This window comes from Balaenoptera ricei, chromosome 9 (assembly GCF_028023285.1).
Source record: "Balaenoptera ricei isolate mBalRic1 chromosome 9, mBalRic1.hap2, whole genome shotgun sequence".
Classification (NCBI taxonomy): Eukaryota; Metazoa; Chordata; class Mammalia; order Artiodactyla; family Balaenopteridae; genus Balaenoptera; species Balaenoptera ricei.
The window spans coordinates 99,482,341-99,770,698 of record NC_082647.1 but is presented as its reverse complement, the minus strand read 5'-3'; the positions used below and the strand labels follow the sequence as shown (position 1 = coordinate 99,770,698).

General features: G+C 39.2%; 5 protein-coding genes and 1 non-coding gene across 10 annotated transcripts in view; 3 read left to right on the top strand and 3 right to left on the bottom strand.

Annotated features, from left to right (window-relative positions):
- Positions 1-64,849: 64,849 nt before the first annotated feature.
- EPDR1 (ependymin related 1) lies at positions 64,850-97,240 on the bottom strand. The gene is made up of 3 exons (XM_059934197.1): positions 96,685-97,240; positions 67,680-67,888; positions 64,850-66,540 (listed from the first exon to the last, which is right to left on the bottom strand). Exons 1-3 carry the CDS (start codon positions 96,981-96,983, stop codon positions 66,347-66,349), a joined length of 702 nt encoding a protein of 233 aa, XP_059790180.1. The 5' UTR covers positions 96,984-97,240; the 3' UTR covers positions 64,850-66,346.
- A 3,627-nt stretch (positions 97,241-100,867) lies between these two features.
- SFRP4 (secreted frizzled related protein 4) lies at positions 100,868-110,337 on the top strand. Of its 3 annotated transcripts, none has more exons than XM_059934193.1 (6): positions 100,868-101,665; positions 102,970-103,050; positions 103,127-103,213; positions 105,156-105,354; positions 107,776-107,839; positions 109,795-110,337. In XM_059934193.1, exons 1-6 carry the CDS (start codon positions 101,221-101,223, stop codon positions 109,978-109,980), a joined length of 1,062 nt encoding a protein of 353 aa, XP_059790176.1. In that variant the 5' UTR covers positions 100,868-101,220; the 3' UTR covers positions 109,981-110,337. The 3 variants fall into 3 exon arrangements, with proteins under 3 accessions (XP_059790176.1, XP_059790179.1, XP_059790178.1); XM_059934195.1 differs by having other exon boundaries at positions 100,869-101,665; positions 103,148-103,213; XM_059934196.1 differs by lacking the exon at positions 103,127-103,213.
- A 2,439-nt stretch (positions 110,338-112,776) lies between these two features.
- PNPLA8 (patatin like phospholipase domain containing 8) lies at positions 112,777-261,480 on the top strand. 3 transcript variants are annotated; one of them, XM_059934191.1, is made up of 10 exons: positions 112,777-113,185; positions 207,137-208,288; positions 208,447-208,596; positions 219,455-219,606; positions 229,300-229,394; positions 232,262-232,433; positions 243,345-243,402; positions 245,512-245,706; positions 254,560-254,755; positions 260,402-261,480. In XM_059934191.1, the coding sequence occupies exons 2-10, from the start codon at positions 207,227-207,229 to the stop codon at positions 260,674-260,676; spliced, it is 2,355 nt and encodes a 784-aa protein (XP_059790174.1). In that variant the 5' UTR covers positions 112,777-113,185; positions 207,137-207,226; the 3' UTR covers positions 260,677-261,480. The 3 variants fall into 3 exon arrangements, with proteins under 3 accessions (XP_059790174.1, XP_059790173.1, XP_059790175.1); XM_059934190.1 differs by lacking the exon at positions 112,777-113,185 and adding an exon at positions 198,795-198,969 and having other exon boundaries at positions 207,274-208,288; XM_059934192.1 differs by lacking the exon at positions 112,777-113,185 and adding an exon at positions 198,886-198,969.
- NME8 (NME/NM23 family member 8) lies at positions 121,001-156,076 on the bottom strand. The gene is made up of 15 exons (XM_059932539.1): positions 156,044-156,076; positions 155,907-155,964; positions 155,602-155,708; positions 152,598-152,669; positions 148,902-149,018; positions 142,720-142,786; positions 141,593-141,666; positions 140,011-140,103; positions 138,640-138,827; positions 134,971-135,143; positions 126,946-127,090; positions 126,157-126,264; positions 122,683-122,834; positions 121,991-122,135; positions 121,001-121,238 (listed from the first exon to the last, which is right to left on the bottom strand). Exons 1-15 carry the CDS (start codon positions 156,074-156,076, stop codon positions 121,001-121,003), a joined length of 1,770 nt encoding a protein of 589 aa, XP_059788522.1.
- LOC132372262 (small nucleolar RNA SNORA11) lies at positions 233,135-233,263 on the bottom strand. The gene has a single exon (XR_009505133.1). It is a non-coding gene; the product is annotated as a small nucleolar RNA SNORA11 (small nucleolar RNA).
- Positions 261,481-287,124: 25,644 nt separating the features above from the next.
- Positions 287,125-288,358, top strand: part of NRCAM (neuronal cell adhesion molecule) — a 310,432-nt gene continuing 309,198 nt past the window's right edge. Inside the window, exon 1 of the mRNA XM_059934189.1 lies at positions 287,125-287,212. The gene's annotated coding sequence lies outside the window, so the exon portion shown is untranslated. The remainder of the gene's footprint in view (positions 287,213-288,358) is intronic.

Genomic DNA, 288,358 nt, shown 5'->3' with positions numbered 1-288,358 from the left:
CAAACCCACAGAGAGTGTTAGAGCAAGGTAGTGGGAATAGGAAGACATACAAATCCTTAGTTAGATAGTAGGGATTGAACTAAAAGTTTCAAAATCTAGTTCCTCGGCTGTAGACATGAAGAGGAGATTCAGGTCGACTTTCAGTTTCAGCTTTGACATGTAAAGAGAATAGAAGTCACCACTCCCGTTTTCAAAACAAGAAAAAAAAATCCAAATAAACTTAGTCGGTGATTTTTATTAGACTCATTGGAGAACTAAGGTCACAGACTTAGTGCAGCACAAACTACCACCCTGAAATCTGGAGAGACAGGTGAATATAAAGAATCATAAAGACCAATTCACTAGGAACAGAAACTTCTGAAACTGTGCACTGTTTGGAAGACTAAAATTTTAATTTTAATTTTAATAAATTGCTAGAGGCTGAGTGTGGACCATCTTGAGAGTTGAAAAATCTTGAGAGTCCAGTCTTAGTGGCTGCCCTCACACTTTCATGAGTTTTAACTCCAGGATCCCCCCAAATTTCATATGATGAAGATTGTACAAGAAGAAAATTTATATAATTGTATTAATAAATGAAGAAAAAGCACTTGACAAATTCAATATCCATTCATTAAAAAAAAAAGAGTCAGCAAACTAAGAATAGACGGGAACTTTCTTAACTTGGTAATGAGCAACTACCAAAAAACCTACAGCTAATATCATATTTAATGGTGAGAAATTAGATGCTTTCCCCAAAAGGTAAAAATGTCCTCTCTTACCACGTCTATTCATTATTGTACTAGAAGTCCTAGGTAGTTCAATAAGACAAAGAAAGAAATAAAAAATATACATAGTGAAAAAGAAGAAATAAAACAGTCTTTGTTCACAGATGACATGATTTTCTCTGTAGAAAATTTTTTTAAAAGTCCTGTAACTATAGATGATTATAGCAAGTTTGCAGGATACAAGTTAATATGCAAGAGTCAATTGTTTTCTTCTATACCAGGAATGAAGAGTTGGAATTTGAAATTAAAAACACAATACCGTTTATGATAACACCCCCCAAAAATAAAACTTAAATAGAAATCTAAGAAAATATGTACAGAATATCTATGCAGGAAAGTATAAAAGTCTGATGAAAGAAATCAAAGAAGATCTAAATAAATGTAACGATAGTCATGGATTAAAAGCCTCAATATTGTTAAGATGTCGATTCTTCTCAACTCAGTCTATATATTCGTTGTAACCTCGATCAAAATCCAATCAAGCTATTTTGTGGATATCAATGAGCTGATTCTAAAGTCTATATATGGATAAGCAAAAGACTCAGAATAGCCAACACAATATGGAAGAAGAACAAAGTCAGAGGACTGACACTACCCAACTTCAAGACTTACTACAAAGCTTAAGTAGTTAAGTCAGATGAAAAAACAGACATAAATTAGACCCACACAGAGGCAGTCAACTGATCTTTGACAAAAGAGTAAAGGCAATTCAGTGGAGAAAGGATAATCTTTTCAACAATTGAACATCCATAAGCACAAATAAATAGATCTAGACACAGACCTTACACCTTTAACAAAAAATAACTAAAAATGTATTGTAGATCTAAATATAAATCACAATATATAAAACTTTTGGAAGAAAACATAGGGGGAAATCTCAGAGACCTTGGGTTCGATGATGAGTTTTTAAATACAATATAAAAACCACAATCTATGAAAGAAAATGTTGTCTTTACTGAAATTTAAAACTTCTGCTCTGTGAAAGACACTTTTAAGAGAATCAAAAGACAAATCACAGACAGGGAGAAAATATTTGTAAAACACATATCTGATAAAGGACTTGTTTCCAAAATATACAAAGAACTCTTAAAACTCAACAGTAAGAAAACAAACAACCCATTTAAGAAATGGGCAAAGGATCTGATCAAAGAACTCACCAAAGAAGACATACAAATGGCAAATATTTATGAAGAGATATTCAACATCATGGGTGATTAGGGAATTTCAAGTTAAAATGACAATGAAATACCACTACACATGTATTAGAAGCTAAAATTTAAACAGACAATATCAAATACTGACAGTGCTGGTGAGAATGCAGAGCAAAAGGAATTCTCATTCCTTCCTGTTGGGAATGGAAAATGGTACAGTTGCTTTGGAAGGCAGTTTGGCAGTTTCATACAATGCTAAAAATAGTCTTACAATCCAGTTCAGCAGTCACACTCCTAGGTATTTACCTAGGTTACACCCAGTTGAGTTGAAAACTCATGAACCACCATGCTTATGTTAATAGTAGCCTATTCATAATCACCAAAAACTGGAAGAAATCCTTCAATAGGTGAATGGATAAATAAACTGTAGTACATTTGTACAATGGAATATTATTCAGCAATAAAACAAAATGAGCTACCAAGTAACAAAAAAGATAGGGAGACTGTATTATCCAATTATATAACATTCTGGAAAAGGCAAAAGTGTAGAAGTAGTAAAATAAGCAGTAGTTGCCAAGGGTTCTGGGATAGGGTCAGGCACAAGGGATTTTTAAGGCAGTAAAACTTTTCTGTATGATACTGTAATGGTGACACATGACTATGCAGTTGTCAAAGTCCATGGAACTTTATAGCACAAAGAGTGAACATTAATATATGCAATATTTAAAATAATCATTGAGGAGGTTTGGGGATGCCAGGAAGGAATTCAGACTGTGACACGAATATCTAGCTATATTAAAATACATAAAACAACCTTTCTGCAGGGGTTGAGGGGAAAGGGGCTGATCTAAGTAACTTTGGTAATAAGTGGAGTCTGTAAGAGTAAAGGCAAAAGGAACTGCACATTAAGAACTGTGTTCTAGTTGATAAAACTGTTTCCCACTGCATTATGAGTTAATAATTCTGCTGCTATCCATGTATACTGGAATTGAACAATTGAGTAGATGGATAGCAGACAGTGGGAGAAAGCTTTTTCATTATTGGATGAGAGTTTACAGATGAGTAACTGGAAGAGGCGCAAATGAGCCATGTGATAATAAATTAGAACTGGAGATTTCAGAATAAACTCATGTTTAACTTAGTATAAATACAGATATTTATATATAGAAACACTTACATATATGTGTATATAAACAGGTTGGTATACATACATATATTTCTGTGCTCTGTCAGCTGAGAGACCCCCAAAGAAATGATAATCCAGTAGCACAGCACACCTAGTACCCAGATCTTGTTTTCTTATACCATTCTCCAGTAAAAGGAACCAGGGCTCCTTAGAGAAATGAGTGAATCTTGGATTGGGACAGGAAATACACAAGATAAGCCTGAAGCATTTTGTAGAGGCAGAAGTTAAGGAAATGTTCAAATAAAGGGAAAAATACATTAAAACTCACACACATTGATGGAGACTATGTCAAAGGTACACAGGAGCCCACTGAAAGAGCTCCCAATGGCCAAAGCTAGAACAATTTGAGCAAAAGAATTAATAAAATAGGACTGTATTATAATTCAAAGTATAAAACAAATAATTCATTGTATCATGATACAAATATATGATTGAATAAACTAATAAGTTCAGGAGAAAAGACAAATCTCCCAGGTAGAATAATTCCAAATATTATATGAAGGTACTCCACCTTCAAGGAGGTAGAGTATATCTTCCCACTCCTTAGGTCTGGGTTGTACTTAGTGATTTTCTTCCAAATAGAATAGTATGCAAAGAGGGGACGGTAGTAACTTTACAGTGGAGAAACCTGACAAACGGTACCTCAGCCAGGTGATCAAGGTCAACATAAACCAGCCAACAATCATACTGATAATAAGTACCCTTGATAAGATGTGATATAAATGGCACTTTACCTCTGGTGTTTTCCTCCCAATAACCCATTAACTCAGTCTTACCGTGAGAAAAACATCAGAAAGATTCCAATAGTGTGTATCCTGCAAAATACCTGACCACTATTCCTCAAAACTGTCAGAATCATCAGAACAGGAAAAGTCTGAGAAACTACTATAACCAAGAGATGCCTAAGGAGACATGCCAGCTAAATGCAATGTACTATGCTAGATGGGAACCTGGAACAGAAAAAGGCCATTAGGTATACACTAAGGAAATATGAATAAACTGTGGACAATACTTAATAGTAATGTATCAATATTAGTTCATTAATTATAACAAATGTACCATACTAATGCAAGATATTAATAATAGGGAGAATCGGGCACAGAGTATATGGAAACTCTCTGTATTCTCTTTTCAATTTTTCTGTAAGTCTAAAACTTTTCTAAAAATAAAGTCTACTTAAAATGTTGTTGGCGGGATTCACCCAGAACCCAAGTGGACAGCTACTTTCCTGGGGCTTGCCTTCATTCACATCTTAGAGATTCCCTCTGCCTACTTCCAGTGTTGGATACCTGTGTCCTGGATCCTGTGTCCTTCCTCTATCTTAATTTATTCCTTAATCTTGTTGAAGTTTATTGTCCAATAGCTTTCTTATAAAAAGTGCATGGAAAGTAAATGTTTCAAAATGTGTGTATTACAAAATATAATTATTCTACACTTACCCTCGATTGGTCATGTGGCTAGATATTGAATTCTAGGTTGGGGATCATTTGTTACAATCTTGGAAGCATTTGTTCCTTGTCTTCTTACATCCAAGATTGTTGTTAAGGAGTTCAAAATCATCCCAATTCTGGGTCCTTTGAATTTGACCTCTTTAATCTCACTAGAAGATTTAGGGGTCTATTTAATCCGTTCTTGGTTGTTAGTATCAAATTGGAAGAAAAGCCTCCTATAACTGAAACATTGTATGCTAATATTTCTGAAAAACCTAGATACTTTTGAGCTGAAATGTTTTGTCCTTTGTTAACAATTCTAACAGGGTTTTCCAGCATCTGATAGGCCTGAGTCAGAGCTAGGACTGCTGAGGCTACAAAAGTCTATAGTGTAAGGCCACAGGGGTTCTGCCTACCTGAGTGGACAAAGATCTATAATTTAAGGAGGAAGATCTTTGCATTCAGCAATAAATCAAAGGGCATGATTATTTTGTATAGGTGGATCCACAACCCACAGGTTGGGCCCATGCTAGATCTTTTCCATGAAGTCCAACAATCTTTAGAGGAATAATGATGATTACTACCACTATTTATTGGAGTACTGTATAAGAACTTTTAGCTTCAGCATCCAGCCCCTTCAATTCTGAGTTTCATGCCCTGAAATCATGGTAGGTCCTTACCATCCACTAAAATTGAAGAGTAGAGACAGAGCACAACATATGTGGGTATGACATTGGTAGACTTCTTCATAGGGAAAATTAAAGAAGCATGAAGCTTAAAAATAGTTCCAGTTAACTATATCCAAAAGATTTTATTTTGAATATGAGACTATCTCCATGCATTAACATGTTAGTTTTGGTTATGCCATCTTAGCAACTCTATTAACCTCAGTTCTAAACTATAACCACAGTAGCAAGATTTAGGATGCATAAGCTGAACTTCAAAATGCTATATATGACATACTAATCTAAGAAGAAATTTTTTATAGATCAGATTTAGTTACTACTGTCTTGGTTGATGTATTAGATCTTGGAGGTTTCTAAAGCTTCGGTAACAATTTCTATTTAATGGTCATTAGCTCTTTGCTCAAGGTATGATGCATCTAGTCTTTCAGTAATGCAGAATAGAAAATGATCATTTAACAATTGCTGTAGAGTGGCTAGGGCAAGCAGTATGAAATGACTCCAATATATAAGATAATTTCACTGCAAAGATTGTGTTGAATAAACAAATCGCCAAGATAAATTAAGTCAATTTATAATAGATAACTTCAAGTTTTGTGTAGTTTTAAAGTTAAAGTCTAGGGATATATTTGCACCAAATCTAAAATTTTTACACATTTGTCCGTTGCTTAGTTTACTTTGTTCTATAGAGACAGAAATTGTATTTCATTTTGCTATAATCCATTTTAAAAATCAACGTACATATAAATTTAGTAATATGGTATCCATTCTTTGTAAATGTTGTATACTGTTCTGATGAAGCAAGTGAAATTACTCCATCTTATTTTCAGCATTAACATCCTCCAAAAGGTATTTTATTTTAACTTCAAAATGCTTCGCTTGCGTTTGTGTGTGTGTGTGTGTGTGTGTGTGTTTTAATTTATAATTCTTTCATCCTGGATAGATGAGCTAATAGAAAATGAGGTATTGTCCTACTTTGGAAGACTGAGAAAGTATCTGAAGATTCATTTTGAGGACACTAGAATTATTTTAAATTTAATGATAGATTTTAAATTGTTAAATTCAAGTGTGAAATGAGTATTTCTCAAAACAAGCCATTGGAATTTGCACATCTGTAGGAATAAAATAACCATAAGTTAAAATATTTTTTCTTTACTTTTGCTCAGATTTTTTTAATGAAAAAAAATACTGCCTTTATTCACAGGAAGAAAAAACAAACATGCATCGTGCTTTCTTTATGGTAATTCTACAGTATGCATATTTTACTGTAAATTCTGGGTACATTCTATTCTTGAACCAATTTTAAAAAGACTACTTATCATAACTATCCACATTAATTCAATTTGCAGTGAGTTCAGATGTTTCCTAATGTTTTCCAAAATGTTCATTCCAATTATAGACTCCTTGTGTCTTTGGGGTTTTCTGCATCACAATTTGTAGCAAACAGATCATTCAACACGAACAGCAGAATGAGACATCCTCTCCTGGTAATTGAAAAATCTCAGCATTAAGCATCATTACATTACATTTTTATACTGTTATTTTCACTAGTCTCAGACCATGTGTAAAATCAAAACTTAACACTGCATCTATATGATTACCAAATGTGTTATGACTAATGAAACTCCCACAAACCAAGGTCTGACTTGCCAAATGAAAAACATGTTTTGTTTAGTTTTTTGACATTGGAATTAAACATTATTAGTTTGCTAATATTAACTGGTGGCATTCAATATTCTTCATACCCCCTTCAGTCCTCTTCCTGTATGACTAGGGCTAGAAGCCCTGGGAGGGAACTTCCTAGACTCCCTTCGTAGACTCCCTTGCCAACAGGGTTTTGAATTTGTTCAGAGTTCCACCAATGACATACACTCTCACAAGGCAGAAAAAGCAGAAGCCATGTTCTTTTTCCTATGACAGTGGGTGGAGGTGTAGATTTCCCAGCCATGAGTTTTTGCAGCAGATTCTGCTTTCTAATGCCATTCACCTTCCTGGATGCCATGAAGAAGTTCTGAAATCTGCAACAGATTTCTGCAGGTTGCTGACTCTAGATAACAGCAACTCTGTCTCTGTAGCACTAAATCTAAAATGAGTGACTTTTGCTACTTAAGGTGTTCAAAGGTTTGTAAGCACCTGATTCTAACCTAGAGTAGTTTTTTTCTTGTTAAACCCTAGCACAAATGAATATGAAAAAATACCAAGTACTGAGTGACATTTAGTGCCAGAGAAGTAGACCATCTAGAAAGGCAGATTGAGCTAAGGTAGAGAGAAGCTAGCAGAAAGCTAGAGTTTAGAGCTGAGAAAGCTCAGGAAAAGTTAGGATAATGAGCAAGGTCTGTCAACATTGGTCTCAGTAGAGGTAGTTAGTTCTCCATCCATTTATACTGCTTGCAGTATACGGGTAGCTCATGACTGTAGAAAATAAATGCCAACTTTATTCAGTGAATGGGAAAAATGCTTAGTTATCCTCCTACTTCCATTAGTTCCCAGCAGACTTCCACTCAATAGACCAGTCACATCCCCCCATCCATCTGGCAGCATTTGTCTTTTAATAAGCAAGTCACTTAATCTGAAGATAATTCCCACCATCTAACCAGGGTGTTGTGATTATCAAGTGATTTGTGATATGTAAATGTGCCCAGCAGAGAGCAGATCCAAAGCAAGGGTAGATTGCTCAGGAAAGCTAAGCAAATAAGCTAAGTAAGTTAGCCTGAATAATGAATGCTGGCTTCTATTGGGTATTCTACTCCTCTGTGGAACTAGGGAATCCAGATCTGACTCTTGTTACCACTTGCTATGCAGAAGGCAAGACATTTGAATAGTTTTAGCACTCAGAACTAAACTATCAACTTTTTACTTGCAATTAAATTTGACATGCAGTCTTGCTCACTTTATTCTTGGTTTTATGCTGTCATGTTATTTATTTATTTTAAAAATATTGGACTAAGACAAAGTCAGTACATTCCAACCTATCTCTCCAGCTGAATGCACCCACAAAACCTCTACAGAATGCCTGGAGAAGCTATTTGAAGATTCTGAAATTAAAAAGTAACATACAGATTGGAGAAGACCAGAATTTGAAATACTACAGAACCAATAATGAGTTTAACATTTTTTCACTCCAGTATCCTCCAGCCTGGACTCAAGATAGCCTGAAACCCAGAAGTGGATATTGACAGAGAAAGAGAGAGTTACAGAAGTCCTCTAGTTCTGGCTTGACATGTGAAAAGGATCTCTGAGTGCTTAGAGAGAGTGGAGAAAATCCCTTAATTTTTTTCTTTCTTTTTATCTTATTTTTTGGTTTTCTTGCATCCCAACTCCATGGCAGTAGCAGTAGTGACAGCAGCACCAGAGGCCTACAGGTGACTTAAATTCTGAGGGAAGGGAATGTTCCTCTCCAGTCAGAAGATCTGTGGTTTCAAAAGGGTGGGATGAACTCTCGTAGCTTTTTTATTCCTTGTTCTCCTACCTCTTGGCTGAAACCTGCATGTAGCTTTGGAAACTATGCAGCAGAGTAGGGTAGATAAAACCCTGGATTTCTGTCCAGAGGACTGAAAGGGGAGTCACAGGGAACAAAAAGTAACAACAGATTATAGAGAAGGAGGTGCTTGGTTCCGTGACTCCTGTAAATTTGTTTATGAGCTCCTGGGCTCACTCCCAAGTTGCACATACATGGATCTGATCTTAAATAGCATGCTAACAGTTGTTCAGTTAAGAACTAAATGAAAAGATAGACAACTGCCCAGGTCCCAGACTGGCCAGGGAGGGGCACACATTCAAGACTGATCTAAATAGCTTTGCAAAAGCTTTAAAAATGGAACTGACATTGAAACTACCACCCACAGAAGTCTAGTTGGATCTTGTGACATGACTCCAACTGATCAACTGCCTAATGAAACAAAATATCAACATTCTCCATAGAGCTTAACTAAAACTGAGAGTTTTATAATATAATTTTCAAAATGTTCAGGATACACTCCAAAATTATTTAGCATGTGAAGAAACAAGAAAATCTCAGCTCACATGGGAAAAGACAATTAACAAATGCCAGTGCTGAGATGACACAGATGTTGGAACTGACAAATACTTTAACGCAGATATTATGAAAATGCTTCAGAAAGTAAGGACAAATACTGTTTGAATGAATGGAAAGATAAAAAATCTCAGAAAATAAATAGAAGATATAAAAGAAAACCAAATGGAAATTTTAGAACTAAAAATATAATAAAAATTTAAAACTCACTGGGTGAACTCAAGTCAAATGGAAGTGACAGAGGAACAAGACAATGAACTTGAAAATAGAAAAATGGAATTATCCAGGTTGAACAAGGAGAAAAAAAATTGAAAAGAAAAAAATTTGCAGAGCCTCAGGGACCTGAGTGACAAGACTGAAAAGCACACCATTTATGTTACTGAAGAACCAGAAAGAGAGGAGAAAAATTCAGTACAAAGAAAAAGTTTCTGAAGAGAATGTATTTGAGGCAAATTTTCCATATTTGGTGAAATACATAAACATACAAATTCAAGAAGCTAAGCAAACTACAAACAGGATAAATCAAAAAATCCACACCCAGGCACAACATAATCAAATTTCTGTAAATTAAAGGCAAAGAAAATATCTTAAAAATAGCCATAGACAAATAGTTCCTCAATACAAAGAAACAAAAATTTGAATAATTGGATTTCTCATCAGAAACCACAGAGAAATCACAAAAGAAAATGGCACAACAATTTTCAAGAACTGAAAGAAAAAAAAACTCAATCCAGAATTCTATATACAACAAAAATATCTTTCAGGAACAAAGATGAAGTAAGACATCTCTGCTGAGAGAAAACTAAGAAAATTCCTTCCCAGCAGACCTACACTAAAAGAATTACTAAATAAAGTTCTTCAGAGAGAAAGAAAATAATACTGAAAGGAAACTTGGAAGTTCAGGAATGAAGGAAGAGCAACAGAAATGGTGAATATCTGGGTGCTTCTGATAAGCTATTTCCCTCCCTTTGAATTCATTAAACTATGGTTGAGAGCAAAAATTATAATATTGTCTGATGGAGTTTTCAATGTATGTAGATGCAATACATAAGACAACTACAACATAAAGGGAGGAGGTTAAAACCTATATTATAATACTGTTTCTATTTTCCGACTGTGAAAAGTTAAGTATGTATACTATAAATCCTAGATTAGCCAATAAAAAAATCTATGCAGAGACATAGTAAAAAGCACAATAGGTAAAATTTTATACCAAAAGAATATTCAAATAACCCAAAAGAAAGTAGACAAGAGGAAACAATAATTTGAGGGAAGAAAAAAGAGGTAACAAACAGAAAGTAAATAATAAAATGGCAGGCCTGAATCCCAAAATACCATCATTATATTAAATGTAAATGGTCTGGCATATACCCAGAGAAAACCATAATTCAAAAAGACACATGCACTCCAATGTTCATTGCAGCACTCTTTACAATAGCCAGGTCATGGAAGCAACCTAAATGCCCACTGACAGACAAATGGATGAAGAAGATGTGGTACATACATACAATGGAATATTACTCAGCCATAAAAAGGAATGAAATTAGGTCATTTGTAGAGACATGGATGGACCTAGAGACTGTCATACAGAGTGAAGCAAGTCAGAAAGAGAAAAACAAATACGTATATTAACGCATATATGTGGAATCTAGAAAAATGGTACAGATGAACCGGTTTGCAAGGCAGAAATAGAGACACACATGTAGAGAACAAACGTATGGACACCAAGGGGGTAGCAGGGGGTGGGGGTGGTGGTGGGATGAATTGGGAGATTGGGATTGACATCTATACACTAATATGTATAAAATAGATAACTAATAAATAAATAAATAAATGTAAATGGTCTGAACACACAAATTAAAAGACAGAGATTGTCAAAGTGGATAAAAATATATGACTCAACTATACGCTGTCTATAAGATACTCACTTCAAATATAATTATATAGGTAAGTTAAAGGTAAAATATGGAAAAATATATAACATGTAAACAATCCTATCTTTAACAGGAAGATATTGTATCTAGAGAACAATAGCCTTCCAAATGCCTGGGGTTAAGAAGATAGAGATGGCAGGAGCTCCAGATGTTAAGCGGTTAGTGAGGGCCAAGGTCGAAGCTGGGATCCCGTAAAACTATGAACCACCCCCTTATGCTCCCAATATATGGTCATGTGAGGCTGGAAGCTGGCTGATATAGATGGTTTAGCCATGGTCTCCCAATAGGGTAAGCCAATTTGGACTTTTTCCAACCTCATATTTCTAGAAGACTTCCTCTTTGAAAATTAAACATCCTTTTTTTTTAACCTTTTAAAAACTAGTACATATGTCCATGGAAAAAATGCTACCACACCCAGATTCCTTTATCCTAGCCACCCTGGAGCCTATTATGTCTGTTTGTCAAAGGCATTTCATTTTAATATGCTCTCCCTCTGCAGAGGCTGCCTCTTTCCTGAAGTTTGTTGTTGCCATGCTTTCACTTCATTCCCTTTAGTATTTTTCACGCTTATATTTACACGTCTATCTTCCAAGGAGAGAGGCTACCTTGACTTAATGAGAGAGGATGGTATCCTCTTCTGTCCTTCTCCTCTTCCTCCCCAAAGGGTCTTAACCTGGTTCTTGCCTGATTCAAGATGTTAGGAATGATAGGCATTTTAAGTAGTTTAGGATAGAAGATGTAGGTAACAGCTATGTGAACCATCTACTCTCACAGGGTAACTATCCCTGAAAGCATTAGAATTAAAACACAAAACAAGCCTCCTGGGGAGGAGGAGAGATACCTCAGCAAGAATATTTCTAGTTTTGACACTCTTCACAAGATCCAGAAGCCTGGAAACACAGAGTCTAGGTTTACTGAGGATAAAAGAATGGGCAACTACCAAGAAACCATGGTACTTAAGAAATGCTTTTGTGCACAGGGAACTCTGCTCAGTATTATGTAATAACCTAAATGGGAAAAGAATTTAAAAATGAATAGATACATGTATATGTATAACTGAGTCACTTTGCTGCATACCTGAAACTATCACAACATTGTTAATCAACTATACTCCAGTATAAGATAAAAAGTTAAAAAAAATTTCTTCCTTCTGAAAGAAGGGACTTAGCAAGAGAGAGCATCATGTTCTGTGATGTCAAAGCTGAAGACAGAGCAGATCTTAGATCAAGGCCACCTGGACATTTCTGCTTGTTGTCTGTTTCACCCCAGACAGCAGTCCTCACCTGACCTCAGAATTGAAAGCTTTACCCCCTTTAAGTAACAACACAGGTTCATGTGTATTCCTTGTGTTATGCTGTATTTTTTTTAAGTAAAATAAATAAAAGAAAAAAGTGAAAGAAAGAAATGCTTCTGCTAGAGATCTGACCACCTGTTAGGAGTTAAGATTTGACCTTGAAATGAAATTTTGTCAGAGATGTTGGTAGAAATCATAGTGACGAAAAACTAACATCAAAACTAACTAACAACAAGAACAACAAAAAACAGCATTAGCATAGACTATTCAACAACAGTTTTGCTAAAAGCGTTGGTTATTTAGCTGTGGAAAGTTAACTACCTGCTGCTTATAGCTATTTGTGCCAATATTACCCTGATTAGAGCCTCCAGACTCCTGTCATGTCTTAAGCTCCTGGCCTGAATTTTTGCAATTGTAGGGCTGGATATTTGGAAGGCAATGAGGGAGAAGGTCATGAGCTGTACACATGATCTCAAAAGTAGTCTTCTTAAGAACTTATTAATTCCTTGCTCAATATCCCACTGACTTCCCAGTGAACTCGAGAGAAAGACTACATTCTTTAAACTGGATTTCCCCCAAAGCAAACTGGTTTCAATGTCCTTTGAGGAGGTCTTGCTCATTTGGAACTGCGTTCTCTGTTTCTCCTGCTGTTCCCCCCAGTTAAGAGAATCTGATTTTCATTTGCCATTCTCCAAATCTTATCCATTCTGCTTCTTTGAAAAGTTGGTCTCTACACTGGGTCACAATAATTTTTCTTTCTTATTTTTTATAACACTGATATATATCTGCCAAAATAAGAGGCACAGACTGTCTAAGGTTAATTACCTATTGCCTGTGTATATCTTGGGTCTACAAGTGGATTTTAAATCCTTAGACGCCATGGACTCTGGCTTACATTTGTTTTCCTATTACTAAAGCAGAAGAGTTGAACTTTGTCTTGACAAAGTTCAAAAGCAAATTTCAGCTTATTTGTGAATACTTTTCTAGCCCATTAATCATAGTTTTTCTTTGCATATGCACATTTATGCTACTGGCATGCTTATACATTAATCAAAACACATGTTCCATGTGCAGAGTAAAAGCAATGATTTTCTTGTTATAACGTGGAAAGTTGACACTATGGCAGTATCATGGCTAACATCTGTTTTAAATGGGAAATTACAAGTATAGATAACGACCCTTGGTGAATAGATTTTTTATTACTAACAGATGTTAATCCTCTCAGCAATTGGCAATAAAATTTTCTGTATTTCTGTAGGCACTTTAGGTGACAGATAATATGCTGAATACTTTGCTGCCTGACTTGCATCAGATTTGTGTTGCTACTTTGCGGTGTGCACTGATTGCGCTTAGATCCAGTTTTTTGTTTCAGGGAAACATTTGATCTTTTAATAATAGTAGGTGCTTTAAGTAGAATGCTAATTGTAAAATATTAGACATTATAGAAATATGTAAAGAGTAAAAAGCCTCCTTCCCCTCAGTGCTATCCCCAGAGGTAACCACTATGAACAGTTTAGTACAGGGGCTGGTAAACTACAGCCTGTCACCTGCTTTTGTAAATAAATTTTATTGGAACACAGCCATACCCATTCATTTATGTATTGTCTAGGGCTGCTTTTGCACTACAACAGTGAAATTAAGTAGTTATAGCAGAGATTGTGTGGCCAACAAAACCTAAAATATTTACTATCTTACCCTTTACAGAAAAAGTTTACTGACTCCTAATTTAATATGGCATATACACTTCCAGATTTTCTACATATGTACAAGTGTACATATGCTTTTTAAAAATCTTAGTGACATGTTACATGCATACAAAAATATGCACAAATCTAATTGGGCAGCTTGATGAATTTTCACAAAGTGAATATCCCCAAGTACCCAGCACTCAGTTCAAGAAGTAGAACATTACCAGCACCTCAAAAGTCTCTCTCAAGCTCCTTTTCTGTCACTACCATCTCTTAAAGGTAACCTTATCCTGCTCTCTAACCCTGTAGGTAATTTTGTCTGTTTTTTAAGTTACATAAAGTGGACTATACATTATGTGTTCTGTGCCTGGCTTCTTTTGCTCAACATTATGTTTTAAGAATCAGCCATATTGTTGCATATTGCAACAGTGTTCGTTCCCATTACCAAAAGTATTTCACTAGGTAAATATGCCAGCCTTTACTTATTCATCCTACTGTGAGTGGACATTTGTGGCATTTTCAGTTTGGGGCTGTTTTAAATAATGCATAAATGAACATTTTAACATGTCTTTTGGTGAACATATGCAGGCATTTCTCACACATGCTTTTTTGAAACTTGAATGTAGATCATGCTCTGTAACAACTTTCCAAGTAGAGCTGCCTTACTTTACTACAACTGCATAGTATTCAACTGTATGATGTTCTACACCATATTTTCCTGTTGTTGGTCAGTCAGGCATGTGGCAGAGACTGATGGATATTCCCTGAAATCCATTCTCCCTTTCTGCTATGGTAATTGTACCTTCACACTTTTAGCTAGGCACATGGCTGCCCAGAATAAAGTCTGTATTTTCCAGTCTCCCTTGAAGCTAGGTGTTACCATATGACTAAGTTCTGAACAGTAGAATGTATGTAGAGTATCACATAGCAGATTCCAAGATTCTTCCCAAGAGACAGGATGACTACACCCTCTGCCTTTTCACTTCCCTTCCTCCATCCTGCTGCCTATAGGCACATGCTTATATCTTGAAGTTGAGGCCCACACAGTGGAACCACAAGACATATGGAGCCTGGGCCTTGATTGATCAAGTTTTATACCTACCCTAGACTGCCTATCTGGAATTTTATATGAAGAAGAAATTATCCATCTTATTTGAGCTACATTTTTTTCTGCCACTCATAACTGAAATGAATTATGACTAATACAAGTTCGTTTCTAAATTTTGTTATTACACACTATATGGCAGTGAACATCTTTCCATACATCTTTATATATTTTTATGTGTCTACTTTGCAGAAAAAAATTACTACAGGTGGAATTGTTGGGTCAAAAATTAAGAACATTTTAAACTGTAGATACTGCCAAATGTTCTTCTAAATGTTGTACCAATTACACTACCACTTATATTATGAGTGACATTTCCTCCTTAAATACACTGGATGTCAATTTGCCAAACCTCTTATATTAAAAAAATGAATAAAAAAAAAAATCAAAAGACCAAACCCTACTTTTCTTTTTCATGCCTTTGTTAAGGGAAGTTGAGCAAATTTTCATTTAATACTTTTTTAAAAATGAGATGTAATTGACATATAACACTGTATTCATTTTTGATGTAGAATTAATGAATAGGTTATATGTTTATATATGATATAACATAATATTACATATATATTCCAAAATGATTACCACATTAAGTTTAGTTAACATCCATCACCACACACAGTTACAAAATTCTTTCCTTGTGATGAGAACTGAGTTTTGTGTTATCTTTTATCTGTCCCCTTAGCTTATTAATTTTTCATTTTCTGAAAATCATATCAAGTGGCAAATAATTTATGTCCAATTCTAATATTCAATATACCTTAATTTTTCTTGTCATATTGTGTTGGGAATAAAACTAGAACAATATTGGATAATAGTAAAAGAAGTCATACTTTTTCTCTTACCAGTGGGAATTCTTTTAGTAATTCACCATTAAGTATGACGTTTAAAATAGGCTTTTAACCAATTTTAAAAATCAAATTAAGATCAAGTTCTTAAATGTTGAGTCTCATTTTAATACATTACTTTTAAAATATAAACAAACAGTGGTTTGTCTTTAATAGTAACAGGAGAATTTCGTGCACTTAAGGTTGTTAAGTAAGAGAAGAGACCTTTAAAAAACCTGAAGGTGAGAGAAAGCTTTCATTGGCTCTGAGTCTTAGAATGCTTGGTGAGTGACCTAATTTCAGGATGCTTTAGTTTTGAGATCCAGCAGGAAATAATTCTGGATCGTACACCCTCTGTAAAATTTACCATCTCTGTTTTGGGAGAGAGGGCTTAAATTACAGTATTGTTTGACAGCAGTTTTACTATATGAAGGATATTTTTAAAATAAACCTAAGACCTGGCTGAAGCATGTTAACAATACATTATTTCTTAGTTTAGCGTGAGACCATCCAAAACTAAATCATCCACATTATGTCAGACATCTTATTAGCCCAGTTACCCAGAAGACTTAGTCAACTTTGTTTCCTTTCCCCCTACAGCCCACATTCAGAATGCCATCAAGTTCTCTTATTATTTTCTTTACTCCACTACTACCACCTTAATTAAAGCTTTTATGTCTTGATGAGTCTGGCCACAAAGACCAATTAAAATAGTGTAGAAAATAGACATAAGCTCCCATGTCTGGCCTCTGGGACCAAAATCTAATTCAAAAGGCCCATTATAATGCTATCAATTGGTAGAGTGTTTAGACCATCTTGAAAGAGCCTAACCCAAGTCTTGAGACAGAAATTGGAAATGATTATACTGGGATATGCTGTATAACTCAGTAGTCTAGAAAACTCTGCCACAGAAAGAAATGTGACTTGGAAATTGCTTCACAGTCATAAAGAATATATTTGGCCACTCTGAGGGATGTTCCAGGCAATAGTATGAGTCTTACCCTAGCTACATAACCCTTTCAGGTCAGAAGAAAGGTCAAAAAACTGGCCAGATTTCAGAATGAAAATGCTTTTGAGATTTGTGAGAAAGAGAATTCAGATCTAAACTCTGCAAGAACAGACCTTAGACTTTCTGGCCATAATTCATTTGTTATTGATACCATATGATTGCAATGACATTCAATGGTGTAAGGGCAATACTTGCTGCCAAGACAAAAAACCTTGTATGATATGAAGCTTTCTACTTTTGGCCACACATGCAACAAAGACGTAATTTTGGTTATTTTCATTTTTTTGTCCCCCCCAAAGGCCTTGTTGTTCCTCTCTTTAATCTCCAACTATTCTATGCCAAAATGGCCAAGATAGAAACTTTTTAGATTTTTTATAGACTAACTCCTTTAAGATTACAAGATTAGAAGAAACAAATTGGCCTCTAATTGATCCCACAGGTGAAACTTCTTTCTCTTTTCTAAGGAGTACCACCAGAATGCAATCTTAAAGTTCTAATGTGGTTGAGAGACTAGTGGATAGAATGCTTTCTGCTGATTCTATGGCGGATCCCTCCTAAACCAGCTCAACCCATTCCAGGCGTAGTAAATGCGTTCCCCCACTCTCCCGGAAGATGGAAGTGTAAGACTCACTTGCTAAGGAATAAATAAAGTACTTAGAACTGTACAGTTGCAATGATTTATTGAATTCGATTAGTTGAAACAAGCAACTCCTGGCACTTGCACTTATGCCAGCAGTTGGCTTATTCCTTGATGCTAATGTTTTGGCTTTGTTTGGTGAACTGGTGGTCAAAATGATCCTTGATTCTTATTCAAACTGTTTCTTATCCTTCTGAGAGCCACAACCATCTGGCTGTCTCATTTCATTTTTGTCAGAAGGATCATAAATCTTGAAGTGTATCAGTTCAAGCACAAAACTAGGAGATGAAATGGGGAAAAATGAAAGGTGGTCCACAGTTGGACTATCAAGTTGGCTGTATAGAAGTTAGATGGGTCTCTCCCAGAATTAACCATTTAGCTACAAAGGATAAGGCGATTTCTACGCCTTGGCAGTATTTGGTAAGGGTGGGAAATTATCCCATCACATTTTATTACAGTTTGGGGGCTACTTCTAATGAGGTTGCTAATGCAACACTTTAACAAGAAGTAATGTGCTGCCAGTGTCCTTTATATGGATGAGATAAGGAGAACAATTAATGCATAACAGCCTCTTCTCACTAGTGTCCAAGGACATGAAATCTGGGCGGCACCCCAGACCCTTCCCTCTCCCAGCCACATCTAATCAACCAACTTGTCCTTATTGACCGCACAAGTTACCATATGTGTTGTATAAATGTTAGAAAGTATAGACAAGAAAAGATAAATTCACTTATCTCACCGCTCAATTTTAAGTATTTCAAGTATTTCTGTTCCAGTTACTATTGCTGCATAACAAACCACCCCAAACTCAGGGCATACAATTTTATAAAAATAACGACAATTGTAGTCACAGATTTTGTGGGTCAGGAGTTTAGTCTGAACCCAGGGAAGACTGCTTATATCTCTTTTAACAGGTGTGGGGTATTAGCTGGAGAGATTCAAAAACTGAGATGAGGGCAGGAATCATTTTAATGCATCTTCACTCATGTCTGGCAGATGACACCAGTTACTGGCTGGGCTACTGGCCAAATTACTTATTCGTGGCCTCTGCATGTGGGCTAGTTTGGGCATCCTTACAGCATACATAGCAGCTGAGTTCTACGAATAAGTGTCCTAAGAAGGCAAGGCAAAAATGCAAGGTGTTCTTATTATTTAGCCTCAGAAGACCTGTGACATCACTTCTATTATACTCTGTTGTTCAAGATAGTCACAGGAGTTTGCCCAGCTTGATTCTATGGGTCTTCCTTTGGGGGGGTCAGAATAATAAGAAGAGTTCTCTTTATATTCACCTCTTATTCTTTAGAGGATGTTTTATGGTAAATACAAAGAAAAACTCAGTGATATTGTCCTATTTCCTAGAAACCAAAAGACAGACTGTGAAGGAGGCACTGACATCTCACTGTAGCAGTACCAAGGAGAGGGATACCCCTGAGTAAATAATCAAGGTGAGATGACTGTCCCCAGACTCTGATTTGAGAGATAACAGGTAAAGCATCAGGCAGAAGGGTGTGTGTTGCTGTCATCTACAAAGAAACAAGTCTGAGAAGTCTAATCATGTGTTTCCCACTTGGAAGTTCAGCAGTTACTCTCACTGGCCTCGGTGTATTTGGAGAGCAAGTCTTGCGGAAAGCTCAGGGAAACAAAAGGGACAGCTCTTCAAATCTACCCTACTGGGGTATCGCTCAGACATGACACCCCGAAAGTCCAGTTTTAACAACAGAGCTGAGTCTTCCTATAGAACTAACTTCCTGCGGAAATTACGAACAGCAGCCGCAGCCACAACAAGAACAAAGCAGCCTCAACTTCCTAATCCTGCAGCAGGGCTCAGGAAAACCTGTTACCCCCAGAGGACTAATAGAGATGAAATTGCAAAATGTAAGTAGAGGTGCCTAGGTCAACTAGGTAGATGGTTACAATTATGTTACAAGTGTGTTGGGTGAAAACTACACGTGTGATTCTGTGAGGTCCTTGAGTGGTTAAGTGATGAATAAGGCAGTAGTAATCCTAGGGGAAAATTTGGACCAGTGAATGTCAGATGGATTAGAGACACCGAAGATAAAAAGAGAAGCCGGAAAATTATCCTAGTCGCAATCAGGTCATCCTTGCTTTACATGGTTACAATAATATACAGATTGCAGTTATCACAGTTTAGTTAAGTGACACCAGTTCCTTAACAACACAGTTCTCATTTCAGTTACCATAATATATTAGCTGTGAATAATTGCATAAAGTAGAAACTTCACTGCTAGATCTTCAATTCACAGATCACTACCGAAATAACAGTTGCACATCATAATCAGTGACCAGTCATGTCACTTTCTTCAAAGTCTATTGGTGATCGGCCACCACACATCTGTTACTTGTTTCACACACAGACAGCAAAGCCTATAGTTGTGTTGCCTCCTTGTCTTCCAGTGATAAACCTGCATAACATTTGAAAAATGGATGACCAAAGAGGAAATTAGATAAGAGTTGAAGTGCAACAAAGTAACAAAAATTAATAAAGCTGCAAGTGAAATTCAAATTGAATGTAAATGGAGTTACAGAAGAAATAGCTGTCTGTGGGAATGTTGACACTGTCACTGTCTGCGAGACTATAGTGTGCAGCCAGAGAAAGTCGGTGAAGGCAAACTTAGTGACACAAATGAGGAAAATGATTGTGGTGAAAAGGATGAAGATGTCTCAGAAGAAGGCACACTGGCAAAAAAAATCTTCACATTAAAGAAACTATCAGAGGTATTTCATGACATTGAAAGCACAAAGGATAAGTAGTCAGAAGCCAATGCAGTTTTTTAAATAGATCTTTATTGGAGTATAATTGCTTCATAATACTGTGTTAGTTTCTGTTGTACAACAAAGCGAATCAGCCATATGCATATACCTGTCCCCATAACCCCTCCCTCTTCAGCCTCCCTCCCCTCCTCCCTATCCCACCCCTCTAGGTCATCACAAAGCACCCAGCTGATCTCCCTGTGCTATGACAATTCACCAAAGCATAATAAAGATGCTCACTCCACACTGTATGTAATACGATAAGAGGAGGGCAAGCACTGTTCAAACTGCGCTTGATAAGATTTCTACAAAGAAAAAACCTCTTTACTGCTCAATGCTTCAAATGTTTCAAATTATAGTATACGTATTAACTCTGAGTTTTATAATTTTCAGTTTCCCTGTATGCTTATAACCTGCAGTAAAAGAGTTTTTAATGCGTTGATAAATTTTTTTTAAAGGTCCCAGAACAACTGTAATTTTCCCCCTTTGAGTGATGAGATTGCTTTGCATGGTTTCTGTTTGCAGTCATTTTTATGGGTCTCTCACTGCCATGCAAAGCAAAGACTGCCCGTGTATCAGAGCTAGGGTGGCGGCAGTGGGAAAGGAAACAAAATAGTAGATATGAAATGTAGCAAACTGTAAGGGCCATGATGGAGTGGTTGTGAAGAACAATGTTGGAGATTATGGTGGGTGTGTTTAATAGCAATCAAAAATAAGCACCATGTTATTAGAAGAAGAAAATTGGGAAGAAAATCTTTGTGTGGAGACAGACTCTATGAGAGGCTTGGTTTAGAAAAAGAGTTGTGAGCTTGGGAAACAGTATAATTGTTTAGGAAAGATTCAGTTATGTGAAATATCAGATGTGACAGTGCACCAAGATTTGACAATTTGTAATACAATTGGGAGGACAGGCATATGCACTATTGTTGGTACAAGTAAAAGGAATACTTCTCATTCCCATACCATTTTGTACACCAGTTACAATTTATTTAGTGGGACTAATTTATTTTTTAAAGTCTACCTTTAAAAACAAAGTAGAAAAAAAGAAAGAAAGAGAAAGAAAAAATGAAAAAAATAGAAAAAAAAAACAAAGTAGAAGACCTGGCTGGTTTGGGCATGATTTTTTTTTTAAGACAAGTTTTTAAAAAAGAAATCCTTATTGAGAATTTGCCTCTTTGGTGACAAATGTCACCTTTCTGCATCTTACAGAGATGTTATTTCAGAATTAAGGCCAACAAAGGCAAATTAGAAGAGGAGGAATGCATGTCAGGGTATCCTAGGGGTCAGAGAAAGGAAGAACTCATTCTAGGGGAGGAGTTATGAAGAAGAGGAATCAGCCAGCTGAGATAGAAGACTTTGCCCAGCAGGAGGAAACTGGAACTGATAGATTTCTATCCTTCCAGAGCTTCAACCAGGAAGGCTATTGTTCTGTTGGGTGAAGAACAGTCATCATTCACCATAGTTTGTTGACACGATTTATTAAGTTGAATCAAGTACAGAAAAGAAAATTATTTATGATAGGCCAGATTCCATGAGTGGGAATTTCTTGGAGTCAAATATTAGAGAATACGCCCCAGTGTTAAAGACTTTCCAGAGGCCTCTTCCACTCCGCTTTCCGCCCCTCCCTAGGTCACTCGCCAAAGAAATACTTTGCTGGACACTGAAGTGGCCACAGCTGTGGTCATAAGAAAACATCAGGGTATGAAATGAATCATTCTCTCTTTCAGTTAACTTTTTTTTGGAGTATGCAGGCAGGGTAAAGGACAGGTGCTGGTTAAGACAATAAACATCATTAAAGTGTTTGGAAATGCTGCCAGTTTCCATGAACAAAAGCTTGCCAAAGAGCTGTAATTATTTGTTAGGTCAGTGAACTAAGATTTTCCCTGTATCGGTATGAAGCAAAAATGTCATTAATGCTTTAGGGGACTATAATGAGTCTGGAAGAGGTTGACTTGATCCTCCCCTTCCGCAGTCCTCTATCAGATCACCCAGTGATCTTCCTCAATCATCCAGACTCCTGGAGGGCTGAAGCGGGGCCAGCGACTGACTCGCTGACCAGCCATGCAGGGCCGGTGGTTGTCCTCCACCCAAACTGGCAAGGTCTTCTATGACTTACGTAGACTCATTCCCAGATGAAGATCACCACCTCCCTACCCTTCCACCAAAAAAAAAAAAGCCTAAGGTCAGTCCTCTATTCTGGCTGTGAAAAAGGAGAGATTAACTACAGTCTTTTATTCTATCAGTGTTTGACAAAATCTGCAACTTCCTTGCAGGTGTCCCAAAACATCTAGTATTGCAAGTAAGGAGAGAGGTCCTTCAGTCATAACAGAATCCCAGTTTTGCCTGTGAAGAAAGGAGAGAGGACAGGCTAACAGATAATATAGGTGCTTGGACTCATATGTTGTCCCCAAACTTGAAGTTGTCTTCTAATTCTAAAGGGCTAGCTTTGTTGACCCTTTTGTCATAGATGCCCTCTCTAAGGGACCTGACAATAAACTACAATGTTTTAAACTTGTACTGTATCCAGGATGTGTGTGTGTGTGTGTGTGTGTACTATTTAAATCCCACCACCTATAAAGTAGGTATTATTTTCATTGCACAAATATGATAAATGAGACTTTATGATTTTCTCAAAAATACTAATTTAAGCTTGCCTGACTACCAAGAGTTCCAGGCTATAAGAATTCATTTCCCTATCTTTCATAATCTTCTAAAGCAACTCTAATCATTGTCTAGTGATATACTGATCATGCTGTTCTTTGAGCCCTTCCTCATGAGATTCTAAAAATCTGCTTCTAACCATATCCTGAGCTTTTCACCCACAACAACTGCAGTGATCACTTCCCCATTTCAGCCCATCTAATGTAAGTCATACATAATCTTTCATGAAAATAAATGCCTAGCTGCAAATAATTCCCTTCAATTGATTTGTAGATTAACATTAACATCACCCAAAGTTCAGTTTTTTTTTATAATTAGACCCAGTGCTCATACAGTACTCTTCATCTATTTTAATCTTAATTTTCAATAGCAATATATGTAAACTAATGTTAAAAATAACTGTGCTGTCCTTTTAAGAATTTACATTCATGCATGAATACAAAGAATAGATAAATTTATAAAGGAGGTTTCTTATGTAAGAAATTCATTATGAAAGAGTTGAATGATGAAAGAAATTCATCAGTGAGCTTCTCCATTTTATGAAGGAAAGGTGCTGTAATCCAAATACATATTGTTAAGTTAAATATCATTTCTACCACAAGAGAAATATCCATCCCCCCCACCCCGCTTTCTCCTAATGTAAAACTCTGGACTTGCCTTCCACAGCTGCTGCTAGCTCTTAAATCTTCAGCTCACCACACTCAGGGTTCCAAACACACACCCTACCTCATACCCCATGCAGAGTTACCACCTCTGCATCCACACAGCTGAGCTCCATAGGGTGTGATAACAGTCATAGGATCTAATTCCCACATCTTGTCCTGAGAGTTGATTTACGATCCCAACAAAGATTTCAGCAGAAAGATGAGGGTAAATTGCTTAGAGGAACTCGGTTTAAAATGTTGCCCTGAAATTCCCCATTCACCACCCCATCTATCATGGTTCAAACTAAAAGCACACATGAGCTAATATTACAGGGTCTAACAGGGTGAAAATGTTTTGGAATTAGTAACAGTCCCTTCATAACAATGTATTATCTCTGAAATTCCTTTTTGGAACAACGATCTTGATTTGCACTTTTAAAAAATAACAGGCAAAACTGTTAATGAGATAAATAATGAGTGACTTAAGGACACTCTGAAAGCAGACATCAAGGACTTCAAATTCTGAGGAGAGGGATTTACTTTTAACCATTTTAACAAGCAAGAAAACTTTAAAATATGAATGAGTTTATGGTATAAGAGATGGCTGGTTCATCCCTGACAGAGCCTCACCCAGCTTCCCATTAAAACACCCATGAACATGCAGGCAGGGGTGAGAGGGTTTATCACTACCCAACTACCAAGAATGGCGGCCAACCTGGTGCCAGAACTGGGGAAGATTTCTGCTGGTAGACCTTTCAAATTCAACTGAGAAACACAATCAGTGGCTCAAGCCTAGACACAGAGTAAATCTGAAGGCCTGAAAAAAGGTCAAAGATATTTTGTCTTGTTCCTCATTTCTGCAGAAAATTGGACTGCTCTTTATCTAGTCCATGGCATTGCTTTCAGAGGCAACAGGAATGATGTCTCTGTTCTCTTTGATTCCCCACTCACCTGCTGCAAGTCATAAGCACCTGCCTCCTACATTAATGTCCTGCTTTTCACCTTTCCATAACAGTTTTAAAAGGCTAATTATGAAAGCACTATATGCCTGTTAGGGAAAATTTGGAGAATCAGAAAGTTGCAAAAAAGAAATAATTACCAGAGATAGCTGGCATGAATATTTTAGCAGACTTTACCAGCTGTATGTATTTGCATGTAGCTAAGCCATTCAATGTCCCTTGGTGCTGCCTGTCAGTTCTAATCCCATTCACTTACCTGTCCTCTTAGAGGTTTCACACTCTCTTCTCTTTCCTCAAACTTCAACATCCCCTCTCTGCTTCCTACCTCAGCTGAAGACTCTGACTCTTATACAGAAGCAATCAGAACAGATCTTTCTTCAAAAGGTACCAGGCACAGACATTGTCCATGCACTTTGCCTTCCATCTGCTCCTGGGAAGAATCTTCTACTTTGCACTGGATCCCATTCCCCTCTTCTCCTCAAAAACTTTGCTTCTGTAATTATTTCCACCCCTCCTCACCACTCCCCTCCCTTCTTTAATGAGTCATTACTGAAGGGAAAAATATGCCATAATATCTCCATTTTAGAAAAGCCTTGTCTTGACCCCATATCTCTTTCAGCTCCTGCCCAGTTTTAAGCTTTCCCGTGAACAGGAAAAGTGCTTGCGAAAGTCGTCCACGCTCAGTGTTTGTTCTTATCCTCTTATCTTCTCTCTGCAGCCCAGTTCAACCTGGGCAACAGTCACAGCCAAGTTACTAAATTCAATCATCAGAGTTCAGGCCAAAGATAACTTGACCTTGCAACAGCTTTTGAGACTGTTGATCACTCTGTTCATCTCCATACACTTTCTTTACTTAGCTTTTATGACAAGACTAACACACTCACTTGGTTTTCAGTTTACTTCACTGGCTCTTGACTATGCTGAATCCTTATGTTCCCAATCAGGCCTGACATAATTTGGAGTGTGCAGTGCAAAATGAAAATGCAGAGCCCTTATTCAAAAATTATTAGGAATTTCAAGACAGTGAGAACAGAGCATTAAACCAAACACAGGGCCCTTTAAGCACAAGGTCCTGTGTGACCACACAAGTTGTATGCCTATGAAGCTGGCCCTGTTCCCATCCTCAAAATGCTTCAGTGCCGATGGCTCAGTGCTCATCTGTTCATACTTGCTCCTTAAATAATCTCATCCAATCCAATTAGCTTTAGATGCCACATACAGCAACAAGCCCTATTTTATCTTTAGACTTAACCTCTCCATTTAACTCCAAATTCAAGCAGGAAAGGATAGAGAGTAGATCTAGAAGGATACATGAAGAATAATCAGTATACTCTTTGTCCTCTTATTCTGTTCTTTCTTTTTATTGCAGACTGGTGTTTTATTATAGATATGTATATATGCATGGATGTATGCCCCTTCATGGGGAAGATCCCATCTTTTATATTAATTGCCATATCACCAGCTCTTAGAACAGTGACTGGCACATAGTAGACACTCAAAAATATTTTTGTGGAAGAGTGAATGAAGATTCAATACTATATTGACAATTTCTCATCTTGTTTTTTTCACTCCACGCAATAGCTTTTGGTTCTCTTTTTATGTGACTGAACTATTTTTTCTAAAGGAAATGAAGGTTTATTTGGAGAATCTAATATAAATATACAGAAAGTAAAGGTACTACTGAACTAAATTGGTTAAGCAAGATATTTAGAAAGTATTAGTGACTTTATAGTAAATAATTATTCATACGGTTTAATCGGTCAAAAAAAAGATAAAGGTGATAGTGACAACTAGAGCTATTAGAAAAGGCATTTGGTAGGTAGGCTGCAAAGAAGCATCAGAAAATTCAGAGCAATCACATATTCAAAAATACAAAGCAGAAATGATCTGTAGTAAGGGAAGGGAAATTTCAAAGGGAGAAGAATGGCCCTACTGAACCCCGTTAACTGGGAAATAAATATGGGTACAGAGTGGGGAGGTAAAAGACTTGGTGCTTTTCAGAGAACAAAAAGTCAGTCCTCATTATGTGAATACAGTTAAAACACAGTACTTTTAGACACTAAAGGGCTTTTTGGTTCCTTTTCTTTGTCAACTTCAAATTGTTCATTCCTGAAGATAAACCATTGAGCAAATAACTTCTAAAACAAGCTGATAAATGTATAAACTTCTAAGTGAGTAATATTAATTCTTAACATGTTTTATACAAACTCTATTCACATGCAAAGCTATGTGTTTATAATGACTTTTTTAAAAACTTATATACAATTATATTTATTATAGAAAGTTTAGAAAATGGCTATAAAAAAAGAAAATGAATCAAAACAAAAACAACCACTGTAACATTTTAGTATATTATATTTCTAGAAGTTCTAGCCTATGCAATTAGGGAAGAAAAATAAACAAAAGACATCCAAATCAGAAAGGAGGAAGTAAAATTTTCTCTGGTTGTGGATAACATAACCTTATATATAGAAAATCCTAAAGACTTCACCTAAAATGTTAGAAATAATAAACAAATTAAGTTAACATTGCAGGATACAGAAACCAATGTATAAAAATCAGTTGCATTTCTATATACTAACAATGAACTATCTGAAGAAGAAATAATGAAAACAATCTCATTCACAATAGTATCAAAAACAATAAAATATGTAAGAGTACATTTAACCAAGGAGGTGAAAGATCTGTACACTGAAAACTATAAAATTTTGATGAAAAAATTTAAAGAAGACACAAACCAATAGAAAGATATCTCATGTTCATGGCTCAGAAGAATTAATATTGTTAAAATGTCCGTATTACCCAAAGTCATCTGGAGAGTCAATGCAGTCTTTATCAAAATTGCAATGACATTTTTCACGGAAGCAGAAAAAATCCTAAAACTCATAGGAAACCACTAAAGACCCAAATATCCAAAGCAATCTTGATAGAGAAGAACAAAACTGGAGGCATCACACTTCCTGATTTCAAATGATATTACAAAGCTATAGTAATCAAACAAGTATGGTGCCAACATAAAAACAGATACATAGACTAATGGAACACAACAAATAGCCCAGAAATAAACCTATGTGTACACAGCCAATTTATATTTGATGAGGGACCCAAGAATACTCAATGAGAAAAGAATAGTCTCTTTAATAAATGGTATTGGGAAAACCAGATATTCAGATGCAAAAAAAAAAAAAATGAAATCATATCCCTATCTTATATCACTCACAAAAATTAATTCAAAATGGATTAAAAACTTAAATGTAAGACCTGAAACTGTAAAACTCCTAGAAGAAAACATAGGGGAAAGCTCCTTGACATTGGTCTTGGCAATGATTTTCTTGGATATGGCACCAAAAGCGCAAGAAACAGAAGTAAAAATAAACAAGTAGGACAACATCAAACTAAAAAGAAACAGCGAAAGAGACAATCAACAAAATGAAAAGGCAACTTACAGAATGGGAGAAAATATTTGCAAACTGTATATCTGATAAGAGGTTAATATCCAAAATATATAAGGAACTCATACAACTCAATAGCAAAAACAATCTGATTAAAAAATGTTCAAAGAATCTGAACAGTTTTCCAAAAAAGACATACAAATGGTCAACAAATACATGAAAAGATGCTCAACATCACTAATCATCATGGAAATGCAAATCAAAACCACAGTGAGATATCACCTCATACCTGCTAGAATGGCTATTATCAAAAAGACAAGAGATAACAAATGCTGGTGAAGGTGTGGAAAAAAGGAAGCCCTTGTGCATTATTTATTTTTAATAAATTTTTAAAATTTATTTTATTTTTAGCTGCATTGGGTCTTCGTTGCTGCACGCAGGCTTTCTCTAGTTGTGGTGAGTTGGGGCTACTCTTCGTTGCGGTGCACGGGCTTCTCATTGTGGTGGCTTCTCTTGTTGCAGAGTACAGTCTCTAGGTGCACGGGCTTCAGTAGTTGTAGCATGTGGGCTCAGTAATTGTGGCTTGCGGGTTCTAGAGCACAGGCTCAGTAGTTGTGGCACACGGGCTTAGTTGCTCCACACCATGTGGGATCTTCCCAGACCAGGGCTCGAACCCGTGTCCCCTGCATTGGCAGGTGGATTCTTAACCACTGCGCCACCAGGGAAGCCCCAACTTGTGCATTATTGATGGGAATGTAAATTGATTCAGCCACTAAAGAAAGCAATATGGAGACTCCTTAAAAAATAAAAAATAGAGCTACCATATGATCCAGCAATCCCTTTTCTGGCTATATATCCAAAAGAAATGAAGTCAGTGCCTCAAAAAGATAGCTGCATGCCCATGTTCATTGCAGCATTATTCATAATAGTCAAGACATGGAAACAACCTAAGTGTTCATTAACAGATGAATGGAGAAAGAGAATGTGATTCAGCCATCAACAATATAATATATATTATATGTAATATTATTCAGACATATAAAAGAAGGAACCTCTATCTTTTGTGACAACATGGATGAATCTTGAGAGCATTATGCTAAGTGAAACATCAGACAGGGAAAGACAAGTACTGTATGATTTCACTTATATATGGAATATAAAAAATCCAAACTCATAGGAACAGAGAGTAGATTGGTGATTGCCAGGAGCTGGGGGATGGGGAAAATGGGGAGATTTTGGTTAAAGTTACAAACTTCCAGTTATAGATGAATAAGTTCTGGAGCTCTAATGAGCAGCATGGTGACTGTAGTTAATACTGTGTTGTATACTTGAAAGTTGCTAAGAGAGTAGATCTTATATGTTCTCAACACACACACACACACACACACACACACACAAGGTAAACTATGAGAGGTAATGGATGTGTTAACTTTTTGTGGTAATCATTTCACTATATATACGTGTATCAAATCATCACATTGTACACCTTAAACTTACACAATGTTACATGTCAATAATATCTCAAAGCTAGGGGAAGAAAGAAGAAAATGTGAATCAAATGGAATGACAATATGGAATGACAACAGAGGGAAGGAATTTGGGGTGAGGGGGATAAGATGACAAAACTGTACATGGAAGAAAATACAGGGACCTTCAAGACGGTTGACAACAGCCAAATCTCCGGCCACCTCCATCACCCACGGGCAGAACCTCTTAGCACAGAAGTTCAACTGAACAATCTCTTAACTTGGTTAGTACATTTGAACTGTCTCAGGTATGAGCTATGCTAAGCACCCTGGGTGGGTGGAGGTGGGGGAACACAAAATTGGGAGATCAACACTTACACAATTATTTACTTTAAAAAGCCAAAAGTAAGGAGGACAAAGCATTGTAGAAGCCCAAAAGAGGAACAAGCAGTTCTGACTGGGACAATTCAAAAAGCTTTAGGTATAAGAAGTTAAGTGAGGTATGTAAGAAGGTCTGGCCCTCAGAAGAGATTTGCATTTTATAAACTCTGTGTGTGTATGTATGTGTAATAATAAATATATGTATTTTATATATATATATATAAACCTATATTTTTATATGAAAAGTTGTAACAATACTACACTGAACTCCCACATAGTCTATATTATTCATATCAACTGAATTAGAACTGAATCTCAGAGAAAATTCACATCTCCTTTTTAAAGTACCCTAGAACGGAAATGTTTACATAAATAAAGTAGTATTGATCCTAAAAAAAACCAAAAACAACCACTGTGGTCATTTTGGTTTTATAATGTTCCAGATGCTTTTCTATTCATTCATAAAAATAAATAATTATATATAATTACGAAAAATTGCACTCAGTGATGTTTAATAACCTGCCTTGAGTGTTTTTTTTTTTTTTTTGAGCGATGGAACATAGCTTATTTTTTATTCAAGTTCATTTTTATCAACTTTGTATTTTGTGGTAGGCACTTGACTAGACTGGCATACAAAAATAACTGTGTCATTTCACCCCTAGGAAGAAAAGGCTAAAAAGAATGACAGAAAGAGTGACCTGATAACATGAAGTACTATGTGCCATATGTGCCATAATGTAGAAAGTACATTGAAATAATTTGAAAAGCTCAATAATGGCAAATGTTGCCAGGGATATTAGGATACAAAGCTATCACACACTGCCAGTTATAGAATAGATGGGTAGGGACTTCCCCAGTGGTCCAGTGGTAAAGAATCCACCTTCCAATGCAGGGGACGTGGGTTCGATCCCTGGTCGGGGAACTAAGATCCCACATGCAGTGGGACAACTAAGCCTGTGCGCCACAACTACTGAGCCCACTTGCCTCAACTAGAGAGCCCATGTGCCGCAAACTACAGAGCCCACGTGCTCTGGAACCTGCGCGCCACAACTACAGAGCCCATGCACTCTGGAGCCTGTGCGCCACAACTAGAGAGAGAAAACCCTCACGCCACAACTAGAGAGAAGCCTGCACGCCACAACGAAAGATCCCGCGTGCCTCAACGATGATCCCACATGCCACAACTAAGACCTGACGCAGCCAAAAAAAAATTTTTTTTTATTTTTTAAATTAAATAAATAAATTTTAAAAAGAATAGATGAGTATAGGCATTCTGGAGAACATTCCAGCTATTCCTAGTCAAACTAAGTGAATAGTCTTGTTCTGCAAATCTTCTCTGGGTATTCACAACAAAATTTCAAATCTGTACATAAAAGGATGAGTATGCAGGTGTTCATTGCAGGGTCAGGTGGAAGGAGTGTAGAAGCCCGTCAGAGTGCTAGGCAGGTAAAATGTAACAGCTGCATATCATGGAGAACCAGAAGGTCATGCAACACAGCATCCTAGATGTACAATAGCAAAATGGGTGGGTTTGATTACCAGTTTATTATAAAAGGATATAACTCAGGAACAGCCAGATGGAAGAGATGCGTAGGGCAAGGTATGAGGAAAGGGCTCAGAGCTTCCATGCCCTCTCCAGGTGTGTCACTCTCCCCAAATTTCCATGTGTTCACCAACCTGGAAGGTCTAATAACCTGCTTTGTTGATGAAATAATTTTTATGTATAGTTCTCAAGATAATTATGTTACTATGTTTAAAACTATTAGCATAATAACACATATTAATAGATTTTCTGATGTTGAACTGTCTTTATAGTTTAAAAATTAAAGGGGAAAAATTAAAATTCTACTTAGGGCATATTATTATTTTAATTTGAGGCTAGTTTGATTTCCTAATATTCTACATATAACATAACTGGGATTAGTTTGTAGACTTCTTTTTGTGGGATATTTGTGAGATTTTAGTACCAGGACTTTATAGAATTAATTAGGATAGTTTACATGTTCTTTTATGCTCTAGAACAGTGATTTTCAAATGATCTGTGCTTAGAGATCTTTTTTCTTCATTTCCAACTCATCATTTATTGCTACTTTGTTAAAACAAAATAAAAAGAAATTAAGAGAAAAACAAAATTAATAAAACAAAAACAATGAAAATACAAGTTAAATTTCTTCATTATTAGATTTAATAGACATAAAATAACTCTGTCAAATTACTATCAAAGTTTTAAAATACTGACTCTCAATTGCTGTATTTATCATGGACCTACAACAAATAGTTCACGACTGGTGCCTATTCATGGACCATGCTTGAAGAAGAGGTCTAATATTTTTGATGATGCACACCTACCACCAAAAAATGATGTTAGAATATAACCACAGTATATGTATTTTTTTTAAGTTTTAAGAGCTTATTTTTTATTGAAGCATAGTTGATGTACAATGTTATATAAGTAACTGGTGTACAGTTGATTCATAATTTTTAAAGGTCATACTCCATTAATAGTTATCATAAAATACTGGCTGTATTCCCCGTGTGGTACAATATATCTTTGTAGCTTATTTTATTCATAATAGTTTATACCTCTTAATCCCCTACCCCTGTATTGCCCCTTTCCCTTTCCCTCTCCCCACTGGTAACCACTAGTTTGTTCTCTAAATCTGAGTCTGACTCTTTTTTGTTATATTTACTAGTTTGTTGTATTTTTTAGATTCCACATATAAGTGATATCATATAGTATTTGTCTTTGTCTGACTTATTTCACTTCTCATAATACCTTTCAAGTCCATCCATGTTGTTGCAAATGGCAAAACTTCATTCTTTTTATGGCTGAGTAGTATTCCATTGTGTGTGTGTATGTGTGTGTGTGAAATATTATCACATCTTCTTTATCCATTCATCTGTTGATGGACACTTAGGTTGCTTCCATATCTTGGCAGTTGTAAATAGTACTGCTATGAACATTGGGGTGCATGTGTCTTTTAGAATTAGTGTTTTTGTTTTTTCAGATTTATACCCAGGAGTGGAAATGCTGGATCATATGGTAGTTCTATTTTTAGTTTTTTTGAGAAAATTCCATACTTTCCTCCAGTATTTGTATTCCAGTATATGTATTTTATTTATTTATAGATTATATATATAACTAAAATTATTAATAATATTCTGCATGCTTAGCTTTTAAATGCCATTGATCCTGATGATCTCATCCTTTTATTAGTTAACACACAAGGCACAATGTACACTTAGAATAAGTTTGTTGTTGTTGATACTGTGTGTAGGTTCGAAGTTTCCAGTAACATTTTTGATCACATTAGCATTATTTGAGCTGATGTTTTTCATATCTGATTAGATCATCTTTGTGTTTGCCTCATAATGTGATTGATGTAGTCTTTTTTTTTTAAGTATGAATAGGAAAAGTATTATCTTATTAGGAGTGCTCTCTCCAATCTGTTGCTTCTATTCAAGAATATAATCATGCCACTTGTCCATTTTGTAGGGATTCATTTAGTGCCAACTATAAGATGTAACCCAGGAAAATTGCAGTGCAGTGTGTAAGGGCAAACGTGACCATGAGAGGGCCAGGTGGCACCCATACTTTTCTCCCAGGACTTTTCTCTGCTGGGCTATGTGTTCGGCTTGGCCACCTGACATATAAACTCAGAGAGGGGAGCAGATCAATCAGTTTAGAAAAAACTTTAAAGTAAAATGTCTTTCTTTCACTAGGAAAAAAAAAAAAACATAAATGAAAGTTCTATTTTTTTCCTCACTCTATTGGATTTTTCAAGCAAACTTCATATTAAAGACCATGACTTTAAACAGGTTTCTCAAAGAATAGTATAGTCTTCCAAATATCTGTTTGCTTAAAATTCAGATTCCTGAGTCCCATCCCATAACTACTGCATCAAAGTATTAAGAGAAGATAAGGGTGTTTACTAACTCCTCAAGTGATTTTTGTGCCTAGATATTTTGAAAACCAATGCTTAGGGGCATTTTTTAAATTATAGGAATTATATGTGATCCTTCAAAGCATCACACATAAAACTCGGCATCCTCCTTGTGAGCTAGTTTAGTACTTGGACATCTTTTGCAATTTGTTTTCTATGGTTATTAACCTATGCTATTTTCTGTTTCTTCTTGAGCCAACTTTAGGAACTTTTTTTCCCCAGGAGATCATACATTTTAGCTAGATTTAAAAAGTTATTTAAATAAAATTATATTTTGGAAAAAGTCAATTAATATGATTTTTTTCCATACTTGCCTGATCATGTATGTCCCTATATAGGGTTGCAGACCTTAGAGATACCCTTTAGTTTAAGGGGAATGAGAAGAGGGGAGTTTAAGATTGATTTAGCATGAACACAAAGAAAAACAGTCATTTTTTTTGAAGTTAATATAAAATATGATTGTTTTGAAAGCTCTTGTTTTATAAGAACCAAGTTTTTTTGCAATAATAATTTTTGAAAACCAAAAGACAAAGATTTGAAAGATCAACATATAAAACAGCCTACAAATAATAAATTAAGACTGCAGTTTTCCAGGGAATCAATAGGAAGATAGAGAACCTGGCAAGGATGGAGTCAGGGTGACCTTCTGGACAACCTGGAGGGATTGCTCCAAGGAGATTAGAGATCACTTTTAGAAAGAACCTAGTCTCTACCCAAAGAAAGACCAATAAGGCCAATCCAGGGATAGGCGATGGAGCCAAGCCTATGCTGAGAGCTGCCCACCTCCATTCAACAGAGCCCTGCATGTCATCCTGCCCAGGAGCATCGCTAGTGTCTCTCTTGTGGCCTTCTAGTGAAGATCTTCCTCTGAGAGTTGTTTGCGCCTCACCCCCAACCCAAGTACATCCCTGTAGGAGTATTGCATGTATATCCTGAGATTTCACTCAGCCCATTTAAAATCTACTGCATTGCTTTCTTTTTTTTTTTTTTTTTGGCCATACCACGCAGCATGCGGGATCTTAGTTCCCTGACCAGGGATCAAACCCGTGCCCCCTGCAGTGGAAGTGCAGAGTCCTAACCACTGGACAGCCAGGGAAGTCCCTATATTTCTTTTTCATAGGTAGAACTTTTTAAGACTCCTTAAAAGAAGGTGAAGACCTGGATATGTGAAGGGAGTGTGGTGGTACAGAAGGAACCAGCACCTGAACTTGTGTTGTGTTGTGTTAGAAAAAAGGAAACAAAAACAGCTCAAAACTTTGGGCCAGAATGGTGGAGAGACTCCTGTTCCATCAGCATGAATATTAGTAGAATGTTCTTAGGTCAGTCTTCAACTTTTCTTACTTGGAGAATTAAAACCACCACTTAAGTGATCTCTCTGGAACTACTCTCTATACCCTCCAGTCTTTTCTCTATATTGTTTACAATAATCACCTTCCAAAGACTCAAATGTTGTCATGTGGCTACTCTGGAAATTTTCATTACCCTGTTGTTACATACAAGAGAAAGGTCAAACTTTGTAGCATTGACTGCACTGCCCTTCAAAACTCAGCCCCAGCCCAATTTTACAGACTCATTGTATGCCTCTGCCCATGATTAAAACTATATTTCCACCATGCCAAATAGACCTGAGCTTTTTAATACTGTTGAATTTTTACTTACTGGTCCTTTCTCCTAGAATGTTATGAACTCCCTTCTCTGCAAGGTCCTTCTTCCCATCGCACCTTCAGGTGTCTTCTCTGCCTTTCTCCCCAGACCCTGTGTAAAGTTCTTCTGTATACCAAATGTGCTTCATTCAGACTCATTTAAAGCATCTACCAAATTCTTTTACAATGTTGTACTTACATCTCTATCTCTCTACCAGGCTGTGGGCACCTTGAGAGAGTTGACTTGGTCATCTTTCTATCTCTGGCTCCAAGCACAGTGCCTGATGCAGACGAGGCACTCTGTAAACATTTGCTGAATGACTTGTCCACAATGAGTGACACAGCTGACCAATAAAGCTAAAATACCCTTTGTTCACATAACAGTCTACATCCATTTTTTTGTTGTTCTGATCCAGCTATCTTTTGGACTTAAGAGAAGTTCATTTTATTTATTCATTGTACATCATTTCTTTAGATTTGGCCAATGATTCTCCCCTGACAAGATGGTTTTCGTTTATCTTCTTTTTAAAAGTTTGAGTCTATTTTCCAAGGAATACGTTGCCTCTTCCAACTGTATCATCAGCAACATGTATTATCCTGCCATCAGTTTCTTCATCCAAGTTATAAATAACAATTCTGGACAGGACATTTTACATGACATTTATCTTCTCCTCCTTAGGATTACAGTTATCCCTTCTCTTGTTTTGTTAACTGGATTGCAAACTCCTCAAGAGAGGCATCATAGCTCACTCATTTTTATATTCCCTTAGCTTTCTTGAGATTAATAAATACTGTGAGATATCCTAACATCGCTTGATGGCAATAGCGGGAAGCTGGTTCTGTAATCAGACGACCTAGGATCAGATCGCAGCTCTCCATTTGGGGATAAACTGGGACAAGTTTCTCAAACCCTGTCATCTACAAAATGTGGATCATATTAGTACCTGCATCATAGAAGTATCCTGAGAGAATAAGATAGACAATGTATGTAGCATGCTTAATTCTGTACTTAATACATAGTAAATGCTTCGTGTTTGTTAGGGATTATTATTATTATGGGTGTTAATTGAATAAAGTAAAAAGTAGAAATATCAATATCATAAACTCTGCTAATTTGTTCATCAGTGCATTAGTTTGCTAGGGATGCTATAACAAAGCATCACAGTATGGGTGACTTAGAAACAGAAATTTATTTTCTCACAATTCTGGAGGCTAGATGTACAAGATCAAGGATTCGGAAAGGTTGGTTTCATTCTAAGGCCTGCCTCATTGGCTTGTAGATGGTCGTCTTCTCTGTGTCTTCACATGGTCTTCCTTCTTTGTGTGTCTGTGTCCTAATCTCCTATTCTTATAAGAACACCAGTCATATTGGATTAGAGCCCACCTCAATGAACTCATTTAACCTTAATTATCTCTTTGAAGACCCTCTCCCAAAATACATCACATTCTTAGTTACTGGGGGTTAGGACTTCAACACATGAACTTTGAGGGGACATAATTCAGTGCATAACAATCAGCAATAGACATCACATACATTATGAGTAATATCTAAGTAACTTTGGCAGCCGTATAACCAGGAACAGCTACTCTTTTAAGAGGACTGTACATCCCCACGCTCTGCAGTTTTGACTGGCGTTGCCTCCATGGCGGCAGGGAGGCTCCACAGGCATGGGGCTCAGCCATGTGACTTGATTTGGTCAGTGGTCAGTGGTAGGTGAGTGTGTGTGGCATACCCCACTCCCAAGCAGAAGTTTTAAGGGCCATCAGTTGTTTTCCTGTTCTCTTGCTCCTTTCCCACTGCCACAGGAACAGTTAGGGCTGCTCTTTCAGCCTAATGCCCGGAATGAGGGGCTAGTGGAGCAGAACTGCCTAGATGATGAGCAGCTGCTAATATGTAAATGCGAGCGGCCAGTACATGTTTGTTTGTTTAAGTCACTGGGATTTGAGGGATTGTTTATTACTGCACAGAAGCTGTCCAATGTGATAACCAACAATTTAAAAAACAAATGCATTTATGCTTCTTACTTTTCCTTGTAAAAGGCATAGAAATTCAATATACCGTCAGTGAGGTCATTCTAATAAACCCTAATTATAAAACAAGGAGCAGAGTATAAACAATTTTATGAGGGATCAAAGACCCGTTGGACATACTACTTTTCCCATTTATGTGTAAGAACACGTCAGCCTCCTTTGTGGTTAAATTTTCTCTTGAATATACAGGAACTGCACCTCTGTAGCTTTTGTAACCCTGCCTCTCCCTGTGCTACAGAGAAATCCTCTTCTGTTCGTGGAGAATCACAGTGGATATAGAAAATCAGAATTGTCTGCCATCACTTGGCAAACACTAGGACTCCCTAAGCCAGTACAACTTCACTCGAACCAGTATTAATTTCACCAAAACACATGCTAGGCTCACAGTGCAATTCAATAACCATACTTCAATCTCATGCCATTTCCCAGTTCCTGAGTGAAGGTGACTATTGAGCTAGACTTTGAGGAGTGAGCAGGGTTTTTGGTTGCTAGAAAAAGAGAATAAGGACATTTAAGGTAAATGGTGCAGTTTAAACAAAGGCACAAAGTATGTTCTGGGAATACGAATGGTTGAGGGTGGTTGTATTGTACTAAGGGTGGAGAGTGGCTACAAATAGGGCTGAAAAGATAGCTGGCAGACTATCCTTGGCAACGAGTGTTTGTGATTCTAATTCAGAGCACAACTCAAAAACAATGGGCAAAACTTTAAATGTTATGGATAAAAAATATATATGTTTGTACCTGATTTTAAAAATATTTCTCTTTAAAAATACATAATATTGCGTAGCAGTTTAAAATGAAGGCTTTTAAAGCAGACAGCCTGACTTCATACCACAGCTCTACTGTGGCCGTGCCGTATTGAACTTGTGCACATTAATTTACCTATGTAAGCTTCGGGTTCCGCTTCCGTACAACAGAATGTGATAATAATAGTGTGTTCCAACCTGTGTCCATCAACAGATGAATGGATAAAGAAGATGTGGTATATTTACAATGGAATATTACTGAGCCATTAAAAGGAATGAACTATTGCCATCTGCAACAACATGGATGGACCTGGAGGATATTATGCTAAGTGAAATAAGTCAGACTGAGAAAGACAAATACTGTACGTTTTCACTTATATGTGGAATTGAAAACAAAACAAAACAAAAGATCAAATATAACAAAACAGAAACAGACTCACAGATACAGAGAACAGACTAGTGGTTGGCAGAGAAGAAGGGTATGGTCAAAATAGGTGAAGGAGATTAAGAGGTACAAACTACCAGTTATAAAATAAATAAGTCACAGGGATGTACTGTATAGTACAGGGAATATAGTCAATAATACTATAACTTTGTATACTGCATAACCTATAAAAATATTGAATCACTATGTCATACACCTGAAACTAATATAATATTGTAATTCAAATATACTTCAAGAAATTTTTTAAGTTCTTTAATTTAAAAAAAACCACAAAAAATAGTGTTTTCCTTATACAGTGAGGATCATTGAATATAATGATGCATATAAGACTCCTGGCAAACATATCTGAGTCAAAGTAGAAGCTCCAGAAATGGTACTTGCTGCATAAATTGTTGCTATTGCAGGTGTTCTGAAATGAAAATTTAGTCATATGCCTCTATGAGATTTGACAACCTGTATCCCTTAGTTCTCCTCTGGCATCCTAAATATTGCTTCTTATCTGTCCTAAAATGTGCATAAAACAGAGCCAAAGACGATCAGCCACTGCTGTGGCCTGAGCCCAGAGGCCCTCAGCCATGCCTCTCAGTTCATGTCTCAGCTCCAACAGGGCTAAGCTCACACAATTCTGAACCAGCCATAGGCCTCACTTCCACTATGACCACACCAGAAACAACTTCAGAGCAAGGAAGAATGAGAAAGCACCTAGCAACTGCTCTTTTAGAAGGTATTTGAGAAATCTGTCCTCTTAGCCACTATCCAGGCTTCTGAGCAGCTTAAATTGAAAACTGTGATTCCACATGAGAAGGTAACTTTTTCTCTATGAGAATATTATTTTCCTTTTCTTTATTGAATCACTGGCTTCATCACTTTGGGGTATATGAGCTGAAATTTCTGTCTTCCTTGAATTAAACCCTGTGGTTAGGTAGTGGTTCTTTTATACTTATTTTGATTGGTACTTTTGAAGAAAGGAGGGGAAAAGAAGGAAAAGAAAATGATGAAGATAAAACCACCAGTAAGCTTTTTTCTTCTTAAATATTTTCTAGTTTAGTTTTAGCTAAAACAGTGTTTGATCAATGAATATTTAAAACATTACTGTACTGTGAGAACTTTGAGGTGGTGTTGTCATGGAAACAGGAAGTGGCATAATCCAGAATCATTTTTCCTGTCTCCACAAAAAATAAAACATATGGGCACAGGTCTTGAATGAACAGTAACTATTGATATTTGTTTTTTACAGAGTTTCTCATACTTTTTTTTCAAGACTCAACCAGAAAAGCTGCTTCTGTTATTAATCAAGTGGTCTTAATAAAATATGCCAAGCAAGTTTATGATATGGTGTCTCATTCCTGAATATAATAGCTGTTTTTCATTACTGATGGGTTGAGGGTTCCACTTCAATAATCCACTTTTATTGGATGATACTGACCATTCTAGACAGTGTTGTTTTAAGTAAAAGAATTTCTCAAATCAACTTTCTCTCTCTCTCTCTCTCTCTCCTGCCTGTATCTCCTTCTCTCTGTCTCTTCCCCCCTTTTCGTTCTCTCTTTCTCAAGTTCATTTATTTATTCAATCATTCATTCAATATACATTTATTAGCACTTAAAGGAGCTCCCAGTACAGAATAGGGCAGACTTGGAAATAATCACAATTCAGAAAGATAAAGCAGCCCCTAATTAACCCTAAAGGTCAAATATCTCAAAACACTCAAGGGAGAAAAATTTAAGTTGAGATATTTAAGCTCTGATGGGCATAAACCAGGTAGGTGTCTAAAGTAACATGTAAGTCTATTTAAGGCTTATATATATATATATATATATATATATATACACACACACACACACACATACACATATATGTGTATATATATTTAAATTTATTTTATTGAAGTATAGTTGATTTACAATGTTGTGTTAATTTCTACTGTATAGCAAACTGATTCAGTTATTATATACCTATATTCTTTTTCATATTCTTTTCCATTATGGTTTATCACAAGATATTGAATAGAGTTCCCTGTACTATACAGTAGGACCTTGTTGTTTATCCATTCTATATATAATAGTTTGCATCGGCTGATCCTAAACTTCCAGTCCTTCCCTCCCCCACCCTCCCTCCCCTTTGGCAACCACAAGTCTGTTCTTTATGTCTATAAGTCTGTTTCTGCTTCATAGATAAGTTCATTTGTGTTGTGTTTTAGATTCCACATATAAGTGATATCATATGGTGTTTGTCTTTCTCTTTCTGACTTATTTCACTTAGTATGATAATCTCTATTTGCATCCATGTTGCTTGCAAATGGCATTATTTCATTCTTTTTATGCCTGACTAGTGTTCCATTGTATATATGTACCACATCTTCTTTATCCATTCATCTGTCGATGGACACTTAGGTTGTTTCCATGTCTTGGCTATCGTGATAGTGCTGCTATGAAAATTGGGGTGCATATATCTTTTCGAATTATAGTTTTGTCCGGATATATGCCCAGGAGTGGGATTGCTGGATCATATGGCAACTCTATTTTTAGTTTTTTGAGGAACCTCCATACTGTTTTCCATAGTAGCTGCACCAATTTACATTCCCACCAACAGTATAGGTTCCCTTTTCTCCACATCCTCTCCAGCATTTGTTATTTGTAGACTTTTTAATGACTGGTGTGAGGTGGTACCTCATTGTAGTTTTGATTTGCATTTTTCTGATAATTAGCAATGTTGAGCATCTTTTCGTGTGCCTACTGGCCATCTGTATGTCTTCTTTGCAGAAATGTCTATTTAGGTCTTCTGCCCATTTTTCGATTGGGTTGTTTGGTTTTTTGGTATTGAGTTGTATGAGAGCTGTTTGTATATTTTGGAAATTAAGCTCTTGTTGGTCGCATCATTTGCAAATATTTTCTCCCAGTCCATAGGGTATCTTTTCATTTTGTTTATAGTTTCCTTTGCTGTACAAAAGCTTGTAAGCTTCATTAGGTCCCATTTGTTTATTTTTGCTTTTATTTCTATTGCCTTGGGAAACCTGTATATTTTTATTATTTACAATGACCAAAATAAAATGTCCACTGCTTTTCCAACTTACAGACTCCAAGTTCATACTCCCTCTGACTAGATTCCACTGAGTTTCCAGAGGCACAGAATGGCTTGAATGTTTGTTGGTATAGCGAGTGAAAAAAACAGATTATCTTAATAACTGGTTGACTTGGTTTTGCTTGTCAGGCAAAGGGATTCACCTCCCTGCCCGATTTTTAGGGACCTGGTTGACACTGAAGTTTTGACAATCAGGACATGTTCCTGCTCATCACTGAAACCCAGAAGATGTGAGATTCTCATGCAGACAACATCCCAGAGTCTGTATCAGGGGCATGTCCTGGGGCTTCTCATTTGCCCCATTCTGCTCCTTCTAGAGATAGATATAGAGTGATTTAAATATGCTTCCGCTGAGGAGACTGTGAATGCCCAGACTGAAATATCTCTCTTTTTTTTTTATTTTAAAAAAGGGCAAAAACACCTGCAGAGTTAGGTAAAAGAGAGCTGCCATTGTTAGTTTTATGTTTATATCCATGTGGGTGTACAACTCCTCTAGTAACACGAAATGCTCTGTGTTTATGTTGTGTTAAAAAAATTATCATCTTAGTTGCTGCCTCTTATGGAAACAACAGCCTTAACTTAGCAAAATACCTGAACAAACCACTTGGAATAGCTGAGTCACTGAGAGCCTTGGTTAGCAAAGGAAAGGAACTAAAAGAAAGCTCAACTCCTCTCAATTAGTAAAGGACAAGGATGTGGGAACTGAGGAGAGGGCAAAAGAAAGGAGAGAGAATTATTGAAGGAGTTGGCCAAGCATCGTGGGGCAACTTCCAACAGGCTCTTGAAGAGTTTTCATGTTCAGTCTTAGGATGCATCCCCTGCTGTCTGTAAACTCCTTCTGTCTGCTGAAAACTGCAGCAAGGACCTTGAATAATTTTCTTGTTTGTTTGCTTGTGGAAATAATGGAAAAGGGTTGGATCAATGTCTCAATCAGTGCCAAGATGTGGACCGTAAGGAACAGCAGCAAGTTCGGAGCAGGGGATGATTCAGCAGCGTCTGGACACCATGGCTGAAGGTGACTGTGAGAATGTAATCCCTTCTAAGAATTCAGTGCACAGGTATAAGCTGCAAAACTCTGAGCATTGAGGGGGAAAAAATCCAGAAGTAGAGACACATATATTGGGATTACCCAACATAGGAACTCACCGTTGAAGAGTGATTACTGTATATGCTAATGGATTTTGTACAAAACCTTTTGGAGTCCCCAAGGATAGAATGACGAACTGAATTGAACAGAAAGGAATTTGCCCAATGTACTGGGGTTTGGTTGAATGAGCACTTGCCCAATATATTCCATTAAGATGACTAGAGCAGATAATTCTTGCTGGACAAACTTCCGTTCAAATTCCTTATTATAACATTTCTGCCATGGGAGCAGGGGCGAGTACAAACAATTTAAGGAAGCTGTTGTTGGAAGTGCCCAAAGGCCTTCTTAAAATCGATTCTTCCCTGCATAGTCCTCTCGAAGTTCTCTCCTGTTCTAGAAGAGTTCAGCACTGGAGCACATGGAGTATCACCAAATAGACAAGTACGAGAATTTTGCATTCGGTAGAATCATGAAGCATCCAAGGACCTAAAAAAGTCCAGTATGACCAACGACAGGCCCAGCAGGCAAATCCTTAATAAGTACTAAGTTAAAGCCAGTAAAAAACAAACAAACAAACAAAAAAACCCCACAAGTTCAGGTGTCAAAGAGCATGAACTGAGCCGAATCAGGAGGAAAAACCTAGAGCAGCAGTCAAGACGAACTGCCATAAAATGGGAGAGATTTAGGGGCTAGGACACAGATGATTGTCTCAGTTGAACTGCCGGGTCCCTGGCTTGCCAGTACTTGCTATCAGCCATGTGGTTTGGATTTCTGGCTGACTGGGTTCAACTTAAATGCATAGGTTCAGGACAAGACATCTCATGGAAAGAGCTCAGAAAACTCAATGGTAGCTGAGTCTTCATGGGAATGAGAGAAACCGGAATGACTCAAAGTTCTGATTAGTTCACCAAAGCTATGATCTAGGCTTTGTGGTATAGTTGAAAGAACATCAACTACAAAAGAAAAATGATTGATTTCCAGCCCAAAATACCCACCTTGCCAGGCTGCTTGTGAGGATAAAGTATATCTGTGAAAATAAATCATGCGGTGTTTAGTAAATACTGGTTTGAGTCTTTTCCTCCCTCCCTCTTTTCTTCCATTCTCTCTCTCTCCCTTTCTTTGTCTTTCCTATTCCTCCTGATTGTCTTCCACAGTAGGTACCTTAGAAGCATCACTTCTTGAGTGTCAGACCTACCACGACTTCCAGTTAAGTCTGATTTTCAGTACTCACATAGACCTTCCCACAGTGACCTTCAAATGCATTAATCCACTGGCTTCCTCCCACACCATCTCATCTAGGGTGAGGCTCTATGCCCACATGGACGTAAGCAGAGGGTGATCGTAACCCTGAGTCAGGGTCCCTCAGGGAAGATGAACGGAAACCTCAGCAAACTCAAAGCATGTGTTTCATATATCAGGAGAGAGCACAAGGGCAAACTATCTGTCAACTGTTCCCACTGCTGACTGGGGAGGCCTTGCTGAGAGCACCCCAGCAATCCCTGTTCAAGCCTCCCTAAGGGCGATGCATTCTCCTTGGCATTGTGGCAAATCTGCGTTAATGGTCCAGATGATAGGGATTTGGTAACATCCTCTAGAAAGAAGCTACCCATAGAGTTCCAAAGCAGAGTTCAAGCAGACCATATTGATATCCATGTGATCAAAATTAGGCAGTGTTTATTTCGTAAGCAGATGGGGAAAGGCAACTGCAGCCCAGAAAAAAAAAGTTTTGGAGGTATCTGCAGAAGGGTGGTAGCTGAAACGATGCAATAGGATGAGATCACTCAGGAAGAGAGTGGAAAGCAACATTTAAGGAACAGAAAGAAAAAATGACATTGAAAAGACATAGCCAGATTAATAGGAAGGTACCAGAATAAAGTAGTATCTCTAAAGAATTTCAAGAATTCAAGAGGGGTAGGGCTAAGAGTATGGGTTGAAATACGGGTTAAGAGAGAGAAGCCTTTCAGTGGTTCCCCATTTCTCCTAGGATGAGATCCCAAATTCTTCACAATGTCCAAATGTCTTTCACCTTCACCTCACACCATTTTCTCATTCTCCCACCTTCTCTGCTCCAGCCTCGTTGCCTTCCTCTTAGTTCCTTTAAGGTACCATGGTCCCTCCTACTGCAAAGGCTCCTACCAGGGCCTTTGTATGTGCTGTTCCTCTGTGTAGAATACTCTTCCCCTTAGGTGCACTTGAATTTGTCGTTCCAATCTCAGATGAAGCATCATTTCCTCAGGGAAGCCTTCCCTGACCAATTCAGGCCAAGTCAAATTCCTTAATTATGTGCTTTTATAGAATCACATTTCTTTCTATCCTAGCACTAATCTCAATTTATAATTATATGTTCATTTATATTATTTGATGAAAATGTCTCACCCACTAGAATGTAAACTTTATGAGTTGGACTCAAGGATTCTTAATAGAGCCATTAGTATTTTAATCAAACAGCAATGGTTGCCAACCAGAATCAAGTCTGGTGTGGAAAGAGACTTTCTGTACTCTCTGTCCATTAGTTTATGCCTAAACAACCCCATCGAAATCACCTTGGTGTTTCTCCATGATTTGGCACTCAAGACACACCCTGGCACATCTCAAGCCTACAGACTTGCTGATTAGGTTTATATAAGACAAGCCATAAAGCAGGTTTTCCTGCCGTTGGTTTTTAATCTTTGGAAGAGCTATAGACTCCTTTAAGAATCCAATGAAAGCTATGGATATTGTTATGAATGAATTGTGTCCCCTCCAAAGAGATATGTTGGAATCTTAACCCCCAGATCCTGGGAATGTGATCTAATTTGGAAATAGGGTCTATGCAGATGATGAAGTTCAAGGTGAGGTCATTAGGGTGAGCCCTAATCCAATATAACTGATATCCTTATACAAAAGGGAAATCTGGACACAGAGACATTTACAGAGGAAGACAATGTGAAAACACAACGAGAATGCCTTCTAAAGCCAAGGGGTGCCTGAGGCCACCAGAAGCTGGAGAGAGGCTTGGAACAGATTCTCCCTCACAGGCTGCAGAAGGAACCAACCCTGCCGACACCTTGATTTCAGACTTCTAGGCTCCAGATCTGTGAGGCCATAAACTTCTATTGTTTAAGCCACCAAGTTTGTGGTCCTTTGTTGAGGCAGCCTCAGGAAACTAATACAGATACTTTCTCCAGCAATAAAAGCCCTTATGAACATAAACAACTCTTCATGTAATTTCAGGGTGTTCACAGATCACCAAAGCCCAGTTAATAATTCCTGCACAGACGTTATAAAATTCCTGGGCCAAAATCCCGTGGGATAAGGCAAAGAAAGAATAGAAGAAAATTGGCATCAGCTACTGTTGGCTACAAGGTTGGCCCTTCGCTAGACACTTGACATTTATTATTTCTCTGAATCCTCATAATCACTCCATGAAGTAGATGTTAGTATCCCCATTTCAGAAAAGACGAAATCGAGACCCTGAGAGATTTAACTTCGTGCACAAATTCACATATCTAGAGAGTGGTTGTGCTGGGAATATGACCTGAGTTTGTTTTACCCTAAAACCAAAGCTTTTTCCATACTTACCCTGCCTCTGAGCATGAGTGATATGTGAGATCCAAAGCACATGATGTGTGGTTTCCGGGGCTGTGAGGTTACAGAGAGACAGGGGTTATGCATGTGTCAGTGGCTTCGAGGGAAACAGGAGAATAGCTATAAAAAAAAAAAAGTTAAAGGACGTTTCTCTTAACTGCTTTCCTTCATTGTTTGGCATTATAACTTCTTTTGAACTAAGGATTTTGTCATAGAAGGATTTTTGCCTTTGCTTGGCAAGGATAGAGACAACAAAGGATTAATTAGGTCAAACTGATGGTGATAATTATCAACAGGCGTTTTAAAATAGGATTTTTAGGGGTAGAAGAGTAGTGTGGCTGAGACAGCAAAGCAAAGGAAAGTCAATCTCTCATTCATCAAAAAACATTTTTTGATGACCCACTCGACAGCAGGCTCCATGTTCTGTGGACGAAGTCTGGCCACATGGAGCCTTGAATCTAGAGGGGGAAATCAACAGTTATATCAGTCAATACAGTAAAGTAAAATGTGTGTGATAAGCAAAGAAGAGTGAACTATATAGCAAATAGGAGAGGTAACCACTGGGTCTAAGTTTACCTCAAAGTCTGAGTAGTGATTATCCTACCTTAGGGAGTAAGAGGTGGTTGCAGGCAGAGGAAACATGTGCAAAGGTCCTGAGGCAACAGAAAATATAACACATTTGAAGACCTGAGCCCAATTCATCACAACCTGAGTGTGGAATGGGAAGGGGGGAGGAAATAATGACACCAGGGGGCTGTGTGGGAGCTAGGTCATGAAGGGCCTTGTCAGCATCTGTGGATGGAGACTGGGTTTCCCCCAGACAGTAGGAGGAGGTCAATAACCATTGGCAACAGAGGAAGAGGTAGAGGAGAGAGGGCTGCTGGCTGTGGGAATCCAGCCAGTCTCTCTTGAGTCTCTGTTGCCTCATGGTAAGAGATAATATGGGCCATTGTGAAGACTGAATGAGTCATGTCATGTAATACTCTTAGAATAGTGCCCCAGGAAGCATCAGTTCTTATATCATAACAGTAATACGGGCCAGACTGGTGGAGCCCTGTAACTGTCAGATGCAGTGTTCCAAACACCATGCCTTTCCTTCCACATGTCTCCAGAGAACTCCTCAGAGGCAAGTGCTGTAGTGATGTTCTGCCCATAGTGCCCTGGATCGTACACAGGTTTCCAGCAGGTTTGTCCTATTCCATCTTGGTCAGAGAGCAATGTTTTTTCCTCCTACCATCCTCAGACAAGATCTGCAAGTCTCCAGGTCTGTGGAAAGAAGGTTGTCCTTGGCTTCCTTTGAGAAGTCAGATGACTTCCATACACTATAATATACTGTGAACCTATTATTTTGTTATCTAATAAATCAGCAAACGAACGTGCAAAAAACAAACAAACAAACAACATCCCTACCCTACATCAGGGAGGGTGGCAGGCAGAGTCCAGGGCACTGGGCACTCAGCAGCAGACTGCTGGGCAATGGCCCTGGCAGGTCCACCCTCCATCTCAGCTTGGAGCCCACCAAGGCTTATCTCGTTAGGGGATTGCTGTGAGATGGCGGAGACTCACCCCAGAAGTATGCATCTGAACCTTTATGCCATATACTTCTTTGTTTTGCAGCTTTGAAAAAGCCTACAAGCTTTGGTGAGGCCTGTGGGTGGTAATACTTAAAAATATCACCCTGCTTCATCACCATAGAAAAATCCCAGGAAATTCAGTTCACTTGAGGGCTTCCCTCTTGTCTCCTTCATGTGCAATTTTAGAGACTTGGTCAAAATACATGTGGGTGTGAGTGACAGCTCTTCCAAACATGCAGGCTGTGGGACATGAGAGTTAAAATCACGTTCATGCTGTTCTTGTCTCCTGACACGGGGCCTCTGAAGATGAGGACAGAACCCCTAGATACATGGGTACCCGCGAAAGCAGAATCTCTTTGTTCTGAGAATTTCTTCTCATTAAAGACAGACTCTTATATATGTTGCATACCCACTATGCTCAGAGACCTATTGTAGTTTTTGGCTCATACATTACCTTTTACTCTATTAAAGCCATGAAGTAATTATTATGATTCTCATTTTTTGCAGCTATGGAAAATGCAGCCCAGAAAGGTCTATAGATTGGACCACAATTTCACATGGGTATTTTCACTCAAAAGTCAACAGGCTCCCTGTACCCCATTGCAGTTAGAGCCTGACATGTGTGAAGCCCAGCTCTAGCACTGCCTGGCTCTGTGACCTTGGACGAGCTACTTAATCTTGCTGTGCTTCGAATTCCTTAACTATAAGATAGGTAATAAAAATATTCATCTAATAGGACTGCACTAAGTTAAATGAATTAGTACTTGTGAAATACTTAGGACAGTACCTGATGATTAGTAAGTGCTATAAACAAGTTAGTCATTACTATTATTATAACTGGAAAGAGAACAAAGTCCCAACATCATGAGAGCAAAATAGGATATTGCCCAAGGATTCTGGGCTAAAAGTATATATATATAACCAAATAAATATATTTTAAAAAGAACATTCAATATGCAGCCTCAACAGCTCATTCCAAGAAATCTTCCCTTAAAAAAAAAAAAAAGAAACCTCCGAAGCAGATACATGAGAAGTGTTGGTTTTAAAAAATTGTCTTCCAGTAAGAGCTAATTCCTTTATTTGCGTCTCTCACACCCCCTCTCATTTCCCCGCAGCTTCATTAAGGATCTGGATGAACTGAATAATACCATTTTAGTCCCATGATTATCTGCCATTACTATTGGCATCCTGAAGTAGAGTCCATCCAGAGAAATTGAGAGGAGCTTTACAGTCATTAAAATCTTCAGCCTCAAAGTTTACTCAGCTTATCCTAAGCTACAACAGGGATAATGGAAAGATAAGGATTTTTTGACATTCCTTAATGAGCCTAAGCACTAAATCCTAAATTGTAGATGTGGTTATGGGCCCAGAACTTTCTATAGACTCTTCTCAGAGTTTGTTGTCCTATGAATTTCGTTCAATTAGCAAATCTATACTGATCATTTACCTGTGCAAATAACTATGGGGAATTCAAGAAAAGCTGAAGATGGGGATTTGCTCTTGAGGAAAATAAAGTCTAGCTGGGAAACCACAAACTGGTCTCATATTAAAACTAGTATGTGACTGTCAGAGTCTGGCTGGGGTATTAGGATGACACCAAAATATCTCTCATATACTGGCTGAAATGTGATTGAAACCATCCCATCATAATTTCACTTTTTCACTCACATTTTTGCCACCCCTCCCTCCTAAAAAAAATCAAATGACTGCTTGTCCTGCTCACCTTAGGGATGATTTCCTCTAGGCCAGTGGTTCTCCGGCAGCATCAGCATCACCTGGGAGCATGTTAGAAATGCAAATGCTCATGCCCAACCTCCGATCTATTGAAACTGAAACTCTGGGGGTGGGGACCAGCAATCTGTTTTTATCAACTCTTTCCAGTGATTCCAATTCATGCAACAATTTGAGAACTACCACTCTTATCATCCACCCCAGATTGGGCTAAAGTCCTGTGAAGGACACGTGTTTTTGCCTGAATATGTGTGTCTTGGAGAAAAGAGGACCCAACAATTCCATTGCCAGTAAAGGGAAGACTCCAAGATTTTAACAGCCCATCAAGTTGAATTAACACCTTTGATAAAAGATAAACTGATGGTAGAAGAAGATTGCCCCAACTCTCAAAGCTGAATCAAGGGAGTGCCAGTGTTCTCCTTAAAAAACAACGTGGAGCCCTATGCCAAGAACGGTCAAATTGTTCATTAAAACCTGAAAGTTCTATAACCACAGCTGGACTGCAGGAACTTAGTTGGAAATATGTTTAGAGTTGGCAATGCTAAACGCTCATCTCAATAAATTGGGGGTGAGAGTGGAGGGAGGATGGCATAAGAATTTTGTAAGGCTCTCAATTCCATATCACAAAACACTTTCTAGAAATTCACCAAAGTACAGGTTAGCTGCTGTGTATGAGAGTCCTTATTCCATCATCAACCCTAAGACATCACTGGGAATTATAAACTTTTTAATACTTACAAGTCAAAGAAGGTGAAAATGGCGTTATATTGTTTAACTTGCACATCTTCGATTGCTACTGAAGTAGGACATTTTAAACTGTTTATTAGCCATTTGTCTTTCTTCCTTTATAAATGATCTGCTTGTGTCCTTTGCTTATTTCCTAATGAACAATAAATATTAATTGATTAGTAAAATGTCATATTATGTAGGAAGTACATTGTAAAATGTTTTCCTCCAGTTGTCAATTATCTTTTAATCTCCTTTATGATATTATATTATTTATGATACATGTAATATTATAATCTATTATATATTATATAAATCACATATGTAATATTGTATATATTTATATAAATTTTTTATATAGACAACCTTATATAGTCAGCCTGTCTCTCTCTCTCTCTTTTTGCTTAAATTTTTTCAATCTGACATCAGGCTATGTTTTCCTATATTTTATTTTAGTATTCTTTAAAAAATCCTGGAGTGGTATTATACTGTATTAACATCCATCTCTTTAATACACTACAGTTTATTTCAGTGCATGGGTATGGGTAAAACTACAACTAGATTTTGTTTCTTAAAAAAAAAAAGAATGATTTTCCCAATACTTTTTTTGTAAGAAAATCCATCCCTCCCATGGGCTTATGATGCTTCATTTTGAGATGTTAAATTTGTGTATCTCTTTCAAGACTATTGTGTCCAATGATTTATCTGTGAATTTTAAAGTCTGCCCAACTTTTTATCTAACACTTCATTTTATAACTAGCATCTCAGAGGGAGAGTCCACAGCTGTGCTTCGTTTTCTTCTCTAGTCCCAGTTATTTATTTTTCCAAGGTAAAATTTAAAATTACTTTGTCAACTTACAAAGGAAACCATTTGGGGGTTGGAATTAGATTTTTTTAACCCTTATTTTAAGTGGAAAAACTTTTCTCTATAGACTACTTAGTAGGCAATTTCAGGAAGTGATTAAAAATTATTATATACTGCTGTACATTTATGAAGTTTATGTATGTTTTTTAGCATATAGGTTCCGCAAATTCTTGTAAGGGTTATTTCCAGGAGTCTTTGTTTTCCTGATGCTAGTGAGATTATAATTTTTGCCTTCATTTTATTTCTGATTATGTCTAGAATTTTTTAAACTATTGATTTTTAAAATATTTACCTTCAAAATATCTTCTGCTAAACAGATGTTCAACTGCGTAACAAGAGGCCAATCTCTCCAATGGGCAGACACATTCAGTTTACAGGTGTTGTGGGCAGGGGAAGGTGAGCCTCTTTTCAGAAGCTGTGCACTTGCCCTTCACAGTCCCTGCCTGCATCTTTCCTCACACAAGATGAACTCACTGCATACTGGCTCTGGATCTTTTCATAACTACCTGCTTCTTGACGTTGAGCTCTGTAGTTAAAGGGCACCTCCTCAGAGAGGACTTCCTTGACCAACTCCATCTGAAGTGGCTATTTATTCACTCTACTTCATCACCCTCTTTTTTCTCTATGTAGTTCTTGTCACCCTCTGGCTTTTTCAGTGGTTGCCTGCTCGCCCACCAACACCAGAATGGGAGCTCCCTGAGGATAGGACCTGGCCTATCTTGTCCTTCACTGTATCGCAGTGCCTAGAAGAGAGTCTTACACACAGTAGCATCTCAGTAAAGCTTAGTGATTCAATGGGTTCCTGAGAATTTGGACAGGTGATGCTTCTTCAGCCTGAAAACCACAATCCCAGGACCCTTTTCTCTCTTTGGGGGACTTCACATACTGTTAACAATGGCCCACTGGCTGTCTGATTTCACTCTTGGCTGCTGCTAGAAAGAGTATTACCTGGAATTAATTCAGGAAATTGATGCTATTGAGTAGTGGCATGAAAATAGAGGATGAAGGAATGACTTTGGCTGCCCCCAAAATATTCTCCCACTAGGGGAGATACCTGCTGGCTTCCTGACTGATCAGGCCAGGCTTTTGGCAGAAGTAGTAGTAGTGGGTGAGAACATTTTCTACCTTATTCCTGCTTGCCTATTGCTTTTCAAAGCTTAGGAGCGGAATGGTCAAGGCCCTTGCTCAGCTGAGCCCCCTGATAGCTAGTTAGTGATCATTCTTGCAGGTTGGTAAACTGCTGATGGATACTTCTTGTTTCCAGCACTGTTGTGCTTTATATCTTTGTTTGCTTGTTTAAGTGGACACTTGGCCATGAAGTCTGGGGAAAGATAAGAAGGTGCTGCCACAACCCAGAAGTCCACATGCACTGCTGTCAATCAAACAGACGTGATGTTCACGGTTTTACATGTAGCTTATATTCAAAATTGGTTGTAGAGAACTGTGTTTTAATGTATCCATTCAGTCTTTTCCTCATTTAATAAACATGACCTTTTTTTTAACATCTTTATTGGAGTATAATTGCTTTACAATGGTGTGTTAGTTTCTGCTTTATAACAAAGTGAATCAGTTATACATATACATATGCTCCTATATATCTTCCCTCTTGTGTCTCCCTCCCTCCCACCCTCCCTATCCCACCCCTCTAGGTGGTCACAAAGCACCGAGCTGATCTCCCTGTGCTATGCGTCTGCTTCCCACTAGCTATCTATTTTATGTTTGGTAGTGTATATATGTCCATGCCACTCTCTCACTTTGTCACAGCTTACCCTTCCCCCTCCCCATGTCCTCAAGTCCATTCTCTAGTAGGTCTGTGTCTTTCTTCCCGTTGTAATATGCTAATAGCATATACCTAGGAGGTAAAATAGCAATTGAAAATTGTTATCAGTTATCTTCTCAAGTCAAGCGCATTTGAAATGAAACTCAGTGTTCTCATTTATGAGTTGGTAATAATAATAATAATAATAACAACAATAATAATAGTTTCTAGCTCAAAAGTTGTTGTAGAGATTAAATGAGGAAATCAGTATAAAACTCTGAATACAGACCCTGACACAGAGTAAGTACTGGTTTCTATCCTGTAAGATGGAGGTTGATACTATTTTAATTTTCTCTATCCTTAATGTATTCTGTGCAAAATGGCAAGAACCATGAGAGCCACATTTATTAAGAGAAAGTCACTGTTATTTTTAAAATTAAGCTTATATTATCCCTGATGGTACCTGAGTATGGCTAAGGGTGGGTACATTTCTGCCAATGGGTTTGAAGCAATGGAGAACAGACAGAGGTATCCCAGAGGGATGGCCAGCTAACGGATCTATGAGCACATAGAAGGCACTGCCTTCGTGGGTCACCATAACCTAGATAAGATCCTTAGCAGATTTACACAGTCATAAAGGATTGATACTGTTGGTCCATGAAGGGTTGGTCAAACTCTCGGGAAAGAAACCAAAGGTAGGAAGTATCTAACATTTTGAGCGCCTATTACTTGCAAAGTCACTGGCTACATACTTTATAAATGCTGTTTCATTTAATCCTAACAAAACCCTTTAGAAGGAAGAGGAGAAAACTTAGGCTCATAGAGAGTTCCAATAATTTGTCCACGGTAATAAGTGACCTAGTCAGTCACTCAAGTATGTATGATTTCAAGCCCTTGTCCTTTCTGTTTTATCCCATAGTCTCCCTCAGAAACTGACAAATATTAAGCAACTTAACTTTGTTAAGAGACTGGCATATAAACCAGAATGACAATGCATTATTCTACAATGGTGCTTTGAATCTTTTCAGTGAGTGGAATACTTAAATCTGCCATTTAGGACATTTACCTGTGATAACAAATTATTTGAGAAGTAAAATTTCTAATCAGAGGGGAATCCACCTAGTCTGGAGGAATAATTCTTCTAAGCCACAGAGTTTATCGAATTCTGTCTGTCCCGTAGGCCTTGTTGAATATTTCTCTCGGGTTTGGGTGTTTCTATTCATTGCTCTGAACAGCCAAGGTCTAGGGAAGGCAGTGTTGGACAGTGAGGCAAATACTTATCTCCTGTGTCCTTGTTCCTTTCCGCTGGTGCCAGAGGGTCTGCTCTGTGTGCCCTTTTGCTGACCTGAGAGTGATAAGATCTACTTGAGTTGGGATTTGTAGTAGAGTGGGCCAACCTAGTAATTTACCCTGCTTTGGTTTGTGGCTTCTTTGGCCTCTACTACCTCCACTTGATCTTGCCTAGTTCACCAGAGTTCTACAGAAGTGCTTGGGGGCCAAAGTTCCAGCTAAATAATGGTGATGGTTTGCTTGGCTCTGTCTTCTGAGTGTGCTCATCTATGGATCCTAGACAGGAAGAGGGAAGTAAAATCTGGGTGTTCCTGGATCTTGCCCAAAGTAACAACACATAACTTTAATCTCAAAATTGTCCCCAACATTCTCCAGATATCTGCCAGATTCCATAATTTTCTCTCCTGCACACAATTAGATAAACAGCGCCAAATCCTTGGTCTTAGATTCCCTAACTAAATTCCACATAAACCAGCCTCCTTCTGCGAAACCACTTTGTCTTCAAACAAAATGAGAACATTCGCGTGTTCTCTCACATCAGCCCCATTCCAACAGCATCTTGATGAGATAGCATTCCAATGGCAATCTTGCTTTAATAGAACTTCATGAATTCCCCAGTTTTTCAGCCCTGAATATGCAGACCTTCTCTTTCCATGGCTTAAATCTCTAAATAACTCCTTTATCCATTCATTATGTATTTATTGGTCTTATATTTTCAATCACAGAGCTTAACCTTATTTCCAAGTTTGGAAGCAACTAAGTTTAGCCCATGTATATCTAACTTCTTTAAGTAAATTTGCTACTATCACTCTTCTAGAGACATATGGACTTATCTTAATAGAAAAATTATTAAACAGTTTATTTTTGAACTGACTGGTCATACTGAATGATTATATATGGCAAGAGTCTGGGGAAATTTTTATCTGCATTCCAGGAGCACCCACTTCAAATACCATTTAAAAAAATTGTCAATGTTGTATTATCTGAACTATCTGAACATCTGAAGAAAAATTGTTTTCCCCTCCTTCTAACCTTTGACCAAGGAAATACAAAGTTCTCATGACTGACTGGGAAGGTAAGGGGTTTAGGAAGAGTAAAGTAGACTCATGAGTTTTCACAACTGTATGATAACCCATTATCAAACAAGGACTATCTACATAATATAATTTCCATACAAAGCTAAACTAAAAAGTGTCCTCCAAGGTTCAATTGCTACACACTTGAACACATCAGAATACTATACTTTAATTGTTCTGAGTAGACAAAATAAAACTCATTTTAAATTTATTGAACTGAAAAAGCTGAGACAGTATTTCCCAAACCAGTAGGCTTTCTCATTCAGGCTATTTTCCTTTCTCATTAAATGGCAATGTCCACTATAAGGGGCATAGATCCATAGGCATGGAGATAATTCTGAATTTCTGATAGAAGGGGCCAATGGTTAGTGGCTTAGGGAAGAACATTCAGTTTGGAAATACTCTATATTAGGGTGACTTCAAAGGGAGATATTTGAACTGAAAATCCCTAAGGTGCTGGAGAGAGACCTTCAAGATGGCAGAGGAGTACGACATGGAGCTTACCTTCCTCCCCACAGATACATCAAAAATACATCTGCATGTGGAACAACTCCTACAGAACACCTACTGAATGCTGGCAGAAGACCTCAGACTTCCCAAAAGGCAAGAAAATCCCCACGTACCTGGCCGTGTGGCTGACAGGGTCTTGGTGCTCTGGCCTGGTGTCAGGCCTGAGCCTCTGAGGTGGGAGAGCCAAGTTGAGGATATTGGACCACCAGAAACCTCCCGGTCCCACATAATATCAATCGGTGAGAACTCTCCCAGAGATTTCCATTTCAACACTAAGACCCGGCTCCACCCAATGGCCAGCAAGCTCCAGTGCTGGATGCCCCATGTCAAACAACTGGCAAGACAAGAACACAACCACACCTATTAGCAGAGAGGCTGCCTAAAATCATACTAAGACCAAAGACACAGCAAACACATCACCTGATGTGGCCCTGCCCACCAGAAAGACAAGATCCAGCCCCACACAACAGAACACAGGCACCAGTCCCCTCTACCAGGAAACCTACACAAGCCACTGAACCAACCTCACCCACTGGGGGCAGACACCAAAAACAATGGGAACTATGAACCTGCAGCCTGCGAAAAGGAGACCTCAAACACAGTTAGTTAAACAAAATGAGAAGACAGAGGAATACGCAGCAGGTGAAGGAGCAACGTAAAAACAAACCAGATCAAACAAATGAAGAGGAAATAGGCAGTCTACCTGAAAAAGAATTCAGAGTAATGATAGTAAAGATGATCCAAAATCTTGGAAATAGATGCAAAAAATACAAGAAACATTTAAGAAGGATGTAGAAGAACTAAAGAGCAAACAAACAATGATGAACAACACAATAAATTAAATTTAAAATTCTCTAGAAGGAATCAATAGCAGAATAACTGAGGCAGAAGAACGGATAAGTGACCTGGAAGATAAAAGAGTGGAAATAACTACTGCAGAGCAGAATAAAGAAAAAAGAATGAAAAGAATTGAGGACACTCTTAGAGACCCCTGGGACAACATTAAATGCACCAACATTCGAATTATAGGGGTCCCAGAAGAAGAAGAAAAAAAGAAAGGGTCTGAGAAAATTTTGAAGAGATTATAGTTAAAAACTTCGCCAACAAGGGAAAGGAAATAGTCAATCAAGTCCAGGAAGTGCAGAGAGTCCCACACAGGATAAATCCAAGGAGAAACATGAAAAGACACATATTAATCAAACTATCAAAAATTAAATACAAAGAAAAAATATTAAAAGCAGCAAGGGGAAAACAACAAATAAATACAAGGGAATTCCCATAAGGTTAACAGCTGATCTTTCAGCAGAAACGCTGCAAGCCAGAAGAGAGTGGCAAGATATATTTGAAGTGATGAAAGGGAAAAACCTACAACCAAGATTACTCTACCTAGCAAGGATCTCATTCAGATTCGACGGAGAAGTTAAAACATTTACAGACAAGCAAAAGCTAAGAGAATCCAGCACTACCAAACCAGCTTTACAACAAATGCTAAAGGAACTTCTCTAGGCAGGAAACACAAGAGAGGGAAAAGACCTACAAAAACAAACCCAAAACAATTAAGAAAATGGTAATAGGAACATACATATCGATAATTACCTTAAATGTAAATGGATTAAATGGTCCAACCAAAAGACGTAGACTGGCTGAATGGATACAAAAACAAGACCCATATATATGCTGTCTACAAGAGACCCACTTCAGACCTAGGAACACATACAGACTAAAAGTGAGAGGATGGAAAAAGATAATCCATGCAAATGGAAATCAAAAGAAAGCTGGAGTAGCAATTCTCATATCAGACAAAATAAACTTTAGAATAAAGACTATTATAAGAGACAAAGAAGGATACTACATAATGATCAAGGGATCAATCCAAGAAGAAGATATAACAATTGGAAATATTTATGCACCCAGCATAGGAGCACCTCAATGCATAAGGCAAATGCTAACAGCCATAAAAGGGGAAATCAACAGTAACACTGTCATAGTAGGGGAATTTAACCCGCCACTTTCACCAATGGACAGATCAGCCAAAATGAAAATAAATAAGGAAACACAAGCTTTAAATGACACATTAGACAAGATGGACTTAATTGATATTTATAGGACATTCCATCCAAAAACAGCAGGATGCAGTTTCTTCTCAAGTGCCCCTGAGACATTCTCCAGGATAGATCATATCTTGGGTCACAGAAAACTCTTGGTAAATTTAAGAAAACTGAAATTGTATCAAGTATCTTTTCCGACCACAATGCTATGAGACTAGATATCAATTACAGGAAAAAAACTGTAAAAAATACAAGCACATGGAGGCTAAACAATATGCTACTAAATACCCAAGAGCTCACTGAAGAAATCAAAGAGGAAATCAAAAAATACCTAGAAACAAATGACAATGAATACACGACGACCCAAAACCTATGGGATGCAGCAAAAGCAGTTCTAACCTTACACCTAAAGCAATTAGAGAAAGAAGAACAAACCTTACACCTAAAGCAATTAGAGAAAGAAGAACAAAAAAACCCCCAAAGTTAGCAGGAGGAAAGAAATCATAAAGATCAGATCAGAAATAAATGAAAAAGAAATGAAGTAAACAATAGCACAGATCAATAAAACTAACAGCAGGTTCTTTGAGAAGATAAACAAAATTGATAAACCATTAGCCAGACTCATCAGGAAAGAAATGTAGAAGACTCAAATCAATAGAATTAGAAATGAAAAAGGGGAAGTAACAACTGACACTGTAGAAATACAAAGGATAATGAGAGATTACTACAAGCAACTCTATGCCAATAAAATGGACAACGTGGAAGAAATGGAGAAATTCTTAGAAATGCATAACCTTCCGAGACTGAACCAGGAAGAAACAGAATATATAAACAGACCAATTACAAGCACTGAAATTGAGACTGTGATTAAAAATCTTCCAACAAACAAAAGCCCAGGACCATATGGCTTCACAGGCAAATTCTATCAAACATTTAGAGAAGAGCTAACACCTATCCTTCTCAAACTCTTCCAAAATATAGCAGAGGGAGGAACATTCCCAAACTCATTCTACGTGGCCACCATTACCCTGATACCAAAACCAGACAAAGATGTCACAAAAAAAGAAAACTACAGGCCAATATCACTGATGAACATAGATGCAAAAATCCTCAACAAAACACTAACGAACAGAATCCAACAGCGCATTAAAAGGATCATACACCATGATCAAGTGGGGTTTATCCAAGAAATGCAAGGATTCTTCAATATACGCAAATCAATCAATGTGATATACCATATTAACCAATTGAAGGATAAAAACCATATGATCATCTCAATAGATGCAGAAAAAGCTTTTGACAAAATTCAACACCGATCTATGATAAAAAACCCTCCAGAAAGTAGGCATAGAGGGAACTTACCTCAACATAATAAAGGCCATATATGACAAACCCACAGCCAACATCGTCTTCAATGGTGAAAAACTGAAATTATTTCCTCTAAGATCAGGAACAAGGCAAGGTTACCCACACTCACCACTATTATTCAACATCATTTTGGAAGTTTTTGCCACAGCAATCAGAGAAGAAAAAGAAATAAAAGGAATCCAAATCAGAAAAGAAGCAAAACTGTCACTGTTTGCAGATGACGATACTATACACAGAGAATCCTAAAGATGCTACCAGAAAACTACTAGAGCTAATCAATGAATTTGGTAAAGTAGCAGGATACAAAATTAATGCACAGAAATCTCTTGCATTCCTATACACTAATGATGAAAAATCTGAAAGAGAAATTAAGGAAACACTCCCATTTACCATTGCAACAAAAAGAATAAAATACCTAGGAATAAACCTACCTAAGGAGTCAAAAGACCTGTATGCAGAAAACTATAAGACACTGATGAAAGAAATTAAAGATGATACAAACAGATGGACAGATATACTATGTTCTTGGATTGGAAGAATCAACATTGTGAAAATGACTATACTACCCAAAGCAATCTACGGATTCAATGCAATCCCTATCAAACTACCAATGGCATTTTTCACAGAACTAGAACAAGAAATTTCACAATTTGTATGGAAACACAAAAGACCCCAAGTAGCCATAGCAATCTGAGAAAGAAAAACGGAGCTGGAGGAATCAGGCTCCTGGACTTCAGACTATACTACAAAGCTACAGTATTCAAGACAGTATGGTACTGGCACAAAAACAGAAATATACATCAATGGAACAGGATAGAAAGCCCAGAGATAAACCCATGCACATATGGTCACCTTATTTTTGATAAAGGAGGCGAGAATATACAATGGAGAAAAGACTGCCTCTTCAATAAGTGGTGCTGGGAAAACTGGACAGCTACATGTAAAAGAATGAAATTAGAACACTCCCTAACACCATACACAAAAATAAACTCAAAATGGATTAAAGACCTAAATGTAAGGCCAGACACTAGAAAACTCTTAGAGGAAAACATAGGCAGAACACTCTGTGACATACATCACAGCAACATCCTTTTTGACCCACCTCCTAGAGAAATGGAAATGAAAACAAAAATAAACAAATGGGACCTAATGAAACTTAAAAGCTTTTGTACAGCAAAGGAAACCATAAACAAGACGAAAAGACAACCCTCAGAATGGGAGAAAATATTTGCAAATGAAGCAACTGACAAAGGATTAATCTCCAAAATTTACAAGGAGCTCATGCAGCTCAATATCAAAAAAACGAACAACCCAATCCAAAAATGGGCAGAAGACCTATAGACATTTCTCCAAAGAAGATATACAGATTGCCAACAAACACATGAAAGGATGCTCAACAACACTAATCATTAGAGAAATGCAAATCAAAACTACAATGAGGTATCACCTCACACCAGTCAGAATGGCCATCATCAAAAAGTCTACAAACAGTAAATGCTGGAGAGGGTGTGGAGAAAAGGGAACCCTCTTGCACTGTTGGTGGGAATGTAAATTGATACAGCCACTATGGAGAACAGTATGGAGGTTCCTAAAAATAGAACTACCATCCAACCCAGCAATCCCACTACTGGGCATATACCCTGAGAAAACCATAATTCAAAAAGAGTCATGTACCACAATGTTCATTGCAGCTCTATTTACAATAGCCAGGACATGGAAGCAACCTAAATGTCCATCGACAGATGAATGGATAAAGAAGATGTGGCACATATACACAATGGAACATTACTCAGCCATAAAAAGAAACAAAATTGAGTTATTCGTAGTGAGGTGGATGGACCTAGAGTCTATCATACAGAGTGAAGTAAGTCAGAAAGAGAAAAACAAATACCGTATGCTAACACATATATATGGAATCTAAAAATAAAAATGGTTCTGAAGAACCTAGGGGCAGGACAGGAATAAAGACGCAGACGTAGAGAATGGATTTGAGGACACGGGGAGGGGGAATGGTAAGATGGGATGAAGTGAGAGAGTAGCATGGACATATATACACTACCAAATGTAAAATAGATAGCTAGTGGGAAGCAGCCACATAGCACAGGGAGATCAGCTCGGTGCTTTGTGACCACCTAGAGGGGTGGGATAGGGAGGATGGGAGGGAGACACAAGAGGGTGGAGATATGGGGATATACGTGTATGTATAGCTGATTCACTTTGTTATAAAGCATAAACTAACACACCATTGTAAAGCAGTAATACTCCAATAAAGATGTTAAAAAAAATAAAAGAAAATTTAAAAAAGAAAAAAATAGTTTTCAATTTAGCTTTTATACAACTTTGTTTTTCCTGGAAGAGAATTCTGCATTTTATAGTATTGGGTTGTCCAAAAACTTCATTTGGGGTTTGGGCCAATCCAATAGAATTTAATGGAAAACTTGGCTTTGCTAAGATGTTCTTATTCCATAAGATAGGACAGCTCTACCATGACTCTACAACAAAAGTACCACTTCTGCCACGAGGAGTGAAACAAAATCAAGAGACCTTAAATATCTATTTCATATAACCACCCACTCTAGCCCAAGACTATACTGTTAATCAAACAAGTTCGTGTATTTAGTTAACTGGGAATTTTTCAAAAGTTTAGGTTGGTACCTCCTGTTTGGGAAACTAACACCAGTGTTTTCCCAACCTTTCTCCAGGCTGAGAGAACTAATCAACTAGGCTGAGAGGTTACTAAAAAATGTACTTTAGGTTTGAAAAACCATTTCACAAGATAACCTTTAATTTATTGTGTTTTTTGATAGTTTTCTTTATTGATATTATAGAGCTCAAGTGAAATTACAATGATAGCAGACATATTTTAATAAGAAGAGTACTTATTTTGTCATCAAAAAGTACACTGATGAAGGAAAAGAACACTTAGTTATCCAATTTGAACAAATGTACTTTAAAATAAATATACAGTATACCACTGGGAATGTTATAGGTGCAACTGCAGCACAGAACACACACATGTATACTCAGATTACCCGGATACTATGAATGTTGTATCCACTGCAAATTATTCCTAAGTTATAGGATAACCACATCCCACTTCCTGATTGCTGAAGCTACATTACCCTTTCCATCTTAATTAGGAAATAGATATGATAACTATGTGTTAATATTTGCCCTAATGAAAACAATATGAATTTTAAAGTAGGGATACAAAAGTGTCATTCTCCCTGAATAAAATATACAATAAATTATAGCTCAATGTTTTTTCTGCACGTTGCTGAAATAATAATTCTGCTTTAAAACAAATAAAAGTACATTTCAGTTGTTATTATCCTAGCAGAGTTCTTAAAAGATTATTGATGCTAGAATATCCATATATAAAGTTAATTTTATCTTTTTAAAGAGATGGCCACCCACAAGGCCTTTAAATCTCATAAATTACTCACAAGACTTTGGCTGAGGAGGCTTATTCTCTCCTCCAACTGAAGTCAACAAAACAGCAAGGACGCTGTTCCTGCATTTGAGGTGCCTTCAGTAGATGGAGGAAAACACAATCTACATGCTTGGAAAAACTGAAAAACACCACCGTGTGGCACAGGTGAATACACCAGTTTAAAACAGAGGGAAAATTGAGAGGGTGGAGTTAGTAAAGAAAATTCAGCAAGGGGTGAGTATTGAGTTTTCAAATGGTGTGGAATTTAGCTTGGTGGGAAATTTAGTACTTCACAGGAAATTTCCTCAGAGATCTAAACTTTCTGGCCTTTTAAAAATATTTAATTGCTTTCATATTTTGAATACTGTGTCCTAATCTTAGGAAAGATTTGGAGCATTATCTTAATTAGCAAAGCTTCTTGTAAGAAAGTCACCCTGATAATAGCAAAGCTTGTTGTAAGAAAGTCACCCTGATAATTAGAACAATTGGAGCCAGAAAGGCCAGGCCCATTTCACTCCACGTGGGCCAGTGGGAGAGGGAGGGATGGCTCTATCCCAGGGCTGGGCCTTTAGAGTTGAAGGCAGAAGGTAGAGAAGACCCCGGGGCTTGCATGGATCCTGGCAGTTTGCCTTGGGAGGGGTGCAAGGAAGTTGCTCCGATGTAGCATAAAGGATGAGCAACACATGAGGCAGGGGGTCCGCAAAGTGGGACCCAAGCCTGGTCCAGGCCCATGTCAGGAATGGCATCCCTGTCTGCAGATAAGCGAGGCGTCAGATGCTCCTCTTCATTAATACAGACCAGTCCCTGCCCTATTCAAGAGCACTCTTATTTTTTACTGTGATGGCCACTAGCGAGTTTTACACAAGATTGGTGACTGAGAAAACCCCCTATACTCAGAGGTAACCCAAGCTTCACTTCTCAGGCTCTTGTGGCCATTGGGAAAGAGAGAACAGTGCCAAGGACCGAGGCTGGAGAGGGAGTCAGGGCCTGATCAAAAGGGCCTTGGACACCAGGCTATAGAGCCTCAGCTTTACCTGTAGGCAGTGGAGAACCACAGAGGCAGGGCACCATCAGGTGTGTATTGAGGTCCCGGCAGACATAAAATCCTTCCGGAAGGAAGACTTGGCTTAACTGCGAAGGGGTTTAACGACCAAAACGGACAAACTGAAAAATGAAAGGCACCCGCTTCAAGCGTCCTGAATAGAATGAGTTCCCTTCCTTTCTGCTTTGAGTGGGGCTGTGGACCGGGGTGGGCAGATGCGAAGATCCGAGGCTAACTAAGAGGGGTGTGCGGTTTGGAATGGAGCGGGGCTGTCTTTCGGGTGGAGAGAGAGAAAGTGGGGCAAATACTGTCACAAAGGCTTGACCAGGCTGGACCGCCTCGAAGGCAGCTGTGAAAGTTTCCCCAGGTGGCATTGCAGGTGCCGGCCTTGACTGGGCTGCACGCTACCCTGTGACTCTAGGAACCTGCGTGGGCACTGGAGACAACAGGGCTTCAGGACTGGCTTATGAATGAATGAGTGAACAAACGAACGAACAGAGGTTGGCTTCTAGAACAAGGACAAGGACAGAGTGTATAGAGATCTTGCAAAGGCCAGCAATGCTAAGAGCCTGGACCTCGGTGATGGCTGAGGGGACGGACAAGAGGCAGTAGCTTTAAGAGCTATTCTGATGGGACTCGGGACACTGACTGCCTCTGAGGACTGAAGGAGAACATAGAGGCCAAGAGTGACTCTGAGGCTTCTGACCCAGGCAACTGGACTTTAAGAGGAAGAGCAGGCTTTTGAGAAAGGAAAATGAATTTGGTGTAGATCACAGGAAGCACTTTATTCATTAGAGAAGCGTTTTAACTCCCTTATAGCCAAGATAACCCATATTTATTACAAAAACAAATATATCAAAAAACACTTAGAAATGCAATTAAATTTGTTTATTGAAACAATATAGATAAACTGTGAGTAATACAGATTGTTTTCAGCGTAATATAGGCATCACACATTTCTCCTGGTAACAGATGATGGATAGATGGCCAGATAAAACACAATAGTAGAAGGAATCTAGAATGATAAATTTTATTACTAGATATCTCCCTAGAGGTCAGCAAACCCAATCCCATTTAACAGATGAGGAAGTAAGGACCAGAGAGGCTAGCATTCTCCACTCTACATATGTTTAGGGCACTGACCACGTGCCAGGCACTTGGTGCTGGGCATATAAAAGTAAAGAGAACACAGTACCCGTACTCACGGCACTCATAGCCAGGCTAGTGAGTGAGAGCATCCTGGAAGCAGGAAATTTAGACACAGCCTAGTAAGCATTGTCAGAATAGCATGTTCAAGCTGCAAGGTGTACCCAATCCAGGCTTGGGAACAGCCTCCAAAGGCCATGCATGAGCTGACCTGGGAAGGATGAGGAGAAGTCAGATAGACAAAGAGGTTGTGAAACGCTGCCCCAGGGATGCAGAGGTGAGGGGAAGCATAGTATGTCTAGTGAATCGAAGGAGTTCCAGTACAAGGGAATTCTTGTCCTGGATTTCAGAAACAATAGTCCCCTGACTCCCAGTTCACTGCTATTGTTAGGATGCTACCTGTCTCTACAGGTCTCTTGACAAGTATGTGGTGATTCAGCACATATATCAATACTCTTGCATAGAAAAAAAGGAAGCATATATGGCTCATGCTTACCCAGAAATAGACATTAAGATTTTCCAAACCCTCCTGTTTAAAATATATCTTTAGAGGAATCATTATTTTGCATTATAGCCTTTCATTTCCTCCCCAAATATTTACATCCATTGGGTCATGCCATAAAGCTCTTAAGGCCGGAAGGGATTTTAAGGGATCACACTGTCAGCAGCCAGGGGAGCACAGGGTGGGGGAAAAGGAGGTTCTGGAGGCATGGAGCATGGGAGCGTCACTACCCTGGCGCAGGCAATAAGCGGGTCATTGTCTATAGCGAGCTTAAACATTAATACCAAAACTGACCAAAGTCGTTCCGCTCTTTTTATCACCATGTGCCAGCCATCTAGCAATTCCCAGTAAGGTCGATAACAACACATTCGCCCCTGCTGACCCTCCCCTCGCCCCGTGTATGCCACCGCACTTCCCATACACCTGCACACAGAAAGCGCAGCTCCCAGACAGGCTTCGGAAACATCTGAGGTCCCCATGTTAGCCATCTTTTCACATATTACCACATACTCTCCATTCCATTCCTTTTTGTAAACCTAGCCCAAGTAGTCACAGCCACACATAGAAAAAAAAAAAAACAAAAAGACATCGAAGTTTATCTTCCTAGAATTATGATATTTATCTCTAATGAAGAGTCTCATCTCTCAAGTCTCAAATCCGGTTCGAGCTGGGGCGGCTGGCATCTGATGTCTGATGCTGTCCCTTCCGCATTCACAGGCTTATCAAGAGCAGTCCTCGCTCATCCTCTCCGGCTGGGCTGTCTGGCACGTGCTTGGTGGGGTAAACACCGAGGGGTCTTTAATGCCCAGCTGTATGTCGAAAAACCGTGTGGACAATATCACACTGTAATTTTTGGTGAAGGTTTCCTGGACAGGATAACAATCCTTGACTGTATAAATGCCAATCCAGGTTTCATCTATAGGAGGAAGGCAAGTTGAGTTTTTAATGTACAAGACAGGCAAAATGTGTGTATTTTTAATTATGCAAAATATACATAAAATAGACCATTTTAACCATTTTTAAGTACAGTTTGGTGGCACTAAGTACATTCACATTGTTATGAAAGCGTCACCACCATCCATCTCCAGAAATTTCCCATATCCCCCAGTTGAAACTGTCCATTAAACACTAACTCCCCATTCCTCCCTCCCCCCAGTCCCTGGAAACCACTATTCTACTTTCTGTCTCTATGATTTTGACTATTCTAGGTACCTCATATAAGTGAAATTATACAGTATTTGTCCCTTAGTGACTGGCTTCTTTCACTTAGCATAATGTCCTCAAGGTTCATCCACGTTGTACCACGTGTCAGAATTTCCTTCCTTTTTAAGCTTCAGTGATTTTCCACTGTATGTATACACCAGCTTTGTGTACCCATTTGTCTGCTGATGGATACTTGGGTTGTTTGCACCTCTGGCCTTGATGAATAATGCTGCTATGAACATGGATGTACAAGCATCTGTCTGAGTCCTTGCTTTCAGTTCTTTAGGGTATATGCCCTATATTGCTGGGTCATCCGGTAATTCTGTGCTTCACTTTGGAGGGAACCATCATACTGTTTTCCACAGCACAAAGGCCTGTGTTTTTGAAACAGTTTTGGGGGAGGTGTGTTGGCAGCACTGCAGAGAAGAGCTTCACATCTATGTATAAAAGCAGATGTAATAATGGCAGTAGATCTGGTCGCTGCAACTTTAGTTAGTGTTTGGGGGAAAGGAAAAGGAGGCACCCAAATCTAACATGTGACTTAGACAAACACCTTCCATGTCACAGACCTCCAGGGTGTCATGAAACATCAGAGCCAAGGCTAAGCCCATAACAGTCAAAGTGGCAGAAAGTTACAGGGGGCCTTAGAAGGCTGAGGTGTTTGTTCAAATGCCTTGCTTAGGTCCCAGCACTACACAACTAGCAGAGTACATTTGCGGACTGCAAATGGAGTTAAACAATTTGATTAAGCTTCTAAATTTCCTTAACAACTACCTTCCTTAATGGACTTAAACGTTATTTCCCATCCTGCTTCCTGAGATGCAATACTCGAATACTTTTTTGAACCCTTACACGATCTGGCTGACTTTCTGTCCGACCACTCCTGGACGGTGATCTGCTCCTGGGGCCCCCCAATGGAGTACTGGTCCTCAAAGGTGGAGTTCTGAGGAATGTCTAGAGGGTCCCAGGGGTATGTCAGGGTGATCTTGGAGCACTGCTTGGTGGCTTGTTCAATCTGAAACATCACTCCATCCTTATAGAGCAAAATATATTCAAATAATCTGGAAGACAGATTGAAAGAGAACAGTTCAGGACTTTATGTTACAATCACCATGTCTTTTATCAGCATAAAAGCCAAAGGCCTTTGATATGTTATTCTTAAAATAGAAAAAATAGAAAAAAAATAGTTTTGCTGCTAGGCAATCATTTACTTACTTATAAACACTAGGCGTATGAACAACTTGAATATAAAATAATTAAAGTTCAGGGGTCAAAATTGAATATTCACAAGACAGTTACCTATCATACCTATCAATTAACTATTACCTTATCAAGTACCTATTGTATGACAGACCCTGTGCTGGAGATACAAACATGAGGAAGGTGAGGCCCTGGGTTAGCAGCTGGTTTGTGACCTTTTAGCCTCAGAGACACAGGAGGATTTGACTCTTGCCTTACTTGTTGAGTCCTTGTAGCACTGAGTCAAGGGACCACAGGGATATGCTGAATGCAGGATGCCAAGAGCCTGCTGAGATGCACCAGGCTCCTGTGCCCCACTGTCTCAACTGTCATCATAGGAATGGGCTTTGGTGAGGTGCAGCTGTGCTGGGAATGGGCTGAGACAGGCAAGGACAAAAGCTGAGGGGACCCCAAGAGAATGGCTTCGCTGAACTGAATTTGTCTGCGTGTTCTCAGCCTCGTCCCTCGTATCCAGTGCACACCCTACGTGCGGAGCAAGCCAGAAGTATTCCCAGTCTGTGCCCGAGCCCACAGACCGCCCGCCATCACCTTGCACGCTGTGTGGTCACCAGCCCTGTGTCTTTCCTAAAGCTAAGCCATCTTGGTATTGGGTGAAGCTCGGTGAGTTGCCATGCATTCAACTGTCAATCTAAAACTCAGGGCACTGCTGTTGATCGAGTGGAATGAGGTTGCAGCCCTGATTCAAAAGTGAAATTTGCAACACCTGAGGGCAGAAGAGTCCAGAGAAGCAGCTTTTCGTGAGCAAATAATAGCCAACAGACTATCGGTGGTATGTAAGCCTCACTCCACTCCACAGCCCCCTCCGAGGATGCCTGTTCTCCATCCCAAGTCAGGGTTTGAGATTTCTTTTCTTCAGAAAAAATATTATAAATGATAACTGTCCGTATGGTCAAAACAGTACCATTATTAGGATTATATTTCATTTTCTGTGAGCTAGCATAAAAATAGAAACATAACCTCATTTTATGTATTTAGAAATATTGACCCTGCTTATCCTAGAAAATGTTTGAAATGACTTACAAGGGTAAAACCCAAGCACAGACCGTGAGAAGTGGGAGTGAATGGAGGAAGAAAAGGAAGTGTTCACTTTATGTGCTATTGCTCAAAAATGGAGCCAACCTCTTATACTATACATGCAGGGTTCACATCGAAGGACAAGCCCTTTGGAGGAGTCTGGAGTTGGACTGTCACTGCTTCCTCACTCCCGGTTAAGTCCCTGGCGCATCCGAGTCTAAACATGCATGAAGGAATACAGAAACATTAGCATCAACTACAGAGCGTACTCCAGTCATAACATGGGATTCTTTGTCCACACACAAATCCTGCTCCACGATCCTTTCAGTGAGAGCGGCCGCCCACGAAGCACCCACTCTGTATGCCGTCAGGAGTGGTTATCTTCAGCCTCCTCCTCCTTACCATCAGCATTATCTTCTTGTGCTTTCCCAAGTTCACGGTGTTTAGGCTAGAGAGTCATTCCTAGCTTTGGCTGATACTCCAGTTGTGTGCAGTGATTGTCCCCTGAAAGCTTTGCACCCATGTGCAGGAGAGGGGGGTTTCCTTCTTGAAACTCAGCCCCCGAATCCACAGAAGCACACAAGTGGGAGCCTGGTGGCCATGTTTGTGTACATGACCTGGCCACCCTCCTCAGAGGGGGGCATCTGACCCAGGGTGGGACAGTCAGATTCTCTTGCTCGGACATGTGGAATTGCCACTGAAGGTCTGCTAGTCAGTCTCTTCGTGTGGCTGGTCATGTCGTATGTAAACACAGGAGCCATGGAGGCTAATTTCCAATAAGAGTAAAGAATGAAGCACAGAGAAGCAGCTGCAAGCTGGGATTCCAACAGCAGTTCATTTCCTGGATGCATTTCCTCTCTGAGGCCTACTGCCTACAGATCCACCTGCAGAGTTCTGATAATAAGTTTCCTTTGTTCTAATAACTTTCCTTTTTCTGCTTGGAACTTTTTGTGTGACTCATAACCAGGACTCGTTTCTAATACAGTTGAGGACTCCACTGTTCCATCTAGAGCCCTGGAACAGCCGCCAGCACAGCTGTTCTGGGAGAGGCACCGCACGGGCCACTGAAGAACCAAGGGCCGTGGATGCCTGGTCAGTCACCTGCCGGGGAAGGGAAGGGGGCAGCAGGGAAGGAACTCTGCTAACGTCACTGTTTTCCCGAGGCCAGCTCTGTCCATGTACAGAAGTAAAATGAAAATTCTAGACTTGAAACAATTGCTACAAAATGTTAACATTGGTTAATCCTGGGTAGTCTGAACACAGGTGTTTGTCATGATGTTCTCTGTACTTTTCTAAGTTTTCAAAATATTTAATTTGAAAAAAAGAGAGCACAGTATGATATTGAGGTTATGTTGACAGTGCCTTAAGTAAAACAGAAAATATTAATTTAATGGGAAACAAAATAGAACTGTATAAGTCATTTTTTTCAAAGTCCCATGTGGCTATAAATGCTAGTACTACTCCATTGAAAGTTTTGGAAAAGAAGATTTTCATGGCTTGTATGTTTATATGAACGTATTCATAGTCAAGATGTAGGTTCTCCATCACAACTAGGATAAAGGGCCTGGAGCCCGATAGAGCCAGAAGGTCAAAATGCAGAAATCAGCCAGGGTTGAAATGAATCATCTGCCTGGGATGCTGTGCGGGTAATAACCCGTAGATCTGAAGCAGTGACGGACTTCAACAGAAACTGGATCCTGGGAGGTGAGATCAAAGCCTGGCTCTGAAGTGGAGGAAGCTGTGAGGGCAGGAGTCACCCCAGGGTGCAGTCAGGCAAGGTGAGGGGCTGGAATGTGTGAAGGACGAGGCAGGCGGGCCAGCACTGGGTCAACAACAGTCTGCAAACTTCGCCTCCTCGCTGGCCAGACACCAAGCAAAGCATTGTTCCTGGAAGGGCCCTGACGCTGGGTCTCAGGTTCTCCCCGCCTAGCCAAGGGTTCAGCAGGCCAAGCTTTCCATGGCAACCCGAATGCAGAGGAGGTGCCCGGCGGGCCACTTTGCCTCTCACCTCGTGGGACAAAGGATTTTTGTGGCTTCTGACAAAATTCTCAGGCTGCGTGGACAATTTCTGTTGTTTCCTGAAAATCCATTTTCCTAAAAATTGAAACTAATTTAGAGAAATAACAACTCTGTGCATATGTGTCTACTGATTTTTTAATTTTAATTATAATTGTGGTAAAATACACATCACATAAAATCTACCACCTTGACCATTTTTAAGTGTACAGTTCAGGAGTGTTAAGTATGTTCACATTGTTGTGGAACCAACCTCCACAACTCTTTTCACCTTGCAAAACTGAAACTCTGTACCCATTAAACAGCTCCACATTTCTCCCTCCCCCAGCTCCTGGCCACCACCATCCTACTTTCTGTCTTTATGAACTTGACTACTCTAGGTACTTCGCATAAGTGGCATCATACAGTAGTTCTCTTTTTGTGACTGGGCTGTTTCACTTAGCATAATGTCCTCAAGGTTCATCCATAGTGTAGCATGTGTCAGAATTTCCTTTGTAAGGCTAACTAATATTCCATTGAATGTATATATCACATTTTGTTTATTCATTCATTCAAGGATGGACACTTGGGTTGTTTCCACCTTTTGGCTATTTTAAATAGTGCTGCTATGAACATAGGTGTGCAAATATATTAATTTAGTGTACTATACACATTTTACAAAAATAATGATTTATATATTTTCTAACCTGCATTTTAAATTCAACAATTTGTCCTTGGTAGTCTCCCAAGTATTTCCAAAAAGTACATATCAATGGTATCATTTTTCCCTAATTTATTATGAAAATTTTTAAAATGCAGAAGAGTTGAAGGTCTAATACAATGATCACCTTTGTATCTACCATTTAGATTCAACAGTTGTTACATTTTGCCATATTTGCTTTATCTATTTCCTAAATATCTCTTACAAACAAGGCTCTGTACTTCATGTCCCATCACATCAGAAGACAGGTGATGTCCCATTCCACTAGTAATGCTACCAACTTTGATCACCAAGCCACGTGGTTACTCTAGATGTCTCCATCATAAAGGCATTTCCTTTTGCAATTACCAAGTAATCGGTGGGTAATACTTTGTGATGCTGAGAATATCCTGTTACCCCATAACTGTCACCTAATCATTTTAGGTAAAACAATTTCTTGAATCAGTTATTTCACTGGAGGTTGGTATGATGCTACCAATGGTACAGCAAATGGTACCTATCCATCTGTCTATCTAGTATCACGCTGCACTCGGGCTTTTATTTATTCAACATATGGCAAATAATTAAAGTCATTATTCCATTTGATGTTCAAATCGTCCCAAGTTCAGTCAGTGGGAACTCCTTCCACCTGCTATTTGTGACTTATAACATGATTCCATCAGTCTTTGACTGATTCCTGGCTTTCTGTGACACAAGTGTCCCAGGCTCATCTTAGACTTTCCTTGCACCAAATCTAAAATCAGTCATTCCTCTAAAGAAACCTGGAACTTATTGGGAAACAACTTAGAAACCAACATCTGGGCCCTAGATGTGCTCATTGTCATTGGGATATCATTGTTTTAAGGACCTTTCAGTGGTCAGAACTTCTTACATTGAAAAAAATAAAAAACATGAATTCATACTGATATTTCCAATCTAAATTTGACATTATAAGTTCTCCCCTATCATTTTTGTTTTTATGTTTGTATATATTTTCTCTTCAAATAAAAGTCATGCTTCCCAAAAACATTAGCAAATTTACTTATTTGCTTTATCCTACAATAGCTTTGAAATAATACTTTTAAAGGTGTTATCAAAAAATACAACTGCCTGGTGAAGTTTAAGATTTTATTGCACTTCTTTTTGTCCTTAGAATATAACTCAATACTGCATTAAAAATTCACTTGGATTAACCCTGTTCCCTGGGTGGCTATGTTTCCAGATTGATATATCATTAGGTTCATTTGTTTGTTCTCAATTCGGGGACTTCACACTCTTCCCCTTTGATTTAATTTTATTATTTAAATATGTAAAGTTTTTCATGTTTCAGAACTCAGAACAATATAAAAAACCACATTCAGAGAAGTCTCACTCAAAATTTTTAAAAAAAATTTTAGAAACTTGTTTAGGAATTCCCTGGCGGTCCAGCGGTTAGGGATCCGCGCTTCCACTGCAGGGGGCATGGGTTCGATCCCTGGTTGGGGAACTAAGATCCTGCATGCCATGTGGCGCAGCCAAAAAATAAAAAAAAAATTTTAAAAAGAGAAGTCTCACTCCCATCCCAATCCCTGCCCCATCCCTCATTCTCCCAATGGATAGCACCTTTCATTGGCTTCCATGTTACTTTCCTTCATTTCTTTTGACAAAATATAAGCAAACGCATGTGTGCACTCTTATTTCTCTCTCGTCTTTCCAGAAAGGGTAGAATTCTATATACACTTTTCTGCACCTTGCTTTTTCCTGTTTCTATTAATACATAGAGCTTGTCATTATTCTTTTCTATGGCCATATAATAGTTTATTGTGTGTAAGTACCATTGGTTATTTAGTCAGTCTCCTACTAATGAACATTGGCTTGTTTCCATTCTTATTATATTGCCCAAAACAAAACACTGAATAACCTTGTGCTATTTTGGAGGTATATATTTAGGATAAATTACTGATATGAAACTACTAGGGCAAAGGGTATTTTGTTAATATTATCAGATTTCTTTTCAAAGAGTTGTGCAGTTTTGCACTCCTATCAGTAATATATGAGAGCACCTGTTTCCTTTATAGTCTTGCCAACAGATCGTGTTGTCAAACTTGGATTTGTGCCCATCTGATAAGTAAGAAATGTTATCTGTCAGGGTTTTTTTTTAAAGAACTTTTTCATTTTTTGGTAAGCATAATGAACATACAATGGACTGCATAAATCTAAAGTGTAGAGCTTGAGAAATTTTACAAAGTGAAGAATTAGGAAGCCCCCACCCAGATCCAGTTATGGCACAGCAGAAGCCTTCCCCAGCCCCTCCCAGCCACTTTCCTTCCACAAGGGATAGTGTAGTTTTTTTTTGTCTGGTATTTTTTTTACATCTTTCTTGGAGTATAATTGCTTTACAATGGTGTGTTAGTTTCTGCTTTATAACAAAGTGAATCAGCTATACATATACATATATCCCCATATCTCCTACCTCTTCCCTCTCCCTTCCACCCTCCCTATCCCACCCCTCTAGGTGGTCACAAAGCACCGAGCTGATCTCCCTGTGCTATGCGACTGCTTCCCACTAGCTATCTATTTTACATTTGATAGCGTATATAAGTACATGCCACTCTCTCACGTCGTCCCAGCTTACCCTTCCCACTCCCCGTGTCCTCAAGTCCATGCTCTACATCTGCATCTTTATTTCTCTCCTGCCCCTAGGTTCATCAGAACCATTTTTTTTTAGATTCCATATATATGTGTTAGCATATGGTATTTATTTTTTGCATTCTGACTTAACTTCACTCTGTATGACAGACTCTAGGTCCATCCACCTCACTACAAATAACTCAATTTCGTTTCTTTTTATGGCTGAGTAACATTCCATTGTATATATGTGCCACATCTTCTTTATTCATTCATCTGTCGATGGACACTTAGGTTGCTTCCATGTCCTGGCTATTGTAAATAGAGCTGCAATGAATACTGTGGTACATGACTCTTTTTGAATTATGGTTTTCTCAGGGTATATGCCCAGTAGTGGGATTGCTGGGTCAGATGGTAGTTCTATTTTTGGTTTTCTAAGAAACCTCCATACAGTTCTCCATAGTGGCTGTATCAATTTACATTCCCACCAACAGTGCAAGAGGGTTCCCTTTTCTCCACAACCTCTCCAGCATTTATTGTTTGTAGATTTTTTGATGACGGCCATTCTGACTGGTGTGAGGTGATACCTCACTGTAGTTTTTTTTTTTTTTTTTTTAACTCACTGTAGTTTTGATTTGCATTTCTCTAATGATTAGTGTTGTTGAGCATCCTTTCATGTGTTTGTTGGCAATCTGTATATCTTTTTTGGAGATATGTCTATTAAGTTCTTCTGCCCATTTTTGGATTGGGTTGTTCGTTTATTTGATATTGAGCTGCTTGTAAATTTTGTAGATTAATCCTTTGTCAGTTGTTTCATTTGCAAATATTTTCTCCCATTCTGAGGGTTGTATTTTCATCTTGTTTATGGTTTCCTTTGCTATGCAAAAGGTTTTAAGTTTCATTAGGTCCCATTTGTTTATTTTTCTTTTTATTTCCATTTCTCTAGGAGGTGGATCAAAAAAGATCTTGCTGTGATGTATGTCAAAGAGTGTTCTGCCTATGTTTTCCTCTAAGAGTTTTACTGTGTCTGGCCTTATGTTTAGGTCTTTAATCCATTTTGAGTTTACTTTTGTGTATGGTGTTAGGCAGTGTTCTAATTTCTTTCTTTTACATGTAGCTGTCCAGTGTTCCCAGTACCACTTTTGAAGAGGCTGTCTTTTCTCCATTGTATATACTTGACTCCTTTATCAAAAATAAGGTGACCATATGCGTCTGGGTTTATCTCTGGGCTTTCTATCCTGTTCCATTGATGTATATTTCTATTTTTGTGCCAGTACCATACTGTCTTGATTACTGTAGCTTTGTAGTATAGTCTGAAGTCCAGGAGCCTGATTCCTCCAGCTCCGTTTTTCTTTCTCAAGATTGCTTTGGCTATTCGGGGTCTTTTGTGTTTCCATGCAAATTGTGAAATTTTTTGTTCTAGTTCTGTGAAAAATGCCAGTGGTAGTTTGATAGGGATTGCATTGAATCTGTAGATTGCTTTGGGTAGTATAGTTATTTTCATAATGTTGATTCACCAATCCAAGAACATGGTATATCTCTCCATCTGTTTGTATCATCTTTAATTTCTTTCATCAGTGTCTTATAGTTTTCTGCATACAGGTCTTTTGTCTCCTTAGGTAGGTTGATTTCTAGGTATTTTATTCTTTTTGTTGCAATGGGAAATAGGAGTGTTTCCTTAATTTCTCTTTCAGATTTTTCATCATTAGAGTATAGGAATGCAAGAGATTTCTGTGCATTAATTTTATATCCTGCTACTTTGCCAAATTCATTGATTAGCTCTAGTAGTTCTCTGGTAGCATCTTTAGGATTCTCTATGTATAGTATCATGTCATCTGCAAACAGTGACAGTTTTACTTCTTCTTTTCCAATTTGGATTCCTTTTATTTCTTTTTCTTCTCTGATTGCTGTGGCTAAAACTTCCAAAACTATGTTGAATAATAGTGGTGAGAGTGGACAACCTGTCTTGTTCCTGATCTTAGAGGAAATGGTTTCAGTTTTCCACCATTGAGAATGATGTTGCCTGTGGGTTTGTCATATATGGCCTTTATTATGTTGAGGTAAGTTCCCTCTATGCCTACTTTCTGGAGGGTTTTTATCATAAATGGGTGTTGAATTTTGTCGAAAGCTTTTTCTGCATCTTTTGAGATTATCATATGGTTTTTCTCCTTTAATTTGTTAATATGGTTTATCACATTGATTGATTTGTGTATATTGAAGAATCCTTGCACTCTTGGGATAAACCCCACTTGATCATGGTGTATGATCCTTTTAATGTGTTGTTGGATTCTGTTTGCTAGTATTTTGCTGAGGATTTTTGCATCTATGTTCATCAGTGATATTGGCCTGTAGTTTTCTTTCTTTGTGACATCTTTGTCTGGTTTTGGTATCAGGGTGATGGTGGCCTCATAGAATGAGTTTGGGAGTATTCCCCCCTCTGCTATACTTTGGAAGAGTTTGAGAAGGATAGGTGTTAGCTCTACTTTTTCCCTTTCATCACTTTAAATATGTCTTGTCACTCCCTTCTGGCTTGCAGGGCTTCTGCTGAAAGATCAGCTGTTAACCTTATGGGGATTCCCTCGTATGTTATTTGTTGTTTTTCCCTTGCTGCTTTTAATATTTTTTCTTTGTATTTAAGTTTTGATAGTTTGATTAATATGTGTCTTGGCGTATTTCTCCTTGGATTTATCCTGTATGGGACTCTCTGCGCTTCCTGGACTTGATTGACTATTTCCTTTCCCATATTAGGGAAGTTTTCAACTATAATCTCTTCAAATATGTTCTCAGTCCCTTTCTTTTCCTCTTTTTCTTCTGGGATCCCTATAATTCGAATGTTGGTGAGTTTAATGTTGTCCCAGAGGTCTCTAAGACTGTCCTCAATTCTTTTCATTCTTTTTTCTTTATTCTGCTCTGCAGTAGTTATTTCCACTATTCTATCTTCCAGGTCACTTATCCGTTCTTCTGCCTCAGTTATTCTGCTATTGATTCCTTCTAGAGAATTTTAAATTCCATTTATTGTGTTGTTCATCATTGTTTGTTTGCTCTTTAGTTCTTCTAGGTCCTTCTTAAATATTTCTTGTATTTTCTGCATCTATTTCCAAGATTTTGGATCATCTTTACTATCATTACTCTGAATTCTTTTTCAGGTAGACTGCTTATTTCCTCTTCATTTGTTTGGTCTGGTGGGTTTTTACCTTGCTCCTTCATCTGCTGCATATTTCTCTGTCTTCTCATTTTGCTTAACTTACTGTGTCTGGGTTCTCCTTTTCACAGGCTGCAGGTTCGTAGTTCCTGTTGTTTTCGTTGTCTGCCCCCAGTGGCTACGGTTGATGCAGTGGGCTGTGTAGGCTTCCTGGTGGAGGGTACTAGTGCCTGTGTCCTGGTGGACGAGGCTGGATCTTGTCTTTCTGGTGGGCAGGACCGCGTCTGGTGGTGTGTTTTAGGGTGTCTGTGACCTTATTATGATTTTAGGCAGCCTGTCTGCTAATGGGTGGCGTCACGTTCCTGTCTTGCTAGTTGTTTGGCATAAGGTGTCCAGCAGTGTCACTTGCTGGTCTTTGAGTGGAGCTGGGTCTTAGCATTGAGACGGAGCTCTCTGGGAGAGCTTTCGCCATTTGATATTACATGGAGCCATGAGGTCTCAGGTGGGCCAAGTCCTGAACTCGGCTCTCGCACCTCAGAGGCACAGGTCTGACACCCAGCCAGAGCACCAAGACCCTGTGATCCACACGGCCCAAGTCTACAGTTGCTCCCAAAGTCCACTGCCTCACTTTGGGGATGATTCATTGTCTATTCAGGCATTCCACAGACGCAGGGTACATCAAATTGATTGTGGAGATTTAATCTGCTGCTCCTGAGGCTTTTGGGAGGCTGAGGTCTTCTGCCAGCGTTCAGTAGGTGTTCTGTAGGAGTTGTTCCACATGTAGATGTATTTCTGATGTATTTGTGGGGAGGAAGGTGATCTCCACATCTTACTCCTCACCATCTTGAAGGTCTCCTTCAGTGTCTTTTTCACTCCCGCTCTTTTCAGCTTCCTTCAATAGGGTAGTTTTAATTTGCCTTCACTCATTATAGTTGGTTGAACATCTTTCCATATGTTTAAGCACCATATACTTTCTGAATTTTCTATAGCTAGTGATTCAGCCTTTTGTGTCTGATATAAGTTGCAGATAATTTTTCTCTGCCATTTGTCTGTTGACATTATTTACATTTTTTTCTACAATGCAAAAGATTGTACATTTTTGAAGTCAAATTCCTTTTATTGCTGTTGGATTGTGTCATATTTAGAAAACCTTTCCCTACTTTCAGGTTATAAAAAAACTCACTCATGATTTCTATTATCTCTGTATGGTTTTATTTTGTTAACATTTAGATCTTTATCTCATTTGGAATTTATTCTTGTGTATGGTGTAAAGTATGGGTACAATTTTATCTTTTCCCAATTGTTCTAACATCATCGATTTAAAAGTCTATCTTTTTCCCAGTTATTTGAGATGCCACCCTTATCATACACCAACTGCAGATCTATGTCAGTCTGCTTCAGGCCTCTATTCCATTGGGTTGTCTATCTATTCATGCACCTGTGTCACACTGCTTTAATTACAGAGACCTAATAATGTGTTGTTTCATAATCTCATAGAATTTACTAGACCTCCTACTGTGTCCTCGTTTTTCAGGATTTTCCTAGATATTTGGGTTTTTTAATTTTTCCATATGAAATTTAGAATTAACTTATTTAGCTCCAACAAAAACCACCCTTTTGGCATTCGGAGGGGGAAGAATGGATATCTGTATGATGTTGTCATCCTATTCCCCTGCCAAAAAAAAAAAAGTCTTTACATTTTTTTCAAATCTCATTTTGTGTTTTTGTATCTTTCAGGAGTGTTTGAAATTTTTCCTGTACAGATTTTGCAGATTTCCTTTGAGTTTATTCCTAAGTAGTTTGTCTTTTGTTGTTTTTGATGTTGCTGTTTTAAATGAGATCTTCCATTGTTATTTCTAGCAGATTATTGTTTGTATATATTAAAGCTATTGACTTTTCAGGCTAATTTTATATACAGATACCTTACTGAATTCTCTTAGTTTGAATCAGTTTCAATTAGTTTTATTTTTTAGGCCTTTTATGTTTTCCAGGTATACTGCACCCATATCACTGGCAGAGATAGTTTTTATCTCTTCTTTTCTAATTCTCGTGTCTTTAAATATTTTATCTCTACGATTATATTGACCAGTATATCCAACATAATATTAAATAAAATGGAGAAAATGGCCATCTTTGCCTTCTTCCTGAGTTTAGTGGGAAAGGGGCTATGGTTTCAATATTAAGCAGATTAAGAACGCTACAGATTTCATCATATTAAGGAAGGATCAATCAGTTCTTTTGAATGCTTTGTATCAAGAATGTTTATTGAATTTTATCATCACAGATGTTTACAGATTCACTAAAATTGAATCATCCTTACATTCCTGGAATAAACCTCATTTGATCATAATGTATTCTTTTTTTTTAATGTGCTATTGGGTTTGGTCTGCTATTTGGGAATTTTTAATCAATGATTGCATCGATTTTCATAAATGACATTGCTTTACAATAATTTAACAGATGCATAGTTCTCTTGTATATATATACTATAATTTGCTTCAGTAGTTCCCTACTCATGACCGCTTAGATTATTTCCACAGTTCATTAGTATTAACAATGCTAAATACAAATTGGAGATAAGCCCTTTTGCCTTTCTGTTTCTATATCCCTATTTAAAATTTATAGCCTGGGATTGTTGGATCAAGGGAAATTCCCATTTTATATTTTATGAGGTACTACTGTTTCCCAAAAAGGAACAGTGGAATTTTTAACTGGATGTAGAGCTTCATTATTTTCTTCCCATTAGAAAAGGTACCAGAAGTTTACCCTACTATGAGAAAACAGGAGATATCCTTTCTGTCTAATTTTCCTACCTCAGGATATGGTTTACAAACAGCATGAAAAGCGCTGTAAAGAAGCTTTGGTCAAGGAATTAAGGCTCCCCGTCTACCACTGGTGGGCTGTATGATCATAATTTTAATCTCCATGTTTCCCATATATAAAGAGAAACTAAAATTTTGACCTCACAGCATTATTATGAAGATGATTTGAGATAGTGGATGTGAAATTGTTATATAAATGAAAGGATATCTAGAGTTTTGTAGGAAAGTCTGATTACAGTTGTGTTTACTATAATCAATTAATGTTTAACAAGTAAACTGCTCATTTAACTTGTACACATTAAGATGTGATCTGCTATGTAACAAAGAAGGGTTAATTCATTCAGATGAAATGGAGAGATGAAGGAGAGAACATTCCTGAGGGCATAATAGACCCCTTTGTGGAAGACCTAGCAGGCATTCTCACCCATTCTCCCTGACCTGCTTCTCACTATAGAGGCTAAGAAAGTATACTCATATACTTGTTTTCTTAGTCTTCCTTGAAGCTAGGAGTATTACTGGTTCTGGCCTTGGAGACCTAAAGGGAAGTCTACGGGGAGAGGGAATCCTCTGGAAATTTCTTTTCTCACAAAAAAAGAAGAGGAGAGTCTCTGTTCCACTCCACTTCCTTCATTTTCTGTCTCTGAACGTAGTTGGGTGAGAACTTAATGCTTGGAGTGGAGGCAGCCATCTTGAAGCCATGAGGCAACAAGTCAGTGTGCCCTCTTGCAACTACGGGCCAACATTCTAAGAATGGCAGAGTGGATGCATGGAGAAGAACCAACAAGCGGCCCTGGTGAAACTGTTGAGTCAAACCTACAGACACGTATCACCAGAATTCTGAGGTAAACAAAAAACATCCTTATAATTTAAGCCTCTGACAGTGAAATTTTCTGCAGCCGAAAGCACCTTACTTACATGAAATAAGTAAAAACCAATACTTTATAGGTATTACCTATTGGATTCCTTATAACAAGTCTGTGAAAGCCTTCCCTTCCAGAATGAGCAGGGCCCAAGGATTTGGTTAATCCTAGAACGCAAAATACCAGATCCTGGCCTGGGCATAAATGAACCCAAATAGCTACTGCCTTCACAGCCAAGAAGCAACTGTTTTTCTGTCCTGAATTGGGGTAGTCAGGAAAAAAAAAAGTCTAAGGCAGACGTTACAGACTGGCAAATTCAGCTGGCTGACATGTTATTAGCTTTTTTCTTTTTTTAAAAAAACAGATGAGAAAATATAAGGCTCAGAGCATAATTTAGTAGTAAATAATGGTGCCAGATTCAAACCCAAGATGTGATCTCCAACCAGACTCATTCTAATTCACTGATACCACATTCTTTGCCTCCTTTCACAGGGGAAAGGAGTGATTCTTCCCATCCACGTAGAAGTACTTGGCCATCCAAGATATACTAAATTACAGAGAAGGGAGTGGACAAATATTATATTGCGATTACAAAAGTACTTTGGCTTTTATGGAAGAAACTGGACAAATTTTGGATTTGTTTAATATGCAATATAATAGATTAGTAATGCATGCTGGCTTTCTGACTCTCCACAGGAAGAATTGAGCTGCGGCCACTTGACATTCTGGTGTATACCAAGATCGAGTTACACCCTACAGTAATCATGAGACATAAAAGAAAAACACTATTTCAAAATTGTCGTGTTAGACACCAACTCATCGTGCAGGCTGATGCCAACCACATATAACAAAAGGAAAATTAAATTACTTGAGAATGCAGCCCTAGGAAAAGTAAAGTCAAAGAATAATTACGTGTGCAATTTAAGAGGCTGTAAGGTGATGGGCCTCCACTGCTTGGATTCTAGTTCAAAAGAAGAAAAGGGTGCTCAAGAAATTGAAGAGCTTTATGTTCCAAAAATGTATCTGGATGAATATTGGCAAAGTGTAGGCATACAGTCTTTCATCTGATGGAAGATAATAAAAAAAACCTTCTCATGAGGCAATAGTTCAAGCTGGCTTTTTTTTTCACCACCACTAAAAGAAACAGCCTCTTTAGTACTGAGATACCCATGTTGCCATGGTACACAGTGACTTCTAGAACTTCGTATCAGGGGTATTAAGGAGGTTGGGAGGGTAAAAGGATAGTCAGGTTCATACAGTCAGCACTATGCTTTTCAGCAGAAAAATATCAGTTCTCACCATGTTGAACTATAAACACACACAGACCTTTCCAGCTAACAGTTAACAGAACAAAAATATATATATCTTATTTTTCACTTTCACTGGGATTTGGGATGATACTGCATTTAAGAAAAAAAGGAATAATGTGTGGCTACAAGAATAGCTTTCCAATGAAAAACATGATTATCAAAATAGAAAATGCAGTGAAGGCAGCATGGAGCAGACTGGATATGGGGGAAAAAAACCAAAAACCAAAAAACAGAAGCAGTGAATGAAAAGGTATTATTTCAGAACTCAAGTAAAAACACATAAAAAGTGATGAAAAGATAAGAAATGTGGGGGGCAGGTGTAAGAGAACCAGTACATGTTAAGTAGAGAGATATTCTACAAGGAACAAAGAGAGAAGACAGAATATCAAGCCTCCAGAAATTTCCCTAGAGCTGGGCATTAACCAGGAGATGTTAATAAAATTCAAAGATTAATATATTCACACTACTATATATAAAATAGATAAACGAAAAGACCTATTGTATGCCACAGGGAACTATATAGAATATTTTATAATAACCTATAATGGAAAAGAATCTGAAAAGAATATATGTTTATGTATGTGTGTATTTTATATATATATATATATAAAACAGAGTATGTATAACTGAGCCATTTTGCTATACCCGAAATCATTGTAAATCAACTATACTTCCATAAAAAAAAATTTTTTTTTTTAATTTAAAATGTTCAAGGATAATGAAAACAACCTATAAAGACTTGGGCAGAAAAAAAAATTGTTAAAACTAAACCAAAATTACTTTGGTATGAGACTTCTCTTACAGAGGTCTAAATGCCATAAAAAATTTAAGCAAAAATACTATTATTACCCAATGAATTGTATACACCCCCAAATTATCATTATGTAAAAAAAATAAGTGAAATTTCTCCGACATTCAAAATCTCTGAAATTACACCACCACAGCAGTACCCTGTCTGAAGAAAATTAATTGAGTATATTCTCTAGCTGACCAAAACATGAATCAAAGTCAAGGAGTCAGGTGAATGTGAATATAAATATAAAAGAAATTGCAGTGAATAATAAAAGGAGTAAAATAATTTATGTTTTTCTTTTAACAGAGGCCTTGTAGCAAAGCTACTTAGCAGTTTGTACAAACACACACTATAAAAATTCCTCTGTGTTTTAACAAGTGAAGAAGTTGACCTTTTAAAGGCTTGACTCAGCGTGGTGAAGGAAGGAAAGACGAGAAACCATCCAAACACTTTAAATTCTTTTCCACATACCGACTGGGACCTAAATAAATACTCATCCTTTACAAAAGAAACTGTTCTGCCACCTGAAAAGTGAATCCCAAGGAGGACCGAGTCCTCAGGAGGGTGGCTCCTTTGGGGTCCCAGGGGTGAGCCAGACAATACCTGGTGCTGGGCTACAAGAAGAATCACTGTCCAAAATACAGAGTCTGCAACAAAGGGCTCGTATAAGAGAGAGGACTCCCACATCCAGAGGAAACACATAAGCCACACCAGAACACAGCATGTGACGTGGCATCTCAATGGATATTAAATAGGAGGTGGATTCTCTCCCCAGGGTCCTTTGCTCCCAAGAGTGTAGGCTGGTAGAATTTCCACTGGTCCGCTGCCTGTTTCTCCTGAAGTGAGAGCTTCTGTTCCCCAGGCTTTCTCTACTTTACTGCCTCTGCCTCCCCAGTTACACCAGGGCCCCTCTGCCAAGAGTTGCCCTGGGGATTCTGAAGCAGGTGCTGTCTCCGCTTGACTTCAGCCAGCTCAGATAGCTCCATGGTGGCCCAAGCATCTTCCTCAGAGGAACGTCTGCCATTCCCAGCCTGGAATCCTGGGTCATCAGCTTCTTGGTGAGACATTCTGGGCAGTAGGCCTTACAATTCCAGAGGATAGAAGAGGTATCTCAGTAAGGGACTTGGGGGCAATGTTTTAGTAGCTTTGGAGTCGACGCAGATGGTTCTGCTCACCACAATCTTCCCTGAAAGTATTTTCAAGCAACCTCAGAGCCCTTGCATTCATCATGGCTGCTCCTGGATGCCACACCAACTAGTCTGGTGGTTCATGACATCAGATATAGTCCTCATAAGTTATACCTCACCTGTAGCTGACAAGGCTACATCAGACCTAGGAACTGATATGCCCCTTGGCCCTGTGCCACCATCTTTCCATCTGCATCTTCCTTGGCAACTTCTGAGATGCTCCAGAGCAGCAGATTCTCTGGGTTCCATGATCTGAATGTTTTTATCTCCCCCAAAATTCATGTTGAAAACCTAAAGCCCAAGATGACTATTAGGAGTGAGACTTTTGGGAGGTGATTAGGTCATGAGGGTGGAGCCTACATGAATGGGATTAGTGCCCTTATAAAAGAGTCCCCAGAGAGCTAGCTGGCCCCTTCCACCATGTGAAGATACAATGAGAAGTCTGAAACCCAGAAGACGGTCCTCACTCACTGGCAGAACTCACACTCTGGACCTTTCCCAGTAGACCTAACTTTAAGCCACAATAAAAGCAGCCTTCTGTGAAGGGGCAGGGGTCATCCAAGGCACTGCAGCCTTTTTGTCCAGGAGCAGCTGCTTCTTCTGTTTGGGGGCCATCTATCCCAAGAGTTTCTCCTTTCTTTGGAAGGTCTGAGGGCAACGTAGTCACCCTGCTAGGGTCTGATTCTTCAGATGGCCTCTCGGTTCAAGATGCACTGCTTCTGAAGAAAACCACTGGTGCTGGGGAAACTTCCAATGCCCATATTGGGGGAAATTCTCCAAACCTGAGATTGAGGTGCAGGAGAAACACTGAAGACAGTGTTTGATGAGAGAAGAGCTGTGAGTAGCTCATGGATGAAAGGAACCTGGGTGATCCATTGGTCATGGCATGCCCTCCTACCTGTAGTGGAGTGTATGCTCCACTATAACCCTGCTTTAAAACCCTTCAAAATATGGGTAGGCACTGTAACTTAATTCTCAAAAATTATTCTTAACAAAGAAGATATAAGATGTAAAATATAAGGGAATAATAAACCATGAAACCATCACACGAATCCATTAGCTTATTGTTAAAATGTAATTCTGAGGAAAAAGATAGAAAATACAAATATAGAATATTGGGAAGAAAAGGGGATATTGATAGATAAGGTGAAGTTTTTTAAGAGTTAAGAGAATATTATGAATGGACTTGAGGACAAGGGGAGTGGGAAGGGTGAGCTGTTACGAAGTGAGAGAGTGGCACGGACATATATACACTACCAAATGTAAAATAGATAGCTAGTGGGAAGCAGCCACATGGCACAGGGAGATCATCTCGGTGCTTTGTGTCTACCTAGAGGGGTGGGATAGGGAGGGTGGGAGGGAGACGCAAGAGGGAGGGGATATGGGGATATATGTATATGTATAGCTGATTCACTTTGTTATAAAGCAGAAACTAACACACCATTATAAAGCAATTATACTCCAACAAAGACATTAAAAAAAAGAAATATTATGTACAAATGTGTTATGATGATAAATAGAATCTTGATGAAATAAAAGATTTTCTAGGAAAATATAAACAACCAAAACTGACTAAGACTTAGGCAGAAAGGTAAGCAGGTCAATAACCAGAAAAAAAATCCTTACAATAGCCTAGTGACATTTTAGATGTTCAATCTTAAAAAGAGATCAAAGAGTTACTTCTTCAAAAGGAGTTGGGTCCACATGGTTTCATGAATCAGTTTTTTCCAACCTTAAGACTATAGAGTATAGAGAAATATAGAAAGCTTGCCAATTCTTTTACAAAGCTATGAAAACCCTGACGTTAAATATAGAAAACACAAAAATATAAACTGTAGATAAAGCTAAATTATGGCTATAGATTAAAAACAAATATTAAATATTAGCAAATCAAATCAAGCAGACTATTGAAAGAATAATGCATAATAATAAATTGGAATTTATTTCAGGAATGCAAAGATGGTTTAATGTCAGGCAACCTATTAGTACAAGTCACTAGGTTGGGGAAGTTTAAGATTCATTCTGATTAGAATAAATTCTTTATAATATAGGTCAGAAAAATATTTACTGAACATGATAGTGTATCTTTGTTAAACCAGCAGCCAGTAGGAGACTTAAGTGTGACAAATTAGAGGCATTCACTTTAGAGTGAGACTCATGACAAGGGGGTGTGACATCACTGCAGGTATGTCATTTTGCCCTTCAGTTTCTTGTTTATCATATTTGAAATCACTAAAAATAATTAGGCTCCTTATAGGTGTGAGTGTCGGAAACATGAACATTCATATTCTGCCAGTTGAAATATCAGCTGGAACAACCTTCCTGAAGAGCAAAGTTGTCAAAAATTTATAAATGTGCAATCCCTTTTCAATCATTTTCCTATCGAAGAATCTATCCAAAATATTTTTAAAGTGGTACACATATAATTGCACACAAATACAAGGTCATACATGTAGTTGTTTACACTAGTGAAAAATAGAGGGGAAAGAAACATAACTGGGGACTTCCCTGGTGGCACAATGGTTAAGATTCCACGCTCCCAATGCAGGGTGCCCGGGTTCAATCCCTGGTCAGGGAATTAGATCCCACATGTGTGACGCAACTAAGAGTTTTCATGCCACAACTAAGGAGCTGGTGAGCCACAACTAAGGAGCCCACCTGCCACAACTAAGGAGCCTGCCTGCCACAACTAAGACCCGGTGCAACCAAATAAATAAAGAGAAAAAGAAATATAAGTGTCCCCTATAAGGGACTGTTCACAGAAACTCTGTTCCATCCATTAGCCAGAATACCATGCAGTCATTAAAAATGATTCTGTTAAAGATTACCTAGTGGCATGAGAAATATGTACAATGTTTTGTTAAATTTTAAAAATCACATAGCATGTTTCCACTTTAATTTTAGAATTGTATATACAGAAATAGAAATAAAAAATCCAGAAGCACATATATAAGGGTTGTTAATCCTGGACAACAGGACTCTCTTTACTCTATTTTGCTCTTCTCTGTTATCTAGATTTTCCACCATGAACATGTATAATGCTAGAAATCCAAAAGTCATACAAATGGTATTTATTCATTCAACACACATTTACTGAGACTTACTATGTGCCAAGCACTTCTAGGTGCTGGGCTTTTGGTAGTAAACCAGACAGATCAAGTTCTCCTCTCACTCCAGGGAAGAGAGACACAAGACAATGTCACTCAGTGATAGTGTCCTAAGGGAAACAGAACGAGATGTGATGGAGAGTGGCTGGTGGGGAGGGCTTTGTTGGACAGTCACAGAAGGCCCCTCTGAGAAGGTGATGGGCTAAGACCTGAATGAGGAGAAGCTAGGAGTTCAAAGATGATACAAGCAGACTAGTCAGTATGGATGAGCTTGCACAGTATTATTAAATGAAAAACAGCCTATTATAAAACAGTATGGGCTACAGTATGTACATTTTGCATCTAAAAATTTCTTAGGATATTTAGAAGATGTTACCAGTAGTCATTATCACTTTGGCAGTTACGGGTAATTTTTACTTTTTTCTCTTTGCATAGCTGTATTTTAGATATCCGTTTACAATGACTATGTATCATTGTTACTCATTCCCTCATTCAAAAAAATTTAGTAAGGCCTGTTCTATGGTGCTGGAAATACAGCAACAACCAGAGAAAAATCCCGGACTTTTTATGGAGCTTTACTTTGGATATGAGGGAACAGACTTTAAAATTTTTAATTAAATAGTATGTTAATAAAATATTAATAAAAATATTAAATAGTAGGTAAATATCTTGAACATAAAAGGCAGTGAGATGGGATGTATGAAAATGTGGAGAGAAGGGACAGTCTAATTTGGGGGTGGGCCATACAGCTTTTTAGGGAAAAGGCTTTCTAGGCAGAGGAATCAACAACACAAGTGCCAAAGGAGTGAGAATGCTGAGGCCATGGGCTGGAGTGAGTGAGCTGGCAATGAGGTGATGATGGATGGACGATGGAGTGAAGAGGTCAAAGACAAGGTGTGGAGGGGGTCGGGGAGCAGATCCCACAGGGTGGTCAAGTCCTTGCAAAAACATTTACTCTGAGACACAGAAAGGCACAGGAGGGTTTTTGAGCAGACATGAGACATGATACAACAATTTTTAGCAGAATCACTCAGGCTGCTATGTTGAGAACAGACCACAGGGAGCAAGGGCAGAAGTAGGGACCCGTTAGGAGGCTATTGCAAGAATGATGAAGGTTTGGACCAGGATGACAGCAAAGGTGTGGTCAGATTCTGGTCTACAAGTCTGGGTCTGTATCAGAATTAGAGTCAATAGAGTTTGCTTCTGGATTACTTGTGGCAAGTGGGAGAAAAAGAAATCAAGGATGACTCTAAGGGTTGATCCTGAGCAACTGGAGTTGTTATTAGCTGAGGTAAAGAAAACTGCAAGGGGAATAACGTTTGTTTGTTTATTTGTTTGTTTGCAGGGCAGGCATTAATTTTGGACATGCTGAGTTTGAGACAGCTGTTAGAGATCCAAAAGAAGAACTCAACCAAGCAGCCGGATATATGAACACAGAGTTCAGGAGAGAACTCTAGGCTGGACGTGCACATGTGCGAATCCTTCAGGTAAGGATGGCATTTGACTCCATGATCTAGATGAGATCACCAAAAAAGGGGGAGAGACAGAAAAGCAAAGGGATGGGAAGCCTGCGCCCTGGAACATTCCACCATTAATGATCCAAGAGAAGAGGAGAAAGAGCAATGGAGGCTGAAAAGGTAAGAAAATGAGGTGGAAGGAGAGGAACTAGAAAAGCATAGTGTCCTGAAAGCTACATGAAGAAAATACTTCAAGATGGAGGAAATGACCAACAGTAAAATGAGACCAGATAAAAGATGACTTGATTAGTAATGTGGAGTGTACTGCCCTTGACCAGAACCGCTTCAGTAGAGCTGTGATGATCAAAGTTTGATTGGAGGGGGTCCAAGAGAGCATGGGAGGACAAAAGTTGGAGTTAGCATGAGATTTGCTTTAAATAGAAGGGGAGAATGGGGTTTCAGTTAGTAAGATGAAGAGAAGATTTTTTTTTTCTTGAAAGCTGGGTAAAATGAAATAAATTATAAAGGGGGAAAATAGAAGATTTTTACTGGAATTGGGGAAATATAAGCCTATCACATTTATTCCAGGAAAAACAAACCACTAATTGGTGGAATATTTTCAGATCTTTGGGCGCTTTGCCCCTGACCACCATCTTTGAGGTCAGAATCAGGAAGAAACAATTCAAGGTTAATGGAGAGAAATAAAGATGTTTTCAAGGCAGTATGGTGACCACCTCTGGCTTCTTTTTATAAGTTAGTCTCCTATCCCACCAGTCCCTTGACTCTCCTGGGCTTATCTTCCTTGGAACTTCTTTTTCCTCACTGCCCACTTTTTCCACATGCCAGCATCAACTCTCTGAAATCCAGGGTCAGTAGACCCACAGAATGAAGACTCTTAAAGCAAACTTTATGTGCTTCCAATAAAATCTCTTTCTTGAAGAAAAACTCAGTATTGCAAATCAGCTTGGTTTATTTTTCGAGGATCAAAATGCCACAAGCAGTCAGACTTCCTGAGCCAATAAAAGAAAACACTGGCTCCAGTTATCAGAGACCAAGAGGAGGGAGTAAGGGCAAAGGAGTAATTTTTCTGAAATTCTGAAAGTCAGGATTTCTTCAAATGAGAGCCCAATCCATGCAAAACAGGGCTCGGGATCAAATAAATTTGTTGAACATTTCATACTAATTCATCTCCCTGAGGATTTACGATGATGTTACCCAGAGAAATCCAAAAGAAAAACATATAAAAAATGTAACCTGACCTTCCCTTCCCCTTATTAAACAATTTAGTCTAAAGCCATTAGACAAGGCCAAGCAAAGTAGGTGTCTGCATGGCCTGGCCTGGGGTGCAGAGCCCAAGAGGAAGGCATTCCACGTAGGGAGTGGGGTACCATAGCAATGCCTGACTGGTTACCTACTGCAGTTGAATAAAGGCATCTAGTTTTCTCACGCCCTAAAAAGGGAGGTACGAAGCATGAACAGGAGTAAACTAGAATGATCCATGTGGTGGTGGATCAGAATTAGAGATATCGGTATAAATATCTCTATGTATTAGAATTGGAAGCTTAGAAATAAATGTAGATATAAATGTTTGTATATATGTGTTAGTGACTCTGTGTGTGTATGTGCATATGTATGTATGTATTCAAACCTACATCATCTTGCTTTGTCCAGTGAAGGGGCCTGGAAGCAGTGCCACCCAAGAGCCATGAGCACAACCAGACCAGGGACCTAGGCTTCCAAATATTATTCTCCAGTAAAAGTAACCAGAGCTTCTTGAGAAATGGCTTATTCCAAGACTCTGGCAGGGAAAGTACAGATGATCTTGGAATATCTTGCCAGAAAGCAAGGAAGTGCTCAAAGAATAAGGGAGACCTGTCAAAAGAACATAGAAGCCAACTTGAAGAGGTTCCCACTGGCCAAATCTGGGACAATTTGAACATCAAATAAACAATGAGAGCAAATGCAATTCAATGATAATCCTAGCGTCCATGCTGATATAAACAAATGAATAACTTGAAACTTCAATGAAGAATGGGATATGTACATGGTCTTAAAATCTCTCCCTATAAAATACCTATGAATTACAAAGTATAAAAGTGTCACTTCACACTGAAGAAACCATGCAGACATCAGTAATCAAGTTATCAAAGTAAACATCCAGATGTGACAGTCCTACCATTCTTACCGTAAGTGAATAACTTGAATCTAATTATGAGGAAACATCAGACAAACCCAAATCAAGGAACATTCTACCAAATAACTGGCCTATATTCAAGTGCAAGAAAGAATGAGGAACTGTTCCAGACAGAAAGAGACTAAAAAGACACATTTAAATGCAATGCTTGAATATAAACTGGGTCCTTCTGCTATAAGAACATAAAAAGCACAAGTGGAAAAATTTGAATGAGACCTGAGTTTCAGATGGTAGAAATGAATGCATGTTAATTTCCTGATTTGTATGGTTGTGTTGCAGTTATGCAGGTCAATGGCCCTGTTTGTAAGAAATATACACTGAAGTACTGGGGGTCATGGGGATATCAAGTTGGCAACTCACTCTCAAATGATTCAGGGGAAAAAATGGCTATGGACTATAATTGCAACTTTTCTGTAAGCGTGAGATAGTTTCAAGATAAAATTGTATATTTGGAGGGAAAAAAACCTAATCCTGATTCTCAAACACATATGATTGTCGAAGTTGCCTGGTGTGATAACACCCCTTGGAATTAAGCTTCCACAGCAGATCTTTGGAGGGGCCCTTCTGCAAGCAGTCCTATTCAACCCCTTAGTATACAGGGAGGCTCCATGGAGAGGACAGCCTTCTGAGTTTGGAGCCAAAGCATTTAGAGGCAACCTTGCTCTTCTCTACCCATGAACACAAGCTTAGGTGAAAAGAAGGAAGAAAAAGAACTCTGAATTGTCTACACAAAGGGACAAGTTGAGAAAACATTTAGAATTTATGTCAAGTTCATTGCATCTTGGTAGAAACAGGAATCAGCCTAATATAATAAAAGTACAAGTAGTGCTCTCATGGTACCATTTAATCTTATCTGTACCTAGCTTTTAAGGAAGAAGTCCTAAATATTATTTAGTATAAACATTGTAGATATCATTAAAATCAAATTAAAAGATGAAAAACACTGACGTTCTGAGAAGCAAAGGACCTTGTGGAGGTGAAGCCAGGATTAGAAGCCATGTTTGGCATCCCACGACTGTCTAAATGGATGTCCATGCTCTCTCCACTACACTAGGTGGTTTTCTGTAAGAATTGAGAAATTATATTCTGTTCTCCAACAAACAGAATGGTCTGGAAAAATTGAGACAGAGATGAACTAATCAGAATTTGACTAAGAATCCACTTGTCACTCTATTTAAGACATATTTTCTTAATCTTTTACCAAAAAAAAAAAAAAAAATCCCCAAACATGTAGGATGGGTAGTTGAATAGTCTTCTAAGATATATTCCTAATTTACCAATGCATGTCCTCTTAATGCCCCTCTGCTCACTCTGCTTCATTAATTCCAACTCCCAATCTACCATCTTGTAAATGGGAGCAATAAGTTACTGGTAACCTAAAAAAATTCATTCGGTATCCACATTGCTTCTCCCATAAAGTTCACTATGTTACTGAAATACAAAGTAATCTTGCTTTTCCTTCAGTCTTCCAAATGTAATACTTTTGAGTTTATAGGAAAGACAGTTGGAACCAGAAAACAAAATAGTATCAGTTACTAATATTTCCCATTCTCTGCTAAAGCTTGTCTTATCTGAAGCTTGTAAGGTTATTTAATCTTTTCCATCATCTCAGGGAGAAGAAAGCCTGGAAAATCCTAGTCATTCCACAGTAACTATCAGTGGGACTTTCCATAACTAACTGGATGCAAAATAAAAATCTTAAGAAGTTGATCCAATTCTAAAACTACTTCTCAACTTATAAATAAATATGAAGAGACAACCCATCCACATTTTCTTCAAATAACATCTGGTTTCTTGGCCAGACTGCTTAATACCTGAAGAAGTTTCTGAGTTTGTTCCAACAAATCTACATTTAAAGAGCTTAAAAATGCATTTATGCACTAAACATTCTTTTCTACATCTGACTTAGGGCCAGAGATGGGACTGTGAGACAGAACCTTGCCAAGAAATTGGAAAGATGGGGAATAAAATGGCCTTCTAAAAGTTAAACTGTGAAATCAACACTTGATGGATCAGGGCAAAGAAATGAGAAATCACCACATGGACAGAGGGAACTATATTCAGTATCCGGTAATAAACCATAATGGGAAAGAATATGAAAAAGAACATGGATGTATGTATGTATAACGGAATCACTTTGCTGTACACCAGAAACTAACACAACATTGTAAATCAACTATACTTGAGTTAAAGAAAGAAAGAAACAAATCACCACATGGGGACAAAAAAGCTTCTAGGCCAGCAAGATTTGGCTGTGACCCCACTAAAGATATAATACACATATCTGAAGACTATGTTAATTGATCATGGAGTCATAGAAGAAGGATTGCTAAGACAACCTGAGCAGTACCCTCCAAGGCCCCGTGCAGAGGGGAGGGAGTCTGGACCAGCAGCAGTGGGGTAGCATAGAATCAGCGACAAGGCACCACTCTGGTGAAAATGATGCATCACTTTATCTTAGCCTGATTACGCTGGGCTGGCCTGTCTTATGCATGATGGAAAGCTCAACATTGAGCACACGGCCTAACCTAGAGCAGGCAATCATTAGACTCCATGAATTTGCTCCAACTCTTCGCTCACAACTTCCTGATTAGAATTTGGCTCTCCACATAGTTCTGCCTACAGGGAGAGAATGACCTAGTCAGATTTGAGAATTCTGGCCCCCATGCCAGCTGCAGCACTCACTGAAATATACAGTGTAACATTTTGAGCTTGTTTGCTCCTAGTCTGCTCCCAAAGGAAGGGCCCTTGAGTGTGCTGCCAGATCAACTGTCTGAGCCCACAGGGCTGGCAGGGAGTCTCTGGGCCATGGTACATTCACCAGGATGGCGATGATGGCCGTGGCCATGGGGATAGCTGCGGCCGCATGCTGAGCACCTTTTGTACTATGTGTCAGACCACTGCACTATGTGCTTTTCATACTTGAACTCATTTCATCCCCACAACAAAGCAATACATTAGGCATTAGTAGTATTCCCATCTAGTAACTTACCCAAAGACCCACACTAGGAATCTGAATTCAGAGGCAGATTTATCTGACTCTAAAGCCTAATCCCTTACGTTGTGAAAATACTACCTTGGGGCGGGGGAGGGGGGGCGGCCATGAACCCTATCCTTGTCCTGGCCAAACTCCTCTGTGTCAGCGGTGTGCTCTGGGCCATCTCAGTCCACCTTCGACATGACTACTCATCAATACGCCACTACCGTACAAGGCTTCACAACAACGAACACAAAGAGTAGCGCTTGACCCTTTATCACAAGTGCAGAAAGCCAAACCCCATCTCAGCGAACAGCATCCCCATCTAATCATGCCATCAGTACTGTAAGCTTCAGAAGCCAAAAATGACTGTTCCCTCCCCCTCACCACCCTGCAGCATAGCGTCTAGTCATTTGCACCTCCTTCAATAAGCCTCTTCAATATCCTCAATACTTCCCTAATGCGTCCACTTCTCACCATCACCGTTGCCACTCCCCGTCTTTCACCTGGCTCTCTCTACAGACATCTCCTAGGTCATGTTTCGGCTTCTTCTCTTGTTTTTCTTTATTCTCAACCATACAACCAGTTTTCTTTATAAAAATCCAATCACGGCATTCCACTGCTTAAATATCCTTCCCTGGGTCCCCAACCTCCCGCCATACTCCATGCTTCAGTCTAATAGTGATTGGCCTGGAGTTCTTGGAATATTCTCAGCCCTGCCTGTGGCAGGATGTCCTGGAATACACTGGCATCCCCCTGGACCAGTCTTCCCTCCATGCCTCGTTCCCTGTAATGGTCAGCTCGTCCGGGGGTTTTTGGGACTCGCTCCTGTCCCACCTCCTCCAGGAAACCTGGGTTAGGTGCCTGTCTGAGGTGGTCTCGTGCCCAGCTCATCCTTCACCCCACTGTATGGGAGTTCTTACTTACGTGACTCTACCCCCAGACCATGACCTCCCTGAAGCCCAGGACTCACTCTGATTGTACAAAATGCCTGACACGAAAAAATGCACGTTGAAAGAATGAATGAACGGACAAGAGCCTGTTACATCATAGATGTCAGAATCCACTCAGTTTCCTCAAGTCCCAGCTCTTGATCTTGAGAAAGCTGTCTAATCTCCGTCAACCCCAGATTCTCTGTCCGTAAACTGGAGATCATAAAACCTGCATTGTCAAGTTGTTGTGAGATTTAAACTAAATCATATGGTATGTGGAACGTCTTCAGCACCGTGCCTGGTACATAACAAGTACCCAAATGTTGGTTGTTGCTATTATTATTACAAAGACCTTCGACACTTGACAGAAAACATTCATGTTCTTGAAAGAGAACAGATACTCCCAGTCCACCACGATGACTCGGCTGCCCCAGGCCTCCTCAGCATCCATGGTTTACAGTCATCATGCACTATTTGGCATTCTCGAATATACTCCTTTGAAGGGTTCTGGCCCTTCCATACTGTCTTCAAGATGCCTAATACTTGGACAAATGCTTTTAGGTAAAATGATATCAAATTTGCCCCACATCTTACTGCCCACTGGAGCCTTAAACTATGGACATTCACATAGCACCTCCTAATGATGCAAATGCCATACGAAGAGGCCAGCATAACCCTGGGAAGAACACACACAGAGAAACAGCAACGGGGGGCAATTGACAGGTGGTGATCCCAAAATAGAAATCAGGTCTTAAAGAGGTCAGAAGCAAGCTGAGGTCTCAGAAAGAGAGTGTCCTTTGTCACACGAGATTCAGAAAGGTGAATGATCAGACCAGTGGTTAAAAAACATTGTAGCATAACCCCTCTGTGGAATATTGTGCAGCCATTAAAAATAGGTAGGGGCCAACTAATAAAATGGTAAATAAGAACACATAAGAGATCGTGTTGTATAAAAAAGATAGACATAGGATTTTTGATTACAGAATGTAAAACTTGCTTAAAAGAAAATTTAAGGGAGTAGACCGAAATGTTAATGGTTATGACACAGTGATGAGTTTATTTTTTTTAACTGATTCCACACACCTTTTGCGGTGTTGTCACATTCCCTTAAAATGTAAAAAAAAAAAAAAAAAAAAAAATCTGCCTGTCGTTCTCGCAGATGGCTCCTAGAAGAGCTGAGATAGTGCAGAAGACACGCCCTAGACTGAAGGGGGCACCAGAAGCCAGGAGGCTGACTCAGCAGCCTTTGAGCGTGGGCGAACCTGGGCCTGGAGCGCCCGGCCGGTCATTTCTTCACCGGCCACCGCCCCCCGGGGTCTCACTGAGTGCCCGCTAGCAGGCCGCCCGCGGTGGGCCCAGCCGCCACCCAGCCCCCGACTGTGTTGTCCCCAAGCGATCCTCTCGGCGAAGTTTGTTCTGGAGGGGAGGGAAGCGCCGCGAGCGGCTGCAAACCCCGCGACCTCGCCCTCCCCGGGCCCTGCGCCCCGGTGCCCCGCGTACCTCTTGCAGGGGATCAGCGCCTTCCTCTCGTCCAGCACCCTCACGCGTTGGTTGAGCCCGTCGTAGGAGAGCAGGGCGCGGCTGTAGCGCCCGGTGCTCTGCCGGTACAGCACCTGGCGCCCCTCCCACTGCTGCGGCGCCTGGCACGGGCGCTGAGCCCCCGGGGAGCCCCCGGCCGCGGGCCCCGGCGCCGCCGCCCCCAGGCCGCAGAGGCCGCCCAGCGCCCAGACCCAGAGGCCGCCCAGCAGCCAGGCGCCCAGGGCCCACCGGGCCACGCGGAGGAGAGCGCGTCCCGGCATCGCCGTCCGCCGCGCCCGCCGCCCCCCCCCCGAGCCCCAGCCCGAGCCCGAGGGGGCGCTGAGCAGCCCGAGAGAAGCGCGGCGCGGAGCTCTCTCGCCGTGTGCCCGAGTGCGGTCTGGGCCAAGTTGCTGCGGGTCCCGGCGGCGGCCCCTACAGCTCTGGGGATGAGGACGCGCAAGGCCTGGGAGCCGGGCCCTGGGCCCTGTGGAAGCTCCGGTGAATCGTGCGGGAGCTATCTGTGCCTGGGCCGCTGCCCGCTGCAGCTTCTGTTTTCACTTGCTCTCTGCTGCCAACAGGAAATGCAGTGGCAGTGGTGCCACTAGCATCCTGACGGGCATCCGTGTTCTAAAGGGGGGCGGGGGGGAGCGATGAGAAGGGAAATGTTTCTCTGCTAACTTGAGTATTCAACGGGTAACCAACTCTGGGGGACGAACTCGAGGTCAAGGTCGGGAAAGCAGGGCCTCAGCACTTGCTGTGCCGCAGGTACCCTGTCCCTTTATCAAAATTGCCACCTGCTAATTCCAAATTAAAAATGGAAAAAAGGGTTCCTTCCTGAAGAAATGACGCCAGTCGTTTATCATGGCCGTTTGGCAGCCCCCCACTCCCTGTATAGAGCCTGGGGGACTAGAAAATAGGCCCTTGCTCTTGGGCTGAGGACTCAGGGACATGCCTGCAGGCCACATTTGCAGTGAGCCTGCTCCACTCACTCATCACTTGACGATACCACAAGCCTAGAGGTTTGCGTGTCTGGGAGTTTAGGATCATCAGGAAGAGAGTTAATTGGGTTGGTGTAATGTTAGGATCTATAGTATGGAATCAAGAAAAAAGAAAGCAACTGTTTAAAAACAAAAAACAAAGCCTTGCTTTCCAAGTTTATAGAGTCTTTTCGCTAGATCTGCCTTTCAGGGTTGAAGAAGCATGAGGCAGGTGAAAGTGGGAGAGAGCGTTCCTGTATGAGAGACAGATGTGGCGACAAGAGGAAATGAGTGTGATGTTTGGGCTCAAGTATGAAGCAGAGGGTAGTCCGGAGCCAGATCACTCAAGGCCTTGAAAACCATTTTAAGGGTTAGTTATTAATACCGGGGTTGTTGGCGCCATCCATAAATGTAGAGCTAGGGAGCGCATCATCAGGGATATGCCTTAGGAAGCTCCCCCAGGTCAGTGTGGAGAATGGCAGGGCAAGGCAGAGGGCAGAGAGAAGAAGGAAGATACTGTTGCAATCCAGACAAGAGCTAGTGTCCGAGCTACGGCCATGGTTGTAGAAGTGCAGAGGGTGGAAGGGTTGGGAACAAGAGAGAAGGATTTAGACTCAGAGGAAGAGGTTTCTGGTTTGGACCACTGGGAGTTCAGCCCTGAGTGAGAGCAGATAAATTCAGTTTAGGGTTGGCTGATTTTGAGATGACTGTGGGATATACAGGTGGAAATTCCCAGGGGACAGTTGGATAAACACTTCCAGAGACCAGCAGGCCTAGAGGTCTGGATGCGGAAGCCATTGACATCTAGGTGGTCCCTGAAGCCAGAGAGGAGAGTAGAACAGTGGTTTTCCACCCAGGGCAACTTTGTCCCCCAGGGGGCAGTTGGCAATATCTAGAGACCTTGTTGATTATCACAGTGGGGTAGGGGGTAAGCTGCCCCTGGCATCTAGTGAGAGGAGACCAGAGATACTACTAAACTTCCCACAATGTGCAGGACAGCCCCCAGCACCACCACCACTCACCCAGTAAAGAATTATCCAGCCCCACCGTCAACAGTGCCGAGGTTGAGCCAACCTGGAGCAGCAGGGAGTGTAGAGAGTGAGAAGGCGGCTGAGGATGGAGCCCTAGAGAACCCCAGACATTGAAAGGATGGGCAGAGAAACAGGCCCTGGAGGAGACTGAAAAGGAGCTACCAGAGAGAAGCCACTGACCAGGGGATCTTCCCCATTTACGTGAACTTTTGGCAAATCAATGTCAAGTATGAGGTAATGGATTGAGTGCCAAAGCCGGGCAAGAAGATGGAGGCTGGTTGACAGACTCTCCGGATGCATCCCTCAACACTGCCACCCTCTCCTAGAAACGCTAAGGCCAGACTACCAGCAGACCTAACGGGATAAGCAAAGAGCTTTATGGAGAAGGGTTCTTAACTTCTCCTCTCCCTTTCTTAAAGGACATGCCATCTGCGAACATCAGGGAAGCACCTGAAATGTCGCGATTTGGTACTTGCATAGCTAAACTAATGCAGCAGGTTCAAACTGGCTGCAGAAGTTTGAGTCCTCCCCAGGTTTTCCCTCCTCATCTAACTCCAGGAAAAGGACACGGAGTCCAGCTCTTTCTCAAAACTGTATCTTCTTCCCTGGTAGGAACTTGGGCTGAAAATCTTTTTCACTAAGCCAGGCATTTATACCTATTGGAGTTTACTGCTGAAAATGGCTTGAGATCTCATCTGGGCTATCCCCCTCGCTTGATGTTTCACTAGCCTGCGCTGGCATTTTTGAAGCTTGAGATCTGTTCTACAGAAAACTGGAATACCTCTCTAGATTGGCCTGCCTGTATTTGGTCACCCCGGCCTTCCCACAAAATAGAATTGGACTCCTTGGGTGAATCCTGAAATGTATTTATCTCATTTACCCTTTCAACCTACTGTGTTTGATTCATGTTCCTGGGGGAAAAAAAAATAAGATCATGCATTTAAAGCACTACCCCGAGCTCATTGTACATGCTCAGTAAATGTCAGTTGTGCTTTTCCTTTCTTGGGCTATTTTAATCCCCAGTCCTGATCAGGGTCAAAACTAAACTAACTTTGTGGATCTAAGCTTTAGAGACAAAAAAATCTGTCTGCCTCAAGTTCAGATTTCCAATTAAACCATGTTTTTAAAGATTAACATTCAGATAACATGTTTTCATATTCTAATGCCCTAAGAAAATATCATATACCAGAAATCTTACTGCCTGAAGATTGATGTACACTTGGAACAATAAAGCCTCCCTTTTCTGTGGATAGCTGAGCCAGCAGTGGATTCTACCTCTTTCTAATAAAAATAAAAGAGAAAACAAAACATACATCATTGTTCTCCATGGTACACAGCTTCTTTCTTCATTTAAGTAACAGTTTCCAAGCAAATCAAAAATCAAGATGTTAGACTGCTGGGTTGGAAATCACTTGGCATGAAGGAGGGAAAAAAAATCTTTCAAATTGTGGTATCCAAAGTCTTCTTTGTTTTCTGCTTTCATTCACGTTGGAGAGAAGAATAGGGAGTCAGGAGAAGGAAAAGGGGATGTTGGTGGATGGAAGACATTCTCAAACTGGAAGATGCTATTGCACCTTCTGGCAGTTCTGTTTCTGGAGCAGGTACAGATCAGAGGCCATTCTGGAAAAACTTGAGCCCAAAGTAACGTCTACTAGCCACAACAATAACAACAAAAACAAATTCCATACAACTCGTGGCTGGGACGGGGTGGTTTGTTTATATAATGTGTCCTTTCCTTTCCAACTGCACTCTCCCCCCCCACACAATAGTCTCACCGCTCAGCAATTCTCATGCCCCCTACTGGAGAAAGCAGGTATGTTTCAGAGTTAAAGAGCAGCGAAGTTCCCATTTCCCTCCAACTCTACAGTTGGGGAACCCATAAGGCAGAGGGCGCAAAGTTCAGCTTTGACTCGAAAGGCGGTCCCTCCCTTTCTTGAAATCCTCTCTTGCACCTTCTTGGATCCGGTGTCCAAAACGACTGCCAGAGGCTCTTTTTCTTGGTCTGGAGAAAAAGGACTGGCTAGACTAAAAAGGACGGACTTTGGGGGAATGCAGGATTCCAGCCCTGGGCTGCGGCCCGGAGGAGATGATGTCACCACTTCTGCAGGAGAGGGCCGAGGGTGGGGCGGCCGAGGGGGAGCCCGCGCCGCGCCTGCAGCTGCCAAGGGAGCGTTCTCGAGCCCACGTCAGGGGAGGTGGCGGGATAAATAGGTCCCGCAATGGCCGGGGCTGGCTGCGCTCGGAGCTGCCGGGCCGGGGACTGGAGCTACCAGGGCGGGTTCACGCCCCGGAGGCTGAGGGCTGGTGCTGCTGTGCTGCGCGCGCCGGACGGCGGATACTCCCAGGCGGCCCCCGCGGCCCAGCGTTGCTGCCCACGGGAGTTTGGGACGAGCACATCCCCTGTGCCCTAAAGGACTTCCTCCTTCGGGAAGGGAGAGAGAAAGACTAGGGGGACGGGGAGAGAAGGGCCCATTCTGCCTGTCGGGGTGGCGGCGCGGGAGAGCAGTGCCATGCTCCTCTCCATCCTGACCGCGCTCTGCCTGTGGCTGCGCCTGGCGCTGGGCGTGCGCGGCGCGCCGTGCGAGGCGGTGCGCATCCCCATGTGCAGGCACATGCCCTGGAACATCACGCGGATGCCCAACCACCTGCACCACAGCACGCAGGAGAACGCCATCCTGGCCATCGAGCAGTACGAGGAGCTGGTGGACGTGAACTGCAGCGCCGTGCTGCGCTTCTTCCTCTGCGCCATGTACGCGCCCATCTGCACCCTGGAGTTCCTGCACGACCCCATCAAGCCGTGCAAGTCGGTGTGCCAGCGCGCGCGTGACGACTGCGAGCCCCTCATGAAGATGTACAACCACAGCTGGCCCGAGAGCCTGGCCTGCGACGAGCTGCCCGTCTACGACCGGGGCGTGTGCATCTCGCCCGAGGCCATCGTCACTGACCTCCCGGAGGGTGAGGCCCGGGGAAGGACCGAGGGGGGTGAGGAGGCACCCTGGGCTGTCGCTGCCACGTGAGAACCCGACGGCCACACCTACAGCTGCCAGCGGGTGGTCGAGCAGCCCCGCATTCCACTTAGGAGAGCTGGAGGAGGTGGGAAGGGCTGTGACTTGACTTTGGGAAAAGTCTGCTTTCTCTACTGGAGTTTTGGCAGCTAAGGAGCACCATGTCCCGTAAGGAGGGGTGGGCGATTTTGCTTAGATAGGGGACCATTGGGGACATTTTCGTTTATAGTAATAAAATAAAATAGTAGCAGTAGTAAACAAGTATATAGGGTTTAAGGTGGATCTGAGCCAGCTTTAGGTACTTCACGTGTATCATTTAATTATTAAAATATTCCCACCAGGATTCTTCATTTAATGTTAGCTCTTGAAAGCTCTTCTGAAAAAACGGTACTAGTTCTCACTCCCCACCAGGAGTGCAGTTTGTAAATTTAGTTGCCCTGGAAAACTGTGACGTCTGTTTCTTAGTCTTTGACCCAGAGCCAACCTCTGTGGCATCTTAGTCAACTCGAGCTCAACCACCACTTCCTTCTTTTCTCTTTGGTCTTTTTTCCTGCTTTTCTAGGAAGAAGGAGCAGGTTTAAATCCACTTCTTGAAATAAAACCTAAGTATATTTTTGCCTCCTTTTATGCCTGACCCAGGTTGCTGCACATTTAAAGAAACTATGGTGTTGCTTTAGTGTAGTTTCTGAAGTTATATCTCAGAGCATTGCCCAAAACGTGGAGGAGAAGAAGTAAAGTGAAGAGGAAAAATCGAAACTCCTCTCTAATTCAGAGTTTTAGAAAAAACATATTCATTGCTTAAATTATAGAAATGATACAGGGCTATGCTTGTTTGGGGTACCTATGGACTGTTTCTGCAAAATGTGAGGTGGGGATTTGGAAATATTTGGGTTATTCTGATTAGTGTAAACTGTCAACTTGAAAAATCAACATTTTAAAATAGATTTGGGATGGAATGATGTAATTTATCCAGGTTGACTGTATGTATCAGCCAGTTTAAATGGATGTGCCTTCACATCAATTTGTTCTGGATAAGCAGTCCCAGCCAAAAGTCTTCTTTCCTAAGCCCAGAGAGTCTATATGAAAGAAGTAGTTGACAATCACGTACAATTTTTACCATTCAGGATTTGTGTGTGTGTGTGTGTGTGTGTGTGTGCGCGCTGCTGTGTTAGTGTCTGCAGATGATTCCTTATTCCAGCTGGGTGAACAGACCAAATCACTGACCACACCCATGTGGCCCTGTGTGTGTTTCAGATGTTAAGTGGATAGACATCACTCCAGACATGATGGTACAGGAAAGGCCTCTTGACATTGACTGTAAACGCCTAAGCCCTGGTGAGTTCTTTATCCTCAAGCCTCCCTCTCTTTCTTCTCCCCAGAGCGATTTCTGAATCTTTTTTTCAATTTTTAGTCTCTCTTTTGTCTTCTTTAGACCGGTGCAAGTGCAAAAAGGTGAAGCCGACCCTGGCGACGTATCTGAGCAAAAACTACAGTTACGGTAAATCATCTGCTGAAACCATTGGGTTGGGGACTTGGCACATGACAAAGCCAGGTCTGCTAGTCATGAAGTGAAGAAAAGGGATTTTTCTCGTTAATCATGTGGGTTCTAGGTGGCACAATAACAACTGTAAAAACGTCTTGCTTTTCTGGGTAAACCAAGTAAAAACCAAGTAAATTACCCGGGTGAGAAGAGTGGTGTGGATCAGTGTGACTCCTGATCCCACTTCCTGGTGAGAAGTGCTGTCAGCCGGGATAGCACCTCACTTTCCTCAAGATCTCACTGCTGCAGGAAGGATGGGTGAGAATCCATGGATTTGACCTGAGGCCCAGAGACCCAGTAATTAAGATCTGCACGTGTATCTTTTACCTATAAATAGCTACAAATATTAAACACCTTAAAGAAATTGTGGGAATACGTTAATCACAAGATCCTATGGCTGTTAAGTATTGGCATAGCTTAAATGCCCTCTTCTCTTATTTGAAAGACCCAGACAGCACTTTCTTCAGAGAATAAGTCAATCATACTACTTTGAATGTTTTCAGCAAATTTAATTCTGCTATCATCATTTGAAAGTAAATTTAATTAAAAATGTGTTCCTTTAAAATATCTTTTTGGGCTATTTTCTGGGGTTTTTTTTTTTTTTTGCATTTCTTAAATTATTTCTATTGAAATAACAGAAACTGGGGAAAACTGTTCATTTTATTTGCTAACTTAGCTTTCCATATTTCAAACTGAAATTTTATATCATAAGAACCTTTATATTATACAACCCACATAAAAGCAGGAAGATCATGGCACTATAAAAGTCTGAAAAAATAACCTCTTATTTAGGTTGTCGGATTTTAGAATCACACATAGCCGAAGTGCATAATTCAACCAAAAAAAAAAGTACACTATCTTTTCTAGTAGCTTTTTGTTGTTGTTATTTTAAACCTGTTCTATGTAGATATCATCTTAATCTGATCCACGAAGTCCCTCATCTGACACGATCCAGCCTTAGTTACTTAGTTGTCCTGTCTCAGTTTCACTGTCATGCTGTTCTCTGGGGCATCATTGCCTCAGAACCACTTTGATGATGAAACCATTTTCTATTTACATTCCTTAGCTCCTTCATAAACCAGCTTCCTAGGATGGAATCCAAGACAGAGCCACCCTCGGCTGATTACAACTCCACTAGAGGCAGTAATAGCAAGGGACCAAAAGAGTCAGAATTGAAAGCAGGATCAGAGACAGTGATATTACCAGCCATCTGTAATAACAGTTCTACCTCTACCCACCATGGACCCTGCTTGGGCAGTTTGGGAAATTAAAGGATTGAGAACAGTAGTCTTCAGAGACTCCTTCCGGTGCAAAAATGGTATGACTGTAATAACTTCCTCTGCAGCAGAGCGAGTTCAAGCAGCAGATGGCGTGATGGAACCATACAAACTTTCAGGTGGCTTCTGAATCTGAGAATATATGATTCTCACTTAAAATCATTACAAGACCAAGTAGAAGCAAGTATGGTTTCTATAAAATTTTATCCACATTCTATGTAACTAAATTTCCTCATATGTTTCTGGCCCCCCAAAAACCCCTAATCATAGAATTATAGAAATTTAGGGCTGAGAAGGATCCATGGGATTCTCTATTCAAACCCTCTCTGTGGCCCAATGTGGAGCAGTCACTGACCCAAAGACAGATCCCAGACTAAGCCTGCTTGTGAATTTACTTTTCCATCTTGCAGCATGATTCAGAACTTTTAAGACATTGTTGACAATATGCGAGGCCTTACATTTAGCACATGATTGTGTGGGCTTTTTTGCCTGCATTCGGGCAGCTTGGACATGACCATAATTACAGGAGTGATTCTTTCAGAGAGACTCAGGAGTTGGCAGGAATAAACCATCCATATTTTTCTCCGAAGCTTCAATAACACATATCGATTTTTCAATTGCAGTCATTCATGCCAAAATAAAAGCTGTGCAGAGGAGTGGCTGTAATGAAGTAACTACAGTGGTGGATGTGAAAGAGATCTTCAAGTCCTCATCACCCATCCCTCGAACTCAAGTCCCACTCATTACGAATTCTTCCTGCCAGTGTCCTCACATCCTGCCCCACCAAGACGTTCTCATCATGTGTTATGAGTGGCGCTCACGGTAGGCACAGAGGGGCAGAAAAAAATTACACACTGCCTAGGAAAAACATAAAATTCCACTTAATCATGGTTTAAAAAGAAAAAAAAAAAAACGGCGCTAGCTTTTTGAAAAATCAGTTTTAATAGATGCCTTGGTTAGGATATCGTATCTCCTAAATATCGATTAATTCTTCATAGAATTAAGGAAAAATGGAAATATGAGTATTTGAATGGACTCTTTAAAAATCAATTTCAGAATTCATTACCTGATTTCAAAAACTTATAGACAAATATATTACTTGGAGTAAAACCAATTCTTTTCAAATCAATCTTAGTGTGGCAAATACTGAATTTTTTTAAGGTCTCTTTAATAACTTACAAATCAAAGAAAAATGGCCATTTGAGACTATACTTCCACACATTTTCTTTACACTGAATTTACTACATTTGTTGGTTGGAGTGTTACATACACACACATGTACACACCCGTGCACACTCATACACATCTATTACACGCGTATCTCTAGCTGAAGGTGTGTCTCCCCACACATCTTTCCTTAGCATCTTTTTATTTATCCTTATAATATAAAAAGTCCTTACAATATAAAAATCAAACACTTCAGTGCAGGTTCCAGACTGAGTCCCATAACTTGCTGCAATCTATTTCTCCAGCAGAACTACTCATTTTTATATAAAAAGTCTTCCCTTTGATTCTCTGCCATTAATAATGCTCACCTGTTTCTTTTGGATACAGCTCAAGATTCTATTTCTCAAAAAAACAAAAACAAAAAAAAACCTTTTGAAACTGACTTCACTTGAATACTTTCTTGTTCTGGAGTCTATCAGTACTTAGTACCATCTTCAAAATTCCTTGCGTTCTTGATTTTAAAGCTGTTTTGCTGCTTATATCTTGTCTTTCTAAAGACATTGAGTGAATGAATGTTGAATGAATATTTCTGGGCTGGTCTCTTGTATGGCTTTTGCATCCGCTCCAGTACTAGAAGCAGTTCTGGGGGTGTACTGGGTCGCTGCACAGGTGAATGGGTTATACATGAGTTAAATAGTAGCCTTTGTGTCATTTTCCCTTTAATTTATAGACAGTGTAATTCTGATCAAAATCCTAGTTTTTAAAAAAAAATTTTATGGATGATGAGATATTTATGTCTTCACAAATAATGCTAATGATCATTTGGAAGAATAAACTGGTAGGGGCATGTAAAGGAGGTTCTGAATATAAGAGGGATGAGAGGAAATGTGCCTTATGAGACAAGCAAGACTAGTATAAAGCTAGTTCAAACCATGCGGAGCAACAGTAGATGTGTAGATAAATAAAGCAGAGGAAAAAGTCTTGCAACAGATTATAATTCATACAAGAACTTGTATCATGAAGGAAATATGGCAAATCAATAGAAATGAAACTCTTATTTACTAAATGTTGCAGACAGCTTTACTTGGAAAAATAGTATGCATTTTCACTTTGTCCTCTAAAATAAATTTCAAATGGGTTAAAGAGGTAAATACTTTAAAAACCTAATCAAAAAGGATAAAGTTCAGTAAATAAATGTGTGCTATCTGAAAAGCAAAGTGGTTTGTAAACATAAAAGTAATGTAAGAAATTACGAGGGAAAATGTCAATGCACATATTTGATGACACTATTGTGTACATAAAAATCAAAAATAAAAAGAGAAAGACAAAAAGTACTTGCAACAGGTATGACAAAAGAATAGTAATCTTACTCTATAAAAAGTTCATATAAATTAATATTTAAAACATTAAGGCTACAATATAGAAATACGCATACATCTGTAAATCTATACAAAGTTGCAGAAGAAGTACAAATAGTAAATAAGCATTAAAATATTTATCTCCTAATTCTGCAACCCAAATAAAAACAAGATTCCATTTTTACCTAGTCTTAGTGTTGGTGAATTAAATGAAAGTTCAGCCGTTTTGAAAATAATTTAGCACTATGCATTGAAAACCTTAAGAAAAAAATACATACTCTGACCCAGATTTCTACTTTTGGAAATCTACCTTAAGGATATAACTAGCCAGTGCACACTAGCGATATTCAATGCAATGCTAATAATAATAGCTAAGCAAAAGAAGAGGTTCGACAGTAGAGAAATAGTTAAATATATTATGGTTATCCATAGTTATAATTTATATGGTTATGAAAGTTATATTTTTTGAATTATTCAATTATATCAGAAAATGCATACAATGCTAAAAGGAAATATACAGTGTGATCTAAATATACAGTGTGATCTAAAAATACATATAGGTACAAGGAAGAATGAAATGAAATATCAATAAAATATAAACGGGGAATTATGGGGTTAACAGTTAGTGAAGAATTTTGTTTTTTACAATTTTTTGTATTTTTGAACTTCTTACTTTCATAATAAGTATTGCTTATTAAGATAAATTACTTTTTTTCAGGATGATGCTTCTTGAAAATTGTTTAGTTGAAAAATGGAGAGATCAACTTAGTAAAAGATCCATAGTAAGTATAATTAGCAATAATAGGAATATGGATTTGAATGCATGTAAAGAAATTCTATAGAATTTGGGAATTCTTCACATTCTTTCATCTCCAGGCTATCATAGGAGCCAACAATAGCAGCAGTATTTGTCTTTTGAATAGGCAGTTAAGAGAATAATTTTTCTCACTTGGAGTTTCTATCATAAATTTCTCTTTAGCTTCAAAGGTGATTTGGTTGCATTCAATACTGATCTACCGGTTATTTCCAGACTAAATTCGTTTTTTGATTGTTTCAGCAAACAGTCAAGTACTCTAACAGAATTAATATCCAGTGGGATTAATACAGACATACACATGTAGGGGTGTGAATACCTAGTTTTAAAAATCACCCTATCACTCTATAAAGCAGAATCTTTCCCTGTATTTAAAATAATTTTAAGACTTTTGTCAAAATAAATCATGTACACAAAGTAATACTTTTGTGGCCAAACCCATAATTTTAGTAGTAACATCATAGAAATATTGGCAACTCAGAGGAGTTAGAATAATTTTTTGCCCAGAGATGTGAAATCATTGCAGAACTAAATAAATCAGGTCATTGGTGTGGAATTTTTAAAGCATCCCTTCTCCTGAAAATATGTTTAGATATATGCAGGAGAATTTGTGTTTCCACGTTCACAAAAGATACTGCTGCTGCCTGTGTTCTCTTAGTTTGCAGGTATAAAAATTCCTGGGCAAGGGGAGAGTGTATATTAATACTGAGTTTTGGAGAAGGTAGTTTCAACACAGCCTCTCCTACTGAGTGCATTTCTGAATAACAGACCCAAACCCTGCTCTTGCATCTGAGCTAAACATTCATGAGCTGTTCAGGAGCACGCTTGGTCTTACTGGACAGAAAATTCTAGCAAGATTGTTTATCTGGTTCCCAAAACTGCAGTAGATTAGATGATTCAATCTAGAAGGCAAGGCTACCATAAAAACCTGACATTGTTGAGAGGAAAGAAAGCTTTCAAGAATCATAGCTGTTTGGGTCATTCACATTGACAGCAAATACTCCAATTTAAGAATATGAAAATATAGTCATGTAATAACAACATACAGTAATGAATTTATTATTTTAGAACAGACTAGAGTTGTGCCCTAGGAGGGGGGGGGACAGTGTTTTTCATTCATTTCACTGTATTTCCACTGCCTGGCCTATGGTCATGTTCAAATATTTTGCTAATTGAAATGTACTCCAACAAAGTAGGGACTTATGTGTTATAATGAAAAGTAATGTCTATTCAAGTGGACTCACTTTTTCATTTTTTTCTTACACGTTTTCATATTTAAAGAGTAAATCCTTTTCTATCACGGAGACTTGAATATCTAGAATGACTCATTTCTCATTGGCTCTGGGTAGCTAACACTTGAGTGGATTACTGGATGTGGGTGGAACTTCTACCTTCCTTTGGATGTAAGAGAGTTAGGTGAACCCATAAGTGTGATAAGAAACTCTGACTTTCTAGTGAAGCTGGAAAAATTTCTGCTTTTAGCCTTGGTAAAGCATTTTTAGAAGGCTTTGCTGTATAGGAAAGTTGCATTAGAGGGCCTATGGGAAAAATTGCATGAGCTAGGGCCTTGGGCTCTGTAGTCAGACTGGTGGATTTGAATTCCAGCTCTGACATTTGTCGGCTGTGTGACTTTCTGCGAATAACATCACTGTGCTTGTTTCCGGGTCACGACAGTGGTGTCCACCTAGAAGGGCTGTTGTTTCAACGAAACGATTGCTTGTCAGGATGTCACCATATACTCAGCACTTTCCAAAGCATCTGCTACAGGATACATGCTCACCATCGTAGGGTAGCGTAGCTATTATAATCTTGGATGTCTTGATGAATATATTACAGTGAAAATCTGCATTATTTTGGTTATTAGTTTAAGAGCATAAAGGAGTGAGATGTACTTGACAGTCATGTGTACACGTTGCCTCCCAGCAGTGGGAAGAGCGGCTGCAGGAACAGCAGAGGACAATCCAGGACAAGAAGCGTACAGCGGGGCGCACCAGTCGCAGCAACACCCCGAAACCCAAGGGGAAGCCGCCTGCTCCCAAGCCAGCCAGCCCCAAGAAGAACATTAAAGCTAGGAGTGCTCCAAAGAGAACAAACCCCAAACAAGTGTGAGCTAGCTGCTTTCCAAAACGGGGACTTCCTCTCAGGGTGAGGCCAGGCATTACCCAGGCAGCCTGTAGAAGGCCATACACCCCTTGCCTTAACAACTGCAGTCCTTCTCATAGACACATCTTGCAGCATTTTTCTTAATGATATGCTTCAATTTTTCTTTTTAAGTCACTACAAGCCATAGTGGTAGGTATGCGTTTTGGTATGGAAGGTATATGAAAGCTGGTCGAAAGAGCTTATTGAGTTGAGAATAAACCGTGTGCATACTCCGTGGGAGCTCCACGTAGGGAAAGATGCTTTTGTTCTTACGATTTGACCTAATATGTGCATTGTAAAATAAATGCCATATTACAAACAAAACACCCAATTTTTTTCAACGATATGTTTTATTTCAGTTGGTTGTTAGGATGTTAGTGATTTTTTAAAATGTGATTGAAAATGTGATGCTTCTAAGGAGGAAATCAAGAGGAATGAATGTCTAAAAGATCTTATGTGTTTACTGTTTGCAGAAGAATTTTTGTGATGAAAGGGGATTTTTGAACAATCTAGAAAAGTAGAATGTGGAAAATTGTAATGAGTTTGGTTTTTGGTTTTTTGTTTTTACAGAGAAGCCTTTCTGCTCTGTTTTTAGCTAGAAGCTCTAACAACGAAAACAATAGTATTGTTAAATAAATAAAAGGGAAAGGCAGACAGACAAAGTCTGGATCCTTGTTTACTAGTTACCATGCCATGGTGGAGATGCTCTGATTTTATATGCACAATGTTTATCAGTTCCCTTTAAGTAGCACCAGAAACAGTTTGTTTCTCCTCTTATGATTTAGGTACCAGTCAGTCAACCCCAAGCATCTTACACACGTGGGTGTGGTGCTCATCTCACTTCCCAGGACATCCCAGGTATCTTGATGCCCAGTCTCTCTGCTAATTGCCGGTGCTCCCAAGGGTGCCTTGGGTCTGAGGTGGGAGGGTCAGGATCCAAAGCCCCGGGTCCTCAGCCTGCTCTGGCACCCTTGCCACACACCAGCTCTGCACTTGGAAAAAGCAACTGTAATCACTTGTTCATCCAGCGTTCAAGAACGTAGAGGAACAATCTGAAAGGTTAAGAGTAAAATCTCCTTTAGATGTACCATTGTCCCTGCTTCTCAGAGAAGGGGTAAGTTACATGTGGCATTCACACACGATTTTTAAATTTCATCTCTGTAGCCATTAGGACACAGAAGTGAGGTGTGTGGGTAAGCCAGGGGAAAATGGAGAAATAGGGTTAATGAGGATGCTGGCAAGGGCACCCATCTCCTCCTGAAAGTGTAACTTCACCTGCATCGCTACCCCAGGGCAGCAGAGTTGAAGGAATCCAATAGATCCACCCACACAGGGGTATCAATAAAATACTCCGTGTGTGTTTCTGTATAAAAGCCAAACCGCTTTGGCCCTTAAGGAAAGCCAGACAGGTGTTTAGCGTAGCATCTAAGGAAACCTAGGAAAGGCCATGAAAAGGCATTGGTACCCTAGTTTACCTCCTTAGCATAGTAGGAATCTGGGGAGGGGGGGCGCGGGGAGGCGAGTTACAACTCTCAACGGAAATGAAGAAAAAACGCTTCTGTAAAACTTTTTTTTTTTAAGTGCAAAACGACATAAGAGTTTGGAGATGACTTTACAAACTTAAACACTGTTTCCTTTGAATATTTAACTGAAATCATATACTGCATATCACACAAAAACGTAATTAGGCACATTTATTAGTTTGATTAATTGATAAAAGATCAACGAGGCCACTGTTTGGTTATTATAAAAGAGTTGAAAATGAACAGCAGCCCACACTGAGAGTAACATAACAAGTGTGGAAGTGGCTTTTGTGTGAGAGCCACGAATTTATTTTTCTCCCTTAAAATATTTTCTCCACCTAGATACATATGAGAGGTAAATATAAATATATGGAGAGGAAGGCTGTGGTACTATCTCTGAAATAGGTATTATTCGAGAGTTGGGTTACTTTAATCAGAAAAAAATAACAATTTTGCAATATGTTCATCAACAAATTTCGTAATTGTGGACAACTAGAGGCATTTATTTTTAAAAATACTTTTGCTGGCCTTTCAATAATACAGTAACTATGTATTTTCTATAAAGCATTCAATAAATGCATAAAATAAAAATAATGGAATTAAAATCCTACCTAATCCCACTCACCACTCTGCAGAGATAATCACTGTTAGTATTTTGGTATATAATTTTCCAGGTGTTTCCTCTGCATTTATATAAATACTCACTCTGTACATCCATTCTTTTCCCAAGTTCTTGTATCATCTTTACGGTTGTTACTCTGAACCCTTTCTCGGGTAGATTGCCTATCTCCACGTCACTTAGTTGTTCTTCTGGGGTTTTATCTTGTTCCTTTGGAACATATTCCCCTCATTTTGTCTAAATTTCTATTTCTATTTTTATGTATGTGGAAGGTTAGTTATGTTTCTTGACCTTGGAGAAGTGGCCCTCTGTCAGGGACGTCCTACGTATCCCAGCAAGGACACTCCCCTCTTGTCGCCCAAGGTTCAGGGACCAGCTGGTCCCAGGGTAGGTTCTGATGTGCGTTTTCAGACTCGATTCCGCAGGCTGCTGGATCGTGGCTTCTTCGCTTCTCTTGTCTGCCGCCTGCTTGTCTAAGTGGCTGGCGGAGACTTCCTGGTGCGTGGGGCGGTGCCTGCCCGCTGGTGGGTGGGGCGGTGCCTGCCCGCTGGTGGGTGGGGCGGTGCCTGCCCGCTGGTGGGTGGGGCGGTGCCTGCCCACCGGTGGGTGTTGGCCCTCTGGTGGGCAGGGCCATGCCCAGAGGTGGGTGTGGGCTCAGCCTGTCCGCTGATGGGTGGGGCTGCGTTGCCGCCCTGTTGCTCGTTTGGCCTGAGGCGTCCCCGCACGGGAGCCTGCAGGCGGTTGGGCAGGGCCGGCTCTTGGTGCCCACGTGGCAGCCTCCAGGGACGTCCCTGGTGGTCCAGTGATTCAGACTCTGCACTTCCAACGCAGGGGGTGCGGGTCCTGGTCAGGGAACTGAGATCCCACGTGCAGCATGTTTAAAAAAACAAAAACCAAACCCAAAATGGCCGCCTCCAGGAGCGCTCACGCGGAGGACTATTCCCCCAGGACCTGCGCCTCCAGTGTCCTTGCTCCCACAGTGAGCCACAGCCGGCCCCCGCCTCCCCCGGAGACCCTCCAGGACCCGCAGGTAGGTCTGGCCCAGGCTTTGCTTTGCCCTGAGTCCCGGTGCACGTGAAACCTTGTGTGCGCCCTCCGTGCGTGGCGGAGTCTCTTTCCCCCCAGTCCTGCGTGGCTCCTGCGCTCAAGCCCCGCCGGCCTTCAAAGCCAAATGCTCTGGGGGCTCCTCCTCCCGAGGCCAGACCCCCAGGCTGGGGAGCCTGGCGTGGGGCTCAGAGCTCTCACTCCTGTGGGAGAACTTCTGCGATATAATTGTTCTCCAGTTTGTGGGTCGCCCACCTGGGGGTATGGGATTTGATTATAGCGTGAGTGCGCCCCTCCTGCCATCTCGTTGCGTTTCTTCTTTGTGTCTTTGGATGTAGAATATCATTTTTGGTAGGTTCCAGTCTTTGTTATCAATGATCGTTCGGCAGTTAGTTGCGATTCGGGTGGCTCGTGAGAGGGGGCGAGGCCAGGGTCCCTCGATTCCACCACCTTGTCCTCTTGATGAAGCCACTTTCTTCAGAAAACTCCCAATTCCTTCAAATGCCGTCAGTTTGGTTACCAAATACTTTTCCCCTGGCTTCTGCTGGTTGCCAGCAACGCCAGGCGTTCCTTGACTTCAGGCAGGATAACTCCCATCTGTGCCTCAGCAGTCACATGGCGTTCCTCCGGGTATCTGTGTCCACATTTCCCTCTTACTGACAGTCACTTCTCTCGCAGTCCTCATCTCCCTCTATGCGTTTATATAATGATAAAAAAAAAAATTAGGAGCCTGTTATACATACTGTTTCATAACCTTCAGTCGGCCCTTTATATGAAGTAGCTCTCATGTCAATAAAGCCCAGGCCAGCTTCTTTATTATAATGGCCACGAGGTATTCCGTGGTGAGCATTACTCAACAGACCCTCATGTAACTAGGGATTTAGGTTGTTTCTTAACTGAATGTACTGAATAACTGAATAAACAGCTTGATAGCTAATATCTGTGCACATCCTTAAGTAGTTCTGGGGGATAAGTTCATTTAAGTGGCATTGCTGGGCCAAGGAGTATGCCCTGCAAGGAAAGTTCTTGAACCTGTTGTCAGTAACCCTCCAGAACGCTTGGCCCATAGGTGTATCAAAGTGCTGATTTTCCAGCTCCTTACTGAAATTATCTTCTCCTTCTCGTAACTTTTATAGATTTTAGCTGGGAACTAGATGTCTCTCTTCATCTGTGAGCCCTCTGCTGGCAACATTCTCCACACTCCAGGCAGCTGGGGAATGAATGACTAGTTTATTTTGTCAATAACTTGTGAGAATGGACTTTTCGAATGTGGTTCCCAAGGCATGCCAGGGGAGGACAGATTTTTATGACCCAAATAATTTTCCACTGTTATTGATTGCTCAGGACCAGGAAAAAAAATGAGGCACAAAAGAATACAAGCCATAAATGCTTTCTTGTATTTTGTCTAATGAACATGTGTTGCTTTTATAATTAGAAGATACTACAAACATATTATGAAAGAGAGAGAGAGAGAGAGAGATTGAATGTATCAATAGTATGGATTTCAGCCAGGTGGACATGCAGACATGAAAACTATTTTATTGCTTACATGTGTGTTAGTCTGGGTGCTCACAGAAGCAGGCACCAAAATGGAATTAAATGAAATGTGGACCCTATTAGAGGAAACACCTGTGAGAGAGAGAGTGAGGCAGGAGGTAAACAGGGCTGGGAGAGCCGTGAGAGAGAGGGAAGAGGGACGGAAAGCTGGGGAGGAAGCCCTCCAGACTGCCTCAATGTCTAAGGAAGGTTTGGCAAGGCTACTGGGGAGCTTGGACCCAAGCCAGCCATCAGGGAGTCCCTAGTCTCCAGGGACAGCTCTGCCTTCCTAGCCTACAGATCTAACAATATTTACTATTCTACCTAAGAGAGGTCTCTTTCTACTAGGATGTAAGGAAATCTTTTTTGAAAGGAAAGTTTTGAAAGAAACTCTATGGTGTGTAATTTTGCCGTTACAATTTCAGGCAGTACATGCATAAGTCTAATATATCTAGTAGCAATATTTGTATGAGAGTAGTTTTATAACTAGATAATTCTAAAACCTGTAGCTATAATACCTAGATGAGAACCACTTTGTAATGGCAAGTTTGGATCACATTAGTGATATATTTTAGAAGGAAAAAGAACATACTTGATTAGCAATTAAATTTAGATAAGAGGGAAGACTCAGAACCAGAGGGCTGATACCAAATCTCAAAAAGTTTTAATAACATGAATAATAGGATGAGGTCTAAAAAACTGAAGTTAAGCAAAAAATTGTATTATGAATAGAGTTCCATCGTGGTATCAAGGGATATCTAAGATGCTGTTGTTGAATCAAACAGATGGGTTTTTAAAATTTATTAACATTTTTAGTCATCTAATGGCTTCAAGTATTTATTGTCATTGAAATATTTCAGCAGCTGAAAATCACGTGAACCATTGCTTAGTAAACGTTCTTCCTTTCTGAAAAGCATTTTAAAAAACTGGCTTTGGAGGTCATCCAAAGTAGCTTCCAAGGGGTGAGCAAGTTCAGACCGTACAGGCAAGCATCAGTAGCAGCAGATTTTGTTTTTTGGCTGCATCGGGTCTTCGTTGCTGCGCGTGGGCTTTCTCTAGTTGCCGCGAGCGGAGGCCACTCTTCGTTGCGGTGCACAGGCTTCTCATTGCGCTGGCTTCTCGTTGCGGAGCACTGGCCCTGGAGTGCGCAGGCTTCAGTAGTTGCAGCGTGCGGGCTCAGTAGTTGTGGCGCATGGGCTTAGTTGCTCCGCGGCATGTGGGATCTCCCCGGACCAGGGATCGAACCCGTGTCCCCTGCGTTGGCAGTTGGATTCTTAACCACTGCGCCACCAGGGAAGACCCCGATAGCAGCAGATTAACTCCAGTGAAAAGAAATGGCACCAAGAGACTCCAGGAAGAGGGCCATAAAATAGAGCGTAGCATAGTTTAGGAAATCTGTCCATTTTCTGCAGAGCATCTGCTTACAGGGAACAGGATCCAGGGAGGGGATCCTGGAAAGCATTAGGCTCTAATCCAGAATGCTTCAGGTCTCCTGTCTTGGAAGGGGGCTAGAGGGGCTAAGCAGAGCAGTCAGAGAAGCTCTGGCTTCAGGGTCAAGGTGCATGACTGAGCCAGTGCTGAAGGATGGAGACTGTTGTGGACGGTGCAGTTCACGAAGAGCAGACCCACCCCCAGCTCTGTCTGGCTGTTGGGATAGAGGTGCTTCCTTCCCTCACAGGCACACCATTGCCTGCCTTCTGAGCCAGTCCGTGTATTTGGACCCATATCCCCACCGTCATGCGCTTCTCATCGTGGTTACAAATCTCAGCCCAGTGCTTCAAGGCACGCCCACCAGTTCTGCAGTCCTCAGCTGCCTCAGCCACAGTGGCCAAGGGTATGTGTCTTCTGCCTGAAGTCCAGCTAAGGTTCAAGATCACACCACTGAGCTGGAGCCCTGATAACTTTCTAGTCTTTTCTAACCTTTCTTCCTCTGGGGCAAGAAGATATTCCCAGATACCACCAACCCCAGCTCCCCAAATGCCTGCCGCATGCTGCTGCATCCCACTCACTAAATTTAATCCCCTCAAGACCAACACTGACACAGACTAAAGTTTAATTGACTATCTCTTTGGACATTGATTGTTAGTTTTCTGACTACTGAAAGCTAATTCTACAATCTGAAAGTAATAGCTTTTCCCTACGTCTTGCTTTTAAAATCTCCGTACAGCTACGTACACATAGACAACTGAGTGAATCATGCCATCTGCTGGTTATTAAGAGTTTTTGGCTTTAATGCTTTTGAAGTCCTGGACCACTCCTGAGGCAATAACAGTGTGTCACTTAACACAGTCGTATTACGAATGCCCCAATACTACCAGGCGTGTCAAGCATCAGATAAGGGTATTCAATTTGAAGGAGTGAGGAAGGTGAAGGTTTTTACTATATTTATTTCTCTGCACAATCCAAAGAAACCCAATAATTAATTTACCCTAGTTTGAAAAAAAATGTATTCTAAAGGAAAAAATGAGAAATATACTTATGGATAATTCACATGCCATTAGATTTTGTATAATTTACCAATACAGATGGGTATTCACAAGTCTGCTTTTCAAACTGTGCTGGAATACTAGAGTTTGGGAGTGAGTAATATATTATTAATACCAAATGATCAAGAGGTGGTGTCAGCAAGATGGCAGAGTAGGAAGCCCTAGACCATCCTTCCCCCCAAACTCACCAGGTCAGCAGATATTCATGGACAGATTCTCTTGTGAGAAATCCAGAAACGAAGTGAAAAGCCCCTGCACTGTAGGTGACCATGAAACCAGACCCTCCCACCTCAGGCTTAAGGCACCCTTAGGAGTGCCACACAACCAGAAAGAGACCCCCTAACTCCAGGGGAGGGAAGGAGTTGGTTCACGTGTCCGGTGCTCCAGCTTTCCTGAGAGGGATCCCAGAGGATTAACTTCTGTCTTGTCAGCCTTGGAGTTGGATGGACCCACTGCAGCCTAACAACCTGGGGAGAACAGAGATGGCAGCTTAGGATGTCAAACATCAGCGGTCCCTCTTCCACCCAGTGCAGAGAGAGCAGATGAAAAAGCGGAGGTCTGGAGAGAGGCCCCACATCCCACATGGGCAGGAGGGCCACATGGGGTCTGGTTCTAACGACCTCTGCAGCCTCCCCATCAGAGGCACAGTGTGAGGACCTGCTTGTCCAGGCAGTTGCCTAGGCGGGTGGCGGTAGGACCTGGCCACACAGGCCTAGAGGGCATGGATGCCTGCGGCCAGGTACCGGCTTGCAAACTGCACTGCCCACACCGTGCAACTCTCAGCATCCAAGGAGCCCAGATCCCCACCCCTGTGTCTGGACTGTGTAGGCAGAGGCAGGGTCACAGGCATGGGTACCTAGGGGCCATACCGCTCTGCCAAGGTCAGCTCACTCCAAAAGAAAGGAACCTGTTTCCCTGAAGGTTTTAATTTTTATGAAGACCAGTTTATCTTTTTCCTTTGTTGCCTGTGCTTTTGGGGTCATATTTAAGAAACTATTGCCTAATCCAAGGTCTTGCAGATTTTCCCGTTTTTTTCTTTTAAGAGTTTTATTGTTTTAGCTCTTGAAGGTAGGCGTTTAATCCATTCTGAATTATTTTTTTGTATATAGTGTAAGGTCAGTGGTCCAAGTTCATTATTTTAAAGGATAGCTAGTTTTCCCAGTACTGTTTACTGAAGAGACTCTTCTCTTCTCACTGAATGACCTTGGCACCTTTGTCAAACACCAACTGACCATGGATGTAGAAGTTTATTTATAGGTTCTCAGTTCTATTCCATTTGTTTATGTGTCTTTCCTTATGCCACTGCCACACTGTTTTGACCAGTGTCACTTTGTAATAAGTTTTGAAATCAAGAAGTGAGAGTACTCCAACTTTGTTCTTTTTCAAGATTATTTTAGCTATTCTGAGTCCCTTGAAATTTGATATGAATTTTAGTATGGGTTTTTCCATTTCTGCAAAAAATACTGTTGGGATTTTTATAGAGATTGCATTGAATCTCTATATTAATTTGGGTAGCATTGTCATCTTAACAGTATTAAGTTTTCCAGTCCATGAACACAGGATGTCTTTCTACTTATTTGTGTCTTCTTTAGTTTCTTTCATCATTGTTTTATAAGTTTCAGTGTAAAAGTCTTGCACTCGTACACAGATTAAGTTTACTCCTAAGTATTTTACTCTTCTGATGCTGTAGTAAATTGAATTTTTTTTTTAAATTAATTTTTATTGGAGTATAGTTGCTTTACAATGTTGTGTTAGTTTCTGCTGTGCAGCAAAATGAATCAACTATACATATACATATATCCCCTCTTTTTTTGGATTTCCTTCCCATTTAGGTCACCACAGTGCATTAAGTAGAGTTCCGCATGTTGTCATTAGTTTTATATATAGTATAAATATTATATGTAGTATCAATAGTGTATATGTGTCAATCCCAATCTCCCAGTTCCTCCCCCCACCTTCCCCCTTGGTATCCATACATTTGTTCTCTACGTCTGTGTCTGATTTTGAAAATCCTACCCATTTTTCAAGATTTATTTCATCCCTTACCTTCTCCAGCTCCTACCCATCAGACATACACCCATCAATTCAGCACTGAAATATACACTAATTCAAAATCCCCTGTATTATCCATAATGTTCCGCTTATCACAAAAGGGAGGGATATGTCGACGTTAGATCTACACCATATTTCTAATAGATGCAATAAAAAGAATGTAGTTCTACTCACTACCACCCCCCAAGTCATTCATCATTGACATGCTTAATAATGTACTGTCTGATGATAGTTATAATTAGATATTGTTTCTGTGAGTTTTGTCTCCCCATTATATTTGCATTTCCCTGAAGGTAACAGCCTTCATGATTATGTATTAACCAAGAACCCATAGTTTTGTATTAACCAAGAACCCACAGTTCAAGCAGACATACAATACATATTTTCCCAACATCAGTGTTCAAGGGTTGTGCCATCATGCTTTGGTTTATAATTGAGTCAGACTAATGGAATGAGCTGCACTATGCCAGAATTTATTTTATGCATCTAATATTTTGATACAGTCTTCTTATACCTGGAGAAATCATGGCCTAAATGATAATGTGAGGAAACAATGTGCTTGCTCGTCTCTCCCTGAGGAAGCTGGTTGGGTGCGGAGGGGTTGCTCCATTTCACTTCGCTTCCTCATTATGCGCTGGAGGCTGAGTCTCCGTTTGGCTCGTCCAGGTGGGGACTACACTCCACCTGTGAAGAAGCTGTAGAGTCATATTCAGGTCAGCAGCTGGCGCCATATAGGTGTACATTCGTGAGCCTGCTCTTTGAAAATAAAGAAGGAAAGCAGGTTTGATGGGGAAAATCATCTGTCTTACACTCTATCTCCCACATTGCCCAGGATAGGAAAGTTTTTTTTTTTTTTTTTTTTTTTTTTTTTTTTTAATTAATTAATTAATTAATTTATTTATGGCTGCGTTGGGTCTTCGTTTCTGTGCGAGGGCTTTCTCCAGTTGTGGCAAGCGGGGGCCACTCTTCATCGCGGTGCGCGGGCCTCTCACTATCGCGGCCTCTTTTGTTGGGGAGCACAGGCTCCAGACGCGCAGGCTCAGTAGTTGTGGCTCACGGGCCTAGTTGCTTCGCGGCATGTGGGATCTTCCCAGACCAGGGCTCGAACCCATGTCCCCTGCATTGGCAGGCAGATTCTCAACCACTGCGCCACCAGGGAAGCCCAGGAAAGTTTTTAAGTTTTCGATCACCAACTGAGCAGACTCAATCCACATACATATTATGTTGCTACCTCTCCCCAGTAAGCACCTCTTTGTCAAGGAATAGAAATGATTGCCTTTCACTCTGTACTTTCTAATATTCTATTCTATTCCGTTATCATATAGCACCCACAGGTAGTTAATAGGCTCCAGGTTTCCAGATACTTAGAGAATAGAGTTGAGGCTGCTGAATGAGACTTTGGCCATTCAGAGTGAAGAAGTGGAGGGAAATCAAGGAGAGAGGCTGATGAGCCTGAGTCATGGCAGATGGCACAGACAGCTCGAGACCAAGGCTTGCAAACCCACGGGTGTCTCACTTGCCCCACTGTCTCCCAGGTCCCTGGCATCTACAAGGCTTGGCTTTGAGGCTCCCAGGCTGCTGTGGAACCGCAGAGTGTGTCTGGCAGGAAATGAGGTTTAACACAGGAATATGGGAAAAGGTCTGGTCTTTCCACAATGGCCTTATCTTAGGCCCAGCCACTGTAATAAGAAAAGAAGATAGAATAATAATTAAAGAGGTACTGTACTTTAGTTTTTCTCAGGGTTCTCAGCAACAAAGTCTTCAAACACTCTATTAATCGTCTCCACTGCCTCCTGCATATTAGAAGCTCCATGGACAGCATTTTTCAAAATACTTCTTCCAAACTGGGCTCGGATAGAGTCTGGGGACAGAAGTCTTGCTTCCTCTGGGTCTACGGGACCCATCAGTCGTCTCCAGTCGGAAATAGCATTCCACTTGGTCAGGATCATGACCAAAGATGGACCCCTGCAAACAACAATGCTTTCAGAAGACTTGGGCTATTGACAACTGTTGAGACTGCATACACAGCTAAAGACAGAATGCCACAACTTCATCCAGAGAGCTCATCTTTATTCTTTGTCCTCGTCAGTGTGATTTTGTGCTTTCTTTTTCCTCTTTGTTTTTTTTTTTTATTTTTTATTTTTTGACTGCACCATGCATTTTGCAGGATCTTAGTTCCCTTACCAGGGATCGAACCTGTGCCCCCTGCAGTGGAAGCTGGGAGTCCTAACCACTGGACCACCTGAGAATTCCCTTGCAACAGGCTTTTGTGCTAGAAGAGTGTTGTAGTTTAATTGTAGGGATACATGCCAGGCACTATTCCAATTACTTTCAATGTAAATTACTTTCCGTATATGAAGTAGTTAGCCCTCACAGTAGTACCTGTGAGGTAGGTACTATTATCATCCCCATTTTATGGATAAGGAAACTAAGGCAAAGATTAAATATGTTGGCAAAACAGGGGTTTCAAACCAGATAGCCTCTATATCTAATGTGAAAACCTAAAAAAACAGAGAGAGGAAGGAAGGAGAGAGAGGAAAACAGAGAAGGAAAGAAGGAATTAGACAAAAAAATAAAAGAACTCCAAATACTACCAGGGTGTCTTTTCATGAATTGTATTAAATGCAATATTTTAATGAATTTTTGTATTTTTCAAAGTTTCTACAATGAACAGTTACCACTTTTATAATGCAAAGACCTATATATCAGAAACTTACTCCGATAAAACTTCCAATACATCTTTATAAAAGTCTTTTCCTTTTATTTTAAAATAAACTTTGTCCGCTTCCTCTTCAGTTAGGAGCCTCTCCTTCATCTGTGTTATATCAAATCCAGCCTCTTTGATAAGCGTCAGGATATCCTCTAGGGAAAACAGATATTTGGTAGTCTTGGCAGACTGCCTCTACTTTTGCTCCATATTCAAGTAGATTGAAATAACTAAGGAAGGTCACAGTGTTACTTGCATCCAGTGGTTTTAAAAAACCAAAACTATGCTGCACTAAACTGAAAAAGCACCAGATGGATGTTCAGAAGAACTTCAGTATGTTAACGCGGATGTTCAGTCTCTGAGATCCATCTTTCCAGAATCCACCTGGGAGGAAATCTGCTCCTGGGCTAAAAGTGAACACGTGTTTTCATCCCCATGCTGCAAATGCCAAGGAACTTCCTGCTGCACGTGGATTGAAAGGGCCAGCCACTCTGAACCCTTTTCCCTGAACCGGCAGGACACCACTAAGGGAATTAAATGAAGTCAGTCTGGTCAGAATCCCACCAACAGCCTAAACTTGGAGCGCTACCTCATGACAATGAAGGTGCTCATGGCTTTATTCTTTCAACTTTCCTGTAGTTTGCAAAATTTCATAAAATTTGAAGAAAAATGTATACATCAGCTCTATTTTTATATATTTACCTCTTTGCTCTTGTGTTACATGAGGTTTAATCAGTGCTGCAGTGTGTTGAGGAGGAAAGAAATATTGTATGTCCCTTTCAGCAGCTTCTAATGAATCACTTCCATACAACTGGTTGATAGGCAAACTCTCCATTGCAAATTGTGCGCATAAACTTTGAAAAAGAAGTCAAGTCAAAAGCTAATAACATGACATATAATATAACACAACATAACACAATGTAAAACTATTCATATTTGCATTGTGCAAACGGAAGTAACTGCAGAGTGGCTTGGGGCATGCTACTTCCTTCCAGGGAGGAACAGTCGTTAGGAAGAAAGGACATGAACATTTCAATAATCATCATAATGGAGACTGACAGCTGTGAAAGATGGAATGAACACCCTGGAGCAGTGAAAAAACACAGACTATAGAACCCTGGTGGCATCACTTGTTAGCTATGTGATACTGGGCAATTAGTTCCCTTCTCTGTGCTTTAGTTGTCTCAAACATAAATATGATAATAAACCCTGTTTTGGAAGGAGATTTTGAGGATGCAATCAGATGATATATTTGAAATATATGGTACATATTAAGCTGTCAATAAATATTCCTTCCCCTTCTTTCATCACTAAATAACATCAAGCACTAGAGATGGCATTTGACCCTATACCAGAGATGCCAAATTATAAACACTGAATCCAGGAGACACTGCAGTGGAACCCTCCAGGTGAGCAAAGCAGGAATACAAGAGGAGCGTACAGGATGGCTTTGTGGAGGGAGGCAGGAGTGACACTGATGGTAATGGACAATCCATGCTGGGGTAGACAGTTTATTCTGGTTCCGTTTCTGTATGATACGTGCATACATACCTCTGAAATCAGTTGTCGTTCCTCAGTGTTTTTCAGTTGCCCCTTTTTCTTTCTGTCTCTCCATCTCTTTATATTTCAGTAGAGGAGATACTTATTGCTCATTACGTTTTCTGCCCTTTGCACACAGTCCTAAGCAAGCGACCCACAAAATCCAGCCGCAGTGAATAACCTCCCTTCTTGTTAATAGGCTGACATCACTGGAAACTTGGCTTTCTGTCCTCAACTTAAAGACCCTCTTCTTGCCTCTCTGGTTTCAGTGACCATTTCAGATTTCCTTTTTTCGTTATCCAACTTGACCCTCCCACTCAGCCCTTGGCTGTTCTCACACCTCTGGTTTGAAGATATTAGCAGACTAAGACCCGTGGAGCCTGTGATTGCCAGGGATGGGGGATTTGCACAGTGAATGATAAAAACAGCCTAAGCCATCGTCAGCACTGACTCCATTCAATGCAGAGAACTACAAGCAGCCCCTCTGTTAGGCTGTTAGACGCGGTTATTGGGAAAAAGTAAGTGTGTGTGTGTGTGTGTGTGTGTGCGCGTGCGTGTAAGGATGGGAGAGAAGGGTTGCTGTGTTTCTCTTGCATGCAAGTGACCGTATTTCAGATTAAGCAATGGGGAGTGTAGACTCTGATGCCCAAGGGCAGGAAAGGGCAGAGCTCTGCTGAAGGAGTTGTTTCTAAAGCAACCTGGAAAAGGGGGACCAATCAAAAATAATGGTTAAGAGTAATTGTGAACTTGTGGCAACATTAGGGATCGTAAGGGCTTAGGATGGGAACTCTCACTATAATAGTGGGGAGGAGAAGGGCAATTACTGAGTTCCTTCCCCTGGAGAAAATGTCTCTATGCTGGTACGTAGCCTCCACACTTGGAACCACAGTTTCTAGAAGAGTGTGCCTACACGCATAGGCCAGGTACTGATAGGAATTCCTCTCTCTGATGCCATGTATTGCATTCTCTGCTACATTTCATTTAAGAGGTTCTGTGGCACCCTGCTCATTCCACATAAAGAGTGTCCAACACATATTATCCTTTACAGTAATTGTCTGGCACAGGAGCAAAGACGTAAGCGAGTAGGGCCAAAAAGAGGGGTGAAATGTATCCATTCAGGACAAGTCCGATTCATGATCTCCTACCCAAAAGAAAACATTGCAACTTTCATATACGTGATGTTTCATTAGTCCTGTTATTTATTGTGTCAGTGGGTATGTAAGTTTGCTGTGCCTGATAAAGCATCTTTATGCTTGCTCACTTAAAGGAGGGCTTTTCTTCCCCTGACTTCAGTCCTACTCTGAAATCAGCACAAAGAATTCAAGTGAATTACAATTCAGTTTGTTTCCATCAGCTACATGCCAAGAATGGAAATGCATGAGATACTACCTCCCTCCTCTAGCTGAGACCAAGTCCAACAGCTAAGATCAAAAAATATTTTTAAAATGCTGCCTAGGTAACAGGTAACATGCCAGGGTTGAGCTGATTACAAAGTTCTAAGATTCATCAGTACATTAACGTAGTAAATGTTCCTACCAAATTGTAGGCTACATATTGTTAGTCATCATTGTCTTGAAACTTTTTTTTTTTTAACATCTTTATTGGAGTATAATTACTTTACATTGTTGGGTTAGTTTCTGCTGTATAACAAACTGAATCAGCTATACGTATACATATATCCCCATATCCCCTCCCTCCCACTCTCCCTATCCCACCCCTCTAGGTGGTCACAAAGCACCGAGCTGATCTCCCTGCTATGCGATTGCTTCCCACTAGCTATCTATTTTACATTTGGTAGTGTATATATGTCAGTGCCACTCTCTCACTTCGTCCCAGCTTACCCTTCCCACTCCCCGTGTCCTCAAGTCCATTCTCTACGGCTGCGTCTTTATTCCTGTCCTGCCCCTAGGTTCTTCAGAACCTTTTTTTTTTTTAGATTCCATATATATATGCGTTAGCATATGGTATTTGTTTTTCTCTTTCTGGCTTACTTCACTCTGTATGACAGACTCTAGGTCCATCCACCTCACTACAAATAACTCAGTTTCGTTCCTTTTTATGGCTGAGTAATATTCCATTGTATATATGTGCCACATCTTCTTTATCCATTCATCTGTTGATGGACACTTAGGTTGCTTCCATGTCCTGGCTATTGTAAATAGTGCTGCAATGAACATTGGGGTGCATGTGTCTTTTTGAATTATGGTTTTCTCTGGGTATATGCCCAGTAGTGGGATTGCTGGGTCCTATGGTAGTTCTATTTTTAGTTTTTTAAGGAACCTCCATACTGTTCTCCATAGTGGTTGTATCAATTTACACTCCCACCAACAGTGCAAGAGGTTTCCCTTTTTGTCTTGAAACGGTTATGATCAATTAAAGAATCTGAAGCAACTATCACACCCTTCTCAAAATAATTTCTCCTAAATAGTGCATGGGGCAGATATTTCTGCCAAGATATGGCCTTTTGGCTGGGTAGCTACCACTTACCAGTCTCAAACCAAGCAGCCCACAACCTTCTCTTGCAAAGCCTGAGAAGAGAACCTTGGCCTACAGCTCTGGTTCCTATACCCCCATATCCCCCAAAAAATCACAATGGCTCCCATGAAAAAAGTTTGAGACCCATGACGTGAATCATACCTGTCTGGAAGGTATTCTTTGGCTTCTTCCACAGTGCTTGGTCCAATTAACTGTTTCCAGTGTCCTAAACCATTTTCTCTTACTAAAACAAGGGCTAGAGATGGACCGCTGTTAGAAAAGAAAAAACAAAGTTAATGAAAGGATGGCTTGTAGCTAATTATAGGTAGATAATACAAGTGTGTTTGTTAGACGAAAAAAGTAAAATAACCCTTTTTATCAAGAGTACGAAATTAATTTCTGTTGGTGTACTCTCAACAGCATATTCATTAAAGAATGGAAGCAGAGAAAGGAAGGGAAGAGAAGGGGCTTGGTTCTGAGAGAGTGGTCCCTATATTGTCCCCGTGCTCCTGATGATTTATATACCCTTGCTGGCTTTCTGCCCCAGCTGCTGTTTCATTTACTCTTCTAGAAACCTGACAGATTTCTAGCATCCCATTCGTCTCCTAGGACTAGTGATCTTTAGGATTACCAAAGTCCTTGAGAGTCAGTCACAGCTCTCTTACTTGGACTTCATGAGGCTGCACACTCTGGCTTCTGGCATTCAACTCAACTGGACTCCAGGGGCTTCACCCAGAACCTTGCATTGCTCTAATAACATTCCCGGAGGACCAGAGAAGACACACAGTTGAGCAGGGAATCAAAGTGGGAGGGAGATTGGCAAAGAAGTAGACTCAGCACGTCTTCACAGAATTGAGAGATTTGGCAACTTGTACAGAAAGCAGCGTTAAGAGGTTTAAATGATTCAAACATAAATCAGACTGTGCTTTCTCAACCTGCAATCTGTTTTACCTGGTCATATTTTCTATAAGATTTCCAAAATAATCTTTATTTTCATATTCCATGCACAGTGTTTTTGCTTCTTCTTCTGATAACACTATTTGTCTCTGCATCAGTATTTTAAAGCCTTCATCTTGAATAATATTCAAAACATCCTCTAAATAAAAAGTCATATAATAAGTTTTAAAGTGCTAGATTATTGGTTATACACACAATACAGACTGTATTATCATGAGGACATAGAATGTATTTCATTTTCATATGAAATTTAAGTTTATAAAAATAGCTTATTAGATTTTAATTTAAGGTGAATAATATTCTTAACATATCAAATTTATGATGCCATTTCCAATTTTTCAGTGGACCAAAATCTATAGGTTTGGGGATGGAGGATTTAGTAAAAAAAAAAATTGTATAGTTAGATAAGTTTTATTTCACACATAAAGTTAATATAATGACATTCTCAGATGTGCTAGGGCTCAGAAAACAAAATAACTAAGTACATATCTTTTTAAAATCTGCTTAAATATAAGCTCTAGATAACTGAGAGATGAAATATAATTAAGTGATTAAAAAGTGTGAAATTAATGGACCTAAGGACTGTGGGAAGCATGAAAACTAGTTTATATAAGAAAAATTCTATGTACGTCTGCTGTATAAGGTAGGTACCTTATTATAAACAAAATATAAATTGCAAAATACCATCAAAAGACATGTCATGTGGGCTTCCCTGGTGGCACAGTGGTTGAGAATCCGCCTGCCGATGCAGGGGACACAGGTTCGAGCCCTGGTCTGGGAAGATCCCACATGCCGTGGAGCAACTGGGCCCGTGAGCCACAATTACTGAGCCTGCGCGTCTGGAGCCTGTGCTCCGCAACGGGAGAGGCCGTGACAGTGAGAGGCCCGCGCACCGCGATGAAGAGTGGCCCCCACTCGCCGCAACTAGAGAAAGTCCTCGCACAGAAACAAAGACCCAACACAGCCAAAATAAATAAATAAATAAGTAAATAAATTAAAAATTAAAAAAAAAAAAGACATGTCATGTAAAAGTAACTTAACAACCACCATCTGTGTACTAAAACTTCAAAGAACATTAACAAAAGCTAAGATAATAGAAGAAATTGGAAGTGGGGTGGGGCTGAGAATGGGGAGAGGAATAAAACTCTGCTAAACTTGAAACAAATATTTACTCTTGATTTTGCAAAATAATCAAATATGAGTTTAAACATACTTCAAATGTGTAAAAACAACATAAGTATAACTGATTAAAAAGATAGTCATCTCCCAAAATACTGGAAAAAGTAATTTTAAGAGATGCTTAGTCCTTATAGTAAAATACATAAACCAAAGATTACAGCAAGGAAGCATAGAAAACAGAAATAAACACAGTTGTAATTATAAAATTGTATGAATTAAGGTCCTCTACTAATAGAGTCTCAAATTAAGGCCAACCCATTTCCAAATTCAGAACACTGAATACTAAAAATTATGAGTCCAAGCTAAAAGCAGGAAATTCTTAATTACTGAGCAAGAAGGAATTATAATAAATGGAGGAAAATTCAAATCCAGAAGTTAAAAAGGGAACAAGAATAGACACCCAAGGCATCAGAATGAATGCAAATGAATTATTGTAGATAAAAACAAAAGTTAAGAAATTATGAAAGAAATCCTATTGCATTGTTTTTTGAAAAAAATTGTAATGCTTTTTTTTTTTTTAAGAAAGTGAGCTTCTAATAAATCTAATCCAGCAAAAACTAAGAACAGACAAAGCACATTATGAATGAGAAATAGGTGCAATTACCCACCATGATATTAAAACAGTTTTTGGTGGGTGTCCTAGGCTAGTACATTTGAAGGTAAAGAAATGAATTTCAAAGGAAGTATAAATTGCCATTCAATGATCCAAGAAGTTTTAAAAACTGGAAGATAGGTAACTGGAAGAAATTTTAAAACTTGTCTAAAAGCCTACTTGTCCTCCCAAATGAGGGATCAGCTTAGGTCGCTTAATTAATAAATTTTAAGTTATGTACAGTTCATCTGACACTTAAAACTCCCCCAGTGTGCTTAACATAAAGAAAAGTTAGAATAATCCTGACACAATACCTGGGAAAGATTAAAGAACAATATTTTAACTAAAATAAATATTATCAAACCAACTCCAATAGCATGGTATACACATGAGCTATGAAAGGTTATTCACAGAACCCAGGGGAGGATGAACATTTGAAAATCTGTTATAATCGTATCAATAGGTCAGCAGGTCAAAGGAGAAAAAATATTTCATGTTCATCTCAGTAAATAATGAAAAAGCATTGGATTACATTCAAAATCGTTTTGTATCATGTGGCAGATAGAAAGATTTTGGAATATAGAGATTTTTGCCTAAACTCTAAAGCCAACATCATAATTGAAAACACTGGAGGCATTAATATCAGTCAGGGGTAAAACAAAAGCAAGATGTTACCCTAATGGCCTTTAATTATTTAATATTTTTCTGGAAGTACTAAGCAATCCATAAAGATAACAAAAATTTTTTTTTCTTTTTTATCAATATTTTTTATTGAAGTATAGTTGATTTAAACTGTTGTGTTAATTTATGCTATACAGCAAAGTGATTCAGTTATACATATATACATTCATTTTTTAATATTGTTTTCTATTATGGATTATAATGGGATAATGAATATAGTTCTCTGTGCTATACAGTAGGACCTTGTTGTTTATCCATTCTATACATAATAGTTTGCATCTACTAATCCCAGACTCTCAATCCTTCCCTCCCCCTTGGCAACCACCAGTCTGTTCTCAGTGTCCATGATTCTGTTTCTGTTTCATAGATAGGTTCATTTGTGTCATATTTTAGATTCCACATATAAGTGATATCATATGCTATTTGTCTTTCTCTTTCTGACTTACTTAGTATGAGAATCTCTAGTTGCATCCACGTTGCTTGCAAATGGCATTCTTTCTTTCTTTTTATGGCTGAGTAGTATCCCATTTTTTATATGTACCACATCTTCTTTATCCATTCATCTGTCGATGGACATTTAGGTTGTTTTCATGTTTTGGCTATTGTGAATAGTGCTGCTATGAACATAGGGGTGCATGTATCTTTTTGAATTATAGTTTTGTCTGGATATATGCCCAGGAATGGGATTGCTGGATCATATGGTAATTCTATTTTTAGTTTTCTGAGGAACCTCCATACTGTTTTCCACAGTGGCTCCACCAACTTATGTTCCCACCAACAATGTAGGAGGGTTCCCTTTTCTCCACACCCTCTCCAGCATTTGTTATTTGTAGACTTTTTTTTTTAATGCTGTAATATGCTACTTTATTCAAAGTATCATATGGTCATTGTCCTACACAATAATTAATTGATAGATAATTATCCAAGTATTCAAATACATTGATATTTTATCATAAAATAATTATTTTGGTAGACTCTACTACAGTTTTTAAAATGATTTTACATATTAGTCAACTTGATCTTTATAATAATCCTACAAGCAGATAAAGCAGAAGGATAACAAAATTGAACAAAATGAGTAACATTACGTTTGCATATAAGCTGTTTGGAAAATTCAAGATTTTATTTTTAAAAGGTAAATAGTATTAAAAAACATAATTCAGTAAGTAAAAATATACAGAAGCCACTGTATTTCTTATACAGAAAATAAATTTAGGGGGAAAACGATGTCATTCACTATGGGGAAAAAAACTAGGAATAATCCTGACAAGAAATAGCTAGCACTAAAACAGCAACAACAACTATGAACAGCTGACCTTTTATTGAGTGAATACTTTGGAGCAAAGAACATTACATATATTACCATATTTAACTGAAAAATAAGGTAACAAGGGCTATAATAAAACATATTTGAATAAAAGATGTAATAGAGGAATAGAGGTACACTATATTTCTTGAAAATAAATGAGAATATGGTGAAGATGTCAATTTTCTTCAAGTTAAATAATCCACATAGACTTTGTTTTAGAATTTCTTGAAGTGACCCAGAATAATTAAATGTCAGTAATCGTCAACATTTACTGAAAAAGAAGAGTGATGAGTTACCACATAACTACCAAATGGCAAACACAGTAACCTGAAATGATCAGAAACTGAGGTTAAAGTCAAGCAGTGGGCCAGTGGGAGAGTGATATAGAATAACCAACTTCAAATTTTGTTTTCCCCCTTTTTAAATAACACCTTTATGCCATCCTCAAGTATCAGTACGGTTTGCACATCACAGTAGTAATATGTTATTATACTAACAGCTACCACCAAAATTCTTCATAGGAGAAAATTGTATTTGCTTGGGAAAAATTATTTCAACAAATTATTAAGAGTAGAAGGTGAGATCTTTGCAACTTGGTTGAAGGTGGATTTGCTTTGCTTAGAAAAATTGAAAAAATTATATTTGCTTCCCAGGAACAGGAGTCAGGATTTCGGTGGCAATCCAAATCAATATGAAAGGTGACCAATATGAAAGCAGAAAAGTGCTAAATACTACCAAGAGCTGTTGAACAGAGGACAGGCCATTTGAAAGTTTGGCAATTTGGAAGTCGTTGGTGAACTTGACTAGTATAGTTCTGGCCAGAAGCTCAATTGGAGGGGGTTAAGGAGTGGGTGAGGGTCAAGAAGACGATTCGCTGAGCCAGACAACTCCTTGAGAAGTTGCCCATTGCTGAGGAGCAGAGAAACGGGGTATCAGCTGAGGGGGTGTGGGATCCAATGAAGTTTTTTTGGTTTTGTTTTTATTTCACTGTTATGTTTATTATTATGTTGGAGCATGTTTCTGTGCTAATAGGGAAAGCTCAGTAGCAAGGGAGGAAGTGATGTTGCAAGAAAAGAAGGGGCATTTGCAGATGTGAAGTCCTTGGGAAAATGGGTAGAAATGGCGTACCTGGACCAAGAAAAGGGCTGGCCTTTTTTTTTGGCCACGCTGCATGGCTTGCGGGATCTTAGTTCCCTGACCAGGGATCAAACCCCAGCCGCCTGCAGTGGGAGCGCAGAGTCCTAACCACTGGACCGCCAGGGAAGTCCCAAGGGCTGGCCTTTGATGGATCATGTACACAACAGGGTTGCCTCCCCTCCTCTCAGCCAGCAACACTGCTTCTTATTTACAGAGGAACCAGGTAGCAGAAGACACACCCGTCAACTTCCTGCCACCAGCGCATCAACTGGATCTGTGTCTATCCAGCCCTCTTTCCCTCTTGCTATATAGAAGAGAAATCTCTTCTAAGCCCAGTCCTATGCATCTGCTACAGAAATTACTTCCTCCCAACTCTCAGTGACCTTGGCCTCTCCTAATCTTCTCTCTCTTTCTTGTATCTTCAGCTGTTCCTTCTCTACTGGTTGGTTCCTTCCCGTGAGCCTTTATCTAAGATCAGAGTTTTCCAACCTCAAAATAAAATAACAGTTAAAAATCTGTCAAATATTACTTCTTTAATTCTGGCTTGTTCTGGTTTCATTGTATATAATCTCCCACCCCAATTTTGAGACTGACTTTTGCTGCAAGCACTCCACTGAAACTACTCAAGATTCCCCTTTTCCTGGCTAATTCAAACTTGACTTTTTTAGTCTCTGCGTAAACAATGCTTCCTCCAAGAAGTTTCATGTAACCGTCCCTGCTTGGCTAAGCCATACTTATCCTTCCACTCAAATACGGGCTGTGTGTCCCACCTATTTGATACCCAGTGAGGCATCTCTTATCATAGCACTTTCCATACTCAGCTGTTATTACCAATTACTTAGATGTATTTTGCAGCAGATTATTGTACTAGTCGGGATAAAGATTATGCTGTGTAGAAAATTAAACCTAAAACCCTGGTGGCTCAATACATCAGAGATATACTTATCACCAATGTTACATGTTTATAATAAAGCTGCCTATAGCAGCTTTATTTATAATAGCCAAAAACTGGAAGCAACTAAGATGTCCTCTAATAGGTAACTAGACAAACTTTGGTATATTCATACAATGTAATGTTATTCAGCTGTAAAAAGAAATGAGCCACAAAAAAGACACAAAGGAACCTTAAGTGTATATTGTTAAGTGAAAGAAGTTCATCACTGTATGATTCCAAGTGTGTGACATTCTGGAACATGCAAAATTATAGAGACAGAAGAAAGATCAGAGATTGCCAGGGGTTGGGAGGGAGGAATGGAAGGATGAATCGGAGAAGCACGAGGGATTTTTAGGCAGTGATTCTACCATGTATGATACTGTAAAGGGATACATGACATTATGATTTTGTCAAAACCCATAGAATGTACAAAACAAAGAGCAAACCTTAATGTCAACTATGAACTTTAGTTAATAACAATGTATTGTTATTGGTTCATTAGTTATAAAAATGTATGATAATAATATAAGGTACTAATAGAAGAAACTGTTGCAGGGGCAGGCATATGGGAACACTGTACTGTCTTTCTTAATTTTTCTGTAAATCAACAGCTATTCTAAAATATAAAGTCTATTCATTCAAAAAAATATGTACATATTGTTCAAGGTTTAAAAGGCAAACAGAAATTTCCGAAGAAGAGAACTCTAGGCCCAGATAGCTTCACTGGTAAATTCCAGTAAATATTTAAGAAAGATGTAATATCAATTCTACACCATCTCTTCTAGAAAACAGGAGTGACTGCTTTTCATCTCATTTGATGAGGGAGGCCTGCATTACCCATTACCCTAACACCAAAACCAGATAAAGACATTACAAGCAAAGTCCTCAACAAAATACTGAAAATTCAAACCCTGCAGTATGTAAAAAAGGACAATATACAACCACCAAGTGTGATTTATCTGGAGAATGCAAGGCTGGTTCAGTATTCCAAAATCAAAGTAATTGCCATATTATTAAACTCAAGAAAAAATTTTGAGGAAATACAACATCCATTCATGATATTTAAAAAAAAACCAACACGCTCCCAAAACTAGGGATAGGTAGGAATTTCCTTAATTTAATAAAGGGCATATACAGCTAACATTGTACTTAATGGTAAAAGACTGAATGCTTTTACTGTAAGATCAGGAGCAAGGTAACTTGTATACTCTCATCTCTCTTATTCAACATCATACAGGAAGTTCCAGCCAGTCCAATGAGGCAAACAAAAGAAATAAAAGGTGTCCATATTAGAAAGGAAGAGGTAAAACTGTCTCAATTTGTAGATGATATTATTGTCTACATCGATGGTTCTCAATCCTTCAAGGGTGCATTTAACAACATCTGGAGATATTGTTTGGTTTTCACAACTAGGAGGTGAGGAGATGGTACTGACATGTAGTGAGTAGAGGCCAGGGATGTTGCTGAACATTGGAAAATGCACATGACACAGCCCCTCAACAAAGCATTTCCTAGCCCAAAGTGTAAGTAGGTCTGAGGTTCAGAAACCGTGGTCTACATAGAAATTCCCAAGGAAACTACGTCAAAGCTCCTAGAACTAAGTAGTTTAGCGAGTCAGAGAATACAAGGTCAACATACAAATATCAATTGTATTTCCATACACTAGATATATAAAAGAATTAATAGTGTGAATTTATAGTTTGTGTTCTTGCTCTGCCAATATTCACTCTACTCTGTGAATATGGGATGAAGTTAAAAATAACTAGCGCTTTTTAAGTGCCAGGCACTTTATTTATGTTTTCTCACTTTAATCTTCTGAATTTAAGCATGAAGAAATAGACTTGGTAAAGTATCCTTTTTCAAATCACACTATTAATGAGGGTTTTACCCAAGCTTTGAACTAAGGCATTTCAGACACGAATGCTTCTAATCTTTATTATGTAATAATTCTTGCCCTGTTAAAATCTACCCTGACAAATTCCTAGGTTAGAAAACACTTTCTGAATATTTTAATTACAAAAATGTTTTATTATTTTTATTGAGAAATTAGTGTTAACTAAATTTCTTACTTCAAGTGCTTTTTCTTAAATGTTAAATTTCAAACTAGTATCTTTTAATATAATTATACTAGAGCTTATTCAAATCCCATGTACAAAGTAGTTAAACAATTTATACTTTATTCCTTACCTTTCCTTTCATTAAAGAGGGCTGGTCGAAGTAATGCCAGTATCTCTTCTAATTTTATGCCTTTAATTTTTTTAAAATGAGGGATGAAGACATCAATAAACTTAGTATTACTTATATTCTCTTCAACATCACAAAACTGAGATATTTGTTGTCTTTCCAGGTATTCTTGGAAACTGTTGAAATCCAAAATATAATTATAAAGTGAAGTTTAATAATCATGCCAGAAAATTAAAATTGATAATATGTTCACAAGTAAATTAGAGTTTAGTAAAACAAATAAAAATTGAATTTCACATAAAGATATCTATCACATCAAAGAATATGTATTTAGTTCCACCTTTATTGAACCAATCCAAAAATCAATTACATGAAATCATGTATGTTTGATTTCATGAGAGGATTTTACGGAGACCAAAATAAAATATGTTTAAAAATTTTTTTCTTTCCTCTATGTAAAGCTTTCCAGATAGTTTCTATTTTTCCTTTTAATTTTGTCTGTGAATCAGGGCTTATTTAGGAATGCATGCATGTCATGTTTTCAAATAGATAAGACATTTGGATCATTTTATTATTTATTTCCAACTTTATTGGATTATAATCAGCAAATGCATGTGGTGAGATCTCAATTTTTTAAAATTTGTTAAGGTTTTCTTTGTAAACAAAGCAAATTTATTTGTGGGATTTGAGGTTATATATTCATATTTCATATATCATAGGTCATTTATTATACACAATTATGGAATATGTATTTGCCGTCCCTATATATCCTTGCTTTTTTGTCTGCTGTGTATTGAGATCTCTGACCATAAAGTTATTTTTATCCAGTTCTTGTTTTTCTGGTACTTGTATCTTTATATATGTTATCTATGTTGTTTGGGGCATACATTTTTTGACTATCTTCTTCATAAATGTTTTCTTATACATCATGTCCTTCTTTATCAAGTTTAACACTTTTAATGTTCAATTCTAATACTTTATTTTTCCTGGCTAATTTTTTTACCATTCCTTTATTTTTTAAATTTTTCTTTGTCTCTTCTAAGTAGAATATAGATGAGTACAGTTTTTAAAACTTTTTATTTTGAAAAAATATAAATTGGCAGAAAAATTGCAAGATCAGGATAATGAACTTTAGATTCAACAACTGTCAGCATTTTGTCACATTTGTTCTTTCTCTTTCTCTCTCATCCCCCAATGAGAGTGTGTGTGTCTATGGGTGTGTGTGTCTGTGTGTGTGTTTTGGCTTAACCATTTAAGAATAGACTGCAGATATTTTCACCATTCACCCTCCTAAATACCTCAGGAAAGTTTACACTGATATAAGACTATTATCTCATGAACAGTCCATATTCAAATTTCAGCAATTTTACAATACTCTTCTATCGACAGTAATTTTTCCTAATCCTGGATCATACGTTGCATGCAGTTGCCCGAAATGCCTAGTCTTCTTCAACCTCTAACAATGGCTCAGCCTTTCTTGTCTTTTAACATCTTTATTGGAGTATAATTGCTTTACAATGGTGTGTTAGTTTCTGCTGTATAACAAAGTGAGTCAGCTATACATATACATATATCCCCATATCTCCTCCCTCTTGCGTCTTGTCTTTTATGATACTGATACTTTGAAGATTCCAGGCCAGTTGCTTTTACAATAGACTCCTCATTTTGGATGGTTTCAAACTATGGAATGTCCCCATAGTTTCCTATTACATTTTGGGTATGATACTTTGGGAATACCACACCAGTATACATCACAATAGGAGGTACACATTGTCAGTTTTTCCCATTATTGGTGATATTAACATGGTCAGAGTGGTATCCCCCAGTTTTCTCCACTGAAAAGCTACAATTTCCACTTTGTAAATAATAAGAAATCTGAAAGGACACTATTTGAAAATGCATATATTATTCATACAATGGATTTAGCACCCACGGATGATTTTTGTCTGCATCAATTATTATTATATGGTTTTTAATTTAGTTTGTTTTTGATCTTTATCTGGTAATCTCTATATTTGACAGGATAGTTAACCTTCTCGTATTTAGTATAACAGCCATATACCTGACTATATTCCTTCCATCTTACTTTATATCTACTCTTTATTCTACATGAGAGTTTATGTCCTTGATCCTTTAGGTCTGGATCTACTTTAAAAAATGGCAGGTGGAAGTTTCCAGCACCTGTTAGGCCATGTCTGCAGAAAAAGAGCTGTGAAAACTGATTCCCAGGAAAACATGCTCCCCACCACTTGTTGCTGCCTGCTTGGGCCAATGCTCGGGATAAACACAGGCCAGAGGAAAAGAGGATGTCTGTTAAAAGGAAAATACTGCAGACTTTGCAAAATAACATCAGCACATCTCATTCCACCCCAATCCTGCCGAGTGCTTAAATTGTTCATCTTATTATGTGCATATTGAACAACTGGAGACAACTGCTTCTAAAAGTTGGATGCAGCAGACACCTAGCTGAATAACAGCACCAATGGAACACTGACTCCTCTTATGCCAGCTGTGTTAATGGTGGTTCACAGAACACTTTTTTAAAAAAATGGCTCAAAAATTCTGGTATGAAATCTGGTATCTTTTTGAGCCCAACACTTCCCACCCAAACCTGCTCTCTAACCACTAAGTATCATTTTCCCTTAAAACTCAGAGTAACTACTACTGTTTACAAAGCCCTTTGTCAGCAGTTGATTTACCCTATGAGTTCTTCTATCCCACTTAAAACTGGGAATTAATGATATTAGGGTCTGTCTGCTACCTAAAAATTATGACATCACTAAGGACCAGCAGATGGACCTACTCAAGAAAAGCCACTATAGCTTATTAATAAGACAGCAAGGAAAGTTCCAGAGATGCTGAGCCTAAACATGCAATGGAGATGGGCAGAAAGGGGAGACACACATCGCGAAGCCTCAGGACTCAGCTACTCTGAACCTGGTCCTGCTTACCCACCTTTCTTTCAGACATGGCTCTGTTAATTCATGGGGTGAGCACTGGAGTTTCTGCATCTTCAGAGGAATAAAAGGCACAAATGGCAAGTGCATAAAACCCAACAGTTTGTAAATGACTTATGTTCACTTTTGTATATTTACAAACCGTTAACAGAAATACACAACTGTTTAGTTGTTAGCAATTTCTCACCACTCACTCACTGCCTTGAGTAAAAGGGCAGAGTACTTTGCTGTCTCTATAGGACACGGAGAGGCAGAACTGGCGTGTGGAGACAGGAGAGGAGGCTGGTTTGGGAGGGACTAGGCCTGGTCCCATTCTGCCCCATGAGGCCAGACTGGTGCGCCCAGCATTAGAGAGACAAATGGGAAATTCTTCCCTTTCTAAATAACCCTCTTGATATAAACTTTGAGGGCAACTCCAGCTTTGCTGAATATATAAAATTTTAGACTGGAAGGAATAGTTGTGGCTTCGACATAAAGATGTTTGTCCTTTTTTTTGTTTTTTTCTTTTTGGCCATGTGGTACAGCATGTGGGGATCCTAGTTCCCTGATCAGGGATCAAACCCGTGACCCCTGCAGTGGAAGCACGGAATCTTAACCAGATGGACCACCAGGGAGGTCCCTAAAGACGTTTGTCTTCAGATTTGTGATATTTGGACATTATACTCCATTACCTACTAACACATTGTAAACAATTCGTTTCCTGGTCTGGAGCTACCTTTCCCTCTTCTGCTTCATCCCCGAGGACTTGGCTGTCTCCTGGTGGTCATCCCATGGTTCTTTAGATTCCGTCTCAGAATTAGATTCACTTTCATCCCAGGAAGGCTGTTTTTCCTTTCCTTGCGATACAACTAGAATATAGCTTAGGCCACTTGTCATAAAAGAAACAAAATCTTCAAAGTCAGGCTACAAAATAAAATAAAATAAAAATAATATTATTAGGTTCCCAAAATGGATAGAGTACAATGGTGACCCCTACCCAAGTCAAGGACATCTTCCCCTTCATGATCACTGGGCAAGAGAAAGTTACACACAATCCTCCTGTTAACAAACACATCTGTGAAGGACAGAGTTCACAGCTGGCAGGGACTGATCTTAAAGATAGTCTCATAACTACTCTCAAACTGCAGGATGCTTCCAAATCATCTGGAGGGCTTGCTAAAACACAGATTTCCAGTGTGCAGTCCCAGACTCTATGATTCAGTAGGTTTAGGGTGCCCAGGAATTGGATTTTCTCAGAAGTTCCCAGGTGATGCTTATGTAGCTGGTCCAACCCTTTCCCGGGGCCAAGAGAGATTGTCTGAGTGGTGCGGCTAGATTATAAAGTGCTGTTCAGTAGAACTTTCTGTGACGACCAACATGTTCTGTGCTCTCCAGCACATGTAACCACAGGCAGCTGCGGCTAGATTATAAAGTGCTGTTCAGTAGAACTTTCTGTGACGACCAACATGTTCTGTGCTCTCCAGCACATGTAACCACAGGCAGCTGCTGAGCGCTGAAATGCGGCTACTGCCACTGAGACTCCGAATTTTTAAATTTATTTTAATGAATTTAAGTTCAAATGGCCACATGTATCTAATGGCTACCATGTTGAACAGTGCATTTCTAGAAGCTACGTCTCCTGACGCCCCCAAGCCATTGCATTTTCTAACACAAAGCACTGCCCCCAGGCAAAAGAGAATCTAAAAAATAGCTTGACAGAAAGGATTTACCTTTAGGTAAAGGAAGGATTAAAGCTTTCCTGTGAAGTTTACCACAGGCAGCCTTCAACCTGGGATAAGAATCTACAGGAAAGGCCTGGATATTCACTTCCTGAGGGCTGATGCAGGGAGTGTTAGAGGACATGCCATAAAGAGATCTTCGCTCCAACAAAACACAATCAGAGCATCCACTTTTGCCTGGCTGTCTCTATTTCTACTGGAGATTTCTCCATAGTCCGCATCTTTGGATTAACCAGGATATGGACACCAACAGGGACACCTAGAGCTTACTTGGTTGGTCAGACTCATTCGTTTTTCTATAATGAGGATCTTAAACTTATAGGAATCCACTGTATTTCACAACACAATGGCTTTTTTAACTTTCTTACCTGGTCTGCTCTTCGGCTATAGAAGTACCTAACTTGTTCTTCAGTGAGCAGTTTCTTATCTTCTGCTTCTATGACAAATTCTCCATCGATAATCTTCAATTAGAGAGCATGGTCAGGTCCGCATGTGTCGTGGGACCACACAGGTAAAACAAGTCAAGGACATTTGTTTCCTAGGCTTAATAAACCCCCCAGATTTGAGTGCACTTCATGGGTTGTGCCTCAGCACAATCCATCGGACACGAGGTTGGAAGAGGCCCTAAAATATGTAAACAAAGAAGGTCCTTTTCATGCCCCCTAGTATTTAAGTTTTCATGGCTTGAACCAGAGACTCCACAATATTTCTATTATTTAAGTGAATTGTCTAAAGATGAAAAAAGAAAAAAAAATCTAACTGAATTCCAAGAAAGATATCATAGTTTTCTGAATCATTCAAAAAGACATACATTTACAGGCACTTCTTAACCATCTATTTTCAAAATTGTTTTCAGTTTCTTCTTTTAAGGCTTTCCTTTGTTAAGTCTGTAACTCGTAATCTAGTATATCTTATTCCGATGGCAACAAAAATATCCAAATTACAGGGAAGGATAGAATTTAAGATGCAGCCATGCTTTGTCTTAAAATTTTTAAATTTAATGACAAATTCAGTGTGATGACAAATTCAGTGTGCATGTCACTCAAGTATAACAATGTATAAAATGGACCGTCTGCTTTATAGTAGTTTAATTGTTGCTGCTTTGGCTGAAGAAAGAATGCATGATGGGAAGTTCATCAAGAGATACCCAGCCCATCCTGACATGGTTCCCCATGTGACCTCCTCTGTAGCACATGCAACATTCTTACAAATTTCAATACAATTTTGTTGTTTCAACACAACATCTTTGTTCAGGGGTCAGCAAACCACAGCCCACAGTCAAAACCTGGCCCGCCACCCGTTTTTGGAAACAAAGTTGACTGGAACACAGCCATGCCCATTTGTTTATCTACTGTCTAATGCTGCTCTCTCAATATGATGGCAGAGTTAAACTGCTGTGACAGAGATCACATGCCCCACAAACCTGAAAATAGTTACTGTCTGGCTCTTTATAGGGAAAGTCTGCTGACCTTTGGGTTAGAAAGCAATTTTGCTCTAAATATTTTTTATTTGGGCTCTAAAAGCAAAACCTTAAATGCTTCCTCATGTTATCGTGTATCTAAAAAGGACCATACGTTTGTGACAACACACAGGGAATAAAGCAAGCTGATGTGAGCTTAAACAAGTCTGCACTGCTAACAACTAAACACAAAGAAATCTGTTACAATCCAATGCAAGAACTGTAATTTTTATCATTTATATTGGATGCTGGTAGAGCAGAGTTATTTAAATAAGGATGTTGAGTAGGTCTAGCCTTTGTAAGACAAAACATTCAAAGAAGACAAAACATTCAAAACATTCATTCAGATGAACCAGAAGTTCATTATATTCTGTTTTACTCTAAATGATAAACTTGTCTCCAAATTGAAAATTAAGGGATTGTTTTTTTGCAATTAATTTAAAAATTAATTTTACAATTAATTTAAACTATTGTTGGGAAATATCACTTACTTTTTCTTTAATTTCTTGAACTTTTCTAGCAATCACAGCATTGGGTTTGATAATGGCAATGCTGTATAGTTGGTCTAGGAAAAAAGATAGAAGAATTTCATTTTCTTGGCACAAACTAGAGAATGAAGGATTTGGCAATTAGAAATGTAAACTACTAATGTCCAGTGAATTTTTGTCCATCAACAGCTTTGTTATTATGGCATTGCAACTACCAAAGAGTTTCTACTTAGAATCAAAGTACAGTTCCTATATTTGCATGCAGGAGAAACATTCACAAGAGTTTGTAGTCAGTAGGCCAAAAAAGAAAGAGTAGGTGGGCACTAGTTTATTTTATTTTATTTTATTCTATTCTCTTCGACTCTACTTTTTCTCTTCTATTGCCGCATCACACAGCTTGTGGAATCTTAGTTCCCCAACCAGGGATTGAACCTGGGCCCTCAGCAGTGAGAGCACAGAGTCCTACTAACCACTGGACCGCCAGGGAATTCCCGGCATTAGTTATTTTAATACAATTCACGTGCATTAGAATCGCACCCACGATCCATCCAGCTCAGCATCACTAGTGACTACAGTTTCAGTGCAAGCAAACATTACAGAACTATGGCTTTACCATCTATGAATTTATCCACATTTATCTACACATTCTGATGATGAGCTTTTAGTGCAGAATAGCTCACTGAGCAAGCTGTTTGCCTCTGTTCCCTCCAGGGTATGAACACACACTAACACGCCCACTCGGACAATCCAATGAAGGCAGGAAATTGTTCATCTTAAAGTAAACCAGGAGTGTGGGCCATCAAGGAAGAAATTATTTTTACAACTTTTTGGAAGATGATGAAGGATAAAATAAGAGGAAACTGCTGTCCAGATTACTCACAGGGCACAGGAGCCCCTGATCGAGGGTAACCTCTGAAAGGCCCCAGGCACAGAGACCAAAGGCAAGGCAAGGGGAGCAGAAGAGATTGCTTTTTAAGCTGAATCCAGTATCGCACAAATCATCATTGATCCTACCATTCCCTTATCAATTAACACTGGTGTCATTACCAGCTTTTTGCTGCAAGTGATGCTGTAATGAGCATCCAAGTACACAATTTCCCTCGCTATTATTTTAAAGTCAATTTACTTACCAACACTTTCATAGCTTGCTTCCCCAGCATCTTCTGAATCTGAGTCTGCAAACACAATTTCATGATACTATGGAAAAGGAATGCAAATAAAACAGTTATATTTTAATACGATAGTGAAAGAGTTTTTAGAAATTTTGTTTTTAATCAATATTTATAATCCAAGGGATAGAAAGTCAAGTGGAAATGTGCCTGCATTTATCTAACACTACTTTTCCCCAACCTTCCCACTAAAATAAAATTAGGAATAAACAGAGTGGGGAGACAATGAGAAATATCGCATATATGCTATATGGAAAATGCTTAAAAACAAAATGTTTAAAACTTAAGAGCACAAGGAATAAAATAAGAAAGAAGCAGAGATTAACAAGTAAGAAAGCAATAAACACATAATTATTATGTTAAAGATTGAAAGGGCATTTGTAAGCTTCAAGATCCATTCCTGACCATTGCTCTTAGTAAGTTAGGAACAGAAAGATACTTCCTTAACTTATGGGAAAAAAAAGCCTTTCTCAAAACAATAGGCAATTTCCTACTATAGAGTAAAACACTAGGAAGGATGGGGGATTCTTAATTTCTGGAGAAGTCCTGAAAGTGCTTCCACGATTCTATAAACAACCTGAAAGGTTTATATATTTACATATATACATTTCAGGGGCAAGAGATTTGCAGAATTTCAGATTCTCAATGGAATATAGACCCAAAAATGTTTGGAAATAACTACACTGAAAGCATTCACTCCTACTATAGTCAGGAATAAGATAATTATGCCAGCTATAACTTCAAAGTGACCTGCCTTGTATTTGTTGGACCTGCCCTGACAAACAGGACAGCCACTAACCACATAATGCTATATTTGAGCACCTGAAATGAGGTTAGTCCAAATTAAGATGTGCCATAAATGAAAAATACACAGCACATTCCAAAGATTTAGTTTGAAAAAAAAAATCTGGAATACCTTAGTTTTTACATTGAGTACATATTTTTTTAAACATTTTATTGACATATAGTTGATGTACAATGTTGTGTTTAATTTATGCTGTACATCAAAGTGACTCAGTTATATATAACATTATTTTTTCATATTCTTTTCCATTATGGTTTATCATAGGATACTGAGTATAGATCTCTGTGCTATTCAGTGGGACCTTGTTGTGTGTCCATTCTATATATAATACTTTGCATCTGCTAATCCCAAACTCCCAATCCTTCCCTCCCCCATCCCCCGCCTTGGCAACCACAAGTCTGTGTTCTCTATGTCTGTGAGTCTGTTTTTGTTTCATAGATATGTTCATTTGTGTCATATTTTAGGTTATGCATATAAGTGATACCATATGCTATTTGTCTTTCTCTTTCTGACTTATTTCACTTAGTATGAAAATCTCTAGTTGCATCCATGTTGCTGCAAATGGCATTAATTCATTCTTTTTAATGGCTGAGTAGTATTCCATTGTATATATGTACCACATCTTCTTTATTCATTCATCTGTCAATGGACATTTAGGTTGTTTCCATGTCTTGGCTATTGTAAATAGTGCTGCAGTGAACATAGGGGTGCATGTATCTTTTTGAATTATAGTTGTGTCTGGGTATATGCCCAGGAGTGGGATTGCTGGATCATATGGTAGCTCTTTTTAAGGAACGTCCATACTGTTTTCCCCAGTGGCTGCACCAATTTACATTCCCACCAACAGTGTAGGAGGGTTCCCTTTTCTCCACACCCTCTCCAGCATTTATTGTTTGTAGATTTTTTAAATGATCACCATTCTGACCAGTGTGAGGTGGTATCTTATTGTAGTTTTGATTTGCATTTCTCTAGTAATCTAAAAGATGAGCATCTTTTCATGTGCCTGTTAGCCCTCTATATGTCTTATTTGGAGAAATGTCTATTTAGGTCTTCTGCCCATTTTTCGACTGGGTTGTTTGTTTTTTTGTTATTAAACTGTAGGAGCTGTTTGTATATTTTGGAAATTAAGCCCTTGCTGGTCACATCATTTGCAAGTATTTTCTCCCAGTCCATAGGTTGTCTTTTCGTTTTGTTTATGGTTTCCTTTGCTGTGCAAAAGCTTATAAGTTATATTGAGTACATCTTTAAATGGCAATCTTTTTAATATACTAGATGTAAGAAACGATGTTTTAAAAATTAATTCCACCTGTTTCTTTTTTATTGTTTTTAATTGACTAGTAGAATATTATAAATTACGTATGTGGCTCACATCATGCCTTGTATTTTATTACTATTACTGCGCTAGACAAGGCAATTGATAAGAAAACTAAATAATAGAAGTGTCCACAAAATGGAGTAATATAAAGTAAACATAAGATATTAATAAATTTCTTACATACCCATTATTATTCATTAAAACAGGATGTCATTCTGCAAGAACAATGAGAATAACAACAATAAAGCCACCATACAGAGCACACATAGAGAAAGCTGGGTACAGTATAGCAATTAGAAGAATGTGTTTAAAAGCCGTTCTGCCTGACTTCAAATTCTGCTTTTACCTCCTACTAGTTGCCTGTTTCTAAGGAAAGGACATAATGTTTTTAAGCCTGTCTTATCGTTCATAAATACTTCATAAGCTTTCTCCAGGTTCATATTCGAGATGACAACATAGGAGGCTCCTGAACTCACTTCCTCCCTCAGACATACCAAACCTACAGCTACTTGTGGAACAGTTCCCTCTGAACGAAATCCAGAAAATAACTGAGTGACTCCTACATATCAGACAAATGAGAAAAGAACACATACCGAATCGGGTAGGAGAGGCTGAGTGACAGTCTCGGCTTAAACTCCATCCCCGGCACAGCAACATACAATTGAGAGGGAACTCACAACTCCCAGCATCTCCCTGAGGACTGAAGGGCTTTAACCCAACATCTAGTGACCCCAGTTTTAAGACTTCCAACTGAGAGATGGGGCCCCCAAATGCCTGGCTGTAAAAGCCCTGGGGCTTGCATCCAGACTATAGTAAACTGAGCTCCTAACAGGCTTGGCTTATGCTGGACTCCCTGTGGCTGTCCCCCCAGGGCTCAATGCAGGGGACTATTTGGAAATCTGATAAGCTATAGCCTGAGGATCAGGCTTCTAATTTAACACAGGTCTAGGGGCTCACAGCAGTCCTTTCCAGAGACCAGGGAAGCCAGCAGGAGCCATCTTCATGCTCTCCCTCTGCCCCGCTCCAGGTCACTAGTGTCTTTGTGAAGATAGCCTGTGTGCACATCTGGTACCCTGGCTTTTGTGGCTGTTACTCCAACGGCATAGCACTTGATAGCCCGGCTCTGGCAGCCAGCAGGGCTGGTGTCCCTGGATTCAGTAGAACCAGCAATGAATAAACCATCCAGACAGAAAATCAGTAAGGAAACATTGGACATGTTAGACTAGATGGATTAAACAGATATATCCCGAACATTCTATCCAAAAGCAGCAGAATACACATTCTTCTCAAGCACACATGGAACGTTCTCCAGGACAGATCATATGTTAGGCCACAAAACATTTAAGTAGATTGAAATCATATCAAGCATCTTTTCTAACCACAATGGTCTGAAACTAGAAATCAATTAAAAGAAGACAACTGCAAAATTCACAAATACGCGGAGATTAAATAACATGCTACTGAGCAACCAATGGGTCAAATTAGAAATCAAAAGAGCCAAAAAAAGAAACCTAGAGATGAATGAAAATGGAATTACAGCATACCTAAACTTATGGGATGTAACAAAAGTGTTCTAAGAGTGAAGTTCATAGCCTATATTAAGAAAAGAGAAGGATCTCAAATAAACAACCTAACTTTACACTTTAAGACACTAGAAAAAACAAACAAAAAATGAAGCAAAAGTCAGCAGATGAAGGAAATAAAGGTCAGAGCAGGAATAAATAAAATAGAGACTAAGAAGACAATAGAAAAAAAATTAATGAAACTAAGAGCTGGTTTTTGAAAAAATAAACAAAACAGACCTTTAGCTAGACTGTGAGAGAAAAAAAAAAGAGAGAGAAGACTCAAATAAATAAAATTGGAAATGAAAGAGGAGACATTATAACTGATACCACAGAAACACAAAAGATCTTAAGAGACTATTATGACCAGCTATGAAATCACTCTCTCAAAAAGTTATCTGCCCTCCCATGTTCATTGCACCACTATTTACAGTAGCCAAGATATGGAAACAATCTAAGTGTCCATTCATGGATGAATGGATAAATATATGATATATATATACTTGATGAAATACTATTCATCCATAAAAAAGGAGGAAATCTTGCCATTTGTGGCAACGTGGATGGAGCTTGAGGGCATTAATGTTACGTGAAATAAGTCAGAGAAAGATAAATACTGTATAATCTCTCTTATATGTGGAATCTGGAAAAAATGAACTCATAGGCACAGAGAACAGAATGGTAGTTGCCAGAGATGGAGGGTGGTGAGTAGGGGAATTGGGTGAAGGAGGTCAAAAGGTACAACTTCCAGGTAAAAGATAAATAAGTTCTGGGGGTGTAATATACAGCATGGTGACTATAGGTAATAACATGTATATTTTGGAAGTTGCTAAAAGAGTAGATCTTAAAATTTATCATGAAAAAATTTTTCAGAAAGAAGTTAACTATGTGACATGAAATGTTAACTAAGTGTAGTAATCATTTCCCAGTATACACATATATCAAATCATTATGTTGTATACCTTAAACTAATAAAATGTTAGTTGTCAATGATATCAATAAAAGTGGGATGTAAAAGATTAAATGAGGATACCTTTCTGAAAATCTTAGCAAACAGTAAGTCCACAATAATTCCTAGTTACTATAATTTTCAAAAAGAAGTAGGGGGAGTGGGAAGAGGGAGGGAGGAAGGGAGACAGAGAGAAAGGAAGGGCGAAGATTCCCTGAAAAACAAGAAAACCTGAAAATGTAAAGAAAAATGTCCTTGGGTGAGAAAAATCACTATTGTAAATGTAAATTCCCCATATTTGTCATTTGTCAGTTTTCCATCAAAATGTTCATTGTTTTTCCTTAATGCTGTTAAAGTACTTTGTACACACTATGGATATTAGCACGTTGATACACAGCGCAAGCTTTTCTCCAAGTTTGCTGCTTTCCTTTTACATTTTATTCAAACTTTTAAATAATCAAATCTATCAATTTTTTCTTTTTTGATATCTCTGCTTTATACTATACTTACGAGGCCTTTCTCAACCTATGACAAGATATATGTTTTCCAATATTTTCTTCTAATACTTTTATGCTTTGTTTCAACATTCAGCTCTTTAATTCGTCTGAAATTTGTTTATGTATATGAGGAAATAATACAGATTTCTTGTACAAATAGTTAACCCAATATTACTAAGTTTGTTTTGTGAGTTTTTTATCCTTTCCTGATTTAAACTGATGCTTTTTTATAGTAAATACTTAATACAAGCTTGAGCCTATACCTTCTCTTTATTTCTATTTTTCAGTATTTCTCAGCTAGTCTCTAATTTTTGTTTCTTGTTTTTGTTGTTTGTTGTTTTGTGTGCATGTGTGTGTGTTTAAATAACACCAATCACTCCTATTTATCTCCCTATATTTCTGATCACTTTCCGATATGGCTTACTTTCTTATGCTATTATGTTCATATCTCTACATGCTTTATGGTTCCTTTCTTAATTTTAAAATATTTTATTATTAGGTAATACATTTCACACACATAGGATCTTATTCTAAGCATCCTATTAAAGTATAATACTCTATTTTTCATTTGTCAGTCTATCTTGGCCCTCTTTCCATATCAATAAACAGAGCTAGAAGATACTAAATAATATTCCACTGTATGAATTTGTATAATTTATGACATAAATTACAGACATTTATGTCATCTGTTCATTGTTGCTAGGCATTTAGGTTGATTCCAAATTTTTAATAACATAGACAACACTGAAATAAACAGCATTTTCTATATTTGTTTCATTATCTTCTTAAGGAAAATTATTGGAGTGTAATTGCTCCGTCAAAGGATACATGTGTTTTTTAAGGCCTTTGATTCATATTGCCAAAATACTTCCCAAAAAAGGTTGCACCATTTAGACACCTAGATGGCTATAAAACTAGGGAAAATGCTTTAGGAAAACAAAAAAAAAAAGACGTAATGCATCTTTTTTTAAAACTAATTTTTAAAAATAAAATTATCAGTAATCCAAAGTATTACCTGAGGGCGAACCATTTCACCTGCTGCAATTTTCCTCTCCTCATTGATCAAGGTAATAATTTTTTGACTCACAAGTGGTGCATTTGCACCCTTGATTTTTGCAACAATTTTGCCATTCTATAAGGGGAAACAAAAGCAGGAAGGAAACTCATTTTCAGGATAGGTCAAGAATTAACACTTCAACTGGACTAAGTCACCCCACCCTGACCCACCAATCCCTTTTTAGCTACTCTAATTAGTCATTTTAAAATAAGTATTAGTGATATAAAAGTATGTCCATTTGGTAAATCCAGCTCTTTGAGTTCTACCTCTAATTTATCTGTCCTCCTACAACCAAAGACAGGCCATCGCTGCATTAAATTTTAATGGTTCTGTACAGGCCTCCCAACATTACTCCCCCTAATTATTTTTGATACTATTTCCCCTTGTCTGTCTTTCAACACATATTTACTAAACACCAGTTTACTAGCATTGTATCAGGCGTGATGGTATGGAATAATAGTCCTGGTACCTAATGTAATTAAATTACCAAAAAAAAAACCACCCCACGAACACATTTGAGATAACAACCATGAGAGGTACCACCAAGAGAGGTACAAAGAGCTGGGAGCATCTATAAGAATTTGTTCCGATCAAGAACATTAGCAAAGGTACTTTGTCAATATCAGGAATTTAAAATGTGAAGGATAGGTTAAGAAATAAAAAGGAGAAGAAAGGGCATTCTAGGCAAAAGGAACAGAGCCACAAGCGTCCTACGGCTGGAAGGGAATGTGGCAAATAAGAAGGCCAGTGGAGAAAGTGAGGGGATACCTGGTGTGAGACGAAGCCCAACGCTAGGGGGAGCCAGACCGTGCAGAGCCTCATGGGTCATGGGCGGATGCTGCCTTTATCCTAAGTGCAGTGGGAAGCCTTTGGAATGTTTAAACACAGGCAGGGATCACAATTAGAACTGCTAAAGATCTGTGTAAAGATCACCTTACCTACCATATGGAGAAAGGGTTAGAGGTGGAGCGGCAGAAGCTGTATGCAAATCAGAAGCTATTCTAGAGGTAAAGATGAGAGAGCTGGTTGCTCAGTCTACGGCAGTGCCGTTGGAGATGGAAAGAATGGAAAGAAGAAGACGAGTGTGAGAAAGACTTGGGTAGTGAAATTAACAGGACCAAGGTCTGGTGTGGATGAGGTGTGACGTGGATGGTGTGGATGGGGTGTGACCTAAGGAGAAGTCACTACGATGACTTTTCTGTTTCTGACTTGAGAAACTGAGTAAGTTGAGATGTTATTCACCGAATGAGGCCACACTAGAAAATAACGTTTCCAATGGGGGTGGGGAGGGCGAGGAGTCCGCTGTTGGACCAGTTCATTGTGAGATGCCCTTGAGACACCAGAGGAGAGATCAAGGGCCCAGTTGGATACACAGGTCTGGTGCTCAAAGTACAGGATTCAGCTGAAGACATGAACTTGAGTTATTGATCTGTGAGGTGATGATTGAAACTGTGTGTGGAAGAATTTCTCTAAGGAGAGTATATAGCATGATAAAGCCGATATGTAATGGCTGCGTGAAGAAAGGTGAACCTGCAAAGGAGAAAGCGGGAGGGGGAGTAGCATCTAGGAAGCAAAAGGAAAACCAAGTCACAAAAGCCAAAAGAAGAAAATGTTCCGAAAAGGAGAGCATGGTCACCACATTTACTACATTTGAGAGGTACAAAATGATGAGGACCTAAAAGCATTCATTATATTTAGCAACAGGCTGGTCACTGGATACATTAGCGACAGCCAATTTGGTGGAATAATCAGAAAGAAGTTAGATTGAATGGGTTGAAGAATTAATGGGATGAGAAGAACTGGAGTGAAAATAAATACAGAAACTCTTCTGAGCAGTTTAGCTGTGAGGTAAAGCATAGAGGTGAGTGGTAGCTGGAGAGGGGCATGGTATCGAAAAGAGGTATTATTTCTTTTCATTGGAAAGATTTAATCATATTCAAAGGCCAATAAGAAGGCTCCAGTTGAGAAAGGTTTGAATGAAACCTGACACTCTATTTACCATTTCCCACTAAAAGGAACCTCCAAGAGCTTTCTAATATCCATTGAAAAAGCCCTTCCTGCTGAGATGCTGGAATGAATTTGCTGTCAGCTAAGAATGCTGCCCACTGCAGAGGTGGTTTTGTGGTCACAGATTGAGATTCTTTTTTTTTTTTTTAATTTTTAATTTTTACACAATGTTTCAAGGTTACTCTCCATTTGCAGTTTTTATAAAATATTGACTAAATTCCCCATGGAGATTCTTAAGTTAGAACATTGAACATGGAGCAACGGGTGATAACAAAGTCTGAGGCGTGACTGGAGGAGGTGCGTTGGAAATTTCATTGACAGTTAGTAGGTGAAGAATCAAGAGGCCAGGATGTTGAAGTCCCAGAGTGATGGCAGCACGTGGGGTTGAAAGGAGGATTTTGGGCCACGTGCCGAAGTCTTCAGGGTGGGCATGGCTCTACTGCTCAGACCTGACTCACTCAGCAGGTGATGGCCGCCCCAGAGCTGCAGACTCTACCTGGTGGCCACCTGCCCAGCTTCTCCTCCTCAGTGCCAGGCTCCCAACTGCTGCTGCTACTAAAGCCTCCTCGTTGTCCCATTAGCCCGCCAAGCCCATTTCTGCCTCATGCAGTTACCTAAACTCCATCTAGGCCAGGGGTCAGCAAATGATGACCCAATACAGAGATAGTATTTCTGCAAAGCTGAAATACTTACTATCTGGCCCGTTACAAATAAGCTGGCTGACCCCTCACGTAAATCATCAAATCCTTCCTAGCCAATTCCTAGCCAACTGACAGCAAGACCTACAGTGTAATTTTTTAAATTCAATTAACACAGTCATTCACCTTCCAGAAATAGCTGTAAGATTATTGTTTAACAAAAGCAAAACTTACATCTGAGAAGTGTTTTTTTAATAATTATTTATAATATCAAAAAATGCCTTTTCAACAGCAAGAGAACAGTCCAAACCCTCTCTGGGAGGTGTTTCCTTACTATCCCAATTCTTTAGCTGTGTAGCAGCTATGCTCTGTATCACACACGTTAGCACTTACCCAGATATTCTTCTTTTAGAAAACAGCACTTATAAGGTTTTTCTGATTATTAAAGTTGTGTTTATCTTGGAATATTTGGAAAATATTGAAAAGTATAAGAAGAAAATTTAAATTACACATCCTTTCCCCATACATAGAAAACTACTATTAACATTTTGGTGAATACACTACCTGCCTTCTTTCTATGCATTTGTAAATACAGAGATAAAAGCAATATACATTACAAGATAGTGATCATACAAATATTTCCTCGTATTGGTATTCATGAATATTTATAACCAATTCTCTTCCACTGGGTACCCAAGACATTTCCAATTTTTCACTCCTGTAAGTAATAATTCATCATACAAGTCTCTGATATTTCCCTAAGAAAGGTAAATACCATTTTATTTTTCTTTTCCCTGATCAACTAAATATGTGGTAGTCTAATCTTCTCAATCTGTTATGAGCTCCTACAGGTCAAGTTATAAATATTTTAATTGACAAGCATATTTAAGGCAAAAAAAGTCTACAGTTACTATCATCAGAAAACAGTTCCAGTAATTGTACAATGTTACTTGCTCTTTAGCTGTAAATTGGAATCTGATAATAAACTTGAGATGATAAATATACTTACAACACAAAAGAGAAAAACAGGTTCACATTTATCTGTAAATGGCTGCAAAGTCACAATGCTGTCAGCTTCCGCCTGAAAAAGATTATTTCATATAATAACAAAGGACACTACACTCAAGTCATTTGATGTACTGTATTCAAAAAATGCAGAGATACTTTTTTTTATGTTTACTACAGCATTTTCTGAGTATGTTATAGCTGTTTTTAGAATCAAATTACACATTCTGGCAGTTCAGGCCCTGCATCATTTGGCTTCAACCTTACTTCTCACTGTTCATCTTTACCCAACCTGCAGCTAAACTCATCTCCTGTGGTCTGCGTTACACCACCTGCACTTTCCCCCTTGTTACCTGCTCCTGCCCTTCCTTTTCCAACCCAGCTTGAGTGTTCCTCCAAGAACTCTGCCTTGACCCTCCTGCTGCAAATCATCTCCCCTCCACATAGCACTTCACTACCCTTCTCTCCAGGCACCTATAGTTCCTTTCTATATTGTACTACCATTTTATGGACCTAGCTCATCTCTGTTTGGAGAGCTGCATGCACAGAGATACGATATTTTATACTCGCCCTCACATGTCTCCCCCCCCCCACCTTATCAGGCAGAGGGCCATGCATGAAAAGGAGCTTCCTAAATGTTTCTTGAATAAACTGGTTGTCAGATTTCAAAGTCTTTGATTTTAAAGTTTTCTCACAAATTTCAAGTTGTCCTAAATTGATTACCAACAACTATATATTAAGTAATAGTATGTTCCTGCATATTAACATAACATCCCTTGGGCCAGCTGTCAGGATACGTTATGTTGTAGGGTCTTCTACATAAGAGTTGTGTTTTGGAACCTAAGGCGATTGTTTTCAAACAGGGATTTCTAGAGGTTCCTCAACCATGGCCAAGGATGGTGAGGGTGGAACCGAGCCAAGGTCCCTCAGCCCTGTGTCAGCCAGCCAGAGGGGCTGTGTTGTAATCTTTTTTTGGCATATTGAATTCTACATCATTCTCTTTCTTTCTTTCTTTTCTTTCTCTCTCTCTCTTTCTTTTTAAAAAAGTAGGCTCTATTGTTGAAAGGAACTAATCTATAATATTAAAAGACAGTAGCCAAGATTACATTTAAAAGTAGTCTATCCATCATCATTGCAATTTTTATATTATAATAAAGTATTAACAATTAAAGCATTTGGTAATAATATTCCTTAAAAACTATAATATAAAACATTTACTGAATTTTTATATGTATAGGCACAATGTTAGGACAAGTCTTCAAGTCTTTTAAAGGAGCACATAATAGAAAAAATTTTGTACTGACCATTCAGCTTAGGGTGATTTCAATAGGTAATGAACCTCATAGGTTTCAATTTTGGACTTAAGTTTACAAGTTCAGAAAGGATCCCTTTCCCTGATAAACTGCAGGAAAAAAAGTATCCAGCAGAGGGCGCCCCTCCATTGCGCCCAACAGAGGTTTGGAGACTTAAACAAATTTTTTTCACTGTGGATGAGCTGGTCATAGCAGAAAAATAGTATCGATCTATGTGAATGTACTACAGTTGGATGTGCTCAAACAGAAGAGGAACAAAATTTTTTGTTGTTAATTTCAACAGATGGTAGCATTATGAATAGGACATATTTTGCAAAGATTTTATAGCACTTCCCAGTGGTATAGACATAGTGACGAAATGAACTGGTCTGGACATGTTGCTGTCCAGTAGAACTAGAATGTGAGTCACATATATACTTTTTTTTTTTTTTTTTTTTTTTTTTTTTTTATAAATTTATTTATTTATTTTTGGCTGTGTTGGGTCTTCGTTTCTGTGCGAGGGCTTTCTCTAGTTGCGGCAAGCGGGGGCCACTCTTCATCGCGGTGCGCGGGCCTCTCACTCTCGCGGCCTCTCTTGTTGTGGAGCACAGGCTCCAGACGCGCAGGCTCAGTAGTTGTGGCTCATGGGCCCAGCTGCTCCACGGCATGTGGGATCTTCCCAGACCAGGGCTCGAACCCGTGTCCCCTGCATTGGCAGGCAGACTCTCAACCACTGCGCCACCAGGGAAGGCCGCATATATACTTTTAAATTCTCTAGTAGCCACATTTAAGAACTAAAAAAGAAACAGGTGAAAATAATCTAATAATATACTTTACTTCATCCAGTATATCCCAAAATGATCATTTTAACATGTAATCGATGTAAGAAATTACTGAGATATTTCACATTCTTTTTCCATATGAAGGCCTCAAAATCTAGTGTGTATTTTACACTTAGAGTACATCTCAATTTGTGGGCCAAATTTTAATCATAAATAATTGGTCTCTAATTAGGTTTCATAAAGTTTACAGTAAAAGAGGTAGATTCACATATCCAAGTTGTCCCAAATAATTTTAAAAGTTTTACAATAACCGAATGGAGTATCTGTTTTTTTATATAAATTTAAATTAATTAAAATTAAAAATTCAGTTCATCAGTTATACTAGCCACAGTTCGAGTGCTCAAAAGCCATTTATGCCTAATGGTTATCATATTAGACAACAAAGCTCTAAGCAGTTGATAATCTGACATGGATAAATTGAATAATCGATACATTGGGGTCTAATGAGTTTGGCTGTAATATTTTAATCCGTTGTCACATTTGGGAGGCAAATAAGGGAGGGTAAAATTGCTACCATTTCACAATTAACTGGGTAAATGACCAGAGTCCTACCCAATGCTTTCCAGTAAAAGGCATTTACAGCCCTTATTCTGAAAACACACCACATGGTCAAGTGAAAAGAAGTATGGCAATAGACAGATAACCATTTTTATGTTTTTCTAACGTTCACAACCATGGTAAATAACCTTAGTATTATAGGAATGGGCTAAAAATTACATTCGTTCTCAGATCCAGTAGAACTAAATATAGAGTAAAACTGCTAACTAAACACTGTCCATTTTGAAGAGTTGACAGATTGTTCAAATTAAGACAGTCCTTAAAGAGACTATAAAGTAACAAGAAAATAATAGTTTAATGGAAATGAAAGCCTTACTACAGCAAAATGCAGAATTTCATCTTCGTTCAGCTCATTTTTCAATTTTCTGAATAAGGTTTGCATTGCTTTGCAAGGTCCACACCAGGCTTGGTAAACATCGATCACTAGAAGATGATAATATTTGTGAAAGAACAGAGTCAACGAGTCTAGAGTAGCAGTTTATCCCAATCTCTGGGGCAGGGGCAGGGTGAAAACACAGCAGCTTTTTATTCTGGGAAGTGGGGAGCAGTGCTCCATGTTGGGGTGCCTGGAGGTGCCCTGGATCCAACTCCGGATGGCGAACACCTGCGGAGCCCCAGTACCTGTTAGGCCTTTGTTCTGCAGCATCTCCTCCCACAGGCTTTGATTATTGATGGCCGCCTGCAAAAAGGAAGGCGCTGTCAAAAGGTCTTCAAGGGCCAGTGCACCAAGTAAAGACTTGTTGATGTGTCATGCCCACCTGTAACTGGATTTCTCGCTTTTTGCTTGCCATGTATCCACTATCACATGAAAGAGGGAAGAAAAATAGAAAACATGTAAAAGGAAATTTAAATAATGTTCTTTATTTCTTTATTCATTCAAGCCGCATCTTACGCAGTGCGGAAGTTTTCCTTCAGCAATATTGGATTATGCACTTTCCCTCTTCTGGAGAGAGAGAAGCCAGGGTCTCTGAAGAACTCTTCAGGCTGGGCACTGTGCCAAATGCTTGCAGCAGCCGTAGTATCTTTCTCTCCCAGTAATTCTGAAGCAAAATAAGACATAAAAGAAGCAGACTCACAAATATTGAGAACAAACTAGTGGTTACCAGAATAGGAGGTACAAACTATTGGGTGTATGACAGGCTCCAGGATGTATTGTATAATACGGGGAATATAGCCAATATTTTTTAATAACTGTAAATAGAAAGTAACCTTTAAAAATTGTATAAAAAATGAACATTTTTTTAAAATTTATTTTATTATTATCATTATTTTTAAGCTGGTGTTTTTTTGTTTTTTTTAAAAATTTATTTATTTATTTATTTTTGGCTGTGTTGGGTCTTCGTTTCTGTGCGAGGGCTTTCTCTAGTTGCGGCAAGCGGGGGCCACTCTTCATCGTGGTGCGCGGGCCTCTCACTATCGCGGCCTCTCTTGTTGCGGAGCACAAGCTCCAGACGCGCAGGCTCAGTAGTTGTGGCTCACGGGCCTAGTTGCTCCGCGGCATGTGGGATCTTCCCAGACCAGGGCTCGAACCCGTGTCCCCTGCATTGGCAGGCAGATTCTCAACCACTGCGCCACCAGGGAAGCCCAAAAATGAACATTTTTTTAAAAAGGTGTTCGTAAGATGAGCAACCAGTTGCGTGTTTTGCGAAACTATGGCCAGCTCATTAATGCACCCACTGTCCTTCACTCTAGAGTTCCTGGGACTGAACCGGCAATAAAGCATTAGCTTCTAAAAAAAAAAAAAGAACCGTTAGGAGTCACAGTTTCTTAGAGTTTTGTTTGTTTGCCTGCGGTATACTGGAGTGTTCTCTCTGTGTGCATACACGTTAATTGTCTATGAACGCGCTCACGGATCTTTCTTGGGTCCACGCCAAGATTTAATTTTTAGAACAAGGCCACTAGTGTGCTCTGGGCCAAGACGTAAACTTTCCGCAGTTGTTAAATCAGTGAGGCCCAAACACCCTATTCACGGGGGTCAGGGTCATTAATCTGCGGGTCTGACTGCGTGTGTGACAGCGGACACTAGTGTGAAACAAAGGAGTGACCACAAACAAGACTACATCCAGCAACGGGTGTGGGTTCCTCCTCTAGTTGCTAGATTGGGGTGTTTCAAGAACACGAACTAAAGGGGGATGTAAATCACTTCCCTTACCGAGGCCTGAGTCTCAGCGGGGTGAGTTCAGCCAAGTCCAAGTCCCTGGGGCGCCCCGCAGGACTGGGGCGGGGGGGTGAGGAGGAGGAGAGGGGGCGCCGGGCTCCCAGGCCGCCCCTGCCCCGGCTGGTCCTGCTGAAGGACCAGGCAGAGGATGGATACCAGGATGGGCCGGGAAGTGGAGGGCGCCAACGTTTCCTTCCACCCATCCGGCTGCCCGCGAGCCCTGTCCCCCGACCCGAGGACCACGACTCCAGCGCGCAGACCTGGGCAGCGGTTACAGAGCAGTTGGCCCCGAAGTTCGTCCCCTTCCTGCTGCCCCCTCCCGTCCGGGCGCCCCCAGCCTCTCCCCTCCGCCTCCAGCGTGCGCTCGCTCGCACAGATTCCGTCGTGTCTCTGCCACGGCCGCTCACCACGTACAGGATGAAACCTGTGTGCCTCGGCTTGGAGCGGAGGGCTCGCCAAGGTCCAGCCCAGCCGGTCTCTCCAAATTCTCCTGCGCCTACCTCTGCTCTTCTCTTTAAAAAAATCATTTAGAAATCAAGTTAGACTTACAAGAAAATTGCAAAAGTAGTACTCCGAGCTACCATATCCTCTCCCCTTAGCTTGGCATCTTTCATAATTATGGTATAATTATTGAAACCAGGAAGCTAACGTTGATAAAGTGTTAACTACACTATAGACCTCGTACAAATCTTTTCCGTTTTCCTAAGAATGAACTTTTCTTGGTCCGGGATTCCATCCTGAGTCCCACATTACATTTAGTTGTCCTCTCCTTGCACTTCTCCAACCTGGGACAGTTCTTCTGGACCATCTTTCTTTGTCTTGTAAAACCTTGGTGTGTGTGCGCGTCTGTGTGTGTTTTACTTCATTATGTCATTTGCAGAATTTATATCAGGAAATTTTAAAAGTAACTTTAAAAAAACATACTCTCCTTTTCATGCCGTGTAAATTCTATCATTTACGCTTACCTTAACATTTTTCAGCTTACTTTGTTTTCTCTTATTCTTAGGATACAAGTCTACCCAATGCACTGGGTCAGCTGACTGTTCTTCATGGTGATTTTTTTTTTTTTTTTTTTGGTGTTTGTGACTTTTCCTGTGAGTTAATTTTTAGCAAGGATTGCTTTTTTAAAAATTTTATTCAAGTATAGTTGATTTACAATGTTTTGTTAATTTCTGCTGTATAGCAAAGTGATTCAGTTATCATATATATATGTATCCTTTTTCATATTCTTTTCTGTTTTTAAATTTATTTTATTTATTTATTTTTGGCTGTGTTGGGTCTTTTCTGCTCCACGTGGGCTTTCTCTAGTGGCGAGCGGGGGCTACTCTTCGTTGCGGTGCGCAGGCTTCTCATTGCAGTGGCTTCTCTTGTTGCAGAGCACGGGCTCTAGGGTGCGGGCTTCAGTAGTTGCAGCACGCGGGCTCAGTAGTTGTGGCTTGCGGGCTCTAGAGCTCAGGCTCAGTAGTCGTGGTGCACAGGCTTAGTTGCTCCGCGGCATGTGGGATCTTCCCGGACCAGGGCTCGAACCCATGTCCCCTGCATCGGCAGGCAGATTCTTAACCATTGCGCCACCAGAGAAGTCTTTCATATTCTTTTCCATTATGGTTTATCACAGGATATTGAATATAGTTCCCTGAGCTATACAGCAGGACCTTGTTGTTTATCCAGTCTATATATAACAGTTTGCATCCAGCAGGGATTGCTTTTAGTATGAGCCCCTGTGACAGGACTGCAGAAGCATAGCTACACAATGATGTCCCATGTGCCTTTGCCTGGCCCATCAGTATTTAGACCACCAGACGATATGTATGTTAATTTCTCAGCTTAGATTTCCTATTTCCCTTAGCAGAAAATCCAAATCCATATCTATGACTAGCACAATTCTGGGACTTGAATTTCTCATCAGTGACTTTTTATCCACATAGAATTCCTATGGATGACAAGCACGTCACTCCTGCCACTAAACCAGTTGGAGGGCAAATGTTTATAGTTCCATTTCAGAAATGCGACAGCCCGTCTTTATTTCCAGCACTGTACAAGTAGTTGCAGCTAACTGTGAATTATGGACTCTCAACCCCGTAGTATGTGGACCTACAGGGAAGTAGATATCAGAATCCCAGCCACATCTGTTAAGGCTTGTTTTCCATTCTAATACTCCAATGAAATCTTTCTGCTCCAGTCAGCTCACGCCTATGACTTCAGTTTCCTCTTTTGCTTCTCTGTCCTAGGTATTTCTTTCCCTTCGTTTTCAGCTAAATTAAAAGTTGTTGAAATTTAAAAATTGAGTTATTTTATTCAGTATTTTATTTAGACCTAAACTGGGCATCTTTCTGCGCCAGCTCAGTCAACCATGTTGACTGGATATTAACCTGCTGATTTTTCGTCACAGCCTCCCCTGTGATTATTGCCTTCCCTATAACTTTATGATTCTTAAAAATCATAGTTTGATTTTTTGCTTAAAAAAATCAAACTTTCCTCAAGTTTTCTTTAATTTCCTGCAGCAGATAATTTTTAGAGATGGTGCTTCTGAGGCTTCCTTAGCTACTGCCTTTCCAGTGGTCTAACTTCCTTTCCCCATTGCCCCAGGATGAGTGTTTTCTCATCACCCCTCCTCAGAGGGTAATAGACAGGGTGAGTGGCTGACTTGGCCTGGGAATTACTTTGTACCCACTTTTATGGGGGTGAACTCACTAGTAATATCTATACTTGGAGTACAAGTTGTGTGTGTAGCTTCCAGTTTAATTCCCTGTTTTAAGCAAGTTTCACATGGGTCACTCTGTTCTTCTAAGGTGGCATCTTTCTCACGAACTTTTTATTTCTCTGATTTGCTGGAGAAAGACAAATACAACTCTGACTACCAACATTCCCTGCTCATGTTTGTCCTGATTCTGAGCAGCCTGGGAACACACCTCACACCATGCACTGCTCCATTCGCAGTTTGTTTTTTTTTAACATACATAACTATTTCTTGATTTTAGGCTAACAGTTAGTCACATAATTTCTGGAGCCCATTTCACAAGCTTTAGTTTTTTTTATCCCAGTTCTTCTCATAAGTTCCCCCAGAAAGCCATCTGATTAACCTCTGGGGAACCAAAGTTTTCCTTTGGGCTCATGTTGGCAGCAACACAGGTGCCAGAACTTTCCTCTTTAGGAGCCTCTTCCTCTATGCCAACTATTGGGTTGAACCTAAGAGTAAATTTACTGACAACCTAACCCTGGTGAAATAGCAGTTATCAAAAATATATACCACTCCTTCTATAACACCAGAAGGTGAAGTGTAGAGACAATACGTACCCTTGATATATATCCTTGATTGTAAGGTCCTGTTCAGAAATCCTCTTGTAGGTAATTCTGCTCATCTACTTGGTCCATTATGGGAATAAGGATCCTGTCTACAAAGGTCAGTTGAATCTCTTAACCCTATAGTTGCTTCCTGTACTCCAACCCATGTGCAGCACTTGGAAATTTTTTTTAATGAAATTTCTCGTATTAACCCAAAAAGATGTTATTGTGCAGCACCTACAGGAAGCGTTTAGTAGGTGCCACAACTGTTCATGCACCTGTTTCAAAGTCTTCACATAATGATTTTACTATTTAAGGAAAAACATCACTGCTACAAAAAGAAGCTTCAATCTATTCTCAAATGATCACAGACATTTACCAGTGTTCAAGACATGCAAGGCAATAGGTGAAATTGAGTTTTTAAACATCATTCCTACTAATTGCAAAAAGCTTGACTGTTGAGGCTTTGAAACGTAAACTTGTTGAGCTTTTGATTTGGGTCTTCCTAGTATAGACTTCAAGGACAAGTGCACTCTGAAAATGTTATTTAAAAGAAAGTATATTTATATTTGATTATAGAAGAGTGTAAGTTAGAAATGCCAAAGACCCCCTGAGAGTGTTACTCCTGAAGGATCTAGTAGTAGTTTGTTTTGCTTCTTGTATGTATTTGACATTATCTTTCAAGTTACATTCAAAGTGCTCTTTCCTGCCCTGACCTGCCTTTTTTTTTGGTCCTCGTGCAGCACTATCTATAGTATTCAGTTTTTTTCTTGGGTCATAAGTTTATCAGCACCTTACTGTTTTACTTGTAGGTTCTCTGGATCTCTGAATATACATGAAAACCCAGAGGAGAGGAACTGGGTAGCTGAATTGCTGAATTATTTTCACTTTACTTTCTTCCTCTTGTGGTTCTCTCTGGCACCTGGCCTCATCACTTGCACATAAACACTCAAAACTTAGTTGGCAAATTAGTACATTTGGAAATAGCAGGTATTCTTGACACATTTATAAACTCCTTAGTGAGGGTACACAGATCTCCTATTTTTAAATGCAAGTGATCTGGTGCAGGTAATTAGACTATAAAGAAAATAAATAGTTTAGGGATTTACTTTCAGTTCATTACTTGAGCTAGAGATAGAAACAAACTAGTCTATCTAGGAGAAATATATGCATATTTTTGTTAATTTTCCCTATCTCCTTTAGATAAAAAATTCCAGATTTTGATACCAATTTAAATGTCATCTGAATAATAATATTCTCTTTTCCCACTAAATACAAAATTAAGGTTCTGAGAATAATGAAGACACAAGACATAGAAAGAAATATCATTTAGTTTCTTCTCTGCTCTCAGTCTCTGGCACCGTGTCTTAGCATGCCAGAGGAAAGTTGATATGATAGAGGTCTGCATAGGATAATGGGGAATTAGTTAATGAGAAGGTTCATAACTCAGTCTGGAAACAAGGAAGGGGCATCATGGGATCTGGTCCGTGAGCCTTTGCAAAAGACAAATAAAAATAATTAATTACTCCCTCTGCTCTCCAAAAAGGACTGGAGGCGAGAACAGAAGGTAAGGTAGCACTGAGCATGGACCATAGAGTGAGGCTGTTGGGATGAAGGGAGGACGAGGGAGGAAGGTGACTTCAAGGTGGAGAAAACAGGCTGTGCCGAGTCACAGAGATGAAAGAGTCGGACACATAGAGAGAACTATGAATGTGATGCTCTGCCTGAAATTAAGGATCCACGTGGGGTCGTGATGAGCCTGGAAAGGGCAACTGTGACTGGAACACAGAAGGTCCCATAAGCAAGATAGTACATATGGGCTCCATGTGAAAACAATGTCAAGCTTCTCAAAGTTTAAAGTGGGAGGATTTACAATCCATGATTGACATAAAAAGTTTTCAATACTAGGAAAACCATGGTGACATCAGCCTGGCAGTTGAAGCAGATGTGGTTGGGGAGGTGGACCAGGAGGTAATAGACAGAGGACTGTTGGAGCAACCCAGGAGAGGAGGGCTAAAGACCTCAGTGAAGGCAGAGACCAGAAGTACAGTGTGAAAGAGACAGACTCGTGAAGTTATGAATGGGACTCAGGGGTGCTTCGTAGGGAGCAGGTAGGAGAAATTATAGAAATCTCCTGAGTTTCAAGTTTGGGTGAGTGAATGAATGTGAATTCATGTGAATTCATTTCACATGAATGAGGGATGTGAAAGGAGGATCAGACCTGGAGGGAAGATCATGAGTTCAGCTTTTAGGATGGCAAGATGGAAAGAGAAGACTCATTACCTCTATTGACAGGTAAATCAGGAGCAGCATTGTGATCCACAGAATTGGTGAATCCCCAGGAAACAAGTAATCGGGCAAAAGCCCTTGTGCACAATAGCGTTAGGTTTGAATAATAGCACAATCAGAATTACCCTTGCTCTGTGTGGTCAGTAATTTGTGAATAAATAAAGCTTATTACATTAAGGCTTTTTCTAGCTAATTTGTGCTCCTCTCTCTGCCCAACACACACACACTTTTCTATGAAATCCCCATAAAACAATATTAGATATGGTAGTCTTTGTGACCTTAGGCAAGTTTCTTAACCTCTCTGTAGTCTTTACTGGAGCTAATAATAGAACCTATTTAATGACTGCTGTGTGGATTCAATGATTTACAAGATATAAAATGCTTAGAGCAGTCTCCAGCTTATGGTGAACATTCAGTAACTGTTATCTTTTGTCACGCAAAGATATAACTCTAAAATATTTTGATTAGCAAACCTGTGTGGAAGTCCAATCTACCTAAAACTTGCAAAAGTAGCTTTTCACAAAAATTCCTATCTCTGTTAAGAATTGAATGGAGATGGTGGAGAAAGAATGCAGGGGAGATGGGGGGGCATGGGCAAGGGAAAAGAATTACATGACTGAAATGTTTTCAGATGATCAATGCTGATATCCTTTTACACGGATGATTCAGTGATTGATCAATAAAAGAAAGAAACAAAATTTGATTACAGCATCTATATGTAGGTCATCTTAGCACCATGATATCATCTGAGACAAATTGCTCAGCCCACAGAATAAGAAAGAAGGTCATGCATAGCTATGACATGTTGTCATATATTAAATTCCTGTGATTCTGGCCAAGATGGAATAATAGAGACCAGATTTAACATACTACCTGGAACAATAAAAAAAAACTGAAAAAATACATGTAACAATGGTTTTCAAGGCTTTGGATGGGCATCAGGTAAAGAAGGGCAGTGATCAGTGAGAGATGGGAAATAAAGGAGATGAACCCTATGACGGCTTCAGTTTACTGCCTTGTAAGTTTCTAGCTTGCCACATAGGGAGGGAGAACCCAGGTGGAACCAGGCAGAATTCCTGGGTTGAGGAGGCTGAGCTGAGAATCCAGGCAGCTAGAATTTTCAGAGCAGAGTAACAGAAAGGAGAGAGCAAAGCAGAGAGAGAACTCCAGGCATTTATATAACCATCCCTTCCTGAGTATTCAGCTGAGTACTGATCTGTCTAGGGAAGGAAGAATATAAGAGGATTAGTGGGAATTGTGCCCATTGCTCACGTAGGGTTGGAAATAGTACATGTTCCCACCAGACAGATTGAAGAATTTAATAATTTATGAGACATTAGGTATAGTACTCAAGAAGATCTTGCCTGAATAGTGTGAAATAAATAGCCCTAGATGGAATACTGCTCTGGGCCTGCCTGATAGATCTTAAAAACAACACCTTAAAGGATCAAACTGCAACCCAGAAGAAAGCTCAAGAATATTTATAAAAATACGGAAGTATCCAACATCCAACCAGGTAAAATTACAATGAATGCTAGTAGAGGGCAGGAAATAATGAAATTTACAGTGTACACAAATAAAATAAAGAACAGAGAGAATCGACAAAACTGAAAGTTGATTCTTAGAAAAGATAACAAAAATTGACTTACCTTTAGCTAGGCTGACAAAGAAAATAAGAGAGAAAACACAAATACACAAAACCAGATATGAAAGTGGGGGAATTACTACCAAGCTTACAGAAATAAAAAAGGATTTTAACAGAATACTATGAACAGTTGTTCACTAATAAATTGGATAACTTAGATGAAATGTATAAATTCCCACCAACATACAAATTACATAAAATGATTCAAGATGAAAGGGACAATCTCAACAGATCTATAAGTAAAGAAATGAAATCAGTAATCAAAAACATTGCAAGAAAGAAGAGTCCAGGATCAGATGACTTCAAAAGTGAATTCCAGCAAACATTTAGAGAAGACTTAATGCCAGTCCTTCTCAAACTCTTCCAGAAAATAGAAGAGGACTATTTCCAAACTCATTTTATGAGGACAGAATTACCCTGAAACCAAAGCTCTAAGTGAGAAGATAATGGAGGAAAAGAACTGTCAACCTAGAATTCTATACCCAGCAAAAGTGTATTTGTAAAAAAAGATGAAATAACAACTAATAAGAAGATACCAATGTGTGTATTAGAACTCCCTTTCTGTGTTCCACAACCATCATTGTCATGCTAATTCTTTTCAATTTAAAAAAATTTTTTCATATAATTATGTTTGCTTTTACTGATCCTGATCTCCAGGTTCTTTACTATGTTTTAAACAGTTCAGTTCTCTTTTATGAGGTTTTTCAATACAACCTTCATTTCTGAAATTTTTCTGTTGCTTATTCCTTGAAATGTGCCAGCTTATATTTTATCATCTTTGTTTTTTTTTTTAAATCACATCTTACTACCAAGTTTGATCTCTGCTTTTTGCTTCTGTTTTAGGAGCAATGACCTCATTAAGGAATATTTTTGAAAGCAGGGGTTTGTCAACATTTTTCTCCATGATTCTCTACCCTGCTGTCTGCCCAGAGAAGCTAACTTGTATGAACCACCTCAACAGTCTCCCTTGCCTTCTGGCTTCTGGTGAATTCAGCCAACAGAGAACATCCAAAACATTGGAGGGATGGAGAAGAATAAGATGGTGGTATTTATTCCACTGGTTTATTTTCTGCAGCTTTGCCTTGAGATGATTGATTTGTCAGCCTAAGGTCATAGCTTCTTTCAAAGCAGCTCACTGCATGTTACTCCTATTTCCAGCTTTTGGTCACCACTCTCCCTGTTTACCATTTTGGGCATAGGGATAGTGGCAGCACTATGGTTGCTAGCCCTGCAGTACCATTGTTTTTGGTTTCCCTGCATTGTATCCACTTCTTTATAACTAGTTCTCATCATTGAGTTATCCTTGAATTATCCTGATTTGTGTGGAGCATCATTTCCTCATGGGACCTTGACCGGATCAGCTCAGAGTAGTTGATCCAGCTGATAGCCCCTTTCTAAGACTGAAGCACTGAAGATTCTGGGTTTAGTATTAGTAAAGTAGATAGAGAGTTTATCTTTGTTGTAGTTCCTTATAAATGGAGGACTTAATAGTAACTTTTTATGCACAGAGTTTTATTGAATATCTATTTGCAATCAAGTGGCAAAATAACTGGTTGAGAGGAAAAGAAAATTATCAGTGAAATCAATTAATCAGAAGATCTATCCTTGATCTGGTTGATCTCTGAAATCTAGAGTACTCTCCATCTCAATAATTTTCACTCTGAAATATCATTGTTTATCATCATCCAGATTGAGAGACACTTGCACAAACCTCCATCTGACCAGACTTATGAGGTCACTGGTTTATTATCTGTTGTGTGAGCAGCTTCCACCCTAGGCAGAGGGCTCATGAACAGATGATTACTACTTGAGGACAGAATTCACAATTCCAGATTTCACAATATCCAGCCCCCAGTGTCTGATTCCACCCTTTTCTAGCTTCAAGAGTGGTTTGATTTGCAGGGTAGGATTAAATATATACAGTCAGATAAGACCCATTCCTTGCTCTCAAGTATCTCATGGTCTGAAGTGCGGGGAGTATAAGAGATGATTACATACAGACAAATAATTATAAGGCAGTTTGACAAAGGCAATAATAGATGGTCTGTACAAATACATTCGTCAGGTATCTGATAGTAATACCTGATATGTTGTTTTTCTGTATTATCTTGGTAGTTACATTTCGTTACATTTCATCAAGATACTTCACTAAACAAAGAGCAGTCTTATTCCTAAGAGAAAAACCTTTTGAGAGAGAATATTGTCATTGCTTGCATAGTCTTCAGGAAGAGTGGATTTCAGGTTATTTTGATCTTACATCCTTATCATTAAAAAAAATTTGTACACATCCCCATAAAGTAATATTCATAGTTTATACCCATGCATTGCTGTAGTTCCTTTATGAATATCAGCACAACATACTATATATTTTTTAAAATTATTTATTTATTTTCATTTATTTATTTATGGCTGTGCTGGGTCTTCGTTTCTGTGTGAGGGCTTTCTCTAGTTGCGGCAAGTGGGGGCCACTCTTTTTTTTTTTTTAAACATCTTTATTGAAGTATAATTGCCTTACAATAGTGTGTTAGCTTCTGCTTTATAACAAAGTGAATCAGTTATACATATACAATATGTTCCCATTTCTCTTCCCTCTTGCATCTCCCTCCCTCCCACCCTCCCCATCCCACCCCTCTAGGTGGTCACAAAGCACCGAGCTGATCTCCCTGTGCTATGCGGCTGCTTCCCACTAGCTATCTATTTTACATTTGGTAGTGTATATATGTCCATGACACTCTCTTACCCTGTCACATCTCACCCCACCCCCTCCCCATATCCTCAAGTCCATTCTCTAGTAGGTCTGTGTCTTTATTCCCGTCTTGCCACTAGGTTCTTCATGGCCTTTTTTTTTTTTTTTTCCTTAGATTCCGTATATATGTGTTAGCATACTGTATTTGTTTTTCTCTTTCTGACTTACTTCACTCTGTGTGACAGACTCTAACTCCATCCACCTCATTACAAATACCTCCATTTCATTTCTTTTGATGGCTGAGTAATATTCCATTGTATATATGTGCCACATCTTCTTTATCCATTCGTCTGTCGATGGACATTTAGGTTGCTTCCAGGTCCTGGCTATTGTAAATAGAGCTGTAATGAACATTGTGGTACATGACACTTTTTGACCTATGGTTTTCTCAGGGTATATGCCCAGTAGTGGGATTGCTGGGTCGTATGGTAGTTCTATTTGTAGTTTTTTAAGGAACCTCCATACTGTTCTCCATAGTGGCTGTATCAATTTACATTCCCACCAACAGTGCAAGAGTGTTCCCTTTCCTCCACACCCTCTCCAGCATTTATTGTTTCTAGATTTTTTGATGATGGCCATTCTGACCAGTGTGAGATGATATCTCATTGTAGTTTTGATTTGCATTTCTCTAATGATTAATGATGTTGAGCATTCTTTCATGTGTCTGTAGGCCATCTGTATATCTTCTTTGGAGAAATGTCTATTTAGGTCTTCTGCCCATTTTTGGATTGGGTTGTTCGTTTTTTTGTTATTGAGCTGCATGAGCTGCTTGTAAATCTTGGAGATTAATCCTTTGTCAGTTGCTTCATTTGCAAATATTTTCTCCCATTCTAAGGGTTGTCTTTTGGTCTTGTTTATGGTTTCCTTTGCTGTGCAAAAGCTTTTAAGTTTCATTAGGTCCCATTTGTTTATTTGTGTTCTTATTTCCATTTCTCTGGGAGCTGGGTCAAAAAGAATCTTGCTGTGATGTATGTCATAGAGTGTTCTGCCTATGTTTTCCTCTAAGAGTTTGATAGTGTCTGGCCTTACACTTAGGTCTTTAATCCATTTGGAGTTTATTTTTGTGCATGGTGTCAGGGAGTGTTCTAATTTCATACTTTTACATGTACCTGTCCAATTTTCCCAGCACCACTTATTGAAGAGGCTGTCTTTTCTCCACTGTATATGCTTGCCTCCTTTATCAAAGATAAGGTGACCATATGTGTGTGGGTTTATCTCTGGGCTTTCTATCCTGTTCCATTGATCTATATTTCTGTTTTTGTGCCAGTACCAAACTGTCTTGATTACTGAAGCTTTGTAGTATAGTCTGAAGTCAGGGAGCCTGATTCCCCCAGCTCCATTTTCGTTCTCAAGATTGCTTTGGCTATTCGGGGTCTTTTGTGTTTCCATACAAATTGTGAAATTTTTTGTTCTAGTTCTGTGAAAAATGCCAGTGGTAGTTTGATAGGGATTGCATTGAATCTGTAGATTGCTTTGGGTAGTAGAGTCATTTTCACAATGTTGATTCTTCCAATCCAGGAACATGGTATATCTCTCCATCTATTTGTATCATCTTTAATTTCTTTCATCAGTGTCTTATAATTTTCTGCATACAGGTCTTTTGTCTCCTTAGGTAGGTTTATTCCTAGATATCTTATTCTTTTTGTTGCAATGGTAAACGGGAGTGTTTTCTTAATTTCACTTTCAGATTTTTCGTCATTAGTGTATAGAAATGCAAGCGATTTCTGTGCATTAATTTTGTATCCTGCTACTTTACCAAATTCATTGATTAGCTCTAGGAGTTTTCTGGTAGCCTCTTTAGGATTCTCTATGTATAGTATCATGTCATCTGCAAATAGTGACAGCTTTACTTCTTCTTTTCCGATTTGGATTCCTTTTATTTCTTTCTCTTCTCTGATTGCTGTGGCTAACACTTCCAAAACTATGTTGAATAATAGTGGTGAGAGTGGGCAACCTTGTCTTGTTCCTGATCTTAGTGGAAATGGTTTCAGTTTTTCACCATTGAGGACAATGTTGGCTGTGGGTTTGTCATATATGGCCTTTATTATGTTGAGGAAAGTTCCCTCTATGCCTACTTTCTGCAGGGCTTTTATCATAAATGGGTGTTGAATTTTGTCGAACGCTTTCTCTGCATCTATTGAGATGATCATATGGTTTTTCTCCTTCAATTTGTTAATATGGTGTATCACATTGATTGATTTGCGTATATTGAAGAATCCTTGCATTCCTGGGATAAACCCCACTTGATCATGGTGTATGATCCTTTTAATGTGCTGTTGGATTCTGTTTGCGAGTATTTTGTTGAGGATTTTTGCATCTATGTTCATCAGTGATATTGGCCTGTAGTTTTCTTTCTTTGTGACATCTTTGTCTGGTTTTGGTATCAGGGTGATGGTGGCCTCGTAGAATGAGTTTGGGAGTGTTCCTCCCTCTGCAATATTTTGGAAGAGTTTGAGAAGGATAGGTGTTAGCTCTTCTCTAAATGTTTGATAGAATTCACCTGTGAAGCCATCTGGTCCTGGGCTTTTGTTTGTTGGAAGGTTTTTAATCACAGTTTCAATTTCAGTGCTTGTGATTGGTCTGTTCATATTTTCTATTTCTTCCTGGTTCAGTCTCGGCAGTTTGTGCATTTCTAAGAATCTGTCCATTTCTTCCAGGTTTTCCATTTTATTGGCATAGAGTTGCTTGTAGTAATCTCTCATGATCTTTTGTATTTCTGCAGTGTCAGTGGTTATTTCTCCTTTTTCATTTCTAATTCTATTGATCTGAGTCTTCTCCCTTTTTCTCTTGATGAGTCTGGCTAATGGTTTATCAATTTTGTTTATCTTCTCAAAGAACCAGCTTTTAGTTTCATTGATTTTTGCTATTGTTTCCTTCATTTCTTTTTCATTTATTTCTGACCTGATCTTTATAATTTCTTTCCTTCTGCTGGCTTTGGGGTTTTTTTGTTCTTCTTTCTCTAATTGCTTTAGGTGCAAGGTTAGGTTGTTTATTCGAGATGTTTCCTGTTTCTTGAGGTAGGCTTGTATTGCTATAAACTTCCCTCTTAGCACTGCTTTTGCTGCGTCCCATAGGTTTTGGGTCGTCGTATCTCCATTGTCATTTATTTCTAGGTATTTTTTGATTTCCCCTTTGATTTCTTCAGTAATCACTTCATTATTAAGTAATGTATTGTGTAGCCTCCATGTGTTTGTATTTTTTACAGATCTTTTCCTGTAATTGATATCTAGTCTCATAGCGTTGTGGTCGGAAAAGATACTTGATACGATTTCAATTTTCTTAAATTTACCAAGGTTTGATTTGTGACCCAAGATATGATCTATCCTGGAGAATGTTCCATGAGCACTTGAGAAAAATGTGTATTCTGTTGTTTTTGGGTGGAATGTCCTATAAATATCAATTAAGTCCATCTTGTTTAATGTATCATTTAAAGCTTGTGTTTCCTTATTTATTTTCATTTTGGATGATCTGTCCATTGGTGAAAGTGGGGTGTTAAAGTCCCCTACTATGATTGTGTTACTGTCGATTTCCCCTTTTATGGCTGTTAGTATTTGCCTTATGTATTGAGGTGCTCCTATGTTGGGTGCATAAATATTTACAATTGTTATACCTTCCTCTTGGATCGATCCCTTGATCATTATATAGTGTCCTTCTTTGTCTCTTGTAATAGTCTTTATTTTAAAGTCTATTTTGTCTGATATGAGAATTGCTACTCCAGCTTTCTTTTGATTTCCATTTGCATGGAATATTTTTTTCCATCCCCTCACTTTCAGTCTGTATGTGTCTCTAGGTCTGAAGTGGGTCTCTTGTAGACAGCATATATATGGGTCTTGTTTTTGTATCCATTCAGCCAGCCTGTGTCTTTTGGTGGGAGCATTTAATCCATTTACATTCAAGGTAATTATCAATATGTATGTTCCTATTCCCATTTTCTTAAATGTTTTGGGTTTGTTATTGTAGGTGTTTTCCTTCTCTTGTGTTTCTTGCCTAGAGAAGTTCCTTTAGCATTTGTTGTAAAGCTGGTTTGGTAGTGCTGAACTCTCTCAGCTTTTGCTTGTCTGTAAAGGTTTTAATTTCTCCATCACATTTGAATGAGATCCTTGCTGGGTAGAGTAATCTTGGTTGTAGGTTCTTCTCCTTCATCACTTTAAGTATATCCTGCCACTCCCTTCTGGCTTGCAGAGTTTCTGCTGAAAGATCAGATGTTAACCTTATGGGGATTCCCTTGTGTGTTATTTGTTTTTTTTCCCTTGCTGCCTTTAATATGTTTTCCTTATATTTAATTTTTGACAGTTTGATTAATATGTGTCTTGGCGTGTTTCTCCTTGGGTTTATCCTGTATGGGACTCTGTGCTTCCAGGACTTGATTAACTATTTCCTTTCCCATATTAGGGAAGTTTTCAACTATAATCTCTTCAAATATTTTCTCAGTCCCTTTCTTTTTCTCTTCTTCTTCTGGGACCCCTATAATTCGAATGTTGGTGCGTTTAATGCTGTCCCAGAGGTCTCTGAGACTGTCCTCAGTTCTTTTCATTCTTTTTTCTTTATCCTGCTCTGCAGTAGTTATTTCCACCATTTTATCTTCCAGGTCACTTATCCTTTCTTCTGCCTCAGTTATTCTGCTATTGATCCCATCTAGAGTATTTTTAATTTCATTTACTGTGTTTTTCATCATTGCTTGATTCCTCTTTAGTTCTTCTACGTCCTTGTTAAATGCTTCTTGCATTTTGTCTATTCTATTTCCAAGATTTTGGATCATCCTTACTATCATTATTCTGAATTCTTTTTCAGGTAGACTACCTATTTCCTCTTCATTTGTTAAGTCTAGTGTGTTTTGACCCTGCTCCTTCATCTGCTGTGTGTTTTTCTGTCGTCTCATTTTGCTTACCTTACTGTGTTTGGGGTCTCCTTATCACAGGTTGCAGGTTTGTAGTTCCCGTTGTTTTTGGTATCTGTCCCCAGTGGCTAAGGTTGGTTGAGTGGGTTGTGTAGGCTTCCTGGTGGAGGGAACTAGTGCCTGAGCTCTGGTGGATGAGGCTGGATCTTGTCTTTCTGGTGGGCACGTCCACGTCTGGTGGTGTATTTTGGGGTGTCTGTGGCCTTATTATGATTTTAGGCAGCCTCTCTGCTAATGGATGAGGCTGTGTTCCTGTCTTGCTAGTTGTTTGGCATAGGGTGTTCAGCACTGTAGCTTGCTGGTCATTGAGTGATGCTGGGTCTTGATGTTGAGATGGAGATCTCTGAGAGATTTTTGCCATTTGGTATTACGTGGAGCTGGGAGGTCTCTTGTGGACCAGTGTCCTGAAGTTGGCTCTCCCACCTCCGAGGTACGGCCCTGATGCCTGGCTGAAGCACCAAGAGCCTTTCGTCCACACGGCTCAGAGTAAAAGGGAGAAAAAATAGAAAGAAAGAAAGAAAGAAAGGAAGGAAGGAAGGAAGGAAGGAAGGAAGGAAGGAGGAAGGAAGGAAGGAAGGAAGGGAGGAAGGAAAGAAAGAAAGAAAGGAAAGAAAGAAGCTATAATATAGTGAAGTAAAATAAAGCTATTGTAAAGCAAAGCTATACAGACAAAATCTCCCCCAGAAGCATATACATATACACTCACAAAAAAAAAGGAAAAGGGGAAAAATTAATATATCCTGCTCCCAAAGTCCACCTCCTGAATTTGGGATGATTCATGGTCTATTCAGGTATTTAACAGATGCAGGCACATCAAGTTGTTTGTGGAGTTTTAATCCGCTTCTTCTGAGGCTGCTGGGACAGATTTCCCCTCCTCTTCTCTGTTCGCACAGCTCCTGGGGATCAGCTTTGGATTTGGCCCCGCCTCTGCGTGTAGGTCGCCTGAGGGCGTCTGTTCCCCGCCCAGACAGGACGGGGTTAAAGGAGCAGCTGCTTCGGGGGCTCTGGCTCACCCAGGCCGCGGGGAGGGAGGGGTACGGAGGAGGCGGGGCGAGCCTGCGGCGTCAGAGGCTGGCGTGACGTTGCAGCAGCCTGAGGCGCACAGTGCGTTCTCCCGGGGGATGTTGTCCCTGGATCACGGGACCCTGGCAGTGGCGGGCTGCACGGGCTCCCGGGAGGGGCGGTGTGGAGAGTGACCTGTGCTCGCACACAGGCTTCTTGGAGGCGGCAGCAGCAGCCCCAGCGTCTCACGCCCGTCTCTGGGGTCCGCGCTGATAGCCGCGGCTCGCGCCAGTTTCTGGAGTTCGTTTAGGCGGCGCTCTGAATCCCCTCTCCTTGCGCGCCGCGAAACAAAGAGGCAAGAAAAAGTCTCTTGCCTCTTCGGCAGCTGCAGACCTTTTCCCGGTCTCCCTCCCAGCCAGCTGTGGTGCGCTAACCCCTTCAGGCTGTGTTCACGCCGCCAACCCCAGTCCTCTCCCTGCGATCCGACCGAAGCCCGAGCCTCCGCTCCCAGCCCCGCCCGCCCCGGCGGGGGAGCAGACAAGCCTCTTGGGCTGGTGAGCGCTGCTCGGCGCCGAGCCTCCGTGCGGGAAGTGCGGGAGTCTCTCCGCTTTGCCCTCCGCACCCCTGTGGCTGCGCTCTCCTCCGTGGCTCCGAAGCTTCCCCCCTCTGCCACCCGCAGTCTCTGCCCGCGATGGGGCTCCTAGTGCGTGGAAATCTTTCCTCCTTCACAGCTCCCTCCCACTGGTGCAGGTGCCGTCCCTATTCTTTTGTCTCTGTTATTTCTTTTTTCTTTTGCCCTACCCAAGTACGGGGGGAGTTTCTTGCCTTTTGGGAGGTCTGACGTTTTCTGCCAGCGTTCAGTGGGTGTTCTGTAGGAGCAGTTCCACGTGTAGATGTATTTCTACTGTATCTGTGGGAAGGAAGGTGATCTCCGCGTCTTACTCTTCCGCCATCTTCTCGGGGCCACTCTTCATCGTGGTGCGCGGGCCTCTCACTATCGCGGCCTCTCTCGTGGCGGAGCACAGGCTCCAGACACGCAGGCTCAGCAATTGTGGCTCACAGGCCTAGTTGCTCTGCGGCATGTGGGATCTTCCCAGACCAGGGCTTGAACCCGTGTCCCCTGCATTGGCAGGCAGACTCTCAACCACTGCGCCACCAGGGAAGCCCCATACTATATTTTAATAGAAAATAAATAGAAATAAGTTTCTTCTACTGCTCTTTTTGCATTCCACTAAATTATTATTGTTCCCACTCCCACTGTGAAGACTACTGCTCAAAAGCAGATGCATTAAAAAAAAAAAAAAAAAAAAAAAAGATTGTCGGACTTCCCTGGTGGCGCAGTGGTTAAGAATCTGCCTGCTGATGCAGGGGACACGGGTTCGAGCCCTGGTCTGGGAAGATCCCACATGCCGCGGAGCAATGAAGCCCGTGCACCACAACTACTGAGCCTGCTCTCTAGAGCACGTGAGCCACAACTACTGAGCCCGTGTTCCACAACTGCTGAAGCCCGCACGCCTAGAGCCCATGCTCCACAACAAGAGAAGCCACCGCAATGAGAAGCCTGCACACCGCAATGAAGAGTAGCCCCCGCTCGCCGCAACTAGAGAAAGCCTGTGCACAGCAATGAAGACCCAACACAGCCAAAAAAGAAAAGAGAAAAAAAAAAAAGATTGTCCCCATATAACAGGTTTATGATGTTGACCTTACAGTATGGTGAACTTTAGATACTGCATCATTTCTCCCTGGTGCAGGGGGTACCATTTTTCCTCCTTTTCAAGTAATCTATTTGACTTTCTGCCTGATAGACCCAGTAGAAAATCATGTGGAAATGGAAACTCAAAAACCAATTTTAAGATACATGTACATTTGTAATTATTGGTGGATTTTTTCAGTTTTCTCCAAAATCCAGAATGAGTTGGAAGAAGTGGTAAGTCCTCTTTATGGAGCATAATTATAAGCAAAGCAAAGCATAAGGGCATATCAATGTCTGTACTTGATAAGTAGAATCTGAGTTCTGAGTTGGTTGTCTTGGTTGTTTTAATGACTTTAACTGATACCAGTGTTGATTTTAATTGTATAAAATTACTTGGTCATATAGGATGCCTTGAACCAGCTTAAGGACAGTCCCACAGTCTGAAAGGCATGGCTCTAATACAGTCTGCCATCACGCTTAAACTAAATCCAGCTGGCTTCCACTTTTTCCTGTTTCTTTTCCTGCTTCATGGATCCATGTCTGGGAAGGTAGATCTGGGACGTAACCTCGGCTTCCTGACTACCTACTATACCTTAATCAGAATCAAACCACATCAATACCCCATCAGTCCCGAAAGAATTTCCTCTAAGTCTCTTGACTATCTGAGGTAATCCTTTCCTACAAATACCACAGCCAGCGGCCATACCTTTCCTGGCTATCAGAAATTTTCAAGAAGTTGAGTATAAGTTGAATAAGTTAAGACTTCTGTAGAGTCTTTATCTTCAGGTTCTCTGGACCTTGAAGAATAATTTAGAAATAGAGGGAAAGAACATTCTACGATCAAAGCTCAGTGAGAGTAAATGCAAAGAGGAGAACAGACTGGAGAGTGCATGGGGAAAGGCAATAGCTGTGTTTAGCGGAAGTAAACATTGCAAGGAAGAAAAGGTAGGGGTTGAGTCTGGATGGTCGGGGTCAACTTGTGTAGAGTTAAGGTGATCAAACATATTCTTTGTTAATGAAGAACTGATAACAGTTCTCCGAGAAGAGGGAAACAATCAATCTTCATTACCTTTTCATGGAAAAATAATTTTGATGATGATTAAGAGCAAGAATTTGAAAAATTTTGAAGTCATGGAAGCACCCACTGAATCGAAACTATTTTATCACAATAGCGAAAAACTGATTACAAAGCAAGTAACATAGTATTTAATGGATAACACCCCCTATGAAACACAGCATATCCAGGCAACAAGCAGTAGTTAAAGCAACAAAAATTTCATTATAAAGAACTAACTCAGAATTTTCTATCTCTGAATAATGTTGAATGAAATGTACCCGGAAGGCATGGTGGGGTACAAAACAGACCACTATTACGAGGAGGAAGAAGAAGCTCTTGATTTGAGCTCTGCATTCTTGATGGGCCCACATGTCGGGCCAAAGAGTCTTTACCAGTTGAACGATAACCCCCATCTGTATCAGAAAGAGGGTCACAACCGTTGTCATCATAATGATGGTCATAGAGTAGTTCAAGATAATGCATTCCCTGTGGTTGAGGTCTTTGTAGAACTCGAAGCATCGTTGCTCTGAGTAAGTTGGATGGGTGCCATATTGTAAAAAAAATATTGGCAAAAACATGACGCCACCCACCATCCAAATAATAATGCTTAAAACCACCGCATGGTACTTTTGGAACTGCTGCATTTGGAGTTTCTTAAAATACATGAGCAATCGGAGTATGATGATGGCCACATAGAAAGCAAAGGTGAAGTACATATGACCATATATTATGCTGCTAACCAATCGGCAGGTGAAGAATCCAAACTCCCAGACGACTGATATATAATAGCTGAGGCGAAAGGGAAGGCTGACCAGGAGGATGGAGTGTAGCACTATGATATTGAGAACGATGGTGGCAATCATTGATTGGCTGTTCCTTTTGAGCATCATACAAGACATCGTAATCGCTCCTGCAGCACCTCCCAGCAAAACCGCGCTGTAGAGCGTAATGAGAATCATCCTGCAGTGCCTGTCGCAGCGGCCCGGGTCTATGTTGGAAGCGTTTGACAGGGTGGTTGTATTGATCAGCTCCATATTTCACCACAAAATGCTTAGAAGACCATAAACCCCTAAACCAAAAGTTTTACAAAATTAGAATGGATATATTGAAACTGCGCAGCAACTGCACATGAATGGTCTTGGATGCATACGAGGTAGTGATCATATAACAGAGAGACAGACTGCTTGGCATTGTGCTTTCCTGCATCTAAGTGTCACTTGGCCATTTGGTTGCTGTTAGGGTGTGTATAAGTCTCCTGGCCTCACGGAGCTCTGGCTATGAAATGCAAAAGTCACACTGCCTGTGTCACTGGAAAATGAAATGAGTCAGTGCATTTGAGACAGCTTTATAACTGAAAAAAAAAAAAAGCCACATAAAGTTATGATTCTTAAGGTGAAACAACAAAAGCAAAAAGACATTATTTACCTCTTTCTCCTTAGTCTACATAGGGCAGATACACAGTTATGTTACATAAAATTGTTGCATTATTAAGCATTTAATAAATATCCTACAATTAAAAGCAAACTTTTTCAGACCTTTGATCAGATGGTATGAGACCCAGGCATCAACAGGTCAGACTTTCCTCTCTGGAAGGATCTGTGTCCATTTTCCTCACGTATCTGCTGCCTACCTGGCCAGAAGCAGTGTCTGAGCGTTTGTATCTGAGGGAGAAGTTATTCCACAGTGAACGTCTAAATATCTTAGAATTTTTCTTCTGCTACTATGGAATCTTCTTAGAATAACTAAATTTTCATTTATGAAAAATTATATTGGACCTGTCACATTGACTACTCTCAAATGAGATTTTATTGTAACTTAGATACATAATTTGCATAACAATCTAAACTTTATGTGCTGAAATATGCATTTTAGCAAACTATATATATATACATATATATATACACACTTATATATATATATATATAAAATGCATAATGCGTGTACACTTTTTCTGTGAAACAAAATAGTTTTATGTGACTTATGAACAACAAATACGATACTACTGACTTAGTTTTAAAATTTTGGTAGTCCTCAAGTCTAAGCAGATGAGATTTAAGTTTGACATGACTTTAAAGCAAGGAAAACTTAAATAATTTATCAGGTCCCACCAGTTTAAATGGACACAACTGCCAAGGCTGTGTGACGTTTGGAAATAGGTTATTAGCTGGCTAATAATGGGACAAATAATTAACACTGAAGTTGCCTCTTCAGTCGCAAATATGGGAATGAGATCTATTTTGTAAGGATGTTATGAGAAATAAGTTAAATTGCATGTCTAAAGACCCAACAAATTCCCTGACATGAACTAGGTCATCAAAGCGTCAATGCCACTTCTCCCTCTATAATGTACACAAAGATATATCATAAACATACAATGCCATCCTTTTTTAGTTACCTCTCAGAATCATGCTATAAATATTTAAATGCATTGAGAAATTCATAGGGAAGGGAGGAAGTTGGATCATCACTTTTCCTTGCTCTCAGGACCTTACCCTTACGACCACCAACCCCTGGAAATTTTTGCTCATGAAAACAAAGTACTGAGACTATTACTCAGCCATAAAACGGAATGAAATTGGGTCATTTGTAGAGATGTGGATGGACCTGGAATCTGTCATACAGAGTGAAATAAGTCAGAAAGAAAAACAAATATCGTATGTTAACACATATATATGGAATCTAGAAAAATGGTATAGATGATCCTATTTGCAAAGCAGAAAAAGAGACAAGATCAAACGTATGGATACCAAGGGGGGAAGGGGAGGTGGGATGAATTGGGATATTGGGATTGACATATATACACTAATATGTATAAAATGGATAACTAATAAGAACCTGCTGTATAAAAAAATAAAATAAAATTCAAAAACTCAACAAACAAAAAAATAAATAAATAGATTAATTAATTAATTAAAAAAACCAAGTACTGAGACTATTACTCAGCCATAAAAAGGAATGAAATTGGGTCATTTGTAGAGACGTGGATGCACCTGGAAACTGTCATAGAGTGAAATAAGTCAGAAAGAGAAAAACAAGTATCGTATATTAACACGTATATATGGAATCTAGAAAAATGGTATAGATGATCCTATTTGCAAAGCAGAAAAAGAGACACAGATGTAGAGATCAAACGTATGGATACCAAGAGGGAAGCGGGGTGGTGGAATGAAGTGGGAGATTGGGATTGGCATGTATACACTATTGATACTATATATAAAATAGATACTAATGAGAACCTACTGTATAGCACAGGGAACTCTACTCAGTGCTCTGTGGTGACCTAAATGGGAAGGAAATCCAAAAAAGAGGGGATATATGTATACGTATAGCTGATTCACTTTGCTGTACAGTAGAAACTAACACAGCATTGTAAAGCAACTATACTCCAATAAAAATAAATTAAAAAAAAAAAAAGCAAGTACTGAAATTTCTAGATCTGTTTCCTATGCAGAAACATTTAAATGAACATCCAAACTACTTACTTGTTCTTTTCCTCTTATGATCTGCTGCTGGTGGAAGACACAAGGCACTTTGGTCATTTGCTGGTGATCTACATCAGAACAGGTAATAAGAATGGTTTGCTAGAATCAAGTCTCCAGTCAAGAGAGGTCATGGGATGAATAATGAACTGGCAAAGAGCTCAAGCTTTAGACTGAGGTCTTTCAAAGTTAAACAGTCAAGATGGAGGACCCAGATAAACCGTCTGGGCCACAAACGGATGTGTAGCTCTACAGCTAGTGGTGAGACAGATTCAAAGTATTCTTCTAAGCTAAGACTTTCATTTTCACTATCAATGACTTATTTGCAGTAACTTTTCTCATTAACATGAAAAACTTAGTATTTTTTCCCCTATCCTCTTTCTTATCACACTTGTATCCAAAATGTTTCATATTCAGTATAAGAATGACTGAGAGAAGTACTCTGTGTGAGATTTTTATATTCTCAACAGTAAACTCAACATATTTATATCTCTGGCTTTCACTTTCCAAGACTCCTTTCCCTCAATAACTGCCATTTGGAGATATGGTTCCTTTTGAAACTCGACCGTCTGGTGATGTAACTTCCACAAGAGGGCACGTTTTTTTCTCAAAAGTAAATTTTCTTACATCAGTCTTCTCACTTCCTGTTCTAACTTCATAGTCACCTTTAGCTGTGCTTAGACCTCAAAGCATAATTTTAAGGAAGTTGGGTTTAGTACACCTAAAGATGAAAGAGACCAACATGCCTTCAACAGTTGCGGGCAAATTCAGCCCCAAATCATATTACTGTTCAGCTACAGGAATTCAAAAGGACCAAAACTCTGTCAACTGTAAAGCAAACTCATTATGGACCACATATAGGTAACAACTTGATAAAATTTTCATTTGCTTTGGAAAGAATGAATATCATCTCCACCTACACCATCTGCTAGATGATCACCCAAAAGTGCTTGTAGCCACAGAGATACAAAACAACAGAATCTAAACATAATAGAGCCATATGCTTAATTATTTCAAGAAAAACGCTCAATAGAAGATGGGATTTCCAAGTCTTACTGTCAAAAGCAAATTTGTACCAATTCAACTCAGCTCATGGAACCAATTTTTCAACCCATTTTAAACATCTCGCCTTAAATCAAATTATTTCAAAAATACGAAATCTGGGTTGTAGGCCTGGATTTTGACATAGTATCTGGCAGGTCTCATTTTTCAGATAAAATGTGTTTCCTGGAATCTTTGGGCTAAAGTATGTTCCCATAGAAACCATGCTATATTTAGAGGTTGCTTCTCTGATGAAGGACTAACTGGGAAACAAGATAGATGTGACCAACAGTGGAGCCTAAAAATAAAAGTTGGCTATAATTCAGAACTATAGCCAGCACACAAATTGATAGCATTCACACTGACAATGTAAGGAATTCAAAGTACTAAAATGTGTGTATATTATATTTAAAACACATCTAGAAGAATGCTTGTATTTAATATTTTTTTCTCACTACACTCAGAATTCAGGTCTTTTCATTCAGGAGTACCAAGATTTTTAAGAACATAGCAAAACCTTAGTTTGAGAGCTTAGACATTACCCAGTTCAGTACAGTACAACCTTGTTTTTTTTTTTTAGAGAAAATATGATTTATTGCAGTAGAGTTGATTTACAATATTGTGTTAGTTTCAGGTGTACAGTGAGTCAGTTATACATATGCATATAACTATTCTTTTTCAGATTCTTTGCCCAAATAGGTTAATACAGAATACTGAGTAGAGTTCCCTGTGCTATACAGTTGGTCATTGTTGATTATCTATTTTATATATAATAGTGTATATATGTTAATCCTAAACTCCTAATTTATCCTTCCCCTCCATATTTCCCCTTTGGTAACCATAAGTTAGTTTCTAAGTCTGTGAGTCTGTTTCTGTTTTGTAAATAAGTTCATTTGTATCTTTTTTTAGATTCCACATGTAAGTGATATCATATGATATTTGTCTTTCTCTGTACGACTTATTTCACTTAGTATGATAATCTCTAGGTCCTTCCATGTTGCTGCAAATGGTATTATTTCATTCTTTTTTATGGCTGAGTAATAGTCCATTGTTATGTGTACCACATCTTCTTTATCCATTCATCTGTTGATGGACATTTAGGTTGCTTCCATGTCTTGGCTATTGTAAATAGTGCTGCAGTAAACATTGGGGTGCATGTATTCTTTCAAATTATGGTTTTCTTTGGATATATGCCCAGGAGTGGGATTGCTGAATCATATGGTAGCTCTATTTTTAGTGTTTTGAGGAACCTCCATACTGTTTTCCACAGTGGCTGTACCAATTTACATTCCCACCAACAGTGCATGAGGGTTCCTTTTCTCCACACCCTCTCCAGCATTTATTGTTTGTAGGCCATTCTGACCACTGTGAGGTGATACCTCATTGTAGTTTTGATTTGCATTTCTCTAATAACAAGTGATGTTGAGCAACTTTTCATGTGCCACTGGCCATCTGTATGTCTTCTTTATGACCCTCTAATTTAACAGAGGAAGCCACCACAATTCAGAGGTTTAGAAAATTACCACAAGGTCACAGGCCTATTTAGAAAGCAGATAAGGATGAAAAATACATACCCCATTCCAAGCCTTCATGTCCACTGCATGATGCACACATGGTGAACTTGAGATTGTCTCTTGCAGACACATTAGCAATCAACAGCTTAATTTTCCACCTACTTCTCTGTGATATCTGGAATCTTATTTTTGGAATGGACCTTAATCTTTAAATAGAAGTATATTTTAAAATCCTAGAGAATTAAAATTCTTCTTTAAATATTGTTTGCCCCACAGACAAACCATTAAAGTAAGACATTAGCATTGGTGATAAGCCTAAGTGGGTTTTCAGAAGGAAAAGTTCATCTGTCCTCTGCAGGAGAAGGTCCAAAGCAGATGCTGCTGGAGATGTCACCATCTTGCCCCATCTTCCCCCTTCACGGGAGGTGCCATTTGAGATGGCCATTTGGTGGGCAGTGTCTGCTCCTGAAAGAATGGGGTGGGGGTCGCTTGTCTTTCTAGAGTTGTTAAATTGCTACTGTGAAATGTCCTTAGGAAAGTGGTGATAAAATCTGCAACTGCTAATTCTCAAACCTGTTTACACTCCTAAGTCATTAGCCAAGACACTGAAATGCCAGGCTCGGTGCCCTGTCTGATCCAAAACACACAGAGGCTCAGCTGACCTAGATATTCAAGGCAGCACCTGGGCCTTGGACCTCTCCTCACTCTAGGACCTGCATTCTAGTTCCTCTCTTCAGTTCTCTCCCTTTGTGATTATGTCTAGCTCCCTTGGTCTCTCTCAGATACAATGTAACTTTCTTTCATGGAGACAGTGAGATTTCAGATGAGAGGAGTCCAGACAGCGCATTCCAGCCCTCCCCTTATTTCCCAGATGGGAGATGGAGGCCCAGGAGGCCATTCTATCCCTCCCACTCCTCGCCCTGAGGAAGGTGACCCAGGGCAGCATCTCGGAGCGTCTTTAGACGCCACACAAACTGAAGCATATCAAACAAGCATGTTGTAAGAAACCTGTTTTTTCTAAATTAAATATTTTCTGGCATTTATTTTCTAGTATAGATATGGTCTCAAATAATGAAACCAAAGTTGGCACCCAAAAGCCTTGGATGGTTGAGAGCCCTAGATGTTGGTCTTTAAACATGTATAAATGGTGTATGTTGTCCTGACACAATGTTCTCTACATCTGATAAAAGGATAACTGATTTGAAGTAAAACAAGAGAGATTAAGATTAGACATTAAGGAAAAAACTCTAATGAAGGCAGAGAGGGATTTATGCTGGTCTGTGAAGCCCTCTGTTAATGTGCTTAACCTCAGCTCACACTATGCTATGCTCCATCTCTCCGGTTTCTTTTTGCTCCTCGAGCCCACCCAGGTCCTTGTACATTGTGTATTTTGCATCTGTGGGTCTCTCTGCCCGGAGTGCTTTTCTCACTTCCGCATGTCAGGCTGCCTCTTGTCATTCTGTTCTCAGCGTTGGTGTTAGCACCTCTGAGAAGCCCTCTCCGACTGCCACAGGGCTAGGCAACTGCTCAGGGACCACCGCATTGCCCTGGTTGAAGTCTTTGCATGTGATTTTCCATGAGATGTTTTAATTTCTTAATTGTTCATTACGGGTCTATCGCCTGCCTTCTGTTCCGCTGAGATATACCCCCTCTAACATATCTAAGGATATGCTGTGTACTTAGCTTTTGGACCTTAGATCAAACAGAGAACACTGCCTGGCATTTCAAAGTCTCAGTCAGTGGCTTGGGCATGTAAACCAGGTTTGAGAATGAGCAGTTACCGATTTATTTACCACTTTCCTAAGATGGATTTCACTGACCCTAACTGCACTGTCACTGCCACTTCCCAGTGCCCAGATCAGTGTGCAGCGCATACTTGTTGAATGAATTCAGTGTTTGTTGAATGAATGTGTAAATGTACATGATTTTCTAAAAGTGGCTGTGGAATAATCCTTCTTTTGGAGAAAACAACTTAATCATTTTAACTTCATTCTTATAAGTTCTCAGGGACTAGGGTTGAATGTAAGAGCTGGAATTGACCTAAAAGAGGGTCTAACAAACCCAAGTGCTAAATTTTACAGAAGGAACTGAGGCCAAAGAGGCAGTCTGAGTAGAGGCCACACAGATGCCCTGCATCTGCGACTCCCGGCCCACCCTCCTTTCTTGACCTGCCCTGTTGCCCAAAGTGACCATTTCCCAGGCCACTACATCTGGAAGCTTTACCATATTCCAAAGAGTCTTGTCTCTTTTTTAGATGACTGAGTCTTATAACACTTGGAAGCATCCCAGAGCATGGAGACATTCAATCAAGAATGAGGAAACAATTTGTTCAACATAAACTTTTCCTCTAATCTTCTTTTTAGCTTCAGATCTTTACATGCTTTGTATGAATCTTCTCACGTACCTTGGGGAGTGATCTGATTTCCCAGTCAAGCTGTTTACCTCTTTGGAGGTTACCGTACAATGTGGTTTAATTTTTTTTTCTCTTCTGTATTCTACTCCTTTATGAAAGGAAGATAATACTTCCTCAGAACAAAGGAAAGGGAGTAGTGGTTTTACTAACACATGCTACACGCTAGACGGAAGAATGAGCTGTAGTTCAGATCAACAGATTAAACTCAACTGCTTTCTGAAATAAAAGAATTACCTTAGTATTTTGATATCCAGAGGGACTTCAATCAAGATATGATTAACAAAGTATCTGATTGATGTGTCAAGAAGGACTTGGCAAAAATTCACCAAAGGAACCTTCTTCAGGGTATAATAATATCCACAAGCTGTACTAGGATATAAACAGGTGTCTATCACTATAGTGCTTTAAAATTAAACATTCTAAGCAATGTTTCTCAAATGTGATTGTGCTTATGAATCACTTGGCGATCTTGTTAAGATGCAGATTCTGATTCATTAGGTCTGGGGTAGGACCTGAGAGTCTGACTTTCTCACTGGTACCCAGGTGTTTCACAAGCTGCTGGTCCCATGGACCATGCACCATGGACCATCCTTGGTGTTGCAAGACTCTACACTGTCCAATATGGTAGCCATTCTCCACATTGTGGCCATTTCAGTTAACTTAAGTTAAAACAATTCACTTCTTCAGTCACATTTCAAGAGCTCGAAAGTTCTATTGAACAGATTTACTAAGGAAAACACAATGTATTAAATAATTCCTAGTCCCCATGATCTCGCCTCCTCTCTTTCCTAGCTGTAGGCTGCCAGCTTTTATTGGGAGAATAACAAGCATTGGTTGGATAAGCAGGTGTGTTTGAAGCTGGGGGAGATGGGGCAGAAGAGAACCAGGGAGAAGAGTTGTTGAGGAATCCAAAGAATAAAGGTGTTTCAAGGAGGGTGAGGTCAACAGGGTCAAATTTGGCCAAGAGGACAAATAAGCTAAGGTTTGAAAAGTGCCCATTGACTGTGGCAGCATGGGCAGAGGAAGAGGCAGTAGTTGATGGAATATAGGATTAAACTAGGGTTGTTAACGATGGAAGCTTTTTGCTTATTTCCGTGGTAAAATTTTTAAATGCTGGTCTTGGACCACAAAGGAGAGACTGGCCATGGGGATATACTGGTTTTGAATTTTCAAGTCAAAATGGGCCCTATGGTAACCTAGTTCATGCTTTGACTATTCAGAGAACTCAAATACCATTAGCCATCAGAGATTTCAGAGTCTCCAGTTCCGAGGAGCACATCTCAAGCCTTCAAAGAAACCTCAGATTTCCTTCTGGCTAAGCAGAAAAAAATAATAACTTTGTCTTTATTACACCGGTAATTACAGAACTCTTCGCTTTCTTTGTGGGCTCCAGTTAGGATGAGGAGCAATTTCACCGATCACCTTTTACTCAAAATCTCACCAGACCCTTAAAAATAAACTCTCTTTTCAAGGAAAGGCCAAGCCCTAAGGGATGTTGCCAATCAAAATCTGACACCTTGTTCAGAGTGTGAAGATCAGTTTTAATCCGCCGCTCGGCCCAACCTCCTTTTCAGAAATTACATTCATTTCCCTATTATTAGTAAATTTTGAAAAAAGAATACAAAAGCTGATAGAACTTGGTGGTGGGCGCAGCTGATTACATTTTCCTGCTACCGCAGCAGAAAAGCCCTTTCAAGGAGAATGGCATGCATTACACTTGAGGATGGGCGGGGTTGACTCTCCAGGAGCAGTGTTGAGCCTCTGACACTCTCAGAATATTGCCTTCCTGATTGCTCCAAATCGCTAACAGACCACTGTGTCATTGAGTTACCTGGTGGCACAGAAAGGCTGACCCGGTACTTGAACTGGACTCCTGGGACCTGTGGGACACAGGAGTTTGGACTCAGATGGGCACCTTGTCATTTTGGGCGAGACAGAATCTTTGAATCCCTTTATTTTTAAAATAGGCAGCATATTGACTGTGCCCATTTGACTCATAGCTTCTGTGAGGGCAAAGTGGAGATCTGAATCCCGGGGCCTCAGGCCCACTCTTCACTCACTCGCCTTTCCCCCCTTCCCCTTCTGGGAGCAGGAGCCCCTCAGGCTTTGGGGGAGGGAGGGTTTCTGGGGCCCCTGAGTTGGAGCGGGTCACGTTGCATTGTCTTCATGACCATGTAGCTCATGTTGAAAATTAAAGTTTTTGGCTTTTCTTGGGATTTCCCTGGCGGTCCAGTGGTTAGGACTCCGGGCTTTCATTGCTGAGGGCCCGGGTTCGATCCCTGGTCGGGGAACTAAGATCCCACAAGCCACATGGCACAGCCGAAAAATAAATAAAGTTTTTGGCTTTTCTTTAAAAAAATCAATAAAATAGGCAACATATAATTTTTTCCCTGTCCTAAGAGGCTGTTTTTGAAGGAACAAAATGCAAAACTGACAGATACATCAAAAGCATCTTGATTTCATAAGATAGCTGTGCAGTGCTGACCTAGCTGATGCTGCAGCCATTCTCTAAGTTTATGGCTGGGATTTTTCTTTTCAGGGATTTTAAAAAATCTGAGTTTCTGATGATTAACTAGTGGATTTCAGTCATGTGGACATTGGCTCAGTGGGGACTTAGTGTTGTCATGATTAATTAATTTTGGCTTAATGATGGGCCCTGGGGAGAAAGATGGAGCCAGGAAAGATGGGACCGAGGAAATTGACTCCACCCAAGGGGCTTGCCCCTGAGGACAGGTGGGCAGTCCAATGACCCATCCAGAGGAAGTGACAGACTCTGGCAGGTTCAACCTGGTGTGAAGGACGAAGAGGCGGGAGGAAATCCAGGCGGTGGATGTAACCCAAATCCGGGTAGATAGAGGCAATGAACCTGGTGTTGTGCTTATTCTCGCATGGGCCCAGTGAAAGGACAGTCAGAGGGTAAGGCAGAGTTTTCAGCTTTCACCTACATCAGAGTTAACTGGGCAGCTTATTAACACAGCACTTCCTGAGAACCTGTGGATGGGACCAGGTGTCCATACTTTCAACAAGCCGCCAGGTCATCCTGATTTATCCTGATGCTGTCCTTCAGAGGACCACTTCCAAGAAGGGTGAGAGTGGGCCTCATCCTTCCAGGTGTCAGGGGAGCACATGAAAGGGCTGGAGTTTACTTTGGGGCCATATCCCTAGAAGGAAGCTGAAGTTCTAGAGAAGAAACTGAGGCAGAGTCACAGCTTTATGGAGCAAGCAACAGACAGGTAGGTAGAAAATAACTAACTTGGTGGCCAGGCTCACTGTATACACATTGGCAAAACATCCTGCCCCATTTCCTGTCCTGATTGTGGTCTGAGAGCTATGACCTTAGAGGCAGGGCTTACAGGCAGATCAAAGTCTGGGATGTGGGGATACATCACATCTAAATTAGCCTCACTGTGTGTTTCTAACCAAGTGATTTCTGCTTTCAAGTAACAATACCAATACAAGTGTCTTGAATAAGATGAGAAATTTCTTCTCTCACGTTACAAGAGATCCAGGGTGGGTGGCTCCAGGGTAGGTTTCTCTTGAGCACCCAGAGCTGGCAGAACTCTGGGCTGGTTTCCCCGTGAGTCTCATGGCTTTCTTCTCAAGGCTACAAAATGGCAGCTGTTGTTGCAGTTTTCAGGTCCTCACACAACCTTGTGGAGAGGAAGAAAAAAGAACTGTATCCCCTTAGTCACTCATTATCAGGAAAGAAAACATTTCTGGAAGCCCTCCAGCAGACCTATCTTTACACCTTGTTGGCCGGAAAGGGTTGTTTGTTGACTCCTCCACCCATCTTAACACCCCCATGGTTTATATCCGGTGGCCGGAAAAAGGGCTCCCTTCCTTGTCCCCCACTACTGAAAGTATTGTGGTGCAGTGTACCGGGAGGGAGCAGGGAGATCTCCTCAGGAGGCAATCAGTGGTGTCTTCATCACTCCTCTCAGGAACATGATTAAAGGATTCTAAATGCTGGGAAAAGGTCCCTGTACAGTTTACTGCATGAACTCCTTATGGTCTGTCTGTTATCAAATGATGCCAGTAAAGTTCATGTTAAGGAACTAAGCTTTTGCACATAACTCAGAGCACTGCCAATCCTTCCTCCATTCATCCTCCTCTAGGACACAACGTAAATTCCCAGCACACACGCTCCTGTGCAGGACCCTGCGAGCCTTCTCTCAGCGTCATCTCAACCTTTGTGTTGAGAAGCACAGAGTTGTACTTCTTAACTTGGGCATTTTCTCACTTTCCATTTTTGAAAACAAAGATTCCTTCTTCTAACCTCCTTTAATCAAACTCATCTCAGATATTGCAACTCTAATGTACTTCCTCCTTCAAGGGAAAGTGAAGAAACATTTCTTCAAAAGTGCTGTAGGAAGGTAGGCTGGGTTCTGTTTTTGAAATGAGATGAAGTTGTGTTTTTCTGCCTGCTCATGAAAATGTCTTGCCTGATAAGTTCTGTGAGTCATGCAACTTAGAAACCCATAGACTTCCTGCTTGATTCCAGTAATGATTCATAATTTTATCATCTAGTTTGTGCTTTAAAGCTATTTCAAGAAGATAAATACATGCGGTAAGAATGTCTTAGTTGATTTTTGTATTCCTTCTTTCCCTTTCCTTTCCCAACATTAAAATAAAGAAATGAAACATGATCTCAATATCAAGACAATCTAAACTGTTGGAGGAGGTAATCAAGAGGATGTGACCACTGGTTGTCCCACAAACTGGACCCAGGCAATAGAAGGCTCCTCCCTCCCTCCCCTGTCCTTGGAATGAACACTCCACTTACCTTCCCGGAGCTGGAAGAGGAGATCTTATAAAGATCTTGTAAAGAGCTGGAAGAAAAGATCTACAGTCATCAAGACTGTATGGTACTGGCACACAAACAGAAATATAGATCAATGGGACAGGATAGAAATTCCAGAGATAAACCCACGCACCCATGGTCACCTAATCCGTGACAAAGGAGCCCAGAATATACAATGGAGAAAAGACAGCCTCTTCAGTAAGTGGTGCTGGGAAGACTGGACAGCTCCATGTAGAAGAATGAAATTAGAATACTCCCTAACACCATACACAAAAATAAACTCCAAATGGATTAGAGACCTAAATGTAAGACCAGACACTATAAAACTCTTAGAGGAAAACATAGGCAGAACACTCTTTGACATAAATCACAGCAAGATCTTCTTTGATCCACCTCCTAGAGTGATGAAAATAAAAACAAAAGTAATCAAATGGGATCTAATTAAACTTAAAAGCTTTTGCACAGCAAAGGAAACCATAAAGAAAACAAAAAGACAGCTCTCAGAATGGGAGAAACTATTTGCAAAGGAAGCAACTGACAAGGGATTAACCTCCAAAATATACAAACAGCTCATGAAGCTCAATATCAAAAAAACAAGTAACCCAATCAAAAAATGGGAAGATCTAAATAGACATTTCTCCAAAAAAGACATACAGATGTCCAAAAAACATGAAAAGATGCTCAACATCACTAATTATTAGAGAAATGCAAGTCAAAACTACTTTGAGGTATCGCCTCACACCAGTCAGAATGGCCATCATCAAAAAATCTACAAACAATTACTGCTGGAGAGGGTGTGGAGAAAAGGGAACCCTCCTACCTGTGGGTGGGAATGTAAATTGGTGCAGCCACTATGGAGAACAGTATGGAGGTTCCTTAAAAAACTAAAAATAGAGTTAGCATATGACCCAGCAATCCCACTGCTAGGCATATATCTGGAGAAAACCATAATTTGAAAGGATGCATGCACCCCAATGTTCATTGCAGCACTATTTACAATAGCCAAGACATGGGGGCAACCTAAATGTCCATCGACAGAGGAATGGATAAAGAAGATGTGGTACATACATACAATGGAATATTACTCAACCATAAAAAGGAACAAAATAGTGCCATTTGCAGAGATGTGGATGGACCTAGAGATTGTCATACAGAGTGAAGTAAGTCAGAAAGAGAAAAACAAATATATAATATCGCTTATATGTGGAATCTAGAAGAATGGTACAGATGAACTTATTGGGAAAGCAGAAATCGAGTCACAGATGTAGAGAACAAACTTATGGTTACCAAGGCGGGAAGAGGGGTATGGGACGAATTAGGAGATTGGGATTGACATATATACACGACTATGTATAAAATAGATAACTAATGAGAACCCTGAGTAGCACAGGGAACCCTACTCAGTGATCTGTGGTGACCTAAATGGGAAGGAAATCTAAAAAAGAGTGGATATATGTATACATAAAACTGATTCACTTTGCTGTACAGCAGAAACTAACACAACATTGTAAAGAAACTATACTCCAATAAAAAAAAAAAAAAAAAAAAAAAAAAGGACGGACCACTGTTTGCCCTGTGAGCTGGACCCAGGCAATTGAAGGCTCCTCCCTTCCTCCCCTGTCCTTGGAATGCACACTCCACTTGCCTTCCCGGAACTGGGAGAGAACATCTTATAAATGCTCCGCCCCTATACTTATGGTGGTCCCTGCAGCCTGTAGAAAGGGAAAAAATAAGATTCCCCAGATGCCTGCTGTACAAATGGATCTAAAGGAGGCAACTGGTCCACAGGGTCTGCAGTAGCTCTTAAGCCCAACACTGACACCATCTGGATAGAAACAGGAACAGCAGCAGTCTGTGGGCTGAACTCAGAGCAGTTTGGCTGGTGATGATCACCCAGGAGCCCTGGCCATTAACCCTTTGAACTGACAATTGGGCTGTTCTAAAGAGATTAACCCTATGGCTTGGACAATGGAAAGCCAAGGGGTGGATGATATAAATAAGCCCTTGTGGGGTCAGGATATGTGCAGAGACACTTGGGTTTGCCTGCAAGAGCCTGAGTCCTCACTGTCTCCCATGTCCCAGCTCGTAAAGCACTGACACCCCTTGGTAATCAGGAAACGGATGCCCTAGCTTGGGTAGGAGCCCTAGCAACTGATCCTTCAGTAAATACAGCAGATTGAGTGCAAAGAAAGAGTGGCCACCAGAGCGCCCTGGTGGGATGCCATACTCCTAAGGATGCTGGGTTGCCCTTGAAAGACAGTGACTTAGTTAAAGCAGTAACAAGATGTCCTGGGTGTTCTAAATGATGCCCAAGGCAACTGCCAAAGGAATTTGGGCCCATCTTCCGGAGATCGCACCTGGTAAGGGATTGGCAAATAGATTATATCGGGCCCCTCCCTTAAATGAGGGTCCTAAATGTGCCCTGGTTTGTGTGGATACCTTGTGTGGCTTAACACAAGCTTTTCCCTGTCGCCAAGCCAGCCAGGCTACCTCCATTGTGGGGTTAGAGAAGCTGAGTACCATGGGTGGATGCCCTCATCGAATAGACAGTGATTAGTGGTCACATTTCAAAGGTCATGATAGGCAAGCCTGAGCAAAAGACCGTGACACTGAATGGAGGTTCTGTCTCCCCTGTAACCTGCAGACCGCAGGGTTGGTAAAAAGAAAGAATGGACTCTTAAAGCAGCAGATTAAATTACTAATAGGTAAAACCACTTTGGCCAGGTGGACTAAAGTACTGTCCCAGGCTTATTACATTTGAGTGATCCAACACTAGGGCCTATTGCCCCATATGCCAGACTGGGGACCCCTGATGAGACATCCAACACCATAAAGGTAAAGAAGTCACCAGCAACAGCCATTGCCCGGACTCTCGCTGTGGATGAACAAGCTATGCTGCTGGGAACCCCAAGCCCCATCACGCCTTGGTGAGGCATTATCTATTGGAAGTTAAGGTAGGACGTCCCGCTGAGATGGGGGAGCTACTTTGTACCCCTGGGTGCGGGGGCGGGGTGAGGGCTAGTCAGTTTCCACTGGGGTCCCATTGTCCTGCTGCAAGCGGAACACGCACCATTGAAAGAGGGGAGAAGGTGAGGGTCCTGCTCTGGCATGTCCCGCCCCTAGTCCATCTCCTCCGTCCTGACAGTGTTGTCTCTCCGGGCCGACATCTGTGGTAAACGCAGCCAGGTCGAGCTCCTAAAGCTGCCAGACTCCCTCTTCTCAAGGCCAGGCGAGCATATTCTGTTTTCCACTGTTACTTTTGGCCACTCTATGTCCCCTCCTGGAGGACATTATAGTACACATAGAAGCTGTAACTAAGTTCACTCACAAGCCTTAAGTAACATAAAATGACATAGAAATAAAGAAAAACTCGGAGGGACCTCTTGTAGAAAAGCATACTGTTACTATTTGCAAGTTATCTGTAACTACTCTCTCCCCTTCACTTTGCTACGCCAGCCTCTCTTTGCCAGGTACTTTGATTTTTTTTTTTTTTTCTTTTGCCTAGGGTACTTTGATTTTTCATTTGAAAGAGGATGTTTTAGATAGCATATATCCAGAAAAAGCTACCTACCTCCAATTGTAAAAAAAATACATTGGCATTCTCATGAATCAAAATCTCTTACAAAGAGTAGAACGGTGGTGGTTACCAGGAAGGGGGTGGGGAGGGATGGGAAGATTTGGTCAAACGGTACAAACTTCCAGATGAATTAAGTTCTGGGGATATAATATACCACATGGTGATTAGAGTTAATAATACTGTATTCTATACTCAAAAGTTGCTAAGAGGCTGTATCTTCAAACTTCTCATCATTAGAAAGAAATGATAATTATGTGAAGTGATGGAGATGTCAGCTAACACTATGGTGGTCATCATTTTGCAATATGTAAGTGTATCAAATCAACACGTTTTACAACTTAAACTTATACAAGGTAGTATTTCAATTATATCTCAATAAAACTGGGGTGGGAGAACACATGTAATAAAGGGTTCTACTGACTTTCTATGCTGTGAACATGTTTTATCAGTGAGCAGATATGCTGCCCAGTAGGTGTTAAAGGACAAATGTAATTAAGATGTGCTACTTGGGGGGGAAAAAAACCTCTTATGAATCTGATTAGAGTTAATTCATTTTCTAAAAGTCTGATCATACCTGAAGCTATAAAACTGGTTTCTTAAATATACATATTTGAAGACTGTATTTTGCATCCTCAGGAAGCCCACTCTGAAACAATTTGGCACTCTTGTGCACCACAGTACTATCAGTTGGAAGAGATGTGTAGAGACAACCCAGCTCTACATCTAGTTGTACAAATTGTTTTGGAATTAGTGGGAATTGGTTGAGTTTATGAAGAATCCCAATATCCCCTAAATTTTGTTCTTTAATCAAACATTAGAACTATACCAAGGAGTTCTAATTGATTGGATGGCCTTTGAGAAATGATTCAGTCTTTACTGTATTTATTTATCAGTAATAAATGTTATTTTTAAAATTATTATGCTTAAAAAGAGATTTAGGATACCTATATAAGTATCATAAAGCTAACAAAATCACTCTAGTCAGAATATCTTGAGTTCTTTAGATTTCAGATCCATTATATGGGATATATACATCTTGATTCTCTACTGGGCATAAAGCAAAGCCAAGAAATTTGGGTGTAGATTTTTTTAAATCTATAAATATAATGACCTATATAGATTATATAGTCACACCTATATAGTGCAGCTAGTCTTTTCTTTCGTTATTTAGAGAAGCTGTTTTTTTTAAACTGACCTATAGTTGATTTACAATGTTGTATTAGTTTCTGCTGTACAGCAAAGAGATTCAGCCATATATATATATATATACACACACATATATATATGTATGCATTCTTTTTTATGTTCTTTTCCATTATGGTTTATCATAGGATAATGAATATAGTTCTCTGTGCTATACAGTAGGACCTTGTTGTTTATCCATTCTATATATAATAGCTTACATCTGCTAATCTCAACCTCCCACTCCAGCCCTCCTCCACCCCCCTCCCCCTTGGCAACCACAAGTCTGTTCTCTATGTCTGTGAGTCTGTTTCTGTTTCATAGATAGGTTCATTTTTGCCATATTTTAGATCCCATATGTAAGTGTTTCATATGGTATTTGTCTTTCTCTGTCCGACTTACTTCACTTAGTATGATAATCTCTAGGTCCATCCATGTTGCTGCAAATGGCATTATTTTCTTTTTTATGTCTGAGTAGTATTCCACTGTATATATGTACCACATCTTCTTTATCCATTCATCTGTTGATGGACATTTAGGTTATTTCCCTATCATGGCTATTGTGAATAGTGCTGCTGTGAGCATAGGGGTGCATGTATCTTTTTGAATTACAGCTTTGTCTGGATATATGCCCAGGAGTGGGATTGCTGGATCATATGGCAACTCTATTTTTAGTTTTTTGAGGAACCTCCATACTGTTTTCCATAGTGGCTGCACCAACTTACATTCCCACCAACAGTGTAGGAGGGTTCCCTTTTCTCCACACCCTCTCCAGCGTTTGTTATTTGTAGACTTTTTTAATGATGGCCATTCTGATCGGTGTGAGGTCATTCCTCATTGTAGTTTTGATTTGCATTTCTCTAATTAGCAATGTTGAGCATCTTTTCACGTGCCTGTTGGCCACCTGTTTGTCAAGAAGCCATTTTTTAAAATATAGAAAATAGTGTAAAATGTGCCTTTTGCAACTTTCAAAATTGTTTAATAAGTTTGAAAATATTTGAAATAGTATTTTTCAAGGAGATTGGAGTCAGGTTTTACTTCCTCTTTCTATTTGTACAGCAAATACATTTTAAAGTTAAAATTACTTCTGTAATGTCAAAGGAGGAGTAGGAAGTTAACACCAATATCCTTAGGTGGTTTCCAGCGGGTAATTAGTGTTATGGGGTGTTATTATTCCACCTTCCACAGTAACTATTCTTCTAGAATTATTTTCTGGCATATCCTTCGCTTGGGTGATTTGGAGAAATATCCTACAGCAATATTGCTTAATTTATTTTGGCTACAGCATTAAGTTTTGTTTGAACAATAAAGAGGCTAGAAGTTCTTTGAAGAGGTATTATAAGCCAGACTTTAATAGTCAATAGAAGGAGGGGTTGAATATTGATTTAGAGAAGGAAAGATCTATAATAGTTAACTGGTAAATCTTGTAAATCGAATGAGAACAGCAAGTAAATGATACAGGAGCAATGTGGATATCTATTTTATCTAACAGCCAAAGAATATAGGGTTGAACAATTACTGTCTTTAACATTATTCCAAGTGTGATATTTTCCTGAAGGCTATTGAGTATTATTAGCCTGCTATTAAAAACAGAAGATAATTTCCTATTTTGCACACCACTGAATTTATATTGTTTGAAATGAACTGAAATTCTCTTTTCTCTTAAAACTTTTTCTAACATCAAAAGAAACATGAATGGGTTTCAATTTCCATTTGTAACTTATTAACTGCTAATCTGAATAAAATTAAAAATCAATTCAATAATATAGAATTTTAGTGAGTCTACCATTTGCTGGGGATTATGCTAGATCCAGAGGATAAAAATATAGTTATGTTATGCTCCTTGCCTACAGGAAACTCACAGGCATATAAACAAATAAATCACAATACTGTGCTGGTAGGGAACCAGGAGAAGCAAGCACAAATGTAAGGAATGATTTACTCAATGAAGAAGTAAGATAAGGATTTCGTGTTGTTGTTTTTTTTAAATTTCTTTTCAATGACAATTTTTTTAGAGCAGTTTTAGGTTCACAGCAAAATTGAGAGGAAGGTACAGTGATTTACCGTATACCTCTGCCTTCACACATCCATAGCGTCCCCCACCAGAGTGGTACATTGGTTGCACTCAATGAACCTACATTGACACATCATAATAACCCGAAGTCCATAGTTTACCTTAGGGTTTATTTTGGTGCTGTACATGCTATGGGTTTGGACAAATGTATAATGACATGCATCCATCATCATAGTATCATACAGAGTATTTTCACTGCCCTAAACATCCTCTGGGCTCTCCCAAATCCCAACCCCTAGTAACCACTGATCTTTTGACTATCTCCATAGTTTTGCCTTTTTCAGAATTTCATATAGTTGGAATCATACAATATGTAACCTTTTCAGTTTGGCTTCTTTCATTTAGTAATAAGCATTTAAGATTTTTCCACATCTTTTCATGGCTGGAAGTTTGTTTTTAGCTCTGAAGAATATTCCATTATCTGGATGTACCACAGTTTATTTAAGCATTCACCTACTGAAGGACATCTTGGTTGCTTCCAAGTTTTGGCAATTATGAATAAAGGTGCTATAAATATCTGCTTGCAGGTTTTTGTGTGCACATAGGTTTCCAGTTCCTTTGGGTAAATATCAAGAAGCATGATCACTGGATTGTATAGTAAGAGTACATTTAGTTTTCTAGGCTTTTCTCATTTTGAAGGAGGCATGAGCAAAGGCACTGAAGCGTGAAAAGGCACAGTGTATTTGGGAAACCATAGGTATGGCTGGAGGGTGAAGAGCAAGGGGCAAGTGGTGAAATTAAGGCTGGAAGCTTGGCAGGCTCAGAGCCTATCACACCATGCATTTTATTCCATGGAGATGAAGCGCCAGAATAAACTTTTTAATCAGGGACATCATGTGATTGGATTTGCACTTTAGAAAGATTGCCTTGGCTGTACAGGAGAGAATAACTCTGGGTCGGAGGTCAGTTACAGCCTCGAAAACCAGTTTAGACAAGATTTAAACTAAAGCAGTGGAAACGACGATGTAGAGCAAAGGAAAGATGCGAGAGATTCTGCAGTAAGATCGTCAGACTTCAGGGCGGTTAAAGGTCTGGGGGTTAAAGATATATGGGTTGACACGGGGGTGGGGGAAGGGAAGAGCAAAGAAGGAGTACTTGAGAGTTTTTTAAAATTTTCTGGCAAGGGAGGAAAATCTGGATATTTGATCAAGTTTGACTAACTTAGGGAATAAAGGAAAACAAGGGCAGGGGATGGATGGTTGGAGGGTGACAAAGACTTTCTCATTGGTAGAAGTTTAATTTGCTTTCTCTGAGCCCTCTTCTGTCAAGGCTTCCTGCCCGGGCTCTGTCTTTGGTCTGCCAAGTCCAGTTTTAGCAAGAATCCTGCTGAGTCAGTTTAGAGAGAATCTCCCACCCTTGATATCTGATCACCCTCAGTGTCTAATCACAGGAATCAGTTTTTAGCAGGAATCCTGTGAAAATGGTTTAGCAAGAATCACCCCTACCCTTGGTGTCCCCTCTTAGTAATTTTCCATACACTGGCCCCTCTCACTCTGCTCCTGGGCTATACACATCTCCAGCTGTCTTTGTTGTATTTGCAATTGAGCCCAATCTCTCTCCCCCATTGCAAGTCTTGAGTAAAGTCTTCCTTATCGTTTTAACAAGTATAATTTTTTCTTTAACAATGGGGGGAATCATCTCTTTGTAACTAAAGTTACTTCCATATGCCTCTAAAGTTTAGTTTGTGCATACACCTTCTAACTAGCGTATGGCTAAATAACATGCCTAGATCTTGCACTGCAGGGGTTTATCAGGCATTATGATGTACACAATCCAGCCATTTATGCCCCAAGAACCTAGCAAGCTGGCTTCCTCCCCTTAATTAAAAAAAAGGGAAAAAAAAAAGTGTCAGTCTGACACCCACTATGTGGCAGCTCATACAATTCCTTCCTTAAACACTTTACAATCATCTTGCAGGGGGCTGAAGCAGCAACACTCCCGTGAGACACGGCAAGCCTAGAGGAGAGAGACTAACAGTCTTGGGGACACTTTGAGGTTGAGGTCTAGTAAAGACTGCTTTTCTGTTTCTAACCTCAGCTTATTTAAAGGAAGCTATTGTAACCATCCAAATTTGCTGTTGTCTTGATAAATAAAGGAATGGGCATGGCTATGCTCTAAAAAAATCTTTTTTTTAAGGACACTGAAATTTGAATTTCATGCCATTGTCATGTGTCCCAAAACAGACTTTTATTTTTTTAACCATTGAAAATGTAAAAACCATTCTTGGCTTACAGGCGTACAAAGTCAGGCGGTGGGCTGCATTTGCCTTATGAGCTGTAGGTCGTTTGCAGACTTGGTAGGCATAAAATGTCAGGATTCAAAAACTATGTGTTAAGTGTGGGACCTGGCGTGGGGCGGTGCGGTAGAGGGACTTCACAGGCTAACTTCTAATACTATAACGTATGTGAAAGCAGTTTCCAGTGATTTTTAGTCCAAGTGGCCAAGCCCAGGAATGGTGACAGCAGCGTGGTAGGGACCGCGGTCCAGGCCGCCTCTCCGGGTGTCCGCAGGCGCGTGCACGCAGGCAAGTTTCCGGCCCGCGCTCAACCGGGCTCTACTGCGCATGTCTGGGGAGGGGGCGGAGCGGCGACTGATGGGTGGGCCGAGGTTCCCGCGAGGCTGAGGAGCTCCTCGCCGGTGGGCGTGTACACTGGGGCGGCCCTGCGTCACTTCCGCCGCGGAGGGACGGAGCTGGGGGAGGGTGGCGCCCCGGCTGTCGCTCCGCTGTTTGTGCTGGAAGCTCAGCTGATGCCGGCTGGCCGGCCGAGGGGACGCCCGTGCCGGGAAGAGGCGCGTCGCCACTGCCGCCTAAGTAGTTGCGGCCTGCATTCCCGGTAAGTTGCCCGTGGGGGGCCGGCGGGACGGTAGGCTACGGGAGAGGGCAGCCGGGTGGCCCGGGCACTCGTCTGGGATTCCAGGTCTTCTTATCTCTCCCCGGAGGGCGCTTCCAGGGCGAGAGAGCGGGGAGACGCCCGGCCCCGAGGAGGTCCCCGAATCCAGGCTCCAGGAGGCGGCCGGGCACCGGAAGGAGCCCTCGGGGCCCGGGCCTGATGGGTGCGCGACGCTCTCCGCCTCCTCTGACTCCGTGGGCTTTGCGGGTCCAGACGCGCAGACTGTTTTGGTTTCTCTGGTCCCGCCCCGCGTTGCCTGTCCCACCCCCCAAGCCTCCCAGCCTAGGTTCCCCGAGTCTGCCTGGCTTCCCCTGGGCAGTAGGTTCTCCAGCAGTTCGCGGGAATCTGTTAAAGCGATGTCCCTATTCTTCATCATTCTCCACTGTCGGCGCACCTGGTTTGTCAGCTGCTCCGTGTTTTTAATTATCAGCAGTTTCTTTGTAACCCCACGCACGTTGAATTCTCTTCCGGGCTGCTGTTGCTTCAGGCGGATTCAGGTGCGTGCTTTTTGAAAGGTGAAGTTGTGTGGATCATTGTGTTGCAGTGCTTCCCCTCGCTGTCATGTCTGTCATCGTGCGGGGAGGAACCTGGTTTCTACGCCCAATACAATGATAACTTTCGATAAAAGTGGTGACACCTAGGAAAAACTTGGACGTGGCATGAGGAACTATCACGTAATCCTATTTAAAGTGATGTTTTTAGTTCCAGTAACATCCCAGTTGGTCTGCATCCCAATCTACAGTCCCAATTCTTGAGCTTTCAAAAATTAGTGTATCGAGAAAATGCTGTTAAGACAGTGAAATATTAAGAATTTTGAAATCCGGGAGTTTAAAAAAAGTGTGAACCGAGAGTTTAATGCCGCTTATGAGGCAGGTGTTTCAAACCCATTTCAGTTATTTTGTTAAATGGCTTGTGCAAATTAGTTGTACTTTGAACATAAGAACGTGCTCTTATTTCGGGATTTTTATTAAACTTTTTCTCAGGGTTGCTCATTTTTCTGTTTCTGTATCGGATCTAAATTAAAACCTTGAAAGCATTGTCCTTTTAACAAGTGATGTTGGCTGAAAAGATCAATTTCACTAGCTTGTATATTTACTTGCTTCAATGTACCTTGAGTTGTTTTTTTTGCTTACTAATAATGACAGGATTTGGGCCGAAGGGTACATACTGTCTTGCTTGTGAAACATAAATCTGTGTAAAGGTCATAGTTAGAACCCTTAGCCCAACATCTTCCTATCATGTCTTAGTTCTAACCTTTCTTTCCCATGTCTTGTATTTTACTTTATTCATTATCCTTGCTTTTTAGAAGTGCCATTGCCCTGAGTTTTTCGGGATATCTTTTGTCCTGTGCCTTTTTTGTTTGCTTGGAAGACTACCTCTTCCCAACTCTGCGTGGCAGTCAAGGCTCTACCCTTGTTCTCTCTACACCAGAGTGTTAAAATTTGAAACCCAAGGAATACTTTAGTAGTTCCATGAATATCCTGAAATGTCTTGGAAAATGTAGTGTATATATGCAAATAAGCATTTTTCAAAGAAGAGGAGCTTCTATCAAGTTCTGGGATCCCCAAATTCTCAAGAAGTGTTACTGTACACCCTTCTTCGTTCGGTAAATTCAGTCTTATGGTTTTAGCTGCCACTGTGGTAATAACTCCAAACATTATTCCACAGCCTGTGTTCCTATAGTACATCTCCATTTGAATATCCCACTGTTAACTGCATCCTGTAAATCCAAGAGAGTTTTATTAAATTGGCCCCCTTCCCAGTTATCTCGTATTCACAAATGGCACTCTTCCTGTTTCTCTGTTTAAAAACACTTAAGTTGTCTTGACACCTACCTCTCCTTACCCCGTTCTTTCCTGTTACCAAGCCCTGTGTTTTGTTGTTTACCCCACTTTCAAAGTGTGCCTCAGAGGAGCCCTCGTTTCCAGTATAGTACCTTTACTTTAATTCAAACCCTTGTCACTTCATGGCTGCATTATTGCGATAACTCGGTGAAGTCCTCCATGCATTCATTCTTTCCATCGTCAGCGGAGCCTCCACCTCGAAGTTCCCTTATTTCTTCTACTTAAAACGTCATTCCGTTCTCTAGTGGGGGGGGGGGGTCTAAGCCTCACTGTTCTATTTATACCTCCACTGTATTTGTACTACCCTGTAAATAGGGAGTCGGGTCCTCCCTGCTCTTTTCTCAGTTGATGATGGCACTTCCCAGTTTACCTTCTTTATCTGTTTGCAATCTAACTTTTGTCCCAGCTGAATTTGCTCTCCAAACCCTTGTCTGCATTTGCTAGTGTTGTGACTTGGGAGCAGTTAAATTCAGCTTCTTGATTTTGTTGACAGCTCTCTCTGTTGAGTAAATTTTACTTGACAACTGTAGTTTCTAGACTACAGTTGTATTAAAATAGGTGTATTAAAATAGGATGATCATGAGATCGTCTTGTTTTCCTTTAATTGTTCCCTTTTTCAAATTTGCTTTATATGCTGTATTTCAATGCCAAGTCGATAGGTGTATTCATAATTGGTCATGAGGATTATCTCTTAATGGAAAGAAACAACGCAGATCCCTTACCTCTAAGATATGTAGCTCTGTCCTCTGCTTGACTCTTAGGCCCATGTCTGCCCTCTTTCCCACGTCTTACTTTCCTTTAACTACCTTATTCTTGCTATTCCTGAATAGACAAAGCTTATTCCTGTCTCCAAAGCCTTGGTTGCTTCTTCCTCTTCCTTGAATGCTTTTTACCCAGAAACTTTTAATAATTTGCTTCCTCGCTTCATTCAGGTCTCCAGTAACATGTCAGCTCAATTCTTCTCCTGACCACATCAACTAAAATAGCACTTTCTGTGCCCTTTCTCCCCAACCCCCAGCTTTATTTTTCTTCACGGCACTTCTCGGCCTTTTGCTATACATTATATTAGTTATTTGTTTATTAATAAGTTGTCTTTTTCTCCAAGACCTAGGAGACTACCTGAGGTTTAATAAGTAAGTGGATTATTCCTTTTACTATGAAATAGTATCCCTTTTTAATCTCATTTCATGCTTTTGCCTTAAATTTGCCTTAAAGGGCTTTTTGCTTTCTTTTGGTAATATAGGCCTGGCATATATTTTCCCCTATTCCTTTATTTTTAACCTTTCTTTATCATTATATTACAGGAGTGTCTAGTAACTAGTATGTAGCTGGAGTTTTCATTTCTAAAATTTTGCTCTTCCTGTACACTCTTTGTACAGTTCTTTTTTTGTTTCCTTATTTTTGTTCCCTCTATCATTGATTGTTTTAAACCTACTGAATTTTTTTCTATTATTTCTAATCTTGGTTACACGTTTTCCTGTTAGCTATACTTGCTGGTACTCCCTTGAAGTGATTCTTCTTTGACTGTGAGTTAATCTTCAGTGGTGGTTGCTGAGTGTGGGAGTCTCTTGCCGTGAGCTTTGGAAGTGTCCTTCCGTGGTAGGACTCAGTGGACTCAGCAGGGGCCCCGTGGAGTTTGCTAGCTCTGACTACTTTTCATTTGCTTAGGGTTTCTGCACCATAAAGGTAATGTGACTGCAGATCCAGGCATGTGATTCCTCTTCAACTGCGGATTTCCCACTGTTGGGTTTGTTTTTTTAACTTTCTTGTGGTAAAAAATATATCATAAAATTTACCACCTTAACCATTTTTAAGTGTATAGTTCAGTGGCATTCAGTGCATTCATGTTGTAAAACAAATCTCCAGTACTTTCTCAGTTTGCAGAACTGAAACCCTACCATTAAACAACAGCTCCCCTCTGCCCCATTCCTCCAGCCCCCTGTAACCATCATTCTACTCTCTGTCTCTGAATTTGACTGCTCTAGGTACCTCATGTAAGTGGAATCACACAGTACTTGTCCTTTTGTGACTGGCTTATTTCACTTAAGCTCATGTTCTCAAGGTTGATGCATGTTGTAGACTGTGACGGGATGTCCTTCCTTTTTAAGGCTGCATAATATTCCATTGTGTGCATATACCACATTTTGTTTATTTAACTGTCTGTGGACATTTGGGTTGTTCCCACCTCTGCTATTATGAATAGTGTTGCTATGAACATAGGTATACAAATATCTTTTTGAGGCCCTGCTTTCAATTCCTTTGAATATGTACGTAGAAATAGGATTGCTGGATCATATGATAGTTGTAGTGTTAATATTTTGAGGAACTGCTGTACTGTTTTCCATAGCAGCCACACCGTTTTACAGTCCCAGTAACAGTGCTCAGGAGTTCCAACTTCTCCACGTCTTTGCCATCACTTGGTATTTTCTGGTGTTTTGTTTTGTTTTTGGGGCTTAAACAACAGAATTTATTTCTCAGGTATTTTCTGGTTTGTTTTTTTCTTTTGCTTTGTTTTGTTTTTTATACTAGCCGTCCTGATGAGTGTGAGGTGATACCTCATTTGGTTTTGATTTGTACTTCTCTGATGATCAGTGATGTTATTCATCTTTACATATGCTTGTTCACTGTTTGTATGTCATCTTTGGAGAAATGTCTGTTCAAGTCTTTTACCCATTTTTTAATTGAGTTATTTGATTTTTGTTGTTGAGTTGTAGGAGTCCATTATTGGTTTTGAGTATGGCTTTTTATCCACGAGTACTTTAGTTGTATTTTATCATGTTATTTCTGTCTTGGAGATTGTGAGGCTTATTAATTCGGCTTATTACATTGACTGCAAGTCCTGAGGGGTTCAGAAGAGCCAGGAAAGCAGATAGGTTTGCTTCTTTTCTCTCCTTCCCTCTATAAAATTGCGTGTTTTAAAATAATATGCTCACATGTGATTTAGACAGATTTTAGTTCGGACTGTCACCTTCTGAAGAGTCACAGTGGGTTCTTGGTTTCTGTCTTGTTCCGTTACTCCATCTGTCGGCGATCTGCTGGAAGCAGATCTAATGTCATTCCTTTGCTTATCATACTTCATTGACAGTTCGATCTTTACTCTCTTTGGCAAGATTATCAGACCCTTGGTAACCTGGTCCACCGTGTCTTTGCAGTATCCCCTTATACCTCTCGCTCATTCTCTCCAGGTCCTGGAATGAAACCACTACTTGCAATTTTTGCTTATATTGTGTATATTTTCTTAAATGCTTTTTTTGTGTTTGCTTGTGTTTGTTTTTCCCATTATCTAGCATTCTCTCCTTCCCCTCTGATCTTTTACAATGTAATGAATTCCTTTTTTGCTCAGTTTTCAGCATCTTTTTTCAGACTTACCTGGGTATCTACTCTCACCTTGTGTCTTCCATTCACATAGCACCATCTGTTAAAGTGCATTAAAGTGTTTGCTTTTTTTTTTTTAACTACAAAAGTGATACCTGCTCTTTGTAAGTAATTGAGTCTGTCCAAAAATAAAAGTAAAAGCCCTTCTCATTCTCTCTTGATTCCACTTCTCAGCTCACAGGAATTAATAAACAGGTACTTACCCTTTCAGAATCTCTGTGTGTGTGTGTGTGTGTGTGTGTGTGTGTGTGTGTGTGTGTGTGTAGCCACAGATTTAAACTGCATATATAGGTTTTTGTTTTCTTTTATTACATAATATCTTCGTGTCTACATCTTTGTATCCTCATGTGTGTATGGTATATATGATATTGCAGCTTGCCTTTCTCACTGTACTGTGTATGAAGGATATATAGGCAGGTCATCTCTTCTCCTTAACTGCTGTGTAACATTACATTGTAACTCAGTTTATTGTATGTATGTACCGTAATTTATTTAACCATCCCTTGCTAGAAGAAACTTAGAGTTGTTTTTCAAGCAGTGTGGCAGGGAATGTGTGTACATATCTTTACTCCTATGCAGTTATTTTTGTAGGATAGGTTCTTAATAGTGGAATTGCTAATCAAAGAATATGTGCCTTTAAAATTTTGATAGATAGCATTTAAAATTTCATTAGATACTGTCAGATATTTCATTAGACACTGTCAGGTAGCCCTCTGTGTCCCGTTTCCCCAGGTATTATCAGTACTGGGTATTATCAATCATTTATATTTTACCAATTGAAAGAACAAAATATCTGTTTTAAATGACATTTATGTTGTGGTTATGAACCCCTTGTCTGTTAGAAGTGGCACACAGCTTATTCTAGTCTGACTTCTTTGATTAAATAAGCACTTTGTACTAGACAGTGAAATCTTCCTTACAAGGCTATCTCGAGCTCTAGACTGAAAGTTTCTTGGTATCCTGTTTGTGGTCTTAGCATCTAGCACTATGTCTGGTGTAGAGTTGTGGTCGAACGCGTGCCCAACATACAGTGAGGCCAAGCAAACTGAAATGTCCACGTTTGGAGTGGGAGAAAGGTTTATTGCAAGGGTCATGCAAGGAGAACGGGTGGCTCCTGCTCAAGAGACCTGAACTCTGATGGGTTTCGGGAAAGAGTTTTTATAGGCACAATTTGTGGGGAGGTCTGCAGGGTGTGTGCCCCACCTCTGATTGGCTGGGGTAGCCGGGTGGTGTTCCAGGAATCTCAGCCATCAGCCTTCTGGTTCCAACCAGTCTGGGGTCCTAGTGCTTGTGCTCAGCCTGAAGTTACCATCCTCCACTGGGGTGGGGGCCTGAGTTCCTGTAGAAGAACTCAGAGATATGTACCAGATTGTTCTGTACATTCCCTCAGGAGGAACCAGGACCTGCCCCATCTCTGCACTGTTGTTTCTTTCTGCATCACCGCATTCCCTTAATTAGTGACTGTTTGACTCTGCCCTTTGGAACTCAGGGAAGGTCTAGGAGGCTGAAAGCCTTTTTCCTACAAACAAGAAACTGGGGACACAAAGGCTTTTGTGCCTGGGAGGGTCCTGCTCAGTTTCAGCCCCCCTTTTCTTTGATATGCCTCAGTCGAGTGGAACAGGTGTTGGAAAGGAAAATAACATTTTAGATAGAGAGGTTAATCATAAACTCAGCAGAGGACCTCGGTTTTAGGGGGACTCAGTTTCAGATTAAATATTCTACAAACGGTTTGCAATGAGTAGGAGTGTAAGACTTGACTCTTGTCTTCAAAGAACTTACAGTCTAGTGTCACATAAACTGTCAAGACTTTAAATAACATAGGAAGGAAGAAAAGCAGCATAATATCTAAATTGTGTCAACGAAAAATTAATCAGTAGATCTAAGAAAGAATTGGAAAATTTTATTTGAGCCAAATTTGGGGATTATAACCTGGGAAGAGCATCTCAGAAAGCTCTGAGAACTGTTCTGCCAGTTAGAAGTCAAGACACAGTTTAAGTTTCTTGAGACAGAGGGCTGTACGTTAAATGATGTATATTGACAATTTACGTAATCCAGATTTAAGTGCCATCGTGGTGGATCATGTGACCCTTTACAAGATCAAGAAGGAATGCTCTGTCTTCGTGATGCTAGGAGAATGTTGCTGTATGATTGAGCAGGTATTCCTGCTGATGGGGGAGGTCTGGTCAAGTCATGATACAGGTGCACCATGCACAGTGGGGGGAGAGGGGAGGCCAAAGGGCAGAGAAGAATTTTTCTGATTAAATTTTTCTTGTCTTGCCATAAATATGAATTTTTTTAAAATAAATTTATTTATTTATTTATTTATTTATGGCTGTGTTGGGTCTTCGTTTCTGTGCGAGGGCTTTCTCTAGTTGTGGCGAGCTGGGGCCACTCTTCATCGCGGTGTGCGGGCCTCTCACTATCGCGGCCTCTCTTGTTGCGGAGCACAGGCTCCAGACGCGCAGGCTCAGTAGTTGTGGCTCACGGGCCCAGTTGCTCCGCGGCATGTGGTATCCTCCCAGACCAGGGCTTGAACCCGTGTCCCCTGCATTGGCAGGCAGGTTCTCAACCACTGCGCCACCAGGGAAGCCCCCATAAATATGAATTTTATTTCACAATTGCATGTTAAGTTTTGTGCTGTAGGAAACCTTATCTATTGGGTAGCTTCTCTAAATTAGTTTTCAGATTAGTTTTCATGAAACATCCTACTACTCACTAGTTTTTCATTGACTTCCGTAATAAAAGATGACTGGTTTTCTTTTCGCTTAAAAGTGAAATCTATTTTGCCATAATGAAAATATATTATCCTATCTTCTTTGGAGACAAGTTGCTGAGTTTAGTTCAAGTAGTAATTTACCTTGAATCCTAATTTTTTTTTTCTTGCATTTCAGATAAGACCATGAATTATGGCATTTCTTAAATGAAGCATTCAGGAATGAAGTGAAAGTCATAACGTATAGAAAATAAATGATTTTTAAATTATGTCTGTTAATTTGACTATAGGTCTATATTATATTTACCTCCTTAGTAATGCGAGAAGTCTTTGTGGGAAGCAGAGGAGCAAGCAGCTGCCTTTCTTGTGCTCGCCTAAACGTTTCTGGAGGATAAGCCACGTCAGTCTACAAAGAGGTTTTCATACAAGCAAAATAAGATGTAAATGGACAAAAAGTGAAGCTCATTCTTGCAGTAAGCACTGTTACTCTACAAGCAACCATGGTTTACGTTTTGGAATTTTGAAACTTAGCACTTCTGCTCCCAAGGGACTTACAAAAGCGAGCCTTTGTATGTCCCGTATTAAAAATACTTTGAACTCTGTTTCGAAGGCTGTTTTTGGCAAGCAGAATGAAATGATCTCTCGTTTAGCTCAACTTAAGCCAAGTCCTCAAATATTAAGAAAAGTGTCAGATAGTGGCTGGTTAAAACAGAAAAACATTAAACAAACCATCAAATTTCTGAAAAAATACAGCAACAAATCAGCAGAAAAGGGTTCTTTTGCAGCAAAGGAAAGCCACGTTATGGAGAAAGAAGATATAGGTAAACAAAGCCTTTTTCATTACACGAATAATCTAACCACAAAATTTGGAGAGTCATTCTACTTTTTATCAAGTCATATTAATTCATACTTCAAGCGTGAGGAAAAAATGTCTGAACAAAAGGAAAATAAAGATTTCCAGGACAAATCAGAACTTGAACTTAAAAAGACTGAAGACGAGGAACCCAGTTCTCCAGATCCTGGCGTCCTGACTGATAAGAAGCTGGGCTCAGAAGCTTCTTTATGTTCTGAGGACAATGCTGCAAGTCCCAGTGGGACGCCTGAGGTTCTTCCCATTTCTACTAAACAAAGTATTGCTAACTTTCTTTCTCGTCCTACTGAAGGTGTACAAGCTTTAGTAGGTGGTTATATTGGTGGACTTGTCCCCAAACTAAAGTATGATTCAAAGAGTCAGTTAGAAGAGCAGGAAGAGGCGATGAAAGCTGAGCAGGCCATCAGCAAAGACAAAAATGCAGAGGAGAAAAGGCGGTTATCTCTTCAGCGAGAAAAGGCAAGTCGTTATTCAGCGTGGTTTTAAAATTAAGTTTTAATTTTTGTCGAATTTCTAAGTTGCGTTTCCTAATGGGACCTAAGACACTTTAATCATCTGTTGGTATCACTGGAGCAGTTGCATACTCAAATCATACATATTTTAACATGTCTTTGTAGATAATTGCCAGAGTGAGTATTGATAACAGAACCCGGGCATTAGTTCAAGCGTTAAGAAGAACAACTGACCCAAGGCTCTGCATTAATAGAGTTGAAGAACTGACGTTCCATCTTCTAGAATTTCCTGAAGGAAAAGGAGTGGCTGTCAAGGTAATTCTGATTACCTTTAATCTGGTTTTATTTTGGAATAAAAATACTGATAAACCTTCTAAAATGGAGAAGGCAACGCGTTTCATTTTTCTATTTAAATATTTTTGTGGTTTTATCGTACATGTGATGTGTTATATATTTAGTAATTGCCCTGTGCTTTGCATTATGCCAAATGCTCCCTTTTATTCTGTGATATGTTATGCTCTTAGTACTCATACCTGTACTTTAAGATTAAACATTTTAAAATAGAGGATAAATCTCAGTATATTAGTTGAATTGCCTATTAGCTGCCATGGTTTTCTTAAATGCAGTGTAGGTATTTATGCTGTGTAGCTACTCTTAAGACAGGAGTCGTAATTCATAAGTAAAAACATTGCTAATTTTTATTTCATGATCTTTCTGTACTTGAAAGTCTAAAAAATTTCATGATCTTATCAGTAATTGAACTTGTGATCCTATTACTAAAACGATTAGCTTTTCTTTGCCTCAGTGTTTTCAAATATAAAACAGTGGAGATAATTTAGACCCATTTAAATAGACCGTTTTCAGAGAAATAATATAAAATGTGAATGATGTGGTTGAGTGTCTTTACACCTGTACTGAGGTTATTTGTAATACATAATGAACAATTTGGAAATATCATGTAATGAATAGACAGTTTTTAACGTTTTGTTAGAGATCCGTTAGTGCTTATTTTTAACCTGCCACCCAGAAAGTTATAAGTTAACTTAGTTCGTATTTATTCAATGTTTTGATAACCATCTTGCTCAAAAGTTATGTTTTTAAATCATTTACCCTCTGTAGTTTTATATTGTGTAATACATACATTATAATAGCTAAACTTTAGAATTTCATGTTCATAGAATTTGGGATTATCTTTCATATATATGTAATCTCTTACCTAAAAGATAAAATTTCCAAATATAGATATGCTTTTAGGTCATTTAACATGTTGGTGATATACTGAAAGCAGAGCTCTAAGATGGAATTGCATACTTTAAAGAACATTTAAAAAACGTTTCATTGAAGTGTAATACAAATGCAGTTTTAAGTGTGAAGTTCAGTGAGTTTTCACATATATCCACATAACCAGCACCCAGAATTCTGTTCTGAAGAACAGAATTTGTCAGCACTTCAGAAGCCTCCCTTGGGCCCCCTTTCACTCACAATCTCCCAAAAAAATAATCACAAATCAGTTTTGCCTGTTTTTGTACATTATGTAAACTCTTATGATTGGCTTCTTTCACTCAACATGCTGGTAGGAATCTTTTACATTGTTGTGGGTAGTTGGAGGTAATTTATTCTTGTTGCTCTTGTATTCCGTGGTGTGAATGTATCACAGCTTATTTATTCATTGTAGTGTTGTTGGATTTCTGGGTAGTTTTCAGTTTTAGTCTGTTATGACTAGTTTTGCTAATAGAAACTTTGAGAAGTCTTATTTTACATAACTGATCCCAAATCTAGGGACCCTTCAATACCAAGGAGAAATGTGATATGTGTTTTCCTGTAGAATGGCTCACCTTCTGGATTTACCTGGCTTCCTCCTCATTGGTATAGTTGATATATTCCTCTTTCCTTTTTATTTCCTGCACATTGGAATTTAAATATAAAGACCTGATTGAGTTAAACATTTTCTTGTTAGGGCGCATTGTAGATAACATGCACCTCATATTGCATTGTGTCAGAACACATATAATTGGTTCAACAACAGTTAGTAATGCTAAGGTTGACCACTAGATTAGGGAGATCTTTTCATTAGTCTGATCTTTTCATTGGACAATTAGGCTAGAACCATTAGCCATCAACCATTAACCTAATTGTTTCTAGAACTAGTCATTTCATTAGGGTTGCAGAATGATAAATTTCTAATTCTGTCATTCCTTCTGCTTTATAATTGACATTCTCCTGTAAAAGTAGAGCTTTCTTCACCAGCTAAAGCTATTTAGTTACTCTCAAAGATCAATGTTGCAGGAAAAGCAGAAGAAATGCTTAATTTCTTTCTACTTAGTCACCAGTTTTCAAAGTAAAGAGTTGCTTTTTTTTAAAAAAATAGATCTTTATTGGAATATAATTGCTTCACAATACTGTGTTAGTTTCTGTTGTACAACAAAGTGAATCAGCCATATGCATACATATATCCCCATACCCCCTCCCTCTTGAGCCTCACTCCCACCCTCCCTATCCCACCCCTATAGGTCATCGCAAAGCTGATCTCCCTGTGCTATGCTGCTGCTTCCCACTAGCTGTCTATTTTACATTCGGTAGTGTATATATGTCGATGCTACTCTCACTTCACCCCAGCTTCGCCCTCCCCTCCCCATGTCCTCATGTCCATTCTCTATGTCTGTGTCTTTATTCTTGCCCTGCCACTACCTTTTCATCAGTACTTTTTTTTTTTTTTAAGATTCCATATATATGTGTTGGCATACGTGATTTTTCTCTTTCTGACTTACTTCACTCTGTATGACAAACTCTAGGTCCATCCACCTCTCTACAAATAACTCAACCTCGTTTCTTTTTATGGCTGAGTGATATTCCACTGTATATATGTGCCACATCTTCTTTATCCATTCATCTGTTGATGGACATTTAGGTTGGTTCCATGTCCTGGCTATTGTAAATAGAGCTGCAGTGAACATTGTGGTACATGACTCTTTTTGAATTATGGTTTTCTCAGGGTATATGCCCAGTAGTGGGATTGCTGGGTAATATGGTAGTTCTGTTTTTAGTTTTTTAAGGAACCTCCAAACTGTTCTCCATAGTGGTTGTATCAATTTACATTCCCACCAACAGTGCAAGAGGGTTCCCTTTTCACCACACCCTTTCCAGCATTTATTGTTTCTAGATTTTTTGATAATGGCCATTCTGACCGGTGCAATGTGATACCTCATTGTAGTTTTTTTTTTTTTTTTTTTAAGCTACAGCCAATCAAATAATCTCCTTTCTTTTTTATTTATTTATTTATTTATGGCTGTGTTGGGTCTTCATTTCTGTGCGAGAGCTTTCTCTAGTTGTGGCAAGCAGGGGCCACCCTTCATCGCGGTGCGCGGGCCTCTCACTATCGCGGCCTCTCTTGTTGTGGAGCACAGGCTCCAGACACGCAGGCTCAGTAATTGTGGCTCACGGGCCCAGCTGCTCCGCGGCATGTGGGATCTTCCCAGACCAGGGCTCAAACCTGTGTCCCCTGCATTGGCAGGCAGATTCTCAACCACTGCGCCACCAGGGAAGCCCCTCATTGTAGTTTTGATTTGCATTTCTCTAATAATTAGTGATGTTGAGCATCTTTTCATGTGCCTCTTGGCCATCTGTATGTCTTCTTTGGTGAAATGTCTATTTAGGTCTTCCACCCATTTTTTAATTGAATTGTTTGTTTTTTTGATATTGAGCTCCATGAGCTGTTTGTATATTTTGGAGATTAATCCTTTGTCTATTGTTTCATTTGCAAATATATTCTTCCATTCTGAGGGTTCTCTTTTTGTCTTGTTTATGGTTTCCTTTGCTGTGCAAAAGCTTTGAAGTTTAATTAGGTCCCATTTGTTTACTTTTGTTCTTATTTCCATTACTCTAGGAGGTGGATCAAAAAAGATCTTGCTGTGGTTTATGTCAAAGAGTGCTCTTCCTATGTTTTCCTCTTAAGGGTTTTATAGTATCTGGTCTTACATTTAGGTCTTTAATCCATTTTGAGTTTATTTTTGTGTATGGTGTTAGGGAGTGTTCTAATTTCATTCTTTTACATGTAGCTGTCCAGTTTTCCCAGCACCACTTATTGAAGAGGCTGTCTTTTCTCCCTCGTATGTTCTTGCCTCCTTTGTCATAAATTAGGTGACCATAGGTGCATGGGTTGATCTCTGTGCTTTCTATCCTGTACCATTGATCTATATTTCTCTTTTTGTGCGAGTACCATACTGTCTTGATTACTGTATCTTTGTAGCATAGTTTGAAGTCGGGGAGCCTGATTCCTCCAGCTCTGTTTTTCTTTCTCAAGATTGCTTTGGTTAATCGGGGTCTTTTTTGTTTCCCATACGAGTTCTAAATTTTTTGTTCTAATTCTGTGAAGAATGCCATTGGAAGTTTGATAGGGATTGCATTGAATCTGTAGATTGCTTTGTGTAGTATAGTCATTTTCACAATATTGATTCTTCTAATCCAAGAACTTGGTATAATTCTCCGTCTGTTTATGTCATCTTTTATTTCTTTCATCAGTGTTTTATACTTTTCTGAGTACAAGTCTTTTGTCTCCTTAGGTAGGTTTATTCCTAGGTATTTTATTCTTTTGGTTGCAGTGGTAAATGGGATTGTTTCCTTAATTTCTCTTTCTGATTTTTCATTGTAGTGTATAGGAATGCCAGAGATTTCTGTGCATTAATTTTGTATCCTGCAACCTTACCAAATTCATTGGTTAGTTCTAGTAGTTTTCTGATGGCATCTTTAGGATTTTCTATGGTATAGTATCATGTCATCTGCAAACAGTGACAGTTTTACTTCTTCTTTTCCAGTTTGTATTCCTTTTATTTCTTTGTCTTCTCTGATTTCCATGGCTAGGACTTCCAAAATTATGTTGAATAAGAGTGGCCAGAGAGGACACTCTTGTTTCGTTCCTGGTCTTAGTGGAAATGGTTTCAGTTTTTCACCATTGAGTGTGATGTTTGCTGTGGATTTGCCGTATATGGCCTTTATTATGTTGAGGTAGGTTCCCTCTGTGCCCATTTTCTGGAGAGTTTTTATCATAAATGGATGTTGAATTTTGTCAAAAGCTTTTTCTGCACCTATTGAGATGATCATATGGTTTCTATTCCCTAATTTTGTTAATGTATCACATTGATTGATTTGTGTATATTGAAGAACCCTTGCATCCCTGGGATAAATCCCACTTGATCATGGTGTGTGATCCTTTTAATATGTTGTTGGATTCTGTTTGCTAGTATTTTGTTGAGGATTTTTGCATCTATGTTCATCAGTGATAATTGGGCAATAATTTTCTTTTTTTGTGGTGTCTTTTTCTGGTTTTGGTATCAGGGTGATGGTGGCTTTGTAGAATGAATTTTGGAGTGTTCCCCCCTGTGCAATTTTTTGGAAGAGTTTGAGAAGGATGAGTGTTAGCTCTTCTCTATATGTTTTATAGAATTCGCCTGTGAAGTCATCTAGTCCTGGACTTTTGTTTGTTGGAAGATTTCTTTTTTTAATTAATTAATCTATTTATTTATTTATTTTTGGCTCTGTTGGGTCTTCGTTGCTGTGCTCGGGCTTTCTCTGGTTGCAGCGAGCGGGGGCTACTCTTTCTTGCAGTGTGCAGGCTTCTCATTGCAGTGGCTTCTCTTGTTGTGGAGCACAGGCTCTAGGCGCGGGCTTCAGTAGTTGTGGCTCACGGGCTCTAGGCGAGCGGGCTTCAGTATTTGTGGCACACGGGCTTAGTTGCTCCACAGTATGTGGGATCTTCCCGGACCAGGGCTCAAACCTGTGTCCCCTGCATTGGCAGGCGGATTCTTAAGCACTGCGCTACCAGGGAAGTCCCTGTTGGAAGATTTTTAATTACAGTTTCAGTTTCATTACTTGTGACAGGTCTGTTTATATTTTCTAATTCTTCCTGATTCAGTCTTGGAAAATTGTACCTTTCCAAGAATTTATCCATTTCTTCGTGGTTGTCCATTTTGTCATATAGTTGTTTGTAGTAGTCTCTTATAATCCTTTGTATTTTTGCGGTGTCAGTTGTGATTTCTCCTTTTTCATGTCTAATTTTATTGATTTGCATCTTCTCCCTTTTTTTCTTGATGAGTCTTGCTAAGGGTTTATCAATTTTGTTTATCTTCTCAAAGAAGATAAACAGCTCTTCGTTATATTGATCTTTGCTATTGTTTTCTTTGTTTCTATTTCATTTATTTCTGCTCTGATCTTTATGATTTCTTTCCTTCTACTGACTTTGGGTTTTCTTTGTTCTTCTTTCTCTATTTGCTTTAGGTGTAGGGTTAGATTGTTTATTTGAGATGTTTCTTGTTTCTTGAGGTGAGATTGCATTGCTATAACCTTCCCTCTTAGAACTGTTTTGCTGCGTCCCATAGGTTTTGGGTTGTTGTGTTTTCGTTGTCATTTGTTTCTATGTATTTTTTTATGTTTTCTTTGATTTCTTCAGTGATCTCTTGGTTATTTAGTAGCGCAGTGCTTAGCCTCCATGTATTTGTGTTTTTTACAGTTTTTTTCCTGTAATTGATTTCCAGTCTCATGGCGTTGTGGTCAGAAAAAATGCTTGATACGATTTCAATTTTCTTAAATTTTCCGAGGCTTGATTTGTGACCCGAGATGTAATCTATCCTGGAGAATGTTCTATGTGCACTTGAGAAGAAGGTGTATTCTGCCACTTCTGGGTGGAATGTTCTATAAATATCAATTAAATTTATGTGGTCTATTGTGTCATTTAAAGCTTCTGTTTCCTTATTTTCTGTGTGGATGATCTGTCCATTGGTGTTAGTGGGATGTTAAAGTCCCCTACTATTATTGTGTTACTGTCAATTTTCTCTTTCATGGTTGTTAGCATTTGCCTTATGTATTGAGGTGCTCCTATGTTGGGTGAATAAACATTTATAATTGTTATATCTTCTTCTTGGATTGATCTCTTGATCATTATGTAGTGTCCTTCGTTATCTATTGTAACAGTCTTTATTTTAAAGTCTGTTTTACCTGATACGAGTATTGCTACTCCAGCTTTCTTTTGATTTCCATTTGCATGGAATGTCTTTTTCCATCCCTTCGCTCTCAGTCTGTATGTGTCCCTAGGTCTGAAGTGGGTCTCTTGTAGACAGTCTGTATATGGGTCTTGTTTTTTTATCCATTCAGCCAGTCTGTGTCTTTTGGTTGGGGAATTTAATCTATGTACATTCAAGGTTATTATCGATATATATGTTCCTATTACCATTTTCTTAATTGTTTTGGGTTTGTTTTTGTGGGTCTTTTTCTTCTCTTGTGTTTCCTGCCTAGAGAAGTTTCTTTAGCATTTGTCGTAAGCTGGTTTGGTGGAATTCTGAATTCTCTTAGCTTTTGCTTCCCTGAAAAGCTTTTGATTTCCCCGTCGAATCTGAATGAGATCCTTGCTGGGTAGAATTATCTTGGTTATAGGTTTTTCTCCTTCATCACTTTAAATATATCCTGCCACTCTCTTCTGGCCTGCAGAGTTTCTGCTGAAAAATCAGCTGATAACGTTATGGGGATTCCTTTGTATGTTGTTTTTTGTTTTTCCTTTGATGCTTTTAATATTTTTTCTTTGAATTTGATTTTTGTTAGTTTGATTAGTATGTGTCTTGGTGTGTTTCTCCTAGGGTTTATCCTGTATGGGACTCTCTGTGCTTCCTGGACTATTTCCTTTCCCACGTGAGGGAAGTTTTCCACTATAATCTCTTTAAATATTGTGTCAGACCCTTTCTTTTTCTGTTCTTCTTCTAGGACCCCTATAATTCGAATGTTGGTACATTTAGTGTTGTCCCAGAGATCTCTGAGATTGTCTTCAATTCTTTTCATTCTTTTTTCTTTATTCTGCTCCTTGGCAGTTATTTCCACCATTTTGTCTTCCAGCTCACTTACTCGTTTTTCTGCCTTCGTTATTCTGGTATTGATTTCCTCTAGTGTATTTTTCATTTCAGTTATTGTGCTGTTCATCTCTGTTTGTTTGTTCTTTAGTTCTTCTAGATCTTTGTTAAACATTTCTTGTTATTTTCTCAGTCTGTGCCTCCATTCTATTTCTGAGATTCTGGATCATCTTTACTATCATTATCTGAGTTCTTTTTCAGGTAGATTGCCTATTTCCTCTTCATTTATTTGGTCTTGTAGGTTTTTACCTTGCTTCTTCATCTGTAACATATTTTTTTGCCGTCTCATTTTTTTTTTCATTTTTTGCATGAGTGGGATTGTGTTCCTGTCTTACTGGTTGTTTGGCCTTAGACTTGCAACAGTGGAGTTTATAGGCTGTAGGGTAGAGCTGTGTCTTGGTGCTGAGATGAGGACCTCTGGGAGACCTCACTCTGATGAATATTCCCTGGGGTCTGAGGTTCTCTGTTAGTCCAGTGGTTCAGACTCGGAGCTCCCACCACAGGAGCTTTCGCCCTGACCCCCGGCTCGGAAGCCAAGATCCCACAAGCCGCACGGGCCGGCAAAAAGAAAAAAAAAAAAGGTGAACAATAAAAAAGTAAAAAATAATATTAGGCTAGGAAACTAACAGCTATGTTAGAAAAAATATAAAAATAAAAATATAGGTGAAACAAAAAAGAGGAGGAGGTAAAAAGGTGGAAAAGGCCTTGGCCGTGGAGGGTGGGGCCTAAGCAAGGGTGAGGTTTGGGCGGTGCGTGGGACCTATGTTTAAGACCCACAGGGCTGGAAAAGGCCCAGGGTGGGGGGACGTAGGGGGAGCTTAAGCTCAACAGAACAGAAGGGGCTTAGGTGTGCCTCCTGCCTGTGGTCTCAGAGGGTGGAGGACCCACCTGGGAGCCCAGCAGGCTTCCTGGGCTCGAGTGGACGGGGCAAACACCCTCTACTCCTTTCCCTCTCCTCTGGTCCTGGAGGGCTCCTCCTGCCTGCCTCTCCTGTTCTGTCCCGGCCTCCCTCCTATGCCCCCAGGACCAACCCGGCCCGAAGGGGACCACTGAGGGCGTAGGACCTCTGAGGGCAGAATTCCCCAGCCAATTGGGCAGGAGAAACACTGGGCCTCCTCCACCCTGATCCAAGGCCCTGAGGGTCCCTCTAGGCGTGGGAACCCCTCCCCCCTCTCAGCCACCCCTGAGGGGCGCCGTTCCTGTCTGGCCTCCACTTCTCTTCCCGCCTCAGTCCCCCCACGTCCTACTTGTTCGCTTGGGGGTTCTTCCCATCTCCTTGGGCATTGGGGTCCCCCACCAGTGTCCGGCAGGTGCTCTAGTTGTGGGGAGATGCAAACTCTGCATCTCCCCACACCTCCATCTTCAAGAGTTGGTTTAAAAGCTGCCTCAACGGTGAGATGAATTTTTGGCATTTTTTTCTTTTTTTCTTTTTATTATCGTTATGCCCTCATAGTTTTTCATAAATTGTGTTTCTGTAATCTTTCCCCTCCTCCCTTTTTTCTAAATGCTGAATTTGTCTTAAATATGACTAGTAGGGGTCCCTTCAAGCTGATTCATGTTTCTTTTCTTTTAAAATTTTTTTAAAAACATTATATGTGGAAAATATAGGGCTTCCCTGGTGGTGCAGTGGTTAAGAATCGCCTGCCAATGCAGGGGACACGGGTTCGAGCCCTGGTCCGGGAAGATCCCACATGCTGCGGAGCAACTAAGCCCGTGCGCCACAACTATTGAGCCTGCGCTCTAGAGCCCGCGAGCCACGACTACTGAGCCCGCGTGCCACAACTACTGAAGCCCGTGCGCCTAAAGTCTGCGCTCCTCAACAAGAGAAGCCATAGCAATGAGAAGCCCGTGCACCGCAATGAAGAGTAGCCCCTGCTCGCCACAACCAGAGAAAAGCCCGCACGCAGCAACGAAGACCAAACACAGCCAAAAATAAAATAAATAAAAATTTGAAAAAAAAGAAAAAATACATACTAAAAGTATACAGCTCCATGAATTTTCAAAAATTGAACACATCTATATAACAACCACCCAACTGGGAAACAGAATGTTACCCAAAGCACTCCAAAAACCCCTTTATGCCCCCTTCTAGTCATTATCTTTAAAAAGATTGACCAATTTTCTAGCAGTGTATATTAGTTGTACCTCTTTCTGTGTGTTATATAAATGGAATGATACAACATGTGCTCTTTTATGTCTTTTTTTTTTTTTTTCTCCCACTCAACATTATGTTTGTGAGAACCTTCTATATTGATGGGTGTAGTTAAGGAACATTCATTCTCATTGTTATGTGTTCTATTGTATGAATATAGTACAATGTATTTATCCATTTTACTACTGATGGACATTTGGATAGTTTCCAGTTTGGGAATATTTAGGAATAGTGCTTCTCAGATGTATCTTTTGGAAAACATAAGTCTTCATTTCTTTGGGCTATATACCAAAGAGGAGTAGTACTGGTTATAGAGTATGCCTGTTCTCATCTTTAGTGCTTACTGCCAAATGGTTTTACAAAGTGCTTATACCAGTTGATACTTTCACCAGAACTGTATGAGCCTCCTGGTTGTGTTATTTCCTCTCCAATGCTTTATATCATTTATTTATTTTAGCCATTTTGTTAGATGTTTAGTGATGTTAAATTGTGGCTTTAATTTGTATTTCTCTGGTAACTATGAAGTTTAGCAACTTTCCAGTGTTTACTGGCCTTTTGTATACTGCCCTCATGAAGTGCCTATTCCAGGTCTTGCTCGTTTTTCCATTGGGTTGACCAGCTTTTTCTTACTGATTTGTTGGATTTCTTTATATATTATGGATGTAAGTCTTTTTATATGTATTGTAACATATGTATATATTATATATATATATACGTATATATGTCTGATAAATATATTCTCCCAGGCTGTGGGTTACCTTTTCACTCTTTATAATCGTTTTTGACAAGTAGATATTCTTTTTTTTTTTTTTCCTGGCCGCATTGCACAGCATGCGGAATCTTGGTTCCCTGACTAGTGATGGAACCCATGCCTCCTGCAGTGGAAGCGTGGAGTCTTAACCACTGGATCACCAGGGAAGTCCTGATGAGTAGATATTCTTAATTTTAATATAGTCCAGTTTATAAATATTTTCCTTTATGGTTAGCACGTTGTGTCCTATTTAAGAAATCTTTGCCTGTTCTAAGATCATAAAGATATTTATCTTGTCATGATCTGTATGTGTTAAAAATAATCTTACATCTTCACTCTTGATTTGACAAAAGCAACAAAATATCTTTTCTCTCAATATAGGAAAAAATTATTCCATATTTACTACGATTGAGACAAATTAAGGATGAAACTCTTCAGGCTGCAGTTAGAGAAATTTTGGCGTTAATTGGCTACGTGGATCCAGTGAAAGGAAGAGGAATCCGGATTCTCACAATTGATGGTGGAGGAACAAGGTAAGGCTAGAAAAAAGATTTAAAAAAAATTTTTTTTAATCGAAGTATAGTTGATTTGAAATGTTGCGTTAATTTTTGTTGAAGAGCAAAGTGATTCAGTTATACACATATTCTTTTTTTATATATTCTTTTCCATTATGGTTTATCAAAGATATTGAATATAGTTCTCTGTGCTATACAGTAGAACCTTGTTGTTTATCCATTTTATATATAATAGCTTACATCTGCTAACCCCAGCCTCCCACTCCATCCTCCCCCAACCCCCTCCCCCTTGGCAACTACAAGACTGTTCTGTATGTTCGTGAGTCTGTTAGAAAAAATGATTTTTTAAAACTATAGATCCTAAATATTAAAAATAGAACTACCATATTATCCAACAATTTCACTTCTGGGTATTTATCCAGAGAAAACAAAACACTAATTTGAAAAGATATATGTACCTCTAGTTTATTGCAGCATTATTTACAATAACCGAGATATAGAAACAATCTGTGTCCACTGATGGATGAATGGATAAAGAATATGTGATGGATAAAGAATATGTGAGGGATAAGTATACACACACACACACATATAGGTACTACACACACAGGAATAATACTCAGCCATAAAAAAGAATGAAATCTTGCCATTTGCGACAGCATGGGTGGAACTTGAGGTTATTGTGCTAAGTGAAATAAGTCAGACAGGGAAAGACAAATACCGTATGATTTCACTTATATGTGGAATCTAAGAAACAAAGCGAACAAAACAAGACAAAGCTCAAAGATACAGAGAACAGATTGGTGGTTTCCAGTTGGAAGGGGGATTGGAGGGTGGGGGGAATGGAGAAGAGGATCAAAAGGTACAAATTTCCAGTTATAAAATAAGTAAGTCATGCGGATGTAATGTACAGCATAGGGAATATAGTCAATAATATTGTATTGCAAATTTGAAAGTTGCTAAAAAAACTAAATCTTGAATGTTGTCATGACAGGAAAAAAAATTTTATGACTTATAGTGATAGATGGTTAATAGGCTTATTGGACTGATCATTTTGCAGTGCGTACAAATGTTGAATCATTATGTTGTACACATGAAACTAACACAATGTCATATGCAATTACACTTCAAAAAAAACTATACATCTAGTTCAGTTGTAGGAATTTTTTAAGCTGGTTCAGTGTATTTATATCATTATAAAGTCAAATTTTTAAAATAAAACATGAAATCGTTTTTCTTAATTTACTAATTTATAAATCTAAGAACTTATTTTGAACATATACCTGAATTTCCTTTGATTTTTTTTTTTCTTAACATCTTTATTGGAGTAAAATTGCTTTACGGTGGTGTGTTAGCTTCTGCTGTATAACAAAGTGAATCAGCTATACATATACATATATCTGCATATCTCCACCCTCTTGTGTCTCCCTCCCACCCTCCCTATCCCACCCCTCTAGGTGGTCACAAAGCACCAAGCTGATCTCCCTGTGCTATGCGGCTGCTTCCCACTAGCTGTCTATTTTACATTTGGTAGTGTATTTATGTCCATTCCACTCTCTCACTTCATCCCAGCTTACCCTTCCCACTCCCCATGTCCTCAAGTCCATTCTCTACATCTGCGTCTTTATTCCTGTCCTGCCCCTAGGTTCTTCAGAACTTTTTTTTTTTTTTTTTTTAGATTCCATATATATGTGTTAGCATACGGTATTTGTTTTTCTCTTTCTGACTTATTTCACTCTGTATGACAGACTCTAGGTCCATCCACCTCACTACAAATAACTCAATTTCATTTCTTTTTATGGCTGAGAAATATTCCATTGTAAATATGTGCTACATCTTCTTTATCCATTCATCTGTCGATGGGCCCTTAGGTTGCTTCCATGTCCTGGCTATTGTAAATAGTGCTGCAGTGAACATGTGGTACATGACTCTTTGAATTATGGTTTCCTCAGGGTATATGCCCAGTAGTGGGATTGCTGGGTTGTATGGTGGTTCTATTTATAGGTTTTTAAAGAACCTCCATACTATTCTCCATAGTGGCTGTATCAATTTACATTCCCACCAACAGTGCCAGAGGGTTCCCTTTCCTCCACACCCTCTCCAGAATTTACTGTTTGTAGACTTTTTGATGATGGCCATTCTGTCTGGTGTGCGGTGATACCTCATTATGTGTTTGATTTGCATTTCTCTAATGATTAGTGATGTTGAGCATTCTTTCATGTGTTTGTTGGCAATCTGTATATCTTCTTTGGAGAAATGTCTATTTAGGTCTTCTGCCCATTTTTGGATTGGGTTGTTTGTTTTTTTGTTTTGTTTTTTTTTTGTTTTTTTTTAAAATTTATTTATTTATTTTTGGCTGTGTTGGGTCTTCGTTTCTGTGCGAGGGCTTTCTCCAGTTGCGGCAAGCGGGGGCCACTCTTCATCGCGGTGTGCGGGCCTCTCACTATCGCGGCGTCTCTTGTTGCGGAGCACAGGCTCCAGACGCGCAGGCTCAGTAGTTGTGGCTCACGGGCCTAGTTGCTCCGTGGCATGTGGGATCTTCCCAGACCAGGGCTCGAACCCGTGTCCCCTGCATTGGCAGGCAGATTCTCAACCACTGCGCCACCAGAGAAGCCCGGGTTGTTTGTTTTTTTGATATTGAGCTGCATGAGATGCTTGTAAATTTTAATCCTTTGTCAATTGCTTCATTTGCAAATATTTTCTTCCATACTGAGGGTTGTCTTTTCGTCTTGTTTATGGTTTCCTTTTCTGTGCAAAAGCTTTTAAGTTTCATTAGGTCCCATTTGTTTACTTTTGTTTTTATTTCCATTACTCTAGGAGGTGAGTCAAAGAAGATCTTGCTGCGGTTTATGTCAAAGAGTGTTTTTCCTGTGTTTTCCTCTAAGGGTTTTATAGTATCTGGTCTTACATTTAGGTCTTTAATCCATTTTGAGTTTATTTTTGTGTATGGTGCTAGGGAGTGTTCTAATTTCATTCTTTTACATGTAGCTGTCCAGTTTTCCCAGCACCACTTATTGAAGAGGCTGTCTTTTCTCCATTTATGTATTCTTGGCTTCTTTATCAAAAATAAGGTGACCATATTTTTATTGTGGGTTTATCTCTGGGCTTTCTATCCTGTTCCGTTGATCCATATTTCTGTTTTTGTGCGAGTACCATACTGTCTTGATTACTGTAGCTTTGTAGTATAGTCTGAAGTCCAGGAGCCTGATTCCTCCAGCTCCGTTTTTTTTTCTCAGTATTGCTTTGGCACTTCGGGGTCTTTTTTGTTTCCATACAAACTGTGATGTTTCTTGTTCTAGTTCTGTGAAAAATGCCATTGGTAGTTTGATAGGGATTGCATTGAATCTGTAGATTGCTTTGGGTAGTATAGTCATTTTCATGATGTTGATTCTTCCAATCCAAGAACATGGTATATCTCTCCATCTGTTTGCATCATCTTTAATTTCTTTCATCAATGTCTTATAGTTTTCCACATACAGGTCTTTTGTCTCCTTAGGTAGGTTTATTCCTAGGTATTTTATTCTTTTTGTTGCAGTGGCAAATGGGAGTGTTTCCTTAATTTCTCTTTCAGATTTTTCATCATTAGTGTATAGGAATGCAAGACATTTCTGTGCATTGATTTTGTATCCTGCTACTTTGCCAAATTCATTGATTATTTCTAGTAGTTTTCTGGTAGCATCTTTAGGATTCTCTGTGTATAGTATCATGTCATCTACAAACAGTGATAGGTCTACTTCATCTTTTCCGATGTGTATTCCTTTTATTTCTTTTCCTTCCCTGATTGCTGTGGCTAAAACTTCCAACACTATGTTGAATAATAGTGGTGAGAGTGGACAACTTTGCCTTGTTCCTGATCTTAGAGGAAATGGTTTCAGTTTTTCACCACTGAGAATGATGTTGGCTGTGGGTTTGTCATATATGGCCTTTCTTATGTTGAGGTAAGTTCCCTATATGCCTACTTTCTGGAGGGTTTTTATCATAAATGGGTGTTGAATTTTGTCAAAAGCTTTCTGCATCTATTGAGATGATCATATGGTTTTTCTCCTTCAGTTTGTTAATATGGTTTATCACATTGATTGATTTGCGTATATTGAAGAATCCTTGCATTCCTGGGATAAACCCCACTTGATCATGGTGTATGATCCTTTTAATGTGCCGTTGGATTCTGTTTGCTAGTGTTTTGTTGAGGATTTTTGCATCTATGTTCATCAGTGATATTGGCCTGTAGTTTTCTTTTTTTGTGACATCTTTGTCTGGTTTTGGTATCAGGGTGATGGTGGCCTCATAGAATGAGTTTGGGAGTGTTCCTCCCTCTGCTGTATTTTGGAAGAGTTTGAGAAGGATAGGTGTTAGCTCTTCTGTAAATGTTTGATAGAATTTGCCTGTGAAGGCATCTGGTCCTGGGCTTTTGTTTGTTGGAAGATTTTTAATCACAGTCTCAATTCAGTGCCTGTTTATATTTTCTATTTCTTCCTGGTTCAGTCTTGGAAGGTTGTGCTTTTCTAAGAATTTGTCCATTTCTTCCAGGTTGTCCATTTTATTGGCATGTAGTTGCTTGTAGTAATCTCTCATGATCCTTTGTATTTCTGTAGTGTCAATTGTTACTCTCCTTTTTCATTTCTAATTCTATTGATTTGAGTCTTCTCCCTTTTTTTCTTGATGAGTCTGGCTAATGGTTTATCAATTTTGTTCATCTTCTCAAAGAACCAGCTTTTAGTTTTGTTGATCTTTGGTATTGTTTCCTTCATTTCTTTTTCATTTATTTCCGATCTGATCTTTATAATTTCTTTCCTTCTGCTATCTGGGGTTTTTTTGTTCTTCTTTCTCTAATTGCTTTAGGTGTAAGGTTAGGTTGTTTGAGATGTTTCTTGTTTCTTGAGGTGGGATTGTATTGCTATAAACTTCCCTCTTAGAACTGCTTTTGCTGCATCCCATAGGTTTTGGGTTGTTGTGTTTTCATTGTCGTTTGTTTCTAGGTATTTTTTGATTTCCTCTTTGATTTCTTCAGTGATCTCTTGGTTATTTAGTAGTGTATTGTTTAGCCTCCATGTGTTTGTATTTCTTACAGATTTTTTCCTGTAATTGATATCTAGTCTTATAGCATTGTGGTCGGAAAAGATATTTGATACGATTTCAATTTTCTTAAATTAACCAAGGCTTGATTTGTGACTCAAGATATGATGTATCCTGGAGAATGTTCCATGAGCACTTGAGAAGAAAGTGTATTCTGTTGTTTTTGGAAGGAATGTCCTATAAATATCCATTAAGTCCATCTTGTTTAATGTGTCATTTAAAGCTTGTGTTTCCTTATTTATTTTCATTTTGGATGATCTGTCCATTGGTGAAAGTGTGTTGTTAAAGTCCCCTACTATGATTGTGTTACTGTCGATTTCCCCTTTTATGGCTGTTAGCATTTGCCATATGTATTGAGGTGCTCCTATGTTGGGTGCATAAATATTTACAATTGTTATATCTTCTTCTTGGTTTGATCCCTTGATCATTATATAGTGTCCTTCTTTGTCTCTTGTAATAGTCTTTATTTTAAAGTCTATTTTGTCTGATATGAGAATTGCTACTCCAGCTTTCTTTTGATTTCCATTTGCATGGATTATCTTTTTCCATCCTCTCACTTTCAGTCTGTATGTGTTCCTAGGTCTGAAGTGGGTCTCTTGTAGACAGCATATATATGGGTCTTGTTTTTGTATCCATTCAGCCAGCCTGTGTCTTTTGGTTGGAGCATTTAATCCATTTACATTTAAGGTAAGTATTGATATGTATGTTCCTATTACCATTTTGTTAATTGTTTTGGGTTTGTTATTGTAGGTCTCTTCCTTCTCTTGTGTTTCCTGCCTAGAGAAGTTCCTTTAGCATTTGTTGTAAAGCTGGTTTGGTGGTGCTGAATTCTCTTAGCTTTTGGTTGTCTGTAAAGGTTGTAATTTCTCTGTCGAATCTCAATGAGATCCTTGCTGGGTAGAGTAATCTTGGTGTAGGTTTTTCCCTTTCATCGCTTTAAATATGTCCTGCCACTCCCTTCTGGCTTGCAGAGTCTCTGCTGAAAGTCAGTTGTTAACCTTATGGGGATTCCTTTGTATGCTATTTGGTGTTTTTCGCTTGCTGCTTTTAATATTTTTTCTTTGTATTTAATTTTTGTTAGTTTGATTAATATGTGTCTTGGCGTGTTTCTCCTTGGATTTATCCTGTATGGGACTCTCTGCACTTCCTGGACTTGATTGACTATTTCCTTTCCCATATTAGGGAAGTTTTCAAGTATAATCTCTTCAGATATTTTCTCAGTCCCTTTCTTTTTCTCTTCTTCCTCTGGGACCCCTGTAATTCGAATGTTGGTGCATTTGATGTTATCCTAGAGGTCTCTGAGACTGTCCTCAGTTCTTTTCATTCTTTTTTCTTTATTCTGCTCTACAGTAGTTATTTCCACTATTTTATCTTCCAGGTCACTTATCCGTTCTTCTGCCTCAGTTTTTCTGCTATTGATTCCTTCTAGAGAGTTTTTAGTTTCATTTATTGTGTTGTTCATCGTTGTTTGTTTGCTCTTTAGTTCTTCTAGGTCCTTGTTATACGTTTCTTGTAATTTCTGCATCTATTTCCAAGATTTTGGATCATCTTTACTATCATTACTCTGAATTCTTTTTCAGGTAGACTGCTATTTCCTCTTCATTTGTTTGGTCTGGTTTGTTTTTACCTTGCTCCTTCATCTGCTGTGTATTTCTCTGCCTTTTCGTTTTGCTTAACTTACTGTGTTTGGGGTCTCCTTTTTGCAGGCTGCAGGTTCGTGGCTCCCGTTATTTTTGGTGTCTGCCCCCAGGTGGCTAAGGTTGGTTCAGTGGGTTGTGTAGGCTTCCTGGTGGAGGGTACTGGTGCCTGTGTTTTGGTGGATGAGTCTGGGTCTTGTCTTTCTGCTGGGCAGGACCGAGTCCGGTGGTGTATTTTGGGGTGTCTGTGACCTTCTGATTTTAGGCAGCCTCTCTGCTAATGGGTGGGGTTGTATTCCTGTCTTGTAGTTGTTTGGCATGGGGTGTCCAGCACTGTAGCTTGCTGGTTGTTGCGTGGAGGTGGGTCTTAGCATTGAGATGGAGATCTCTGGGAGAGCTTTCGCCGTTTGATACTATGCGAGGTCTCCGGCAGACCAATGTCCTGAACTCGGCTCTCCCACCTCAGAGGCACAGGCCTGACACCCGGCCAGAGCACCAAGACCCTGTCAGCCACACGGATACTGTTGTCCTAAAACTAACAGACTCTCAGTTATTTCTCCAGCTAAGATGGGTTTCTTCTGGATCAGAAGAGAATTACATTTCTGGATCTATAACCATGAGGAGCCATGAGCAAATCCCTTTCCTTTGATTTTAATGTGACCTAGTATTTATATTTTAGTTTGGTCTTTTCAGACGTTTTCGGTAGTTTAGGACAGTTAATCAACTGTGAGTCTCTTAAAATCTTGGCAGTGTTCTATAATATTAGCTGTCTTTTATTGTATTTATCTTACCCATATGTCAGTCAACTAGTAATAAAGTGATTGTTAGGAAAGGAGCCTATGGCAGTAACTTCCTGACTCCCTACATCTTCTCACAGATGCCAAGCTCAGAAGGAGATAATTTCACCATCAGGCTCCCTTCTTACTAATGGCAATTCATCCATGCTTCCTATTCGGTCTTAGTTTGTCTAGTTCCTTATTTGTTCGTTAGATGCTTTGACTTCATTTCATGAACCTTTCCCCCTAAAATTTCTAGCTTGTGTTCCAGTTCCCTGCCATCTCTGCTCTTCCCTTAAGAGACAACAAGTAGAAAAACAAAAATGTATTATTGAGTAGTAATCGGTGCTATGAAGAAATGTAAAGCAAAGTAAAGGGATAGAGAGTAACAGCACTGTTACTCTCTAAAGAGTGATCATGACTATGAGTTTTTGAAAAAATAACAGTTGAGAAGAGATCTGAAATAAGAACATGGAAGAACATTCAAATGTACGTTTAGAGTGAGGGAGCTATTAGTGAAAAGAGATTGTGATCAATAAGTAATACTTGATTTCATAGAATAGGAGTTTTATTAGTCATACAGGGAGGAAATTAGAGTGAAGATACTTGGGAAAATCTAGAGGCTGGTTAGGATGAAGGTGGGGTTAGATCAGTGATTCTCCACTGGAGGTGATTTTGCCCTCTAGAGAGTATTTGTCTGTGTCTGGAGACATTTTAATAGTGACAGTTGGGGGATTGCTACTTACATTCAGTGAGGAGAGGACAGTTGTGCTAAATATCCTCCAATGCCTAGGACAGTCCCTACAACAAAAGATTACCTGGCCCAAAATGTCAGCGGTGTTGCTGTTGGGAAACCTCGGTTTAGGGGACTATGAGAAAGCAGCCAGAATGGGAAATTGGTATTGAAAGGAGTAAGGTAAGAAGGCTCGTGAGAAAAGAACCCATGTCTTAACATTTCTTTTGTCTACAAGAACCTGGTAGAGTGTTAGGCATGTAGAATCAACCTAGCAATAATATTTATTTTTAAATTTGTCCTGAATTAATTTATAAATACTGCATTTTAAACTAGTTTCCTTCTGGCTTATACAAGTGAAACTGGGGAGGGGAAAAAAAAGTATAAAGAAAAACAAACGAAACAATCATAGCTCATCACAATTCCAAGGTTATTTTTACTATTTTGATTTATTTCTTCAAATATTGTTTTCTGTTTGAATATATACATGTGCATGTTTTATTTCCTTTTCATAAGATAATGGAGGGCACACTGTTAGATATGTTTTACCCAGCATGATCTTTCATTCTTCATGTCTCACATTAAAAATACATTGAATTCACAGTGTATCGCCCTCATAAGCCATCTTTTCTTCTCTGACCGCTCTTCAAATCCACATTACTTCTGGCAATTTAAAAAAAAAACTGTATCTTTTGTTTTCTATGAAAACGTCTTAATGATGTTTTCTAGTAACTTTGTGCTCGGTGTATCAAAGCACAATTTGACACTCTAAATTTTATTTGTGGTGCCTGACTAATACTGTGTTCTCTGCTCCACACCTTGTATTGGGATTAGAACTTTTCATTATGTGTGTATATCCCCCAGTATTAAGGATTTTCCAGGTGTTACACACACCCTGAATTGGCCTGCACCTCCTAGGCTGTTTCATCTTTCACATTCCATCATGAAGCTACTTGCTGCCTTTGGCAAGGGTCCAGAAATGAACAAAGTCAGCACATAAATTAATACATTCTTAGTGCAAAGCCTCGTTTTGAGGTAGTTGAAAGTTTTTAAAAATGAATAAATAAAAGAAATCTTAAAAGTATGACTAGTAAAATACATGAAATGTATAGAAGCACAGGTAACCAACCACATTGGTAAGTGGAGAAACCCAGTACGTGGCACCCCAAAACTGGCGAGTGGAAGTTTGAAGGAATTTCCACAGTTGGAGTGTTTGATAAAATACTTTACATTGCCATATAATTGTTGTCTTATTTAAAGAGATACTAGTGTAAATTCAAAAGTGGTGCCACGACACAGGTTTTAATACCATTATTTAGATACTAGATTTTCAAAAGTGATCCCAGAACCTTTGTCAGTTTTAACTGATGCTAATTTATATTATTAGTTTTCATGTTAGCATATAAGCTAGGAAACCAAAGATTGTTTTATTCAATAGTTTAACTTTCCTTAAAACAAGAATTCTCATTTTTGCCTTTTATTTTTCCTACAGGGGTGTGGTTGCTCTTCAGACCCTACGAAAACTAGTTGAACTTACTCAGAAGCCAGTTCATCAACTCTTTGATTACATTTGTGGTGTAAGCACAGGTGATTGTTATTATCATGTGGACGTGGTGCATCCCAGCAGTGCATTAAGAAAAATAACATTAAGCACTCATGTTTAAGATCCTGGTCATTTCCTGAAGTGATGGATGTTAGTTTCGTGTTTCGATGATGAATAGACCTTTGATTTGCTTAATGAACTTTTAAAAATGTTTATTGGGAATAAGTTCATATTCAGAAGTAGATTTTAGCGTGCTTTTCTAATATGGTTTAAATAAGCCACAGTGACAAGTATAAATTATGAATTATCACCTTATGGTATAGTCACCTGAAGGAAAGTAGCAAAGTGATAGGTACTCAAATTGTGCTTGAACAAACAGAACATTAAGGATGGATAAGATTTTACTTTCTTTTGAAAGGTATCCCTCTGTGAGGAAATTGCTTCTTATATCCTTTTTTATCTGGTTGTTCGAAACCACACGGATAAATGTGAGAATCTATGTTTTTTAAAAGCTTTTTAATATTGCTAGTCGATGTACATTTAAAATTCTAGTTTCATGCTTGTGTAGAAGAAATTGGCAGCTTAGAATATGATTGCTTCTGAATAATTTTCTAGTTTTCACTGACTCATCAACAGATAAATTTTTGTTTTGCTTTCTGTTTGTTTTGTTTTTCTATTTCTTACATCAACTCTCTCACCCATGCATCACCCCCATCCCCCAGTGTGCACATGAAGCCTCTCAGGGTACCTATAGCTATTGCTTACCTCCCAGGTAACACTCAAGGACTGTTAGCATTGCAGATCCCTGCTGTACATTTTACTATTTGGCCTGATAATTTCTCACTTTACCTTAGTTTATCTTCATAGACTTTTCTATATTTTCTCGTTCTTTGGAATTACAATAGTAGACCTAAAGACTACCAGCAACAAAATCAAATGATTTCTCTACATTATCTGTGTCAAGTATGACAGATATTCCCAAAGGGCACGTTAATTGATGCTCCATTGTGAAAACTAAATGAGAGCAGTTGTAGGGATAATTCAAAAATATAAGGAATCGGTGATTCCTGTGATGTTCCACTGAACAGTGATTCCTCAAGATGATAGCAGATATGGAAAAGGTTGGGTTAAAGAAAGTTAAAACAGGTTTCTTTACAGAGAGACTTGTGAGATCTTCTAGCATGTTAAAAATGCCTTGTGACTCTCAGGATAGGAAAATAATATGTATATCCCCAATTGATATAACTATGGGAATTTTTCTTAAAGAGACCTTCACAGTGCAAGTGTTCTTGGTATTTTTTCCTGGAGCTGTTACCCTGGCCATTTCTGTTAAATTTTGGAATGGTCCTAGCAATTTAAACCTTTAAACATATCTACAAGCTAACTTCTTGCTTTGGCACCATTGTTAGTAGGTGGGTGCTCAATGAAGAGAAATTTAAACCAGAGATTCATCTATCGAGTAGAGTATTTGTTTATGTAATATGTACGTTTCTGCACTTATCACAATATATCTTTTCCATTGTGTCTTCTAGCTTACTTTAACCTTAACTTATAATATAGTGCTTATAATTTTCCTTTCTTTTAACCATTTTGTATATTCTAATGTAGAAATTTTGTTTGCACATTTAGTGTTTGTTTGTTTGTTTTCGCTGTGTTGGGTCTTAGTTGCGACACATGGGATCTTAGTTGCGGCATGCAGGCTCTTCATTGTGGCATGCGGGCTTCTCCCTAGTTGTGGCGTTCAGGCTCAGTAGTTGCAGTGTGCAGGCTCTCTAGTTGTGGCGCACGGTCTCTAGAACGCACAGGCTTAGTTGGCCCGCAACATGTGGAATCTTTGTTCCCTGACCAGGGATCAAACGCACGTCCCCTACATTGGAAGGTGGATTCTTAACCACTAGACCACCAGGGAAGTCCCTGCACATTTAGTTTTTATAAAGTTAAAAATATATATTTAGTTTAAGGGTAATGTCCTTAACCATTCATTAAAATTCAGTTTTTTAATATCTGTTCATCTTTACAGTAGCTCTTCTTGAAAGCAACTTAAATTTTTTTTTTGGCAAGTTATTTCTTGTGTTAATTAAACATTTTCTGCAAATTGATAAGCAACAATTTCTATCATATAGTTATGCCATACAATGTATTTTAAAACAAGCTGACTTATCTTTTACTAGAGTAAGACTAAGAATAATAAAATACATAAAATATTTAAAATACATTATAATAGTGATTTCCTGTTTTTTACTTTGTTCGTAATCTTAATGTAAGCGGTGATGCTCTACAGGTCTTCGCCCCTACCACCCTCTCACTCAAAGCGTTCTTCTCCCCTTTTCCTCCTTAGTTCAGGGCTACACCAGTTAGGTACACTAGGTGGCAGTGTGTCCTATCAAGTGCAGCTAGGGTATGCAGTCAGCTGTTTAAAAAGACATCCCAGAGACCTAATTTCTTTATTTATTACATTGGTTCCCAGGACCAACCTGAAGGAGTAATCATTTTAATGAATTGGTAAGTTGTCAAATATACAGTATTCTCTGACTAAAACTAAGGAATTTATTAAGGTTAGAAAGGACATTATCTACCACGGTATCTTAATTATATATTATTTAATTTAATGCAAAACAACACATTTTTATATATTTTTAAATTATCATCATCATCAGTGGTTAGTATTTATTGAATCCTCATTGATTACGTGTGTTATCCCAGTGTTATAAGAACATGTAAATTTTAGTTACTGTTATTATCCTTATTTTATAGATGAAAAAAATTGGGGCTCTGGGAGGTTAAGTAGTTTGTCTCAGGTGACACAGTTAAAAAGTATCAAAGCTAGAATTTTAACCAAGTCTATGACTCAGGAGATCTTATAAGTACTATAATGGCAGTGCTGATAAAAACTAAGGATTCTTTCTTTCAGGTGCTATATTAGCATTCATGTTGGGATTGTTTCATATGCCCCTGGATGAATGTGAGGAACTTTATCGAAAATTGGGATCAGATGTGTTTTCACAAAATGTCATTGTTGGAACAGTCAAAATGAGTTGGAGCCATGCATTTTATGACAGTGAAACATGGGAAAACATTCTTAAGTAAGTTGTACTTACTCTTTTTATTTTTTATTTTTTTGAGATTAATTTGTGCTTTTATTTGCCAGTGTAGCTACAGTAGCCTGCAAATTTTTTTAATCTAAAAAGTACATTTTACATCACAATCCAACCAACACACACATATATAATATGTATACATATATAAAAGTGAAACAAAAGTTTTGCCAAAAATGTCTACCCTGAGTGTTAATTCTTTTTAAGACTTTTTTTTTAACCGAGGCTGAACTGCACTGACACATCATAATCACCAAAGTCCCTAGCTCATCTTAGGGTTCACTTTATAAAGTGAATAGTGTTGCATGTTCTATGGCTTTGGACAAAAGTATGATGACATAAAATCATTATAATGTCATACAAAGTATTTTCACTGCTCATAAAGACTTCTGTACCATATGTATTCATCTCCCCTCTCCCCCCAAACTCCTGGCAACCATTGATCTTTTTATCGTCTCCATTGTTTTGCCTTTTCCAGAATGGCATATAGTTGGAATCTGTTTTGCTTTTTTCCTTGAAGAGAGGGGTTCAAAGCCTTTATGCCTATAAGAGCACTCATGGCTCACCCACACGTGGACCAGACAGGCTCTAGGTGGCAAACTCCCCCACTAAATACTGTAGCTTTCCTTCCAGTACTGAGCCCGGTCCCACTGGTCCTGCCCAGCAGCCCCGTGGAGGTGCAGGGGGACACGTGTTGGGTATTTGCTCATAGGAAGCCACAAGTTTTGTGCCCCTTGTCACAATGAACCCAGATTCCTGTCGGGTGTGTTGTAAACAAACAAGCCATTTCTTCACACCCCCTGCTCTGAGCACACCCCATGTACTTATTCTTTTCAAAAATGTCTTGATTTATATTTGAACAATGCAGAAAAATATAAAGAAGAATACTAAATTATTGATCTCACTAATTAAAGATAACCACTGTTAATATTTTGGTGAATTGTATTCTATTCACTATTTTCCTGGGTTCACATGTTTCAGATTTGCATGTAAAAGCTGCAATTGTCTTTAAAAAAATTGAGACCATATTGTATATAGGACATGTTTGCACCTGTTGTTTTTCCTTAGCATACAGTTGCCCCTAGGTATCTGTGAGGGATTGGTGCCAGGACCTCTGAGAGTACCAAAATCCACAGGTGCTCAAGGGCCTTATTTAAAATGATGTAGTAGTATTAGTCTTTCTCAAGTCATTAACAAATAGTCTTCTAAAAGATTTAATAATTTTTAAACATTTTCTTCCAAAATATTACACAGCCGTTATACTCACTTTCTAAAAATATAAGCATAAAATAGAAACTTAAAATCACCCACAGTCTTGTTTAGAGCTGTAGACTTTGCAGTATGTTTTCTTCTAATTTTTTTTCCTAGCCTGTGTACATTTTCATATATGTTTCATATGGTGGAAATTATATTGTAGTTATAATTTTCTATCTTTTCCCCTTTTTCAACTTTATGAAAATTTCTTGACAAATTTTTAAAAGACTGCACTGCATTCTGCAGTGCCATATTTTCTTAACCATTTATATTTGGGACATTTATGTTATTTCTGATTTTTTGTGATCCTGAACAATGCTATGGTAGGAAAATTTACATTTCTGCCCACACTTCAGAATGTATCAGTAGGTCAGTTTAAAGGAAGCATAATTATTGGGTCAATGTTGACGGCTTTTAAAAATAATCATTATATAGGAAATAGAGAATATGTAAAGAAAACAGTGAAAATAGCTTATAATCCTACCAAGAACAAAAGCACTATTAACATGGTGATGTACATTTTTCTGGAATTTCTTGGAGATAAGTATGTGTGTGTGTGAGGTTGTGAATGTGCATTTGTATTCATCCCCTTCACAAAATTGGGATGATAATGCACATGTAGTTTTGTATCTTGCATTTTTACTTAGCATTTTATCGTGATTGGTTTCCTATGTTGTTAAATATTTTTTGAGATAATTTTTTTTTTAATTTCTTTGGTTGCGCCAGGTCTTAGTTGTGGCAGGCGGGCTCCTTAGTTGCAGCTCTCTGGCTCCTTTACTCACGGCACATGGGCTCCTTAGTTGCAGTAGGCAGTCTCCTTAGTTGTGGCATTCAAACTCTTAGTTGCAGCATGCATGTGGGATCTAGTTCCCTGACCAGGGATCGAACCTGGGCCCCCTGCGTTGGGAGCACGGAGTCTTAACTAGTGCACCTCGAGGGAAGTCCCTTGAGATGTGTTTTAATGGTTGTTCACTATCCATTTTATGGATGTACTATTTTTTATTTAACAAATCCCCTAGTGGAAAAAGAGTATATTTCAGATATTTTTCCCATTCAAAATAAAGTTTAGGTGGATATCTTACATCTCTACTTAAATCTCTGGTTATATATTTAACGTAAACTTCTTGAGTGCAATTTTGGGTCAGAAAGTATACATGTTTTAAGAAATCATTTTTTAGATAGATTGATACATGTATATACCTGAACTGTTCTTCCACACAGTTGTCCCAGCTTACCCACCAACATCAGTTTGTGTTTCCATTTCATGAAATACTTATGAACACCAAACATTTTAATTTTTAGAACTTTGTCAGTTTGAGAGATTTTTTAACAAATTTTTTTTTAATTAATTAATTTATTTATTTATGGCTGTGTTGGGTCTTTGTTTCTGTGCGAGGGCTTTCTCTAGTTGCGGCAAGTGGGGGCCACTCTTCATCGCGGTGCGCGGGCCTCTCACCATCGCGGCCTCTCTTGTTGCGGAGCACAGGCTCCAGACGCGCAGGCTCAGGAATTGTGGCTCACGGGCCTAGTTGCTCTGCGGCATGTGGGATCTTCCCAGACCAGGGCTCGAACCCGTGTTCCCTGCATTGGCAGGCAGATTCTCAACCACTGCGCCACCAGGGAAGCCCAGTTTGAGAGATTTTTAAACTGGTGTTTACAATTTGCATCACTTTGGTTATTGATGAGTTTGAACATTTTTTGTTTTTTTATTTATTTCTTTTTTGTGTGTGAATTTCAAGAGCATGATATTTGCTCATTTTCCTACCAGGGCATTGCTCACTATATTATAAATGTATTAACCGTTTGTTGATATATTGAAAACGTGCTTTTTAGTTAAAAACATTTTTTTAATGTGGAGGAGTTTGAAGTCTTCATTTGTCAGATCTTTTCCTTTAATTTTGAACTTTGCTTAATATTTAGAAAGTCTTTTCTACCTTGAAATCAGGTAAATCTTTATATTATTTTCTAGTCCTAAGGTTTAATTAAGTTTTTTTTTTTAGGTCATGATTAAGTCTAATGATTCTGTGGTTTGACTGGACATTTCTTCGGGTCTTGTCTAAACTCACTCATGGTTACTGGCAGCCAGCAGGCATCTCAGCTGAGATGGCTGGGACAGCTGGTCTCTCTTGTCCTGGGCTTCATCCCACCATGGTGGTCTCAGAGTTCCAGTTAGAGCAAGCCCCAGTGCATGAGGACTTACCAAGCCTCAGTTTAGTGGCATATTTGGTGATGTCCCATTGACCAAAGCCACTCAAACCCAGGGTCTGTGTGGAAAGGGACTGTATACAAGGGTATGGAAGTCAGCAAGTGTGATTCAGTGGGGGCCTTGTTGTTATGCTTTACCATGCCCACTCCCTGGCCTTCCTTGTCATTTTTTTACTTTCATTGTTTATTGAGAACATTTTTATATTTTTTCCTGTGATAATGATTTTGTGTTATTATAGGGATGCTATTTTTTTTGATGATTATAGTAGCTTTATTCCTTTTTTTAAATTTTATTTTATTTATTTTTTTATACAGCAGGTTATTAGTCACCAATTTGATAAACATCAGTGTATACATGTCATTCCCAATCTCCCAATTCATCACACCACCATGCCCACCCCCACCACTTTCCCCCCTTGGTGTCCATACGTTTGTTCTCTACATCTGTGTCTCAGTTTCTGCCCTGCAGACCGGTTCATCTGTACCACTTTTCTAGGTTCCACCTATATGCGTTAATATACGATATTTATTTTTCTCTTTCTGACTTAACTTCACTCTGTATGACAGTCTCTAGATCCATCCACGTCTCAACAAATGACCCAATTTCGTTCCTTATTATGGCTAATATTCCATTGTATATATGTACCACATCTTCTTTATCCATTCATCTGTTGATGGGCCTTTAGGTTGCTTCCATGTCCTGGCTATTGTAAATAGTGCTGCAGTGAACATTGGGGTGCATGTGCCTTTTTGTAATTATGGTTTTCTCTGCATATATGCCCAGTAGTGGGATTGCTGGGTCATGTGGTAATTCTATTTTTAGTTTTTCAAGGAACCTCCATACTGTTCTCCATAGTGGCTGTATCAATTTACATTCCCAAAAACAGTGCAAGAGGGTTCCCTTTTCTCCAGACCTTCTCCAGCATTTGTTGTTTGTAGATTTTCTGATGATGCCCATTCTAACTGGTGTGAGGTGATACCTCATTGTAGTTTTGATTTGCATTTCTCTAATAATTAGTGATGTTGAGCAGCTTTTTATGTGCTTCTTGGCCCTCTGTATGTCTTCTTTGGAGAAATGTCTATTTAGGTCTTCTGTCCATTTTTGGATTGGGATGTTGTTTTTTTTAATATTCAGCTGCATGAGCTGTTTATATATTTTGGAGATTAATCCTTTGTCCGTTGATTCGTTTGCAAATATTTTCTCCCATTCTGAGGGTTGTCTTTTCATCTTGTTTGTAGTTTCCTTTGCTGTGCAAAAGCTTTGAAGTTTCATTAGGTCCCATTTGTTTGTTTTTGTTTTTATTTCCATTACTCTAGGAGGTGGATCAAAAAAGATCTTGCTGTGATTTATGTCAGAGAGTGTTCTTCCTATGTTTTCCTCTAAGAGTTTTATAGTGTCCAGTCTTCCTATGTTATCCTCTAAGAGTTTTATAGTATCCAGTCTTACATTTAGGTCTCTAATCCATTTTGAGTTTATTTTTGTGTATGGTGTTAGGGAGTGTTCTAATTTCATTCTTTTACATGTAGCTGTCCAGTTTTTCCAGCACCACTTATTGAAGAGACTGTCTTTTCTCCATTGTATATCCTTGCCTCCTTTGTCATAGACTAGTTGACCATAGGTGTGTGGGTTTATCTCTGGGCTTTCTATCCGGTTCCAGTGATCTATATTTCTGTTTTTGTGCCAGAACCATATTGTCTTGATCACTGTAGCTTTGTATTATAGTCTGAAGTCAGGGAGTCTGATTCCTCCAGCTCCGTTTTTTTTTCCTCAAGACTGCTTTGGCTATTCGGGGTCTTTTGTGTCTCCATACAAATTTTAAGATTTTTTGTTCTAGTTCTGTAAAAAAATTCCATTGGTAATTTGATAGGGATTGCATTGAATCTGTAGATTGCTTTGGGTAGTATAGTCATTTTCACAGTATTGATTCTTCCAGTCCAAGAACATGGTATGTCTCTCCATCTGTTTGTATCATCTTTAATTTCTTTCATCAGTGTCTTATAGTTTTCTGCATACAGGTCTTTTATCTCCCTAGGTAGGTTTATTCCTAGGTATTTTATTCTTTTTGTTGCAGTGGTACATGGGAGTGTTTCCTTAATTTCTCTTTCAGATTTTTTCTGATTAGTGTATAGGAATGCAAGAGATTTCTGTGCATTAATTTTGTATCCTGCAATGTTACCAAATTCACTGATTAGCTCTAGTAGTTTTCTGGTGGCATGTTTAGGATTCTCTATGTATAGTATCATGTCATCTGCAAACAGTGACAGTTTTACTTCTTCTTTTCCAATTTGTATTCCTTTTATTTCTTTTTCTTCTCTGATGGCCGTGGCTAGGACTTCCAAAACTATGTTGAATAATAGTGGCGAGAGTGGACATCTTTGTCTTGTTCCTGATCTTAGAGGAAATGCTTTTAGTTTTTCACCATTGAGAATGATGTTTGCTGTGGGTTTGTCATATATGGCCTTTATTATGTTGAGGTAGGTTCCCTCTGTGCCCATTTTCTGGAGAGTGTTTTTATCGTAAACGGGTGTTGAATTTTGTCAAATGCTTTTTCTGCATCTATTGAGATGATCATGTGGTTTCTTTTCTTCAGTTTGTTAATATGGTGTATCACATTGATTGATTTGCGTATATTGAAGAATCCCTGCATCCCTGGGATAAATCCCAGTTGATCATGGTGTATGATCCTTTTAATGTGTTGTTGGATTCTGTTTGCTAGTATTTTATTGAGGATTTTTGCATCTATATTCATCAGTGATATTGGTCTGTAATTTCCATTTTTTGTAGTATCTTTGTCTGATTTTGCTTTCAGGGTGATGGTGGCCTCATAGAATGAGTTTGGCAGTGTTCCCTCCCCTGCAATTTTTTAGAACAGTTTGAGAAGGATGGGTGTTAGCTCTTCTGTAAATGTTTGATAGAATTCACCTGTGAAGCCATCTGGTCCTGGACTTTGGTTTGTTGGAAGATTTTAAATCACAGTTTCAATTTCATTACTTGTGATTGGTCTGTTCATATTTTCTATTTCTTCCTGGTTCAGTCTTGGAAGGTTATACCTTTCTAAGAATTTGTCCATTTCTTCCAGGTTGTCCATTTTATTGGCATAGAGTTGCTTGTAGAAGTCTCTTAGGATGCTTTGTATTTCTGCGGTGTCTGTTGTAACTTCCTCTTTTTCGTTTTTAATTTTATTGATTTGAGTCCTCTTCCTCTTTTTCTTGATGAGTCTGGCTAATGGTTTATCAATTTTGTTTATCTTCTCAGAGAACCAGCTTTTTCTTTATTCTGTTCCACAGCAGTAAATTCCACCATTCTGTCTTCCAGGTCACTTATTTTATTTTAGTTTTATTGATCTTTGCTATTGTTTTCTTTGTTTCTATTTCATTTATTTCTGCTCTGATCTTTATGATTTCTTTCCTTCTGCTAACTTTGGGTTTTGTTTGTTCTTCTTTCTCTAGTTCCTTTAGGTGTAAGGTTAGATTGTTTATTTGAGATTTTTCTTGTTTCTTGAGGTAGGCTTGTATCGCTATAAACTTCCCTGTTAGAACTGCTTTTGCTGTATCCCATAGGTTTTGGATCATCGTGTTTTCGTTGTAATTTGTCTCTAGGTATTCTTTGATTTCTTCAGTGATCTCTTGGCTATTTAGTAACGTATTGTTTAGCCTCCATGTGTTTGTGTTTTTTACTTTTTTTCCCCTGTAATTGATTTCTAATCTCACAGTGTTGTGGTCAGAAAAGATGCTTGATATGATTTCAGTTTTCTTAAATTTACTGTGGCTTGGTTTGTGACCCAAGATGTGATCTGTCCTGGAGATTGTTCCATGTGCACTTGAGAAGAAAGTGTAATCTGCTTTTTTTGGATGGAATGTCCTATAAATATCCATTAAATATACCTGGTCTGTTGTGTCATTTAAAGCTTGTGTTTCTTTATTAATTTTCTGTTTGGATGATCTGAACATTGGTGTACGTAAGGTGTTAAAGTCCCCCAGTATTATTGTGTTGCTGTTGATTTCCTCTTTTATACCTGTTAGCAGTTCCCTTATGTATTGAAGTGCTCCTATGTTGGGTGCATATATATTTATGATTGTTATATCTTCTTCTTGGATTGATCCCTTGATCATTATGTAGTGTCCTTCCTTGTCTCTTGTAACATTCTTTATTTTAAAGTCTATTTTATCTGATATGAGTATTGCTACTCCAGCTTTCTTTTGATTTCCATTTGCATGGAATATCTTTTTCCATCCCCTCACTTTCATTCTGTATGTGTCCCTAGGTCTGAAGTGGGTCTCTTGTAGACAGCATATAGATGGGTCTTGTTTTTGTATCCATTCAGCCAGCCTGTGTCTTTTGGTTGGAGCATTTATTCCATTTACGTTTAAGGTAATTATCGATATGTATGTTCCTATGACCATTTTCTTGATTGTTTTGGGTTTGTTTTTGTAGGTTCTTTTCTTCTCTTGTGTTTCCCACTTAGAGAAGTTCCTTTAGTATTTGTTGTAGAGCTGGTTTGGTGGTGCTGAATTCTCTTAACCTTTGCTTGTCTGTAAAGGTTTTGATTTCTCCGTTGAATCTGAATGAGATCCTTGCTGGGTAGAGTAATCTTGGTTGTAGTTTCTTCCCTTTCATCACTTTAAATATGTCATGCCACTCCCTTCTGGCTTGTAGAGTTCTGCTGAGAAATCAGCTGTTAACCTTATGGGAGTTCCCTTGTATGTTCTTTGTCATTTTTCCCTTGCTGCTTTCAGTAAGTTTTCTTTGTCTTTAGTTTTTGCCAGTTTGGTTACTGTGTGTCTCGGCGTGTTTCTCCTTGGGTTTTATCCTGTATGGTACTCCCTGTGCTTCCTGGACTTGGGTGGCTGTTTTCTTTCCCATGTTAGGGAAGTTTTCGACTATAATCTTTTCATATTTTTTCTTGGGTCCTTTCTCTCTCTCTTCTCCTTCTGGGACCCCGATAATGTGAATGTTGTTACGCTTAATGTTGTCCCAGAGGTCTCTTAGGCTGTCTTCATTTCTATTCATTCTTTTTCTTTATTCTGTTCCACAGCAGTGAATTCCACCATTGTGTCTTCCAGGTCACTTATCCGTTCTTCTGCCTCAGTTATTCTGCTATTGATTCCTTCTAGTGTAGTTTTCATTTCAGTTATTGTATTGTTCATCTCTGTTTGTTTGTTCTTTAATTCTTCTAGGTCTTTGTTAAACATTTCTTGCATCTTCTCAGTCTTTGCCTCCATTCTTTTTCTGAGGTCCTGGATCATCTTTGCTATTGTTATTCTGAGTTCTTTTTCTGGGAGGTTGCCCATCTCCACTTCATTTAGTTGTTTTTCTGGGGTTTTATCTTGTTACTTCATCTGGTACATAGCCCTCTGCCTTTTCATCATGTCTATCTTTCTGTGAATGTGGGTTTTGTTCTACAGGCTGCAGGATTGTAGTTCTTCTTGCTTCCGCTGTCTGCCCTCTGGTGGATGAGGCTATCTAAGAGGCTTGTGCAAGTTTCCTGATGGGAGGGACTGGTGGTGGGTAGAGCTGGCTGTTGCTCTGGTGGGCAGAGCTCAGTAAAACTTTAATCTGCTTGTCTGCTGATGAGTGGGGCTGGGTTCTCTCCCTGTTGGTTGTTTGGCCTGAGGCAACCCAACACTGGAGCCCACCTGGGCTCTTTGGTGGGGCTAATGGCAGACTCTGGGAGGGTTCACTCCAAGGAGTACTTCCCAGAACTTCTGCTGCCAGTGTCCTTGTCCCCATGGTGAGACATAGCCGCCCCCCGCCTCTGCATGAGACCCTCCAACACTGGCAGGTAAGTCTGGTTCAGTCTCCCCTGTGGTCACTGCTCCTTCCCCGATGCACACACTACTTTGTGTGTGCCCTCCAAGAGTGGAGTCTCTGTTTCCCCCAGTCCTGTCAAAGTCTTGCAATCAAATCCCGCTAGCCTTCAAAGTCTGATTCTCTAGGAATTCCTCCTCCCCTTGCCGGACCCCCAGGTTGGGAAGCCTGACGTGGGGCTCAGAGCCTTCACTCCAGTGGGTGGACTTCTGTGGTATAAGTGTTCTCCAGTTTGTGAGTCACCCACCCAGCAGTTACAGGATTTGATTTTATCATGATTGCGCCCCTCCTACTGTCTCATTGTGGCTTCTCCTTTGTCTTTGGATGTGGGGTATCTTTTTTGGTGAGTTCCAGCATCTTCCTGACGATTGTTCCACAGTTAGTTGTGATTCTGGTGCTCTCGCAAGAGGGCGTAGGGATGCTGTTTTTAATTATAGCATCAGTAGATTCTGGGAATGTTGAGAATTCTTTTTTTTTTATTTTGACATCTCTCTAAAATGACCAATTAATGTTTCTGATTTTCTCTTCAAATTTATATTCATAACAATTCACTAAAGCATTTTAGCTTTTTATAAAATCAAGGTTTAAACAAAAAATAAATGTGAACTTTGCTTAAAGTGTGAAAGCAGCATGCTCCTAGGATCTCTGTCCCAATTTTACAGCAAGATTTCTATGAAAAGATAAAGTGAAAAGACCCTTGGGAGAATAAAATTGCATTGATCTTCATGCTGAGGAAACACACAGATCAGATTGGGAAAGACAAAGATCTTGTCCGTTTTAGAAAGCATATTACATTGTATTTATAAAAGATAATAAAGGGTAGGTAACTACCTAATTTGTAAATATGTGAAATTCACTAATATTCTAGTTGAGAAACATGAGTGTCACTTGAAAAAATGTCATTAGAAAAATGTTTTTCCTTACTGAGGCAGGTTGGTCAAAAAACATAGTCTTTGTATTCAGTACAGGGGAAAAATACATAATTTTTAAGTCTGGAAAAAGTCTGCACTGAAATAAAATTACCTTATAATGGAATTGTGAAAATTGCTACTCACGGACAATTTCTATTATGTTGCAGTAATTCAAATGTCAACTCAGATGTTTTAAAAAGCAGTTTTGGGGGGTGACATAGGCTCTATATTGCTAAAACAGGTTTGAAGTCTGAGTGTCCTGATCTGGTTTTTAGACTGTTCTGTAACTAGTCTGCCATACTTCTGCAGGCTTATCTCAACACAGCTCCTTTATCCTGTCAGGAGGACCCTGAAAACATCAAATTTGTTCTGCCTCTGTGCCTTTACTCTGGATATGTCATGGCTTTTAATGTGTTTTCTTGACATCGTTGGTGTCCTTAAGCTACACCTCCATGCATCTTTTCCAGATACTGCAGACTGTATTGATTGCCCCCCTCAGAATTGTAGATACTTGCAGTTTGAATCAGATGTTAATGGATAAGTATATATTGTTTTATGTGCATTAGTTGGATTATAAGCTTCTTAGAGGAGATTCTTATACTACTTTTATGTCCTGCATGGTTTTGGCAAGCCATGAGCCAATAGTAATTGCATAGTGTATGTTCCCTGATGTTGGGAAATAAAATTTTGATATACTTTAATTCTTCTCCTTTAATACAGGGATAGAATGGGATCTTCACTAATGATTGAAACAGCAAGAAACCCCATGTGTCCTAAGGTAAGTTTAGAGTCTCTTAAATATAACACGTAATTGGAATTGAAGGTCAGGTGAATGGATTTATTCTGAAGGCCCTTTATTAAGGGAAGAAATTTGTTAGGAACCTCTTTTAGTAGATTATATTGATTCCTTATATATTGGCTCATTCTGTGAAGGTACAGAATGTGATCATTGGACCTTTTCTATATCAAGTAAAAGTATAACAAAAGTTTAAGAACATGAAAGACTGGGACTAAAGATAAAGAATTATTTTATTATAGGGTTAATCAAATCTAGGGATTTAAGGAAAATTGTGGCATTTCCTCCCAGATTTTTTTAAAGGAACTTTATGTGCCTCTTAGAAAAATATTAAATTAATATACAAATGGAATCCCAATTTTTTAAATGTTAATGTCAATAGAATAAGTCTCAGTTTGGCTTCTCCTTTTATTTACTTTGTTTGAAACCCAGTGATCTGAGTATTGCTTGAGTTTTGTGTTCTTTAATAAAATTCGTTATTTGATTAAGGAATAAGGGTTTATGTACACAGAAATCCCACGCAGGTTGTGTTCATTCTTGGATGACAGGCTGTAACCATAAAAAATCAAATACAGCTCCCTCTATTGCTCTTTCACTCTTGCTTACACATATTTTTATTCATTCTTTAGGTATTAATTATGTTACCCCATGTGCCAGCATAATGCTAGGGACTTTGGATACGTTAGTGAGTAAACGCAGACATGGAGTTTACGGTCCAGTAGGGCAAAGTAAGCATTAATCAAATGATCACACAAATGAGATACAGTTTTCCCAAAATAAGTGCTGTGGAGCACAAAAACAGTTCTCTGAAAGCATATATTTACAGGGACGTGAGGGAAGGCTACTGTAAGGAAATGGGCTTTGAGGTCTCAGTGTGAAGGCTGATGAGTGTTCCTGGCAAAGGGAACAGTGTGTACAGAAGGAGCCATGGAGAAATGCAGGCCCTGAAAGAGTTCTTGAAGGCTGGAGCCTGGGGATCCCAGGGCAGCATGTGCAGTGGGCTGGAGGGGTAGCTCCATCAGACCACGTGAGGCTGTGATAATGAAATGCAGTAGCTCGTTGGAGAGGACTCTAAGATGCACACTACACATCTTGTTTATTCTCTTGTATCTTCAGGGCTTCTTGTTTGTTTGTTTGTTCTTAAATTGTGAGAATTGCCAACTTAAAAAAAAACAGAGTGGGTGTGGGGGAACTGCAGCCATCTCAAAAAATAATTCACTCATGATAAATGAGGCAGCCATCGACACGTTTCTTAATCGAGCTTGCCTGTATACCAATTAATGGAATGACCCTCTGGATTTTAGTGTATGGCCAGCTCTTATCCACAGTGGCCTAGAGACACACTTGGGTCACTCACACGAACTTGGAATGTGACGATTGGTTTATAAAATAGCAAAGCACACAGGCCCCTGGCAGGGCTTGGCACAGAGCCCTAACAATTTAGCCCTCACCATTACCTTTCAGCCTCTTAAGTTTATATTGCAGATCATTAGGGTACATCACATTTTACATAAATTCAACTGACACTGAGAAAATCTGTGACCCTGGGTGATAAACATCGGTTTTTCAATAAAAAAATTGCCCAGCTACCAGTTATTAACTACAATCAGAAAGCCTTGAGAGTTTGTTTAGTGTCAGAGTTTCAGTTACTAAAGTCATAATGCTTTCAAAGAGCACAGAAACAATGACTAATTAATAAATGATATGAAAATAGTGTATTTATTCATCTTTAAGTAGTTTTTATTCATTGCTACTACTGCAGTATCAATTATTATATAAAGGTCTGCAAATTTATGCTTTCTTGAATGTCTTTTTAAAGAACTAATCAAATTATGTAGTCAAAAAATATCTTTTATTATTGTTCTCTTATAATGCATTTCTCAAAATTGTCTCAGCCCTTGTATCTATTTTCCTGTAAAGAAATACCTATTTAAAAGGATCTGCTTCCTTTGATTAGTATTATAGTTATGTTATACATTTATCTTGATGGGTGGAGTTGTAGATTGTTCATACTACTAAATAATATTTAATTTTTACAGTTCCCAAATATTGCTGCTTACAATGCGTATTGTTCACTTTTTAATTGACTAGGTAGCTGCAGTAAGTACCATAGTGAACAGAGGGATAACGCCAAAAGCCTTTGTGTTCAGAAACTATGGACATTTTCCTGGAGTCAACTCTCACTATTTGGGAGGCTGTCAGTATAAAATGTGGCAGGCCATCAGAGCCTCATCTGCTGCTCCCGGCTACTTTGCAGAGTATGTGTTGGGAAATGATCTTCATCAGGTAAGTTGACTAATGTGGTTTATCTTCTAAAACTTCACATAATTAAAACGAATCAGCGCTTATTAAATGTCAACTGAACTTACAGAGGGATCAACCAAGGAGACTTTCCTCGTGTCTCCATGTGGCAAAAGATGTGCGTGCAGTACAAGATAGTTTTACTTCTTGTTTGTTTTTCTTAAATTAACAAGCCTTCTGGCTTGAGAGCATATTTTAGGAAAGATTTGTTTGTATCTTCTGTAATGTGATGCATGGCCAGTTATGATCATTTCAGTTTGATAGGAAAATGAAGTAGTATATATGCTCGGCTTTCCAAACGTAATAAAAATTAAAAGTGAAACACAGTCCCTGAAAATGCAGAATGCAGTCTGTTTGACAGTTCTGGTGGACGTAGTTGGAAGGAGATGATGTAATAAAATAATAATAGTAAACACTCATTAGGTTAGCTAGGTGCCAGACACCTATGTAGTCCTTTGTGTGCATTTCCTCATATAATCCTCACTGCTTATGAGGCAGATAGAGTGATTTCCATTTTACAAATGAGAAATTGGAGTCTTAAGAAAAGCTAAGTAACTGGACTAGGGTTGCAGCTGTTAAGTGACAGAGTTAGGATGCTATCTATGATTACACTATTTTAAAATTTATGGTTAAATGATCTGTTAAGTTGAATATTATTTCTATGATGTTGAATGATGTATACTTTTTCTGTGACATAGACTCATTTATTTATCATAAATTTTTTCCCTGTCAAGTTTTTCCACTATTTTTGGAAATCTGAACTCATAACTTATACTAAATCATAACAGTCAACAGAGCTTTTGAGCTGATACTTCCAAAATATATGTTTTTAACATATGCTTAATTTTTTATATGCTATCCCACTGTAGTCTCCTTTGATGGAGTCAGTAACCTTAACTCTCCTCTCCACTTACTGGTATTCACTTGGTATTCAGATATATGTTGAGAAGAAAACATATTTTGACAAGGACTTTTAGATGTTCAAAAGCTCACAGATCTGCTATATAAACTACATATCAACTATATAATTTTAATTTACATGTGTCAGTGTTATAATAACTAAAACGTGGTTATCAATTTTATTTTCTCCTATAATTTTATGTAACAGCTTAGATATACTTTTAAATGTTATCCCATTTTCAGCTATCCCATTTTCTTTCTGTCTTACCAGAAGTAATGTCATAATCTTTGTAGTTAGGAGATGAAAATGGGTTCCTTTCATCTTTGGAGTCAATGCAGACTATTTCCCACTTGGTCAGATCAGTCATTGCAGAGTTATGTAAGGCACTTCCCCTTCTTGCCTTTCTCTGCTTTATCCCACCCCCTCAGGGCAGAAAGTGCTAGCTGTAGAGTTTCTTATTGACATGGATTTCAGGACTTATTGGTCAAAATTAAAATTTTATTTTAATATGTATCTTGCTGTTTGTAACAACAATTTCTCCATATTCCGTAGTATTTTCACCATGTCATAAATGGAGAAATAACAATGTATTTGGAAATATAATAGTTAAGGTTTGTAACTTACAACTTTAAGATGGTTGTCATGCTACAAAATTGCAGTTACGCCAGATACTAGTGAAAGTCTCAATTAAGTTACTGCATTTCAGGACCATATGTTCCCAGACTCCAAAAGAAGTTATCTCATTTGCTCTTTATTCTTTATCTAAGAGGAAGTAGTTCTAAGGTTTAATTCAGTCCTGTAGAATACAAATAACAAACCAGAGTAATTCAGTGGTTCTTTTTCCATTTCAGATAGGCTAATGACATTCCTTTCCATGCATAGCAATTTTTATTTTGATGACTATAATCTTTGAATTTAGGCTGATGTACAGATTAAAATAACTTCTTACATAAATTTTATTTAAAGCATATAACTACACACGGAAATATACTCAGTATTTTGTAATAACCTATAAGGGAAGAGAATCTGAAGAAGAATATATATATATATAAAAAACTGAATGGCTGTACTGTATACCTGAAACTAACATGATATTGTAAATCAGCTATACTTCCATTTAAAAAAATTAAAAAGTGTGGACTTCCCTGGTGATCCAGTGGTTAAGACTCCATGCTTCCACTGCAGCGGGTGCAGGTTCGATCCCTGGTCAGGGAACTAAGATCCCACATGTTGTATGGTACAGCCAAAAGTAAAAAAAATAAAATAAAAATAAAATAAGTAAAAAATTTAAAAATAATGCATGTTACCACATATACAGAGAATATACGTTCATGTAAATCAGTGACTTGATTCCAAAAAGACTGGCACATCTAACTTAAGAATATTCAGATGGAAGCTGGAGTCTAAGCAAAGCTTATTTAAGCAAATATTTTTCTTATTGCATATCCTTTTCAGGATACTTGAGGAAGAAATGGGATATTTTTCTCCTCTAAAGACACCATGAAAGGTTGATTAGAGTATTCTAAGATGTGAGTGATCTTAATTGCTTAAACAAAGAAAACATTCAAGCAAAGTTCCTTTCCAACCCTTCAAAAGTTGCCAAGAATTTTAAAACTAAAATACACTACTTATTACAATCCTCTTATCCTTAGTTCTTAGAATAATTGTATTCAGTATTTCCAGTCTCATTTTTAAAATCCTTTTTAACTGTCATGTCTGGCATATGTTTTAATGTAAGTTCATATCCTTTTTCAGGTAAAGTATAAATTACACATTTATCAGGTAAAGTATAAATTATACATTTATATTCTATTTGAACAGTTATTGAAAGCACTGCTATAAGTAATTAAGAGGTATGAGTCAGTAGATGGGTAGATTTCATTTGTCTTTGTAAAGAGAAGAATGTTATTACAGTATTACAAGGCTTATTAGATGTCCTAGGAAATTATAAAGTAGGAAGAATTCTTTTTGAGTAGCTTCCAATGTATTATTTCTCTACCCCTATCCAAGTAGCATCTTATTTATCAAATAATACTTTTTACACAACATTATCGCTTCTCTGTTTTTAACAGCTTTATTGAAGTAAAATTGATAAAAAACTACACATATTTGATATATACAATCTGATGAGTTTGGTCATATGCATATCCCTTCTCTCTTATCTTTTTCCATCTCCACCTCCAAAATTAAATCATTTATTCACTGTCTTTGGAGAAAGATCCTGATAAATTAGCTTGCGCTGAAGGTTTTGATGGCAGATTCTAATATATTATTTCTTTTAGGCTTTATTTATATTTTAAAAGGTTAGGTTCAGAACTCAGCATACATTAACATAAAATGAATTATGATATTTCTTATAAACTTTCCAGATAAAGAGTGTTTTTAGCAGAAAGAGCCTGCCCAGCATTTTCTGTGCTAAATTATGCCTGTGCCAGGCCACAACTAATAATTTTCATTATAACTGGACAAAAATGTAGTGAGTGCTTACTCAGTGCCAGGCCCTATGTTAGCCATAAAAAATATAAAGGTTTTTAATAATTGCTAGCATATTGTTTGTGTTTCCTGGATCCTGCCCTCAAATAGCTCAAACCAGGAGAATATAAACAGAGTTACAGAATGAGATGATAAATTCAATAATAAAAAGTCTTGTGAGTTTATGTATAAACAATGAATAGTTGATTAGGATAGAAATAGGATGGCGAGGGGAGGATGGGGAGTCATTGCTTAATGGTTGCAGATTCTGTTTGTGGTGATAAAAACGTTTTGGAAATAGATAGTGGTGATAATTGTAAAACATTCTGAATGTTATTAATGCCACTGACTTGTAACCTTAAAAAAGGTTAAAAGGACCAATTTTATATTATATATATTTTATCATAATAAAGAACAAATTTTTTAAAAACCCTATAGGGAGTTCCCCGGTGGTTTAGTGGTTAAGATTTGGCGCTTTCATTGCCGTGGCCCAGGTTCAGTCCCTGGTTGGGGAACTGAGATCCTGCAAGCTGCACAGCGCGGCCAAAAAAAAAAAGTTTCTTAAAAAACAAAATAAAATAAAAATATTAAACCCTAAAAAATAAGACGAGATGATCAAGAGGCATTCGTGTTGCCCAGTGGTTATTTTCTGGTATAAGTTCTGATTTATGATTTGAAATGATTAAATATACATTAAAAGCAATAAAAAGCATCTAAATATTAGGCTATTAAGTACATGCATGATGTACTGCAGTTAAAACACAATCGTGTATGTACTTCTAAAAGATAAGTATCGATTTATTTAATAAGTTTATTTTTCAAGTCTGTTTTACCTCAGCACCTAGCATGAGCAGTGGCTGACAAACACCAAGTAACTAACTGTGAGTATGAATACTGTAATGAATGGAAAGGCTTCAGGAGATCCCATAGACATAACATTAGCCTAAGGACTTGCTGATAGCAGAGGCGTCTGACAAGAGTAGGCTAACTGTAAACAGAGCTTAAGGAATGGTGCGCCTCACCACTGGACTAAAGTGAGTACCAAAAATGTTAACTTCTGCACTTTTTTTGATGGAAAGCAAGTAAAGTTTGAAGAACAGGAATTTAATTTGAAGCATGGCTATTAAAACTATTCAAAACTTGGCAACTTTTGATGTGGGATTAATTTTACTATTATCAATTCTTGGTAAACCTTGTTTGTCCCTTCTTTTCTCCCCTTTTTGTGTTCTCTAATCCTTCTTTATAGCTTTTATAATAATGAAGAAGTGTTTCATCTAAAATACCCAGATAAGAGAAAAACAAATACTGTATGCTAACACATACATATATATGGAATCTAAAAAAAAAAAAAAAAAGGGTTATGAAGAATCTAGGGGCAGGACAGGAATAATGACGCAGACGTAGAGAATGGACTTGGGGACATGGGGAGGGGGGAGGGTAAGCTTGACGAAGTGAGAGAGTGGCATGGACATATATACACTACCAAACGTAAAATAGATAGCTAGTGGGAAGCAGCTGCATAGCACAGGGAGATCAGCTCAGTGCTTTGTGACCACCTAGAGGGGTGGGATAGGGAGGGTGGGAGGGAGACGCAAGAGGGAAGAGATATGGGGATACATGTATATGTATAGCTGATTCACTTTGTTATAAAGCAGAAACTAACACACCATTGTAAAGCAGTTACACTCCAATGAAGATGTTAAAAATAAATAAATAAAATAATATAAAATAAAATACCCAGATGATTAGAAGTTACACAGAGTATAACTATAGAATTTAAGATAAAAGTAATTTAATAAAAGAAATAACTTTTTTGCTAAATTAGAAATGAAATATGGGGTGGTATCATTCATATTAATTGAGAACAAAGGAAATAGGTGAAAGGGTTAAATTAAAATTTGTACTTGGGAAAGCCTTTAGGAAATAACTTATTACTATCCACATTTAATGAGTCCAAGTAGATTTTTGCAGTTGAATAATACAAATGCCTAGCCAATTCATGACTTTCAACAGATATATAGCTAGCTAAATTTAAAAATAGTTCCTTTCAACTGCTGAGTGGATAAACAAACTGTGATATATCCGAATAATGAAATATTCCTCAGCAGTAAAAAGGAATTAATTACTGACATGTACAATGACATGGATCTCAGAAGCATTATTCAAGGTGAAAGAACCCAGACCCCAAAACCACATACTGCATGATTCCATTTATTTTGATAACAAGAGCTAATGTGTGATCTTGGAGAGCAGATAAAAGAATATTTTTTGAAGGTAAGATTGAGAACTGAGAGTCCAAGGTGTTATAAAGATGTGAAGTCACATGGGGTAGTAAAAAGAATTTCCACCCCTTTCTACATGGGATAGATAGAAAGTCTGTGAGCCAGGTGCTGACTTAATTAGTTGACTGGGGAGGTTGCTAGGTGACAACAGTGACGAGGAAGTGGTGGCTTGGCTGAACAGCAGAGCCTTTAAAGAGCATGAATTTCCCAAGTGGATTAGGACTAATAATGGTCTGGAAGGGAGGCTAAAACAGGTAAGGCATCATCCCTCCTCCTAGCCACTGAGATATGAAAGAAACAGCACCTCCCGGGAAATGATGTCAGGGGAGAGCCACATTTCTGCTCAGTCAAAGAAGAAGAGAGCACTTTCAGAAGTAGGTGAGATTACGTTGGGAGTGCTAACAATTCCATAGAGCACAGTGGAGGGTTTAGGATGCGGGGGAGGAGAATTGGACTGTGTCAGTGGCCAGGGAGCTCAGAGAATTAAATGCCATTACAGTAACAAGGCATGTGGAGTTTCAAATGACATGTGCATTTAGTTCCTACTTGTTCTTTGAGGCAAGTGGGTGATCGGTTCCAGGAGATACAGTCTCAGTTCATCTGCTGTCAAACTCGGCACACACAAATATAGTGGTCCCCAAAACTATAGTCACTGCATACTTTTTGGCCTGGCATAGAGGATGGGCATCTAAGCTTTTAATGAATGAATGAATGAAAGCAATCTACTTGGTATCAGAGAAGGCTTACTTCTCACAGTCTTAACTTGTGTTTTGATATGTTTAGTGTAGGATTCTGACCTTTTGCGTATATTCTCTGCCATGCTACTTTGAGTTTAGGAATGATTTTACTATATAACGATAGCATTTAACTATATCACGAAGTTCTACACTGGAAATTAAGTCTGTTGAATCCATGACAAAGACAAGTGTAATGCTAGCATGTGTGCTGCTGTTTCCTCATTGTGTTTCTGGCGCAAATTTCCCTCTTCCTGAGCCTAGATAAGGGAGAGAGGCTTCACTGTGCTTAGGGCACCTGCTGCCAGTCAGGTGGCAAGCAAGGTAAATGCAGCCGTCCCTTCTTTTTTCTGTCCCAGACCTGGGGCCATTCACACACCGGCTTTCTTCAGTCTTTAGGTTGCAGAGACAATCCTGACTTAAGCACAGCTCACCCATAACGGGACATTTATGAAAAGAGCCCAAGACCTGAAATATGGTGGGCCTATGAGTAAATGTGCCCCTGTTGACAGGAGATGTCTTTTAAAAGGTAGTCTTTTCTCATGAAAATCACAGATGTGGAAACATAAGACACATTCTTTTGAAGGGGTGTAGTTAGAGAACAGTGGAGATTGGCAACTCGGAAAGGTAGAGATTGGATTGGATTCTGCTATGCAAAACGGTTCACTTGGCAAAGATCCTAGATTGCTATAATTTTACTGTACTGGTACATTGAAAAAGAATTTTGATAGAATAAGTGTTCTACAAGAAAAAAAATTTAATTCATTATATATCTTTGCCCCAAAATCTTTGAATTACTATAATAAAGGTGCCTTCATTTAAAATATGTACTGCATTACTGCATGACAATTTAAGGTTGTATTTCTCTTCCCGTTCTTGCGGAAAGCATGTTTTTTCAAAATTCTTTTTTTAACGTACTGGTACAGAATTCAGCATTGTCTTGTCTTCCGGTAGAAATGGATTGTTTTCTACTAAGTATGTTAGGATTATTTCAGTTAGGTTCTTGCCGGAATAATGACTCTTGGACCATGTTTTGAAGAATAAGTGGGAGCTGAGCAAAGAAGGGGGTTGGGGAAGGAGCATTTTGAGTTAACAGCATGTGCAGAGCCCTGAAGGCAAGAGAATGTGACGACTCCTGAAAACTGCAAGTAATTCATGAATGGCCAGACCGTAGGATTACAAGATGTTGAATTTTGTGTAGCTTCAAAATACAAATCTAGAATTAATAGGTATAGGTTACAGGGAGGGAAATTTGGGCTTATTAGAAGGAATAATTTCTAACAGTTCATAGCTTTTCAAAATTGAATGGATATACTAATACCAAGTGAGGTTTATCCCAGGAATGTGAGACTAGTTAATATACTTTTTTTTTGAAATTTTTTTTAATTGAAGTATAGTTGATTTACAATGTCTTGTTAGTTTCAGGTATACAGCAAAGTGATTCAGTTACACATTTTTATATAAATCTATTCTTTTTCAGATTATTTTCCCATATAGGTTATTACAAAATACTGAGTACAGTTCCCTGTGCTATACAGTACGTTCTTGTTGTTTATCTATTTTATATATAGTGGTGTGTATATGTTCATTCCAACCTCCTAGTTTGTTCTTCCCCCCTCCCCTTTCCTCTTTGGTAACCATAAGTTTGTTTTCTATGTCTGTGGGTCTGTTTCTGTTTTGTAAATAAGTTCATCTGTATCTTTTTTTTTTACGATTCCACGTATAAGCAATATCATATGATATCTGTCTTTGGTTACATACTTTTATTCTACTACATTTTTACAGCACTCTATCAGCATGTTTTACCCTTCTTGCCTTGTGGAGTCTTCGAAATCAATGCTTATTTTGAAGCATTGATAAATGCTTAGAAATATAAGGTTGCAAAAAAAAAAAAAAAGAAATATAAGGTTGCCTACTTTGTTTAGGTTATATCTGCAGTAAATGAATTTGATACTTTGAAATTGTATTGTTAATAAAATTTCAACTTCAATTAATTAATTTGGTTATATTAGACTTGTGAAAGAACTGGTCTTGTTTGTTTGGTAGAACCACAATTCTTTTGTTAGATTTTATATAGAATCTATATTAACCACTAAACAAGGATAAAAATCTTTAAAAACTAATTCAGTTCATTTCAGTAGTTTTGAGCAAAATATACAGAGCAATCCAAGAAGAAGTTCAGAGAATTTTGTAACAGGAAAGAAAGTTTAGTAAAGCCAGTGAGGCCAGTGAGTTTTCACATGACTTCTTTTGCAGCTGTAGTATATAAAATAAATTCACTTGAAAGGAATCTCTTGTTTTTAAATAATTTGTTCAGTTTATTACATAATTCAGCTTTCCCGGTGAGTAAGTTTCAAACTGTTGAAAATATAATTTGTTTTCATATTTGTAAAAGAGAATTTCACTTTGAAGAGTTCTGTCCTGTATTTGCTTGACTTATGTTTTGCAGGATGGAGGTTTGCTCCTGAATAACCCTTCAGCGTTAGCAATACACGAGTGTAAATGTCTTTGGCCAGACGTCCCATTAGAGTGCATAGTATCCTTGGGCACTGGACGTTACGAGAGTGACGTGAGAAACACCGCGACACACACGAGCCTGAAAACCAAACTGTCTAATGTTATCAACAGTGCTACAGACACAGAAGGTTCGTCTGTTTATTTGCTGCCTTAACGTACTTCTAGAGTTCAGTTTTTGATAGAATATGCTGATGCTCACGGCAAAGAGTGTTGTTATGTCTGTGTTGTAGGCTTAGGAAGCACGTGGGAGCAGGTGTTTGCCGTTTCTCCTTCTCCTCACTCATTTCTTCCCAGTAACCCTGCGGTAGTGACTTCTCCGTGTGGGAGCTAGAGCTGCCTTGGCCTCCTTACAGCTGGAGCAGTCGCTGAAGCAGGAATAGCACAAAGGCTTGGTTGGAGACTCTTAAGAAACAGGGAAAAGGAAAGGTGTCAGGTTGGTTCAGGTAAACACATGGTAACAGGGAGAGAATCAGAGTACTTACGGAATTCGATTATTTAGTAATGTGGCGGCAAACTGGAATAAGTCCTTACTTCCACTCTGGCTGCCTCTATAATCTAGTCTTCATATAAAGGCCCAAGTGGTCCTCTTAAAGTGTAAATTAAATCATATCTTTACCCGGGTCAAAACCATCTAGGCTTCCCATCACACTTAGAACAAAATCCAAAAGCCTCATTCACTGAAGTTCACCAGGCCCTGGAAGGACCTGGCCTTTGAATGCATGTCTTCCCCCTCTCTCAAGACGTGGCTCCTGTATAAAGTGTGTCCAGCTACACTGTAACTCTTGCTGTTTCTCAGACTTGCTAAGAAGGCTCCTGCCTCAGGGAATTGCTGTCTTCTCTTTGTAAGGCCTTACCCCAGATACATGCTTGATTCCCACCCTCACTTCATTCAGGTCTCTGTTCAGGTGTCACTTCCCCAGAGAGCCCTTTTCTGATCACTTTCTAAACCCCTCACCATCTCACTCACTCTAACCCCTTATCCTCCTTTCTTTCTTTCTTTCTTTTTTTTTTTCCTTTTTAGAACATTTATTTCATTATGGACGTATTGGTTTAGCCAAAAAGTTTATTCGGGTTTTCCAGTAAGGCGGTACGAAAAACCCGAACAAACTTTTTGGCCAACCCAATATATTACATATTTGCTTGTTTAATTGCTTATGATCTCTATATCCCACCAGAATGTAAGCAGGAACTTATCCTGTTAACTATGTTGACTGCAGTGCCTGGCACATAGTAGGCAGTCAGTACTTGTTGACTTTCTACTTTGGGCCTTGAGGTCTAGATATCCTTATTTTACTATATTATTTTTAAGTCCTATGTGAAATCTTTTATTAAATTTGTAAAAGGAATTGTTCCCAGTTAACAGCCCCTTGCTTCTGAATCTCATTCTTTCTATATTGTCATGTTACTGACTGAGTCATTAGCCTACATGAGGCTCTTAAGCTCCCCACTAAGGATGTTTATCTATTAAATGATAACCCAAGAAAAGGTGACATTCTGGATTTTTCACTATCTGAAATTTTGTTGTCAAATCAATAAAATATTCTTACCATAAGCAGTCTTCCTAGAAAAAAATAGCTTTGATCACCCAGTCTCATAATACTTACATGTATACCTTGTGCAAACCATGTGATGGGCTCGTTTGAAATTTCCAAGAAATATGAAATGCTGCCTTCATTCACTTACACTCTAGTTAATGAAGAATTAAGAGTGAAACATATGTAACTGCTGATACTAGATGGTTATCGATGTATAGAAACAGCAGTTTCATTTGGTTCAATCTAATATATTATCAATTGCCAAATAAATGGTGAATAGATGTAGATGATTAAACCTATGAGAAAACTAAACTAGATTGCTGTAGACAATTTACAAGAAGCAAATTAGACTTGATATGGGTCTTAAAAGATAGATAGGGTTTGGACGTTTTAAAAGAGGGTTCAGACTTCAACTTCTGGCCATGATGGAATAATAGGAGCCATATATTTCCTCCTACCTTAAATCATTAGAAAACTGTACAGAGCAATGGTTTTCAGACATTAGATGACAGGTGGCATAGGTCACTGATCCCTGAGAGAAGGAAAATAAATGAAGTAATCACATGATTGCCCAACTTGCTACCTGGAAGTGTTTCTAGGTGATAGCTTGAGGAGTGGGGAACTCAAGCAGGATAGTCCCAGGCTCTCAGAAAACAGAGTTGGGGATTCAAAGAGGCCAAGGAAACTAGAATCTGTGGGCAAAATACTACAGAGAAGGCAGCTTCATAGAGAGAGTGCTCTAGAGCTATGCAGAGGAGTCCCCTTGAGTACTGATCCGTGTTGTGTACAAGCATGTGAGGAAACTACCCAAGGCAGATTACCCCAGAAAGGATTAAATAGAACAACCCTTGGTGCTCACACGGGACCAGGCAGCTCAGATTTCCATCACCTAGATTAGAAAGACCTTGTACTATGTGGGATATGCAGTAGAGTCCTCAGAAGGGTATTGTCTCTGGATCCACCCTAACACAGCTTCAAAGAAATTCTCAAAAAGAGCAAATTGAGCTCCAGTTAACAGCATCCACTGTTAGAATAAAATCCAGCAATATTTAAAGGAATGCAACAAATTCCAGCACACGAAAATATAAGATTCACAATGTTTGGCATGCAATTAAAAAATTATCAGGCATACAAAGAAGCATGAAAAGATACATTTAACCAGGAGAAAATCCGATCAATGAGAACAGACCAAGATATGAAACATATGAGAGAATTGGCAGACAAAGGATGTTACAATAGCTATTCTAAGTATACTCCATGTTTAGTGAGATAGAGGAAGATTTAAACATGATGAAGAGAGAAATGGATGATATAGAAAGGACCCAAATCAAATCTGTAGAAGTGAAAAATGTGATGTCTGAATTGAAAAATACAGCTGATAAGATTAACAACAATTCTGTACAAAAACATGGAGAAGATAGAAGAAGAATAAATACTTGCCAGCTCATTTCCTAAAGCCAGCATTACCCTGACACCTAAACCTGGCAAAAACATTATTAAAAAACATTAAAATACCAATCAGTATTCCCTATTAATATGTATGCAAAAGTCCTTAAAGTATACTAATAAATTGAATTCAGCAATATATAAAAAGGAGAATACAGCATAATCCAATAGGATACATCTCAGGAATATGGGTTTGGCTTAGCATTCAAAAAAATCAATATAATTTCACTGTATGAACAGACAAAAAAAAGGAAAAATTTATGATAATCTCAATAGATGCAGAAAAGGCATTTAGTAAAGTTCATCAACTATTCATGATAAAAACTTTCAGCAGATTAGGAACAGGAGGGAACTTCCTCAGTCTGATAAAGGACCTCTATGAAAAAACTAGAGGTGGCATCATGTTTAGTGGTGAAAGACTGAATCCTTTGTACTTAAGATGAGGAGCAGAGTAAGATGTCTCTCATCACTTCCAGCTAGTGTTGTACTGGAGGTCCTTTTCAGTGCAGTAAGGCAATAAAAGGAAATAAAAGGCATATAGATTAGAAATGAAAAGTAAATATTTATAGACAACGCAGTTGTCTATGCTGACAATCCTAAGGAATCTATAAAAAAGCTTCTAGAACTAATAAGTGAGTTTAGCAAAGTTGAAGAGTATAAGGTCAATAAAAATCAATTGTATTTCTGCATACTAGCAATGAACAATTAGAAATTGAAATTAAATATATACAAAGATATTATTTATAATAGCATCAAAATATTAAATACTTAAGAAACTATTTAACAAATTATACACAAGACCTGAACAGTAGAAACTACAAAACACAACGGAGAGAAATTAAAGAAGGCCTAAATAAATCAATATATCAATACCGTGCTCATGAATTGAAAATCTCGGTATTGTTATGGTGGCAGACCACAAATTCATCTGTGGACTTCATGCAACTGCTATATAAATGAAAATGGACTTTTCTGGGGTAGAGATTAACAAGATGACTATAAAATTTATATGAATATGGGAAGGACCTAGAATAACCAAAACAATTTTGAAAAAAAAACAAAATTGGAAGACTTAGACCCTCTGATTTCAAGACTATAAAACTACAGTAAGCAAGGGTGGTATTTGCATATCAGTGGTACCTAATAGTACAGAAATTGATCCAGACATGTATGCTCAAAAGATTTTTGACAAAGGTAATTCAATGAGGAAAGGATAATCTTTTCAACAAATAGTACTGGGACAATTAGATAACTGTATTTTAAAAATTGAACCTTGACCCTTCACATCATACACAGAACCTAACTTTAAATGGATCACAGACCTAAATACGAGAGTTAAAACTGCAAATCCTTTAGAATACCCTGGAGAAAATCTTAATGACCTTGGGTTAGGTAAAGAGTCTTTGATAGGACACAATAAACATGGACATAAAAGGAAAAACAGATAAATTAGACTTCATCAAGTTATAATTTTGTTCTTCAAAAGACACTTTTAATAAAATGAAAAGACAAGCTATAGACTGAAATAAAATATTAGTAAAATATGTGTTTGATCCATCATCAGAACCAAATGTATAATCAAATGCAAGATACATAGAAAATGCTTACATTGTATAATATAAGGAATATACAGAGATGAAAACAAAAATTCAGTGGGAAAAAAAATGGCCAAGATGTTTGAACAGATGCTTCACTGAAGAAGATGTACAGATGACTAATAAGTACATGAAAGACTTTTCAACATTATTAGTCCTTAGGGAAATGAAAATTAAAACCACAAGATCCCAGTACACATCCTCTAAAATGATTAAAATTAAGACCGACAGTACCAAGTCTTGGCAAAGATGTGGAACAGTGGGAACTCAGATATCCTAGTGGTTGGTGTGCAGAATGGTGCAACCATTTGGAAAACAGTGTTTTGGTTCTTAATAAGATAAATAAACTTTTACCATATGAATGAGCAATTTCATCCCTGAGTATTTACCCAAGAGAAGTGGAACCATATATCTACAAAATGATTTAGGGTTATTTCTAATAGCTAAAAACTGAAGAGAACCAGACCGGAGAGAACAAATTGTGTTATATCCGTACAGTGGATTACTACTCAGCAATATAAAGGAAGGAACTATTGATCCATGCTGCCAACATGTGTTTCAAAAGCATTTTGCTGGGTAAAAGAAGCTAACCAGACCCAGAAGCGCTATATATATTTATGATTCTGTTTATATGAAAAATTCTAGAAAAGGCAAAAGGTAAGGGGGGACCAACCATAAAAAGGCACGAAGAAGCTTTTGGGATGACAGAAAATGTTCTATGTCATGATTGTTGCGGTGGTAACACAGTGTATACGTTTGCCAAAACCCATCGATTCAGACACTTAAAATCGGCGAATCCTATTGTATGTAAATTATACCTCAATGAAGATGATCTCAAGAAATTAAAAAACATGTACTCCTATAAAAATTAATCATAAAAAAAAGAAATTAAAAAACAAAAAAGGAAGGTTGTAAAGGCATTTCAGCAGTGGCTAACAGTATGACTGAAAACAGAGAAGAGTCCTGGAGCAGGGGTCCTAATTTATCAGAATTATATGGCGTATTTTGGGAGATGAATTTCATTTCATAGTTATATTCAGTATTATGGATTCTTTACTCCTGTTATTTAGCTGGAGTGTGGAAATAAGCAAGGCTTTGTAATTTGCCTAAAATTGGATAATTGTAAATAACGTAAAATTAGATCATTGCAGAATAACTCGATTTTTTAATTCACCCTATCTTCTGTTTGTTTTAACAGAAGTCCATGTAATGCTTGATGGTCTCTTACCTCCTGACACCTATTTTAGATTTAATCCTGTTATTTGTGAAAACATACCTCTAGATGAAAGTCGAAATGAAAAGCTGGATCAGCTGCAGTTGGAGGGGTTGAAGTACATAGAAAGAAATGAAGAAAAAATGAAAAAACTTGCAAAAATATTAAGTCAAGAAAAAACAACTCTGCAGAAAATTAATGATTGGATAAAACTAAAAACTGACATGTATGAAGGCCTTCCATTCTTTTCAAAATTGTGATGAGTGTGTGCATGTATAGCCTCCTAACTGGATGCCTGTTCAGAAGATCCACAGAATTCAGTAAGGGGTTGCGGGGTTCAGCAGGACTGCCTTTGAAATGCTTAGAATTCTGGGGAATCCTGAAAAGACAGTGGTTGGCCCAGCTTGCACAGTACAGAGAGGGTGTGTGTGGTTACAGAGTTCATCTGGGAATTAGGTTTTCATGATGTTAATAGTTAACCACGTGTTAGGAATCTTACTGTGGCAGTTGGTTTTAGTACATATTGGTGGTGTATTGTTTGATGTTTGAAAATTTATTAATATATGTGCCAAACAAGGACTGAAAGCTGTCATATTATACTTGGTATTTTTACTTCAGTCGCTGTAATCATGTTAAATTTATTTGATCATTGATTTTCTTTCATGTGGAAAAGCTAATTTGTTCTTAAAATAATTCATCTCTTTAAACATCACTTAGGTTTTCACTAGCTACATTCTGCGTTCCAAATGTTGTCTTCTACTATTGTCATATCATCTAAACAGATGCAGAAAAAATGGGATTCTCTCTATCAAAGGACGTTTACATTTGAAATATGAAAGAGCCAGATACAGTTCTCTATTCCAAATGTGTTTATGTCAACATTGTTTGGTTCCGAAAGATAGGTGAAGTTCCAATCAACCACTTTTTCCCCCTGAAATTTCAAGATAATGCTGTATGTTAACTTTTCTAGCTCTAGCTTAGCATTCACTATTATGAAAGTAATTATTTGAATTTACTGAGAAAATGCCCCATCATTAACAAAAATAAACTATTGAAATAATCTATGTTAAAAGGCTAATGTCATTTTTAAATTATTTATTATTCATGATGTAGCCCTTCGTCTCTTTGTAGCATTTGAATATACCTGTCAACAGTATGCTTTAAAAAAATGTCAGGCTTGTTTTACCTTAACTCCTTTAACCATCTGGACTTCGCAGAGGTTAATAACGTATACACCAACCCGAATCATTGTTTATGCTAACCAAATTCATCTTTGTTGTGTTATCTATCTGCCATGTAAATCTTTCAACATGTTTAGATTTGTGAAGAGAAATGAAAAAAGGTTCGTGTCCTTTGCTTTGTACATGTAAACTAGAGCTAAACCCGTTACCCGGATTGTCATGCTGCGTCTTTGCAACGTTGATGTGAAGAGGCAGCGAGGCGTCGAGGCGTGGTTCACAGATGCTGGGGGAGCTGAGCGTCTGGGTGCAGCTCAGGCTCCGATGCAGAGCCCTTCTCTTTGTGACCTGGAGGAGGGTGGACAGCCTCTCTGGGCTTCAGATATTTTATTTGTAAAATGAGAAGAGCTGCTTCTAAAATTTTATTTCCTCTTACGGCAACTGAAAAGTAAATTCTGCAAATGTACAAGCAAAAGATAGGAAGAAGTGTGAAAATGAATTTTCATTCCTACACAGGTAAAATATCTGCTCTTTTCAAAGAAGCAAAGAATTGTCTATTTTAAAAAGAAAATGTAATAAATTATCCAACTTATCAGTTATTTTAAACATAGAAAATAAAAATTATTTTGTAGCTCAGTCCTTTTGGGGTGTTTCAGTTCTTATTTCTGTAATAAATGCTGTGCTGGTAATATTTCAGTTCTGTTCTTGCTGCTGATGTTATTCTTTATTAAAAATAGTACCGGGACTTCCCTGGTGGCGCAGTGGTTAAGAATCCACCTGCCAACACAGGGGACACGGGTTCGAGCCCTGGTCTGGGAAGATCCCACATGCCGTGGAGCAACTAAGCCCGTGAGCCACAACTACTGAGCCTGTGCTCTAGAGCCCACGAGCCACAACTACTGAGCCCGAGCACCACAGCTACTGAAGCCCGCGCGCCTAGAGCCCGTACTCCGCAACAAGAGAAGCCACCGCGATGAGAAGCCCACGCACTGCGACGAAGAGCAGCCTCCGCTCGCCACAACTAGAGAAAGCCCACGCGCAGCAACAAAGACCCAACACAGCCAAAATTAAAAATAAATAAAATAAAATTTATTTAAAAGAAAAAAAAGTAGCACCTCGGGACTTCTCCAGCGGTCCATTGGTTAAGACTGCACTTCCACTGCAGGGGGCACAGGTTCGATCCCTGGTCGGGGAACTAAGATCCTGCATGCCATGTGGCGTGGCAAAAAAAAAAAAAAAGAATTTGAAAAATAGTACCTCAGATAGAGTTGTCCCTAGAGGCATATGGGCTGGATGGGATTTCTCCTAGGGAGTGGAGAGAGCCTGGCCTGGGTTATAATTACACTCTGTACCTCTTCCTCTCCCACACCACATTTTATCGAGGAGAAAGTAGATGTCAAAGGAATCTTCTGAGAGGGAAGGAAGTCACAAAAAGTGAGCATGCAGTCTGAGGGGATAGGGTGCCCCCCAGCAGTTGCTGACAACTGCCTCCCCTTTTCACTTAGGGTAAGGTTGCTAATGACTGAAGGGCTAGGACCCCTAAGGTTCCATGCTCAAAATTTTACCTAACCTGCTATACTCCAGAAATAATTCTAGTTACAGCTTTAAATATTTCACAGGTATCACTGCTAGTAATGTGACTAAAAACATCAATTTGTAACATCCAAATTACAGTTTTTAGACACAGTGTAAGTAACTATGAAAGTACCAGTGATTCCTAAAGATAGTGTAAAATAGTCCTTTCAGACCTCAAATACTGCATATTCATATACAACTAGAACAACTTGTACATGTAAGAAAAATGCAAATAATTGGAAGTTAGAATATTTCTGGGTATTCATTGTAGTAAAGCAAATTTCAAGTACAGTAAAGTATTACAAGTATGTAAATTGCATTCTTGTCCAAACCTGATGCAGTTCATCTGTTTTACAGTTGCTTGGCTGATTATTTCCCTCTTGAACAGCACAAGGTACAAGTGTACTCTGGCCATAGCTTTTTTCTTAAACCACACAGCATGGCACCTAAGTATGTTCCCATGTCCCTGTCCCTGTCTCTTTAGCTTTTTTCACTGTCTAACAAAAGATACACCCAGTTGGGTGGTGCACCCATTTTCAATTATCCTTGTCCCCGTTTGTACTTGAAACTGATTATCTGAAGAACTGTGTAATTCACCTGAGATAACCTTCACTTAACAATGAAGCCAGTGCTTTCCTTTGTCCAAAAGCAGAGTGGATTTCTTTTCAGGAAAGAAGAGAAGTAAAAGAATACTCTTCTGAAAGATGAAGGCTTACTACCAAGTAGGTTATGGATTTTTCATTGGACTGTTTTTAAAGTAGGATCAGTTCTTTATGAGAAAAATGTTTTAAAGACAGATAAGTGGCCTAATTAGGTTATTTCCAACACAATAATTCTGTGATAATTTATAAAAGTAAACAGTGATCAAATGAGTTAAAAGAAATGTCTGTCAGTCAAAGAAGAAATTAGGGTAGTCTTCCTTGTTCATTCGTATCACTTATTCTATAAGGTTTAACTGATATCTTTGGCAAACAGTTTATGCTTCTTGATAAATTCATTCAAATCAACTAGTTTTCATTCATGCTAATGGTTATATCTCATTTTTTAAATTTTGATTTTTTAAAAATATAGCAGTGTGTGCCTTGCAAGTGGCTATATTTTGAAAAATAATTGAAAAACCAAAATTTATCCACTGTTAATAGTTTTATTACAACTAACTGGTAAAGTTATTAAATTGTTCCATTTTTACTTTAAGGGAAATCTCATAGCTCTGAAAGTAGAGAAACATAAAGGTGTTTAAGTGCTTCCACGTCTATAGAGGAAACATGAATATTTTTATGATTGTTAATAGCTAATATCTAGCACTATAGGCCAAGCACTATACTGAGAGCTCTATGTTTATTATCTCATTATATTATTTATATCCCCGTGAAAGAGGTACTATTATTATTCCTCGTTTTCAGCTAAGAATACCAAGGCTATAGAAAGTTAAATAATAATGAAGTAAAGAGGAAAGTCAAAAACATTTTAAACTTTTCCTTTTGTCTCTCCCAATTAGCCAGGTTCAAAAGTTCATTATTCACTGTGCAGACGTTTACTGACCGCCATCTTTCTTCCAGGACCACCTGCACCCTCTGCATCACCCATATTCGATCATCAGTTTCTGCTTTCACAGGAAGTGCCTTTTTTTCTTTTTTACAGCTTGATCAAAGTGTAATTTACGTACCAAAAAAGTCATCCATTGTAAATGTACAATTCAGTACTTTTTAGTAGATTTTATAGAGTTGTGCAACCATCCAGCAGTCCAGTTTTAGAATAACTGCATCATCTGCAAAAGTTCCCTTATGCTCATTTGTAGCCATTCCCTGCTCCAACCACAGATATGCTTTCTTGTCTGTATAGATTTACCATTTCTGGATATTTCTGAAAATGGGATCATACAGTATGTAATCTGTGAAAAAGCATCTGGCTTTTTTCACTTAGCATGTTTTTGAGATTCATCCAGCTTGTAGCATGTATCAGTAGTTGGCTCCTTTTTATTGCTGAGTAATAGTCCACTGTATGGATAGACCACATTTTATCTTTTCACAAGTTGATGATCGTTTGAATTTTTAGTGTTTACCTATGATGAATAATGCTGCAGTGAGGTTCATGTACAGGCCTTTGTGAGGACATATGTTTTCATTTCTCTCAAGTAGATATCTGGAAGTGGAGTGACTGCAACAGTTGTATGGTAGGTGTGTGTTGAAGTTTCAAGAAACAACCAGTTTTCCAGAGTGTCTATACCATTTTACATCCCCATCAGCAGTTCCAGAGAGTTCCAGTTTCTATACATCTTCTCCAGCCCTGGGTATTGTTTGTCTTTTTGATTATAGCCATCCTAGGAGGTATGTAATGGTGTTACATTGTGGTTTTGATTTGCAGTCCCCCAATAACTATTGATGTTGAGCATCTTCTTAGGTGCTTATTAGTTATTTGTATATCTTCCACGGTGAAATATCCATTCAACTCTTTTGCCCATTTTTAAATTGGTTTATTTGTCTTTTTATCGAGTTGCAAGAGTTCTTTATATATTCTGGATGCAGGTCTTTTGCCAGCTATATATATATCTCCCAGTCTGTGGATTGTCTTTTCATTTTCTCAGTAGTGTCTTTTAAGCAGGCATATGAGTTTTTAATTTTGATGGTCAGTTTATCAGTTTATTCTTTTGAGTTAATTTTGTTTATGGTGTGAATAACGGTCAAATTTCTCTCTCTCTCTCTCTCTTTTTGCATAAGGATAACCAGTTGTCCCAGCATCATTTGTTAAAAAAAAATCCTCTCACCACTGAATTGTCTTTGTACTTTTGTCAGAAATCTGTTATCTTTATATTCGTGAGTTGATTTCTGGACTCTGTTTTCTGTTCCATTGATCTATGTATTAATCCTATACCAGTACCACACTGTCCTGGTTACTATAGCTATATAATAACTTTTAAAATCAGACAGTATAATTCTTCCAGCTTGTGCTTTTTCAGATTTATTTTGGCTTTTCTGGTTCCTTTGCATTTCCACATAAATTTTAGAATCAGCTTGTCAGCGCGCGTGCACGCACACACACACACACACACACACACACACACACACAGCCAGCTGGAATTCTTATTGCATTGGGATGCATTGAATGTATAAAGTTGAGAGAACTGACATAGTAACAATATTGAGTATTTCAGTTGTGCCTGTCCTTTGAAGCATACAATGAACATGGACTATCTCTATTTTATTTAGATTTAAAAAAATTTTTTTTCTAAGCAGTGTTCTGTAGTTTTCAGTGTACACTCCTTTTGTAAAATTTATTTCTAAGTATTTTTATTAATTTTGATGCAATCGTGAATGGAATTTTTTAAGTTTCATTTTCTGATTGTTCCTAGTATTTAGCAATATGTACAGTGATTGCAACTCTGGTGATAGCATGATTTTCCATCTTATGAATTATCCAGTTAGTTAATGTCGCAATGACCTAATCCATGAAGTATGGACAGGGTGCTACAGATTGTGAAAAATGATTGCAGTGTATAATGGTCTCACTGGTAATTCGTGACTATGATAGTTCTGTGTTGTTTATCTTTGGGCAGTGAACGCCTATTTTAAGTGTTCAAATCTAATTGTGCAGCAATATGTATATATATTAAATATTGCATTTACATTATTGTGTTATTTTGGCATAAAGGTATTTAACTCTCCAGAAATATTGATTTAGAAAAATCAGGTCCTGGATTCTGGATTAGATGATATTTTATTGTTGTAGGCACTCAGTAACTGGTGAGTTACTGAATTACATTTTAACATTTTGTCTTATGTTATTCGTACGTAAAATGTTTTTAATTTATTTCTGATTAAATATGTTGAGTTGGGTTAGCATTTAGTCTCAATAAATATAAACATGTTTGGTTTGCGGCTTGTGGGATCTTAGTTCCCCAGCCAGGGATCAAACCCAGGTCCACAGCAGTGAAAGCCCGCGTCCTCATCACTGGACCACCAGGGAAGTCCCTCAATCAGTAAAAACATGAATTATAGATTAGTATTTTAGGGAAGATCAATATGGTAGGTGCTCAATACATTCATTAGATTCAGAATTTAGGAATTCGCTTGCTTTCCTTAGTTTCATATTTCTTCATTGTAGATTCCTATGCTGAATATTAACTAATAAAAAAGAATAATTTGACATAGGCTGAGCAATTGTGAACCCTCAAGTGTAGAAGTTCCTGAAATGCATATATTTAAAACAGGAGTCAGTGATGAATTTAAACTATGGCACAAAAGAATAAACATGAAATCTCATCTCAGGCTTTGTGAATTTATGAAAGTGTACACTTTCTTCTTTTAACAGCAGAACAAGAAATAAGACCTTTCTAGTAGTAGAAATTGGCCGCTTGTCTTATTTTTTAGTTGTTTCTGAGGCGGCCGTAATTTACCTTTGTTCATTCCAATGTACGTTATTCCGACAGATTCATGCTCCTTGTGAATGACAGCCATTAAATGTATAAGCTTCCACTTTACTACCTTTATGCGTAACAGCCATGACATTTGAGTGTTCGCTAAGTACCAGGAACTGAGCTAAGCAGGTTACATGTATTATAGCACATTTAATCCTCCCAGTAAGCCTATGAGGTGAATAGCATAATTACCCCTTTCTTAGAAAGAAAAAGTTGCCCAAGGTATCACAGCTAGGACGTGGTAGATGAATCCATTTTCTAAACCACGACTCTTCCCTAGACTGTCCTTTCCTGAAATGCTGTAAAGAGATTTCAGATTCAGTTTACTAAACTGAATCTGTAAACTCTTGGGTTTAATCAGTGAAGAAGTATAATTACAACATCAAATTGTATGAATACTTCTTATGTCCTTGTCTACCACAGTGGTTCTCTACTAGAAGTGTGTTATCCCTCTCCCTGGAAGGATTTGAAAATCTGGGGGAGTGAGGGGAGATTGGGGAAACTACTGGCATTTAGTACCCCAGGAGTCAGAGATAGTAAATGTTAGGCAAGGCACAGGGCACAGAGTAGCCTCTCGTAATGAACTCTCCCACCCAAAATACCAACATTGCTCCCTTTCAGAAGCATGAGCTGCTAGCCACACAATATAAATGATGAGTTTCTTCCACAAGAAACTGAGGGTATACTTTGCCCAGAGTTAGGGTGCATAAACCATTTGTAAAATTCCATTTTGATTCCATCTCAAGAGGAATTCTTTTTGCATTAGTTGCCCCTTGTTTATCTTTTTTTTTTTTTTTTGGCCAAGTTTAAATACAACTAAACTGTTCACTTAATCTTACTTTTTTGGACCAAATCTATGGCAGTTATTCTTTCATGACTAGGAAATAGGAAGGAAGGAGATCACATTAAAAAGCAGTTTGTTCTGTTCCTGGCAGAGCTATCCACCATCCAAAAAAAGATTCGTAGAGTACAGATGGCCCTGGACTAAACTGTTTGCGTGTGCTAGGCCAAGGGTTTGATAAATGTGTGTCTCTCAAGAGTCACACTGATTGCCTTGTTCATTATAAACCTTTATTCAACTAATACAAGTCGATTGAAATTCATCACATTCCACAGATATGTATTATTAGTTTAGTCTGTTAAAGTATTGATTGTAATGTTGACTCGTGTTCATGATGAAAATTTTTAGCTTAATACAGATTCATTCCTTGCCTCTAGACAATATATATTCTGAATTGTATTTTAAAGATTTCAGTCTGATTGAATATGAACAGATTACGTGGTCCAAAATGGTTGAGTTCCAGTAATAGTTGTAGCTAACACATATTGCCATTTAATCTTCATAACAAGGTGCTATCATTATCCCTATTTTATACTAGCACTGATTTGATGATGATGGTGAGAAAAGTCTTGTATTTCTTGCTTGCTATTAAATTCAGACTCTGTATCCTTCCCCAAAGAGAAGCAAATATTCATTATCAATGGGAAATTATAGATCATAATGTGAACATGGGTGGATAGCTGTCTTTCTTAAATTATAGATCTAAAATAACAAATACCTTAATATCCTTTCACATTTTATTCTCATCTACATCACATTTAGATGCCTGATTTGTATTTTTAGTCGCCTGATTTGTATTTTTAGACAGTTTTCAAGGATCACACCAAGATAAATGTACCCATCTTATAGACGAATAAAATGGTAAGTTAACAGTTATGACTTGGTAGCACTCTTCCTTATAGCATGTGCTACTACTGACAATGTTTGTAAAAGACAAAGTGATAACAGCAATCCAAAAGTCCATCCAGTTACCTGAGACGAAAGGAAAACTATGTCGTCTTACATTAATTATATAACATTGTATTCCCAACACTCCTTGCTCTAAAATAGTATTTAATGTAATGTTTTAATTAAATTACATATCAAAATAATTTTAAAAGAACTGTGAGTGCAATTACAAATAACCCATACCTTGGCCAAATAGAACAGAATATTAAAAAGAAAAAAAAAGTCATCAAATGTTTTATGCCAAAATACACTTGGCATAAAAATCCTTAGGATTCACTCTAGGAATCTCGCAAAAGAAAATCTTACGTTTCATTATGTTTTGTACAGTTGGACCACATTTTCAAAAACAAATGTTCCACATTTCAAAAATGTAGTCGTGCTTTTGTGTTTGTGGTATGAATAATCTAAGGAATTCTTAAAAATCCCTCAAATTAAAAAAAGTTAAGTAAAACCAGTGTAACTTGCACCTCTCTCTGTCTTTCAGATTTGGTCTTAAAAACATGTTTTAAAAAAAATAATACTAATAGAATTAAAAGCCATTTAAAATTCACAATTTTTTTTCTGTCTTAATCATTAAAGCCACATCTTGTAAATCACAGGTGCTGTTATTTTGCTAATTTTGAATGAACGTGTTTGGTATCAGGATACAATTAATCCATATACATCTAAACATGTTGAATTCCTGTGTTGAATTCCGTTTCCTTTGTTGAATTATGTGATAAGTACCCAACGCTAACACTCAGAAACTGTAGAAATGATGGAACTTTAGACTGCTTACTTAGTATATAACGCACATATATTGACATATGTATATAGTGTATAACAAAGAAATATATGCTTCAAAGCATACGATGATAGAATTTTGTGATATAGGCTTATACCACTATCATTTTTTGAGCATAGGTGAGTGACTATGTCCTGATCTTCAGATATAGTATCCCAGGTGTCTGCAATAGTGTGTGAACCAATACTGCTACATCCATCTCATCACAAGTATAATCATCAGCTCAGAATAAGATTTCAGCTCCAACTTTCTTTAGAGTAATTTTCACAACCAGAGAGCTACTTTAAAAAAAAAAAAAAGTATCTTATATGCACTGCAGTCATTCGAAAACATCTTCAAAAGTCATGATTACAAGCTTAAAACATGTAGATAGAAGTATGATCTGTGCTTCTTTATAAAGCAGGAGAGAGAAAGGAAAATTCTTGGGCAACAAATAATTGCAATAACGTAGCTTGCTTTATTTATCTAATTATATTATGCATTCCCAGCTCAACTTGTCATATGCTTCTCAACGACTGTCTCAACAGCTTCTAGCATCTTGCTAGATAGATTATAGGCCCTTAATAAATGTTTTTAAGTTGGGCTTAATTAAATGACCTATCTGCCTTACACCATTATGAGGAGATGGGGAAAATGAATATGCTTTAAAAGGTACTTTCTGAAACAGTTTACTTTTAAAATCTGAAAATGAGGCTTGTTGCCGGTGCTGGTGGGTAGAATCATGGCGGGGATCATTTTTCTCAGTGTGAGTGGGACCCTTTCCAGACAATAAAAATCACACAGGTTACAAAGCCTGTCGTTTTCTCTCACCTAGTGCCCGAGGCAAACACTGTTCAAACTGTTTGCATGTCTTATATTTTGACAGGGACTCAAATACAACCCTCTGGGCACAGAAGAAAGGTTTCTTCTGTTTGAAATGTGAGCTTTTTTCTGCCTCTTACTGTCGTATCTGCTCATTCTAAAACCACGACTGCCTTGTTGCCTAGATCCTTAAAAACACACCTTATTTTAGTAAATCTGTGGGTGGGGACCTTTGTACCTCCAGTGAACAACAACTATAGACATACATTTGTATACAGCACTTATTTACAATTGCTTACAGCATTTATGTACTTTCCTAAACACCTTCAAGTGTATTTCTTCATTTTATTATAACAGCTGTCTCGTGGCTTGGCAAGGCCAGCATTGTTATCCCACAAGGAATGTATGAAGTATAGCACTGAAAAACCCAAAGGCTTGTCTGACTTCACCCTGTTTAATATGATAGTTTGAGCCAGTGAATTCCCAGCCCAGGACTCTTTCCACTACTTTCCAAATAATCACTGGGGGTGGGAGTATTGGCTGCAATAAACAGGTTCTGATCATAGTGGGAATTTGTATTCTTTCCCAGTGTTGCACAAGATTTGCACTTCTGGGGGATTTGCTTTTATTTTTCTAAAATGGGAATACTTCATCATCTAAATGACATGTGTTAAACGCCCATTTGTATCGTGAACCTGACTCTGAGATTTCAGTATATTAAAGGAATGTGTCCTTGAACGATTCTGTGAAGATCTGGATGTTAGAAAAATAAAACAATACAGTGAGCGATATCCTACACACTTTGGAAGTGCGCAAATGGAACAAGGTCAATGCAGTGTTGTCCAGTTCTGTGTCTAGTTTCTCTCAAGTCCCTGATCATAGCCCCAGGGAGGTAATAGGTTTTGTGTTAAGATGAAGGTCTTTGTCGAAACTTGAATCGGCTCAAAGTGAGACCCTAGGCAAGTTCACCTCCCTGAGAGTTTCTCTACCTGAAAAATGCAGAGTTGTTATGGGCCCTAAGAATAATGTAGGTTAAAGTGCCTGGAATATAGTATGTAGGTGCTCAATAGCTACATGTTTGTAATGCATATTACACTAACTATGAATGTATATTACACCAGTATATACTAAATAATAGCAATTATTTTTGTGTTCTGGGAAATTAAGATTCCGAGGGAAAGTACATTAAGTTAGTAATTTTTACTGAGTTATATAGCTTTAAAATCACAGCGTTCTGTTTCTCAATGTCACAGAATTACGTTGTGCAACATTCCTCCTCTCCAGTCCTTGAAAGGATCATGCAATCATTTGATATGACCTCTTTGTTTTTCTGCATTATCTTTTATTACTCTACTCTGTTGTACCATATGATGCATTGCTAAAAACACTACTAACAGTATTATACTTTGGGGTTATAAATTGAGGATATGTATAATGCCCACTCTTGTTTATGTAAAAGTAATGTTATTGACCTTGGAGGCAAATGATCTTGTTGCACGTGAATTATTGCATCCCGTGTTATTTGCTGCCAAATCATTTTCAACAGTTTTCAATGCCCTTGTTTCTAAAATTGATTTAAAAATAAAACAAGCATGAACTTAGAAACTGTAGACCTCACATATTTTATTTATGCCAAAAAAGATACTTTAAGATGCGCAGCAAATTGTATTTCCCTTATGTTGCAGAAGCTACTAACCGTACAGGTCATACAATTGGAAATGAAACCAGTTAGCTGTGAAGAAATGTATCGTGGGCCTGACTGTCATTACCACGTCAAACCCTGACTGCAGAGTCTACTCCCTTCGCACAGAGACTACTCCATCAAGAGATGAGAAGAGGGAGGTACTTCAGGTTTAGTCCAGGTTACGTGGCAGCAGTTTTGGCAGGCAGGGGAGGAGCAGTGTCCAGAGAATACATTGATTTCTGTTGTCCTGGATCTGGGGGTTTGATCTTCCTCTGCAGCTGAGGAACGATGTTCTTTGCACTTTGTGCTTAGAGCGTCTTTAAACTCACTGTTATTCAATAGACTATCCTCATGGTGCCTCCCACTATACAGTCCCCCTCCCCTTAATATACACACCATGGTTCCTGAGACCTGTGAGTTCCCTATCCTGACATTTCATTCATTCATTGAGTGAATATTGGTTAAACGCCTAATATGCACCAGACATATTTAAGAAATTATGATAAAAGAGTGAGGCAGAGTTGTGAAAACAAAGTACCAGACCTTGTGCATCCCAAAGAGAGTTGTTTGGCCTTTAAAGCAGTCACTCTGGGGACATCCCTGGCAGTCCAGTGGTTATGATTCCGTACTTCCACTGCAGGGGGCACGGGTTCGATCCCTGGTCAAGGACCTAAATTAATTAATTAATTTTTAAAAAACAACAACAAAGCTGTCACTCTGGGAAGCTTTACAATTTTTTTTTGGCATTTTTTATTTTATTTTTTTTATACAGCAGGTCCTTATTAGTCATCCATTTTATACACATCAGTGTATACGTGTCAATCCCAATCGCCCAATTCATCACACCACCACCACCCACCCTGCCGCCACTTTCTCCCCTTGGTGTCCATACGTTTGTTCTCTACATCTGTGTCTCTATTTCTGCCCTGTAAACCGGTTCATCTGTACCATTTTTCTAGGTTCCACATATATGCGTTAATATACGATATTTGTTCTCTTTCTGACTTACTTCACTCTGTATGACAGTCTCTAGATCCATCCACGTCTCTACAAATGACCCAATTTCGTTCCTTTTTATGGCTGAGTAATATTCCATTGTATGTATGTACCACATCTTCTTTATCAATTCATCTGTTGATGGGCATTTAGGTTGCTTCCATGACCTGGCTATTGTAAATAGTGCTGCAATGAACATTGGGGTGCATATGTCTTTTTGAATTATGGTTTTCTCTGGGTATATGCCCAGTAGCGGGATTGCTGGATCATATGGTAATTCTATTTTTAGTTTTTTAAGGAACCTCCATACTGTTCTCCATAGTGGCTGCATCAGTTTACATTCCCACCAACAGTGCAGGAGGGTTCCCTTTTCACCACACCCTTTCCAGTACTTACTGTTTCTAGATTTTTTGATGATGGCCATTCTGACCAGCATGAAGTGATACCTCATTGTAGTTTTGATTTGCATTTCTCTAATAATTAGTGATGTTGAGCAGCTTTTCATGTGCTTCCTGGCCATCTGTTTGTCTTCTTTGGAGAAATGTCTATTTAGGTCTTCTGCCCATTTTTGGATTGGGTTGTTTGTTTTTTTAATATTGAGCTGCATGAGCTGTTTATATATTTTGGAGATTAATCCTTTATCCATTGATTCGTTTGCAAGTATTTTCTCCCATTCTGAGGGTTGTCTTTTCGTCTTGTTTATGGTTTCCTTTGCTGTGCAAAAGCTTTTAAGTTTCATTAGGTCCCATTTGTTTATTTTTGTTTTTATTTCCGTTACTCTAAGAGGTGGATCAAAAAAGATCTTGCTGTGATTTTTGTCAGAGTGTTTTTCCTATGTTTTCCTCTAAGAGTTTTATGGTGTCTGCTCTTACATTTAGGTCTCTAATCCTTTTTGAGTTTATTTTTGTGTATGGTGTTAGGGAGTGTTCTAATTTCATTCTTTTACATGTAGCTGTCCAGTTTTCCCAGCACCACTTATTGAAGAGACTGTCTTTTCTCCATTGTATATCCTTGCCTCCTTTGTCATAGATTAGTGGACCATAGGTGCGTGGGTTTATCTCTGGGCTTTCTATCTTGTTCCATTGAGCTATGTTTCTGTTTTTGTGCCAGTACCACATTGTCTTGATTACTGTAGCTTTGTAGTATAGTCTGAAGTCAGGGAGTCTGATTCCTCCAGCTCCGTTTTTTTCACTCAAGACTGCTTTGGCTATTCGGGGTCTTTTGTGTCTCCATACAGTTTTTAAGATTTTTTGTTCTAGTTCAGTAAAACATGCCATTGGTAATTTGATAGGGATTGCATTGAATCTGTAGATTGCTTTGGGTAGTATAGTCATTTTCACAATATTGTTTCTTCCAATCCAAGAACATGGTATATCTCTCCATCTGTTGGTATCATCTTTAATTTCTTTCATCAGTGTCTTATACTTTTCTGCATACAGGTCTTTTGTCTTCCTAGGTAGGTTTATTCCTAGGTATTTTATTCTTTTTGTTGCAGTGGTAAATGGGAGTGTTTCCTTAATTTGTCTTTCAGATTTTTCATCATTAGTGTATAGGAATGCAAGAGATTTCTGTGCATTAATTTTGTATCCTGCAACTTTACCAAATTCATTGATTAGCTCTAGTAGTTTTCTGGTGGCATCTTTAGGATTCTCTATGTATAGTATCATGTCATCTGCAGACAGTGACAGTTTTACTTCTTCTTTTCCAATTTGTATTCCTTTTATTTCCTTTTCTTCTCTGATTGCCATGGCTAGGACTTCCAAAACTATGTTGAATAATAGTGGTGAGAGTGGACATCCTTGTCTTGTTCTTGATGTTAGAGGAAATGCTTTCAGTTTTTCACCATTGAGAATGATGTTTGCTGTGGGTTTGTCGTATATGGCCTTTATTATGTTGAGGTAGGTTCCCTGTATGCCCACTTTCTGGAGAGTTTTTATCATAAATGGGTGTTGAATTTTGTCAAAAGCTTTTTCTGCATCTATTGAGATGATCATATGGTTTTTATTCTTCAATTTGTTAATGGTTTATCACATTGATTGATTTGCGTATATTGAAGAATCCTTGCATCCCTGGGATAAATCCCACTTGATCATGGTGTATGATCCTTTTAATGTATTGTTGGATTCTGTTTGCTAGTATTTTGGTGAGGATTTTTGCATGTATATTCATCAGTGATATAATTTTCTTTTTTTGTAGTATCTTTGTCTGGTTTTGGTATTAGGGTGATGGTGGCCTCATAGAATGAGTTTGGGAGTGTTCCTTCCTCCGCAATTTTTTGGAAGAGCATGAGAAGGATGGGTGTTAGCTCTTCTCTAAATGTTTGATAGAATTCACCTGTGAAGCTATCTGGTCCTGGACTTTTGTTTGTTGGAAGATTTTTAATCACATTTTCAATTTCATTACTTGTGATTGGTCTGTTCATATTTTCTGTTTCTTCCTGGTTCAGTCTTGGAAGGTTATACCTTTCTAAGAATTTGTCCATTTCTTCCAAGTTGTCCACTTTATTGGCATAGAGTTGCTTGTAGAAATCTCTTAGGATGCTTTGTATTTCTGTGGTGTCTGTTGTAGCTTCCCCTTTTTTATTTTTAATTTTATTGATTTGAGTCCTCTCCCTCTTTTTCTTGATGAGTCTGGCTAATGGTTTATCAATTTTGTTTATCTTCTCAAAGAACCAACTTTTAGTTTTATTGATCTTGCTATTGTTTTCTTTGTTTCTATTTCATTTGTTTCTGCTCTGATCTTTATGATTTCTTTCCTTCTGCTAACTTTGGGTCTTGTTTGTTCTTCTTTCTCTAGTTCTTCCTTTAGATGTAAGGTTAGATTGTTTATTTGATATTTTTCTTGTTTCTTGAGGTAGGCTTTTATTGCTCTAAACTTCCCTGTTAGATCTGCTTTTGCTGCATCCCATAGGTTTTGGATGGTCGTGTTTTCATTGTCATTTGTCTCTAGGTATTTTTTGATTTCCTCTTTGATTTCTTCAGTGATCTCTTGGTTATTTAGTAGCGTATTGTTTAGCCTCCATGTGTTTGTCTTTTTTACGTTTTTTTCCCTGTAATTCATTTCTAATCTCATAGCGTTGTGGTCAGAAAAGATGCTTGATATGATTTCAATTTTCTTAAATTTACTGAGGTTTGATTTGTGACCCAAGATGTGATCTATACTAGAGAATGTTCCATGCGCACTTGAGAAGAAAGTGTAATCTGCTGTTTTTGAATGGAATGTCCTATAAATATCAATTAAATCTATCTGGTCTATTGTGTCATTTAAAGCTTCTGTTTCCTTATTTATTTTCATTTTGGATGATGTGTCTATTGGTGTAAGTGAGGTGTTAAAGTCTCCCACTATTATTGTGTTACTGTCGATTTCCACTTTTATAGCTGTTAGCAGTTGCCTTATGTATTGAGGTGCTCCTGTGTTGGATGCATATATATTTATCGTTGTTATATCTTCTTCTTGGATTGATCCCTTGATCATTATGTAGTGTCATTCCTTGTCTCTTAAAACGTTCTTTATTTTAAAGTCTATTTTATCTGATACGAGTATTGCTACTCCAGCTTTCTTTTGATTTCCATTTGCGTGGAATATCTTTTTCCATCCCCTCACTTTCAGTCTGTATGTGTCCCTAGGTCTGAAGTGGGTTTCTTGTAGACAGCATATATATGGGTCTTGTTTTTGTATCCATTCAGCAAACCTGTGTCTTTTGGTTGGAGCATTTAATCCATTCACGTTTAAGGTAATTATCGATATGTATGTTCCTATTACGATTTTATTAATTGTTTTGGGTTTGTTTTTGGAGGTCCTTTTCTTCTCCTGTGTTCCCACTTAGAGAAGTTCCTTTAGCATTTGTGGTAGAGCTGGTTTGGTGGTGCTGAATTCTCTTAGCTTTTGCTTGTCTGTAAAGCTTTTGATTTCTCCATGGAATCTGAATGAGATCCTTGCCGGGTAGAGTAATCTTGGTTGTAGGTTCTTCCCTTTCATCACTTTAAGTATATCATGCCACTCCCTTCTGGCTTGTCGAGTTTCTGCTGAGAAATCAGCTGTTAACCTTATGGGAGTTCCCTTGTATGTTATTTGTTATTTTTCCCTTGCTGCTTTCAATAATTTTTCTTTGTCTTTAATTTTTGCCAATTTGATTACTATGTGTCTCGGCATGTTTCTCCTTGGGTTTATCCTGTATGGGACTCTCTGTGCTTCCTGGACTTGGGTGGCTATTTCCTTTCCCATGTTAGGGAAGTTTTCGACTATAATCTCTTCAAATATTTTCTCTGTTCCTTTCTCTCTCTCTTCTCCTTCTGGGACCCGTATAATGCGAATGTTCTTGTGCTTAATGTTGTCCCAGAGGTCTCTTAGGCTGTCTTCATTTCTTTTCATTCTTTTTTCTTTATTCTGTTCCCCAGCGGTGAATTCCACCATTCTGTCTTCCAGGTCACTTATCCGTTCTTCTGCCTCAGTTATTCTGCTATTGATTCCTTCTAGTGTAGTTTTCATTTCAGTTATTGTATTGTTCATCTCTGTTTGTTTGTTCTTTACTTCTTTTAGGTGTTTGTTCTTTAATTCTTCTAGGTCTTTGTTAAACATTTCTTGCATCTTCTCGATCTTTGCCTCCATTTTTTTTCCGAGGTCCTGGATCATCTTCACTATCATTATTCTGAATTCTTTTTCTGGAAGGTTGCCTATCTCTACTTCATTTAGTTGTTTTTCTTGGGTTTTATCTTGTTCCTTCATGTGGTACATAGCTCTCTGCCTTTTCATCTTGTCTATCTTTCTGTGAATGTGGTTTTTGTTCCACAGGCTGCAGGATTGTAGTTCTTCTTGCTTCTGCTGTCTGCGCTCTCGCTTTACAGTTTCATCAATGATTTTCCCATCTCTCTTTTGGAACTTTATTCCTGAGCCAGTACATCTATGTTTGTGTATATACTGTGTATATTTAAGAACTTCAGTTTTATATATATATATATATATATATATATATATATATATATATATATACACACACACACACACACACACACACACATATATATACACACACACATATACATACACACACACATAAAATTTCTGTTATGTATATAACCATGTGATTTCTGTTGTATACAAAATATATAATTTCTGTTATACATATGTATATGTTTAATTTTATATAATTAACTTCTTTACTAGTACAGTTGTAGACATAACTGAAACTCTGGAACAAAACAAATGTGTTTGAATACATGATCTTTCAGGAAGTTATTTAACCTTTCCAAGGCTCAGTTTTTTTACTTGTAAGACTGGATAAACAATGGAAAAATCATATGGTTGTGAAGATTTATTTATCATTATTAAATTATTCCAAAATGGTATCAATGACATTGACAAAAATCTCTCTGGACATTTAAAAAGACTGAGTCAATCATATCATTTTTTAATCAGAAATACCTTCTATACTGCATAGAACTTTTATGCATTTACATAGAAGTATGCAGTGATGAGCAGAATTCTATGAAAGTGTTCAGCATTTTTGGTTTTTACTTCTGCCTTTAGGTTTTTCTATTTCAAAATACCATGCACTTCTAAAGAGAATCACCAATGGGCCAAAGTCCAGGAGTTCTTTAAGCAAGTATGGAGTCTTTGCCTTATTGACGTGTGCCTCTCTTGTTGTAAGGTTGAATGACTAGTATGCATATTCTATTTCTGGACCACGTTTTGAAGATCACCAGAATGCAGAGGCCCCTCTGTCCCTAGTCGTGCATTCATGGGACACACTATCCCTGGGCTCTGGAGTAAGAACATTAGCTGCCCTAGCTCCAAGTTTCAGTGCCAAGGCCAAGCAATATCCAGAAGCCCACCAGGTACCACTGTGGTCTAGGGCATGACAGTAGAGAAGGGATGGCAAGGAAAAAATAATGAGAAAATAGCCTCAGATTTTAAATAAATGTTTTATTGAAAAGATAAGTCTAGTCAAACTTTAGACAAATGATTTTTAAATCCTCCTAATAATTGTCATCTTAACAGAGCTTTTGTTTTAATTGAGATATAGTTGATTTACAATGTTGTGTTAGTTTCAGGTGCACAGCGAAGTGATTCAGTTATACATACACATATCTATTCTTTTTCAGATTCTTTTCCCTTATAGGTTATTACAAAATATTGAGTATAGTTGCCTGTGCTATACAGTAGGTCCTAGTTGGTTATCTATTTTATATGAAGTAGTGTTTATATGTTAATCCCAACCTCCTAATTTATCCCTCCCTCCCCATTTTGGTAACAGTAAGTTTGTTTTCTGTGTCTATGGGTCTATTTCTGTTTTGTCTATAAGTTCATTAGTATCACTTTTTTTATATTCCACATATAAGTGATATCATATGGTATTTGTCTTTCTCTTTCTGACTTACTTCACTTAGTATGATAATCTCTAGGTTCATCTGTGTTGCTGCAAATGGCATTATTTCATTCTTTTCTATGGCTGAGTAGTATTCCATTGTATATATATACCACATCTTTATCCATTCCTCTGCTAGCAGACATTTAGGTCGCTTCCAGGCCTTGGCTATTGTAAACAGGGCTGCAGTGAACATTCATCAATAGTTATTAGAACTATTTTCATTTGCATATTATCTTTCTCTTATATGCATTTTAGAGTTGCAATAATAGTGCACATACCATTTCGTGCTGCATTATTTTCACTTAAATTACAGCTTATAAATATTTTCCTTTTTTTTCAGTCTTAATTATCATTTCAAACTCTAGCATATTTTCATGTGTTACACCATAAGTTGTTAAACTATTAATACAGAGGTCCTCTAATTTTAGCAAGTAGAATCAAGCAGGAAGTGAAGTGATTTGACTTTTGCCTCCTCTTCCTGTCTCAAAGTAACTCTTGGTAAATAAAAAGAACAAATAAAACAACAAAGACAATAAGATGACCAATAGTCCTGTACAATTAAGCAAACTGAATAATCAAAACATTGAAGGGTAGAAACACATTTACCTTTAAATGTAGGCTTTGGATGAAAACCCAGTAAGTTTTTCAAGCTAGGGAAGAATAGTAGGAAGGCACTTTCTGTACTATAGCAACATTAGTCAATTTCAAGAAAAATCTTATTGTACCAATAACCCCTGCCTCAAAAAAAAATAAAAAAAGAATTAAGATTAGGTGCAAAATAAATTATTATTAAACCAAAATTACTTAAATCCAGAATTAACCTTATTATTCTAACAATGTTTTAATACATCAGTATATCCATTACGTTAAGAAATAGATTCATGAGGGGTGTGTGGTGTGGGGAAAGAATACAATTGGATGTCCAAATACCATGCGTCTAAATATTTAAAAGTTATAAGCTATATGCTATCTTCCTACCTTGACAAACACCTTCATAAAAGCCTTGACATCCACATTTGAACTTGAAGAATTCTTGAAGTTCTGTGCCAGGATGCGGTGGCGTAGGGAGAACAGCCCCAGACCCCAGCCCTTGGCCCACCCTTGGCTTAGCCGTGAACCTTCAAGGGCTCAAGCATACGTAGGTGAACCCCCCAACCTACATGTCTAAGTTCTGTCCACAGTCCTGCATCAGCCACTTACCACACCTCCAGCTGTTTGTTTTTGTTGTTGTCTTCCAGTTTTATTAAGATATATTGGCATATAACCCTCTGTAAGTTTAAGGTGTACAATGAGATGATCTGATACATTGCAAAATGATTACAAGATTAGTTAACACATCCATCACCTCCCATTGGTACTTTTATTTTCCACTGAGGTATAATTGACATCTAACATTATGTTAGTTTCAGGTATACAACATAATGACTTGATGTTTGTACATATTATGAAATGATCACTATAATAAGTCTTGTTAACATCCATCACCACACGTAGTTACAGATTTTTTTTCTTGTGATGATAACTTTTAAGATCTACCCTCTTCAGGCCTCCAGTTTTGCATACTGGCAGAGCAGTTTTCTTTTAGGAGCCTGAGAAGGAGGCCTTTGCAGGTTCTGTGGGGATCCTGGGATCTTGGGTACCCAGAGGAGGTCAGGAAGGAGGACATGGTGGCATGGGCTCCTGCAGGGGCCAGAGCAGGGCTTCCTAAAGCACAAGGCCCAGGGCAGGATGGTACCGGACTTGCTCACGTCCTGCGGATATCTGACATTTAAAAATATTGAAAGACCTTACAGTAAAATCTAAATTGAGGCTTAAAAGAAAATATTAACGGAAGTACAACGTCAGTGTTTATTAACCTAACACCTTTATTCTTCTAAAGAAAAACCCATGAAACACCAGATGAGAAAGGCTTTAAGTCAACCATTCATTGAGACCCCCGAGTGTTGTATCTGAAGCCATTTCCTTTCTTCCCTCCACAGTGAATTCGTCACTTGTCATCTGTTCCCTCTCAGGCCAGAAACGAAGGGCACGTATCAGGAGTGCTCCTCAGCATCGCTGTTCCCAGAGTGACAGTTCCCAGTCCCCGATGACCCCACCTGCAATGGCTGATCGCACACGGACCTTGGCTAGTCTCACATCCATTCGGCAGAACCTGTGTACATTCTTGTAGACAGCAACCGGAGGAACAGATGGAGGAGCTGGCCACGAAACATGCTTATTATCACTGAAAATGTTCCTCCTCCTCCCGACTTGGTGCCCCAAGAATGGGGGCGGATTGAGCCGAGCAGAGGACCCTAGTGACTCACAGGCTTCCAGGGAAGAAATCCACATATGGCAACCACTGAGGTCACATCGTCCTCGCATTGCTCGTGCACTGCTTTCGTGACGTAGGTGCAGGGATGCTGTGTCGCTAAGCACCGCGCAAGGAATGGGTTGCAAATTTCTGGGTTCTGTTTGACACATGCCCAAGCGGCACCAGACAGGCACCCAGAGTTCCGTGGTTACGTGGCAGACGGTGAGGAGAGCCATGACAGCGCTCAGTGTGTTTGCAGCCGTGGAAACTTAACCACTGCTCACTGGTCAGGTGATCGATGAAATGGCACATCCTATTATTTATATATTATCTATAAAGGCACATCCTGTTATTATTCATGGTGGGTAATCATCATCCACTCTGAAGCACCGGAGGTGTGGCCCAGCTGAGACTGTGGCTGGTGTCTCAGAGCAGAAAGGAGCAGGTCTGGGTGGGCACCGTGGATGGCCAACTCAGGCTTGGCTGTGGGAGCAAAGTGTGATTCCGTGGTGTGGAAATCGGAGCTGCTGAGATTAGCCTCAGGCAAGTCACACTGATGTCTCATCTGTTTTCCACAGTTCCTTCTTTACCTGGCACCGTGTGCGCATCTTATGACCAGCTACCGTTTAGTTCATTTGCCCCTTTCCTATCCCAAAAATAGATGTGATGTGTGTGGTCAGGTGCAAAGTCAGAGTTCTAAAATGCACTTCACTGACTGTACCGAGGATGAATTTAGAAGCTTAAAGCTAGAAACATTATCTCCCAACTGCTGGGGGTTGAGAAGCCAGGGGCAGATGAACGAACTGGGCCGCTCTCTCACAAGGCTGCAGTCATGGCTCAGCCTGGGCTGGGATCATCTCAAGGCTCTCCTGGGGGGTGACCTGCTCCCACGCTCACTCAGATGGCTGAGGCAGGATTCTGGTCTTCCTGAGGTGTTGGACTGACGGCCTCCCTCAGATCCCTGGACGTGGACCTCTCGTAGGGCAGCCCCCAACATGGCAGCTGGCTTTCCTCTGAGCAAACAAGGGAAAGAAAAAGATGGCAAGAAAGAAGCAGCCAGGGTCTTTTTGTAACCTAACAGCAAAAGTGACATCCTGCTACTTTTGCCATTTTATTTGTTAGAAGTGAGTCACTAGGTCCCATCTACCCTGAAGGAGAGGGGATTATACTAGGACATACACACCAGAAGGAGGGGTCACTGGGAGCCATCTTAGAAACTGCCCATCATGACAACTATGCTTTTTGACCATAATCGATGATAATACTCTTTCAAATAGAAGGGCTTTAAAAGTTCACCACCTCCCCGTCAGAAACCTAATGCATGCTGCCCAACCAAAGAAAATTAAGACAATGATGACATTGGTATAAGCCACTCTTAGCGAACAACCTTGTTATGTTACTATAGAACACTTTTTTAGAGTTCCACTCTTTTTTAACCTAGAGTTCAGCCTATAGGAGTCTAAGAAATGTGCTTGGTTACCACCAGAATCATCAAATGACACAGTTAAATTTTTTTTTGTTCTTACCTAGCCCAACTCCTTCATTTCAGGTGTGGAAACAGACTGAGGGGGAAATAACCTGCTGGGGGACTCGCAGCTCAGGACTGGTGTCGGGTCCACGCTCGGTTTTGATGAACTTACTGTTGGGTTTCGGGCAGGGCCAACTGCACTGCCACCTCTGGGAGACCCGAGGCGTGGATGGGGATTAAGAAAACTAGGATGGAAAATAAGGTGAGGGAAGAAAAAAAGTGGAAGAGGAATAAAGGGGAGGGAGAATTCTGAGAAAGAGAAACAGGACAGCCAAAGAGGGGGGAAGGAGAAAGGCTCAAAGCTTATTCACCGCAGGTACCACTGGGGGGCTCCATGACATGCCCATGTAGTTGCTCTAACGTACAAACGTTCTGATGCGTCCATCGAAACAAACCTTTAGCGTAACTTTCATTGAAAGGAAGCAGAGTGCAGTCGTTTAGACTGTGGACTCTGGAGCTAGAATGCCCACACTCGAATCCCAGCTCTGCCACTAGCTGTGTGACCTCTGCAATTTACTTTTAACCTTTCTTTCTAAAACGGGGGTGATTGATAGTACACACTGCATGGGATGGCCGTGGAGTTGGTGAAGTTAATAAATGCAAAGTGTTTACAGTAGTGCAGGGCACAAGGAGACTTCTGGTATCAGCAAGTGGTGGGGAAGACAGTCTATGTTATTCTCAGCCCTCACCTGGGTTTGAGGATGGAGTGAAGCTTGGGGTACAGGACAGGGTGAGACTTAGGAATGGAATAAAGGGTGGCAGTTAAGGTAAGGAGGTGTGTTGTGCGTTATCTCTGTGAATATCAGCCAAATCAGAATGCCTCATGCATCACCAAGCAAATCAAATGGATAGTCCTGTTGCCCACTCAGGCATCCTTCTCATCCTTTTCCAGATCATTCCTCTTTCCCCTCTTGCGCCCTTCATTTCAGCTCCTCATGTAACAGCTGTTAGGTTCTCCCTGCAGAGCTGCAATGCAGTTGAATAAACTGGAAGTTAAAACTGTATAATCATTTTATATTGTTACAAGTATTTTGCAGTATCAAAATTACTTAATTTTAATCTGTGGTGCTGTCACTGTGGTTCCCATTTCCTCCAGAACTTTTTTCCTCTTCTGTCTTTGTTCTTTTTATTCAAGTACGTATTCAGTTGACAGACATCTGATCACACAATTGCTTTTCAAACTAGAATTTGCTGAGTACCTATTACGTCCTAGACACTGTGCAATGCTTTAAACTGACCCTAACAATAACCCTGAGTATTAAGTACTGCTATTACACTTGTAGAGATAAGGCAATCTTTCCCTGGGGAAGTTGTCCCTTGCCGGAGATTCCTTCATGTCTGCATTCCTTGAGCACTGCCCCCCACCCCCACCCCCATCCCCCCGATTACCGGCCAGAAGGACATGCAGGACAGCCCAGGACTCTTAGCGGTTACTGAGGTAAGGAGGGATTGGAAGGGTCTGAAGCCCTTTATACAGGTGGGAATGATGAGGCAGTGAGAACTCAGTTGTTATGATTATCCGTGGCTCCATTTCTTTTGGTGGGAAACGAGGTCACCCAAAACTAAGATGATCCTCATTAAGAAGTGAAATTTTGTGGAGTCAGGCATGGAAACAGATCGTTCAAATGTGGCAAGTACTCTTACAGTAAAACACAGGGACTCGGCAAAGACTTCACAGAGGAGGTATCAGCTGAGCGAGGCCCCGAGGGACGAACAAGAGTTTGCCAGATGAAAAGAAGATGGAGGAATATTCTAGACGGGAGAAATCTCACATGCAGAGACTTAATAGAGTTACAAAAATTCTTTTCACTGGAGGACGGAGAGGTAAGTTAGGGGCAGATTGTGAGGGAACGTGCCAGAAGATCTGGAGTTCATTTTACAGGCAACAGAGAACCAGACCAGACTTTTAAGTAAAGGTATCATGATCACATTTTTTTTTTAATAAAAATAATTTAGAGGGGGATTTGGAAAATTAACTGAGAGGTGAGAGGTACCCAGGAGGTGGGGTAAGAACCCGGATCAGAAGAGTAATGGGACTGAGGAAACAACTTGTGCGAAGACCCAGCAGCCAGAGATCACAGTACTGTTTCAGGAACTGCTGGGAGGAGAGGAGGATGGCATCTGCAAGAGCCAGCAAAGAAGGCTGCTCACTGGCAGGCATGCAGCTGGGGGTTGAAGTGGCAAGTTCACACTGAAGTCAGAGCAGAGGAGTCGTCAGCGCCTTGAAGGATGACCCTGTGCCTTTTTTATTCCTGAACCCCGCCCTAACACAGGGCCTGGAGCCTGGGGATGAGGAGAGGGGACGCGGGGCTCCACAGAAGTCTTCCTGGATTAAACTAGAGAAAGGAAGGAAACGAGGCTCCAGCAGAGGGGAGGGAGAGTTAGAGCCTGCAGTAAATGGTCAAATGATCAAGTCAGGTGATGCCTGATGATTGGGAAGAAGCCCTGGAAGGTCAGGCTGCAGACCAGAGGAGATGACTGAGGATCTCGAGTATCAGGCTAACGATCTTGGACATCAGCTAGGATACAGCTCAGACCTCACTCCGGAGCCTGAACCTTGCGGCCCCAGTGTGTTTGCTAAAATACTACACATTTAGAAAATCTTAACTCTCTTTTTACATTGCAGATAATTCTCCATAATGCTCCCAAATCTGAAAATAAGCAAACCTGAACTAATCCTGTTCTCTGGAACCAGAAATCCAACTCCCACCGCGAATAGACCGCTGAAGCTTCCTTTTCTGGGGGCTGCCTGGAAAGAAGAGTTGCCAGCAAATTAAAAGCAAAACAAAAAGACGTCAATTTCAACCATCCCAACTGGTGAGTCTCGAAGAAATTAAATGCTTTAAAAGAAGGTGTAGCGGGGGGAGACCACAGACCTCACACAGAAACCAGCACCACGAGAGTGACATTTCAAAACCACCCATTTTCTGGAACATCTCTTGTAGCCAAATTCCAGACCCCAGGCACCCTCGTTCCCTGCGCGCTCCCGCCCTCCGTCCCTCACGCGCCGGCTGGATGACGTGGGTTGGTGGTGGCGCGGCCGCTCAGGTGAGGGGCCGCCCAGTCACCGGAGGCGCGGGCGCTCGGAGCCCATTCGCCGCCGCCGGCGCAGCAGCAGGGGCGGTGCGGAGGGGAAGGGGCGGGGCGGGCGGAGGGAGAGCGGCGCGCGGGGAGGGCGCAGCGGCGGGGGCGAGCGCGGGCGCGGGGCCAGCCCTGCTTCGCTCGGGTGGCCGGCTGACGCGCGCCGCAGTCGGAGCGTGAGCCGCGCGGGCGCAGGGGACGGCGCGGGGCTGCTGGTGGCCACAGCTTCGTCGGGGACGGACTACACCGGTGCTCGGGGTCGCGGGCAGCCGCGCGTGGGCCGAGCGGTGGGCGCGGCGTAAGAACGTGAGTAGCTCCGCGCGCGCGGCTGGCGGTGACACTGGGTCCAGCTCGGGGGCGACGGCTGGAGCGGAGGAGGGCGCGGGGGGCGGCTGTGTTGTCGCCGGGACACCGAAACACCCTGGCTTCGCAGCGCCCCTCCACATCTCCCTGCCGCAGGGCCAACCCGGCAGCCAACTCCCTTCTTCCCCTCCGGCTCCGGGCGGAAGGAGGGGACCGTAGCCCGGCGCGGGCCAGGCTGAGATACAGCGGCGCCGGCGGGCCCCCCTCACCTCCCCAGCCCTTGGCCAACTTGTGCATCCGTGCCCCCCGCTTTCCGGGAAGCCCTGGAGGTGGCTTTGGGGCCAACTGGGCCTGGGGAGGCTGCTGGGCCCCGGCACTGCGGCTTCCCGGGCAGGGAGGCGGAGGGCGCGGGCTGTCAAGCTGCAGGGCCGCCGGGGCGAGAAGCGCAGGTGCCTGGCCGGCGCGCTCCGGCGTGTGCACGTTCCGGTCCCCGAGGACATATCTGGGCGTGGGCTTTGTTCGGATGCGCTCACACCTGCGCGGATCGCCGGAGTTCAGGGGCGGTCCGACCTCCACTCTCTCCGGCCTGGAGAGAACTCGGGGAACGAGGGATGAGGGACGGGAGAGACCCCGAAAGCAGTAGGTGGGGGGCTTTCCGGGGTCTTTGTCGGCCCTACAGGTGCGGGTCCCCGGGGTCCCGGCGCCCCGCCCGGCCTCGCGGGGCTGGGACTTGTTGGGACTGGCACGCGTCGGCTTGGGGCTGACTCAGAAGAGCCCCTTCCCTGCCCAGGATCCCAACGGTGGGATCTGGCAACAGCTTCGCCCGGGGATGTTGTGTTGAGCCGCCCGTCACTGCCGGCTCTGGCGCATCCATCTCCCGGCGAGCGCCATCTGCGCCGCGCGCTGCCTTCGGCCCCGTGCACGCTGTGCGGGTGGGCGCCGCAGCGCGCGGGTCCCCGGCGGTTCGCCAGCCCAGCCGTTGCCCGCCCGCATCTGCCCGTGCGCAGAGGGGGAAGCGGGGTGCCGTGGTCCTGGGAGCCAGGGAGCGCTCTTTCTCCCAGAGCCGTGTACTCTGGGCAGCAAGCACCGCCGGAGGGTTCCCTGGGTCCGGAGGGGCTGGTGAGCAGGCCACTGCCCTCCTCTCCGGGT

Coding starts and splice junctions, on each gene's coding strand:
- SFRP4 (XM_059934193.1), top strand. CDS start 101,221: ATGCTCCTCTCCATCCTGACCGCGCTCTGCCTGTGGCTGCGCCTGGCG. Junction 101,666..102,969: donor CGTCACTGACCTCCCGGAGG/GTGAGGCCCGGG, acceptor TGTGTGTTTCAG/ATGTTAAGTGGATAGACATC. Junction 107,840..109,794: donor AACTTAGTAAAAGATCCATA/GTAAGTATAATT, acceptor GTTGCCTCCCAG/CAGTGGGAAGAGCGGCTGCA.
- NME8 (XM_059932539.1), bottom strand. CDS start 156,076: ATGGCAAGCAAAAAGCGAGAAATCCAGTTACAG. Junction 141,667..142,719: donor AGCAAGCTATGAAAGTGTTG/GTAAGTAAATTG, acceptor CTTTTTTCCTAG/ACCAACTATACAGCATTGCC. Junction 122,136..122,682: donor TGTAACACAAGAGCAAAGAG/GTAAATATATAA, acceptor TGTTTTCCCTAG/AGGATATCCTGACGCTTATC.
- PNPLA8 (XM_059934190.1), top strand. CDS start 198,884: ATGCCGGCTGGCCGGCCGAGGGGACGCCCGTGCCGGGAAGAGGCGCGT. Junction 208,597..219,454: donor GAAAAGGAGTGGCTGTCAAG/GTAATTCTGATT, acceptor CTCTCAATATAG/GAAAAAATTATTCCATATTT. Junction 254,756..260,401: donor CAGTGCTACAGACACAGAAG/GTTCGTCTGTTT, acceptor TTGTTTTAACAG/AAGTCCATGTAATGCTTGAT.
- EPDR1 (XM_059934197.1), bottom strand. CDS start 96,983: ATGCCGGGACGCGCTCTCCTCCGCGTGGCCCGGTGGGCCCTGGGCGCC. Junction 67,889..96,684: donor GCGCTGATCCCCTGCAAGAG/GTACGCGGGGCA, acceptor TCTGTCTTCCAG/ATTATTTGAATATATTTTGC. Junction 66,541..67,679: donor CAGAAAGTCAGCCAGATCGT/GTAAGGGTTCAA, acceptor TTCCTCCTATAG/ATGAAACCTGGATTGGCATT.